The 245,226-nt window shown below is 40.2% G+C and overlaps 3 protein-coding genes and 1 long non-coding RNA gene across 4 annotated transcripts; 2 read left to right on the forward strand and 2 right to left on the reverse strand.

Annotated features, from left to right (window-relative positions):
- The first annotated feature begins 54,933 nt into the window (after positions 1-54,933).
- ITGA4 (integrin subunit alpha 4) lies at positions 54,934-94,763 on the forward strand. Its single transcript, XM_075093645.1, has 28 exons — positions 54,934-55,411; positions 55,517-55,638; positions 61,886-61,992; positions 62,089-62,218; positions 63,549-63,616; positions 64,285-64,414; positions 69,472-69,557; positions 71,128-71,187; positions 71,280-71,417; positions 72,424-72,535; positions 75,517-75,611; positions 75,964-76,054; positions 77,427-77,472; positions 77,842-77,996; positions 79,945-80,099; positions 83,275-83,424; positions 84,722-84,798; positions 87,551-87,701; positions 88,438-88,536; positions 88,968-89,047; positions 89,402-89,488; positions 90,056-90,146; positions 90,859-90,966; positions 91,238-91,357; positions 92,747-92,866; positions 93,349-93,447; positions 93,662-93,781; positions 94,639-94,763. The coding sequence occupies exons 1-28, from the start codon at positions 55,227-55,229 to the stop codon at positions 94,729-94,731; spliced, it is 3,075 nt and encodes a 1,024-aa protein (XP_074949746.1). The 5' UTR covers positions 54,934-55,226; the 3' UTR covers positions 94,732-94,763.
- Positions 94,764-98,251: 3,488 nt separating this feature from the next.
- On the reverse strand, positions 98,252-157,151 carry CERKL (CERK like autophagy regulator). Its single transcript, XM_075093646.1, has 13 exons — positions 156,807-157,151; positions 131,633-131,875; positions 123,537-123,668; positions 117,370-117,433; positions 112,998-113,140; positions 106,836-106,910; positions 105,209-105,386; positions 104,860-104,928; positions 104,489-104,517; positions 104,306-104,414; positions 101,254-101,350; positions 99,851-100,026; positions 98,252-99,045 (listed from the first exon to the last, which is right to left on the reverse strand). Exons 1-13 carry the CDS (start codon positions 157,114-157,116, stop codon positions 98,964-98,966), a joined length of 1,707 nt encoding a protein of 568 aa, XP_074949747.1. The 5' UTR covers positions 157,117-157,151; the 3' UTR covers positions 98,252-98,963.
- Positions 157,152-165,969: 8,818 nt separating this feature from the next.
- Positions 165,970-170,046, reverse strand: NEUROD1 (neuronal differentiation 1). Its single transcript, XM_075093647.1, has 2 exons — positions 169,732-170,046; positions 165,970-168,575 (listed from the first exon to the last, which is right to left on the reverse strand). Exon 2 carries the CDS (start codon positions 168,560-168,562, stop codon positions 167,471-167,473), a length of 1,092 nt encoding a protein of 363 aa, XP_074949748.1. The 5' UTR covers positions 168,563-168,575; positions 169,732-170,046; the 3' UTR covers positions 165,970-167,470.
- A 32,916-nt stretch (positions 170,047-202,962) lies between these two features.
- LOC142057094 (uncharacterized) lies at positions 202,963-234,791 on the forward strand. Its single transcript, XR_012660536.1, has 3 exons — positions 202,963-203,042; positions 228,725-228,792; positions 229,125-234,791. It is a non-coding gene; the product is annotated as an uncharacterized LOC142057094 (long non-coding RNA).
- The last annotated feature ends 10,435 nt before the right edge of the window (positions 234,792-245,226 follow it).

Genomic DNA, 245,226 nt, shown 5'->3' on the forward strand with positions numbered 1-245,226 from the left:
CCAATGCCTGGTAGAGACCATGTCATGCACATTTTCCCACAGGATACTTCATGTTGAAATGACCACAGCATTTTATAACCAGAGGTTGCATTACTTATTTTGTCACCGTGTCTTCTGTTTAATCATCTGGTTCAGGGAGAAAAAAAGATCTGATAAAGCATCTCCTGGCTCCTTTAATTAGAGATTTGGGTTCAGTGATGAAAATACTGATCTAATTAGCTATGCATATTCTTTTGTAATTGGCCAGGACAAACTGGTCTTCAAGAATATTTTAGACTTTTTTTGCTGTGTCTTATTCTGTGGTATTTTTGTCAAGCTACAGACTCCGAAGAGAGTGTAAGAAATAGCACTTGACTTTTCTCTAAGAAGCAGAAGCTAGGTAAGTGTTCGTCTGTTGTTCAGCCTTCTCCTGTGAACTTCCCAACTTTCATTTCTGACCTTTCTTGCATTAAAGGAGGAATTTTCCTTTGTATTGCTAATAGTGAGCTGTCACACTTAGCCTGATGTATCACAGACACAGCTAATACCACAGGCTTGGGTTTCCCTTGTGTTTAGCCTAAATTGAAGCTTATATGAGAACACTTTGACTATAGCTTACCTAGAAATTAAGGTGATGCCTTTACACTAAGAGAAATGTTTTGAGAAAGCGACATATTGATTGCACAGTGGGAGACAGTAGGAATGCCATCCTTCTGTGGCAAAGATTCATAGCCAAAGGGTCTTCAAGACTGGCTGTCTTCGTTGTTTCCAGCAAGGAAATGCTGATCACAAGATAAAGTATTCAGAGGTAGGTTCATAGTCCAATGATAACTAGAATTTTTGTTATAAGAAAAATGCAGCCTTTCCTTTGGATCTGGCTCTCCGCCAAATTGCATTACTCCTTTGTCATAACCAGATTGGATTATTGCAGTGAGCCTATACATAGCAACATACCTAACTATTCATCTCAAAATTTCAGGCAGCAGAGCACAAAGTTGTCTGCCTAGCTGGCTTATTTTTGTAAGTGATATTTTACAACTACTCAGAAAAATGCATTAGTATCCATTTTATTTCTGGAAATAAAATAACTTATTAGTATAGATCACTAAGCACTGTAGAGCTTATGTCCTACTTCCAAGAAGTGAAATTAAGCTGGGTACTTGAATGGAGAGCCCCCAATTTATACATCTTCTAGAAAACCCTGAAAATTTGTAACTTGACTCAATTTTTAGGCAAATTGTAGCTGATTCCTTAATATACGTATTAGAAGGAAACTTTTCAAATTTGGTGCATAATGTAGAAAAGGGATCTGGAGTCTGCTTATATAATTCAGTGACAGAAAACTATTACATCAATCATAGAATCATAGAATCATAGAATTATTAAGGTTGGAAAAGAACTCTACGATCATCAAGTCCAACCATCAACCCAACACCACCATGTCTCCTAAACCATGTCCTGAAGTGCCACATCTCACGTTTTTTGAACACCTCCAGGGATGGTCACTCCACCACCTCTCTGGGCAGCCTGTGCCAATGCCTGATCACTCTTTCAGTAAAGACATTTTTCCTAACATCCAATCTAAACCTCCCCTGACACAACCTGAGGTCATTTCCTCTCGTTCTATCGCTAGTTACTTGGGAGAAGAGACCAACACCCACCTCACTACAACCTCCTTTCAGGTAGCTGTAGAAAGTGATAAGGCCTCCCCTCAGCCTCCTCTTCTCCAGGCTAAACAACCCCAGTCCCTCAACCTCTCCTCATAAAACCTGCTCTCCAGACCCCTCACCAGCTTTATTGCTCTTCTCTGGACACACTTCAGCAACTCGATGTTCAACTTGAAAAATTTGTGGAGGTGGAGCACAAAGCATCTTTATCTTTGCTGTTACCACCAGACAAAGGAAAAGTGTTTCCTTGAAACAATAAACAAAGGAGAATAAGGCTTCCATAGGAGCAATTCAGGTTTCCAATAGCAGAGAAAGATGTTTCCTCCATCGCTCACTATACGGAGGAATTTATGACACTTTCCATATTTCACCTTATTATCTATTTAGGTATAATATAAACACGCAAACTATTAAATCCATATGCAGTTAGGGACCTCTTGGGTCTTTCATATAAATCATCATGGGTCATGTTCTAAAAGCCCAGTTACCTTCAGCTTTAAGGAGAGTATTAGGCATTGAAAGTCAAGCAATTCATGATTCATGTGGTGCATTATGAAAACCAGTACCAACCAGTATGCCATTTCTAATCAAGTATCAAGACTCTACAGTTTCTGCTTTCCTTAGCTGGATTCTTCACACCACAACCAAAATGTGACCAGAAGCAACATAGAGAATTTTTAGGTTTATTCAGGCACGCCCCAGTTCATAGATTGACATGATGGACTGCATTCCAGTCTGTCATGTCCTGTGTGGCTGTTGTTCATGAACACGAGTCTGTACACTAAAACTCCTTATGAAATATTTATCCCCAGAAAGGTAATGCACATTATCAGTAACAACTTCTCTAAACAAAAATAAGTTAGTCATTTGCCATTTCCCCTCAAAGCACTAAGAATAAAGACAGCCAGAAAAAAAATATAACTGCCTGAATAAACTAGGTGAAAATGTTATGCCTTCTGAAAACTTTAAAAGGGCCAAACAACCAGCTGCAAAGTGGAAATTATAATTGGAAGCAGTGACACACTATACCCTACAGCATCATCAAGAATACTTTCATAATAGTGTCACCTGAATACAGCATAATTTCATATGGCAACAAAGTCCTTGTATCAGCCACTCCTGAAACACACTCAATTCAATAGTGTAAAATACACAGTCATATTTTTGCATTTATTTATAGGCTTTCTTTTTTATTCCAAAACAAAATTTCAACATAGCATACATAATTCTGTCTGGTTTTAGGGGGTTTTCATTAAGCTGTAAGTGAATTGCCCTTCTGGCTGAAAATCTGTTTTCTTTTGCATTCCTGTCTCTCCTATGTGCTACATTCCCTCTTAAATTCCACATGGATTCTATAGATTTTATTTAAGCAGGGCCAAGTTGCATGAGCAGATCTGCCCTAGAGAAGTTTGCCTCTTTTAGCATGCAACCCACCACTAATTCTCCTTTTTCATTTAGGTTCTCAATTTGGATGAATTCCAAATTACCGTTTATTCCAATAGAAATGCAACTAATTACACAAAGCATCTTAATAAAGAATGGAAACAAGATTAAAAGCCCTCCTCCTTCTGGTGTTTCGATGTGTGGAATTCATAAAATGCAGAAAGGTGCTTTAATTTCAGTTGTAGTTAGGCCTCTTAAACAATCTTTTATCTGGTGTTTTAGTACTAGCCAAACAGAATGGTATTCAAGTTGAAATATAGTCACCTTATATGCATTTCTTACACAGGGTTTGCCTTACTTACTGTGTTTTTCCATGTTTTGCAAAAAATAACAGGCAAGCCCTTCACATATGATGTGTTCAGAGCAGCTATTCTGCCCTCGATAATTCCCTGCCCTAAGAAAGATGTTTCTGTCTTCAAGAGCTTTGCACACTATGGAGAGATAGATAAACAAGTATGCAACTGGGAGAAAGAACAACAACAGATATTTTACAGGTCAGCTTGATTCACTGCAATCAAGACACAAATTTGTACAGCCTCCAAGAGCACTGTCAAGCTGGATAAGAGATTTCAAACAAGCTCTTAATGGTTACAGAGGTGTAATGGTGCTAAGCAGAAAGAATGAGCCTGGAAATGGTCAAATTAGACAATAATTATGAGAGATAGGGAAGAGTAGGGAAAGAGGTATATTTAAGGAAGATAAGTATTATGCGAGTGATGATAACAGCGCACTGATACCTCTAGAGATGTGAAGATGGTGAGTGAAGTCCCGGAAGGGAATAACACACTCTGCAAGTGGACAAGTCTGATGACAAGTTTTCAGACATGAAATTAACCAACAGAAAGAATGTATGTACTAGGAAGGCCAAAGAACAGATTTTTCCCATGTAACCACTTCCCACATGCAAGCCTATGTAATTACGGATCTGTGCTGGCAAGAACAGGTTGCTAGAGTACAAAGGAAGGGGCCATTTCCTTCTGTTACCTCTTCTGCCACAAAGAAGGTCCGGCAGGATCCATTTAAAACAGCCACTGTACAGCACAGCAGATCACTTATACAATGCTGAACAGTCAACACTCAATCCCTGCATGAGGAACTTCTCTTATACCCATGATGTGATCTGTTGAGGAAAATACAGTATTGGTGGTCAAGCAAACAGAGAAAAATCTAGTACAGAACTAAATGAGAGTGCTGGAATTCAACGGAAACTTGTGGGAATACTGGAGAATGTAAAAGCTGGAGAATAAACTGGAGTAAGGATGTACTTTAAACCAGGCAATACCTCATTCTGAACTTTCATATTTGTAAGAACATTCCATTGACTCAGAGGCCACTTGTGAACAGTGTTACAGAAATTTACTAGCACAGGAAAATTATCTGGCCACCCAGCAGGGCCACTGCCGCTGCTAGTCTTCCTCCTCCTGGATTCAGTGTCTGTATGTCCTCTCCCAAAAGCATGGCACACTGTTTGTTTCTTCCTTTGTCAGTTATTCAGCCTATGGTTATATGCAGCTTGGTCAAAAATAGCATCTCCTGGTGCTACAGCAATTTAACTTGTCGGAATGATTAAGAGGTCAAAAATGGGATGTTGCTAGGATTGCTTGCTTCATCCTGTGTTTAGTTTTCAAAGGGATCACCATGGGAAACTCATGACTATACAGAAGATATTTCCAGATCTCACTGATGGGGCTAGTGAGACTGAACAGGGCCCTATACATACATACCTATACACCAGTAAGATTCAGTATGTTCTCTGGCATACATCCACTTTATAGCAACAAGCATATGGAACATCTAAGAGCTCAGGAGAACATAAGAGAAAAACAAAGCCTTCCCAATTGTTTTAGTCAATATACTGCTTTTAAATCTTTGAAAGTTTCATTTACATTGCCAATGCATGGGGGAAGACAGTGCAAAATAGAATTCAATTATTCTAGGGGTATTTGTCCTTCGCTTTCAGCACAAATGAAAGGATAGTACAAACCAGTGAAAAGGGTCTCGTCATAGTAGGTAATAATTAGTTATGTATATCTTATCCTTTGCAAGCACCACTTCCTCAAATTTTGGGCACTGCCAGCTAGTAAACAGCAATTTACAAAACCAGTTCACAGCACTTCCTGGTAGTAAGCTCCTGACTGGTCTTTGCAGTGCTGTTAAAGATAGGACAATTAGGAAATCCCACGATCTAACAGCATAAAGGTCAATAGCTAGGAGTGAAACACAGCAGAAATATGCCAGAGGCTACAGCCAAATGGTCAGCTCATTACAGAGCCTCCACTGTAACCTTTTGGTTCCCTCTCCCAGCAGCTTACAAAAAGCATGGCCTTTGTTTCCATAACAGCTTCCTTGAAACCTCAGTGCCCCCACCTTCCCCCCTCAATCCTCCCCTGGCATTATTACAGTGGACAGGATATAGCTACTAACAATGTTACATAATTAACAAAAGTGGGGTAATTTTTGTTGTAGCATACACTCTGCCCATCTGTACTAACTTGTTATCTCAATATTCAGTGCTAACGCAGTTCTCAGTAGTCTCACTTTTGGGCAATAAGGAACCACCACAAATGCTCTGCACACCTACAGCAGAGTACTTATTTAAGAATACCAATGCTATATGCACCTGTATTTTTTGTAGTGTATAAAGTCTGTCTCCATAAAACTGTTTTGGTTTTTTTCGTAAGATCTAGGAAAATTGATTAACACTGCATCCCTCTGCTCCCCTTGGGCTGCTCTATATAACTTTATATATGTCAAAGATCTAGCCAAAATGTATAACTGAAACCTCCATCAGCCCAGTTCTGCAAACTCTTTCAAGTAAACTCTCAGCAAGAATCTGCAGAACTGAGCACCTCTGGAGCAGGGTGCATATCCAGGCCACCAGTCTCTTACTGCAGATTTTCATGTCAGTGGCTGTTAAAAAAGCTCTTGTTCTCTGTTCTTTGCAGGTTAACCAAGCTCTCAAGACACTGAGAACTAACAATAAAGTTTCACTAGAGACATGTAAGCTGGAAAAACTAAATGCTATTAAATAAGGGCAAAAGATTAAAATTGCTATTCTTGGATTTTGAGATATAACAGTTTATTTTAATTTCCGGATTATTTTCAATATTGTATCAATTGGCTACTCCTGTCACGCTTTCATCTGGAGAGACTTTAGGAAATAGAAATTGTCCCAAATGCTTCTGCACTTATCCAGTGTTTGAAACACATAAAAGAAAACTGAACAAGAGCTGACTAGTGCTAATACACTATTTTCCTACAGCAATTGCTGAGCTATTAATTATTTTACATTAATTAATGACTGTTTACAGGATCTAATTGCATGTTAGTTCCTTCTGTCTAAAAATTAATTTTAAGAAATATTTTCTCTATATAGGAAGAAGAATCATATTTATCAACAGTTACAGAAAACGGAAATACACATCCATTTTTACTCTGTTCTTGAGCAAATATCAAAACCTCACCATTTGATGCAATGCTGTAGTAGTATTTTAATGGTAAATCTGCATTTTACATTGAACTTGGAATAGTTTCTATTTCTTTTTCTAAGCACTCAAATTTTACATTGGTAAAACAAAAATTAAAGTGCCACATGTCAAGAATATCTCTCCTGTGTTTTAGTTATGTAGACGTAAACTGAGTTAACTGCACTAGCATGTTCCCCAGGGGTCTGTGCTGAGTCCAGTCCTGCTCAACATATTCATCAATGACCTGGATGATGGGATAGAGTGTAACTTCAGCAAGTTCACTGATGATGCCAAGCTGGGAGGAGTGGCTGATACACCAGAAGGCTGTGCTGCCATCCAGAGAGACCTGGATAGGCTGGAGAGCTGGGCTGAGGGGAACCTCATGAAATTCAACAAGAGCAAGTGCGAGGTCCTGCACCTGGGGAGGAACAACCCCAGGCACCAGTACAGGCTGAGGGCTAAACTACTGGAAAGCGGCTCTGTTGAGAAGGACCTGGGAGTGCTGGTGGACAACAAGCTGACCATGAGCCAGCACTGTGCCCTTGTGGCCAAGGAGGCCAAAGGTATCCTGGGGTGCATTAAAAGGAGTGTGGCCAGCAGGTCGAGAGAGGTTATCCTCCTCCTCTGCTCTGCCCTAGTGAGATCACATTTGGAGTGCTGTGTCCAGTTTTGGGCCCCCCAGTTTAAGAAGGACAGGGAACTGCTTGAGTAAGTCCAGGTGGAGAGCTACCAAGACGATCAGAGGACTGGAGCATCTGCCTTATGAGGAAAGGCTGAGAGACTTGGGTTTGTTCAGCCTGGAGAAGAGAAAATTGAGGGGGGATTTCATAAACACCTATAAATATCTAAAGGGTGGGTGTCAGGGTGATGGGACAGGACTCTTTTTGATGGTGCCCAATGACAGGCCAAGGGGCAATGGGCACAAGCTGGAACACAGGAAGTTCCAGATAAACATGAGAAAAAAACTTCTTTACTGGAGGGTGACAGAGCAGTGGCACAGGCTGCCCAGGGAGGTTGTGGAGTCTCCTTCCCTGGAGACATTCAAAACCCACCTTGATGCATTCCTGTGCCCCCTGCTCTAGGTGTCCCCACTTAAGTAGGGGGTTTGGAAAGGATGATGTCCAGAGGTCCCTTCCAACCCCTACCATTCTGTGACTCTGTGATTATGTGAACTACACAAGCTGACTTGATAAAAGCAACTAAGATAAAAAGAAGTATAAATATTTTGTGAGGATAATGTTTTATGGATTATCAATACAAGTAGGAGAGTATACTGGTAAGACTGAGTTTTCACTCAGTAGTCACTACCCAGTTAATGAGATTTCAAAAAAACAAAGGAAGATTCTTGGTTATTGTTTAATAATAGGAAGAGTATCTCAAATTTGCATAGTACATCAAAGGTTTTACAGCTGTGTTATGAATGAAGGCATCTGTGAATGTCTTAAACTGGCCAAAGACAGTTCACTTACACTGTGTTAATATAGCATTACCCTTATACTTGCTCTGCTTATTGCCAAAGTAATGAGTGGAAATCCCACCTGAAGATTTATCTCAAAACAGAGAGAAAACTGCACTAAATTCTGATTTGACAATCTAGTAAATGGCTTGATCAACCTGACAATTTTAAGATAAATACCAATTAATGCTGTCAGAAAAATTCCAAAAGCCACTGCCAGCCCTTTCCATACTGAATGAGGGAGATGGCACATCCCTGCCTGTGGACTGGTTGACTAAAAGTGTCCAAAGGCTGTGTTAAAGCTTTCAGGAAGCTGAGAAACCCACAAAGACCAAGAAGCTATCAGCCAGCGCGTGTAAACTGCCTGTGTAAAACAGCATGGATTAACTCCAGTGAGCTGCTAGTTCCTGGAAGTGGGATCACAAAGGAGAAGGTTATCAAAATCATTTAAAGTCTGTGAATGTAACTAGACTTCAGCTGAAGCAGTGGGACAGGCCTAGGGGAGACAGCATGTTTCTGTGTGCTTTGAGGGAAGATAAGAACACCAGCAGCATCCCAGATGTTTTTGGGACATCATTGCATGGCACAGCTCCCTGAGAAGGATGCTCAGAGGAGATATAAGTAGTGGACTTGGCAATTAAGGGTACAAATATTACAAAAAGAAGAGGAAAAGGCAGCAAGAAGTGATCATTTTATGATCTAACAACCATATTTCTAGTTGTTTCTGTTCACTCTGTCACCTGTGCACGCATAATGTTGAACAGCAGACATTTGGGTTGTTAAAATTTCTTCCTCTACTAACTTTGTACTAAGGGGTAACTCCTGTTCTTCACTTCCTCACACAAACAAAGAGCCAACATGCTTTCTCTTCCCATACCGATTGGGGATACCTTAAAGACTGGGATCATTGCTCAACCTGATGAACAGGCTGATGGAGGGAGCTGAGATGCAAGATCCGTCTGCTCATCTCCTCTGAAATAAAAATGTTAACGCAAGGTCCTTTGTAGATGCCAGACCTAATTTGCTTCTCCCTAGCCACTAGGCCTCTGGGTAAAAGAAAATGAAAAACAAACACAAAAGTTGCTGTTGATATCAACTAGTGAGCATCCAGCAGGAGCTGAGGATGAACGGCTGCAGCAGGCACCTTCTCCAGATGTTGCCTAGAAAAATTACTTTTGCACGCTTATCAAACAGCTGTGCTCAATGTTTTCCCAAACCCTTTGATACCACCACTTTATTCTGCCTCACTTTTCTCTTCACGTCCCCTTTCTCTTGTCTCCCCTCTCTGATCCCTTCATCTCCCAACAAAACCCTGTCTCTTTGAACTTCATAAAGGTACAAACTGAAGTGTTGTGGTATTAATGTGACATCTCAAAATGTCACTATTTTGTCTGCCTTATCCCCTCCTGCCCAAATCCTCTCTCTGCCTTGCCTGTTCAACCGTAAGTTCCCCAAGATGGGAAGTCCCTACATCCTGTTTGCCACAAAGTAGAGTCATTCTCAGCAGAAATCCCTTGGCGCCACCATAAATACCAATGTTAATAAAATCATTATCTTGGACTTCACTGAGTGTAAACGTGAATAAGAGCATAACACCAATCAACTCTTTTCATAAAAAATTTTCTCATACTCTCTCCTTTTTCCTCTCCTGCTCATTACTTAAAAATATTCTATGAAAAATAGCCAATCAAGTCATTTGTCCCCAAATAATAAAGAGTTTGGCGATTCATCTTTCTGCAGGACTTTCTTCCATCTTTTTCTATATATCTTAATCCTAAGTATTTGCCTGCCTTTAATACACGTACAACTTACTTTCTCAGATGGAAGGTGCTGTCACGTGAATTCCAAAGCACTTGGCTGAGTCCTGGAAAATTCACACAGAGCTATGATCCACAATACTTCCTCACCAGTGACAGACGGCAGAATAATAAATATAAGAGATGCCAGAGGAGAGTCACTGGCACTAGGAAAAGACTCAAGCTCTGTCTAAGGACTTCCAGCCTTCTGAGCTCGCAGGCAATGCACCTAAAAGGTGCCACTATGAATTCATCAGTCGCATCACTGATTCATTGCCTCACATCTCACATCAGAGGACCAAGACTCTGCCAGAGTGTTGCCAAGCAACCCTGTCTTGGGCTAAACACAAAAATAGATGCCACAAAGGCTTCATGATTGACTGAAGTCCCTTTTCTTCGCATTGGCAATCTTGCCTTTAGTAACCATGCAGGTCTCCATTGCCCCCAAAACTCTGCTGCTGCTAAGCTCTGAGTGTGATGTGTGGGAACAGATCGCTGCTGCAGTCAGCTGCAACTAACTGCTGCAGTGGTACAAACAAAAGGTCTTTACCTAGCCATTCTCCTTTAGCAAGAGAAGCATGTTTCTGATGCTGCGTATGACCAGCAAAAGATCACCACTAGACTTTTGGCGCACATGCTGCGTATAATAAGATTGTAATAAGATCCATCATCTAAGAGTCACGGACTCAATCTATGCCACACAGCAGCAATGCTAAATAGGTGTTTGCATTCATTTGTTTATTTCCAGCTGTCTTGATAAATACCAGTTCTTTTCCAATGCCAGTCCTTAGGCACCATTTTGAAAACACCATAAATGAAAATTAAAGTCTGTATTTTGGAAGACAGAGGTTAATAAAAGAATCAGCTTTTATATCCTTATTTATTACTTAGTGCTTAGATAATTTGATTTATTTTAGTGATACTGCTCTTGGTAGTACTTTGTTTTTTAATGTTACTGACTGGTTGTCCATTTTAAACCAAAGTATTCACAAGAGTATTTTGTTTAAAAATGCACAAAGGTATCTTATTAAATAATGTCACAAACATGAAGTTCATTATTATGCAAATGCCATCCTCAGAACAGATTTGTTAATTGCAACTCATTTGCATAATTAATGAACTCTCAAATGAATAATGCCTTTGCAGATTTGTGCAGCATTGTTTTAAAATAAATTATAAAATACATGTCAAATGAAGAGTGCTTCTTAGATTCCCATAGCATTGGTTGAAAATTAATTACCAAACGCTTGTCAAATTAAAATGAGTTTATAGTTTTTACAATGTTATTTTAAAATCAATCACAAAATAAAATGTCACCATACTAAAGTAAATAACTTGTTCTTTTTTTCAAGAAAGAAATGCAGAAAAATATGTTTAAATTTCAGTTACATTGTTTGTTATACTGACTCTGAGTTTTAGTCGTTTTGTCATAGCATTATGGTTTAACAAACTTGGTAGCTGTTTGTACGTTAATGTTTTAGTAAATTGAGAATAATTTAATTATATTGTGTTGGATCTCTAATAGTACTAATGCTTAATGATAGTGCATGCAAAAATGTTGTGTGGTCAAGGTCACGATATATTAGTAACAAAAAAGCCTGGACTTCCCATGACTAGATTTGTGCTTGCTTTTATGAAGGGTTATGTGTCTTTAAAACTCATTGGGTTTCTGGATTTTTTTTTTTTTGAATGGTGCCTTGAACCAGGATTCTTCCTTCTTGTTATATAACTTATGCTTCAATTTTTTTCATATATTAAAGCAACCTGAAAGTTCAGGAAAGCCAAAATTTTCATGCATTCATAACCATGCAGCCTAAACGAAGTCAGATCAGTCTCAGGAATTCAGCACTACAGCTTGATATCCCTTAGCTGCCTTATATTTAAAACCCAGGTTATGGTCGATCTTCTACTCTGAGACACAAAACCTTAGGCAGATTCTCTGCTTTCTGTAAATAAGTGTTTACTGGCTGTACAGGAAGAAAACCCCTCTACGTCCTGAGTACTTGAGCATCTCTGTAAATGATGGAGGATTCAAACATCCTGTTAGATGCAGCAAAAAAGACTATGGAGGTACTTTACCAATTCTTTGAAGATTAGCCCTGCTAGGTAGAGAGCTTCCAACCATTTCACAACCCTCTGAATTATGTTAAGGTTCATTCCAAACAATTAATAAGGTCAATAGCCTTTTTTTAAGCATCCTGGAGGAAGAACAGTTCTTTTGTTCATATTTACATTGCCCATAGCTCTTAAGAACCATCCTATCCTGTAGAAACTATCGTATTTATGTTTTTACTCAGTCCAAGCAGTGTCTTGGCAATGCCTACATGTATGTATGTCTGTGTGTGTCTGTGGGTGTGTGTGCAAAGAAGCATCATTTGAACTCAAGACAAGAAATTAAGTATTAAGGGCATTTTCATATATAACAAAAAGAGAAAAAAAAATAAAAAAAGAGATTCCAGCTGCTGGAATTTACTCTGGGATACTTAAGGTTGTTGATGACTGTGGAGCAGTGAGAGAAAACATAAACATGTAAAATAGATTGACCCGTTTCAAAGACTTCTTCAAACTAGCAGCCCCAAGGACTGTATCCCTGGGATATAGTAATAGGCTAATAGAGACCAGGTATGTGATGTGATCAGAGAGAATAATCTTTTCTGCCCTTTTAATGCAGCAGCTTTGAGATTCACGCTTCTAAGAAGCAAAGGGATTACCAATAAAATAGGACAAGCCGCCTCTTCAGTTATGTTGGTATAAACTTGAGGCAATGAGATTTGTTTTCATATTCTGTAAACAGACTAAAAGCATACAAAGTAAACAAGAGATTGTAATGAATTATATGAAATGAAGGAACATCTTGTCAGAGACATTTTTTAAATACTGTAAGATGCAATGAAGGACATGTGATAACCAAGTGGTACAGTAATACCCATACACATTTTGTCACGCAGATGACAGGATTTCATTCTGTGCCTTCACATGACTGTGGATGCCACAGCAGTACTGTTACTAAGGGAGAATGATCTGTAAAACACAACAAAGCTAGTGTTGCTGCAGAACATGCTTCTCTGACCATTTAGCATGGTGGGGTGTGGCTTCTGGCCATGACTAATCAATGGAATTTAGTGGGGACAGTGATTAGAGGTGACACACTGAAACTCTTTGGTGATATGGATTACATTCAAGAAATTACGAAGTCCTTGAATTTGGGTGTTGTTAAATCGATTGCAGGTGTGAGAGCTTCTAATGGAGAAGGCTATAACCACTGTCATCTTAAAGTTTAGTTCACTTGTTTACTATGGGGCTAACTAGTTATGTATGAGTCATCCACCACCATGTTGCCCTGGAGATTTAAAATGTTTAATGTGTTGTTGCTGTATTGTGTCACTGAGCTTACTGATGTACAGGTAGTTAGTTACAACTTTGCACAGAAAGAGTCCATGTAGAGAACACTGGTGAGATTAAATTCCTACTGTTTGCCCTTCAGACTAGTCCCAGCACCTTAACCCCAGGAGGAAATATTTCCTCTGATGATACGAAACCTCTTTGATTACTGTGGAAGACTGGTCTGCATTAAGCACTCTGGAAAGAGCCATTAGTTTCAGAAATTTCGCTGGATTAAGCAAGGAAATGTTTCCCCTTCACAGTGTCATGGATATTAGTGACCCAGGATTACTTTTTATTAGAAGATGAGTTTACATTCTGCATTCCTTTTTTATAAAATCTTTGCTTAGACAAAAGAAAGAAGTAATTCAACTTAATTTTACAACAGTGTCTTCTTTCTTCCTCCTTGCATCTGTGAAAAAGCTATAGAATTTCTGGAGAACAGGCCATAAAGTTTCTAGACATCGAGAAGGATATATTCTGTAAATGCTTCAAATGGTTGAGAAAAAACATGTTAGGCTAAGGTATGCTGGTGCAGGTCAAATTGTATTACTACTAATGCTACTAATGCTTACTGCTGACAATGCTTACTGCTAACAATGCTATGTTGAAATCCCACAGCATCCTCCTGGAGATGCTGGTGGCTTATGGCTTGGACAAGTGCACTCTGCGCTGGGTTAAAAACTGGCTGGACGGCCGAGTCCAGAGAGTGGTGGTGAATGGAGTCAAATCCAGTTGGCGGCCGATCACGAGTGGTGTTCCCCAGGGCTCAGTGTTGGGGCCGGTCCTGTTCAGAATCTTCACTGATGATCTGGATGAGGGGATCGAGTGCACCCTCAGTAAGTTTGCAGATGACACCAAGCTGGGTGGAAGTGTTGATCTGGTGGAGGGCAGGAAGGCCCTACAGAGGGATCTGGACAGGCTGGGTCGCTGGGCTGGGGCCAACGGTATGAGATTCAACAAGGCCAAGTGCCAGGTCCTGCACTTGGGTCACAACAACCCCATGCAACAGGCTAGGGGATGAGTGGCTGGAAAGCTGCCTGGAGGAAAAGGACCTGGGGGTGTTGGTTGACAGCCGCCTGAACATGAGCCAGCAGTGTGCCCAGGTGGCCAAGAAGGCCAACAGCATCCTGGCTTGTATCAGGAATAGCGTGGCCAGCAGGAGCAGGGATGTGATCGTGCCCCTGTACTCGGCACTGGTGAGGCCACACCTTGAGTACTGTGTGCAGTTTTGGGCCCCTCCCTACAAGAAGGACATCGAGGTGCTGGAGCGTGTCCAGAGAAGGGCAACGAAGCTGGTGAAGGGTCTAGAGAACAAGTCTTATGAGGAGCGGCTGAGGGAGCTGGGTTTGTTTAGTCTGGAGAGGAGGAGGCTGAGGGGAGACCTTATTGCTCTCTACAACTACCTGAAAGGAGGTTGTAGCGAGGCGGGGGTTGGTCTCTTCTCCCTAGTAACAAGTGATAGGATAAGAGGAAATGGCCTCAAGCTGAGCCGGGTAAGTTTAGGTTGGATATTAGGAAAAACTTCTTCACCGAAAGGGTTGTCAGGCATTGGGACAGGCTGCCCAGGGAGATGGTTGAGTCTCCATCCCTGGAGGTTTTTAAAAGAAGGGTAGACATGGTGCTTGAGGATATGGTTTAGTGGTGGACTTGGCAGTGATAGGTTAGCGGTTGGACTCAATGATCTTAAGGGTCTTTTCCAACCTTAATAATTCTATGATTCTATGATATGCTATCCAGATCATAGGCGATGCCCTATGTGGATTGAAATCTAACTTTCATAAGAAAACCACCTCTTTGGCAAAAATACTATATATTCCAACAGAAATGAAAAGTAATAGAGATATGATATGTGTTATATTTGTATACATACATGTGATATACATATATAGTGATTAATCACAAAGCAGTTTGCAAAAATAATGAAGCACTTTAATCTTAAGTTTTATTTGGAGCAACTAGCGAATAACATTGTTAAGGATCTTGCCCAGAATATTACAAATGTTTAAATAAGAACAGAATCAAGGTCTTAGTCTGAATTGTGTGCTTTGTTGTGATTCTACATCTTAACTACACTGAGAAGAATCCTAACATTAAAGTTTCTTCTCCGTTGTAATTTTCTAAGTTCACAATTTTTTCTATGTGCATTATTATTAAAAGTAGACATTTTTTACTAACAGTTATGTTGCTGACTTTTCTGTTAGTGCAACAATTTACATTAATTTATACGAACTTTTAAAATACACAATTATAGTTGAAAGAGAGTTTTGGCTGTTAATCATTCTGACGTTAGCTTCAATGCAATCAGTGGAATTGTACTGATCTGTTAAGAATGAGATCTAGCCCTGCTGTACTGGTGTTTTACAAAGGCTGCTATTACTCTCTCTTATCCTCTTCTGTAATGAATGCCAGTCTTGCATTATTAAAAGCTTCTCCTCATCCAATAAAATTCAAGGAGAATACCACTGATAAATCGATGATTTATTTTCTCTGAAATCTGTAGGGGTGAAGGACCAGATTGACTGCCATTCAGCAGGCTGGAGAGCAAGTCCAGCTGACAGACCGTGCCAGCGGTGTGTCCTGACAGCAAACACAGTCCACAGCACCCCATCCAACCCACCCAGCCTGGTGGGATTTTTTTGGAATGGTTATTGAAAATCACAGCGAGATATGCAAAAGATTTAATTCTAAAAACTTATTCTTTTAACTTGCTTAGGAAAAGAAATGCAGGGAGATATGCTGGAAAGGAAACTCCTTTGTTTTTAAAAATAAACAAAAAAATACTCAACCCTCTTGTTAATAATAACCAAGGTACAGATTTCTCTATGAATTATACTCAAAGTGGAAGAGGATTTTTTAAATCCTACAAAAACTGCAGTGAACTAGTTATATAAGACAGTCGGATGCTCTAGAAAATAAAAAAAATCACTGAATGAATTAAACTCTAATAGACCTGCCTTTAGAAAGTCACACATCCAATGTCAACTATAGAAGGATTACAGAGGACTTATTCTGTAGTAATCTGCAATTTATAATCACTTAGTTTCTTTTGGATTAGATCCAGTCCATTTCATTAACCTGTAGTAAGGTTTTTTCTTTCTTGCATTTTAATCCACTCTAGCCTGATTTACAAAGATTAACTTCAGATTGAAGTTCTTGAGAGCTACATCCCTAAATCAGAATATTTGACTTGGAAATACATACATCAGAAAATATATCTCAAATAATGGCCCCTTTCATTTTTACTAATTAAAAATATGTCCATCTGAAAATTATTGATCAGCAACTTTGTAGGGACACCGACCTTCTTAGACATTCCAAAACCTTCTGTTGAACCAAAAACAAACACCAAATTTAAATATGCCTTTAGTGACCTTGAAGATAAAAAATTATTCATTCTGATCTAATGAAATAACTAAGAATTAAGAAAGCTATATAAGAAATAGATGAGAGTTAGAATGAGAGATGAAAAGCAAGCAAGACAGCACCTGTTTAGTAATCAAACCCGAAAGAGACCTTAGCTTGATTTGCTTACCATTCATAAGTTTGAGGAAAAGTACAAAACTGTGTAGTAAGACAATCTAATTCTGTTTTCAGTTATCATGGTGTAAATTCAGTCAAACATTACTGAACTGCAGTAGACTGAAGCTGAGTACTTGAGAGTACCTGATCTCATCTATTTAAAATATTAAAATATACCTGAAAAGAGCAGACAGATAACTGGATTTTGAAAAAGTAAAAAGAATTCTGATACTTATTATGGTTGTATATAATTATTCCTACAGATGATGACTATGAATCAATCAATAGAACAGTTCCAGATGTTATCATACATCTTAATTTGTGAAATAAGAAAATCAAAAGGTTAGGATGCTGCTGTGTTAAGACACTGTGCATTCATTATAACTGGGCTGTATACAATGTAACCTTGATATTTCAGCTTTTCTATTTGGTTTTTAATGACGGATACTTCCTTCCAAAGTATTTCCATTTCACAGTAGTGTTTGGATTTCTAAGTATTTTAATACAAAACAATAAAGAAAACATAAGCCTTTAAGCCTTCTCCACATATGATTGACATTTTTTTAATCCAACCTGCATTTTTATTCTGAAAGTCCTGTACTAGAATATAAATAGATTACCAGTGTGCTCAATGTATTTTGTTAACTGAGATCATTAGAGTTACAAAAATCTAAACTCATGAACTGTCATTTAGGGTTCAGCAGGTATTTTTTTCTGAATCGTTTGTATCTTTGCCTAGAATGATGTGAAATACAGCAGGATCACATTACAGAGCAAGGATGTGAGTTTAAAATCACATACATAACAAATAAGAAAAGGAGTTTAAGCAGAAAAAGCCCTTGATATTTTTCATTTTAGACTTGTTTTTGGCTATAGCCCTGTCTGCCTCCAGAAGGGATGATGTGGCCTCTGCGTGGCCACAGCAACATTATGATCCACCCTCCAACACTGGGGGTTGCTGTGGGTAGCCCTCGCTCGGTTGTTGCTCTCAAAGTCTGTCACGTCCAGCCATCATTCTCTTGCTTCAGAGGCAGGTGTCAATAAAATTGCTGAGTCCTAGGAATACTATAGAGAATGGGCTGACCTATGTATTCACTGGGGATTTGTGGGTGCCCATCAGTGAGCTCTTAACAGTCAAGGTTCCCTTCCCATCTTCTCTCTGAATCAGACAAGAAAATAGCTTGAAACACAGTGGTCCTTTTTCTGTCCTCTCTGCTCCAGGGGTTCATCTTATTTTTCCTCCATCACATGCTGTAAATCCTTTGACTCTTTAGTGAATTTAGTAGACATACTGCCTATGGTTATCCTGGGGTGGGGGTTTCCATTCCTATGGGGAGTTCCCCGTCATGCACTGTCACACAGCCTCCCAGCAAGTATTTGCTGAATCCAGCCATGGCATCAACACCATTAGGATTGTAGGGGTCACATTCTGACTGCGTTAGCAGTATGATCAGCAACAGCTTGATGCAAGGTGCACAGGGATGTGCATTAGCTTACAGTTAATACTGTAAGATTGAAAAAGATAAGGCTGATGTTGTTGACCAAACAAACTATGAGTTTAACATGTAACTGTTCTTGAATTGTACAGGGTTTGTATCTATGAGGCTTTCGTAGGAGTCTGCAACAGCCCAAAAGCCTCTGTGTGAAAGAGGTTCAAATTAATGCTAATGTATGGTCTGTCATGTGCAGCCCATGGCATTAAAATTAATTTTAAGCAAATAATGTTACATTTAAAGATACTTCTTCAATTAAATATTAAGTCTTTTTTTTTCAAAATATTACAATTATGGCATACTTTTTTCTTCTTTATATGAGGAGGTATTACAGCAAACAACTGAAGTATATAAATATGAATCTGTCATTACACATGGAACTTTCTTTCACTCATGATTTTTCCAGAAAATCAGCTTTCTACCCAAATTCTATACTACTAGTAAAGAGGGCTTTATTAAACCTGGGATAGATTGTATTTTTCATTTGGGGTTAAAAGGTATGAACTAAAAATACTGATTTTTTCAAGCAAGAATCACAATAAAATATTCAGAAATGCCTCAAAGCCCAATTGTGTTCAATTTGTACTTTTTATGTTAATTATCCAAATAATTAGCTTCCAATTTTCTTCTACAAGATGGAAGTCAAATAAAAATCTCTCAAAACAAGGGCTCAATATTTTATAATCTAGAAGAACATCAAATGCTTCACTGTATTTTTTCTAAAATAGTACTATCAAAGTTGGTATATTTTTGCACATTTTGACTTTGAAAAATTCCTGTTCAAGTTAATTTACTTACAAAAGAAAAAACTTGTCTGAGAAAAGTCCTGACCCACCTGAAGTCCTGTGAGCTCTGGCATCACATGTTACTTTGGTAAATGTATTAACCAGTACTGTAGTGTAGGTCGAGTTGACTGGGGGCTGGGGTTGTTTTGGGTTGGGTTTTTTTTGAGTTTCTGGAATCAAATCCTGTAAATTACCAGGGTATCTTTAAAAACACTTTTTCCATAGCAAAAATTTTTCAGTATTGGAATTTCCTTAGCTTCAGGGTAAGCTTTCTTGCTAATGTAAGAAAGAAAACAACCTGGAGAGCCAGGATTCCTGATATATTAGATTCCCAAACTCATCAGGAATATGACAGGTCTTTCTTGCTTAAGAGAAGATAGAGATTTCAACATGAGCCCCTACACTCTAGATGAACATATTGGCCACTTGGCTATTTGGATAGTTCTCACGTCGTTTAATTTTTAAAATTTGAAAGCTCAAGGTTGTGGGTTGTTTTCTTTTTCCCAAATGTAGAATGAAGGCCAAATGCTTGAAATCATTTGCAAAACAGAATTCTTGTTTTATAGCCAATCTCACAGCTGACTTCACTGGAGCTATTTACGTGAATAAGGGAAGCAGATTTTGACCACAGTGGCTGTGTCTAGACTAGTAGCTTTAAGAGTGCCAGGGAAGTGCTTCCAGGCACTGGAATTTGATTGTCTACACTGTTAACTCGTTAAAAGAATCCCTGGCATGCTCCTGACTTTTCCCAGCTAAAGCAGCTCCAAACAATTCACAAGGACCTTTCCCTATAGGTAGCATGAACACAAACACACTTTGGACAGTGAGAGAGTTTCATAGCATGGATGTGGGCCAGTCTGCACCATATGCCAGAGAACAGTCACAAATAAATTTAATTTACCAGCATAGAAATAATCAGTGTGGATCAAAAAAGAACATCAGAATCTTGACTTTCTCTTCATGGAAGGGAAGAAAGACAGGAAGGGGAAAGGGGGAAAACAACGATTATCTAATTTTAACAACCAGATTTTTTAAATTGAATATCCCCTTCTGTCATCTTTTCAATGCTAGGAAAACCTGATGTTCCTTCTGACCTTGTCCATACTGGTTTATTCTTATGTCACTTCTCCGTTTTCCTACTTTGTAGTAACATATCAATAAATTGACAAACAAAAAATGCATGGGTTTAACTTATTAGTAAATTTCACAACAAAAAGTGTAGCTACATTAATTTTGAGCAGGCCTTTGTCCAACCCAAACATTCTACTGAAGTTTCTGTGCCGAAGGGAAAAAAAGGGGCTGTTCAAATCCTTCCCCTCCGAATAACCTATGGCCAAAAGAAAAGATGCTTTTGAATAACAGGGATCAGCTCAGTTGGGGAACTAAAAGCCAAATTGTATTTGTGTCTTTGCAGAGATACACAAGGGCAGAAGGGCACCTTCAGGCATTCAGTCTCTGCACAGGGTCAAGCACAATGGCAGGGATTGTACTCGTGGAATGACAGGACTCCGCAGGGGTAAAGCCCCTAGAAATTATGTGTGAGAAGGGGTATGCCCTCTTACCCGCTTTACTGCACCATGGATATGGCTGGAATTGGGAAGCAGAGTTTTCTGGTTGCTAAGTACTTGTTTGCCTGTATTAATTATGTTCATCTTTAGGACTCCTAGGACTGAATTGACTGAGGCACTGTGGAAAGAGTGAAGTCTCCACTGCCACTGCTGTGGTTCAGGTTCTTTTCAAGGACCCTTCTGGAAGAGGCAGTGCATGCTATGCTGTTAGAACAGAAGCAGGAAGGTCTGCTAAACTCAGTTTGAAGTGGTTCACAGAATCAAGATCAAGAATCTGTTTTCCTTTTATCTGTCTTCTAAGTAGAATGAAGCAACACCCCAAGTAAATGCCTATTGCTAGTTTCCCATCTATGCACTGCAATCCATCCCACAGAACTGATTTCTGCCACAGTTTGGAGGTGAAAAACAGTAGACTGGTTAATATCTTTCTTTTTTGAGACTATAGTACAGCCTAAGTATAAAGGCTGTCTTAAATAAAGAAAGGTCACATGAATTAGTTGATTTGAGGATTCCTCTAGCTTTTCAGAGAGAATTTATTTCAAACCATGTATATTAATAAAGCAAAGCCCATGGCGTTTCCAAGCATGCTTGGTGACATGTGCAGAACTGCCAAATGGTCCATTATTTCTAAAAATTATGTGTCCCAAGGCAGTAGCAAACTTGTTTTCCAGACTGCAGGCATCGGTTTATGTGCTACATTTAGCATGCTCCCTTTTCTTGTGTTTTCCAAGATAAGTTTGGTTTTAAAAATCCTATTCTTTGAATAACACTTCTTTATTTCAGAATACAACCTAAAATGCTTGCTTATTTTGTGTTGTCCACTAAGCATTAGCACTGTTCAAGATGGAGAATGAAAGAAGCAAAGTATGAAAATGACAGATCTGGAATGTAATGGTTATGTTATTGCAGCACATAAGGTCTATATAGGAGTCAGAAATAAGATATTGCTGCACTTTTATATGCCCCATGTATTTTATCATGTTAATTATCTGTTTATTAATGCTGGTGAGAGCAATTATTTTCTTTAGGGGTATAGTATTCTGTATAAATCATGATGTCTGAGGATTGTTAGAGGTTTGGTTTTGGCATCTTCTGGATTATTTCATACTGTAGTGACAATAAGAAATTCAGAGACAATATTTCAGACCATCTACTTATAGGAAAACAGAATTTGTTGGCATAAGAAAAAGCTTTAAAGAAGAACATAAGGAAGAACTATAGTATTTAATTCAGTCAAAGCTTCTAGTAATGGTATCCTGCTAAAGGTAAAAATATAGTTTACCAGTGACAAATGTTTATTAGGATTTTGGATTGTATACAAAACCAAGGCACAGTAACGCAACAGGGCAAATTCACTCTTCTTTACAGATCAAGGGACTACTTGTGAGCATGTCAGTCATGTGTAGGTACTAATTAAGCAACTAAAATATACGCATTTTCAATTTTAACAGGCCTGCATTTTAGTGCAGCAGACGTCTACCTGGTCAACCCCTTTATAAAGCATTTTCCCCAGACTTAGTGACACTGAGAATTTTGGATTCATGAGGAATCATGGAACAGATCTCAGCTGTCCCCTCAGCATGTAAAAGAGAATTCAGGGGAAGGGTGATTTTGGAGACAAGAGAAAATTCATCAAATAGCTGCATTGTTCTCAGCACAGTGTGATCCTTTCAGCTTTTAAATAGGTGAGTGTACACTCTGCTAGAGCACTGCCTGGAGTAGCAGAGATACCCCTGGTTTGATATCCAACTTCAGGGAAGTCCCTCTATCCATTTCTCAGCCTTTCTCATGTTCTGTCACGTGCATGAACACACAGACATAGTCTCTGCCTCAGTTTCTCCACTTTAGAGACAGAGATAATGCTAATGACCTCTGTAAAGTTCTTTGAAAACTGCTGATGAGAAAGAGTATGTGTAAGTAAAGCACTACTCATGTACAACTGATGCTCCTTTTCCCTTTCTGGAGATTAGAGTGCCTTAGAAAATAAAGAAAAATAAAACTTATATATTCATAAAAAATCAGTCTGTAGTAGAAGAATGAATGCTTGGAGTTGATCAGTTCTGCCCTCACCAGCAGAGCTGATAATAATCAGTCACTTATGTGCTATTTCACAGCTGATACCTCCTCCAAAAAAAAAAAATTAATTGCAAAAGTTTCACAGATGTCTGCAGCAGTTGACCAGAGCTCTTGGGTTATTGCTTGTCAGACTATTAATGGGTTTGGCTAACCATGACAGTCATTACTTTCCCCCTCCTGTGAGCTACTTTCTGTGTAATTTATGCATAGGTTTTGCCAAGATTTGACAACTTTCAGGATATTAACATAAAATTAGACTGCAGAGCTGAACAATGGGTGGCATTAAAATTAGCAGCAGTGGAAACCAATCAAAGAGAATTGGTTTCTCTCCTGCTTTGCTTTTAAGTTAATATTTTTTATTTATTTTATCTTGTTTCATTATAATTCTAGAAGGAAGGGTGAAAGAATAAATGCTAAAAACAGTTTTGTTTTCCTGGGTGGCTTAAGAACTATCAGAATGGTGGAGAAATTTCAATTAGACAAAATGCCTGACAGCATCTTAAACAAGAACTATCCTGAAATCAACCACAGAGGAAGAAAAGTTAGAAGCGTTTTTTTGAAAGTGGGACTTTGAACAGAGGAGAGTCTGCTCCACACAGATTGTTTAGTGAATGCCATTACAGAATGCGATGTGTGTGTTAATAAGTAAGGACATCTGGTAACCAGCTTTTTTCTGATTCATTAACTGACTCTGCTTCTGTGGCCACAGGGCTTGATAGGGAAGGCTGCAAGACTTTTGCTCCCAGAAAATGGGACTTTGATGTATGCTTCATTTCTTTGACCCAACCATATCCTTTAGATTTCCTCTTATGCTTCCATTATAAATATTTAAATTTGAAATCTTATTGGAAACACTTAAAAGCTTAGAAGAATATATCCACCTATTTAACTGTACAAAGCAAGAAGTCATATTTAAGATTCCTTCATTGATCCTCTACAATAATTCAACCCATCAGCACACGTCGGTAAGCAACATTCTCTATTTGTTAGCATTTACCATGGCTACGTTTAAATATTAAGTTATTCTACTGTTTCTCAATGTTTACACTCTTTCAAATATGATTCATGACAATGGATGGAATATTTCTGAAAAAGGACTTTGAACTGATTCCTTTTTTGGAAAACTGCAATTTGTGCCAAACTAGTAGGATTTTTTTTTTAAACCCTCCATGAAATTAATGAGCTTGGACAGAGAAAGTAAAAGCATCACACTGCTCATATCAAGTGCTGTTTTTCTTCATATAATACAAGTGAAACAGCTCCAAATGCTCTAGAGAGAATGATTGAGCAAAAGAAATCCAACTTGATAGTACATGTAGAGGGATGAAATGGACAATGAAGTTTCCATATGTTGTTTTTACGCAGTAATTAGAAACTGTCACACACCGTTTCATTTTTTAGTTTCCTTGGGCTTATTTGCATGTATGAGGCTTTCCTTAGAGCAGAACTGCAAGCATTAAAGTGGCACCCAGTTGAAATCCGAGGCAGTGACACGTGGGCTTCTTCCACCCCACGGACAAGAAGCCAGCGGCAGGTACTGTGACGGTCCAGAGCACAGCTCAGCAGCAGCCAGCTGCAGCCTTGCTTACCTCTCTGCCTCAGCTGAACTTTCCTTTCCAGGTTGAAGCAGCAGCCATTCCCATGGTGTGAGTCTGTACATTCTTGGGTATGCAGACCAGCTTTTGTTTCCAACAGATACAAGGAATTTAACATATTAACCTGCATGAACGTTCAATGGGAGTTTGGCTCCTCATTCCCTTAGATTCCTTTGAAAATCCTTGCACAGTTTCCCAGGGGCAAGACAGGCAAATAGTGCTCTGGTTCTTACTTTTCCTCATGGATGCAGAAGATTGCCCGCATGATTTTGACAAATTTTTCCAGCTCTTTAGTAGTGGCTCCTTTCTACATCCTGATAAAGAGCTGGTTCACTTAAAACATCCGAGTCTGGCCTTCAGAATTGCACGAGAGCAGAATGATGAATAAAACTACTTGGCTTTTATCTTCATTATCCTGATGGTAATGATGATACTGACCTTTTTTTTTCTAAAATAAGGGATATATGTGTGTGTGTGTGTGTGTGTGTGTGAGTATGTATGTATGTATGTATGTGTATATATATACATGCACACTTTTAATGTCAGCTAAGAAACTAAGTCAGTGTGTGTGTTGTGTAAGCGGGTTGATGTTTTCTGTCTCTGAACTATTTACCAAGCCTTTGTAAAATACCAGAATGCTGCATGCATATCTCTCTTGTCCGTGCAAGATAGATTAGCTCTCTGGATTGCTGCTAAATCCCAACTCTTAAATCGCCTATAGTCTCAACAAGCAGGCTTCTGAAAAACATCAAAGGACATTGGTTACATTTACAGTTACATCTGAGTGGCAGAATTCAAAGATCTAACATTAAACTACTGGTTTTTAAACACTGCACCAGATCCTTGATGTTACTGATCCTCTTTTGTTCATTCCTGACTAAGGCAAAATTGGGTTTGTTTAAAAAAGGGCTGAATAAACTTTTACTGTAATCAGTAATTTTTTGTACTGTAATAACACTGAAACACTCCCCTCTGCCAGCTACTGTGCAACTTCCCAGAGATCCTTATCTTTGCACTCAATCCAGAGATGGCTCTGACATAAACCTAATCCATCCATGCAAATGAACCTTTGAGGAGAATAGGTCATGCTTACTCATAATCACTTAAAACAACATAACATAGATCTTTGCTTTTATGTATATTTTACTGAATAATTTTAGTTGTTATTTATACTATATTCAAACTACAACTGGAACTTTTTTCTAAGCATGGAGGCAAATCCTCAGGAAGCTATGAAAATAAGCTGTTCATTTGTACCAGAAAAAAAAAAAAAGGATGTTATAGTTTACAGAAACTTTCAAAGGCAGTTACAGTATCTTGCTTTATTTTTACAATCAGAAAATGAAGAAATAAAAATGCTCATATGGAAAATGATGTAAAGCTAGCTTGAGAGGTAGCGGAGTTATTGGTCAACACAGTGGAAGGCATGTCATTGGTTATAGCACAGCTGCTGGAGGTGACTGTGTTGGTATCTGTAGCATGTTGATGTGTGAAGTGCAAAAATGAATCTTATTCCTCAGGAGAGTCCTGCATATGTCAAGTATATTGTCTCATTAAGCCAATCCATTTATCAACCCACTGAATGCCAATTAAATTGCACAGGATGGTGCAGGTATATGGTGGGCTGATGGTGCCAAACTTTATTACAGCTGAGCTTTTCTGGCTCAGTACATTCTTGTATAGCAAAATGGCAGACATATCAAAGCCAAATTAAATGTTCTTGAAATAATGCCTTTAAAGAGGAAGAAATGCCACAGGCTGGCACAAAAGAGTATGAAATGTAATGTCACTTCTTAGTGTACTTTTAGTTCCAATGAAGATGTCACGGCTCAGATCCAGCCAGTGCCAAATGTCTTCACAGCATGCAAATTAGATCAGTGTAATTTCATCAGGATGATGATCAGACTCTGTTGTAGTTATATGGCTGCATACACAGCTTCTGCTGACTGCTGCAGTCAGACTGGCACAGCTGAGCTAATGCTGCCATCCTCAGAAAGAGACAGAAGTTGATTTTATAGCATTCTCCTGATGCCAGAGTCCAAAGAATATTCCTAGATCCTGGGAATACGTTGAATTAGTATTTACTCTGAAGTATCGACTCAAAGAACTCCCCATTTTATCTCCAGCAACAGTCCCCTTTTTATCTCCAACAACAGTAACATGAATATCTTTATTCAATATATTCTTGTTATATGCTATCAGATGATCAGATTTTGACTGAAGGTTTTTCAACTGTTAAAATATAAGCAACAATAACCTAGCCAAGAAATCCATTCTGCCCCTCTGCTCCAAGACACTGGCTGGTACCAGACAGCAGGAAAGACCTACTGCCTTAGCTACTTCAGTCTAAAGGCTATCATATGAACACAAACTTACCCTCTTTGGCAGTATTCATTAAGGGTTCTGACAGATGCACTCCGCTGGATTTAGTATCAGTCACTTAAACATTATTACTACGGCTGTCCACCTCACCCCTTTGCTGGAGGTTACAGCCTGTATAGCAGGGCTGGGAGAAGTGAACATTTCCCAGCTCCTTCAGTTCACTATTCACAATTCACCATATTAGCTTGACTTTCTACTGCTTAACTCAGCGTATCTGATATGCTGAATCTCAAGACATCAAACCCTAGCCTAGAATGGTTGGTGCACGAGCATGCATCTTGTTCAGCTGATGTGGTGTGGGGCTAGTCACCCCCAGAGCCAGGGAAGGACAGACAGGTGGGAAAAGCAGCCTGCCTGCTGCCTTTTTGTAAGCCAGGTCTCCAGGCATGCAAAATAGGTCTGACTCCCCTCAGAAATATCATTGCTCTACAGCAAGATTAAATCTACTAAGTGAATAATTTCCTGGTAAATGCTTTCAGAAGCAGAAACGTGATATTTGGTGCTAGATAACAGTACCAGGGCCAAGGCATACCTTACGTGTATTGAAGATTTGTTTTTGCTTTAGCATTTTGCATGGAGCATTTTATATGTTAAATTGTTAGATCTGGTGATTTTTTCTCCCTATAGCATTTAGTAAAGAGCAATTACTTACACATATAACAGCTAAAATCCCCAAACACCATGGCACACAGCCATTTGAGGCAAGTTGCCAAGTCTGTAGCTTCAATTAACCTTCATATATCCCCCCAAACTTGGAACACTATCAGAAGGCTATTATGTTCAAGCCTTATTCATGTGGTGAGCACTTAGACACTGAAGTTGAAATCAATAGCACTGGTGGATACATGATTGCTCACGTATTCAGGTTTGCACAAGCAGACTCAAATTTGTGGCAATCTCATCCAGACTGAAGTAGGGAGACGCAGAAACTTGCAGACACACAGCCATTTCAGGATTTTGTCACAGAGATCAGGCCTGTTGTCCCTTATATAGCATCTGTCTGTCACTAACCTATTTGGGCTCAGATAGTAGCTACTGGAGGTGGACTGGAGTTAAAGATACGGAGCAAAGCAAGATTTGAACATCCCTTTAAGCCTGTGAAGTAGCCACTACTTCCAGTAATAGCTGTTCATCAAAGGTACCGTGCAAATGGGTTGCTCTCTCTGGAGAGTGAAACAGAGACTCTATGCATCCCAGATGTTCCTAAGCAGTTCACTTACCCTCCCCAGTGTGCATTTAATTCTCAAGATGGATGGAGATGAAGCAGAAATGGGAAATTAAATAAAAAGTCATTTTTGGCTATAAAATTAAAATCTTACTTATGCTCACACAGAAAACGTAAAGCTTCAATAAAAGCAGATAAACACAGTTTTTATGGGGGGGCAGACAAAGGGCTAGATGCCCATCTGGTATAAACTGGCATAGCTTCACACTGAAGTTGATTAAGTATAGTGTATTTTGTACCAGCTGAAGATCTGGCTTACAGTTACTGCGCAGGATCGTTGTTGTGTGGGTGAAATCCTGCCTAGGACAGAACACGGCATCCAGTGATGGATACCTCCAGTGCAAAGCTTACAGGAACCTCGTAAGATTTGGTCTGAAAACTTACACAATTTTTAAACTTCATAAGTGCCACGACAAATTAGCAGAATTTGAGAAAAAAGTACTACTACAAAGAGCCTGAAAACCTGGAAAAAAGGAGCTTCTATCAATAGAAGAAAAGGAAATCATAATTGATAGATGTATACAATTTTTTACTTAGTGAGAAATATTTACTCTGTGGCAGTTTTACTCAAACATTTCACATTCGCCATCTACAGGATCTGCAGTCCAAAGCAAATTAGATCTTCCAGCTACGACAAGCAGCAATTCACCCGGCTTTTCTGTTTGTACACCTACCCCAATGAGGGGGTAGCACCCTGGGCCATTCCCGGGGCATGCCAGGACCCAGATGCCAATCTTGGGAAGGCTGTAGCAGCAACATCTGGCTGTGCGGTGAGGTCTAAAGGCAGTTGTGCTAACAAATCTGGAACAGCCTCTGGGTCTGGGCTCACTCGTGCTCTCCTAGGATGCATTTTCCTTCTGCTCACCTTGGTTTTATCAAACGTGTGGGGTTTTCATTTATTACTCACCAGAGTAATACGGAAAGGCTCTACATCTGATCAGCAAGGATGTTTCCTATACAGTACCTTTTATTCTCCCACAAATCCTTGCCTCAACAACTGCAACCAATACAAGTTCATGCCGCTTGATTTTTGCCTCCTTTGTTTTATCATGAAACTCTTTGTAAGATATAATTGCTGACTGGAAACTTATGACATGAATTTGTCATCTGATTTTTAAACAAAAAAATGTATTTTTAAAAATCAGTTTGCTGAAGCTGAAAAATATTAGGAATACTAGTGTCTTTTGATTACACTTACATTTTTGTACATGTTAGAGGTAGAATTAAGCAAGACTGACTTATTTTGCTCTAGAATTTGCTCAGATTGCTTCTGGTAATACAAAAAAAAAATCCCCACACAAATTAAAAGGGGGGGCATGAAGCTATGAAAGTCGCTACCACATTTAAGAAGTAAACCCTTTCATACTACTCTTATGTCTTTAAGCCTTTGCTGTGCATTGTATACGCAACGCAAAACTTATGAGAAGATAGATCCTTATTAATACTGAATTAAAAAGTTACGGACTTTTGAATTCATGGTAAACATTGTTCCTGTAATTGCTTGAAATGTACAAATATGACCTCCTGAAAAACTGTTCAAACACCATGAATTCTGTTGCACCGACACTTGCATGCTTCCAAAAACTGAGAGTTTTCTTTGTGTCCTTTATTTTAAAACAAAAAATAAATGAACATGGCAGAATATTTTAAGATAATAACAATTTGGCTTAAATGGATCACGGCTTATGAACTCACTAGGTAAGCTATATAGCATCTTGCAAATAGGACACTAGCCTTTGGCCCTGAGCTAGCAAGAAACATGTCATCACACATCTAACATTCACTAACATTTAATAAATGAATGTTTATGGTATGCAATTTTTTCCATGAGCAGAGTACAGACAGAAATACTATGGGATGTCGTGTGCTAGTTGTAATGTTCTGTGCACTGCTAAAGGTGTTCAAAAAATTTTAATACAAGCTGAAATTTGTTTTTATAATTCTCTACATAGCAAATAAAGACATATACAGTAGAAAAATAATGCTCCAAGCATTCCAGGTGTCTAATGGCAAAAATTTATTTTTTCCTCCAGCTTTGTGGGGATGAAATAACTATGACACTTACAATTTTGTGGAACTAAGGAGAATCTTATTCTTCAGGGATTAAAAAAAAATGTTCAAGGAAGGATAAATTCAGAAAACATAATCCAAGGAAATAAAAAAGGACATGCGGATTAATACAGAGAAAAATTAATTGGAGCATTAAATGTTAAGGAAAGCATGAAATGGATAAAAAAGAGAGATCTCTAACTTATGGTGTTGCTTAGGGATTTATGTGAGGCTCTGCTTAACTACAGGTCAATTCCTGGGTTTAGTCTCAGTTTCACCTGAGTTTAGAGTTAATCTTATGGTACATTTAAGAACCCATAATAGGGTTACAGGACATGTAAAGTGTCAGGGAGCTTGCTGAAACAGTACATTTAAAGGAGCACGGAGCTGGGAATAGAGATGGTGTGGTGATAGCCATTGCTATATACACTACAGCTTTTGGAGTTTATTTGAAATGGTCTTGTGGAGTTGACCATTTCAAGCTCACTTACACAGATTTGCGTTTGAGATCATTAATATCATAAGTGGGGTTATCACTATAACTCAGGAAAGAGTGCAAAAGAGTGGCTGATAGTGTGTAAGCTATATTTACACACACAAATTGGGGTCTTGTGAAGGTACTTACTAATAACCCAGTTAATACAGACCCCCAGCTATTGTTCTCTTGCATCACAAGGAGGCATGTAGCCTGCTATTCACAATCTCTTAGTACATCATATACCAAACTTTCCTGCTTTTTGCATGCATCTGTGGGTGGGTAGACAGCTGAGAGAAGCCATTCCTTCTAAATTAATTCAAAATGACTGAAGTTAACTTCATAGGGAAATGAACTGTGGAAAAGAATTTTGGCACCCAAAAAATGGTAAAATATGTCTGACAGATTTTTCTTTAATGTCCAAGCACAGCTGAACTATAATCGGGTGCACGATTAGCTATGATTAAGAGGTGATGTCATTATTCTTTTAGCATATAGGAAGAAACCACATTTGCTCAATGCAAAGGAATTCATAACTGACTGACTGTTAGAGCCTTGCCTGTCCTCTGCTGCACAAAAATCATTGGAATAACTCCAAAAGAGAAAGAATAATGATCAACGCTTTACCCTGAAGGAGATTTCACACCATTTTCCCTTGGTGAGGGAAAGCTTACCCTCATCATGTAACTTGCTTCTCTTCCAGGAAAAACAATGAAAGCTGTTAGTCTAATGTCCCTTCTGTGACATACTGAGGAAGCAGGGCACTGTCCCCAGAGGGCATGGGCGGCCAGCCCTAGGGAGGCAAGAAGAAGAGGCAGCCGCATGCCCTTCTGGATCAGCTAAGAGTGGTTACATCTGCCTCTTGTCCACAGTAGCATCATCTAGGGAGTAACAGACAAGAGCTTTATGAAATAAAATCACCTCACTCCTTGTTCTCTTTATTGCTGAACTCCAATATCGCTTTTCTTAAATAATATTCTCCAGTGACAGGAATTTGTCAAATCACTTTGCAGAGAGGTGCCTGGATGGTGGCTTTGCCACAAGCCCTGACAAAGCAAGTAGTAATGTTTTCTTTATAGCAAACCAAGGATAAAGTACATTTACATTCTCTGGTCCATAGCTTCTCTTCTCCTTCTTCAGAGATTATATACCTAGCCCAGCTTGCACCTGGTGAGTGGCGAGGGTAGGTAGGAAGTCCAGGATCACCCTTAGATGCCAGTCTCATTGTCAAGAGATCAGTGCCTCTGAACTTCATCATAGGACACAGAACAAAGTCCTACTTCAAGTTTCAGTATGTCTGGATTGTTTAATTTCACCTTAGGAAAAGCAAGTGATAATAATAATTGTCTATTTTTCTTATAATTTTTCTGCTCTTCTCACTCCTCTTCTACTACTACTCGAAACAGCAGAATGCAGCCCAGCTTTTTTTAAATTAAAAGAGTTTCAGCAGACCACGAGACTACTGAAGACATGAACAAATCTTGTCCAACTTTGCAAGCATGGATCCAACATTTCTGGCTTAGGCACACCTCAGATTTACATGGCTGGAGCTAGGAGTGCACCATTTGGCCCTCTGATGTGACTGCTCAGGGGGTCACCTGACAGCACAGTCCAGGCAACTTTGGAGACACTTTCACAGAATCTTTGTTCTTTCCAGGCCACGCGTTTTCCTGAAAGTTACAGGGGTGTCAGGTTTTGTGATTTCTGTTCTTCTAACAAATAAAATAGTTAAGTTTCTCCTAAAACAGCATGCTATAGCATTTGCAGTAGAACTTTTTTTTTAATTAATGCACACTATAAATTAACATAGTCCATTGACTGACATGCACCTTTTGGTAACAATCCCTTATTTACAGTGCTGCATCTGCTAACAAGAGTGGCCTCATTGATGCATCTGGCCCTTTATTATTGTTTTGTTACATGAGTTCTATTCAAACTGCAAATTACTATGAAATATTACATCATGTTCATCTTTTCTAAATTAACATCCTTCAGTATGCCTCTTTGGTTAATGCAAGGAAGGCACGGATTACAGTCTTTCCCATTGGATATAACAAGGGAAATACTCTGTTATAGAATACCAGTCTGGAATGTATTTGGCAGATTTATGGTGATGACTTTGGAAAATGCTAGTTTAGTAAAGTCATTTCCAGCATTCTTTTCAATTCAAGTAACTTGGCTGTTCTTGGGAATTTCCTCTTGTTAGTACCAATCTTGACTAGATGAACTACAGGGAACTTGGAGCAAATACTTGGATGTGCAAAAATGAGCTTTTACAAAGGCTGTATAAAACAAGCCATTGTCACTTCATGATTGTGAGTAACAGCATCCGATTTGATATTTATTAAATAAGCTAGATCCAGGGGAACCTTACATAAAACATCCATGCAGATGGATAAGAGCTGTAGGATGACTATGCTCAGTCATGACTCTGAGGCTGATTTACACAGGCTCTGTCCATGCCACAATTTATTCTAACCTGATGGCCCAGAAGATCGGTACTGAGACAGCAATAACATGGCTATCATTGCTAAATGACTTTTTGCCTTGGGCATGCCAGCCTGGGTGGTTGAGGAAACTTGAAGAGAAATGCTGACTTCTTCACTTTCCAGTTTCTTGGGCCCAGGTTGAGAAGGGAAACAGAGTAGGAATAACAAAAATAGTGTATCAGACAGTGATCCTCTTAAGCAGAAGCAGCCATTTAAGCCCACCCTGGGGATGCCTGTAGAACCAAAAGAAGCTGAATGTGCTGGAATACTTAAGAAGAGGATTCAAGTTTATCTTTAAAATGTATGATTGATACCTGAAATTGTTGTTGAATCATGCAAACCAACAATATTCCATGGCTCTAACACTGCTGGAAACTAAACCTTGACCTTGTTTGGAATTATTTAAATTAACCCAAGTTGTTTCTTTAAATACATATAAATCATTTATAGAAACATGACTGTCATATTAGGTTACTCTAAGGTTTGAGGACAATACGCAGATGCTCACCACTGTAGTTCTGTCTGGGGTTAACAGGAGTCTGCATGGTTAAATATCACTCATTGCTTTGATAGCATATAATGCCCCTAATTCTTCACACACAGATCAGATGTTCGTAGTGGAAAACATCTGTTTCTGCTCATATGTTATAGAAAAAACCCCAAAGATTAAAAATTGGTAGCATAGTTGCAAAATCCTGGCTCAGAACTTAAGGAATCATAATGTTAGGAGTCCCTTCTTTCCTGAGTTACCTGGACTTTATATTATTTAATATTTTAATACTGATCTATTGCTTAATTCTCTTTTTAAATTAAGCAGCAACAGATATTCTTGCTAATACTGAATAAATATATTTTGTAGTTGAATTGTTTGAAACTTTGAACAGGAAAATAAGACATTTGAATGTCAATTCAGTCCAGTTCAGGAGTATCAGCTTATTTCAGTCTGTCATGGGGCATTAAGGGAGCAGCAGCAGCAGGAATAGAACCACATCACTCAGTGGCACATAATCTCTGATTTGTCCACTAATCAGAATGGGTAGAGCAGGTAGATGGTCATTTCTATTGTAAGATTTCTGTTCCATGACACATACACACTTTGTGCAGAGACACAACAGCCAAGGCCTTGCCCCATGACTCAAGGCAGCATGATGCTTGCTCCAACACACAACACATACAAGTCCACCCAGACTTCCACGCATAATACTCCCACCTCTGGCTCAGCCTTCTGCATGGGGTTAGATGTCTGCAGAGGTGTGCCCCTGGTGAACTATTTTTCCGTGATTTATTGATCTCTAAGTTGTATGGTCAGGAAAAGCCACCAATGACCTTATTAAACTATTTGACCTCCTGGAATAGTCATTAAAGGGGACAGGTGGGAATCCATGGAGCAAGGGCCTAAGGGCGAGGTGACCCCGTCGAGTGGGCCTTTGACTGTCTCAGCAGGCCACTCAGCTCTGCAGGCCTCCAGCCCACCCACTTAGAAAGGCAGCAACTCTGCAGTGACCAAAGTCCCCAGGACACAGGGGGATGAGCCTCCCTCAAGGCCGAGGTCCCTGTCTTTGAGGCAGCCCTGGCTCTGCAGTGGCTCCCTGGGTGACAAGGCAAGGATTCACAAGTCCAAGGAATCGCATCTTTCTTTTTTATTTCACCAGTGAAACTAATCATGAACACTAAAAGTTTCACCCCATTTGACTGAACTAAAACTGCATTTCCCAGCAGAAAATGATTTTGATCAAAAATTTCTGGCCAGATACAGTAACTTCTCCTTATGACTGAGACAGTTTTTCTTTCTAGCTTTTCCATGTGACTTCTGAATTCCTTTTTTTATTAAGTTCTCCCTTATGTCACACTAAAATTGGTCTCACAACAGCGGCAGTTTCATGTTACTTTTTTTCCACATGTGTGTCATGGATACCGATTTACTAAATTAAGGTTTTTCAGCAGTAGCGTAGTCTCTTTTGAATGCAGTGGGAAAACTCCAGGGTCTAGGCTCCACCATTTATCTAAATTGTTTAAACAATTTAAAATCACATTCTTGCATAATATATGTTCTATTTATCACAAATCGTGGTAATCTAATTTAATACAGTAGCTATCCAGTTTGTATATTTTTATAAATATTTAACAAAGTAACTTTACAAAAATGTTCATGCTGTTTGCTTTCATTAATGTTTCATTGTTACAAAACTGTTAATAAACCAATTGTTATAGCAAGCGAGAAATTAAACATTTTACTAGAGAACTACATAACTAAAACATTTTTCTGAGACTAAGCCAAGTATTACCTCCTAGATAACAATTTATTTGCAGATTAAACACCTTCCTGTGTATCCTTCATTCTTTTTCCACCTAATGCTACTGTATTGTACTTTTGGGAAGAAAAAATTGCTACAGATAACTGAGGAAATACTCCATCAGCCTCAACATTTTCTGTCCTTTTTTTCTGTATCTTATTCTTATTCAGCACTAGAGTCATATTTTCAGCAGATGTCATCCAGACATTTTTCATGAAGGGTAGAAGGTTATCATGTAGATAACCCCAACTAGATGTAATAATGCACATAACTCAAATTATTGCTTATATAACGTCTTGTCTTCAGGGAGGAAATGGACCAGTGTAGGCAACTGGGAACGTCTCTTGGATAAATAAGCTGCATTCTTTTATTCTAGTTCAAAAACAAATCGGCTTGCATAGTTTTAGATTTATTCCATATGTTCACACAAGCTGATATCTCCAAACATTTTAGGGGGCTGCTGATACAGAAGCCTTTACCTCAGACCACTTCCACCTAGTTCCATTTCTAACTCAGGCAGACGTGACATGCCCAGAGCTTTGGGTTAGAAAATTGTTCCTGTTTTTTCAGACTAAGTAACTTCATCTTAATTTCTGTTGGTAGCAACCATAAGCGTATCTAACAACAGCTACGACACATCCTCTGAACACATCAGAAAAAATATACCAGAGATGGTGAACTTCTTCCTCTACCCTGTTCTCCTACCCATTTTTTATTGTGCCCCTCAGAAATCAGCCCACTTTACCCGTTATGTACAATAGTTTCTTTGTTCTTCATTGACTTCATATATAACTTCAGTTTATAAGCACTTTCTCCACTCAGTACTATCTAAAGGATTTTAAGCCTTCTTTTCCCCGTAGCCAGCAGGAAATAAATTTGGTATTGATTAAGAAATATTCTCAGTATTTTTATGTTCTTATCCAAGACCAGTAAATAGAGTATTGGTTACATTTTCTTTACTTTCCCTGTGATAAGAGAATAATCCTTCAGATATGCTTGGTAAAACTTTCAAAAATCAAATATTGCGAGCTATAAGAAAGTTTTGCTAGCAAGTACATTACACTAGAGATGTAGAAAAGAGATATTAAATTAACAAGATTTTCAAAAGCACTCAAGGGATATTAGGCTGTATCTCTAAAAGCTCACAGGAGCTAAAGGTGTGGTCAAAAACAAGTTGGAAAAATGTCACTTTAAATATTTAACTAGAAAGTAATTGTTCTTATGAGTTGGAATATAACACAGCAGAACTTTTCCAGTCATAGGAAATAAATATTAGTAATAAACTATAAGTGTTTTCTGAAATGCCCTAACCCTTTCCAAAAGCTTTCCTTTGCTGTCAGGATGCAACCATGCATGTAAATTGAGTCCCTTGCAAAGCTCCTTCCCGTTTGGGCTTTGTTTACATCAAGCTTCCAGTTACCAGAATCTCTACAGAAAAGTCTTGTGCAAAGCACTGCTGTTGGACTGTGAAAGAGAGCTCTGCAACTGCATTAAACTGAAACTGAAAACAAATATAAGAGGAAACAACTACAGAGGAAAGAAGTATCTCTTGAATTTATCTACTTACATGAACTACATTTTATAATGAAAATATTCTTGTGATTTTAACAAAAGAAGTCAACTAAAATAAGATATGCAACTAGATTGTATACATATTTCAGCTCCTACGCTCATCTGAGTTTACGTTTCTGAGAGTATCAAAATAAAACTAAAATCTAGTGAAACTGTTTATTCTATAACAAACCAACCAGATTTATTGTTTCATATAACGAAAGTCTCTCAGTTACATCCAGGCTCCTTCAGAAAATGTTATCCAAATCCCAAGGTGTATAGGAATGAAAATGCTAGCAATCTCAGTCCTCCAAATCTCCCAGGCCTTGTGGAATAGTGGAATGGCACCTTTTCCCTGCATCTTTTCAAGAAGTACTCAGCTATGCACACTATAGGGCAGCACAGTTTAGATTCTCTCAGGGCAGCGTTTCATGCTGCCTGAAGCCTGTGGCTTGAAGCCACTGGCCTTTGTATTAACTTGAAGAGTCATACCTAACGCTTGTCTTAATTTTTCTCATTTTCCATCTCACTACACATGCCCTGCATAAGAATTCTATACATAGTGGTTACTAACCCAATGGGGGTAGCCCTGTAGTGGTTACTATACTCGGAGTTTCTAGTTCCCACAGCTGTAGTCCAGAGTCCTGCTGGAGCCCTGGGAATCCCAGACAACAGCCATACTCCTCTATTCCTGCTGGTGAAAACTTCAGGACAGAAGGTATGGAAAACCTAGACAAATGTTAGCTTTAAGATTCTCTCTTCAACAAAATAATATCCCAGAACATGGTTTTACCAATGAATGGCTGAAGCCTTTTCAGTGCCTATTTATTTCTTCTTTCCAGCACCTAATTATTTCTTCTTTTCAGCAGTCACCTTGAGGATGGGATTTAACTCTGGATCTGCTTCATGGATCTGAAAGGGTTACATATAATTTGTGCTTGGAGTTCCTTATGTAGGACATTTTATTTATTTTAGTTACTGTAAGCAGTCTGTTTCATCGGGCATTTTGTTCCTGCTGTCTCTGACTTTCATCTATTCAGGCAAAACATTCACTTCAGTCAATGATACTTTTGTGGAAGAACTAAAAGTAAGAGCCCAACATGTGGCTTGATGAAGTTAGACTTCCTTCCAGTATGTTACAATGGTGTATCTATACTGCAGAAGTAAAAGAAACACAGTTTTCTTTCTTCCTGATATGAAGAAAATAGAAACAATTTTGTAAGTTCCTTAACAAGAAATAATGCACACCAAATCCTAGTACTAGTTTAAGGGAATATGTCATTTACATCTTTTATATGGAGGGTTGATTTGATATTCAAAATCTTTCCAACATGATTTAAGTTAAAACTATTCTGACACAAAGATTTCAATATATTTCTTTAAGCATTCTCAAACATTTCTTCTTTGGTAAATAAAAGATTCAGTGCCTACATGCTGTGGGCATTTCCTCTGATTTTTCAGAGTAATTTCCAATGCTACACAATTATTATATTTGTATGGGATAGCAATTATAGCATAAGAGATTACTGAAATATAACTATTTTTAGACTTCAGGGAGTTGTACATTGTTCCTGACTGCATCTGTTAAGATCCTGTAAAAACTGAGCCAGATGCTGCGTGGTATGCAAACACTCTGAGTTGCAGAGATCATATGTGCAAAGACTACAAATATACTCTTTAAAAAGTAACTGTGATTATGATCAACATGACAGGCAGCTAAGATTGAATTCTGTCCATTTAAATTGCATAATCCACACAGGTTTATGGGAAAACTTCAGCTGTCACTTAAACTGGCCCTACGTGTGGCAAAATTGCTTTTAAATATTTAATGTCAGCAACCAGTGCAGAACAGGGGCAGTGGAGGGGAAAATATTTTAGAAAGATAAAAATATGTACCTTCTGCTCAAGGAGTGATTGGAAATAATTCACCATACCAGATTCTCAGCTAGTGTAAATCAGTCTAACTCCACGGAAGTCTCATCCCCCACCATCCCTTAGGCATATACTATTTAGCTTTGAGACATGGAATAAGTTTGCAGTCTGCCTAACAAACTGTGTTGCTGCATCTTTTTAATATATGATCTGCATGATTAACTACGGTGTGTTTCTCAACAAGTCCCAGCTCATTATAAGCACTGCTGGCTGTCACAGCCTAAGGTGGCAAACAGTTACTCCTACACACATATCTCTTGAAGTCAGACCCTGTGCTCAACTGATTAGATCCAGAGCTGCAGTTTTGAACCAAATACTGGAACTATGCACGACACTTCCTTTGTGCTTATGAATCTGTCTTCCAGATATCACCCCAGACTTAAACAGGCCTTTCCCCACTCATAAATAGCACAGTGCTTACTGCATTCTCTCTTTTCAGTGACTATAGCTCTTGTTGAAATACACAGTTTGCCATGTTGTAATATTAAAAGATGCACAGGCACCAGCTTAAACCCTTTAAAAGAATAGTGTTTTCACTTTCATGGGGCGGGGTGAGTATATACAACTGTACCTACAGGTACATATGCACAGCTGTAGTCTGCATTCCAGAGGGCAGACTTTGGCCTGTTCAGGGCACTGGTTGAGAGAGTCCCTTGGGAGGAAATCCTGAAGGGCAAAGGGGTCCAGGAAGGCTGGGCACTCTTCAAGAAGGAAGTCTTAAAGGCGCAGGAGCAGGCTGTCCCCAAGTGCCACAAGACGAACCAGCGGGGAAGACAACCGGCCTGGCTGAACAGGGAGCTTTTGCTGGGACTCAGGAAAAAAAGAAGAGTTTACCACTTTTGGAAGAAGGGGCAGGCAACTCAAGAAGAGTACAGAGATCTCATTAGGTCACACAGAGAAAATTAAAAAGGTAAAAGCCCAGCTAGAACTCAACCTGGCCACTGTTGTAAGGGTTAACAAAAAATGTTTTTACAAATGCATTAACAACAAAAAGAGAGCCAAGGAGAATCTCCATCCTTCATTGGATGGGGGGGAAGATGACGGCATTGCCACCAAGGATGAAGAAAAGGCTGAGGTACTTAATGCCTTCTTTGCCTAAGTCTTTAACTGTCAGACTGGTTATCTCCAGGGTATTCATCCCTCTGAGCTGGAAGGTAGGGATGGGGAGCAGAATAAACCCCCATAATCCAGGAGGAAGCAGTTTACGACCTGCTGCTCCACCTGGACACTCACAAGTCTATAGGGCCGCATGGGATCCACCCAAGAGTACTGAGGGAGCTGGTGAAGGAGCTCAACCAGCCACTCTCCATATTTATCAGCAGCCCTGGTTATCAGGGAACGTCCCAGATGGCTGGAGCCTTGCCGATGTGACACCCAGCTACAAGAAGGGTACAAGGAGGATCTGGGGAACCACAGGCCTGTCAGCCTGACCTTGGCACCAGGAAAGATTATGGAGTGATACATCTTGAGTGAGCTCACCAGGCATGTGCAGGACAACCAGGGCATTAGACCCAGCCAGCATGGCTTCATGAAACACAGGTCCTACCTGACTAACCTCATCTCCTTCTATGACAGGGTGACCCGCCTAGTGGATGAGGGAAAGGCTGTGGATGTTGTCTACCTGGACTTTAGTAAAGCCTTTGACACTGTCTCCCACAGCATCTTCCTAGAGAAGCTGGTGACTCATGGCTTAGACAGGTGTACTCTTCACTGGGTTAAAAACTGACTGGACAGCTGAGCCCAGAGAGTTATGAACGGAGCCAAATCCAGTTGGTGGCCGGTCACAAGCGGGGTTTCCCAGGGGTCAGTGTTGGGGCCAGTCTTGTTTAATATCTTTATCAATGATCTGGATGAGGGGATAGAATGCACCCTCAGTAAGTTTGCAGATGACACCAAGCTGGGTGGAAGCGTCGATCTGGTGGAGGGCAAGAAGGCCCTATAGAGGGACCTGGACAGGCTGGGTCGCTGGGCTGGGGCCAACGGTATGAGATTCAACAAGGCCAAGTGCCAGGTCCTGCACTTGGGTCACAACAACCCCATGCAACAGGCTTGGGGATGAGTGGCTGGAAGCTGCCTGGAGGAAAAGGACCTGGGGGTGTTGGTTGACAGCTGCCTGAACATGAGCCAGCAGTGTGCCCAGGTGGCCAAGAAGGCCAAAAGCACCCTGGCTTGTATCAGGAATAGTGTGGCCAGCAGGAGCAGGGATGTGATCGTGCCCCTGTACTCGGCACTGGTGAGGCCACACCTTTAAGATTGTGCTCAGTTTTGAGCCCCTCACTACAAGAAGGACATTGAGGTGCTGGAGCATGTCCAGAGAAGGGCAACAAAGCTGGTGAAGGGTCTGGAGAACAAGTCTTATGAGGAGCAGCTGAAGGAACTGAGGTTGTTTAGTCTGGAGAAGAGGAGGCTGAGGGGAGACCTTATTGCTCTCTACAACTACCTGAAAGGAGGTTGTAGCGAGGCGGGGGTTGGTCTCTTCTCCCTAGTAACAAGCGATAGGATGAGAGGTAATGGCCTCAAGCTGTGTCAGGGGAGGTTTAGATTGGATATTAGGAAAAATGTCTTTACTGAAAGAGTGGTCAGGCATTGGCATAGGCTACCCAGAGAGGTGGTGGAGTCACCATCCCAGGATGTGTTCAAAAAACATGTAGACGTGGCACTTCAGGACATGGTTTAGGAGACATGGTGGTGTTGGGTTGACAGCTGGACATGATGATCTTGGAGGTCTTTTCCAACCTTAATGATCCTATGATTCTATGATCTATATTACATCCTACTTCTATCTTCCTGTACTTAAAGACTCATTACAGTAACAGACCCCAAACAATGTTTATAAGTGAAATGTTTTTTTTCCAGATGCCATTTTTTTTGTTCTGAAATATTAATGCCAATACTTCTTTTTGCTTTACCTTTTGTACAAGAGAATATGAAAATGAAAGAAAAGCAACATCCCTTGTGAATAATTACCTATTGCTTATATTCTAATATGCATAAGCAATGATTAATAGAAAAATATTAAAAGTTCATTTCAGAAAGGAGTTCCTAGAAGATAAACCAATAAAACAAGTTAAAGGAACACTAACATTAGCACTGAGGTTTCCATCAGCCAACTTGTTTTTTTAAACACAGAGACATTTGAAAAGCTGTAATTCTTTTCCCTTGTGGAAAGCAGCCCTCTAGTACCATTAACTTTTGGGATTGTTCTGTTCTTCTCTATTCATCTACCGTAAGGCTGAAGTCTAAAACCCATTGCAGTCTCCTAATGATTTCAGAAGCACTGGATTGCCCTTTCTGTGGAACAGTCTCATGGAAATGTCTTTAAAAATATTTAACATTTTATGGGTATATCAAACCGAGTGACCATGAACTGAACACTGGACCCAAGTATCTTTTTTGGAGCAGAGTTGTACTACTAGACTGACACGTGTGGCTTCCTTAATTTCAAGACACTATCCCCCCTGAAAATACATAAAAATAGAGCTATATGATTTCACCATTGCCATAAACTGCATCTAATGATGTTTTCAAGATCTAAACCATGAAACATGAACAAGCAGCCAACACAATGTGAATATCCAAAAAGCTTCTGAAAAAGGGGATTACACAAGTCTAAGTTCTGGACTTTTAATTTCAAAAAAGGAGATAGAAGTTGAAAACTAGAAGTAAATAAAAGACTGGATCTAGAGAAGAAGAAAGATGGAAAAGCAATGCAGATTTCTCCACACATGAGCCGGTTGTGTTCAGAAGACTATAACTGCATTCATGCAGAGATATACCAGACTCATAAGCTTTCCAATATATAAAAATCTGGTTGATTGTCAGGTTTTCTTATGTAAGCCTCATTTACCGTTCCAGATAAGCTATAACTTTGAAAATGACTAAGTGGCAAAATGGTTAAAATGTTCTGGAATGGATAAGATTACCACAAGAAAATTCACCCTTTAACTTCTTTCTTTAAATAGATGACTGCCTTTTTAACTCTATATTTTCATGCATTTTATATTTGTAAAAAGACCTTTACTCTTGCCTTTGAAAGTTTTGCTGTCAACACATGAATCACTGGGAAACAAGGGGGGATGTTTAGTGACTTGTTCCTCATAGTAATTGTTATGCATTTATAGAAGAAGCAAAGTTTGTTCCGAAAGACATGTACAATATTACGCTTCATTCTACTTAACAAGAAGAAAACATGTAACTTCTTTTTACAGAACAGAAAGTTGATGATGCTGATACGATATAATAAAGACATTATAGCATTAATTTCAAAATAGAAAGATCTTGGGAAAACTCATTTAAATAGATAATCTATGTTTCATATATTGTGCCAAGTATTTATGTTATCATATTTTAAGTAAATATGCCAGAATTTTATGAGGGTTTTAATTAGAAGAACAATTTTCTTTAGCCAGAATACCTAAAAAGAAAAAATCACACTGCAAAGCACGTTAATCTGATTCTATCTAATGATTATGCTTCAGTCTTCACACAGTCCCAGACAAATACACCGATGGGCAAAATGGTGGCCTAGTTGAAAACAATGGGAAAACTCCGTTAGCTATTAAAAGTGCTAGAATTTCAAACTGAGTCTAACCGTAAATAATAACTTGTATTATATAAGGCAAATCTCTGTTTTATTAAGTGAACTGCCAAAGAGCTTTTATGGCTACTGAGGGTTACAGAGACATGGCTTGTGGCTGAAAATGTTCAGCATTTGTTAGCTTGAGATCTGAATTTGTTTTTCTGAGAAACATATAATTCTGTCATAGCTACATGAAATACATATTCAACATCTTATTTTTACCCATCTGTGATGACACTTAAATTCAGTTTTACTTTTCTCTGAACTGCCTTCTGTGATCTCGGTAAGCAGAAAAAAAAAATTAGAGAAGCAACACTAATTTCTCAAAACAGATATTATGGTTTATTATCCCACAAGCATGTCTATGATGCAAACATTTATGGTCAGTTTGTGTACACGAAATAATCTTGACTGTGAGAATAAAGAGAAAATTGTGGTTCAGATATGTCACAAAAGAGAATATGGCTCTGCTATTTTTATTCTCTTCTTACGTGGTAGGTTAATACCCATATCACTTTTCATATAAAATTTTAAGTACTACCACATATGGCTTATGATGATGTTTAAATATAGGTGTGGGGTTTTTATTAGTACATCTTTACACTTGCTCTAAAATTATGCCAGACCATAAACAGATAACTGTACTCTGCCTAAAATAAGAAAATCCTTTGTTCTTAAAATTATGATGCATTTTCATATCTCTCATCATTAAGTAATAAATACTGTGTTGTAGATTCTTCACTCACCTTATCTAAAACTGATACAAATTCACACATTTAGGGTAAGATTCTCAGCCTTTTTTGAACACTTCAACCCTCTGTAAAGCCCAGGGAGGATTCTCATGGAGAAGACATGGTAGGGAAGGGTTATCAGAGGTGAGATCACAATATATAATTGTATAATACTGAGCTTGTAATAGCTGTTAACCCCAGGGAGATATCTGTGTAAGTGAGAGTTGGATCCTTTGTTTATATATCACATGAAAAGTTCCACATCACTTTAAAGTCTGGAAAAACAAAATAAAATGTGATTTCTTACCATTTAGTTATGAAGAACTAGCTTGACTCTTCTGCAGGTGTTAGACCTTGATTAAGCCTCCTTTCATCATGACTCTCATGGTAAGCTGCACCAAAAAAATAATTAAAAAAAAAGCCAAATCAAGTTTTAGGGAAGAAAGAGAGTTAAATAGAGAACATTTACATGATATTATGTAAATCCATTCACTTATACCTTGAATATTTCCCTGAATATTGGTTATACCTCAGATTTTACAGCCCTAGTCCCTTTACACTGAAAGCAGTATAGTGGAATTGGAAAAGGTCTGGAACTTTGTGGTGGGTTGACCCTGTCAGGCTGCCAGACACCCACACAGCTGCTCTCTCACTCCCCCTCCTCAAATGGGACAAGGCAAGAAAGTACAATGAAAAAGCTTGTGGGTCAAGATAAAGACAGGGAGAACACTTAGAAGTCACTGTCGTCAGAAAAAGAATTGACTTGGAGAAAAATAATTTAATGACAGTTAAAATAGATTTGGAGAGAGTGAAACAAAGACAGATTAAAACACCACCTTCCCACAACCACAGCTTTTTTTCCTGGCTTAGCTTCACTCCTTAGTTCCCAGGTCGTCTACATCTCCCACCCACGCCCAGGACGTGCAAGGGGGGTGGGCAACACTGGGTTACTGTGAGTACAAAACAGCCCCTCTGCCTTTCCTTCCTTCTCACATTTTTCCCCAGCTCCAGTGTAGGTCCTCTCCAGGGCCACAGTTCCTGTCAGGGGAATTAGCTCCAGCATCAGCTCTGCATGGGCCACATTTCCTGTCAGGAAAAATCTGCTCCACTGTGGGCTCTCCAGGGCCACAATTTCTGTCAGAAGAACCTGCTCCACTGTGGGCTCTCCAAGGCCATAGTTCCCATCAGGATAATCAGCTCTAGTGTGGGGTCTCTACAAGCCACTATTCCTGTCAGGAGAACAAGCTCCAGTATGGGTGCAGTTCCTGTAAGGAGAACATACTCCAGCATGGGATCTTCATGGACCACAGTTCCTCTCAGAAAAAATCTGCTACAGCATGGGCTCTCCAGGGCCAGAATTCCTGTCAGGAGAACCAGCTCCAGCATGGGCTGTCCAGGGCCACAGTTCCTGTTAGGAAAATATACTACAGTGCGTGCTCTCCATGGGCTGCACCTTTTGTCAGGAGAACCAGCTCCAGCATCAGCTCTCCATGGGCCACAGCTCCTGTCAGGAAAACATGCCCCAGCGTGGGCTCTCCACAGTCTGTAGTTCCTTCAGGACAGATCCACTGACTCCAGGGTGGGGTCTTCCATGAGCTGCAGTCTGTCATGGTGTTTTCCTCTCCACTGACTTCAGGACAGTCTCTGCAACACCTCCTGGGGCACCTCCTCCCCCTCTTCCTTCCCTCACCCTGGAGTTTGCAGGGCTGTTTCTCACTCTTTTCCCCCTCACTCCCCACGGCCTGTGCAGCATTTTGCCTTTTGTTAGATGTTTTCAGAGGCACCACCAGCTTCAGCTTCACTGGTTGGCCCAGCTTGCAGGGAGTCTGTTCAGGAGCTGGCTGGAACCAGCTGGAACCAGCATGGGGCAGCCCTGGCCACTTCCCACAGAGGCCACCCTCCAGCCGCCCTGCTGCCAGCACCTTGCCATGGACACCGAAAGCGACCTTTCAGCAAGCACTCATTAAAGGCATAACAGCTTCCATGCAGTGAGTTAAGGAATTAGGCCAAGCCTTTTCATCCTGGGGGAAGCAGAGTGTGGGGACCACGTGCAGTCCCTGGTTACCCCTTGAGTCTTCTGGTACCAAGAGCTCAGGGAGAAAAAATGCAGCTAGGGGAACCAGCCTCAAAACAAACATTAGGAGCTCATTCTTCATGCATAATCAGGAAAACCCTAAGTGGAAAGCTGTTTTGGGTACTGAGATCAGGAAAGCATCTGCGGGGGACTATCATATCAGTTTTTCCTGTCCTTGTCGTGGTCGGCCCCAGCAGCCCCTGCAGACAGGAGCACTGGCTTGGGCAGCCCCTTGGTCTGACCCAGAACAACCATTCTTAAGCATTTAAATAACTAGCAGATTTCACCATCTATTAAATATAACAATGCTCCCCAGTGTACCAAAAGCCAGTGAAGCTAGAATTCTCCTAGAATTTGCACAAGTCAGCTCACCTTTCAATCATTCATGAACTCAGCTGGTTTCCTATATTTAATAGAAGGCGGGAAAACAATAGAAATCAGTCATCTAGTTTCCACGCATGCAAAGCTGATTTGAAAGAAGTAGCTAACACATTTTATTGTAACTCTCTAGAACATAAAACATTTCTGCAGGATTTTTTAGAAATTAAAAAGAAATACCTTTCAGTTCATAAATTACACAATATTCTCAGTATTTCCTGTGAAATTCTCTGAACTATAGAAATTCAGTCAATGAGTCTCTAATCAGGATATTCATGTATGAGCTGAACTTTAAGTTCACTAAAATTCAGGGCTGTGCTACAGCTGAACACATGCTTGTATGGTCTTCCAGGACATGGGTGATTTTCTGAGTCATCTGTGTTATCAGAGTTATTAAATAATCACTTTCACTGTTCATTCTACTGCTATATAAACATCTATGCATTTGGCATAAAATAACTGATACATGTGTCTTTACGGTTCTCTCCCTCAAAGAAAAAGATTATCATGCTTAGTTGGAGGCAAACCACAACTATGCGGAAGACAGACATATGGCCTTTCCTTGACTTTTGGAAGTACTCTCTCATTAAAAGGAAAAAACATGGCAGATCTTACTCCTTCCTTAGGAAATCATTGGTGCCTTGCAATTATATTATTGTTTTTGTAAGAAGACTCTTTTGCCAAAGCTTTTAATTGTTAAAGCATCTTGCTTATTGTGTTGCTGTAACACACAATTTTTTGGGGAGTGATACATTTTAACAACAAAGAGCTGAGTATCAATGTTCTTTGATAACAGGAGGAACAATGCAGTCAGGGTATTCTGTTCTCAGTGCAGGCTATACTGGGGGGCACCTGCTCAGGTACAATAAACACTCGCTGGAAAGGGAGAATAACATTTTTCAGACCTGGTCCCTATGTATATAGGGTATGTAAATTTTTAGAACGAGTTAATGAAAGAATGTAAGAGTATTCTCTGAATGCTCCAGGTCCATTTTGCCACAGAAGACATGCCTATGGCAATATGACATTAAAATATTGTGCTGGTTTTGGCTGAGAAGGGGTTAATTCTCCTCACTGTGGGGGTCGGCTACCTTTCCAGCTTCCCGCGCTCTGCCGCGTGGCGGGGGGGGGCTGGGAGGGGCAGGGCCATGGTGGGGGCGGCTGACCCCGACTGGCCAATGGCAGGTTCATTCCATACCATGTGACACCATGACCAGTATATTGGGGGGGGGCAGTGGCAGCGCGGAGGCGGCGCGGCGCCGGGCGGTTCGTTTCGGCGGTTCGTTCCCCCTCTCCCCTCGCTTCCCCCCTCCCCCAGGGCTTTGCGCCTCTCGTCGTTCTCTTTTACATTGCATTTCTGTTGTTGTTTCTTTTAATTTTCATTATTAAACTGTTCTTATCCCAACCCACGAGCGTTACCCTTCTGATTCTCTCTCCCATCTACCGGTGGGGGAGTGAGCGAGCGACTGTGTGGGGCTGAGCTGCCACTAAACCACGACAAATATGTATGTACATAGCTCATACATGTATTTTGGGTGTTGAGTCTGTAGAGTTTGCAAGTGCACAAAAGGCTACATAGATTTCATATACATTCAGCTATGATTACAACAATTCAGAAAGAAATTGAGAATTAGGACATGTCAAAATCAAAGACTAAAAAAGAAAATAGTAAAGCTACTACATGTACTACTCTAAAACAGAGCCAAGACAACTCGGAGGAACTTTCCTAAGTAGGACAGCAGCTGGTTGTTTCATTTCCTTACAGGTTTTATAGCAACAACTTGTAACTAATTGTTTATGGTGACTAGTATGTAGACCACTATACAGAAAAAAAGCCCAGGTAAATAGATACAGCCTACTTCAGCAAAAACCAGGAATGGGGACAACTAAGTTTATCTGTAAGTGGGTGAACTCTTAATAGCATATTCTCAATATAAATTGTTTCCTGCCTCCTCTCAATATTCCTACATTTTTCTTGAATATGAGGCTCTAACTTCAGAAAAACCTCTCTTGCAGACTAAATGACAATGATACTCAGATTGATCTTGTTCCTACAAGGCTACAAAAGTTCTTTATGTTTAAAATGTGAGGATCTAAACTCTTATTGGACCTGATTACTACAAAATCATAGATACACAGCTAGCAAATAACTACTTATGAGGTAATGCCAGTACCAAGGACATTTTAAGTCAACATTTTAACAACTAGAACTCTGATAGCTTGCCACAAAGTTGGTTTTTTTTCCCTAATTTTTAAAGAGGTTAATAAATCCGTGAAGACACATTATGAGGAATGGATGGTGTTTGTAATCATGGTAAGAGCATTCATGGAAGGAGTGCTAGAACAATATTAATATACATACACAACATACATAACTATCTAGAACAATACCTTTTTTTCATCTCTGAAAAATTCCAGAAGTCTCATATTACATATGGCTATACAAAATCACTGAATTTTCACTGCCTTCTACCGTAATTCCTTCTTATCACAATTTTGTCCTGGATTTAGCTGTGGCTTGTCTTAGGCTTTTCTCTGCAACTGTGTTGACATCTCAGGGCTGGATCCTGGTTAGAGATGCCTGCTTCCAGCTTCACATAGATTCCGAGTTTGTAAAGTAACCATGTTTGTGCATATCTAGGATTCCATGCTAGCATCAAAGAAATGACCAATGGATGAGAAATATTTCTACTATACTCTCTCAGGAAGTAGAATCAGGCATAATGATTACCATGCTTCATAAAGGTGGCCTGGAGTCCACATTCAGAAGCATGATCTCATTGTGATGTTGTCTGATGAAGCACAATATCACATCCTGGAAAATATAAGTTATGGTATCCTGAAGACAGATTGAAATTGGACTGGCATTTCCTCCAGATGTTCCCTTTCAACAGTTCTCTTCCAACAACTCTTCTGGTTTGGTTGGTGGTTTTTCTCCAAGAAATAAGGGGGTCTTATGAGTTTGTTTCCTATCTGAAACATAGCTGCTATCACTGCTGAAAGAACATGCTCTGCACACAACCAAATCCTTCATCATTTGGGGGTCCTTTTCATAGTGCTCACTTCTTCTGTGGAGCCAAAGGCTTTCAGCCTCCGCATCATTTGACCCACAGATTCTAAACTATTAATTGTCCAGCTTTCACCAATCATTTACCATGCCTATTTTTGTTATAAATTATTTTTTAAAAATAAAGAAGAAGAGAGAGAGAGAGAGAGCAAAGAACACCCCCACTCCTCTCAAGATACTCAGTCATTCAAGTATCATTGAATGGACACCTTTGGAAAATAACAACTCTTCAGGAAGCCCTGTGCAACCCAGCAGTCTCATTGTATTGACATATGCACGTACTCAAAGGCTGATGGATTTTGAGTACAAGCAATTTTGGTCTAGTGATGATAAGCGCTGTATAAATTCATACCTGAGTACAGAACTGATGCTTCTCATCAGCAAAAACAACATCTGCTTCAGTCTACTTTGGTTAAATAACTAAAGCTTGTGCTTGTAGCTTGTACTCTGGTTTATCTTGCCTAGCAGAAGCATCAGACAATGTTTAACTTGAATTTGCTTTGCAGCAAATTTAGGTCAAGTTCTTATGGATTTGTTCCATTCCCATTGCACCCAATCTCTTCAGCAGACATGTTGAACCTATGGAAGAATAAAAATATGAAAAAAATAGAAACTGGCAACATCAAGAGATGGTCAGGAATTTTTCTGTAAAGAGATTAATATGTTGAAATGGAAATTAGTTGCAGGAAAGGGTAAATTTAAAGAAATTACTCATTTTGAAAAAAAAGACAATTAAATAATATGTTGACATTCTCTGAACATATCTAAAATACTACAGCTGTGCTGATTGGGACTTTTGCAGTGCAAGACACAGAGATGGCACATGAAAACACTCTTTGTCTGAATTTGAGATGGGAAAGTTTCAAAAGCTCAGCAGTTCCTTTGGGATGGGAAAAGAGGTTACCGCCCAGCTCCACTCAAAACTAATTATTTATGGTTGGATCTGATCTTGCAACTCAAAAATCTTAGACAATATTCTAAGGAAGAAAAAGGGTATGCAATGCATTTATCACACATACGCATATAATGATGAATTTCCAGTCTTACCTACCTATAAATCAGAACACAGTCATTAGTTAAGCTGTTGTTAACTATAATGATCTATTGTTTGCTTCTCATAGTCAGGATGCCATCGCCATTGTCTGTATGACACCATTATAAGCTTAAATACTGGAACTTAAATATTGGAGCTTAAATATTCAGGAACGCAATTGTTCAAGGGAAGAAAACACTTCTTTAGTGTTTCCTAAAAAGACATCACATTAGCGTGAAGATGTTATTTGCTGATTAAATGAAAAGCTTCTTAATCTTTAACTGATTCTAAATGAAATTCAGATCTCTAAAGGGAACATAAGCAAAATGATAAAAATTAAGACCCTTGCTAATATTAGCTGCTTTTTGGTGCCTCAGACATCTGTGCTTAATTAAGTGGACAATATATCCTCTTCATGCAAGCTCACATATATCTTATAGCAGAGGGAAGATGAAGTTTCTTGAAGAGAATCTTAGGGATAAGTGTAACAGTATATTTGCCTTCTATAATTTCTCAGATGACAGCATATGAATAATAGACTTTTTGTCCCACTGCCGTTGTTGGCGAGGGGGGTGGGAAGCTCACAGAAAACCAAGGCATAGTTCTGGCCTGACCAAAACCCTAGATTTTCCATGTTTCAGTGAGTTACAAAGGTTTAGAAAATTTCAATTTGAAATACCAATATTTAAGTACTTAGATAATTTCAGGATGAAACTTTCAACTCTTTCGACTTAGGAACAGGAAATCAATGGCTGATTGTTTTTATTTCTAATTGAGAGTAGATTTGGAGACGCTCTTCCATAAGCAGCAGTAGGCTTACACGACACAAAGGAGAACAAGGACAGACACAGCTGGAAGCAGGCATATGCATGAGGATTTTTAGGAATGTGTGCTTTCCCTTGTATTTGCAACACAGTGAAAGCACACATGTGATCAGTTACCCAAGGTCAGCCCATACACAGGACTTAGTTTAATACAAATGTCTTCCAAGTTAGGGAACCAAGAAGGGAATAGTACAGGGTATGCATTCAGAATTAGTATGTTCTTCCTACAGTGATTTTCTTTCCTCTCTTCTCACCAGCAGTGGGAGGTATTACAGGTAAGCAATGTTGACAGAGTGATAAATGACCCAAACCATTGCTTTTCCCGGACTGAACAGCTATGGGAAAGGCAACGTTTGGTTGGGTTTTTTTTCCAGCAACTTCCTTTCATATGCAACATGCAGAATCACTTTCCTTCCAAATGAAAAAAATAACACAGAAAAATCTCAGCAGTAGTCATTACCTCATAATTACATTTGAAATTTTAAATCTTGAAGGACCATATATGATCCTATGTAGAACTGTATGGTCACCTTCTTCACCTGATGTTGTATGTTGACATTTATGGCACCAGTAAGTCAGCTTTACTCTAATGTAGCTCTTCTTAAGCTGGAGCCCTCAGGACGTAGGCAGAAGAGTATTTGGACCAAGATCCCTGAACTCCAGCAGATCAATGCTGGGGAAATGGATTTCTGCTTCCCTTTTGAGGCAGATGAGTAGACTTTAACTCTGCAGACTCTTGCCACTTCTACAAAGTTCAGGCTATTGCCTGAGAAAGCTCCTAAAGCTGCAGCACTGGTTTAAACCACCCTACTAAAACAATCAATACAACTGGTCAGTCCCACAACATATGCACTGCAAATCTGATCTAGATTTGGGGGTTTTGCCAGGTTATTTTTAACCCAAATTACTTCTCTGATGTGGTTCACTGCTCAGACACAGAACAGTATCAGTGTGACAGAGGCAGTATGATTCAAGAATCAGCAGCAAGAGATGAGGACAGTCAAATGAAGTGCACGCATCTGCTATAAAAAATGCTTGCCAAACTGTGGACTAATATACTTTCTTACTTAACAAATTATCCCAATAGCTTCTCTGAGATTGCCTTAGATGGTGAACCAATGTCAAGCAGAAGAGGAAGTCACTGTGACATTTTGCTTCTAGTGCTACTAACTCCCAGAGGACTAGGGGAGATGTGCTGCCCAGATTGCGTAATGGCAAGATGTTTTGGGAAGAATTTCTTTTTATTATTTCAGGATAACTTTTTATTATTTTAGGATAACTTTTTATACCTAAATATTTACTTTCTTTGTAAATACAGGTACTTGGCTTCCAGCATTAATTCCACCTTTTCTGCAAGTTCTCCTAATCCCTGATTAGACTCAAGCTCTCTCCCTCCTTTGTCAAGTTCTCTCTCTACACCGTTTTGCCAGTTTTGCATTGATTTTACTCTCTGTCTTGTCCTGCACCTGACTGGTACTAAAAACCTCAAATAATTCTCAAAAATATGGGTTTCTCACATCCCAGTAGATTTATGTTCTGATGATTTCATTGATGTCTGGTGGATCATGATGACATCTACTCTAGCACAGTCTAGGAGACAACAGACATGTTTCTTCCTGACAGGTGAGGTACAATATAGTTCTCATCTGCATCACATGAGCAGCTGTTTATGTGCCAGTAGATTAATCCCACAGCTTTACCACCTACCATTTGCTGTCAGCTAGGATCCCTGCCACTGGCTCAATGCCCTCTTTAGCAGTCTAGGGGCCACTAGGCGGGAGGTTCTCCAAAGTCCCTGTAACTTTCAGCAGTGTCTCTCTTTCCCTACACTCCCCCAGCATTACTGGTCTCCAGAGACTGCAATTTGCCTCTGAGTAGCATTAAGCAGCCTGCACACATTTACCCCTCACCTATAGGACACTCATTGATAAGCCACACCACTGAGTGTGAGGAACAAGTCACCTAATCAAGGGTTAGGGTGGGGTTTTTTCAAATTAATAGAAATGCATCTGCAAAATGACTGTTCAGACACAGTCACATGGTTCCTGCATCAGTATTTGCAGACAGACCTAAGATTGGTCTTGAGAGGGAGCAGGAAGAACAGAGATGTTTAGGATGTAAACTTACAAGGGAAAAGGAGTCTGGGAGACCGTTCCCTTCTCAGTCATTCAAGAGATAGAGCTTTGCATCCATTTTTGTGAATAAGAAATGAACCCAGGAATTGTAATGATCTCTTGGGAAAAAGCCTGAAAGTTCCCCAAACTGACTAAGTAGCCAGGGTGGTGGTGAAACACTATTATGTTTTCATTCATATTCATATCGTAAATATATTATTTCCCACCAACTAAACCACAATTTAGCATTTCAGTTTTGAATCATGCTTGTTTTGCTGCTTTCAGAATGATGGTGAAACTTCTTGACTGGTCGCAATGCAGATTCACAGCTGCTGTTGATTGTTGTAACTCCTTTGAAGTCGGTAGTTGGAAGAAAGATGAAGAGCAGCTGAGGAGCTGTTTCACTCCTTTACACAAAACAGTCACTGCTCAACATCAGTGTGACCCAGGGAAGCCCTTTGATAGTTCTAGAGTTGAGGACTTAAAAAAGGATACACTACCGACTGACAAACTGTCAGATCTTGCAACGTGCTGATCTCATTCCAGGAGCGACACATCTGCATGCGCTTAGGATGACAAGAAGTTTCACTCCTGTGTTGCCTCAGTGTCCCACTCTGGTAGTTGCTCAGCATTTTGCAGAAGTGTTAAACTTTCCACATTTCCACCAACTGAATGGAAATAAAAGGGGGTTTTATTCCAAGAAGCTTAAAACACCATGTTCTGAATTTCCATTAAGGGATGGTACTCTACCATCTCATAGTTATTTCTAATGTGTATAATAGTTGATAGTTGAAATGATACTGGATTTGTCTTCCAGATGCAATAAGTAATCTTTGCAACTAAACTTTTCATTCTGAAGAAGTGCTCATGTTCTTGTTCCTCTGGCTCAAAATGCTGTTATACATAGGTCATCCCTACACGTGTATTACTACAGCACTACAGCAGCAGGGAAGCCCTGGTGTTCAGGTGGGTTCAGGGCTGTCCTCTGCTGCTAGGCCGCCGGTTTCAGGACTGAAATGCCCCGCCACCAGGAGGGGGTGGCGGGGAAGATAGCCCCCCCAGCACAACGCTGGCGTGGCAAGCCTTACAGCACAGTAAGCTTGGCTGGAGCTGCCGGGCTGGTGCTCCGGGGAGACGGGAAACTGAACCGAGCCCAAGCGCCTCCAGGCGGGAAAGTCGGCGGGAAGTTTTAGGAAAAGCCTGCCGGCTCTCCTTTCCCCCGCGGCCGCCAAAACGCTCGCCACCTCCCCGCGGCCGCCCGCCGGCCCGGCGCACCGGCAGCTCTCCCGCGCCACCCTCCGGACAGGTGCGCTGGGGCTGAGCTGAGGTGAGCTGAGGGGTCCGGCCGACCCCCTCACTGTCCCGCCGGGGGCGGGGGTCGGGGCGGCCGCGTCCCACGGGGCCGTGCCCTGCCCGAGGACAGGGGGTCCTGGGGGCCGCGCCCTCTTGCTGCCCGCGGGCCGTGCCCCCTCCCGCAGTACTCTCGTGGGCGCGGACGGGGCGGGGAGAAACCCGACCCCCGCCGCCGCGGAAGGGTGGGGGGCTGCCGCTGCGCGGGAGGAGGCGGCGCGGCCGAGCGACTCCCCCATCCGGAGGGGACACCCCTACCCCGGGCCGCGGGAAGGTGGCCCGGCCCGGCCCGGCTCGGCTCGGCCCGGCCCGCCGGCAAGCAGGGGCGGCGCGGGGCGCGGGCTGCGGCCGTCCCGGGGCAGGGCGGGGGCGCGGCGCTGCCCGCCCGCCGAGCCGGGGAGCGGAGCCAGGCGGGAAGCTGGCGCCCGCCTGCCTCCGGCCGACCGGAGCCATGCGGAGCGGCGGGAGGGCGAGTGGGACCGTGGGCTGGGCTGCCCCGCTGCTCCTGCTGTGGCAGTGCCTGCCGACGGCGCGGCCCTACAACCTGGACACCCGGCACCCGCTGCTCTTCCGGGGGGGCAACGGGACCCTCTTCGGGTACTCTGTTCTCCTGCACAGCCACGGCGAGGAGAGATGGTGAGACCCCGGCCGGGCTGCCCCCGCGGGGGCCCGTTCCTCCCGTCGCGCCTTCTCGCGGCTCCGCCGGCCGCGGCCCCTCACGCTGCCCTCTCTGTCCCGCAGGCTGGTGGCGGGCGCCCCCCGGGCCAACTGGCCGGCCAACATCTCGGTGGCCAACCCGGGGGCCATTTTCCGGTGCCGGATCGGGAGGAACCCCCGCGGGCGGTGCGAGCAACTCCAGCTGGGTGAGTCGGGGGCGGCGGGGGGCGGTAGAGGTGGGCCCGCCGGCGGCGGGGCCGGGTGGAGGCGGCAGGGGTGGCCCCGCCGGCGGCAGGACGGGACGGTCCGTGCCCGCCCGCCTGCCCTGCGCGCACCGCGGCTCCTCTGGCTTCTCCTTCAGGCCACGCGCTGCGGGCGGTTTCTCCTGAGTCCTTTCTAGATTAAACTGGCGTTTGCCTCTCGCTAAAGAGCGAGGTCGACGCTGCTGCCGAAAAACAGCAACGCTGGCACCTTTTTGGTTTTTTTATGTAGACAGAAGAAAACGCACCAAAACTTGATTTAGAGAAGTCGCGTGTGGCAGCTCCCATTTCAGAGTCTTCATTCACACCTTTCAGCACCCAGTTCAAAAGCCGTGTGAGCGTTTTGGTCTGTCTCTCGGGTTCTCAGCAGAAAACTAGTTCAGCTTTCAGAGCAGGGGACAAATGGAATTCGCTCAGAGATGGGGGGGTGGAAGTATGTGCCTAAATCATCTTTTTCTTCTGTAAAGCCTTCCCTTTGTAGAAGGCACCTGAGAGTGACTCTGAACCGCAACTGTCTTGCAGATGGGTTCTCCCTGCTTGCAGATCTGTTGGCAAATTGAGTTTCAGGGGAACAAAGCTATTTTTGACTGAATCAGTTTTTCTGGCTCCAGCATTTAGCCTAACTCCCCTCTCCCTTGCCAGTCCCTGTGTTTGGGAGATGTAACTGGATGCACTTATCCAACTTCCAAGAGTTTGATACTTGTTAAAAAGGAGAACACATCAGAATGGGTTACTGCAAATATGCATGTTTTTGCATGCTTTGGGCTCAGTTCTTGTCCCTTTACATACAGTGCTGTTCATTCTGTCCCTATGAAATCTTTTTGATCTTTCTATCCTCCTGTGACCAAGACCATCCGAGCCGTTAAAACTAGGAATTTGCCACCCAGTAAGGAACGGTGAGAAGCGCGGGAAACTATTTTCAAAATAGTTGAAACCGATGAAGGCGCACCATGAACTGACGGGCTTTCAGGGCAGAACGCAGCATTCTGTCACAAAAATGTTGTTATTTCTTTACACATCTATGCGTAACACTTAGAACTGACAGGTTTTATCCATTTTTTCCTACAAATAGAAATAAGAGTTATTTTTTGTAACTAAGCTACAAACCCTTAAGGTAATTCAGTGGTACTTTGCTTGTAGCCACATAAGGAAAAGAAAAGCAGTTGCTCGTCAAAGGAACTGCAGTTAAACTTATTTTAGCCCAAGTAGGTTTTGTTTGTTTGTTTGTTTTGGTGTTGTTTTTTTTTTTTGCAGGGGGTGGGGTGGGTGGGGTAATTTCATTCCAATCTTAGATCTATTGAAAATTATGTATAACAGAGTGCTTTTTTTTCTCCAACTGCTTGTTTGTAAGAGGAGGCTTGCAAAAGTCAAAGTCAGCTAAAGTGGTGAAATAGCATATGCTAAGAGGCAATAAACCCCTGCTCCTGGGTTGGAGGTAAAAATAGTCCTTCACTGTGTGGGGGAAGGAAAGGAGGGGACTGGTAGAAAGTTTCAGGTTCTTTGAAAACTACATATATCTGTGGTACTTCTCAACTTTCTCATTTAGGCAGTGGAGAAATAAAAGGTCTAATGAAGTAACTTGATGGGCTTTTCCTCAGTAGCTTAGGGGATTCTAAACAAAATGATGCAACAGGTGACAACAGGCGATAGAAGTGGGTTTTTCCAAATGTTGGGCCTCTCTAGTAAATAGATGTGAATTAGAGACATAAATATGCTAAAACACTCTGTTGCTATTTTTCACTAAAGTAGCCGTGAAACTGGCATAACTAATTCATGAAGGATTCATGCACAATTAGGAAGCCTCTGATCACACAAAACTGCTGTTGTATTTTTTTTGTCACACGTTCCTATCTGCTTCCTCAGTAGAGAAAGAATTGCTGGGAATAGTCCTGGATGAGCTATTTCCAGAGACTTTTAATGTTGTTCAAGGTGTTGCAGGGGCCTGGGCTTGTTTAAGAGTCAAGAGGAGCCATGAGATACACTAGCAAATCTTTGTCTCCCAGCTCCTCACTAGCACTTTTAAATGTCTCTCTGATGGCTGAATAGATGTGTAGTGTTTAAAGAGTTTTTCTTCTAGTTCTAGTACTTCTGTCAATGGTGTCAAGTATTATAGACTGCTGATTTATTTGTATTTGGAGTATTTTTAAATTATATGTTAGATGCAGAGGTTTGTGATCAAGCTCAAGGAACAAATACAAAATACGATGCTTCAGGTTTATTATTTGGAGCACTAAGTGTCCGTCTTCTCTACCAGTCTTCTAGTCTTTTGAATTTCAAGACCTTCCCACATCAGTTTGGGGTAGTTATAGATTATTGCAGAGGGACTTGCACAAATTTCACTAGATGCTTTACATTTTGGACTTGCAGAACATTACCGAAATTCTTCAACAAAATAGCTCTCAGATTTGAAACAGAGTGATTCATTGGCTAAAAATACAGGAAACAATTTATAAAATTTGCTATCCATTTGGGGGGAAAAAAAGTTTTAACTACGAATATACACAGCAAATTCAGTGCATTTAACATAAGGCCAGAAACCTCTGCCCGCAGTTTCAGCCTTCCACACTTCCATTAAGTCCCTGCTACAATTAACCTATGAACAAATTGCCCTCTAGCTTCCCCCAGCTGAACCGTTACAATGGAAAAGTGAACAGTTAATGGTTTTCTCCAAAAGGCTGACCTGTGTTCAACTTCGATTTCAATATGTTTTGTCTTTGGTAGTTTGGCTTTTTGGTCTCACTTGCATTGCTCATACCCTGCCAGTGATCTCCTTTGAAATAGCCATACTGTTCCAAGGAAGACAGGACCTTCTGCACCTAGGTCTGTTACAGATCTATGGAAACAGCTGGCACTTAACTAGAATGTTTTGGGTAGAAGTCGTTTGAGGGACGTAAGAGGGATAAGACCTATCAAATCTGTGAAAGAGAAAAGATTGCCCTGGATCAATGAAAAAAAAAGAGTCTGATGAGACCCTGACATCTAGGAGCAGGATATCAGAAGGCTTGTTGTCTTTGCAGTAGAATTCATAGTTTTAATCAGTTAGCAATAGGACCAGAGGAGTTCTGGGAAGATAAAAAGCATCATGGGAGGCTGCTGGGCATGGAAAACACTGGAGCAAGTTATATAAAACTGGTTTCTCAGATGACATTGCAAACATCTGTATTAGAGTCCTTGAGGCCAAAGCTAGAAGTGGCTGTATAAGTTGTGACCTTATTTATATGCAATTGTGCTCTTTCTGTGGATGCATGCAGTGGGCATTATAGCAGAAGTGTATCTTCCAGCTGTGTAATGTACACAGGCTGGGTAATTACTTATCTCTCAGTGACTTCATGACAGCGCGTGCTCCTTTTCCCTGAGGCAACCAAGCTGCCATGTCCTCTTGAGCTTATGCAGTGCTGTTCTGTTGTTTGTGCAGAATACAGCATTTTCTCTTCTCATTCAATAAAGCTTTTATAATGTCATACCCTGAACCGGGGCTCATCATGGTATGTCATCACTGGGATGTCAATCTCGCGCTTCTCTCGCCCACAAAGACCTGTCGTTTCCAAGGTGGTTTGATACTTGCCAGTCAGAGAAAGGGAAGAGACACAGGCAGCAGGTCAGCAGAGGGCCAAAGTGAACCTGAATCAAGAATGTATGCTGGAGCCAAGGAAAAGGGGAGTACAATCCAACAAGCATGAAGGAATGGTGGTGCTTGTTATGGACCTCCAAAATAGGCACAGGAATGAAGCCCTGAGATGAGCAAAACTGCCTCTTATCTCTCATGTCATCATTAGCTGGTCTTGTTTGACTGACTGATAGAAAGTCTAAGAAAGCCTCTTGAGATCTAAATTTATGACACTGGTCTTCTCCACTTCTTCCATTTCCTGCAAATCCACATACACTATAAAGCAAGTCCCAGGTAAGCCATTGTCATAAGAGGAAGGAAAGCATTTCTAGAAGGGAGTTACTGGAAGTGCCTTTTCTGATTTAAAGGAGGATTAATTCCTACATGTGGAGTGTAATGGAATTTTTTCTGAGGAGATTTCAATCAGCTTAATGTGCTCTATAATTCATGCAAACCCTGGAAATGTCTCCCTCAAGAAGTGAGGAGTTCTATGTGACGTAAGTCTAAGATTAAATTCTGAAACTAAATTCCAGGCTTGTGTCTGAAAATGATATATATTCAGTATGTGGAAGTTCATGTCACTGACATTAGCCAAGTAGGAGAATTCAGAAGTTTATTGCTTAGACCTCAGTAACTGACAGCCTGCAGAAAAATCAGCTTCTTTTTAGTACATTTTTAAAGGCGTTTTACTTTGTGCTTGTCATGGAGTAAAAGCCCAGATGTTGTTAATTACCACTCCTCAGATGATCCACAGGAACTTTTAAATTACAGTAACATAAAATCTCTTGGCCCAAAGACAATTGAATGTGATGTTATTGTGGGTGCTAAGGTCAGTTCCTGTTTACTTGGATTTTGCACACTATTTCCTTGATGTCTTAGGGAAAGGCACATGAGGGAGGAAGTGGTAAAGAAGAGATGAAACAGTGTCGGATGCGTCTTGACCCTGTGAAGGGTGTTGTTTTTGGAAGAAGGTAGTGTCTGTTGCGATGCACAGGGTGCATCATCCTCTGCAGTATGGTGAGGGGTTCTTGACTGTGCTACTCTGATCTTTCTATCGGAGCAGAGAGAAAGCGTGATGTTTGGAAAAAGTGGAAAGGTAGTCTGGAAGTAGAAGAAATCAAGGCTCCAACAGTTTCTTCAAACAAATGTCAGTTGCTAGGCCTGTCAAAACAGTAGGCAACAAGCTCTGAAATAAGGATGGTGGTTGGGTTTTATTCCTACAAATGCTTCTCCTGACGTTTTCTTACCATGTGATAAAGAATTATCTTGATTCCATTGATCTGGTATTTTCTCTCAAAAAGTCTATGTAAAATAATTTAAGTCAGTGCTGGTTGTGAGGATGTATGTAGCAAAGCACACGGTCATTCATCTTTCTCCTGGCTACTAAATAGACAAGGCATATCCCTTTATTCTGTTTCCATACTTAATCAACAGTGTGCAGCTGTATGTCCTGTCAAAGGAATTCGGCAAGTCCACTAAATTAGGAATGTATTTATTTAAACTCTCGAATGCATTAGACAGTAATAAATTTCAGTTGTGATGCAAGTGCAGTTTTGGGAGGGGTGATCTATGCGTTTCACTCTCAGACCATGTCCCTGTCAGCACTGGTACTCTGTGATCTGTATTGGCGCCCTCTTCTGGGTTACTAAACCCCTTAAAGCTCAAAAGTTTAGGGTTCACCAGTAACTGCATTGAATCTGGGAAAGTCTTAAAAATTATGCAAAAGAGCTTGTTCAAATGACATGGTGTGTTTCCTTACTTTATAAGAAGTTTTTTCACAAACTGTGTCATGCCAATGCATAGAAAATACTGGTTCAATAATTTGATTAATGCTTATTCATACAAACATCTTGCAAATTAAAAGCTTGCTTTATATAAATTAGAATACGTAGTTTCTCCTTACCGTGGGTACCACTACTGCTTTCTAGAAGGAAGCAAATATTTGCTAACTTGGGAATACTGTAGCCTTTTTGGGGAGCTAGAAATTTCACTATGTTCTCTAAGGTTTTAAAAATTAACGCTCCTTAAGAATAAAATCAAAGACCTGCTGCTAAATAATTGCAACAGTGCAAGGAGTACACAGGAAATGCGTACATAATGATCTGACATCCCCTAGAGATTGCAGTTATATGCCCTTTATTTGATAGCCGTGTGCAGTAGAGATCATTTTAAGGTCTCCTACCAATAGATCTGTAGTTGGAGAGATGCTCGCTTTAGGCTAGAGTTTTGGTAGCACTGCTTCTGTTCCTTACGAACATTTAGGCTGAGGAACACTTGCAAAGCCTGCCCTTCATCAAATTGAGTATAATGTCACTTTCTATCTTAATTTCAATAATGGTAGAGAAGCCAATCCTCAATCCCAGCTGAGCTTGTTCAGAGCCAGTACGGTCCCTTTGGCACTGTGCAGTCGTACCTTTGTTCAAGAAGAAAGTGAAAAGTCTATGTGGCCTGTGTAAGAGACAGGCATCAGGTCCACCAAACCTGAGTTACTGCAGTCTCCCTGTAGGGTTCTTGGGTGCTCCTGTTACCCACCACGTGGCCCTTCAGCTTGTCCCCCTGTTCAGAGCATTGGTCTTTGTGTCCTAGGCAACCCTCGTGGAGAGCGTTGTGGGAAGACTTGTTTGGAAGAGCGTGATAATCAGTGGCTGGGTGTCAGCTTATCGAGGCAGCCAAAAGAAAATGGATCTATCGTTGTATGTATTAACTGCTGGAGCTGCATGTCTGTTTGTCAGACTGCCTTCACCTTTCTTATGCTTCTGTCAAACGTCATGTTTGTTTTTTATCTGTAGGCTTGTGGACATAGATGGAAAAATATCTTTTACATGAAAAGTGAACACAAACTCCCATACGGCATTTGTTTTGCCGTCTCTTCTGATTTTCGAACTGAACTGAGCAGAAGAATATGCCCATGCTATTTAGGTAAGTGGAATGTTTCGGACCTTTGTAGGGAAGGGTAAGATACATAACTGCATGGTGCAGAGTTTCTGAAGCCCCTGTGTTGCTCTGGGCAGGCTTTCTGCAGCCAAAGGCTTGAAGATTGAGCGCTGGTGATATAAGCCCAACTTACGATGCAAATTTATTAGCAAGATGTCTATCACTTCAAAGAAAAGCTGCTTTCAATGGGCAAAATATTAGTTTAAATAGGGCATCAGAATACTTGCTGCTGGACTGGATCACTAAAGGACGTGTGCTTTTCAAAAATAGGTCAGCAGAGGACGTGATTCCTTCCTTTACTCTGTCATTTGCTTGCTCTGCTCAGGAGAGTGCCTCACAGCAGAGCAGCAGTAATACCTGCAAGTGATTGTTGCCATCTGCTCCTTAGCCTTTGATACAAAGCTGTTGTGGTTCCTCAACACCGTGCATCCCTGTTCCTTATTTGCCTCCTGCCAAGGCCGCTGCTGTGGTGCAAGGCCTTCAGTGGTCCTTCCTTAGAGGACTGCAGGAGCAGAATAAGAGTCAAGACCTGAAGCTATCAAACAAGTCCATCCCTGCCTTCCCTTTCATACCTCCCTCCCATCCAGGAGAACAATTTTGTGACCCTGCCCCTTGCCAATGCAAGAAAGAGCTGACAATCTGGCCTTTCCATGCAGACCAATAGAGTAACACCGTCAAATGTCCTGCTGGTGGCTTCAGAGACTGTTACAAGCATTGGTGAAATCATGCTTTTATCTTCTGTGACTTTTTAAGTGAACAAATCTATGGATGAGATGAAGGGAACCTTCATGGGAGGCAATTAGCAAAGAAAGCAGGAAAACATAGCTGGGAGAGTTGGATGTAAAGACAACTGCTAAGGATGATAGATACCGATATGTCTAAGCCATAATGCAAGCTCTTCAGAGCACTAGTGGAGCATCAGGGCAACTCCTATCAAGATATGTAAGCCTGTTCATCAGATTATGCCTGAATTATACAGAGTGGAAGAAAAGAGTTAGGTTTATCTAGCTGTGCTGCTCAAACTATTTGTGCTATTTCATTCATCGAACCATTTAAAAATAAAAGTATAGCCTTTAAAGTCAAAAGATTTCAAAGGAGGCTGAGATCAAGTGATACGTAGTGCATTGAGTTTGTTACAATACTATACTGAAGCTAAAGGCTATACAGTGGAAAACAGTGTTTTTAGTTTTATTGCAGAACTGAAACCTGACATTGTTTTGTGTTTTAACTTGGCACAACTTCTGTTGAAGACCTGGTAACAAACTCTGAAACTACATGCTTCTCATCCTTTTTACTATTTCTTGCCCATTCCCAGATCATGTGCGAAAGTTTGGAGAAGACCATGGGTCATGCCAGGCTGGAATATCTAGTTTTTACATTGAGGTTTGTATTAAAGATGTTAAACTTCTCTATATATATGTATATACTTACATATATGTATACATACATAAAAGTGTGTATGTAAATGCAAACATTAACACTGTGGGGTTTTTGTGGGATGGAAAAATCAGGCTTCTCCCATTTCTTTTTAGCTGAATCTTGATAAGACTTGCATGATAATTCCTAACTAATACTTTTACTTTTTATTCCCTGGAATACTTTTACATCTTACTAAGTCCAAAATTACTTTTCATATGGAAAAAGAGCATGAAAATAAGAGAGTATGAAGGTTTATTATTCTCTTTAAAGTAATGTGAATGATGTAATATTAATAATACTTACCTTCTTGCTTTATGGAGTAATATTCTGTATTATTCAATCCCATTTCACTTGAAAATTATAATTTCTAAAAGAGAGTAATAAATAGGATATTCTCTTCTCAAAAGAGTTTTTTAAGTTGTTCACAGCTCAAAGTTTTTAATAACCGTATTTTTAGAAAGTCTGAAAAATGTTGTCTCTGATCTAGTGGTAATCACCCAGTACTGAGCCAGACGCATCTCCAGTAGCATTTCACTGAGTTCACAGGAGATCTAAAGAAAAGCATTTGACTTGTTTTGCTTATTTTCATGAATATTTAAATATGAATAACATGGCTTTTTTTTTTCTTTTAGGACTTGATTATAATGGGAGCCCCTGGATCATTTTATTGGACTGGTTCTGTTTTTGTATACAATACAACTGCAAATAGAATCTATGCTTATACAGATTCAAATAATCAAGTGAAATTTGGCAGTTATCTAGGTACTTAAAATATTTAATAATTTACAAAAATATAAGTCAAAGAAGTAGCTAAATAGCTGATCTTGAAGTGAGTGCACAATGTTTATCAGTGCTTTCTTTATTAATCCCAGAAGTGATGGTTCTAAAGATGTGTTCTGATTTTGGTAAATATTATTTAATTATAAGGCTTCCTCTCTCTCTGTTTTTCATGGAAACTTCTCAAACATTGGATTTCTGTTTTTATCACCTCTCCACTGAGTTGCTATCCCTTCTTGATTTAGAAGGTAGAGATATGCTTCTGGGTGGTAATAGTTTGCACTTTACTCTTACGTCTCTTTGGCAGCATTTAGACTTATGCTATGATCTTAAGAGACAGGCTGGTCTTCAATTGTGGTTGGTTGGTTTGTTTGGGTTTTGGTTTCGTTGTTGTTTGTTTTTCATTTTTCTTTTATTTTAATTCCAGCCATATCTTAGTCTGGATATATAGGAAGGCAAACCTTATCTACAAAAGCCTGCAAAGAAAGTCATGAAGCTCCTACTTATGTACCTATATCCAAGTAATTAGCTGGATGTAATGCTAGAATTTGTAGGGGTTTATGCCAGAACCATCAGCAGCTTCAGTTTTCTCACTACACACTAAGAAAAGCTTATGTATCCTTCCTGAACTCCTCAGCAAGAATATTTTTGACTGTGATCGTTGGTTTTTTGCATTTTCCTGTCATAGAATTATAGAATGTCCTGAGTTGGAAGGGACCCACAAGGATCATCAAGTTCAACTCCTGTCCCTGCACAGGACAACCCCAAAATTCACACCATGTGTCTGAGGATGTTGTCCAAGTGCCTCTTGAATATCGTCAGGCTTGGTGCCGTGACTGCCTCCCTGGGGAGCCTGTTCCAGTGCTCCACCTCCCTCTGGACGAAGTACCTTTTTGTAATATCCAACCTAAACCTCCCCTGGCACATCTTCCTGCCATTCTCTCGGGTCCTGTCCTTGGTCCCCAGAGAGAAGAGATCAGCGCCTGCCCCTCTTCCTCCCCTTATGAGGAAGCTGCAGACCACGATGAGGTCTCCCCTCAGTTTCCTCTTCTCCAGGCTGAACAAACCAAGTGACTTCAGGTGCTCCTCATACAGTTTCTTCTCTAAACCTTTCACCAACTTCGTGGCCCTTCTCTGGACACTCCCTAGTACCTTTATATCCTTAATGTGACAATCACTTCCCTTGACCAGCTGCAGTGCAGTGCTTGATGCGCCCCAGGACATGGTTGGCTCTCTTGGCTGCCAGGGCGCACTGTTGGCTCGTGTTCAACTTGCTGTTGACCAGAACCCCCAGGTCCCTCTCTGCAGGGCTGCTCTTCAGCCTCTCATTCCCCAGTCTGTATGTACAGCCAGGGTTGCTGTGCCCCAGGTGCAAATTCTGGCCCTTGCCCTTGTTGAACTTCCTACGGTTGGCAATTGCCCAGCTCTCTAGTTTGACTACATCTCTCTGCAGGGCCCCTCTGCCCTCAAGAGTGCCAACAGCTCCTCCCAATTTTGTGTCATCAGCAAACTTAATTAGTATTCCTTCCAGTCCTGCACCCAAGTCATTTATGAAGAGATTAAAGACTACTGGCCCTAAGATGGATCCCTGTGGAACCCCACTAGTGACTGGCCACCCGCCTGATGTGACCCCATTTAATATAACCCTTTGAGCCTGACCCGTCAGCCAGTTGCTCACCCATTGCATTATGTGTTTATCCTCCTGTATGCTGGACTTTCTGTCCAGGAGGAAAAACATCAACTGGCTTCCCTTGGTTGACTAGGTGGGCAACCTTGTCAATAGAAGGAAATTAAGTATGTTAAGCAGGACTTTCCCCTTGTGAACCAATGCTGGCTGGAACCAATGATTGCGTTGTCTTTCAGGTGTTTTTCAGTAACTCCCAGAATAATCTTCTCCATAATTTTGCCAGGCATAGAAGTGAGACTGACTATTTATAGATCCGGTGCATGTGGGTAAACATTTCCTGTTTCTGATTTCACTCTTCTGGCAATAGGAAGCAGGCATACATTATGAAATAACTGTTATGAAGTACAAAGAGGCTAACACTTCAGAATTCAGTACTGAGCCTTGTAAAGGCTGCAGCTGGGCTCTGCAGGAAAGTAAAGCAAAAAGGTGCTGGGTGGTAAAAGGCGATCAGATACCCAGAGCACTATGGTTAACTAATAACATTTCTAACCTTTCATAGGACAAATGAAAAACTTGAGAGAATGCTTGCTCCGGCTTTCCAGTAACAATCAGCAGAAAAAATACTGCAACTTTCTGGGGAAGAAAGCTCATTCCAGATTTCTTTTCCACAGAATCATAGAATCGTTGAGGTTGGAAAAGACCCTTAAGATCATTGAGTCCAACCACTAACCTATCACTGCCGAGTCCACCACTAAACCATATCCTCAAGCACCACGTCTACCCTTCTTTTAAATACCTCCAGGGATGGAGACTCAACCACCTCCCTGGGCAGCCTGTTCCAATGTTTGACAACCCTTTCAGTTCTTTTTTCATTTTTCATTTTTCATTTCAGTTTTTCCTAATATCCAACCTAAACTTCCCCTGGCACAGCTTGAGGTGATTTCCTCTTGTCCTATCGCTTGTTACTAGGGAGAAGAGTAGAAGAGTGAGAATTTTTGTAATGAATGAGTCAAGTCATTGATAGCCAAAAGCCAGATACAGGCAAATGGGTAAAAGCTTGCATAAGGATTGTGCTGGGGAGGGTGCAGGGAAAGCCTTCCTGCATGTGTATGGTCTCTCCTAGTTCCCTTGGCCATCTAGCACCTGATATCAGCCGGCGTTTTCTTCACAGACACTTTTCCAGTGACCTGGTGCAACTGTTACAGCCAGCACGCTGGCTTGGCAGAGCCATGTGTCCTCTAAACTTGCCCTTTCTACAGGGAAGTGAAGAAAGGGACCATTGTCTCACCTGTGTGTCTCTACAGTAGCAGCTGTGATAAACCTTAAATTTTACATTGTTCCATGCTACTTAAATCTGCACTTCATTCCCTCATAGTAATACATAGTGTGGTTGAAAGAATGTAAACATACCTTCCTTCCCCTCCCTCAGCTTCTGTTCTGTCCCATCTTTTGCATTGTTTAAGGCCAAAATCTATTTAGGGTTAATTCTGTTACTGAAGTTGGTAATTTTGTTTTGTTTGGGTTTTTTTTGGTAGGTTTTTTATTTGTTTGTTTGTTTTTTATTTTGTTTTGAAGGCTGAGTTCACCTCTCCCTTAAATAATGAACAACAATATCCTTTACCAAGTGGTAGAAGTATACTGTGACCAGAGTGTAATTCAAGCACGTGACTAGACATAGTTACACTGTCCTCCTTCTGGCAGGGACTGAGAAGTTGGGTGCTTTATTTACATTTTTCATTAAACTGTCAAAGAGTAATAATTAACTGATTAGAGTTTGTGTGAAGAGTGTGCAAAAGTATCGTAACATTTTCCGTAAGTTGGAAGAAACAAAGCTGTTTAAGGACCACACAATTAAAAGAAAGGAGGAAGTTAGAAGGAGAAGCTGGTAATACGTAATGCTTGGTAGTATTTCCTTGACTACCTCAGAGTATCTTGGAGATCAATAACTGACTTCTTTAAAAGGAATTAGAGTCAGTCTTTCAAATCAGCAGGGCCTGATGAAACAGTAACTGTAAGCACTTAAACTGCCTTAAAGAAATTGCAAAGTAATAGATAGTTTCTTTTAGGAATCTGAGAACTGCAAATGACATTTCAGAAAACTGAAAAACTGTTGTAATGGTAAAGAGAATTCTGGGGTTGGAAACAAAATTTAATTTTACTGTGTCTTTAAATTTAAAGACCGAAGTATGTGATTTCCCATCCCCACTCCCACCCCTGCCCAGCCAAACATTTTAATACCACAGTAAAAATGAGGACATTCTGATTACTATACTTTCTTTTATTGTGTTTGGCTTTATGGCTTTTTGTTGGGTTAAAAAAAATTCATTAGAATTACCAATGTTTATACTTCAGCAAAACAAAAATAATGAGAAAATAAAGGTCAGGGGAGGTAAAATAAAGTTTATCTACTTAAGCGTAATAGTCTGTTGAATAACTAAAAACTAGGTGTTGACCTTTAAATGATAAATTGCCTTGTGCACCTATTTTAGCTTGAAATATGAAAAGCAAAAGCTGGCTCAATAGAACTTGAATTCTAGACAGTTGTCTTCACAGGTGAAAGATTTAAGGCTCATTCTCATCTGATCCAAGATGATTTTCCCTGTATGCTGTGAAAATCAACAGTCATTCAGTAAATGCAAGAATAGCAGAATATGTTAACTGTCTTCCCTGTTTCAATTTAGCCATAATGTATTTTGGAAAGAGTAAGGATGACCTGTACAGCTACAGTTAAGGTGTTAGCCTTCAGATTGCAATTCTGAGACTGGACGCCTGGACCAAAATGTGGTCGTGTTTCTTAAGAGCTGTGTCCGCGTACAGAAATACTCTGTTACATACATTCATTTCAAAAGCTGATGCAATGTTTTCTTATTACATAATCAAGCTTTTGCTCCAATTTGTTCCTGACATTTTCGAATGTGTATATCCACAATGCTCTAGGTGTGTGTATGTATACGGGCACACGCATATAAGTGCACTACATTTCATTTTTCTGCAGTCCAGTTACAACAATAGTCAAAGACTAGCAATTGAATCCAGTGTTTCCATGTTGCGCTGTATGGACGTTTGATAGGTTTTATTTGTATTACAATATGGATGCACTGAACAATTGTAGAATATGCAATAACAGAAGGTGTTTGCAATTTACTTTATTGGCTTTTAAATTATGGCAGATAATTGAGATCCTGGGAAGGAATTAGTGTCTGTGACACTTGTTTCTGCTTGCTGGAACCTACTGTTTGCATTGACCTTTTGCTTATATTTCAAAAATTTTCTGTTTTCATTGCTAACTTGCATGAGGTCTGAATGTCAGACTCACAAGAATTTGTGGTGATGACAGCTTTTTTACATCATGCTCCCTTTTTTTTTTTCTTTATATAGCACTTCCAGTATTGAATAGTGCATTTCTAATTTACAGGATACTCTGTTGGAGCTGGACATTTTCTGACATCAGCCAGTACAGAAGTAATCGGAGGGGCTCCCCAACAGGAACAGACTGGTAAAGTAAGAGATTGTCTATACTATTGGTTTGAAGAATATACTCCCACATACCCACCCATGATTTTACAATTTAGATTAACATATTAAAGACAAGTATCAGATATATATGATTTCTCATGGGGAGAAAAGTCAAAGAAGGGATGAGGGAAAATAGTCTAGATAACATCACTGTGACCTAGGGTGTTAAAGAAAGGTACAGGTAAGAATAGCTGTGCCTTGTAATATTGTTTGTTGCTTTGCTGATTCTCTAGCACATGCTGTAGAGAAAGCACAGGAACGTTGTTGTGGTTTAGCCCCAGTCGCTTTGAGGTGCACCTGTTCCAGCATGGCCTTCTCCATGGGACACAATGCCTTCAGAGACATACCTGCTCCAGCGTGGCCTTACCCATAGCCACAGTCCCTTCAGAAGTGAACCTGCTCCAACATGGCCTTGCCCATGGCTGCAGTCCCTCCAGGGGCATACCTGCTCTGTCAAGGCCTTATCCATAGCCACACACTTTGAGGTGCTCCATCATGAACGCATGCACAGCCACTGATGCTTCAAGGTGTACCTGCTGCAGCACAGGTTTATCTACAGCCACAGACACTTTGTGGTGTACCTTCTCAAGGCTGTCCAGTACAGCAGCACAGAAGCAACGGCGATGCCCTGGCCATCTGCCAGCCCAGGCACATGGCCGTTGCTGTTATGAAAATGTTCCCAGGCACAGCAGAGTAAGGTGATAAGTAGTACGGCAGTACAGCAAAAAACAAAAGCAAAAAGCAGCCACTAAAAAGCACTAGACTTTAACATACAGTAAGGCAAGCGGAGAATCCTGCCGATTAATAGCTAAACAGCAATAACAGCTGTAAATTCAGTCTAGCACATTCCAATCAAATTTGTCGTTATCTCAAGCCTGTTGAGCTCCATGTCGGGTGCCAAAAAGGACTGTCATGATTTAGCCCCAGTCAGCAACCAAGCACCACGCAGCCGCTCGCTCACTCCCCCCACTCCAGTGGGGTGGGGGAGAGAATAAGAAGGGCCAAAGTAAGAAAACTCATGGGCTGAGATAAGAACAGTTTAATAATTAAAATAAAACAGCAATATTATTATTAATAATATAATAAAAAGGAAAATAATGAGAGAGACAGGCGAAACCTTGGGAGGGGGGAAAAAAATGAACAAGTGATGCAACTGCTCACCACGTGCTGACCGACGATGCCGGTCCCTGAGCCATGATCGCTGCCTCCCCCGGCCAGCTCCCCCCCAGTTAATATACTGGGCATGACGTCATATGGTATGGAATATCCTTTGGGTCAGTTTGGATCAGCTGTCTTGGCTGTGTCCCCTCCCCTCCCGTCTTCTTGTGCACCTGGCAGAGCATGAGAGGCTGGAAAAGTCCTTGACTAGTGTAAGCACTGCTCAGCAACAACTAAAACATCAGGGTGTTATCAACATAGTTTGTGTACTAAATCTAAAGCACAGCACTGTACCAGCTACAGTGAAGAAAATTAACTCTATCCCAGCTAAAACCATGACAAAAGTGTTTCAGATTACTGTTTGCTGAACTCCACTTATATTTTCTTTTTGTTTTAGGCATACATTTTTAGCATTGAGAAGCAACTAAATATTCTATTTGAACTAAGGGGTAAAAAGGTAAGTCTTTCATACTACTTTTCTGCACTTTAGAACTTCTAGGATGTCTTGGTCAAAATCCAAAAATAATGTGATTTCTTGTTTGCGCACAGCTTGGTTCTTACTTTGGAGCTGCAGTTTGTGCTGTGGACCTGAATTCAGATGGCCTCTCGGACTTGCTAGTTGGTGCTCCAATGCAAAGTACCATCAGAGAAGAAGGAAGAGTTTATGTCTATATCAATTCAGGTTCTGTAAGTATTTTCTCTTAAAAACACATGGTAACACAGTCATTCTAGTATAGCAAGCTATGGAGTAGAGAATTCCTCTCTGTTTTCATACAGTATTTCAGGATATAGGAAAAACAACTCTAGAACGGCGATGACAATCCCAGCAGGACTGTGTAGCAGACCTGCAAGGCTAGCTGTATAAACTGTAACGCATTGTTACTTACGCTAGTGTTAGAACTGAGGACAGACTGTTTTTGTTTCATAGTAACTTCAGGTGGTGACAGCCTGCCACTACAACCTCTTTGCAAGCTCTCCTCCTTTACCGTGCTTACCACTGAACAGGCATGTGACAGCATCTTACTTTTAGCACTTCAGAAACAAGGAGTGAAAAATCTGCATGCAGGTAGTGGTACCAGTCAGGAAAGAGACTAGTAGTCCTCAGTTTGGCAAATAAAGTAACTGGACAGATGATGCATTAGAATTATCTTCCTTTCACTCTTTTTAAGGATCAGAAGTGATAGTCACTATTTTTTGTGTGTGTTTTGAATTTGTCTGGCTTTGTAAATTTTATCTGTGTATCTTATTTCCCTTCCTTCCTCTTCACACTGATAGATATTTATTCTCTTATGCGTGCAATTAGCATTTTCTTAACATGTTTTCCTCACAGAGAACTAAGTCACTCCAGGATAGCTACAAGTAACTAAGGAACACGCAATAGCTTTGAAGCAGCTACTGCTTCAACTGCAGTTTTTGCAGAGCAGTAAGCCCCTGTATTCTGTTATAAACTTGCTGCTGTTTACAGGTGTTTGCTATGGGAACACACTGCTGTTCTCTTTCTTAAACAACTTCCTTATTCTTTATTGTTCTTATACTAAATACTGTTAAATATCTTTGATAATGCTCGCTTCTGCACCAAGGAATTCAGTAGGATTATATATTGGCATCCAAGGCAGTTTAAACATTTTAAGTAATATTCCAGGTCACCGGGAAGATGCTTTGTTGATGTGCCATTGACTCTGTTTTCCTTCAGGAAGCAAAGATGGTAGAACTGAACATAGAGCTCAGTGGGAGTGACTCATATGCTGCCAGGTTTGGAGAGTCCATAGCCAACCTAGGAGACATTGATGATGATGGTTTTGAAGGTAAGTATATAAAAACAAAACAAAACAAAACACCCCAAAAAAACCAAAACCTTGTTTCATTCTCTCTGAGCAGTGCACTCTCACAATAAACAGGAGCATCACGGAAGTCTGAGAAGACTTTCAGTTGGTGACTTGACCTTTCTTTTCTAGGCCACTGATTTGAAATGTAGCTGTTTCACAGTCATTGATGTGTAATACCAAGAGAATAGGTTCTGCCATTTTCATAAAGAGCATGAGCATAAGTTGATAACATAGTCTGTAACTTTGGGTGCTGGACCTCAAGTGGAATCCCTAATCCTGTTTTAGACATCTGAGACAATGGTTGGGGAACAATTTGGCAATTTTGTAACATCATAAATAACATTTTGTAACATCGTAAATAAAAATTACACATTGATTCAAGATCTGCCTCTGTGTCAGCAGTAGGAAGTACTAGACACGTGGGGATGTTGAAAACAACCTGCACTTAAGCCCTCAGATGCCTCATGAATTGCCTAGCGTGGGCTCCCAGTGGGGCTATGACATAGCCCTGGGACACAGGGAAGGACTTTGATATTCCATGGCCATGCCCCCATAGTGAATTAAAAATGTTAATGGGGCTCTGAGGGAGCTTTTTCTTCCTGTTGTATATACAAGAGGATGTATTTCAGGCACATAAAGTGAAATGCCTAAACAGAAACTGAGAATATCCTCCCTTCCCCACTGCCCAGGCAGAAAGACCTTCTCTAAATATGATGAGGTATGGGCTCAAATTTCCCTTTATATTGTTCAGGTGGAACCTGCTCAGAGGGGAGAGAGATTCAGTCTCCAGACTTGTGCCTAACTTCTGTAATAAGCATAAAAGTAATAGACATTGAAAAGGGAATGCAATGTGAAAGTTATAGATAAAAGGTATTTTAGTTAAAGAAAATGGATGAAAGGATGTAAGATGTGTTAAAACATCTAGAATGACTCTCATGACCTTCTATTTCCCTTCTGCTTCCACTCAGGCTGCCTGAAATGTATTTGCTACAGAAAGCGCCCTGGTCTACTGCTCTCAGCTTCTTTCCTTCCAAAACTGTTCACTAGTTGTTTAGGTAGCCTGCAAAAACACAGCCGACTGGGAGGCCTCCAGCTAGACTGAAGACAAGCAGAGGGGACCTGGCCCAGTGGCTTCATTCGATGAATGAAGTTTCATCACAGTTTCAAACAAATGGGAATGGCCAGTATTCCTGTCTGAAAAACTGGCATGCGCCCCCTCCAGCAGAAGGTTAGGCATAATAGGCTGTGTAGGGACAGGATAAAAATACGGCAGGTGTTTTCTACTATTCAAAAATTCCTAATCAGTTTCAGATTTTCCATCATCAAAAATTGGACTGTATGCAGGGAGCTAATATCCTTTGTGCAAAAACTGTCAGCTTTTTCTGGGCTGTATCTTTCTGAAGGAAGCCCGCTTCTTTCTTCACGCTTCTGAATTACCCTTTTTGTTTGTAGTTACCATCCAGGGTTCTCCTTTCACTCTTCCTTTTGTCTTGTGTTCTTGGTTCTGTTCTGTAACCTGCAAAGCTTGGAACAATTATTCTCCTCTTAAAGGAGTATTTTTTTCCCCCTCCTTTAGTACCTGTTCCATTTCTCCTGTTTTGCATTACCTTCACAATTTTATACATAAGTTTCAGGTTTTGCCCCAAAGCATTTGCAAACTGCAAAGGAAAATGTAGGGCTGAGGAACAGAGAAGTAAAATCAAAATAATAGCAGCATAGCAAAGTAGATGTATGACATGGAATATAATGTAAAACGGGCATCCTAAAACTGCAGGGGGAAGCAGAGCAAACAAATGGATTAGCTTTTGAAGAGAGCAAAAACATTGAAACACAAAAGTGAAGGCAATATTGAGAGTGGCAGTAGGAAAAGAAATTTTGTAAGAAAAACAGCTGGAAGCAAAATATAAAGAGAAATTGGGTGTTAGAAACCATTTGTCTGTAGTTAGTAATAAAAGGCACAGCAGAGCCAACTTCTTCAATGATCTAAACCATCAGTATCAGCGCTGTGAAGACAATGGCATGCATGTTGGTGTAGAATCTGACCTCCGCAAGAAACATATGTGTAGTTTTAATTAGCACAACTTGGCTGTCCTATTTTCGTCTCACCAGTAGAGAGACACGATGTATTTTGTGTGTTTTAGTCACCAAAGTATGGATTCAATCAATATGGATTCAGTTAGAGAATTGTTCAGTAAAATCAAATCGTCAGAGCTTTGCTTTTCTTGTGAGTTTGGTTTGGTGCAGCATACAGTATTTTCAATTTGTAGATAGTTCAGTTTAGCTTATTTATGAATGAAAGTTCACAATTATTATTTAGTGAATTTCAAGATGGTGTAATTCATCTCCCCCTCCCTGCCTCCGTTTTTTGGTTAATAAGCTCTGGCTATTTGAGCCATGGGGCTTTTTGGTAAGGGCTGTTGAGAGTTGGTGGGTGTGTACGTTGGTTGGTTCATGTGTCAGCACACCCCTCTGGCATTAAACCATCTAGACGTAAAACATATCCCTTCGTACAAACCAGCTACCTTTATTTCCTTGTTAGATGCCCGTTCAAGCCTGTTATCAGCTGTTAAGGACATTTCACAGAAAAATAAATGGTTCATTTTGGGCAGCATACTAAGCGCGTTTCTTGTGTTTCAGTGATTTAATCCATGTGGGAATAGAAAAGTGCAGAAAAATCATCATAATCCCATGAATACAAGGCTGCTTTTTTTTTTTTTAATAGACTTTGTCTTGAACAAAATGGCTCTATTTGGCCCAGAACCATAGTACTTAAGGCAAAGTCAAATTACTGAGCTGGTCTGTATTGTTTCTGTTTGCTATATATCTATCTTCAACACTTCTTTTGAATTCAGTCACATAAATTTGGTCTGGCATTGCATGCATCATGATTTGGATTTCTTCAAGTCTTCCTTGTTCATGTTTCCTAGTCAACTGAATATTGGTTAATGTTTTTTCCACAGATGTAGCAATTGGGGCTCCACAAGAAGATAACCTAAAAGGGGTTATTTATATATACAATGGCAGGGAAGATGGAATAACACCATCATTTTCACAGGTATGCTTTTTCAATGAAAAATAATCAATTCAGAAATTAACCTTGTCTAAATTTGAGAGGGTTTTCCCTTCATTTAATACTTGAACTTCAGGCATTTTTTAGACTCTATGATTTCCAGTCATAATGTAAACTGTATATGAAAAAGAAATTGTTTTGGAGGCCTCAGACAGGATTTATGGGATATAACATTTTCAGTCATTGAGGAATATTACTTTCAGAGGTATACTTTCACAGGTAAGCAGGTAACTGCCTTCAGCAGCAGGATGATTTTGCTAATATTTTTAATCAGATATTGTAACTCAAAGATTAGCTTTCCAAGAATAATTTTCTCCTCTGTTTTTTTCCTCCTCAGAGAATACAAGGACATCAAATCACTAATTCTTTAAGCATGTTTGGACAATCCATAGCAAGTGGCATCGATGCAGATAATAATGGTTATCAAGGTGAATTAAACCATTTTGTTTATTTTTAATTTTTAAGAGTAGAGATTCATAGGGAAACACTTTATCATGCTACTTGTTACTTTTAATGGAAGCAAAATCTGTTACTAAGGCAATATGTCACATCCTGTATTTTGGGAAGCAAAAAAAAAAAGAGGTAAAGCTGAGGCTAAGCAGTCAGTTTTCACGGTCATCTAACTATTATTTAAGGGCTGAGGATGACGTAATAAGAAGATCATAGTGCACAAGAGGAAGAAAACCATAATTTTTATTTTTACGGCAGCCATCTCATCTGCTTATGTCACAGTGAGCTAGTTTGGGCACTGGAAGAATGTTTGTTGTCCAGACTAGTGTGCTAACCTAAAAATCTTACTACTCTTCACGTAGTCTGGATTTTGCCAGGAGTCACGGAGCTCCATGACTCTGTCTGTGTGAACAATATGCTAACCCGAGTCAGGGCTTACAGCACTGGATTAAGACTGTTGCGGAGTTCTTGTGGGTGTGACACAGAAGCGCCAATTCGGTGTAAAACAGCGTAGCTGGTTCCAAGTCTATACTCATTGTTTTATATGTGTTGTCAAAATATTTTTATATTATTCAGATAAGTGTTATATCAGGTCAGGGGTTGCCTGTCCTGCCCTTGTGAGTGTAAAATCATAAAGTTATAATGAACTGCATGTTTTATGCTCTGGCTACGTCAACAGAAAAGTTATCTAGGTTAATTTGTAATGCCGGGCAGCGAGGTAGTGTACAAGAAGTCTACGTTCAGGTCACCTGTTGTTTGCTGATTTGGGATTCACGTCCTCTGACCCCCCATATCATTTAGACTCGTCTGACGCTTCACTTTTGCTGCCTCATTTGAGAGGTGTATAGATATTGTGTATATTTCTTTCCGTATTGCATGAATAGTCTTTCAGTTAGTTTGGAACAAATTAAATAATTTTTTTCTATGTATCTCTATGCATAATTTCATACATGTAATATAGTTATATATAACTGAGTTGTTTATGTACGTTGTGTGTGTGTAGCAGTATTGAATATTTGGATTAAAAAGAAGGAGTAACTCCTATTTAGCTGAATTGTCCTTCAGTATCAGCCACTTAAACGTGGAACAGAAATCAAATCACCACACTACCAATATCTGCAAGTCCAGCAAATTAGCACGCAGCGTTAATGGACAGCGGACAAGTCTTTGAGGAATCATCTTCTAGGCAGGGAATAACACCTTTGAATATGAGCATGTGCCTTGTAATAAATAAAGGGCAAATGGTGTTTTAATGCTGATCAGAGGTAAATGCGCTATAAAATGCTTGTACCTGAGAAGTAATTCCTGTTGACAAATTAGGCTTATTGATCTTTTTTTTTTTTTGTACAGATGTAGCTGTTGGTGCATTTCTCTCCAATTCTGCTGTGGTGCTGAGGTGAGATTGCTACATTTCAGTGCTTTTAAAGACCATAAAATTTAACTGTATTTTTAAATGCAATTTAAGAAAACTCAGTAGTATGTTTTAACCTCGTGATATTCTTCTTGCTGTCTGGAACTTCAGTCATTGGGCTCTAGAATGCTCTCCAACTGAAACATCTAAGTAAACACCTTGAAGAAAAAGAAGATTTTGTTCTGAAACTTCTTGAGGCAACAAATAATGTACATACAACTATTTGGATTCTAAAAATGCAGATAGCTCAAAAAATTATAATTATGCAATATAAAAATAGAATATCAGAGATTGTTAGATTCTGCAAGCTATATCTGAAGTGTTTTGCAAACAGTAACTCTTTTCTATTCTTAGAACAAAACCAGTGATAATTGTTGAAGCTTCTTTAAAACATCCTAATTCAATAAATCGAACTAATTTAAACTGCATGGAAAATGAGCAGCCTGCTGTCTGTATGGATTTGAAGATATGCTTTACCTATACAGGACGAGAGGTGCCTGGTTATACTGGTAAGCTACTCAGCAAAAACTCCAGTGTATGTGTTCTTTTTAAATGCACCTATTTACAGAATAATGTTGTTCGTATTTAGTGGACGATTACTTTGAGTTCACTATAAAATGAAAAATTAAAAACACGGATACCTTTTTTAGCTCATAATTACCCAATAACATCGAGCCGTTACACTTTCATTCAATTTAGAGTAACAGCACATCCCTACTAGGACTACCAGAGTTACATGGCCTAGAAGAGACAGTGATGTTAAAAAGGTGAGATATTGTGGAGATGAAGGTAGAGCTCCAAGTTGTCTATTGCATCAACGACATTGTCTAAAGTTTTGATGGCAACTGGTTTAGACAAACAAATTTAGCTAGCTAGCTGGGTTGTGACACTAAAGACTTCAGCTGGGGCTGCGCACAACCATTTAGTAATATTTTCACATGGGTTTTGCAGTGGTACTAAAAGAGTACCATCGTAGACAGGCTAATTCCGGTACCTGAATTAACTTACCTACCAGTGGTGTGATTAGATTCGCACTCATACTTCTGAACTACATCGTAATGATGCCATTTCAAATGGTCCCTTTCGTAGCGTCATAATAACTAGATCCGTCATTTAGATAGGTTTTTGAATGAGATAGTATGTTGTTAGCGTTCACAAAGAAATAGCATTCACTTATTCTGTGAACACTTTCTTTTACATAGCTGCCCAGGGACCGTATTCTGTTTTGCACGGGGCCCAACAGGGGAGGGCCTGTCAAGTTTGTCTGAACTTCCCACATGCAAATGTCTGGGCTGTTGCTTTGCAATTAGGTAGGGAATTAATGGTGGGTGAATATCTTCTCTTAATGTAGAATCAAATAGATTATTCAGCCTGATATTCAGATGTCCTCCAAAAGCAGTCCTCCCAGACATGGACCAGACCATATGGGACTGCTGGAGGATGCAGTCTTCCACTTAGCAATAAGGAAAAGACATTCCCTTCATAAAGCAGCTCGAGCACCTGATCGAACCATTATGGAACATTATGTGAAAGAGAGGGAGTCCCATAAAAATTACTGAAAAATATATCTTGTATTATATTTGATAGAATGCATATTTTGCTTTTGGCAAAAACCTGTAGTGCTTGAAGCAATATCTGTTGGAGGGAATATTCATGGTGAACTTACTTAAAATAATTTACTGGATAAATTTGACTGTATTGCCTGTGTGCTTTTAACCGACCTGCCACATGCTATTTGTAAACTGCAAACAGCCCTGGAAATACATGGTATATAAAATAAAATTGCTTAAATCATCTGTATGAGAATATACAATATCCTGTAGGAACTCATTACAGAGAACATAGCCAAGGATGAACAGTAAAGCTTCAAGTTCAGATCTCTCAAAATTCATATTTGTTGTGAAAGATGAGCAGTCAGACTGGATTACCGTTGCTGGATTTGGGCATAAGACTTTTTGACTTAAATTGAAAAGACTAGAGGAAATTCTAGATATCCTAACTCAAATTTTGGCAGAGATTAAGAAGTAATAATCAGTAATGCTCTGAAACTTATTTGCAATTTGTTATCATAGCAATTCACGCTAAATTAAATAGAAAAAAATGTGAAGTTAAACAATATTTGTCGGTGTCTGTTGGCTTATCTGTTTGTTGGAAATTAATGTCAGCCCTGTAAGTAACTGAAGCAGGTTTTCTTTAAATAGATTCGGATAAAAAACTATAATTTGGCAAAACTATCCCTGATGTGAAAGCATGTATCGGGGATCAGTCATGATGCAATCAACTTTCAGAGGACTAGAAGCTTTAGTTAGGTATGGATTTATGTCAGTGAATTTTTAAGCGGAGCCTTTCAGAATGGATATTATGAAACATACTGAAGGCAGTGAGGCAGAAGATGTAATTTCTATCATAAATGCATGAAAATTACAACACAAACTTTTTATAACTCTTATTTTGCAGTACTGCTGTATAATCTGAGTGTTGACACGAACAGAAAAGTGGACACACAAGCAAGATTTTATTTTTCCTCCAATGGAACATCTGATACAATCTCAGGAAATGTAAAGATTTACAGCAAGAATATGGCCTGCAAAGATCATCCAGCATTTATGAAGGTAATGTAATTTTCAATATGTATTGCCCTGTAAATCCTTTGTTCTCCTTTGAAAAGAACACCTGCTGCTAAAGAACCTATTTTGTTTACAATTGCGTCACACCATTTTGGAAGTATTTGTGTTTGTAACTTCCACAGTTAATGTATTTTAATTCTGGTGCTTCTCAGATTTCTGTGGGGAAGTCAGTGGGTCTTCCATCTCGTATGTCAGTGAGAACTGATATTTTTTTCACCCTTTTTTATGAATGACAGATCATAGACTGAGGCCGGTTTGAAGTAACAAAGAAGACAGGGTATAACATACATTTTCTGCTGAACATTTCTGATGGAACTTTCCTATGTACTCCTTAATGCAAAATCTTCAGACTTGTAAATACACAGAGAAAATTTTTATTCTATTTTGTCATTTCTAACTATTTCAAAGAACACTTGTATGGTCTTGTTCCCCTTTTTAATGTGAGTAGATGAGGTAGTACCACCCAATAAGAAAAGAACCCATTCCTGATCCATTGAAAGTGAAATGAAGATGATGGCTAGAAGAGGGTCTGTAGTTTGAGGTTTATAGTGTGGTCTCTTCCATGAATTTGTTGCAAGGAGCCAAAGGCTAGCAGGGCATGAAGAAGAACAGTTGCTTGGAATTGTTTGACTTTTCCCTGCAAGGGATGCAGCACTCACCAAGGGAATTACTTGGAGAATCAAGAGGTGGAAACGGGGTAGGAAAAGGACTTACAGCAGTTTCACGGATTAATCTAGAGCTGAACAATATGAAGAACATGCACTGTGCTGATGAAATGATCTCTCTCTAGTCTGCTCACAAAACTGAAGGCTGCACAGATACGTTTTTCTCCTGGACATATCAACCTGAATCCTGGACCAGATTAGTAGTGAATGTGGTTACAGTTCTCTGTCTGTGAAGATGTAGAGACAACTTTGTTGTAGAATGAATCTGCTGGTACAAGTGCTTCAGAGGAGAAGCTGCAGAGGTAGAAGTGCTGCCAGGGCAACTGGGCGTTCAGCATGAGGCTGCTGGAGGCCTGCAAGGTGTCAGCTAGTGAGGGAGGCCTGTACCAACACCAGCAATAGAGATGGTACCAGGCAGGAGGAAGTTGTCTGTTGGATCCTCCAGAAGTGGAGTTTGATCCAACGGCAAACATCCTTGGAAATGGAGGGTGGTACTGACTCGGAGATAAGTTAGGAAGAATCTAGTCAGTAAGATCCTAACTACAATAGCAGTCTCAAAGTCACTGTTGCCCTGGAGGAAATGAACTGTTGTATTCATGCTTGATGTATCCCTCTGAAGGGTGAATGAGGGACCTGTCTTGAAAGTAAAAACTGCAGTCAGGACAAGGATATAATATTTTTAAGGCTATTCGCTGGACAAGAAAGAATAAAAGTGATTCAGTCTGTCAAACAACCGAGATGCTTGCCTATTCCAACAAAATTTTTTGAGAATAAATGGGAAGAACTTGAAGTCCTAAACCACAATCAAACGATAAAAACTAGGGGACACAGAGAAACCATGTTTTATTAAACTCAGAAAAAAACAGACTTATCTCCTGTAAGACCTCATCTAAGGGGAAAAAGAATTCTTTAAAGAAATACTAAGGACAGGGAATACTTAGATGTAAAGAGAAACAAGGGTAATAAAATAATGGACTAGTTTGCCTAGCCTTTTCTTTAAAATCCTTAGGGTATCAATTCTGTGACCTTTTGAAACAAACATCTATTAGGATGGCTGGTGCAGTTGAACCTGCACAGCGGCTGGGAAATAGACTTAATTTTCTACAGCTACAAAAAAACCTGCAGGGAAAAAGTCTTCCATGTATTTTTCTTCTTCCTTCCCTTTACTTATTTTATGTTTATGACACCATTAGAAGCCAATTCTTCACGATAAAGCTTCGGGGTAGAAAGGAAAGCTTATGTTATCTACTGGAAAATTGCCCAGATGCATCTCAACTGGTAGTTGCACCTAAGTGAATGTTACTTACAGGAGCAGTGGCAAATTGCCACTTACTTATAAGAGTTTTGTAAGCTAAGAGAGATTTGACTGACAGCCGACCTTGTACAGATTGCTGTACCAGCATCAGCAGGTATTTGTGTAGGAGGAAGGATATGATTTGGCTCATCACTTCCTATAGTCTATCATTAGTATTTTTTCCTCCATATAATTCAATTTTCTTTTTACTTCTTAATTAATAGCATTATAAGCGTCTCCTTCCACCCACTGAGGTTTCTGTACTTGTATGAAGCTCCTAAAGTTAAGTAAGTGTGAATGTCTGTCAAGTACAGTCCTTGCAAGAGACGATGTACGTTTTATGTATTTTGAGTAAAGACTAATTAATAGCTAATTAGTATAATGGCAGTAATATAAAGCAGATGCAGAGAAGACCTTGTGGAAAATTATTATGAATTAGATAATATGTGATTTGGCCAAAGCAGGCTTGCAGATAAGAATTAAAGTGGTGGCCATGTGGAGGGACAATCAGTGTCTGTCTATCTCCTACACTTAGGGAATAATTTAATCAGGTTTGCTATTGTTAGTACTCGGTGCTTCAAGCTGTTCAGTTTTCACAAGTAGGTAGTTTGGGCTCTGATCTGCAACATTCCTACACAGTCAAGGCTTCATGTACAAAATGGTCATTTACTGAGGAGTTGAATCTTTTCAATACAGAATAGGAAATAAAGAGGTAGAAAAACAAAATGCAGCCATGACCTGATTTAGTGCTACTGTGGGATTTGAAATCCTTTTGATTTCATACAGAAGTATCCATGGGTTTTGTCTGGCATTATCCCACTAGTTAACTTTGTCCATTTTAGCCAACTTTTGCCTGTTTTTCTGTTTGGGCAGTCCAGCATTTCATAGGTGTGTAAGGCGGTATTATTGACAGAAATGGGTCCACTATTCAATAAGGCTTCTTTTAACAAAAGAATCTTCCATTCTGAGATGCCTGATGCTGTCGTTGAATGTATAATGCTCTTCTGTGTTTCTGATTACCTCTTTCAGCAGCTAAGATGTCTGGAAAAGTATATGAGCCATATGGCACATGAAATTATTTTACATTTAAAAAATAAGTGTTCCTCTTTAAGTTAGTTCTAGGGAGCCATATAATCTTTAAAACATAAGCATACATGTCTTGTCTTATATGATTAACTCATTAGGTTTCCAATTTTCATAGAAAGATGTAAGGGATATCTTGACTCCTGTACATGTTGAAGCAAGTTATCGTCTGGGGCATCATATTCTACAGAAAAGAAATGCTCAAGAATTTTCACCACTTCAACCTGTTCTTCAACGGAGGAAAGAAAAAGATATTATAAAAAGCAAGGTTAGTGCATGAGTTCTCTTTTCTCAAATGCAGTAAATAGATATTCACATTTCAATCTTTAGTTAAAAAAAGCTTTTCATGTCCACAGCATGTGAAGGAATGCATTTTCCAGACCAGCACCTAGTGCCTTGTCCTTAATTAATAAACTAGCATGCTAAAAAATGCCTAATTTTTTGCTTAAAGGAAAAATCTTTGCAGAACTGGTACACAATTTGTATTATGATTAAAAAAAAAAGAGGTATATGCAGAGAACTTGCAAGAACATATAATGTTATATACCTGAGAACACTCAGGTATGCAATTCATTCTCTGAAACATTAATTCTTTTTCAGCTACACAGGATGAGTCACTTTCCAGTATAAAATTGTTCTTTAAAATTAATTCTGTGTTAAATACACAATGTCGCATTAGTATTAATCTTGAAGTGTTTCAATGATGTTACTGAAATGTTAGCTCTGTGAAGGTATTGCAGGTTTTCAAATACAAAGTCTGTGGGGGAAGAAAAGTGTATTCTGTATCCTTAAATGAGGATGAAATTAACTTTTTTCCCCAAAAAAACTTACTAAGAGTTAATAGACTTTGACTTAAGCACAAGTCAGGATGCTCTGAATTTTTAACTACCAAATGGTCATAAACATATTATGACTTTTCACAAACAGTAAGCTTCATGTAATTCAGATATAGTTGACTATCAGAACACTGAGATATATAAAATCTCCTTTTAAATGGCTTTTCCTTTTCATCTTAATTCAAAATTTTGTTCTGGAAACCACAGAGTTAGAGAGAAGGAGGGAGTTGCTGACTATAGTGACATAAATGTGCTCTATAGCCTAGCGATAACCAAGGCACGGACTCATGCAACTCATGGCGTCTCTAGTCTCATCAGACTTTACTAACAGTGTGATAAGTAAAGTTTGTGCAATGAAACTCCCTTGTAAAAGTTGATGTGCTATGTCATAGGAGAGACTGCAGAGACCTCGGTTCTGGATCCTGTAAAACACACTGTCCTTTTTACATACTACTTTTAAAAAATCAGCTGAACATACACCCACTGGTTTAGCTGTGAGAGACTGAGCCTGGAAAGCCTCTCTGTTGTTATTCTGGGTGCGCAGAATGTCTCTGGGAAATGGCAAATCAGAGCCTATTGAATTGTTTCTGGGCGAAAGAGCTATTAGCCAATTCCAGATAGCTGGTGACAAGGTGATAGGTTTCTTTCTTTGGAAATACTTTTACTTACTGTAAAATGCACACTACGCTAAAGTGGGCTTTTTCTTTTTTAATTATTTGTCTTTTATAGTTTGTTTTTGCAAGATTTTGCTCCCAAGAAAATTGTTCTGCTGACTTGAGAGTTTCTGGAAAAGTTGCTTTTCCAAAGTAAGTATAATATGGCTTTCTTTTTTTTTTTTTTTTTCTGAAAGAGGTTCAATAAGATTTTATCTAAATTATTCCTTAATCATTTGTACATGAAGATGATTAATTTGCAAAAGTAGATGATGGACTCCGTGAGAAAATATAAGTAAAACTGTGTTTAGCTGAAGAATATTTTCAAATCATAAATCTTCCAGAAAATGTAATAGAAATGTATATAATTGAAGAACTGTTCTTGTGTAATTAGAAGACTTTACAGTTTATAAAATATATCTTCTTCACAAAAAGGTATACTTGTATTCTACACTTCATATATAACTGGGCTAAGATACAGCGCACAATGCATACTCAATATGTAGACCTCATAACTACTGTTAAATTGACAAGCTATCAATTATTTCTGCTGCTTTTATGAAGATCCTGTACTTGCACTGTACAAAGATACTTCAGTTCTGTACTAACACATTGTTATATTTATTATTTCAATTGTGAAATAATTAAGTAGCTCTTTCTCCTCATTTACTTACAAATATTACGTCTTCAGCTTTATACTGCTGATTGAGACACCAGATGGTTGAGTATTTTCTGAGGTTTAGAATTCTTTTCCCTACATGAATTAGCTTGCATTTTCCAAAATTAATTTTGGTTTGTGATTTTTCATTTGCATTTTTTTGATATACCCTTTAGTATGTTTCAGTTTTTCCCATTCCTTCCAATTATGTATCATGGTTAAATCCTGTTACTATGCAAGATAATTAATGCACTTTCAAAATATTTAAATATTTTTAAATAATAGATGAAATATATATGAATATATATGAAATAAATATGTGAAATATTATTATTGTCTTGCGGAATCTGTATTACACCATGAATACTGTTTAGCCTCATCTTTGGAAAGGTTTAAGCCATGTGCCATCATTTCTATTCAGAATGGATTTTAAAGAGCATTAAAAGTTACAAAGATTTTAAGTTATATTTTATCATCACAACCTTTTCTTTATTGAATGTTATGCTTTAAAGCAAGAAATATGGGTTGTCAGTGTGCAAAAAGAGAAACTGTGCCTGTTGTGTGCTGTACCAGCTAGTTAGGTATTTTGTGTGTGACCTGGATTTTCTTGTGTAATTTATCACTTTTAACGTTGATTCTACTTCAATTGAGATACTAGGTTGAAAAATGATGACAATCACGTAATGCTGATTAATCACACCTGTGTGATCCTGAGCACAAGCTTTTTTATCTTCACAGACTTCAGAATAAGATTGGTATCTTTCTGCCTACTTTAATGCGTGGCCTGGACCACGAGTCTTAAGCCCTTGCATTTTCTTAGGCTTGAAGGCTATGTTATTTGAACAATCATAAACTTTTCAGAAAGAAAGACTGTGTAGCATTTCCATTCGTGACATTAGCAATGCAGTTTTGTGAGTACGTCAAAGCTCTAAGAAAGGAAAACAGATGACAACATACCTGCTTGGCATCAGGTACCAGTAGCAGATTTTCAGTAGAAATAAACAAGCTAAATATCTTGACAAAGTGTGACGTATCACCTTAAATTACATTGTGTCCCTAGAATCTTGATTAAAAACTAGTTAGCTGTGAAGCGTTAATTTATTTTGTCTACACAGAATGCATTCATTATCCTTGAACAGCAAAGGAAACGCTTTTAGTCTTAAAAGAATGAAATCAAATAGGGGTGTCAGTGTAACGCTTTCCTTACCAAGTTATGAGTCCTCATGTATACACTATCATGTTTTGTTTAAATTGCTTAGATTTTGGCCTGCTCTGTAAATTTCTAGTCCGCGTCGTGCATTTTGTAATGAAGAATGAAATATGATTACCAGGGAAAAGCTCTAGTTCAGCTTTGTTGTAGTCCCAGATGTGCACCTGGTGCTTTTGTGTACTTGTGTGTTAAGCTGGGAGGCATCTTTCTGACAGCATCGTGTTAATGAGCTTGGCTTTAATGCATATAAGAGGACTGAACGATAAGCATATAACTAGTGAAACAACTTCAAAATTTAACCTAAACTTAATCAAGCTACTGAAATGTTAACATTGTGTTTTTCTTTAATTCGCTTTTGTCTTGGAACCCATCTGCTTATGCAGTGCTTTTACCTTCTGTTGCTTTTCGAAGCGCCAGCTCCTTTCCCAAAGGTGTTCAGTGACTAATGCTTTGGTTTCAAGCCAGAATATCTGATAAATGTCTATTTCTAGGCAGCCTTTCTACAAGTCTTAATTAAACTTTAATGTCAAGCTGAAGTTTACTTTTAGCCCCCCACAGGGTGTCTGTACTTGTAACATGATTATAGAACATCACATAGATCATAAGATAGGCAGGTTCACTTGTGCCCTCTTTGTGCCCTCTAAGTTTCATGTTAACTCAGTCCTAAGTACAAAGTCCTGAGTACAAAGAGTGAATGTTGCAATAACGTCCGAATATACTGTAGCAGTAGCACGTTGCTATTCTCGTCTGTAAAGGAAAGGACATATCTTGTAAAAGCCAGAAGCACAACTTGTCTGATATTAATGTGAGAGCAAGAAAATTGCTAACCTCAGGCCTTAAAAAGTACACTACTGGAGCTGACCATCGTGTAACTGGTGTTGTACCTTCAGTTACAGGACTAAAACAACCTAACGATCTCCAGCTGAGCTTTGTCAGAACCAAATCAAATTAACTGAAAGACCAGTGGTGGCAAATTTTTGCATACAAGCTGTATGTAGAACTACTTTTCACTTACAGTATGATAATTATTTTTATAGGCCTCATGATAAGAAAACATATCTTGCTGTTGGAAGTATGAAGACTTTACTGTTGAACATTTCTCTGCTTAATGTTGGAGATGATGCATATGAAACTGTCCTCCACATTCAAATCCCTAAAGGTCTTTATTTCATCCGAATTTTAGAATTGGTAAGAACAAAAAAGTCTGTCAAACAGTAATCCTTTGATATTTTTCTTTTTCAGCCACACATTTCTCAAATTATGTTAACTGAGTTTCTTTAGATACCGAGAACCTACACCACCCCCCCCAAAAAAAGCTGACAAAACTCTAGTTTTTAAGTTCTCAGGCTTCTAGTTACTAAACCACGTGCAATTTAATCAATACAGGTGACTTAAATACTTTCAATAACAGGATGTGATGGTAACAACTAAAATAAAAAAAAAAAAAACCACATGTTTTCTACATGTATTTCAGGATGTTACTGCTACTTTTTGTCTGATGATCGTGTTTTCAGTGATCACGAAGTTCTCACTGAATCTGCTCTTTTTCACAGATACATAGTCTTAGGAAGAAGTCACAAATCTAATTGTTCTCTCCTTCTGCCTTTTTAAAGTAACTGCTCTCTATGTAAAATCCCCCTGCCAACTTTCAGAGGTTGGCTTTAAACCTGAGTGGGTCTGGGTCTGATGGATACGCCTTAGCTTGTCTATTAACAAACAGAAGTAACAGGATACAGTAATTAATATCAGGATACATTAAAGTGGTCATGAATAATATGAATGTTCTGTATATTTGCATCAGTGAAATAACAAACACCTAGTTCAGGGAAATATAAACCGCCCGATTTCAGCGGGTGCATGTAATTTGAAACGTCTGAAAAAAGGAGTTTTATTTTAATCATTACTAATTTGTCCTTTATTTTAGGAAGAAAAACAGATACATTGTGAAGTATTAGATAAAGAAATTCATGCAGTGAAACTCGAATGTAGCGTTGGTTATTTATATGTAGATCAAAAATCAAAGGTAAGCTACGTACAAAGTTCCTAGCTTTAAAAATACCCTAAATATGTTATGAGGATTTTCAGAGGAGGGGAAAAAACTTGTTTTTCAGAATCTTTCCTTCATTCCCAACTAATGCCTTTTATCACATTGGTATCTGAATCTCTGCTACTTTTCAAATCAGTTGCTTAAACACTACCTAGAATAATTCATTAAGGGACAACATTGTTTGTATTATGCATCAACTGATTGCGCTTGGCTTCCTAGACAAGTGAGCTGACTAAGGCTAAGAACAAAAGTGTTAGGTCAATAGAAAAGGGGTAGAAAACACAAAAAGCAAGTATTTTCTTAGTGCTGAATTTTTTAGAGCAGGTGAGTTTAAGAAAATATTTATATGTAAACTGTGTTAAGGCACACTATCATTTGATATAAACAAAATTTTATTTGTTCTACAGCTGGATTTTAGTTTCCTCTTGGATGCGAGCTCATTTACCAGAGCAGAAGATGACCTCAACATCATCGTTAATGCTACCTGGTAAAGTCTGATAAACATTGCTCAATGAAAAATATTACTAGCATTGGGAGACAAAATAGGGAACACTGGAAAGACCAAGCAAAGCACATTTGCAAGAAAGCACATCAGTTGCAAGTCTGTAGAGAAAAGGAAATTACAAAAACCCCAGATGATATATATTTAAATATAGTGAGGAAGTTTCTGCCTGTATAAAGTGTTCTTTTTTTTTTTTTTTACTGCCTGACTTGTTGTTAGCAAAAAAATATTTTTCTTTAAATAAGCCAAAAGGTCTATTTAATATTTGTTTATAGAAATAATGCATAGTATACAGTGATGCAGTGGATACTCACTTTTTCTCTCATTGTGTTTTTACAGTAAAAACGAAGATGGGAACATGTTGCAGGATAACACGCTAACTTTAGTTGTACCTCTAAAATATGAGATAGAGTTAAATGCTCATGGGTGAGTCGGCTATTGCTATACCTGCACATCCATAGAACTGTGGTCGTTACTCTTCTAAATTCCCAAAGCTTTTAAGCAGAAGCATGATGTAGCTGAAGAATCCTGGGAGTGAGATGGCATAGCTATCCTGGGGTCTGACCCATACACTTCTAAGGTTTTGTTTCTGCTACTGTGAGATAAGACCAATGATATCTATGCTACTTTAAATTTGTCTCTTAACAGACTAATATTTTTTTAAGAACTGGAATATTTTTTATAGAAAGGTACGTAATAAGAGCACAGTAGTCCTTGAATTGCTTGCTTAACATGGACCACATCCTGGGTTTGCCGTGGGGCATTCATGGAGCATAGTTCTGGGGGACCATTTATGATTTTTTCTGATTCATCTGCCTTTTTCAGAGGCAAGAGTACAAAGCTAGAGGACTTCTGCTCTGAGTTCCTAGATTTACTTAAACACAAACTTGGGTATTTTCTCAGAACCAGTCTTACTGGAGATAGCATGGAGCAGGAAGTTATGGTAATGATATACAGCAATTCTATTCATTAACAACTTCTAAACCATTGTAGATTTGTATCACCAGCTTCGTTTGTTTACGGAACAAATGAGAATGATTCACCAGTTACATGTATGAAGGAGAATATCAACTTCACTTTCCATGTAAGAGCTTTTCTTTGTAAACCCTATTATCCTTGTTTTGAAGGTTAGCGCTTTGGTTTGCAGTGTATCTAAGGACAGTCTGCACAGTCAATAAGGGAACTTTTTAAGAGTACAAGGGCACACTGAGCAACTTTTGTGCATTAGTGATGGGAAGTGGCAGTTCATCCCTCTTTTTTCGGCTTTTTTTGGCCTGGACAATCTTCCACTGAGTGGTCAGAGAAAAAATACTTTAGCTAAAGCAGGACTGAAAGTAGTAGAGCAGTTCTGACTTGCTGCTACTTCCACTAAGAAACACTTAGAAAGGAATTATCTTATGGTAAGCAAAAGGAACTAGGAGCTCCTTATAAGAGGATCTGTAGGTATCAGATTTGCCTCCAATGGATTAAAAGCAGGAGTTAGACATTAATCGCTCCTAGTTCCTGTCGCATATTCTCCCGGAAGGCAGTCTGTATGACCTCAGGGTAGTCATCGCAGATTAGCACTACTTACTTACACTGGGTTCAGAGAAGTGAAGGGTTCAGTAAGCCTACAGAATGAATGAAGGAAAATGTTACAACTCCTAGCAGAATCCACTTTCATGGGAGCATGAAAACGCAGGTGCTACCCCATTCTGTGAAGTTTTATGTATTTATACATTATGTATATATTTTTTTCTTACTTGAATAGCTACCATGAATTAAAGCTTTAAATGTATAACATTCTTCTCCACAAGGTTATCAGCGCAGGACCAAGCATGGCTCCAAATATAAACTTAGGGATAACGATACCTAATGCTTTTCCACCCAGTAACTTCAAATTATTCAACACATTGGACATCAAGGTAAGCACAAGTTACTTGATATAATGTTATTAGCTATATGAATCTATGAAGAAGAGAAGCAGAGCATAGCAGATCTAGGTCCTAGGCCATGTATTCAATTTGTTAGCTGTGGTGAACAAGCAGAGTGAACAAGATCTTCAGCCCCACGTGTTTTAAAATTCTGAAAGTAAAATTTGCATTCCTTTCGAGCTTCTTGCCATTCAGAAATCTGTATTTTAATTATTACCTGATGTTTAAATTCTAACAGTGATGATGTTATTTTTATTTCCAGACAACAGCCGGACAGTGCTTCTATGATAAATATCCCAGAAACTGTAGTGCAGTAGAAAAAAATGAAAACATATTAAAGGATGTTGTCACTTTCTTTTCAAAGCCTGCTAAGAGACAAATGGTAAGGTCTGTCTTTTGGCATCAGTGGGAAACAAATGACTGCATTTATGACCCTTAAGACAATGGTATATCTTATATAATGAGGTCACCAGAGCAGTTTTCCAAGGATTTGTGGGACCTGTGATAAGTTCAGTGTAGTCATAAGAGACTTTAGTGAAAGACATGAGAACTGAGATGAGGAAGTTGATTAATGACACGTCACTGGAGTCAGTGTGGATGACAGCCACCTACGAAGAACTGCTGAAGGGTTACGTAACTGAATGACTGGGCAAATAGAATGGCAGGTGAAATTCAGTAACAAATCGAAAATTATGCACGTGGGGAAAAGAGTCTCAATTTTAATTACATTCAGTATACAGATCAAATATTCATTGCCTTTTCCACATGAAAAAGTGCCATCAAATGTAACTAACAGGAGCCAGGTTATGTACTCATGGTGGAACTTCTTATTGAAGGGTGTTTAGAAAGCTAAAAATAAATTAATTCTAAGGGAGGAGACTATACAAGTTAATGGGACTGAAAGTCATTAAGAATTACAAAATATACAGAAATAATTTTTGGCTTGGGAAGATCTTACTAAAAGTATTTGGGAGGCTGGGAGAATATCGTACATGTCTGGCCTGTTCAAGCTCATCCCTCTGTACCTGCTTATGGACACTGCAGGAGATCAGCTACTTGACTATGCAGCCCAAACCAGAATTGCTATTCTAGTGTTACATGTTGGAGGGTTTGTTCTCACAGAAATCCGTGTCCTTGTGTTTGATAAAGTACAGTTTTGATTAAACTTTCATCATACAAGAAGGTGGACATTTTAAAATATGTTAATTTAGGACTTCAAATAAGCACGTTACAAGCAACATCAACCAATGATTGAGAGACAGCCTGCACTAGAATATCAAACCAGAACTTAGGCACTGCAGTCTTGGACAAAATATATAATCACGTACAGCCTTGCTTTTTTTGTCTTTCCCAAAACTGACTGAAATGGTGCCAGCTGTCAGCATACAAGTGTAAGGGTCGATCAATTATAATGTTTATACTGGGTATCATATAGTCATTGTCATTTATCATTCTTGATAAATGCTAATTTGAAATAACAGTGTGAAAAAAAACCATATAACCAAAATATGAGAATTGTTATTTTTCAGTCTAAAAAAATTTGAATTTTTAAGAAAAATCACCGGTTGTCTTCTATAACAATTAGGTTGGTCCCTTGTACTGTTCCTTTAGCACCTATGGATTGACAGTGATGGAAGACAACCTCGAGTTACACCCTGACTCTTCAAGAACAAGCAAGGATCTGTTTGTTTTACTCTGTTCCTGAGTGTCTTTAATACTAAGATGATAAAGTTGATATACTTAAGTTTTAATCTTTCCCTCCCTTCTACAGTACTGCATGAAAAATGACAGCCTTTGCTTACAAATACATTGCAAGCTTGGAAACATGGAAAGTGGAAAAGAAGCAACCGTTCAGTTGCAGCTGGAGGCTACTCCTTCACTTCTAGAAATGGTAACACATGAATTGTTCGTAGTGGAGGGGAATATGTCAAGGCACATGTGCAGTATTCTCTGCATATAAATATCTTTTTGCAAACAGTATGATTAAATCCAAATCTTTTAGGTGTTGCCTATTTTATGTTTTCAATGCTAAGTCGCAAGGTGATATATCAAAAATGAAAACCACTGAATTATCACTTTATTTGATAGTATGTATTGCTTTGGCTATTCTGGCTGGGTTCTGGAGGATTGGGATTTAATTTCAACTTAAAATTGTACTTTCCTAAGAAAAGCAGCATGGATGCCGGCTTAAGTAAAATCCAACTGGGCTTCGTTCCAGCTTCTGGTACTAATTTGTTTTGTGATCAGAAAAAGGCACCGTTGTGTGCCTGTGTGAGATTCTGTTTCTATGAGCAGCTGTGTTACCATTTTTGCTGGGTAGGAATTAATGTGTTGAAGGTATTTTTTAAAAACTAGGATTCTCTTTTTAATCAGGACGACGCATCAGCATTGAAGTTTGAAGTAAGAGCGATCGCCTCACCAGAAGAAAATGCAAAAGTTACTGAACTGCACAAGGACAAGCAAGTTGCATATGTAAGAATTCTCTTAACGAATTTGTGATAAACTCATTAAAGTACAAAAACCAACAGCAATTAAACCTGTGGAATTCTGCACGTTGCTATACACAGGCAATGAATACAGTGATAATTACTTAAGAATGTAATTAATTTTCCTAGTTTGTTTTGGTATCTTCTAGGACAAAAAAAAAAAAAAATCAGTTAGCACTAAACTTATTTCTGCTTTCCAGGTCTATCTGGAAGGAGTGCACCACCGAAAGCCAAAGCACCACGTTACTCTGCTCATTATTGGATTAGGCTTAATAGTTGGTGTTACCTTGCTTTTGCTTCTGTCATTTATACTATGGAAGGTAGGTTTTCAGTATTTCTCAGTTTTTCTCAAGTCAGGAATTCACACTGTTTGTGGATCTTTGGGTCTGTTAATGCAGGTTAAAGGCTAAATAATACTTTATTATGATCTGCCCTTTCTAAAGAAACATAATTCCTCCTGTAACTTGTGTTTTTTCAAAATACTACTCCATTTTCCTTCATTTTATCTTTTGCATATTCTAGATCTTCTGTTATTCAACACCACAACCCCCTTCCCATGTTTTTAAGGCATCTCATGTTTGCAAATTATTTATATAATTTAATGATATCAAATGGATGGATCATTTTTGGGGGATGGTGCTCTACATTTAATGTCACTTGACACATGATGACTAATAGTCTACAACATAGCATCATGCCAATCTAAAACGTTTAAGATTTTAAACTGCAACATAAATGCTAAAAAATCTTGTGCATAAGTAAAAGAAAACTATGAAGGAAGCAGCTTCTCTGATGAGCGATTAAGAGATGGTTAACTTTTTTACCTACCTGCAGACTTTCTCCATCCATTGCCTTTCCCAGGGAAGTGTGGAAATGAAACAAATTTAACAGGAAAGTTTTATTACCATATCACATTTTTTAAAAATACTGGATTCTGGAGTTTTGTAGTTCACAAGCCCACGTGCAGGGGAGTATTAGCCTCTCAAAAAGTAAAAGAAAAAGCAAACCCACTTTTTTGATCGATGAGTAACACTTGATTACTTGGTATGACAAAGCAGTGGCAAATACCATTGTTCATAAACGCCATATATATGCATTTTATTTTAGTTCATCTTTTATGGTTTAGTTTTGATAACTAAGATTTGCTGACACCAGATTCCAAAATTATGTATTTCAGATGGGCTTTTTCAAAAGGCAATACAAACCAGTCCCTCAAGACAAGAACAGAAGAGACAGCTGGAGTTTTAAAAGTGGGAACAAAGATGACTAAGACGGCAAATAAACATTTGGTTTTAAAATTAAGAGTTTAAGACTCAGGTTGATTCACAGTGACAAGACAATTGGTCTTGAGCACTTTCTCTTACCAAAAAAATAACTTTATTTCCTTGAACTGTATGGAGGACTACACATTCCAGTACTGTTGTTTTTGTAATATAAAAATGATAAAACAGGGGTTTTTTTGAAGTCTCACAAGAATATTTGAAATGCCACATATATGTATCTGGTTTCAAACAGACAGAAGAACACTAAAGGTAAAGAGAAGAAGAGTTACTTACCAGAAAGAATAATTTCTAGAAAGTAATAATGTTTGGCCAGTCCTGGAAAATAAGATCTCAAACATATTAGCATGAGTTATTCTATCCATTTTCAAGTGTCAGTAATCTTTTGATTAGACATTCAAGAAGAAATCCTCCCTCATCTTGATTTGGCAGTTTTACAAGGGTAAATTAGCTTAAACCAATAGAAGGACCATAAGTAGAGCACATGGATGTAGAAAACAGTGCTCAGAAGCTCTCTTGGGCTTCTGAAGGTAACCTTGTAAGCTTTGGCTTCACAGGCACAGCCACAACACTGCAGAGACTTAGACACTCAGGCAAGCCAGAACCAGGAAGGTCAAAGGTGGATTCAGAGCACGTGTCATGGTTTAGCCTCAGTCAGCAGCTGAGCACCACTCAGCCGCTCGCTCACTCCCCCTGCCCCAGTGGGGCAGGGGAGAGAATCAGAAAGGCCAAAGTCAGAAAACTCATGGGTTTAGATAAGAACAGTTTAATTAAAATCAAATGGTAATAATAATAATAATATAATGAAAAGGAAAATAATGAGAAATGAAACCCGGGGGGGGAAAAAATGAACAAGTGATGCAACTGCTCACCACGTGCCGACCGATGATGCCGGTCCCTGAGCCATGATCGCTGCCTCCCCCGGCCAGCTCCCCCCCAGTTAATATACTGGGCATGACGTCATATGGTATGGACTAGCCCTTTGGCCAGTTTAGGTCAGCTCTTGGCCATGGCCCCGACCCTCGTGGCTTCTTGAGCACCCGGCAGAGCATGAGAGGCTGGAAAAGTCCTTGACTAGTGTAAGCACTGCTCAGCAACAACTGAAACATCAGGGTGTTATCAACATAGTTCGCGTACTAAATCCAAAGCACAGCACTGTACCAGCTACAGTGAAGAAAATTAACTCTAGCCTGGCTAAAGCCATGACAGCAGGGAATGCCCTGGGGTAGGCTGGAAATGCAGCACAGAATCCTCTCTCAGCTGTAGAAAGAGTAATGTATCGGAGAGCCTAATTTGTAGCCATCTTCAACATGGTATTTGCAAACATGGCAGAATTAGTTGGTTCATCCTTTCCTCAGATATTGCTGTCATGATGTTTGGGGCTTCTCCAATGAACTATTTCAATGTGGGGGGGTTTAAAGCAAGTGTTTATTTGTATTTATTTGAAGATTTTTCTATAGTTCTTGGCATAGTAGTATTTAGTACTGGCACTCTTCCAGGACCTAGGGAAAAAAAATACTTCACATGTTGACAAGACAGAGAAACACATAACCAAAGGACTCCAAATGCCAACCTTACTGGGCCAAATTTTCATCTTTTGAAGTGCCTCCCTTTATCTGAAAGTACTTAGTCAGGAAGTCATTGGGAGAGTGAGCTTGGGTTCTTGTGAAGTTTTCAGATAAATACCATCCCAACGGGCATCCTCAGAAGCCACCCAGCAAATGACTGAATAGAAACATGGTTCAAGCCACTGCTCTGCTACTACAGGAAGTTTCTTCAGCTGGATAAGTTTGCACTGCCACCTAGCTTTGGTGAAACAGTACAGTTTGATGCCAAAGATGCAGATCACTGAAGTAAATTTTCTCTAAAATCTTGTGCAGCATAAGGACAGATGAATGTGTATATATTTTTTAAAGGAATCAAAATAAAATATGTGAGGAATGAAATATTTTCTTGCAAGTCTGTGAAAATATACACAAAATACTTATCTTCCAAATGGCTTCAGTGAATTTTTGCACTTTAACCAAAATATCTTTGAAGATAAATTAGTTTGATATTACAGCATATTGTGAAAGATATACCTCAAATACTGGAAGAAACATTAACATTCTTTTTAATACAAACAATGCAAAGAAGTGAAACTAAAGCATTTTATTTATCTTTGAAATAGTTCTACATGAGTCAGTACCTGTGATAGTGCTGCCTTGCACATTATATACTTCCTATTCAGATTTGTATTATTAACATGTAAATGTTGGCTGCCTGTTCTTAGGATACGAAGCAACATTCAATTACCTTTATAAACCAGGTTGACAAAAAATGAATGTACAATGTCCTGGTGGTGGCAAGGTTATCAAGTATCATGCAACTTTATTTTATTAAAAAGAACCCCAACACAGTAAGGACATGAATGCTGTACGTTCAATTGTTGATTTTCACTTACGTAACAAAAACAGTAGCTGCAATCTCCTTCTTAGACAACTTTAGGAAGTTTAGTTTGAGTTGTCTTAACACATTAAAAATATTTGATGTGATATAGTATCAATTACAGTAGTTCAATTGGAAACTACTTGCTGCCACTCAGACAATGGGTATCAACTGAAATGAGAGGTTCCAACTGCACACGAGGAAAAACATTGTCCTCGTGAGGCAGCCAGGCATCGCAACACGGGTGCAGGGCGGTTGTGTCACCTCCATCCTTGGAGGTTTCAAGGCCAGACAGGATGAAGCCCTGAGCAACCAGATCTGATCTCATAGCTGGGCGTGCTCTGAGCAGGAGGTTGGGCTAGAGCCCCGATGGGGCCCCATCCAGCCCAAAGAACGCTGTGACTCGGATCGTACTCTGCAGCAACTAACTCCAGTGCAAAGAGCAAAACTAGCTATAACACTCCTACCACAATTGCCTGCGAAGCAGGCATTTAATTGTCTATGAATTTGGCCTTTACTAATGACCAGATTTGCCCACAGAAACCGCATGAGATTTCCAACAAGTAACAGCTTGTTCTTAGGAGACAATCATCCGCAGTACTTCAGGTGCACTACTCCTTTGTCTTGTGCACTTATCACAGGTAAGAATTTTTCACAAGTAGTATTTAAAACCACATGAAATAGAGTAGCTATAGATCCCATGTAAAGGCATAGGGCCTTGATTTAACAACATCATAAATGACTGGATTTCCCATTATACTTGCCTGCTTACTGAAGAAAGAGCTTAGCCACAAGGGAATGCAGCTTTCATACCAGTGTTTGTCAGCTGCCTTCTGAACGACTCAAGACAAGTGAACAGGAAAACAGTCATTTTTCCCATGGTCCTGCAGACTGACGAACTTGCCGGTCTGCTACTTTTCATCATCTCAAAAGCTGGTTCCCAGAAAGAATATAGTCTTAATTTGCTGTTATCTCAAATAATTGTATTAAATATTTAGTAAATTACAAAAAAAATCCCAAACCCATCACTTATAAAAACAACGTTATTTGCTATAAGGAAGTTATAAAAAATTAAGTCAACTTCACGTTATTTATCATAACTTTATTCTCAGCAACAACAAAAACTATGCTGAATATCACTTCAGTTCTAGGATAAATAAAGTATTTTTAACTAAGTATTTTGTACGAAGAGTAGTCTTTAAAATACATTTCAACAAAGAAAAGCCATATAAGACATCAGCATATTCTTTTGTATTACAGTTTGACTAGAAACAATTTGAAAGAAAATACATTACGGCAACATTAAAAATGATACCCAGAAATGGAAGTACTTGATAAATAAATAAATAAATCTACATTTTGCCACTATTCTTCAGCATAAGGTGGTACCATACTACCACTCACCAGCTCTAGCTGAACTGAGTTACCTGACAACTCAGATAGCAGCAGCAGACTCAAAAGTATCTCATATTTATTACAAAAACTAGAATAATTTTGAAGAAAAAAATCATTTTCTTCTATTCTGATGGACACTTCTTGAACCCCAAATTTAGAAGTCACCAATATAATCAGTTTTCAATTTTTCTTGTTAAGACTAGCAGTTTCTTTACAGTAAAATACAACCGGTTAAAAACGTATACCTTGATAAAAACTTAAAACCAGAAATACTACAAACATCCCAGTTAAGCTTCTGCTCCAACAACTGAATTCTGAGAGTGAAAGACTGGGACCTTGGAAAGCTGTGCATAGAGGTGAGAAAAGGATTCTTTAATACAGAACTTGCCATGTGTCTCTTCTATATGCAACTGCACGTTGCTTGGGAACTCTCCAGGTCATCAGTGTTCACTCCATAGAGGTTAATAAGTTGAGGATGCACCCTGTGAAGTGAGGAAGTCAAATTTCATCAATTTCATTAACTTGTGCAATGAGGGTGCCCTTTTTGGAGGTTGGGGGCAGGGGGGGAGAACGAATACATATTAACTACTGTGCGGAATAAAATTGGGTGATTTACATTTTGACAATTCCTATAAGATCATCTTTAGAAGTATACATTAGATACCTTATAACATGATCTGCCATTTACTTTACATACCAGACTGTTACTCTGAGCGCTGTGCCTTCAACTACTCCTGCAGAAGAATGACCACTGCCCGTTTAATTTCACTGACGATCCTCCTATTTCCCTGTGTAGTCATAGTCTCTTTCCTTGGTCCTAGATATGGAGACTATTCTCAAGCAGTACTAAGTTTTCCACAGTTGAACAATTATGTGTTTTTATTAAGGTTACACACACTGCTTTCCAAGTAGGAATCCTAATCCCAAAAGGAGCTCCCTCCAGGAGTCACAGACCTTATATACTTCTGTTCTCCTCTAAGAAAGAAACAGAAGGGTAAAGTAACAGGCAGAAGGAAGAGAAGTGGAGCTGGAAGCTGATGAAGGACCAGAAAGGAAAGGCCAAGTGGGTCATAGCAAAGCTTTCCAAAGATGGGCACAAGGCAACGGGGCAGAGGCCCAAAAAATAGCAAAGGGGCCAGACTGTGCAATGCACAAAAGCACACAGAATTACTGTCCTTACAGTACTTGCTACACCCAGTTTTGGTGTCATCTGTATTACATACAATTAAGATGGCAGTACTAATCTGTTACAGGTATACAGTCCATAAACGTAGTACTTAGCCTTACCGAACATGAACTTCTGATGCTTCTTTCATTAAGTCTCCATCTATATTCCAAGGGTAATTTCTTTCTGCGGAAGCAGCATTCAAATATGTATTTTCTTTGGCATCAAGCCCACTTTTAAGCCTTGGTTGTACCTTTACTTCTTGAACTGTGTAGGTCTCAACAAAGGGAAAATTGAACTAAACCAAACAGAGATATATATTAAATGAAGATGAAAGATATAGGTGGTAGCTTAGCAACAAACTGGATTACTTGAAATTAAAAAGCTTGCTTTTTTTTTTTCTTAAGTAAATGGAAACACTTTAGCTTTGACCACATGAGGCATTATATATTCCAACTAGCATTTATAGATTATCATGCTATTTTTATCCTAAATAGTGCCTCAGAAAAAATGTTAGTGTTCCATTTGCATTCCCATATTGGACTTGCTCGGTTTACAGGTGAGGTGGTATTTTTTACATATGCCAAAATGGCACACGCTGTCACAATGTGAGAAAATCCAAGCAGATTTTTTCCTGTACTCTGTTCATCATTACCAGTAATCCTGTCCTAAACAAGGCTAGTTAAGAATTCCAGTAAATGGTCATCTTACGTTTAAAGGAAGGTCCACATCGCCTCGTCTAATTTCTAATTGCAAAGGCAGAGGGAAAAACAAAGCCTTCCTCCAAAAGCATAATTGGAAAGCATAAACCATTTCCTAAATGTAGCTGTTAGTGCTGTCACACGGAACTGTCACCCACTTCTCCCCCAGACTCTCTGACTGTTGAACAGTTACCTAACTCAAACCTAAACCTTCTTGTAAAAGTCATTTCACATAATCCTGAAACATTTGATTGAGTACCAGTACACTTAGGCTATGCATTGGGTATTTAGGACAGCAGTAAGGCCCCGTGTTTGGATGCTTCTTTTTGCTCTTCAAAGCAGAATAATGACCAAAATTTTGAAATACAGTTCTGTAAACCTTCAGACCTAGACGGAATGCATACCCACTAAAAACCAATGGTCGTATTCCACTGCTACCAGCATAGCATGCAGTGATCTGCTGAAATAATGGACTTCACTTATTTCTTACAAAGAGCCATGATGCCCCCCCATCTGCATTCTTGATCTCTGTACTACACAAAATTTAAACACAGTACACATTTCCTTTATTGTGGTTAAAGGGCTTTACACCCATAAAACTATGGTACAACACAAATACAATTTAAACCACAACAGATGGGCTGAAATAGGCTAATCGGTATTAGTCTAGTGATTTAAAAAAAAAAAAATCAGATAAAAAGGGGACTAATGTATTCTGACAGGAAGCTAAGTCTCCTTATGAGGATGCTAACATTAACTCTTACAGCATGTCTACCTTCACGATTAACTTCTTTTTATAATCACCAGAAAGAAATAAACAGTACCTGATTTTTTGCGCTGGCATATCTTTTCAAATGTTTTATAAACTCTGTTCGAGAAGTATTTTGTACAACAATAAGAGCCATGCTTCCATTATTCAACCTGAAAAGCAGACCAACTTAGTTCACAAAAGTAAATTCATTAATTTGGAAGTTTAATGGGTTCTTCAAAAGTCTAGATTTAGACAAACAAACAAAAAAAAAAAGCTAGGAAGAGTAGATTAATAGAATAGTCTCACTGCTTTTTTTGAATATTTTTGCCAAAAAAATACCCCCACACACACTCTATAGATCAATACAAACCAGGCAATTGAGGTTATTTATCATCTATATATTTATAACATACATTGTAATAATTAAACTGTATTCCCTTATCAATATCTAGAATTTATTGAACATAACACATATAATTTTTTAAATATGTATTTCTACTTAACAGATGATTTTTAAACATTGGGGCTCACACATCTATCTTTTCGCTTTTCTCTCCAGCAAAGCATAATGATTACCACAAATGTTGTGGGGCAGTGCTTTACCAAGAAACTATTCCCATGATGCATGAAAGCCCATCCCCATCTTGCAACCCAGTGCGGATGGGTTCCTTCACCTCCTCCATTAACACTCATGCTGCCCTAAGTTGAAGATCCTGATCTTCTACTATGCCACTATTCAAATTCTCTTAGCAATTCTCAGTACAGCTGTACTTACTTATTTCACAGACCACATAAAAGTTAAAAACTGAAGGGAATTTTGTACAAGGTAAAGCAGTCATATACTAGACGTTAATGAAGAAGGGACCCTACAGTGCAGCTACTCAATGGTCCTAGGTATCCAGTCACCATTTTAGCATCTTTGAGAATTTGGGTCAGACAATGAACTAGTATCAATTCACAGATTCCTTGATGCAACTGTACCCTGTCGCAGAAGCTAACAACCTGAATCTCAATGCAATCATGTGAGTGACCTTTAAGTTATAGAGACAAATCAATGTTCAACAGGAGTAGCTGATGAACATGACAATGACTGCTGAGATTGTATTGTATATATAGATGAAGAATTTCGTATCTTCTGAATATATATGCATACATATTTATTTATTTATTCCACATGTGTGCTTGGAAAATGTGTTAAGAATGTTTTAAAAAAATACTTCCAGCCTACCAACACAGATCTCTCCCCATTCATAGTTCTCTGGCCTCTGAATGACCGCATCAAGAATGTGCTCAGGCTACGATACACTACAGTCTAGGAAGATAATTTTTACATAACCATTAAACAAGTCATCTGGCATAGCATTACTTTGCTGATTTAGGAAACAGTGATGATGACATTGAAAAAGGTGCCTCCTTATCATATTTTACAGTTAAATATACCTTGACATGTTTCTGCCAATTTTGACAAGTATAACCAGAGTTACAGACAGCAGTCAAAGCTTTCATTCCACTTCAAATGTCTTCCTGTGGCAAAAACCTCTTGGGGAAAATAGGTCAGAGTGAAGAAACCTAGCTGAGTTTAGCTGACGCTTCCACAACGGTTCTTGAGTCTCTAACAATTAGTGCAACATTTATGTTTCCCATATTGAAAAGCCTCACAGTCAAGATGCTATTCGTTATGAGAAATGAAGCACCTGTCTGAAGACTACTATTCCTACCCTACTAGCTGACTGCACTCCTAAGATTATTTTTAAAAAGAAAGAGGAAATAAAAGGATGTACTTCTATGAAAGGATAGGGGGATCCACTGAGCAACTACACCATGGGAGAAACAGGGTCATTCAAACCTGCAATAATTGCATGGAGTTGTCATAGAAATTCCCTGTCACTAAGAAACAGGTGCCAGAACAGATGGAAAGAGAATGCAAAGCTAAAAAAGACTGGTTTCTTCAATTCTTGTCAGAATTTTTCTACTGACTGGTATATAACACACTAAGTGCTGAACAGAGTAATTTCCTAAGAGGGAACAACATCAGGACACCATCCTGAGGTATGTGAGGTTTAGCAGGACCCCTGCAGCAAAGAAAACTGCTCAATAACAGTTTAATCGAAAACATTTGTTTCTATGTTGTTTCCAAGAAGTCAAATTCTACTAGACCAGCCAGTAATTTTGAAGAAGAATACCTGATCAATTCTAAGGCACATCTATTTTCACATAACAATAACCAAATGAAACAAAACAGACTCATTCCATAAACTTCCCTGAGTGGTGTTTTGGGTTGTTTTTTTTTAATAGATACACACACACATAGAGATATTTGAGTATTTCAGTTTCCACGCTCTTTTTTGAGGGAGCGTGTTGTATTTCATGTACAACTACGAAGTTTGTACTTGCTATTCAGCTTAATCGTCAACTGGACACATCAAGTACAAATCTTTTGGCCTTTCCTTTCTGGTCCTTTGTCAGCTTCCAGGTACAATCAAGTGCAAATATTTATCACCTGATAGCCGTTCTGTGTGTTATCACCATAACGCATGCTTTCGACAATGAGCTAAAGGCGAAATGAGTCAATGTCAACAACCAGACTACATACTCATTTGTTTCCCAAAACCTTACATGTAGAAGCTGCATTTCCCAAGTTTTTTTTTCAAAAAATAATAATAAAAAAAAAAGACAGAAAAAAAAGACAAAACAAGTGTGAATTTCAGTTCTTCATAACAGGAGAAAGATTCATGCTTCATTTTTGCTGGCTGTAAAGCAGAAGATGAGCAGCACCTTTATATTTGAAAAAATAAAATAAAATCCAAGAATGAAGTTTCTACATATAGCCAAATCCTATGACAGATGACTGCTCCATGACTACTACTTAAGTCAGACTTGCCAACTAATTTAATCACAGCAATTATCCACTCATTATTCTAGTTAGACTGCTTGACCTTATTTGCCTGATCCAAAAACTGATTACAGTTCCTGGGATTATCGAGTCTGCTGCAGTCCATGCTCCCTCCCCCATTCCAGTGGGTCTAGACTACCTAAACACAGGCTCGTATTCTCGGAAAAGCCAAGGTCTTAAGGTAAGATGTCAGAATTTATAGACATGACTAATTCTCTAAACCCCTACTGACCTCGTATTAGGTGCCAAGCCTCTTGGTGCCATTGAACACAGACAAGGGATTGCCATAATGCTCACATTCAGGAAGTGACCCTGAATTTTGTGCCATTGATCCTTGCTACCTAAATAGAACAGAGTAATTCTATATTAACCAGCCGCAGTTTGCTTTTAAATAATCATAAAAGCAAAAACTCACCCTTCTTTTTAATTTTCTCTTTCTTCTTTCTAAAAGAGTGGAAACATGTAGGTAAATAATTTGAAGTCATTTTAGCACATACAAACAACATCCACTTTAGAAAAAAAGTAAAATCTCAGTGGAAGAAAGGATTAACAGAACGGAACCATCAGTAATACCGAGTGGAAGACTGCTTTGTAACAAATCCCCTATAGTCTATAGGGAACGCTTTACAAAGGGTACAAGCTTGCAATTGTGAAAATTAATCTTTTTTTTTTAAAGATTGTTTTACCTGATTAACAAATTTGAACAAAATTCAGAATTTCTACAGTTTTATTTTCAAAGACACATATTTTTGTAGCCTTGGAATTGTTTGACTCAGTTTTACTTACCTGTCATTCTCATGAGAGCCTTCCTGTGGAATTTGTAGAGGTAGAAATGACAATTCACATTCCTCTGGCCTACAAAAGTATTGATATTTACTATCATGTCAACCAATATTCTGACTGCTAGACAGACTTTTATCCAAGTTAAGGTGATTTTAAGGAGATGCTGAATATACAGAATTTATCTCCTCTTTGACGTGTAAGAGGGATATGCATGACATCCAAGTTAAATCTGTCTGCAGTTAAGAACTCAAGACAGTTAAACTACTGCTGTCTATACTTTTACCAAATTAATTATTGCATTTTCCTCAAGAAAATTAGAAATACTAGAAAAATATAGCAGCTCATGGCATACTTGAGATCTGCCAGTGTTTTGATAAAAGCAAAATCCTTTCGCTGACTGGAGGGCATCCAACGGTGTTTTTCTGCCAAAGCTAGAGTCCTTGCACCAAAACCAAACATAGCTGAGAACCCAAACCGCAAAAGCTTGCTTGGAGTACTGAAAGTACAGGCATCTACTGGTTGAATATGACCTAAAATTTCAAAGATAAAGATCAGAAATTACAAATAACATCTGTATTTCAAACAGAAAACAACTTACCATTTCTTTTGCACCTAGTTTAGCTGCGGGGAAAAACTCCAGGCTCTTCCCTCTTTAGGGAGTCAAGTGTTACTCACAGAAACCATAATCAATCTAGATTTAATTAAGACTATAAAAGTAATCATTTCACAGAACAATGTTCAGATGCTTCAAAATGTTAAAAAAGTTATGGTGAAAATTCAGCTACTTCATCGGGCTGCAAAGGGTCTGACTCAATTCTATTCAATTTTTCAACAATTAGTATAAAAGAAAATGTAGTATCACTTCACAGGTGTTTGCAACAATTTCACCAAATATGTGTAATGATGGAACATTGTACTGGAAGAGATATGGGAGCTCTGAAATACAGGTTTTAAATGTATTTATGTGTAACGTTATAGAATTTAGACATCTAATTCTGTTCAAGATAGGGTATATAATTTTTTTTCCTGTAATAGAACCTGGGTGGTTTCTGTTAGATTGAGTGTCTCTTATTAAAAAGGACAGTTTTAGATTTTGCCTGTAAAGGCTTGTGTATTACTATCTAAGAAATAGAGCAAAGGCTTTTTCACTCCTGACTGCAAGGTCTAGAAAATAGGTACTCAAGATGGATCCTCCACATTATTCTCTTTGATTATTTGAGGGGGGAAAGAAATGTATCCTAAAAAGCTTTGCTTTGAGAGGAATATTAACATTGCTCAGTGAAGTATTCACTATTTCCTAAGACCTGAAAATAAGGCTTGCACTAGGAACCCAGTTTTCCCTTTTAACATAATTACATTTTCACATTCGAAAACCTATTTAATGTGCAGACCAAATGGCAAGGGATACAGCTATTCCTACTAATAAAGCTTTTTTATGGAAACTGATAGTATTTAAAAGAAATGCACACAGATCTGAAAAGATGAATGGTACTTTCTCAGAACTATGACAATACTTTCCTGAAAAGTCCAATCCTAACCACTTTCTCAAGCAGGAAGTATTGTATATTTTCCTATTGTCCTCAGCAGGTACATTACATTAAAATAATCAAGCAATTATGCATCCAATCATGGCATATTAGCACACACAGAGTAACACTATTCACATAATCAAGTCTGGAAAAGGTTACTTTTCGCATTAAAAGAACATCAGTAATAGCGCATGAATGCCAAAATCAGATATTATTCCATGGCAGATTTTAGTTACCAGACGATGAGGTCCACAACTTTTGCTACTAAACTATATTCAGAGAATCATAACCTTTCTAGTACACTATAAATCAGGATAGAATCATTTGGGTTTAAGAGTCTTACAATGTAGTTTATAGTAATGGGATGCCTTTATTAAATCACTGGTTATGGCAAACGTCTAAATGTTCCTTCATTATTTAAAATCTGATAATGTATGTAAAAATATTTACCCATCACAATGTGCAATGTTGCGGTCACTGCATGCTTAATACCATAGAGAGTGTGGGCCAAAATATTAGTAGTACCTGTAAAAGTGAACACAAACTATCATAAAAATTAGAGAAAGGCAGAATAGAAAGAAAAAATACATATAACATTTTTTGAATAAGCAGAGGCATTTACTGCATTTTCAAAAAAAGAAAGCCTCCCCACAAATTACTTAGCCTTGGTAACAGCAGAAATGCCGAACAGTACAAATTACATCCGTTAAAACTTCCAGAGGTCTATAAAACCCTCTCTGCAAGTTCATACATAAGTTCCATTAAAACGAGGGAGGGGGAAGCTTTGCAAAGATTGCCCTTTTTTTTTTTAACTGTCTCCCTAAAAATCACTTCTTCTATACTTGCTGTACTGAGGAACTGTACTAGAAGGCAGATTCTCTAATAAGATATATTTGGGGAACATTTTCAAGTTGGAAAAATAATGTAATACCCAGCCAGTGTAAAACTGTATGTTTCCCAGACAAAATTCTACTAGATCTAGTCTAAGATAGCTGCTGGGCCTCTTGCAGGCTACATTTTAGATTCTTAGATGCAATAGCGAATAAAATTAATTACTGCACGTCAGCTTTACAAGAACACATTAATGACTGAAAAACAGAGAGAACGTAGAATTTGACATTTGTCTGACGAATTGTTGACTTGCATTCAGTGTGTTAAAACTGACGCATCTAACTTGTCTTTGTCATTGCCTGGACATTGGCAGACCAGTTGTACTACTAGTCACTGGATAGAAGAGATTATTTTGAAACAAGGGAATGAGTAGTAAAATCAGCTGGTAAACAGGAAAAAAAGGTCAAGAACTAGCAATGTGAGCATGGAGTTGGAAGAGAGAGTGGAAAATAGGTGTCAGTTTGTAAAGGAAAGAAGCACGGTTCTGGAGACCCATGTTTGGTGGCAACTGATATGTCAAGCCACCTTACCTGTGTAAGAAACATGGATATACGTGTAAATTTTGCCCTTCTGCTTTCATGCATAGGACATTGTGTATCTGCGTATCAGCTGACTTTTAAGCAGCAATTTATTTTACAACTCCAGAACAAGAAATGGTTGCATCTTTCCTAAATGGATACGGTTTTAATAGAATTTTAAGTTGATTTTTTTCCACTGATCACATCTCTGGCATTTCTCAGCCAAGCAGTAGGGCCATAGGATTCAGTTCTGCAAAAATAAAGAACCAGGGCCTGCCACCAAGCAGGTAGAATATTGAGCTTCTTCATGTCATTAAGGGATTAAGGGATGAATAATTCAATAACTGATTAATTAAAAGAACAAAAATATTACAAAAGAACGATTTTGAACCTAACATTCCATAAAGGAATGAGTTCAGTTAGATTTTCAAATCATTTTCTTGTTGCTTGAATTATTTAATATGTTACAGCAGCGACAGACAATTCTGGATGCTAAATTTGCATTTTGGCCAAGTATTATGGAAGCGTTTAAACTTGTCTTTCAAAACTGAGGGAGAGAAGAGAGGAAAGGGAAAGACTATCACTTTTCAAACAACAGGTGCTCGATATTTAAATAAGCACTTTAAAAGCATCACATACCAGACTGAAAAATTATGTTCATCCAAAACCTCTGCAACCTCTGATGTCACGTTAGTGATAGAAAAAAATTACTAGATTTGGAAAGACTGATGTTCATAGTTACAAATGTCTAAAGGCACCTTTTCATTCTTATTCAGGAGTACATGCTTCACTTTTTTCAATAATGTCTCTGAATTAAAATTTGTGAAATAATTGGGAATTGTATCTCAGTATCTCACAGAGTACCTATTATGACCTTAGAGCACCTTAGACACTGAAAGTAATTCAGAATACTCAGAAACTCATGGAAAGCCTTCATAATGTCAGAGAGAGGAGCTCTGAGTAAGGCTTTCAGGGTTCCTACCACGTGAAGGAAATAAGTGAGGTACTTCTATTAAGATAACAGATACAAAACATTCTTTTAAGTTTACCTCTCCAGTGGTACATCAATGGAAGAAATCAGGTTGTGTACAGTTTTATTCTCTAAATAATTAAAAAACCAGTAATTTCATTCACATATTTCTCAGATTTTTATAGGTGACTATACTATTCATTTTCTTCTCCTTTTCCTAAAAAACTGCAATGTTTAAATAAACCCAGCAAACTGGGTTTATGAAGTCCTTTGAAAGAAGAATAAACTGACAACTTCAAAAGCTAAATGCAAGTCTTTGCTTTTTCCTCCCAAAAGAAAGTCTCTCTAGACAGACTAACAGGAAGTCCAGTTTATTAAGAATATTAGAATTTTTATCATTTATATCCAATAACTCATATACAACAACTCAACTAAAAGTAATTTGAACTTCCCTTTCTGTACAGTACGTATAAAAAAGAAAAGGCAAAAATGTAGCTCTAGATAACATTTATTATGCAAAATACTGACTTTTTCAATTCAGTGAACATAAAATGCAGTTCTATAAGGAAAATTCAGGGACCAAAAAAAATTAGGTTTGACCTAAACAGCAATTCTTCACAGAATAATACAAGTATATGCCCAACATAATTTCATGTTTGAATGACTTACAAAATTTAACCTCCAGATTCAACTAATTCTGCTTAGCCAGTGATGCTACCTAAAGTAGTAGCTCAAAAATACCCAAATATTTCCTTCAATTACATTTTTTCAACTCTTATCAACTTTTATGGAAACCTGTCTCTCCAAAAAAAGCAAATCATACACACAAAGGGAGGAACATTACAAGTCATGCAAATTTTGTTTATTTCCTGTAAATTAACAGGGAGGTTGTTATTCTGAAAAAATATTTTTCTTTGTCCTTGAAATCAAACTAATAAAAGAGCACAATGTGGAATATACTTCTGAAGATCAGGCTTGGTATGTCTTAAAAGTGGGATTCCTCATCTAAATAAGAGTAATTTATCAATACAGAGGGCAGCAAGATAACAAATGACCACAGTTGAAGTCAATACCAATCTTCATACTGACTTTTAATGAGAGTGAAATCTCATTCTTACTAAACAGGATAGGCACAAGTAACTGCATCCTTCTCTTAAATCTGTGGAGTTCATTAACATTTGCAGAAGTAAACAAGGCAAACCCCTACCCTCTCATGACTCCTGGGAAAATAAAAGAAATTCTGGTTGTGTTCAAAAATATAAGTAATGCATCCACCCTTCCACAAGTTGAAGATCTAGAGTATGCACGTTTTTGCGGTAGCAAGTACCATCACCTTCTCTAAAAAACTCTTAATACATGCCTAACAGCACGTCTCGTGTGTGTCATTACTTAAGTCCTATACAAGCAGGATCACACACACACACACACACAAAAAGATTATAAACAGAACTGAAACAATGAAAGCTGTTATTAGAATATAAGCTTTGATGATATAAGTGGTGGTTCAATAATAGTGGGTTTAATGCCATTATTCATCTTCCCAAGTCATCTAAGCCTCCTTCTCCCCTAGGTAAGCTCAGAATATTATCTAACAATAACAAGATGGTTTCCCTGAACACTATTGTATTACTTTGAAGACTAATAACCTTCTTTGATGCTCATGTCTGGGCTTGCACCCCTCACAGATTACTAACAGTCTCAATTTTAGATCCCACTCCAACTACTGAATTTACTGTAAAAAGGATTCATCCATACAACTCCACCATCTCTGTCACCAATACTTTTAAACAAAACCAAAGATTTTATTTTTCAAAAAATATATGTTCAAAATATTAACCTTTTTTCCTGACATTACAAACAACTTCTACAACCTCCTTCCTATGAAACGTGCAAAACCCTCACAGTAAGGACAACGTATCTGCAGGTCATGTAAAGCATGACTGATGAAGGTACCAAACAGAAATTGTAGAGAAAAAAATTGTCCTTGGAAGTGCAAGCACTTCTGCAGTACAATTAACTTAATTAACCAGACAACATGAATATTCATAAGGCTGTTAATGTCTCCCCCATCCAAACAGATAAATGTGATGTAATGACTTCCTAGTCAAGCATAGCTAAAATTCTGATGAAAACTGCACCAACATTTTGGTTCTTTGCCTGAAATATCACAGAAATTAACAGTCCCTCAGTAATATTTCATTTTCTGAATTAATTGGAACTCATGAATTTATTTAAATGAACCATTTAGGACCAAAGGGTTCCCAGTCATCAGATATAGATTGTCTCTTGTTCTGTAACAACTGGATAGCTTTTTTTAATGTCCTTCCAGTTCCCCCTCCCCTTTCTCCCGTTCCCCCTCCGTACAGTTTCTTAGCAGTAGTTCCCATAGCAACAAACACTCCTGCTAATGGCCAGCAGTACAACTGCAGGCTTCCCCACATCTCATCCATTTCGTTTGGACCAGAATAAGGCAGCTCAGTAGAGTATTTTACTAAAACCACACTCCCCTGTGGACCTTTCTCTTCAGAGGGTAAACTGTTTCAAGAGGAGCTCCTTCCCAACCAGTTGGCTGAAACTTCAAAATGCTGTCTTAACTACTAATAATAGAGGCTAAACCCAGATTTTTAAGCCACTCAGATAACACTATCCCATAATACAGTTTTTATTTTTACACAGCTGAAGAATCCCAATAATTTGGTACAATGGATTGCGGGGCGGGGGGGGAGGGGATTAACTGACCATTGAGTTCCATTTTCTTCATGTACACAAGTGTCACACCTGTTTCCTAACTGACTACTTTTTGGAATATCAATAATATGGAAATAAAATACTCTATAGATGATTTTTAAGAACCTAGTAAGGAATTTCTCATGCTATCATTCTATAAATTGTTGTCAGCGTCTTTTAACAAAGGCTGTGGCATTCTGTGTAACAAGCCGTACAGCATACTTTTGAGTTTGCAAATCCTTTTTGATCATGATGTATTTGCCTTAAACTGAAGACAGTAAGCACTAACGATGAGGCACAGTGACCTACGCACACCCAAACAGCATGGAGTCAAGTGCTGGAGAGATTCAGTCTCAAGACCATCAAGCTATTCACAGGAACTGAAGTGGTAAGTGATGGTCCAACTGCTGTACTGAAATTAATTTCCTTCATGTCTTTGAGATTACGGTATCTTTTACCAATACATTTCCAAGGTTTACAAGGTGTAATCTTGTGTTTTTACAAGCAACTAGTCCCTGTCTTAATGCTGCTTTTAGAAGTGCGAAGGAGTTCAGAGCACTTAAAACCTGCTTGCTCAGTTTGGAAGCAACTTTCGCTTTTTTTGTAGAAAACTGAAAAGAACGATTTGCTGTTCACCTGGCTGCAGGAATTTTTTCCTTACTAGTTAAAAACCTCTCAGAAATTTCATCAAGTAGTCACATCAACATCCATACCAGAGGGTAGTGTCCATGCAAAAATACCCCATCTCTTTTAAAGAGAAGTGATTTATATACCAGTCCAGAATCAATCCTGCCTGTATAAATTCTAGCTAAGCCTCCCTGCCTGGCCCAAATTATACTCCAAGAAGGGCAAATGCAAAAACTGGGAGGGGAAGGGACATACCCACACCCCAAAACAGACAAAAACCCCACATTACAAGATGCATGTACAAGTTAATGGAGCAAGAGGATCTTTCAAGAGTGATGCATACATTTGCAGGTCTGTAAAAGTAAAGAAGAGGCAAAGCAGTTTTGTGTGCACAGTATTTTTTTTTTTAATATAAACCATAAAATGTATTCCTGGGACACCATTTAAAAATAGGCCCTAAGCAGGAATCCAGCTGAGAAGCCTGCCAAGAAAACTGGATAGAGATGCAAAACAGCATGGCTTATATTAAGGAAATTCTAGAAAACAAAGTTTTCATTTGGTGTCATTTCTGGCAGCAAATAAGGGCAACATTGATCTTTGCATGGATCAGCTGAAAATTATTTTAGTTTTCTTCTTCCTGAGCTTCTTCCTTTAGGCAAAGTGCTCATCTGTGCCACTACTATAAATTATGATAATGATTTAAAATCTAGTCATTTGTAATCAATCTAAATCACTAATTCGGGACATTTATTCAATAGCTCCCCTAAGTAACTGAAGCTTTAGCGCCAAGAACTGCCTTTAGTAGCCAAAACTGTAAAACATGCCAGAGGGACTTACAACACATGACTTACAATATGTAACAGTACCATTTAGTCTCACCTGCCGGTATTACTCCAAGAGGAACTGGTGCTCTGACAGGTGTTGGTATATAGTCTGTGTCTTTTCCAGCATCCATCTGGGCTTTAAGTAGTAGACCATGAGCAACCTCGCTGACAGATCCGTCTCCACCAACACAAACTACCCTATTACAAAACAAAAATGCTAAACAGTTCAAAATCAACTCTTCCATAGCTGAGCAAACAAGCGGAAGGCAGCTATCATGCACCGTCTACATAATGATATTTCAAATAGCTAAAAACCATTCTTTCTTTAAGAACAAGCTAGGGCTTCACTGTCAGATCAGCGAACGTTAACTAACAAGATACAAGCATCCTCATTTCTGCTTTCTTCTATCTGAGTAGAAGCAAATATATTTAATGACTTGCAAAGTATTTCTTGCATTATCACTCGCTATGCCCGTGAACCGATCAGATGGAAGAGTTAAGCACGTGCTCAAGTGCCTCAGTGGAAAAGTTCTTTAAATCTTTCAGTGCTGACCCACACAAGCATTACAATGCTTTTTAATTGCCCTTATAATAACAACTCACCAAATATTACAATAAAATTAAAAACAGCTAATTCCACACACTATGCAGGCATTTGAGGGATTTAGCAAGGTATAAAACCCCAGTGCCAGCAATCCTTTGCATGAAGGTACTTAATCACTGCTTCTGGAACACGTAATTAAACTCCCACCTGCTGTGCTATAGAAAGGAATGCATTTGTCTGTAAGAGCTCTGATACAGCAAATGTCTTTTTTTTTTTTTGGTTGGTTGGTTTTGTTTATTTAATAATTATTAAAGTGATTCACCAAATTAGTAATGTTTGAAAGTTAAATGTTTTTAAGGTAAACATATTTTCATGATAAAAATAGTAATACTACACCCAAGCATTTACAATATAAATGTCAGATTACTTTAGCAGGCACTTACTTAAAATATCTTTTTCTCATCTATCTACATGAATGCAGTTGTGAAACCATGTCCAATAATTCAATCAGATTAAATTGGTAAGCCCTTTATAACAAAATACTCATTATGTTAGTCAATGTTTAAATTAAATTATTTCAGCTCCTTTAACATTTTTCTTCCATTCCTATTATTACTTCCTAGCTACTTTTTAATTTCTAAATTTTTAGGAATGTTTACTCTATCCAGCTAAACACTGCCCATGTTTAAAAAAGAAAAAGGAAAAAAAAGTATATAGCAGAGGTTTGGATGACATTTTGTTCTTGCTTGCAGTCAGGAATCATCTCCTGTCTTTCGATTAATTTTTGGTTTAGATTGTTTTATTCCTAGGCTTAAAAGTTTCAGCCACAGCAGCAAAAACAGTTAATCTTTGTAGTCTGATAAACCGTACACCTGGAAAGACTTATGTGGATTGTCTTCTGGCTAGTAAAACTTTTGAAAACAGATACATTTTCTTCTGATTTTGGGGGTCTGTGTGTTTTGTTATTGGAAATAGATGACGAGTCCAAGGAATAACATAAAATGCTGCTAACTTTCATTTCTACTGCTTTAGCATTAATCATCAAGAATTGCCTTTTTGGCTGGAAACAGAGGTACCATCAGGGACCAGGAATTCCAAAGCTAATCAGAGAGAACCTGCTGTGCATAAGGAGTAGAAAGTCTTGAGCAAACAGATTTGACTAAGACCTTGAAGAAGGCTTCTTAGAGAAAGAAACATCTGTCTAACCATCAGTCTAACCATCAGACACAAGTTTGTTAATCAACTATTCACTGAAGTCTGACTAACTCAGGCTACTCTAACCAATATCCACACCAGCTTAGGCTCCTGATTAGGGAAGAAATACATGCATGTATATTGTGTGTTTCTGTCATTGTACAAACAAGAAAATCCAGCTGAGATGGCAGCATCACAAATGGACTCCCTGTATTTGTCACCAAGGCTTGGCCTCAAGGTGAGGAAAAAAAGCATGCTGCCAAGTTGAAGTACCTAAATTTGCAGTGTCAGTAAGAAAAGAAAAGCAAATAGCAAAAAAGGTGGAGTATATGAGATAGAAGACATATGCCTGTGATCTTGCAAAACAGAGTGAGAAGTACAGAAATCAGAGAAAAGAAAATACATATAGAAACAAATGTCTTTAACAAAGAATTAAAATATAGCAATATTGCTTACAGAAAGCATTGAGCTACAAACTTCCAATTTACTACTGCAAATCATAAGCTTCAATTTACCTCATAGGCTGTTCAACATGTAAGGAACCACAGCGCTCTCAGAGAGAAATTCAAGACCAGAAATTGTATGTTGCTATACTGCTTACCTACTGTAATTAATTAAAAAAACCTGTTGTGTCTTGCCCTTTCTACATTTTTACTTGAATTACTTTTCAGTCAGTCTGTAACAGGCAACACTTGAAAAGCATGACCTGAGTTAGAGCAGCAGACTAATGCATGCAGGCACAACCTTCAGTCCACACCTAACTCACCTCCAGTCACTTACAAGCTTGGCCAAGGGAGATCAGGTCTACACAAACTCTGCAATGCAAAAACAGCATAAAAACTACCTTACCTTTTACCACCACATACAGTGCATTCCACATCCAGAAGGAGGTACAAAAGTGCTATGCTGTTTTCTGAACAGGGAACTAAGTGACAGTACCCGACTTGAACAAAACTGGACAGGAAGCCAGGGCAAAACAGGAAAGAACTGAAGCCTGCCAAGTCACAAGCCATGCTGCTCAAGAGACAAGAAAAACTTCAAGACTCCATGGAAACAGTGAAAAGACATCACATCAGGTGGCTGCTAGAATTGCTAAAAGTGTAGTTTTTCATCAGTAGGACAATTTAATTGTTGTGTAGTTAATTTTCAATTCAAGCCAGACCCTTACATTTTCTGGTTTAATTCTCAATAAACCAAAATTGTCATCAAAATTCTATTTGGGGAAGACTGAGTTGGTTTTTGGGGGCCTATAAGATTTTTATATCTATGGCAAAAATTCTTAGGCTAGACAGCAACGGGGAAGTCACAAAGGACTTCGCAGGAACATAATCGAAAGTACACCATAAGCCTTTGAGCAATTTGAAAAAGAACATTCCAATTTCATATATTCTCTTTCTATTCTTAAGAGCAACTCTAAAGATTTTGGAGAAGAGATAAGTGATGTTTCGTAGCTTTCTTTTTCAAGATGTCAGACCTTTAGCGTAATATGAATTCTCACCTCAGCCTACTAGTGTCTGTAGAAAGCATCCCACATTAGCTACTTAATAGGATATTTTTCTTTATTGTGCTTTACTGAAGGAGTACATAGATGGAGGCCAAGCTATTTGAGCAGTTATAAAACTTGTTTTTCAAACACTTCAGGAATTTCAGTTTTGCTCATAACCTCTGATAATAAAAGCTACTTAATTTCCACATGAGAAAAAACCCCAACACTTAAACAGCTAACTTAGAAATTCTAGCGTCATATTGACTTAAAGTTTATTTTCTTCCAGCTTCTCCTCCTACTTCCCCTTAGTTTTAGCTATCAGAGAGAAGTCTTACAGAAGTACTGCAGTGACTCTACCCCAAGATCAAACAACTCAAATATGACAAAAAGTAGAAGGGGTTTGTGCAAGAAGACACTACCCAGGCTTTTTCTTCTGTCTTCAGATCTGCTTCCCAGGACAAAATGGTTCCCCAGCTAGCACCCCAAAAGGCATGTCTTAATTGGAAAGAAATTATCCTCAGAATCTGGAATACATACATACATTTTCAGATATATTTTCTTACCTAACTCTGTGAGCTTCTAGAACTAACAGAAATTGATTAGACTATAACACAGTATTTAAGCCTTCTTGTATGGCTCACTACATATTCCAATAAGAGTTGTAAGAATGCTGTAAGACTTCCACAGTATGCAAAACTATTCTTATATGTTACTGAATCTTATTATTGAATGATTAATGTAAAAATGCCATAGGTTTTAGAATTAATCCACATAGCAAGGTCTTTAAAAATGATTGAACAAGCATTTTCACTCTTGACTTCAAATTTGAATGATTTTTTTTTTAATGGAAAAAACATTCAAATTGCTTTTAGGTAAAATGTTCTCCTTAAGAGCTATTTGAATGGATAGAGTGAAACACAAGGCACTTGTGTCATTCTTGCAAATACAGAGACTGAAGCTTTCATTAAGCATATTTAAGAAAGCTTTATGTTTATTTAACATCATTTTTGAATCTAAAATACATACCCATTGTCAGTAAGCAATAAAAACCAAAGCGACTTAAGAGAACCAATTTCCTCAGGCTTAATATATATGTGAAACAGAGCAACTCGTCAAATACCTACTAGCATAGTTTTGGACGGAATACAAATAAAAACTGATGTGGTGAGGTTTACTAACATTCGTTGTCACTAACCAACTTACCCATCAAATGCCTGGAGTTCACATTCTTTAAGTACTGAGAGAGCATGTCCTTCATATTCAGTTACTGGGGAAAATAACATTTAATTATCAGAAGGTTAGATAATTTAAAAGGGTTTTTTTAATTTTTTGCCCTTCTAACATAAGGAACACACAGTAATTCAGTTCAGATTTTTTTTAAATCATTAAAAGCATTAAAGGTATGAGAAGGTATGTTTTACAGTTACACTGGCTAAAAGAAAAGACATTAAAACTCAGCTGCTATCAGACACGTGGCTATTTAATGCATTTAAATTCAGAGAATTAGAGAAGATGTTTGTTGCATCAAAAAGCAAGTTTTAGCACTGACACGGGCGGTAAACTTCAGGAAAATGTAAGCATATCCTCAGTTAAGACTGAATTATTTCAGTATCAATCAAATTTAATTGCCTTTGTGTTAGGATATGCAAATTGCTAAATCAAAAATATGAGGAGTTAAACACGGAAGTATGAAATCCAGCCAAATACCAGTGACAACAGAATATAACACACAGAGGAAGGTGGCACAAGTATACACCAGAGTTCATAGCCTCTGGAGGAAATGAATCTGTCACTCTACATTGACGTCTCTGTGTTTGCTGATACCCTATATGGTACTGTAAATGCCAGTGAAGACAGGATAAACTGGCATACTACAGATGGCACAAAGCATCATAACTACATTTAGCATTTTTTAGGCCAGCTTTGCCAGAAGAGACAGCCCAGCTGCAGCCACCCATCAAAGATTTTTGCTGACTGACATGACACTTGCAGATGGATTTTTTGTGTAAGAATGTGCATCATTATATGCAAAATTACATTAATCTTTCATGCTTGTCTGTCCCTGGTGGTAGCATAGTTCAAGGCTTTTCTCCAGTGTTTCTAAACACTGTTAAAATTATTAGTCTTGGTGTCTAAAACAATCATTCCGTATCTGTACCTGTTATATAAGTATTTCTACAGACTATTCAAATGCTACTTACAAGAACTGGAAACACTTCTGTCTCTCCCTATACATATATACACACACAAGAACATGCGTATGTATTGTGAGTGTATATGTAACTTTTTTTAAAAAATAAAAAGAACACAAAATCAAAATAGAAGTGATACATTTCTTACATTTCACACTAAACAATTGTATCTCAGCATACAACTTCAAAATCTCCCAACCAGTATTAGCTAAAGGTCTAGTGCTTGGTGGTTTGGAAATTCATGATTAAAAACTAGAGTAATTTTGATTGTATCAGAGAATTGCCATTTTGCTACAGAAATACCTATCGCTATAATAGCTTTCAGGAATTATTTACACAATTTACATTCATGCAGGACCTTTTCTGGAAGATCAAAGCACAATATTTAAGCTATCATACTCAGTTTTGCTTTTACTGATGGGAACTATCTTTTTATCATTATCTGTAGATCGTGAAAAGAGTGACCAGTAAAACTCTGCATCATGCAAAAATGCAGAAAGGTTCAAATATCTTACCATTGCTTAAGTGTGAAAGAAACTATTCCCATGAAAACATACACTTGGTTACCAGGTTACACGCCTGTTTAAATGAACATGATGACATTCAGAAAGTGATGAGTAGAGTCTAATCAAAATGGTACAGTAAATAAGATTTTTGTTGTAAAAGAAAACATGTTCAGTGGTTTCCTAATGTAATGTATGTGATGTAATGTTATGTTTACTATTATAACATTAATTCACTCAAAGAACAGGGACATGAAAATATGGAGGACTCATGTCTACAAAGAAATCAATAAAGGCAGTAAAAATGACTAGTGTTGGCCAGATTGGTGGGGACTTATTCTGGGGCTTAAGTTTGGAAATTATGTAGGAGGACTACTACAGGGCTTAATACTGGGGATAATTCCAAGAAATTTAAAATTTGATACGAGAATGACAGAGGTACACAGCATCTGTTCTGAAACATTGTGACAAAAAGGTAATGAAAAAAATTAAGTTTCCAGGAAAAACTTCATAAGAACATAAAGAAAATCCATCAAGTAAAAAAAATAAAATTGAAAAATGTCCAACACAGACATAAAACCACATGTCTAAGAAGTTTTCTGCAGGCTTGACAGCCTCCAGAGGGACACGTAAAAGTCATTCTGATAGCTGGAAAAAAGCTAGATGTTTGAATATTTGGTCTTGTTCCAATTCGGGGGGGGGAGGGGGACGACACACACACACACGACCAAAACCAAACATACAAAACCAAAAAAAAACCCACACAATAAATTTTGGTAAGAGGAAGAAAGAGCTTCTTTCACCATTTGAGAAGGATTCAGATTACATATTTGGCAATAATATTGTAACAAAAATATTTAAATCTTTTTTCAACCATTTCTAATGCATAATTGAAAACATTTTCCTTTTTCAAGGACATTTTGTTCCCAACTTGCAAATTCCAGTATGCATTAAGTTTCAAGTAATAGTATTCTGAAAGAAGGGCACTGGTAGCGAGCAGTCACAAATGTTCCAATACATTCTAACACCCTGTCTCACGTAGCCAACAAGAAACTAAGGGCTCAGCCTCTACATAGAGAAAAAGCAACATATGATTAGTTCAAGACTTCAAAATGTGGGACACTTCTATGTGACACGTATAAACACTGCCACTCCGGTCACAGACTTATGTCAATAGGATTAAAACTGTAATGATAGTAGCAGATTAACTGGTATTGACACTGGATGAAAAAAATATTAATGTTATTTACGGTATAGGAAGTTTAACCAATGTTATTTGTCCAATTCTCAATCACTCTCTTTTCCTTTGTGCTTCTGCCCTAAAAACGGGGGTGCAGGGAAGGCCGTTGGTTTTGCCTAAACATCCAGCTTGTAATTGTGCATAAACAGAAGCACAGAAGAGTCAAAACTAGGAAGAGAAGTGAGACAAACTAGGAGTATGTTGGGGTTACCTTTATTTTTCTTCAGCGTGTAAGATTTTGCAAGATACTAATATATGTCTAAAATACTAGCTCCAATTATCACTATTTGTCAGTACTTTTAGGTATCCCAAATGTGGAGCGAGCTTTTGTTGAACTGGATTTTCAGAAGAGTCACCATTCTTCTCCTAACTGCTGTATCCCAGCTGCAGCACTCAAGATTACCAAACTCTTAAAAGACTGTTAAAGACCAGTTTTTAAGTATTGCTTGGCCTTAGCTACAGTTAAAGTACTGTTTCAGTTTAAATTTGCTAATTTCCACTTTCTATTGCACTGAGCACTTCAGAGATTTGTTTATTCCATCAAACAAAAATAATGCCCAAACAACAACACACAACCCAGTCTTTATGTCTTTTGATTAATTTCCCTAAAATTAATACATCTGTAGTGTGCAAAGTAATTTGGCAAGAAAAAGAGAAAACCCTACCAAATTTAATCGGAGAAAGTAAATGCTGTTTCAGAACTCACTTATTTACACACATGCCTTTTGATTGCTGTATATCTATAAGTAGGAGAGAATACCTCCACTCCAAACTTCTAAAAAAAAAGTTTATTCCAACAGCAGTTACAATGCAGAATAAGATCTGACAAGCTTGATCATGTAGGAAGCACCAGCCAGCTACCAAAATACAAGACTGGCTGAAGAGAGCTCTGTCTTTCAGCACTCCACTGTCAAAGTTTGTTGGGTTTGGGTGGTTTGGGTTTTTTTTTTTTTTAGAAGCTGCAAGTCTTGTATTGTGTATGTGCTGGAAGTCACTTCAGAGGTTCAAATTTGCTTTAAGATTTTTGTGTACAATGAATTTTAAGCTTTCAATATGTGTATGTGAAAAGACTAAAAGTAAACTATCTCCAGTGTAAAAATTGTACAAAAGACTTCAACCTTCACTGCCTAATACAGCTTTGTACACCACTGCGTATATAAATATATACGTTTCAAAAAAGCAGTAACAGCAAGATGCACAGTCCAACTTCACAAAATAAAAAATAATTATGGGAGGAAAAAATGTTCCATTTACTTGAAATGAGGCACTTAATTTTATTAGAAGATGGTACCAGGAGACAGGACTTTCACTCAGCACCCACCCACCTCGCCCCTTTTTTTTATTTTTTTTTTTTTTTAAAAAAAGCATAATTCTTAATTATTTCATTCTCTACTAGCATTTAAAACTGTAATGTAGTTTTCTCATTTTGCCTGTAGGAGGAGTGTTAGGCAGCTAATAAGCACAATAGTATTTGGACATTGCCAAAATAACCTTATTTAAATGTTTAATGTTTTATCCTTAATCTGGCTAAAACCAGAAGTTTCTTTTCAAATTTTAAAAGAAAAATAACTAAAAAATAAACTTTAAATTGTTTTTATTCAGTTAGGAAAAATGTTTTTAAAACCACTACAAATTGTATCCATAGCTTATATTAAATTCTATTATTAATCAAAAAAACTGCTGGTACAGATTTGGCTTATCAGTTCAGCTTTAGGATTCCAGGTGGCATTACATAGCTAAAAATGTAATCTTATACAGGTTAATGATGTTGCTGCCTTTAAGAGATTTTAACCTACAAAGTTATGTTCACAGTAAAGATAAAAGAAACACTCACCAGTAGTAAGAAATAATTTTTTAAAATGTAATTTTCTTTATATAGTTGCTTAAAGTATAGTAATAACTAATTTAACAGTATGACATAGTCAGTCACCTCTAACTACAGTTTGCATGACAAAAAAAATTTTTTTAAACAGTTGTGACCAAACAAAACTAAGTTCAATTTCTAAGAAGACAGCATTATTATTAGCCTGTTTACAATATCATCTATGCCTTGCAGGTGAAAAATATGTCTGTGAGAATCAAAACTTACATAAAGCTGTTGGCATTCCCTTGTCAGTTAAGGGAAGTTAAGAAATTATCACTACAGAATTCTAACACAGACTGAATCTTTTTCACACTTACTGTCATTCATCTTTAGCCTTCAATTGATTTTACTTTAAATTGTGGGCTAAGTAATTTAAAAATACATAGATACAGGTAATAAAATTAGCAAGATAAATCTCATATACATACACTTATTGCATTAGTACATCCTCAAGCCTAAATCAGACTTGCTCAGAATGATTTTGGCCTGCAATCTGAACTAGTCATGATTTCACAAGAAGTTTAAGGGACAATTGTAGGATGAGCCCTCTGTCTTATAATTTGTTTAAGCTAGAACTGAGTATTTTGCAAACCAATTACAACAGACATAGGAAAAAGACCTTTTGGTGTTAAAGTGTCCTGCGCCAGAGTTTACACTTCACATGGATATGAAACGCATAATCAAAAGCTAGCAGTTTATTAAAGGGAATTGTAATACTATGGATAAAAAAAATATTTGGAATGGGAAATACTAATATAATTTCTCTGTAAACTTGGGTGGTTTTGGGGACCAAATATGATGCAGCATAAGTTTCGGTCTCTTCACAGAAGGGAGCAGAAGTAATAATGAGATCATTAATATTTTACTGCTTTAAGAAAAATCACTGCTTCCCTGTTCAATTTCTTATTAAAAAAATCAATGAAATGAAACAGCCGAAGTGCAAATTCAGGACGTAAAGCAGAACTCCATCAGAAATTTGGGCCTTAAATCCAAACCTGCTATTGGGAACCTACTGTTGAGCAGAAGGCAGCATCACGACAATGTTGAAGTTGTACCTTTGCATTCTCCAAACACCATGTGACTTGTGAGAACTGCCCTTATAATCACAGAACTTAATCACTTAGGCTTCCAGGTCATCCCTGAAACTGAGTCAGAATCCAGAAATAATGTGTCCTTCAGATAAGCCCCTCTTATGGTGCCAGGCCAATAGATGTTCTCAGAAGAGAAGCAATATTTAAGGACATGTGTTTGTCAGAATGCAGAAATAACTCTTAGCAAACACATACAAGCCAGTCAGACATTTAATGCTTGTTTCTTTTTATAGAATACTTGCTTTAAAAAATACAAAGAAATATATTACTAGTATTGATAGCTATAGGAGAATATTCAATGAATAACAGAATTACTAAAACATTTTTGATGAAATAAAAATATATTGCATTGTATTAACTACAGTTCCAAATGCACTACTTGCAGGGAAAGCCAATAAGGATTAGCAGTAAATTCAAATTGTCTTGCATGCTTAGTACTAGTTTCACAAAGGATTAAACTATGCTTTTGAAGGAACTTACCTGTGACATCAGTTTTGATGTCAGCAAGCTTAAAAAGAGGTGCAACTTGTTCATAATAAACATGAGTGGCTTCTCTTTTGTGGCTGCTTGGATTCACAAACACTTTTAAGGATTTTGGTCTATTTTGAAAGCCTAAAAAGAAGACACAGAACTTTTACAATTACACACAGGCCAGCTATTTTTACAGCTTCACTGATTTTTTAACGTTAGAACCATTACAGTACTTTAACAGGACAAGTAAACTACAGTCTAAAAAATGTCTCAATCTCTTCTTGGATGTGCACTATTTATCTTAAATTTACAGTACTGATTACTTTTTAGTGTACAGCTAATAAACAGTAGAAATTAATCACACACTAACAAAAACATTGTAGGAACCAGAAAAAAAAAGTGTATGTCAGAAGCTAGTTAAACCCTGATACAGGAGCAGGGTAAATGTGAAGTTATAAGATTGGGCAACAGAAACACCCAAACATCAAAACATATCTTTTGGGGAATTTAATATGAAACACTCCCAGCAGGCATATGACAATAACACCCAACAAAACTGATACTACAATCCAATACTTCTGTTTTCTGAGACTGCAGAGCAAACAGTGCAAAGGAAATTCCCTCATCTTGAAAGAAGTCAGATGAAATACAAAGAAATAGAAAACTTGGTAATATCATTCAGAAATCTGAGAATCTTTTTTTTTTTTTTAAAAAAAGGTCACATTTAGTTCTTTGAAGTGACAAACTTTGAGCAAACAACACAGAGAAATACTGCTATGCAAACAGTACTCTGTCTTGCACATTCATCCCATAAAGTAATTTTATTACTTGGAATATGGTATTTTGTTGAGTAGTAAATAATTCCTACCAAAACAATAACGTTACTTTTCAAGTTCTCTTTTCAAGAATTCCTACAATTGCCATGATTCAGTGAGGCTGGTTTTCTACAAAAAGCAAATGGTGGCATATGATACCGCTATTTCTTTGGTAGCTATTTAAAATACATGATTTGAACAATTTTGTATTCGATTAATTAATTTATAAATTCTAAATTTTCTTTTAGTATCAGGTTAGACTACCACTTTCTTAGCCAAATGAAAGCTAGAATATCTGGCAAGTATACTGCTTTCAGCATTCAAGAACAAAATTAGTAGTAGGCCACAACTCCAAAAGGAGCCGAGTGAAATCATGTTTTCCTGCCCCATGTAGACTATTACTTCAATTTTTCAGCCACATGCACCTTCAGAGTCTCAGCTGGGTCTTCCTGAAGCTGCTCCCCACTTACTCTACCTCAGCAATTGAACAGGAACAATTCCTCAGAGAAATTATAGCTAAATACTATTTCAGCATCAAAGGGGAAAGTATTCCTTAAGATCAAAACATTACAATTATAAAAGTCCCATAGATTATTTTTTCACTTATTTAAACACATCAAAGAACCTGGAAATGAAAACCAGCACTTTATCCAGTTTGTGTTAGCAAATCTTAGAAGATTTCTTAAAGAATACTGAAGGAAATAGCTGGATTGGTTTGATGCTATAACCTGAAAGCATACATAAAAAACAAGATTTCTAATTATACTTATGGCAAAATGTTACACACAGCACCATGTCATTGCACAGCAAATTAATCCTGATGAATCCTTAATGCCTGGTGAATCCTGAATGCCTTCTGTAATAAGCCTTAGTACCTATATTAAAAAGTATCTCCTTTAAAAAGGAGGTAAAAAGGAAAGAGGGAACTTGGTGAGGAGAACAGATGTGCTGGAGGGCAGGGCTGCCATTCACAAGGACCTTGATTAGCTACAAGAAGTGTTTGACAAAAGCCTCAAGACAAACACAAAGCCCAGCACCTGGCCCAGCAAAACCCTAACGGTGCAGGCTGGGGACTGACCAACTATGCAGCACCTCTTGAGAGAGCATCTGAAGTTCCTGATGGACAAGGAGTTGAACATGAGTAAACAGTGTGCCATCGATGCCACAATGATGCCAACTGCTTACTGGGTTGCGTTAACAAGAAGACAACCAGTAGTTAAAAAGATGCGATTACGCCCTTGTATTCAAAGTCTTTCGAGACTGAATCTCAAAAACTTCATCCATATTTAGGCCCCCCCCAGCACAAGACAAATCAAGTAGTGTGAGTCCAAGAGAACAGAGAAGGGGAGACATGGTGCTTGAGGATATGGTTTAGCGGTGGACTTGTCAGTGATAGGTTAGCAGTTGGACTCAATGATCTTAAGGGTCTTTTCCAACCTTAACGATTCTATGATTCTATGACTTCAGCAAGGGGGCTGGAACAAGCCACATACAAGAGGCAGAGGTAGCAGGCTTTGTATAGCCTTGAGAACAGACTATCTATCTACTGTGGGACTAACAAAGACTACCAAGACAGACTTCTTGCAGGTGCAAGGACAAAAAGGCAATGGACACAAGTTGCAGCAGGATACATTCCAATATGGAATAAAGAAATAAGGAAATAAGGAAAACACTCTTCACAATGAGGGCAGTTAAGCTATTGCTCAGAGAGGCTGCGGAATGTCCATCTTTAGAGATTTTCAGAACTTCTCTGGGCATGGTTCTTAGCAACCTAATCTTGTTCAGAAGTTCACCAGCTCTGAGCAGGAGGCCGGAATAGATAACCTCCAGAGGTCCATTCCGACCTAAATTATTCCTGATTCTCTGGAAACAGAAACAAGCACTGCAGGTATGTACTGGTAATTTCTAATCACAGGAATTATGATTCCTTATTTGTATAAGGAAGTCTACCTAGAACACAAGTTCCTAAAGACTATTAAAACATACAAATCAACATCATAAAGACGTTATAATAATCATTATTCAAAACACTTACTGGAAATCTGCTAGGGTATTATTGCAGTCTTCTAGAAGTCAAAAATATTAAGACCCCCCCAAAAAAAATTTCTGTGATTTGATTTTTTTCCTAAAGTACCAGCCAAAATTAAATTGAAAACTATAAGGACTCCCGATTTAATAGAGATTTAGCCACACTTATTAATGTGCATTCATGTTTCTTATCTTCTCTACAGGAACTCCTACCTGTGATCATGTGGCCCTAAATGCTCAACCCCCACCAATAACCAGAGCCAGAAAACTGTAAAAACTGACTACAGTCTCTCATTTGCAAGTAAAGTGTATCTTTAAACATAATATATATACACACGCACTTATAATGCACAAAGCGGAGGGAAAAAGGAGGAGAGTGCAGAGTCTGCAGAAGTAGAAAATGGTGAAGAAGTGTCATAAATTCTGTTACCCAGACAGTGTGAGTTAAAATTAATTTTCTTTTACTGTTAAACCACTATTAGGAGAAAGCTGAAGGAAAAAAGCAAACATCAATATCCCACTTAAATTTTTACACATGAAACTGAAAAACAGTTAAGTCCTAGGTGGCAATATAAAGTTTTAAAAGAAAACATCAATAGGCAAAGGGAATACAGACTTTTCAATTGGTGTGGAAAAAAATTCTTATATTTTTAAGGAAACTTAATTGAAATCACATTTCCTTATTTTTAAAAAAATAATTCATTAAATTATTCTCAAACAGGAATTGTATTTATTATTATATATTAGGCTATCATTGAAAAGTAGAATAGAGTTAATACATAAAACCTAGTAAGATTTTCAAGAACCAAATGAATTCACTGGATACAAGTGTTACAATACTCCCTTTATGACTATTTGAATATCAATTTACTTCTGTAGAAAGGTAAACTATCTTATTTATAGAAATAGATATCACAAACAGGCATTTGAGCGGAGTTACAGTATACTACTGATGTGGTTTTGTTTGCACCAAATGATTGTCAACTGACATGAATGGATGATCATGACAAAAATTATTATTAATCATTCCCAGTGTGCACTGGACATGTTATAACACACCAAACAACTGAGTTTAATGAAAGAATATCCAATAACGGTCAAAAATTACACTTTCACACAATTATATAGTGAAACTTCTTTAAAAGTGTTTTTAAATAATAATAATATTTTAATTTTCTTTAACAGCAGCTATATAAATGAATCAATCTCATTTAGTACAGTCTGCAACTGATTTCAGTCTGTCAGCCTTTTGGTGTTCTCCTAACTGGTCTGTCATTGTTTTCTGTGGCTGCTCCATTTGAAACGAACCAGCAGCCTAAAGCAGGAAGGCCAACTGTTCCTCTAGTACTAACAAATGTGCTAATATGCACTAGTTTAAACTTGATCTATCAAGTGAATCAGTGAACCATGAAGGGTGGTGGGTCAATCAGGGTGTTCTGAAAACAAAGGCTCATAGGGCAGCAGAGACGCTACGCTCAGACATACATCTGTGCTGCTTTCAGTCCTTAGCTTTATGAAAATGGGTTTATGTTACAAAAGTTAAGAGCCTGGAATCATGTCATTATTGCATACATTTATAACTACTTTATAAAACAGTAAGGATATTATACATGAGGAAAATAATAATATGAGACAGATTTGTTAATGTAACTATGGAGACACCACTGTTAATATTAACTAACCAAAGTTAATGTTTAACATTAATGGTTTAATTAAAACTTCATGCATGAAGTTTCAGACATTCATATAAAATCCCAGTGAGAGACATACTACAGAATAGTAGATAAAAGTAAAATGCACTTCACACATTTTTTGCTACTTTATAATTCATTCTTAACCATATTTACTGTCTTCTGTTAGTTTACAGAAAACTTTTTTCAAATCAACTGTTACTAAAAATAAGTCTTATTTTGCTAAAAAAATTCAAATAAATGGATAAGCATTGATAATTATGTATTTTCCCTCATTTCTGGGGCTGTCTTAACCATCTAAGTAACACTTAGCGTTTGCATGCACAGAGGATCTTTAAAATTAAACAGTGAATTCCACTGACACAGTATGTCCACTGTGTCAGTGCCTGTAAGTCCAGTACAAAAAGATGCGATGTATAAATGGAAATCACTGAGAGTCAGGTGTACAACAGGTCTGACGTGAGATCAACAGCATACTAGAATCAGTCTAAGCTGCCATGTGGGGTTTTCCAGGAGCCAGTCCAGAACAAGGCTCCATAAGTGCATGCCTTAAGGTGGCAGTGGTTATTTTACAACAAATATGTGAAATACAGAAGCTCAGTTTTCCTGAACACAGTATCATTGAGCAAGCTCTTCATATATAGCTGGCATGCATCTGAACAGCAGCAACGTTATGCAGAAAATCAACAGTATGCAGAAAATAAGAGCTTACTTAAAAGAGGGAAGATGCGTTTTGTTACCCTGTCACACACGCACAAAAAGCCATAATAGCAGCCACTGCAACTAAATTCTGAAGAACTGTATTATATCTGTGTGCTCACTTATAAGGTGACGGGCTTCATAAAAAACTATAGCCTAATTAGACTTAAACTGAAGCACTCTGAACACAAATTCAAAGCAACAAAGGATACTCACTATGAAGAAGGTAAGAATGAACAGGAAAAATCATGCAAGAAACATTCATGTCAGACACAAAATGCACAGTAAAACGGAAACTATGTACATGGTATTTCAGGGAAAAAAAAAAAAAAAAAAGAGAGGAAATCTTCACTGGAACAAATTTCCAGATAAACCTCTAGCTTGTATCTTCACTGATAAACTTGCTATTTTTGTTCCTTAATTAACTATATGCATAAAAATCTAAAAACCTGTCAAAGAGCAATGTAAACAAATAGAAGTCTCATTTATTCTCAAAGGAGACACAGCTTTAGTAATATTTAGCCATTCTGACAAATGAAAGCACATGTTTACTGACAGCCATAACCAAACATACATACACTCTACTTTGGTAAATCACCTGCTTTTAATTTGCTCCAGCCTAGAAGCAATAAAAAACCTTCAAGTAAATAATGCAGCAGATAATAAAAACTTACTTTGTGATCAGATAGATCAGAAAAAAAGACATGTACACTTACATTTTGACTATTTTAGAGGGATGAAATTTTAACTTTATTCTGGAGTTTATAAGGAAACCAAAATGGAACCAATTTGAGTTCATTAACAAAGATGTCACCAGCACCATTATGAAAACAAGCTGTGGCAAAAACTATGACAATTCATCACTGTTTCAAGCAGCAATATAACAATGTGCCTTTGAAATTTCAGTTACTGAGGAATCAACAGAACTTATCTGCATTTTATACTTTCAGTCCAGACCTGAATCCCACCCCACTGGGAACTTACCAATGTTTGGTACACTTTAAATCAGAAGACTTTTCTTCTGAATTATACTGTTACTATACCATCACTGTTTCAATCACTGATAATGTGTCTCCGATACACTGAATGCAGAAATGCTGCTGCATTTTTTGCTGATTTTCTGGAGAGAAAGGCAGTTTGAATACCTACTCAGACTTCAAAATGTAACAGTGTGAAAAGTATTTTTATTGTAATTACAGAACTTAAAACAATATACACATTAGTAAAATATACTTTGGGGGTTGTGTTTGGTTATTTTTTTCCCCCCTGAGTCCTGATTATTCCTGAAATAGAAGGAAAGGAGAAAAAATGTGCTGATTAGAGATCAAGAAAAATCTGTACAGGGTTTGAGCTTCTGGAGAAAGACTGAAGCTGAAGAAAGAACTAAAAACAGCAACATAGCACAGAATGCTTTTTTCAGGTTCAGGTGGCTTCCAATTACAAAGCTATAAAACAGAGACTGCACCTCGAAGTCAAGGCAACCTGAGCAAGAGCTACTGCAGCTTTTTTTCTGTGAACATATGGTATCACTGCTCCTGATAGATGGAGGGTAATCTGGGAACAAAACAGACATTTGCTCCTTATGCAAATGTCCTTGCCTTTATGGGTAGCTGGAGATCTGCAAGAATCTTGGCACTCCTGCAGATTTAGATATTTCGTGATAAAGTCTTTCAAAAAGGGGCAAGGGAAGGCACTTTTTAATACACATGTTTATTTGGAAAATCCAAAGCATATTGTAAGTAAACAATGTAAGAATGCATTGTTAATAACTCATGTTATTTTACTTTCTCTAATACCTGCCTTTGACAAAGTCACTTTACTAGAAGTGCACTGTAAATCACTTTTGCAAGTGTTGTTACAAATGCTACAGATGTGTTAGATCCGCATCCTGTAATCTGGCTCAGTGTTAGCCATTCAGCTGGAGTTTTAATAGTCTATTACAAGATGGATTGATTTTCTCCTGTAAAAAACTCATTTTCTGTTGTCTGTAAACAGACACACTTTGGAGCTAAATCAGAGAGTTTGGTTTGTGTGGGTTTTTTGTTGCTTTGCTTTTTTAAATCAGAAGTGTGCTATATTCTGTGTCTTTCCAGGGTTGATGGTATTAAACTACAGTGAAAGGCTTTGGTTTGTTGGGGGTTTTTCCCCCTACGTGGTGAATATTTTTTCTTAAATTTGATACAGCTTCCATGAAAAAAATGCAACTATCATGGGTTAAACAAAGCATCCTGAAACTGGCATTAGCCCAGGTAAACACAGAAAGATATTTTTAAAATAAAGAACTGCCTCTCATCGGTAGCTAGTGTCAATACATTTTTGCATCAAATTATATAGAGTCCTATAGAACCTTAAGAGCACTTTGACCTGTGAATTTATGAAGAAGAGGAAAGCCTCTCCCATTAGCCTCTTAAAGAATCTGTGAGTCTTGAGTGAGAGATCCTGAACAGTCACTGGGAAGTCCCTCAAGAGTTCCCAGGATTGCCAAAACTGCAGTACCATCAGATGTGCTGCAATTCCAAGTGAAAACATCAACAATATACTTTATTTCTTAAAGAAACAGATTTCCCAGAAGACCCTTCAGTCAGAATACAGTAAGCTATTTATTTTCAGTAGCTTCCAAAACACTTCCAAAATGTAGCGTTAACTTGTTTAATTTTACAGCTGCATTAGTCAATTATTGTCACTTCCCCAAATTTTACACTTCATCATGTAAAACTTCAGTAGTAAACAAAATTTTCCAGCAATAACATCCATATCCTTATGTCTTAATTTCCACAGGCAAAATATTTCTCTAAGTTTCACTCAACCTTACATATTGCCGAAGGAAACAATTCTGAAATAATAATGACATCAACACCAATTAAGTGCTTACCATTCAAAATTTCCTTCAGATGTCTAAACCATGAGTGGCAATGATCTTCACTTAAGTTATTTAAATGGATAGCACAGTCTGTTAGTTTATTTTCTTCTTTATTCAAGCATTTAAAAATTGTGATACCTAGCAAAGTACCACCTTTTTTCTGTCCTACAAAACGACGACGTTTCAGTTTTACTGAAAAGACATCTTTCATTTCAATGATCTCCTCTTGAGCCTGTAAAACCATCTGGGAATCACCTGGGGGGAGTTGGGGAGGCGGTGGGGATGGGGGGAGAAAAGAAAAAAGAGAGAAGTGTTATCAACATGATTAGGAGTAATATCTAAAAAAAAAGTATCGTTATGGCTTCATCTCTAGCTTCACTTGTTGCATCTGCTCATGCCTATATTGAAACTTACTGCATGTCATTTGCCTCAGTCACTGGTCTTATATTTTACCAACTCTCTCTTATTTAGGTTACGTATCCAGCTATACAAATAGCACGATTTCAAAGAGGCAATTTAATCCCTGTTCTGATATTCAAAAACCAAATAAAATTGCAGGCTCCAAGAACAGTAAAGCATCTGTGTGTCTGTGTGTGTCTGTGTGTGTCTGTGTGTGTCTGTGTGTGTCTGTGTGTGTCTGTGTGTGTCTGTGTGTGTCTGTGTGTGTCTGTGTGTGTCTGTGTGTGTCTGTGTGTGTCTGTGTGTGTCTGTGTGTGTCTGTGTGTGTGCGCATGCATTCCAAAACCACATTCTTCATTGTATGCTCCTAAATCCTAGCTCTCGGAGATCAGAAAGTGTGCTCTGACCCTAGCTGACTATGTGCCACATTTATTTTTCCATTTCATAGAGCTGCTGCCTTTTCGGTTTAGACTAGCAACGCATCAGAACATAGTTAGGTGAAAATAGAACAATAAACCAAAAGCATGCCACTGCTCTTATCTTTACTTTTCACGTTACAAATCTACTTAAAAGACAAGTAAAAGAAAAACAGTTTCCAAAGTTCTTGTGACAGTCCAAGACCCTCACCCCACGGGAGATTTCTGCTCGGCTTGAACACTAAGTGAAGGTTTTGTTATCTCAAGACTGTTACACTCCTAGACCCTGTGGATGCAGACACTTATCACTTCAGTGACACTACTTCCAAACACCTTTTGGAAATCTATCAACTGAACCACTGTGGTACAGGCTTCTCTTTTTCCTGCTCTCTTGAGCTGTAAAACACCCGATTCCTCAAAAACAAAGTCAAATACACAGACTGAAGGAAAACCATCACTATCCTGTAGATGTCAGATACTCTGGACATGACAAGAAAACTTTCCCTGCTTGCTTTGTAGTTACGGCGGATCAGATACACGACACCAATAAAGGTCCCTTTGCAGGCCAAGGCAAGAAAAGCTATAAACCAGAAACCTTTTTCAAATCTAGCAACAGCTCAGTCAAGTGATTTCTCAATAGCAAAAGCCATTTCAGATTCTGTTCGATGAATATTTGCTGCATGCTGTACTGAAGTGCCAGGGAGAACCTGCAAAAGTCTATTTTAGCTATCTTCCTGGAGAAGATGGACAGCTCTGCAGGCGTGAGACAGCAAAATCAAATATCACCTAATTCATTACACCACATGAAGCTGAGGGCTTCAGAAAGTCATACTTTTTCTGAGCAGGAAAAAGAAACCCGCAGCAATTATTGTAACAGTTGACAATGGCATTTCTCAACATAATTTCATGAATCAGACTAGGCAGTGATCAACTTTCTATCCAGAAATCCTGGGAGGACTGCACCTCAGCAATGCTAACACAGCTAAAGCTCAGGTCAGTATTACCTCTCCCAACAAATCTCAACCAACCCATTTTGGTATTCTTCCTATTCCGTACCAAATAACCTACTGCAGAGATAGAAGCATGACCTTATTGTGTTTCCCACACATTTTCCCAACTTGTTACATTTTACCATCTTAATTTCTCCATATGTCACTACTAAGGTGTAAAATTGGACTAAAACCATTCCATATTTAGCTGGAATACTGTGACAAGTAAATGTGTGCGCTGAGATAGCACATAGGAAATTGTCTATAGGGCAGATTTTCAGACATAACACAGCAAATAAGCAGAAGGCAACTCACTAAACAATATAAAACAACACAAAGCTTAAAGTACTATAATGACTGCTATAAAAGTATTTTCTATAAGATAATGTTGAATGAAACCGGGGGGCTAAGGTGAAAAAAGCCTTGTATGATTCCATTTAAACTATGATTTTGCATAGACTCAAAGGGTGAGTGCACATTGTACAAGCAACCTTAATACTAACATTACCAAATCAGAGATCTTGATTTTTTTCAAACGTATTGCTCTTCTAAAACATTTGGGGGAAATAGTCTTTGTAGGCCTTAAACGAAACGCTTGTGTTATCTTGAATCACCGACCTAGAAGTACATAGTTTATTACCTTTATTTAAGACTTGCTTCAATTTTAGAAAGAGCATTTTCAAGGGGGTCTGCTTATCTTTTTCCAGAAAGTCTTGCTGTCAGACATACAGAACACTGAGAATTCCAGCACGCAAACTCAACATTTATAGGAAAACTGGTACACATAAAGACACGTGAAATATAACACATTCTGCAGCAACCACCAATAAATCACAAATAAATCACAAACATTAGCATATTTGTCCTGCACAAATCAAGTAAAATGAAGACCTGTTAAATACTTTTTATTCCCCCACTAGCTTTCATAGAATGACATTTAGTCATAAGCCAGGTAAGGCTTGTCTTGTCTTTTCTTTTCATGCTACTATTTCAGCCAGATTTTTATTTGCTTTTACATCTTCGTCTTACTCTGCATTTGTCAAATTCTTGTGTTGCTCAGATGCACATCAAAAGTTTTGAGAACTAAAATAATACATTCTTACTAGGCCACACTACACTTTCAAAAATAGCACTTGACGCTAGTCATTCTACTGGAATACATTTTCAGATACAGCCTGGAGAACCATATAAACTGTAGGAGTACTGAATCATACAAAAATCATCATCCTCAAGTTTTAAATTGTAGAGGAAATACTGGACTAGCCAGTAGGATTAGGACAGCCACTTTTTACTAAAGTTGAACACAAATCTGCATAAAAGTCCCTAGGCATGTTCTATAATTTTTCACCTATTTTTACTGAAAATAAGAACATCGCAAATGCAGTAAAATTTTATAGAACAATTCAGATACAGAAAATTTAAGTCACGAGCTACATTTATAAAATATTTCTAGTATGTGATAACAACCAAGTTACTTTAAAAATAAAGTATATATTGGATTAGACAGTTTTTTAAACTTCAAAAAACCTACTGGTTCGTTAGTATCACATTGGTTATTGCTAGCTGTTTCAGGACATTAACTGTCCTCTCACATTACTTAGAAAGATATTGGGTACCATCTGTTCTTGCAAGAGATTTAAGTATACATCTATTAGATATCATGCTATTTATTTAATTCAGTACCCACTTCCCATTGTTGTATCTTCTGAAAAAAAGTCAATTTAATTACTAGGAATAAAGATAATCTCTTCTACTAGGCTGCCCTGTCATCATGAGAGCAGAGAGGGAACCTGTATAAAGTAGGTTACAGGCATTAGGAAGAGTAAAACTAACAGCACTTAACATTTAACAAAGATCTAACAAAAAGAGAATATATGGCACTTTAAAAAAATTACTATAAGCCAAGGGCTTGTCTAAATCAATCTCAGCACATCTGTCTGATGTAGAGCGTAAACAGGATTAGAGTTGGATTTATCTGCTTGACGCTAATTGTACTCACAGTTTCTGCACATGTCCACTTTTTTTTTTTTTCCAAATACAGCATTAAAAAAAACCCTGCCTGGATATATGAATTTCTAGGAAGTTTTATGTCCGTCCCTATTTATCCTCTCATTGATTTCAAGCAATGAGACTATCCTACTTTTTTTCTATTTATGGTAGTCTAATCACTTATTTTATAGAAAATTATGCCTAAATACACCACACTGAGCTAAATCAAAGGGTGAGGGACTAATTCACTCAAATACAGTTTAATTGTAAATAGCAAAACAAATTTTAATTAGTTAAAGAGTGTTAAACTAGGCTTTAAACAAATAGATTATCTCATGTTTACAGCAAAATTGATGAAAGCACATACAAAGAAAAAAGCCTTACTACTGAAAAATGGAACAGTTTGTAAAGAGAAGCGTGTTACTAAAATATAAACACCGACACTCCAACAACAAAACATTTATTGGACTGTTTTCCTATAATAGAGGCCCAACGTCTAGAAGTGGTATTTGAGGACTTAATTTGTAAAACAAATTTCTGGAGTACATGGGAAACGGCAGAAAATATACATGAAATGTGGCTGTATAATTGAACTATGAGAATTGGACATGAAGGAAAATGTGCTATTCTCCCTTGGTCATAAATTCTTCCTGTGACCTTTGGCAAGACACCGAGTCCCACTTAACTACATTTGATAGAGAAATCTGTTACATGTTTTAGGCTCTCTGTCCCATTACGCTCTCAAAGTTTACTTCATAAATAGTTGATCGCTGTAGCTGAGTGCAGTATAACATAATAGAAATAAAAATCATCAAGACTATACCAAAGAAAATACAGTGATCAACAACAGTTATTATAGAACTGATTACAGGTCATCTTACACTGCATGAACACTATTTTCAAAATAACCATTCAGGATATACAGTAAAATATAACTGTATTACTATAAAACAAACAAAAATAATAAAAATTTGAATTTGTTTTGGCAATATGTCTACAAATTTAGGCTTAGGAATATTTACAATTAATGTGATAATGTCTAATACATATAAAACAGCAACTATTAACTCATTAACTATTAAGCCCATTTTTCCCTTACTGTAGTCTGCAAAGCACAAGTAGAACGCAACTGATTCACAAAACCCCTACAGAGTTTTCAGCTACAACTTTGATTAAGGAGGACTGGCAATGAGAAATATAAAGGAGCAATTATGATAATTCTCACCAGAAGAGCTGAGAATCACTGTTTAGCTCATCACACTAACATTGATTTAAAGACACAGAACAGAAAAGTTATTTTCATAACACCTCAATTTTCTAGGTTTTTTTTTTATTTCAAAAAGCCAGGTCATGCAACACCTTTGGCAAAATTTGATGCTATGTCTCTTACTCTCTTCTGCAAGCAGAGAAAGAAAAATTGCACTTTCTGCTTGCCAAGAGTATCAAACTAAGCTGAGGAAAAGAAGGTACAGAAGGTACCCTGGTTGGGTAGGGGCTGGTTTTTCTTTGATTACCTTTACACTACTCTAGTCCTTTTAAATAGTGTTGTAAGAGAAGCATAATATAACCAAGGCACTAGTCTAGCAACATGCTTCTCAGACTGTGTGTAATGACCTTGTCAGGAACAGCAAGGAGTTCAGGAAATACTACAAAGTAGTGAAGAGACACATCTCAGTTCCTCCAGAACTGGAGAGTAAAAGCAGGGTATAACTACTAACGTCATCTTTTAATGGCAGCTATTCACTTGCAGGAACAGCTGTAATCCTTCAGGGCAGAAAACAGAGCTTTAAAACATCTGACAGGAATACAACCAATTTTCATTCTCCTTCTCTAGAGAATCTGAGGATGCAGTGATGTATTTTGCCAAGCCAATGCAATACTTTGCCACTAATCCCTCTTCCAATGCAGGCACCTACCCTCACTCACTTGCCACGAGTGTGTAGCCCTGCCCTTTTCCTTACGTCTGGCATGTGGCAAAACCAAGCTGAGCCAACTTAAGTCCCTAAAATAACATAGATTGTCCACTTTTTTTTTTTGCTCTTCCAACAAGTTGTTTAATCAATTCAACACAAGTCCTACAAAAACAGAGATGCTTCAAAGTGATATGAAAATACACAGCAGGGAAGTAGGAAGGACTGGGACTGTCTCCTTTTATCAGCAGGAAGTCAACTTGGTTTGAGACAATCTGCTGTGCATTTTCACTTCCAATTCCAATCTCCCCAAAGATGACACATAGATCAGCGAGAGTCAGCAAAAACTGGGAAAGATGCTCAATGGTTTCCCCTAATTTTTTAAAGCTCTATTTATATCTTATCAATTTAAAAAAAAAAATTAAGTCTCAGAATAAAACTCCACTTTATAAACCTGTAATGGCACATTAAGCTAGTTTCGCTGGATAGGCAGTTACACACTATTTTAATACAGCAGTAAAAGGCATTATTCACTATTCTGGCTTGGAGAATTCATCTTATCTTAAACTACTATGACAGATAGCTATCTCGAAAAATAAGATTATTATGAAGAATAATTGATATACTAACAAAATAATATTCTTGAACAAATCTGTACTTCAGGCTTTAATTTTTCAACTCAATCCCATCCAAAACAAAAAGAAAACCCAACCAACCAAACAAAACCCCAACAAAAAACTCCCACCAAACGCAAAAGAAAACCTCAGTAATTTTCCATTGCAAATCCCAGATCATGGAATAAAGGCTTATATTAGATAATGAAAATTACATTATTTTATTTCTCTGTTTAACATTTCTTACAAATAATAAATTTTTAAAAAGACAAAATGTGATAAATACAACAACATAAAACTGTCTTTAACAGTATTGTGCAAGTTTCAATATATTCTACATAAAGTGCAAAGTTTTTTCGTTCTTTGCTCAGGGTGTTCTTGACAATTTTACCATATTCATAGCATGGGTAAACACATCTAAAACCGCAACCTCCAACCTTTCATCTTCCTCTCGTTTCTCTCTCCATGTTTCAAACTGCTCTTTCCCCCAAGACCAGCTGATTCCAATCCCTGTTCTCCACCATATCTTTTAAAAACTAATCCTCATTCTTCTGAACATCCTTATCAAACCAATAGGACTATTGCAGATACTTGACCCTGTGCCCACAATCATATCATCACAGCAACTGCAGGAAGTGCAGCTTCAGGGGGATATTTGGCACACTGGAAGTCCTCAGTCAGACCATACTCAATGACTTAAGATTTGGTTCTTTCACTACACCTGTAAAAGATAGCAATACGCAAATTTCTGACAACAACCACACACTGCAAAATTTCCTAGCTCTGGCTGAACCAAAATGAAAGATGATGCTGGCAACTGACAGAGCAAAAATGGGAACAGTTCAGTTAATCCCATACCATAAGGGCAGAGTTTAGTACAGTTCAGAGGTCATCTTTGCTGGAGCTGACTCCCCCCCCGAAGAGAAGCCAGATCTGGGAACTCCCCCTCTGAGTGCAACCAGATCTCAGGAGTGACACTTGCATCCAGCATTCTGGGTCTCCATGATGCCCAGAAGGCCATGGACAAGGCCCTTCTTGGCTCATTAGACATCTATCCATCAAGCTTTCATTAGTGTCTTGTTCCTTCTCTGTTTTAGAGCAGTGAAGTACCTTGCTTATTAATTTAGAGCAGTTAGTACCTTGCTAACAGAAGAACTTTGTCAGAAAAACATACCAAAAGTGTGATTAAAGCTTAGCACGAGGCCTAACACTGTTCCAGAAGAGGTGCTTCACCTTAAGGAAGAGTTTTCCCTTCATTCTCCAACAAAGAATTTGAGGGAGACGATGAAATGAAAAATAATGCTCCTAATAAGGTCTTCTGAGAATAACGCTGTACAGAACAACAATGCTAGATGAAAGGAAGCAAGGCAGACAGAGAGCAATTCTGAACCTGAAGCATTTGAAAGGATGCATGCAGCAAAAACTTTGCTTTTTAATAGTTACATTTTCTCATTAACACCACATCAAGAAAGAGGTCACTGAAAATAAATTTACTATAGAAAGCTCAACATCTTACGTTAAGATTATGGCCTACATACTGCCTAATTTCATAATATGATTGGAAAAGTAGCAGCAAACCTTTTATTAAACGCTTGAAACTTTGGGGCTTTTCACGTAATAAGCGAAAGTAGTTACGTAACAAACATAAGAGTAACAACAGGGTAACAAACATTAATGATTTCCATCATTTTGTAAAACCTCTGCAATCGCAAGCATCAGATTAAATGGCCAGCCTTACACAGACCAACAATACAACCATTGTATAATGGAATTCATTTAAAGAGAGAGGTTTCTGAAATAAAACAGAAGACTAGGATCTAATGGCTTACATCATTTAATACAATGGGCTAGCAGAGCTGAAAGATACTAAAGAATCCCCAAAGAGGAAACATGAGCTTAATTTTACATTCCTTCAAAAAAAATCTCACATATACACACTGTTTTGTACCTACTAATCTATGTCATAACCATGGCAATTGCTTCTGTCATTTCAGAAAATAAGGGGAAGTGGGGAATCAAAATAGCCTCTTATGGCCACTTGACATCACTGAGATTGATTAACAAGTTAATAATTAGCTCTACTTGGACTCTTACTGGCACAAGATTTACTTCAGCCTCAAATACAGATTTACAAACCATCCATACTGCTAAATATCAATGTCCCACTTTCAGGGAACTCGGCATGCCTCAAATATCTGAATTTTGGTCTTTTCTGGAAAAGATTTTCAAGCACACAATTTCTTCAGAAAAAAGAACAGACACATCCCATTCTAAACGCAGGACAATTTCCTTCCATAAGCTATTGGTAATTCATGTATATTAGCATTTCATGCTTTTAGGTATTGAAGCATAGCTATCAGCTGTTAGGTAAGCTCATCCAAGAACTTCTTATTGATCAACAGCTCTATGTTTGGCTTTATCCTCATTGATCTTTGGTCTCTTTTTTTAGGAGCTTTCTTCATTAACTCAGCCATCCTTTGTACCATTCTATCTGCAACTTCTACACTAGCCCAAGGGTAAGAGATGGCAACAGCACCACCAGAGTCCTCTGACAAGCATAAAACCCTTCCCTCACCCCAATGCTCTTCAGCTCAGTTGCCATGCAGGAATAGGAAGAATGTAAGCTACACCACTTTGCCTGCAGGGATGAATGAATCCTATTTTGTTCATGTACACCACACTTGTAACAGACTTAAAAGCAACAAAACAACCCCACAGAATTTTGTTAAATGATCTTTATAACATACATGGGTTTTTTCCCCTTCCTCTTAGGGGGAACTGTTTGTATTTCCCTAACTTTGTAAAACATTTTGGCATATTAAAAATATACTTACTGCTACATATGTAAAATAGCAAAATGACTTTGAGCACAATGCAAAATTTAAGGCGTACTTAGTCAATTTTATACAAATTAGCCCTTGATATAAAGGGAAAGCTTACAAAATGCAGTATTGCAGAAGCTTTCTGGCATTACAATTATTGTTATTATATGGAATTGAATACATTTGCAGTGATGCATAATCCTACAACTAAGGAAATTACATTCTCAGACTTTCATAAATTTTAAAATTTTGTTTGTAGCTTAACACTGTGACAAAGCTCTCACAAAAGATTTGATACCAATATGATGTGACACAACTGAACCAAACCTTAATTTCACTCACAGTAAGAAATCACAGGATTAAGTAACACTGTGCAGTCTTTTAGAAAAGTTTATTGCTTCCAGATGGATGCAAGTTTCCTTTCAGCACTGATTGTATCTTCTGTACACAGGGTGCCAATGTTACTATAAATATAGACAAAAGCAGTTATAAAGATAAATTATTAAAATATTGACATCAACAGGCTCATACAGTACTGCCTCTCTCCAGAAAGTAAGGACGTCATTAGTGATGCGTGTCTCACAAATGTTCGATATAAAAACAGGTACACTTTTTTTAGAAATTACAGCCTGTACATGAACAAGCACAAATTTACAAGGTATCCATAAAATGACTTCTAATTCAAACTGCGTGCTCTTTGCCCCATGTTGTGTAGTGCCATGTGTTTCACTGCATGGTGCATACTACCAGGATGTCCACCTGTGCCCATGTATCTGCACAGCAAGCTAAGTATACGCTTACTTCATTTAGCAGCAGAACTGTTGAATACACACTGCAATATGCTTATGTTGAAATAAAACTAAAATTGTAAATAATGCCTTTAAGCTAATTGAAATTTCAAACCATGTACGTAATACACCGATAAAGTGTATCAACAGCTCTACAAAATGTTTTCCAGAAGAAAAATTATTCTGGGGAATATCTGATTAGACTGTGAGAAACATATATAATGTTATTTTGGAAATCAAAATACACTCAAAAAATATCAGGTAAAGCCAATATTTTGAGTTCTTTAAATATTTTATGTTCTTATATAGTTCAGGAATTATAAGAATAAATGGTAATGAATCGATTAAAACACATTATTTGAAATTTTCATGAGATTCTCAAACACCAAAAGATCTCCATGTTGGTTTTGATTTGTGTAATAACCAGTGCATAAAGTAGAATAAGTTAATGCATTTTAAAGAACATGCAGAATCCGTAAAATACTTTGTGAATAAAATTTTAGCATTAAGTACCATTTAATTCAAAATTAGTGATCAGCATAGAAATAACTTTCACTTCTTCAAACTACATTAGTACACTAAGTCACAAACAGAAACCTACTTATTTTCTGACAGGCATATCAGCTGCTTCAAAACAGAGCCACTAGTCAAAAACCCACCAACAAAAAACCCACCCCAAAATTTTCCATGATGTATGGAAAATATATTGGTGTCTTGCATGCACCAATAGCCTCAAACAAGTAGTCTCCTATCTATTTTAAGCTAATTCCTTGACATCTCCCATCTACAGTTCTTAAGTCCAGTATGGTAACTGTAGCTACATACCACATTTACGTATCTATTCCTAATTGCAGTCTATTCCTAATCCAAGTGCTAAGTACTAAAATAAAACAGAATGACTACTGATCAACATATGAAAAAAACCTCAATTTCAGATGAGTTTTTGCTGTTGGAGAATCACAAAGATATGATTCAAACCTCTCATAATACATATTTTTTACTCCCCCCCAAAACTTTAAAATGCTAGCATTACACCAAATGGACACCTATGTACAGGGATCACCACTAAGAGGTTCAAGTAAATATCTTACTTGCACATCCTAAGAATTACTCACAGCATGTGCGTTATTGTTACTAGTCCATCTAAATTTTCGCCATCACAGTATTAAACTTACTTTGCTCATTTAAAGATAAATTGAACAAATCTGAGTTTCTACACATATCCAGCCACACATTACAAAGCAGAATAATCTCTGATTTAGCTTTAAAGTGAACCAGCACAAGAATATTATCATCACCTGTGTTCAAGAATTAATTACTTATAGGTACCTTGGCACACATATTTAAGCTGCTGACATAATGACGACCCTCAGTGTAAAACATCCATTCATCTACCCTGTGAACATCAGAAATCATCTGAAACAGATTTATGGAAAGATAGCGGCTAAGCATATTGAAGCTGCACTTTTTACTAATTGTGAGATTGATGAAACTAATTACTCTTCTGGAATGCTTTGTAATGGTTTCAGACTCATTCTATAGAAGTTTAGCTACTGTATTTGGAATTTAACTTCCCTTCTCCACAATAACAATATAAAAATCCAAGACTACAGTAATAAGCATATGTATAAGCAACATTTTCAAGGCACTTCTGGTTAAGAGATATAGGTTTCCTATACAGTTTGTTACTGTATTGTAATTCCTATACAGTCTGCTACTGTGTTGTCATTCTTAACATTTAATAAAATTAACCTTTTGATATTTTGTCATACAAAGCACACATATTCTTTAAACTATGTCAATCCACCAATAAAAATAAGTACCTTGCAAATGGAAGGCTAGGCAAACCGAAGTTCAAATTCTACCAAGAAATCTTGCTTAGTAGTGCAAATACAGACTGGGTTACAGACTAGTGATGTGTCTGCTTTTACATAAAATATAATTTAAATATAATTTAACCAGTTTCTGGTACATAAGACCAGCAATACCAGGCTAGAGCAGAAGTCCATCTGTCCCAGTATCTTATGTCAAACCATAGCCATAAGCAGATGCTAAGAGAACAGACGGAATTAAGTAAGTATTTATTCTCTTTTCCACTAATACTTTTCCACTCCCCACCTGTTTTCATGTGGGACACCCTGAACTGACTGCAGTTTTACACATTTAACAGCCCTTAAATGAGACCTTCCATCTCCAGCTGAATCCACAAATTTTTTTAGAATTAACAATATCCTTTGGTAGTAAGTTTTGCAGTTCTCTTACTTGCTGCATGATTATTCCTCTTGTTTTGAGCCTGGTTCTTCTTAGCCTTATCAGATGCACTATATTTCTTACATTGGAAGAATTAAAGCCATTGCCATCTACTCTCTCGAGGCCTCATCTCAACTGCCTCCATTTCAGACCAAAAAGTGCTGGCCTAGTCTGTAACTCTCATCCAGGAGCCATTCCTTACCTTTAATCATTGTCACCCCCTGAACATTCTCCAGTCCCACATCATCTTTGCTGAGAACACCAGAACTGCACACACTATTGAAGATGTGGTTAAATAACCGTTGGTTTATAGAGCATACAAACATCTGTTTTAGTCTCTATTTATGTCCTAATGATCCTTAACATAATAATCCTAACAACTGTTTAAGTGACAGATGACATTTTCCACACAATAAAACCTATGATCATATACATTGGGAATGGTCTAGTTACAGCTTCTGATCTCAATCCCAAGCTGAATGGCATTAAAATAAGAGATCAATAAGATCAATACATTACACTATGCTTAATTATATCAACTCTTGGACTCATTGTCCCATTGCCTAGTTAAAATTGGTAAAATAATCATGTCTCTGAAACTGTGCTCTAGGATGTAACTAACAATCCCTAAACACTTTTCCACTCCTATTTTAACAGTCCCCAAACATACAAATTCAGCATTTCTGCTTTTCTGTGTTTATCCCACTCCATTTTTTCTCTTCCATACTCCTTCCAGACCACATTGTTAATACATCAAAGGCATTATGAACTTTTTAGGCAGCCTTCACTCCATGAATTAGACAAAGAAAACAAACATTATAAACATAAACCAAAAAGAAACGTATGTAAAACCAGCTTTCTTTTTACTGTCAGTTCACTTTATTAGTCTGCTCCTGCATACAACTAATATTGCTAACCTGTTAAACTTGCAAGTGTAAAAAGCAGTAGCTGCTTTAAGCAAGATAAACAAGCATATATGTATGAATTACATTCTAAGTTCAGTGCAGAATTTCTGTGTGTACGTTCCACAAATGGTTTCCATAAAACAAGTGAGACCTAGGGACAAAATTTGAAAAACACCACCTGCTTGTTTCCATCATATTTTAAGTAATTAACTCCTCAACAAATGTAAGTGCAAAAAAAAAAAAAAAAGGCATTTTTATTTCATTTTTTTGTAGTACATTAAAAAAAAAAAAAGAAAATTACAAACATTTGTCAGGTATTCTTTTCTTCTGCTAAGCATTCTCTTCTAAACCAACCATAGTTATTACTACTCCTCCAACACAAAACAAACAGAAAAGGACCCGGAGGATATTCTTAGTTTAATCACAGCCTTGTTTAATGAGTGTCTTGCAGTCAAGTGACCAAGAAATATTACATTTCACATGAAATTTTCATAATCATTCTTTTTCCTTTAATAAAAATAATACCAAGGGTTTTTTTTTTTAAATCTATATACCACCTTCTCCCAATTATTGTAACATATGAATATAATTAAGTTTACCCTGGAATGTGACAACTGCAGAATTCACTAAATAAAGCCAAAAATCTGCTCAAAGTTTGACGTCAATGTAAGTTACCACCATCTATGGCCATTTAACTGTTAGTGGATTATTCACTGGTGCTATGATAGTTTTGATCCCCAATTACCTCACACCCAGTTACACTACATAGATGTGACAGAGAAGGCCTTTAGGAAGTCCAAAACCACTCAAGTAGGAAATCTTTCAGTACCTTTCTTGACAGAGCTGTTTGATGAGTCTCCAAAAAGCTCTGTGACAGTGTACAGGGGAGAGGACTTGGTTCAAAATAGGATTGCTCCTGTCCATCTTCAGAGCAGTCAACAGATCAGCCAGGCAAATATGTGTGGTTTTCACACAGAAAACCAGCAAGTTATCTTGAAATCTTTCTTATTTACTTCTAGTAATTTATTTGCAAGAATTTTCATTTAAGTTAGAGTAAGTTAGAATTAATTTATTAATAATAATTAAGTTAGAATAACATAGGCTTTTTTCAAAAGCCGTTTTCCTACGTTATTTTTAAGTGAGAATACTCATCCTGTTTCTACTATATTGTACTAAAATGATACAGCAAAATATAAATACAAAGATTATTTTGAAACATCTGTTTAACGGGGGGGTTAATAGAACAATGAGCATTTAATTACCCAAACTCACAACAGTATCTGCAAAACAGCATTATATTTAGTCATCAGTATTTATTGCTGTTACCCTTAACTTGATCATTTGTATGTCAAATTTTGTTTTTCCTAGACTGTCTGCACGGTGTAAAGATCTGTTTCCAGGATACGTATAATTGTGCAGTACATAACATCTGTTGCTTTGCATTTTCTGAGTTTCACAAAGCATACTTTCCTATATTCACTTGACTGTATGGACTGACAGAAGAGATATATTGTCACAGTTCAAATAAAACAACAACTACGGCAACTACTCCATACTGAAAGGCATCTAAGTAACTACCACCTTACACAGCCCAAATAGACAAAAGCCAGGAAATCCAGAGTTCAGCATTGAACTGACCATTTGTTTTAAAATTGCAACACACAGGCAAGAAACAACCACATGCTAGATTAGAGAACTGCGAGGCAAATCAAGTTACTTTACATTTATAATCAAAGATTTAATATAACCCTACACGTACAACTAAACAGGAAGCCAGTGGAGGGAGGAAGTTGCACCAGATCTTCAACATAAGAAGCAGAGTTTTCTTTCATTAAATCCCTTACAGGAATGCTGTTGTACATCAAGGCCCGCATGAAAAACTAATAAAAATTGTAGGTCTGAATTTAAAACACCTCTTATCATCTTTTTTTTTTATTAAATTAACATATTTATCTGTGTCTGTTACCACTGACAGACCATAAAACAGCAGCTTCTTTACTACTAGTAAGGAGAACTAATCATTCCTTGTAACAGAAATCCAACGGTGGCCCTGGAAAATAATTTTGAATTCTCATACAAGTTATCTTCGGATCATTTGAATAATTTGTGATCCACTCTGGTTTCTGAGCTCCAATTTTACAAAAAATCAATTGTTGTGGCTTACAATCATTCTACATGCTCTGGCTTACAATCCTATTACAAAACCTCCAAATTAAGTGTGGCTTGAAGTATTTTCTTGATTTTGCAACTTAAGGACTTACACATTTATTGCATCAATCTCAAAGTTGCTCAGAGCTATGTTGTCATTGATAGATAGGCATAAAGAGCTCAACATGAGTTCTATGCTTTGGGGTTTTCTTCTTTAATCTTTAACATCCATAAAACAACATTCAGTATTTGGCATTTACAATAGGCACTATGCTGAAATATTTTACAATATTCAGCTAGGATGACAAACGTAAACCACACACACACAAATTCTTTTAATCAAACACCCACCCATCAAAGAATAAACTGAGGATATTCGGTCTTAAAAAGAAATAAACTAGGAAAGTTTGGGGAAGGAATAAAATCAGAAGCACCCTCTCAATCTCTCCATAAGCATTTTTAAACAGTCCCATTTATTAGCTTGATAAAGATACAAACACAGCTGAAGGCTTCAAACAAATGCACTCATCTCTGAACACCAAACTCCTTCCCAAAAGATAAACTCAGCTAATACTATTCTACACCATGAATAAGCCACTCCTGATAACCATACCTAAATAATGGGGACTGTGTTGTGTGAAACACAGCTTATTGATTCTTCTCCAAAGAAGAGCTGGCAATATTGGTAATTCTAGTATCATAAAACTTCCATGGTTGTGGGACATTTCTTGTTGCTCTGCTGAACTTAAGTTGGGGGGAGGGGCAGGTGATGACTCCATGAGGAAGCACAATAGGAAAACAGTTTGTTTGACACCTTAAAGGAAGCAAAAATGTTCTTATTCAACAGTGCATCTTTAATCTGCATGCTTTGATAATAACAAAATACATGTTCATAAAGAAATTCAGGTTCAACCAAGAAAGCCACAAATGCTTTTTAAATTATTTAACTATATTTTTCCTTTAGCAGCATTGTGATGGAAAAATATGAAAGTCAATTACTTTTAACTTTAAAATCACCCTTGTAATTAATACAGTTTGGAGTAAAAAGGTGGAAGTAGATGACAACGTATGTCAATAAATGAAGTTGAAGAAATACCGGAGGCTCAATTATTTTTCAAAATATTAAGTCTTGTGCATGCTTATATACACATTTAACTTTTAAAGCCACAAAGAGTATTACATGAAAGTAACCACTATCTCTATGCAAGCATACATCATATGTTGGAAACAAAACAATTAGTGGCTCCTCTAAATTACCAAAAGTCAACACGCCATTTTTTTCTGCAAAGCACCACAGCAAAATAGTTTGATAGTAAAACCTGACATCCTCCAGAAAGGATTTCTATGCTCAGACAGAGCAGAGAAATAGGAAATACCAATGACTTCAACTCTTCATCATAACTACATAAAATCCAGTTACCCAGATAACTTCTACATGTGAAACAGAGATCATAATACGCCTTTGCTATTCTTCCAAGAGAAGGAGTTTCCAACATGCTAAGAACCCACGTTTGGTTGTATTTACAGAGTATTGACTTCCCTGCCAGTTGCAGTGCCACATGCTCAACTGAATTTCAGCTGTGCTTGCATTTTCACTTGTTCAGCTACACTTGAAAATGTGGTCCTAAACCGGTACCACTGTCCAAAGGATATTATCTGCACTTCAACTAAAAGGGGAAGCATTACTAAACTGCAAGAAAGGAGTTCCAAAACTTCTTCCCTAGTGAAATAGTTTGAGAATTACCATCCTTACACTTAGTTTTCAGATGCAAGTAAGTTTGAGACCACCTAAACAGTTGGAAGGAGGAAGATCTAGTCACTTATTTCATGTTAGCAGTTTAAAAAAAATATCATTAAATGGTATTTTAAAAGGTTAATTTATTAACTTTACAGTTGCACTCAACACTGTAGTATGTCAGAGAATGGTGAAACACAAATAACTCAAAAATTTGACAGTTAATGTTTATGGGACAGAAATCAATTTAGAAAAGCATCTTAGTATAATGCAATTCTATAGCAGTCCCAGCAGTAAATGACAGAAAGGTCAAATTTTGAAAGGAAACAGCAGATACCACCACAAAACTAGCAGATGTTCCTAAGGGATCATCTGCACAAAAACATAAGCATATGTGAGAGAAATCCAACACTATCACGAAATCAGTTGGTGTCTAACATAATAGCAGTTCCTTACGGCAATATGGTAATACATGTATCAGATACTCAACACATTATGTTTTTTTGTCTGCACATACTGTTACAACATAAGTCGTAAGAACCAGGACCACTGATTTTCTTGAAAGGAAAACATTAGTTCCACGACCCACTAATGTTAAGGTACACAAAGACTAGTCAGTTCTTCAGGTTTATCTTCTCAGATTATCAGCCATTTAGGCTTTTTTATACATTGTCTAAGAAGGATAAACATATTTTTAGGGTGCTACATGTATTTAAGTAAAACCTTCCTTCCGAAGGCAGTGTATAATACAGTTGGATATACCTAAATGAAACAGCAACCAAAAAGGGATTCCTTCTACCCAATACCTACTTGTTTGGTTTTTGCACAATTGCAACATCATCTATTATTTACCTGGTGTTCTTGTGATATACATAGTTAAGAAATAAGATATCTACAATGAAAGGAAAATTGTTTATCTAAGTTATGTTTATTTTGACTCCAACAAGAGCAGATGACAGACTTTCCTGCTTTATTTTGTAAATGTAAAATAAATAGAAATGTCTTAATCTCCACATGCCTTTTGTCAAGTTACAAAATAAGAAAATGCAAAAGACATATTCTGAATTCTAGCCCATTTCTTACCATGAACAGTTACAACTATGGAGGCAAGCTTATATGGATTTACCATAGCAGAAGACCCCATTAGGCACCATGATCCCCACAACCATCCCACACAAGGTGCTACAGAACCACATCCTACACACAGTCCAAGGAGAGGAACAGCAGCAGACAAATAATAAAGTGGGCAGCAGCCTCAGCTCTGAGTGGCCAACCCATTAACCAGATTTTGTGTTTGTTTCCTGCAGACATTGCTAAATTATGAATTATGGAGCTCCTTGGACATTTCCAGAACACTACTTCTAAATGTGAGGGACTGCCTAAAAGAAACCACACATTTTCCAATAAACTGTGCTCAAAAGTCAAAATAAGTTGGCAACATTTGATGCAACAGAAAAGACATAAAGCTGCATACTAGAGGAATACAAGGAAAGATTACAAGAGCACCTAGAATATAAAAGAGGTATTAAAAAAATGTTTCTTAAAGGCTGAAGAACAGCAGAATTCAGAAACTGAGATACAAGATAAATATTTAGATAAAGGATTTGACTGCATACTGGTTTTAATGATTTTAAAAGAACATTAACTTAGACTGAGAAAGGGACACCTAGTCCTATAGCACTATTACAGACATGAAACTAGCACTAGCATGGACATCAAAGATTGGTTATTATATCAACTTTTTTTAAATATACGCTTTTGGATTCTTTCCATAATGATATATAAGCAAGACCATTAATTTACTCTTGCACACCTCTGCACAGAAAGCATAGTCAAGAGAGTTGTAAATTATTCTAGGAACAGGAAAGTTATGGAAGTTTGATAGGGTTTTTTTTATTATCAACTTGCATCCTACCTCTCTTTACCTCACCACCTTACTACATCACTTCTGACTTACCAGTGATTTCCCTACCCTGTATCATGCATACCTCACGTGCTATAGCACCACCCTGCATGTCTTTCTATCTGCCCAGCAACAGCTTCAGTTTCCCCTCCATTCACTAATATCCCGCTCTATGGTACCCACAAATCCCTCCCACACCCATATGGCACTTCACCAAAACCCTTACAGTCCCTTAATATATCAGCTCACCCCACCACAGTATTCTCAATTGCTCCTTGATTCCAAACCATCTTTCTTCAATTGGCCTGCTCAGCAGCCAAAAACCAGCACCAGCTACGTCTGGCTTGTTACTGGTGTGCCAACTGCCTGATGATGCATAATACGCCAAGCACCCAGCCAGCCACTGTCTCTCGCTTGCCAGGCAGGCAGGGGAGATGAATAAAGCAGAGTATCGCCTTATCGATATTTGTATATGGCAAGGCATACCTATTACATAGTGCAACAGGAGAAAGGAAGAAAAACAAACAAAAAAACAACCACAAAACCAAACCCCATCACTTTTAGGCATTTTATAGCCTATAAGAGTTTTAAGATAACACAAACCACATTATCACCAATAGAAATAGTTTTGCATTGAAAAGAAAAGGCCATGAAGAGGAGTTATTACTTTGTGTGAAAGCTAAATAAATCCTGTTATTTCAGACTCAGGTAGCATCAGAATCCAACTCACTAACACATGTGCAGCTTAAGACGCATGTGAACCCAAACATGCACAAATACAATTTGCAAGATGTAGCATTGAAAGCTGTTTTCTGGAACAGAAATTTAAATATCTGATCTTCTCTCTGGAGGTAGAGAATTGAAGTACATACAAAAGCCACTCTTCAATGCCACGGTATATTAATCCCTTTCAACACAAGCAGAGAGGTACATAAACATGTGACATAGAAGAAAAACACCAGAAAGCATAAAACAATGTAAATTGTTTCACAAACACACAGCCGTGAAGTGATCTGAGGAAAAAAGACACACAGAGTATCAAGGTAATATGCCAAGAAGTCGCCTGCAATAAAGAACAAATTTTAAGAGACCTTTAATTAGTATACCCCATTTCCTTACTTATTTTTAATTCTTCAAAAAAGTTATAAACTAATAAATTCTTTTGCAGTTTCATGTAGGATTTATCTAAAAGACATTAATTTTATGGACTTCCTTGAAAAAGATCTAAAAGTGTCTTACAAGGTCAGACACCATGGGATTGTTTAAAACTGCATGCTTTCTTCCCCCAGTTTACATCTTAAAGCCATATATTAATGTGATGCATGTACATCTCACTCTCAGCTACATTCTGTATTATTTATTTTTATGTCTCTTCCTTAAAAATAGTTTTCCTATCTGAACAACAGATAAGCCACTTAGAGAAATTATGCTTTCTACATGTCAGAAGTAGAATCAAAAGCTTTGAATTTCACCAACGTGGAACTTCAGTAATTCACGTTTTGTAACAGCCAGTTCCCATTTCCATTATTCCTGACTGACCGATAGACTGACAGATGTCTTACTTTAGAGATCCCGAACAGACTATTGGTATCTATTTCAGCCACATCTGTTCCTAAATAGCCTTGGCAGCAGGCCACTATGCACTCGGAATTAATTTTCAGTCCTTTATTGCTAACTCTTTCACTGTTGCAATACATCAGTGATTTTTTTCCTTATTGCTGCACTTATATAGAATATTTATAAATCTACATTTTAGAAGAATATCAACAAGACTATAGCATGCTATATATAAGAATAGTATACTTAAACAACATATTTATCTTTTTTACTTCATTATGAAAATATATACTCAATAACACATTAGCCTCTGGATTGCTCCAGAGATCTTACCTTCTTATTGGTCAATTAACTTAGAATATTATGTTCAATTACTTATATTTAAAAGTCCAGTTTTATCTAAATTATCATTATTATCCAAATACTCAGTCCAGCCTACATGCTGTCAGTCTGAGAGAACAACTTCATATACCCTTCAGTCAAGTACACTACACACACAAGAAACTACACTCAAAGTCTTTCACAATGATCAAGAGCTTCTTTTCAGTGGTGCCCAATGACAGGACAAGGGACAGTGGGCACAAGTTGGAACACAGGAAATTCCACCTCAGTATGAGGAAAAACTTCTTTACTGTGAGGGTGACAGAGCAGTGGCACAGGCTGCCCAGGGAGGTTGTGGAGTCTCCTTCCCTGAAGACATTAAAAACCCGCCTGGATGCGTTCCTGTGCCCCTGCTCCGGGTATCCCTGCTTAAGCAGGGGGGTTGGAGAGGATGATCTCGAGAGGTCCCTTCCAACCCCTACTATTCTGTGATTCTGTGACTTCTCATACCAGTAAAATGCTGAGTGAGCCAGTCTTGTTCCATTTCCTATCTGACAGAAATCTGTCGAAGAACTCAAATTATTGTAAATCAGGAAATTCTGTGACAATTTTTAAAAGATGCTGAAAGCTTTAAAGAAATATCAGGATTGAAATTCTCATTCAACAGCAAAAAGCAAGCCATATTGGAAGAACAGCATAAAATAAACTGAATTTACACTATTTGTACTGAAACTGTTCTAAAATACAAATGATTCCCACATCCATTGCTGGAAATCCCATACATTTCATTAGTTTTTAAACTTCAGCCACACACACACACAAAAAAAATTCCACCGTGAGCATTTTTTCTTAAATGTAAATAATTTTTTTTCCATCATCCAGTCATTCTTTTATCTTCTGGGAAATTCTAAAAATCACAATATTCAAATCTCTACTTAAGATAGCTTTTTCTGGTATAGTTTTGAAGCGGCATCCAACGTAAGAAGCTCTATAGTTTGGGGCTGGATTATTAATACAGAGAGAGAAATCTTGTTTTTTCTTAATTTCAGTGACTATATTTATAGCACAGGAAAGCCACATAGAAAGAGCTAGAGGAAAAACTAGTAACTGCTGACGGTGAGCTCTGCTTCTCATTGCAATACCCACTGCACTGTTAAAAGCAAGCAACCAGTTATGGATCAGAGGGTATCTGGCTCCAGTGAGAAGAAACGACTCAGCTGAGCTGCACACCAAGGCTGCAATTTTAGCATTTCAGAGGGGACAGCCGAGCCCTGCCTCACACTGCTCATGTTCCCACTTGACACATTTGCTCCCTCAGGCTCCACATGCAGTTGCCTGCTCAGGCCTTACTTCTACGCAAAGCTTTGTTATAACAAAGAACGCACAAAATTCATAATCAGTCATGCTTATTTGAGAGGGGAGAAGAGGCTGTCTAGGAGCTTACTGTGAGGTCTGGAGAGTGAACGACAATGGAGGCCATCAAAAATCCTCAGCGAGCACTGGTAGCCAAAAACCTCTAGGAGACAGAAACTGCAGAAATCAAAGGGAGAGTAAAGAACGAAGTCTCCCTGATAATCACGTTGCCAAAACTCCACAGAAGCAGTGCAACAAGGCAGAACTACACATATGTGAGTGTGAAATGATCAAGCCTAGGCACAGCAGGTGTCACCTCCCTGGGAACTTCAAGCTGGAGCTTTGAGTTCTGTTTAGGAGAAGCTGAAGGAGCCAAGGCTGCATGAGCTACCACATGCAAGAACATATGATGGGAACCACAGAACTGTGGACAACAAACAACTTCAGGAAGGAAGGAATACTTCTGAAGAACTTTTGGGTGGGTGGGGTGCAGGATAGGGAAAAGGGGAGAAAGTGACTACCTGGCAGTTCTCTGACTTGACAGACTAGAGTGACTGCTATAGAAGAAAGGTCTTTTCTGAAAATAGCAAGAATTAATACATACAGGTCCAAGCAAGAGACATTTCAGTTAGCATCACTGGCAAAGTGCAAAGACTTGACCTGACCTTTTAGAGCCTGAAGTAAACTATGTTATGAAGCTTTTGGTTTGGAGAAAGTATGCTTAAGCCAAATCCCAGTGGAACAGATCTAGCCAGTCTCCAGTACCTACTGACAGCCCAGCCCAAGCACTGCACTGCTGTATGTCTGTTACAATGAATGACAGAGTTAAGACAGGTGGCTCCTCCCAGCACCAGTATAGGTCCCCAGGGGAACTGCTACTAGGATGCAAGATAACACGAGAGAAAGAGAAAAAAAAAAAAAACTTTCAGGCTCCAAAACCCATATTTCACCTCTGTGACTGCATCAGCAGGAATGGTGCCAGATGACATAGTGGTGGCACTCATACCAATTGAGGAACTGAAAATGCTTTGACATTTAAGAATTTGGAAATCCTGTGGTAAAACCTCACAGCCTACCACAGTCTTCAGAAAAATACCATTTGGAAGACACCACTGCCTTTTGCACTGAAGCTAGTAAAAAGGTAGGGCATTAAGAACTTCTCAGAAACAAAAATATTCATCAGCTCAATAAAACATAGTACAAAACTGAATTGTCAGAGACAATGAAGTATTGGCATATGCTTAATACATGTGCAGTAAAAGCCCAAATCCTGATATAATTGACACCAACTTGTCGGCCCTGCTTTCTACAAGATCCCTGAAGTTTTGCCATCTGCAATATGCCTGACTTTAAGCACTGCTTACTTTACTACCTCTCAGGGACTAAGACAGAAAAGCTCGCAAAGTCTGGGTAAGTAAGCTCAGGATAGAAAGATCTTACATAAAGCAGCAATTTAGATTTGGTGGATTTTACCTAGAAAAACAACAAAAAAACCCAGAATATATTTCCATCCCTGGAAGCATGAAGCAATACATATCAAAATTCATTCTTCCTGTCTGCACCTTAAAATCTTTCACTGGTGACAATTAAAAGACAACCATGGACTCTACTTCCTGATATATGACAATTCAAGCTTCATTAAAGTAGCCAGAATATAAAGTGGCAATCAACTTAGGGCACTGCACACAGAACTAAATAATTAATAAATCTCACTTCAGATCACATACACAGAGACCTGTAGTTAATCCCAAAAGGGAAGGAAGAGAGGCCACAGTGTTACATAACAGCATTACTGAGGCACCCAGGCTGGCTGCAAAAGAGGATGGACCATGCGCGCACTAGTGCAGCAGTCATCAGAACTCAGAGGTCCTGCTGAAAAGCAGGTAACTAAGTCCGAGCGCAACACTGCGTTAACATGGTTACCCTATTCGGGGGATAAGGGTCAACAGCTGTGCATGGCACCATATTAGTTTGATTTCAGCAGCTTTGGTATCCCAACATCATTACATGAAATGAAGCATAACAACTTCAGCTGGAGTATTTCTCTCCAGCAGCAGCACCACTGGAATCGCAGGCTTCCACACCACTCTCGAGCCTCTGCAGCATACAGACCACCGTGAAGAGGAATACATGATAACATACTAAAACTAGTATGTGGAAGAAAGTTTGTTTCTCTGTATGCTGAGTTCACAGCTGTTGGATCTTACCCATACGAAGTTTTAAGTTCTGTCCAAAATAATACTAAAATAAACCCTGGTATTTTAGGCCCAGACAAGCTAGCTGTGCCATACCAGAAGGAAACTGTGCTTTGATGTCTGGAAACTCTGCATTCCTGTACACAACTTTTGATTTCTCCTTCACGTAAGCACTGGGAGGTCACTGCAGTAAGAAGGCATTTTGAAGAGTTTATATGTAGTTTTGAAAGAAAGTTTATGTTTTCACAGTTTCTAGGAGAACAGACTATCTGGATGAGTTTAAGGAGCATTCCTTTTCTTCTAAAACTTTTGTGTATAATTTGTTTCAGTTGATCAAATCCCTTCTAACAGCACTTTCTCACAGTGTGATGCTTTATTGGAAAAGCACGGAGCAGGGACAACCTGCCACAGAAGCCTCATCACAGAACTCAGGCATGTCTCACGAAACCATAGCCACCTATATGCACCCTAGTTGATGTACCTATCAAAGAGAGTAAGCTGAGAAAAGCTGATGCGGCAGAAACAACACCAAATCCTCGCACTGTTCTGCCTGGGGCTAAAAAGCCACAAAAGCACCATCTCTTACGTTTTGTCCTTTTCGTATCACCTACCGAGAAGTAAAGGTTCTTGCCAGAAAGAACCTGTTCAGATACAAGACGCTCATTGCGTTATTAACTTCTTTTTTTTTAACCCCCAGCATAACCTTGCAGGGAGGAGACGCGCCTGTCACCGCCGACTTTAGTTCACTGTAATCCCGTGTAAAGGCGACCCTCCCCCGCCCTGCCCGGGGAGGCCCCGGCCGCAGCTCGCCCCGGGGGGCCGCCGCCCGCCCCCGGAGGCGGCCTGTGCCCAGGCCCGGCCCCCGCGGACACCCCGCCCCGGCCCGTCCCACCTGCGGGGCTCTCGGGCAGGATGGGGCTCCAGCGGAGCCGCCGGGGGCTCAGCACCACGTCGCAGCTCCTCTTGCTGATCTCGAAGATGCCCCTGAGGAGCGGCTCCTCTCCCGCCCCGGCCGGCGGGGCCGCCGCCAGCGGGGCCACCCGCCGCCGCCGCAGCCGCTCTTCGGGCGCCGCTGCTGAGGAGCGAGCGGCGCCAACGGCCGCCGGTGCGCGCGGCTCCCGCGGCGGGGGACGGCCGCCGGCCGGGCGCTCGGGCCAGGCCCGTCTCTGCGGGCGGAGGAGGGGAGCCGCGGCGCCCAGCATGGCGGCGGCACCGCCGCCCCGCGCCACCGGCCGCTCCTGGCGTCCCGACCGCTGCCAAGGCAGCGCCCGCCCCGCCCCGCGGGCGGAGCCGCGGCCGCCCGGGGGCCGGCGGGAGGCCACCCGTCCCGTCCCGTCCCGGTAGCCGCGGCCCGCCCGTCCCCTCACAGGCAGCGCGCCGGACCCCTCCTGCGGGAAGCGTCGGTCACCTCCGCCGCTGCGGGGGAGCCCCTCGTTGCCGCCACCCGGAACGGGGCCGAGCGCAGGCCGGCACCGCGGCCGCCCGGCCGGCGCCGGGTGGCGGAACAAACCCGGCGCCCTGCGTGAGGCACGGTGCTCTAGAAGGTACCCGGAGCGCGGTGACAGCCGTCAAAAAGCTGGCCGGCTCCTTACGGCCGTGCTCTCCTGAGTTCCCCTTACTTCCCCAGGGAGCGCGGTGAAGGAATTCTCCAGCCACAGAAGTTCATTTTCTCTGCCAGAGACCAATACGTCTTCTGCTTGCCTGTTGTCGCTAAACTATTACGTTTATCTACTGTTGGAAAACTATGCCATGAAGTCATAATAGCCCTTTCATACCAAAAATTTCAAGTCTTTCACAGGTTGTGTCTATGGCTTAGCCTTAAGACAAATACCACGTTGACATTCATGCTGCAAAACACAGCATTGTCACAAGCCTAGGTGGAGGTATCACAGTTATGCACACCCTTCGCAACAGCTGAGGGACACAGTGACTCAGAATCTGATACAAACTTGTACAACGTTAGATTCTGTATCAAGTGGGCCAGCGCAGAAGGTGTACCCGGGAGGCTGCATAGTCATCCATCACCCTCAAAGCTTAAATGCAGAGAAGGGAGACTGCTTCTTCACTTCCACTCTGAAGACTATAGATTTTATTGTTTGGAGGTATGACGGCTTCACTCACAGGTCCTGTGAAGTTCACTGATGGCAATCACATTAGAGCTCCAGCATCAACTCCAGTTTGTAAGGTGATCCTGAGCCTGTAAGGGCTTAACTTGGAAAACAGCATGGGTTTTTTTTAGTTCTGAGTTGTATAATGTCATGGTGTCTTATAAGTGCATGAAAAGGATATTTTTAAATGAGCAGTTTCATTATTTTATCTTTAGCATTTGTAATAAGACAAACACACAATGTCCCTGAGAAATAAAGCAATAAATTAAAAATATTGCCTTTTACAGATTCATACAAATTGCAGTTTGAACTACATGTCAAGATGTCCAAGGGTCTTCTGATGTTTGTCTCTCTAGAAGAAAAATGCTGTTAGAGGTCTGATTGTCTGGAATCAAACCAGCCAAGAGTCCATGAGGTGATTTCACGATTATTAAGCTGCCTTCCTTACTAGTTCCATAAAATCTTGTACCAAGCTGCTAATTACTGAGAAGACAGTTTTAAGACACTTTTAAAAAGTCACCATGGGACAGCTTTTTGAAACTTATTTCCACCTACTAGTTTGCCACATTTAAAGTATGCTCTGAATATTAGTTAAGTATGCAACCTGTAAGTGCTTTTCAGTTTGCATCAAGCCATTGATACAGCTTTCACTGAAATGTAGCCCCTGCCAGTTTGCCCTTGTGAATCATAACATGACCACTAAAGTTTCTGCTTGTTTAAAGCTGTTAGTGCAAATAGTCTTATTCTGGCTTTAATTGTGTCAATATTTTTTGTCCCTTAGATCTTCTTTGTTGGGACGTAAATATCTTGACAGCAGAGTAATCAGATAAAATAAAGTGTAAATAATTGAAATTATTTGTAAACTGTGGAAGTTTTGCGCAAATTCCTTTTTTTTTTTTTTTTTTGCCTAAAGATAACTGAGTGTCAAGGCAGGAAAAACAGCAAGCCAAACAAACAAGCTTGTCTTACCAATTTATCATTCAGGTACAACAGTAAATGAACCAATTAACTTGTGTCTGTTATTAAGCACTGGTGATCTTTAATGTGTCTGCATTGATGTCATTCAAAAGGAGAGCTAAATCATTAACTAGAAGATAAAGCACAACATGAAACTGGATATAGCTGAATCAATTTTGAGGCTGTATGCCCTTTATAATCCTCTGCAGTCATTTGTATTTTTTTCTGGAACCATTTATTAGCCTATCCCATCCATGTATATTATATAGTCACCAGATAATTTCTCATAAGGTGCAGTAAAGGATAAGCTGATAACTGTCTTAGAACCATAAACTAATACTATTTTCAGTACATCAGCTGAAGACTATTACAGTTCCTAACAGACTTGTAATACCCTTCAACTGATGTCATTAAAACTTCTAACACCCTTCTATTGACGTTACTTTAAAGCTGTATTAAATCAGTAACCGTTAAGACACTAAAATGTAGTAGATAAAAACAGAAAATAGTAAAAGAACTGTATATAGTAACAAAAACCACAGGATGAACATACAAGGCTGTTCACTCTTGGTTTGCTACTGCTCACAATCCTAGAAGACTGAGGCACACATTTTTCCTGGAGGGGGGGAATATTCTAAGCAAGCCTAATGTAACAGAATGTTTTTATAAATATCACAGCTTTCAGATTTGCACATTGAATTTGGAAAAACATAAAGTAGTCCAGCAATATAATTATCCATTTTCCAGAATGCGTCTGGAACTCTCACACGTAGAACTTCCTTGCCTTTTCTTGTAAGGAGGGTTGTGCATACTGATAATCCCATGTAGTACCCTGTGTGAAGTTCCCATATTGGGAATTGTATAGTAGGCAGCCAAACAGCATAGAGCACTGACCCTTCATGTTATGGCCTTGATTTCTTCTACATCTTTGATCATGGCCAGAACTTGGAAGTGGAGCATATGGGCACTTGTGATGGCAGAATGATCAAGGGACATCTGGAAATACAGTATTCTGCACAAGGAATAGGGATGATGTAGAAGGCATTGCAAGTCACCCAAAGCAGCTAATATGTCTTTTATTTTCCTGTTGTCTCATATGCATTTTGACTCAATGATGATACATGAACATAAAGAAGCTCTATTCACCTCTTAATAAGAGGTAAGTTGAAGGACATTTTTAATAAAAATCCTTAAAATTAAATTTTGCAGGTCTTTAGATAGACTCCCAAAGTATTATTTGAATATTTATAAATGTTTTATGGCCTCCATGCATGAAGTAACTCATTGTCTTTGAATTTAATGTACTTCTTTCAGTTTAAGAGTGACTAAATATGCAGTGCGTGAAGACATCTAGTTCATCAGCAGTTCTCTACAAGACATAGTTATTCTCTTTTTCTAGTGATAAGTATGGAAAGTATGCATTCTTAGAGCATACCAGGAACAAAAAAAAATTCCTAGAACTGAGTCCAAAGAACAGTTTTGTGCTGTGTTTTATAGTCTGAATCACAGGTTACTCTGTTACTCCATTTTACTTACTTAGAGAGCCAGTGGAGCTGCCTTAGAAATTGTCTTAACATTTTTGTTTGATTATTTTTAAACAAATAACTCAAGTAAATTAGAAGGGGCAAAAAAGGAGAAGGGGGACACACCAGGAAGGGAAGCAAAGCCGTTGTCATGGAACAGCAAGGGCCAGCTGCTCCCTAAGGGCCAGGGCGCCAAGAAGGGGACCCCAGGGCTAACAAGAGAGGGGGCCTTTCTGGCTAGAACCTACCTGGTGGTACCTGAGCAAGGAAGCCCAAGAAAGGGTGCCAGGATCCCCCAAGAATCCAAGGCAAGTTCACAGTAAGGAGGCAGGGCTGAGACCAGGACAGGACATTAGTTTGCAGATCTGGATCAGCAGGGCTCATAGATCAGAGCTGTGACTGAACTGGAAACCAGCATCCCACAGCACCTCTAAAGGGAAAACCGATAGTCCCAGGCTGACCTTAAATAGAACTCCAGACCCTTGGGGGGGAAGGTTGGGGCCCAGGGGGTGGGGTTGGGGAGCAGAGGGTTGCAGGTGGGGCTGGTCAGGGTTTTTAAGGCTCAGTAGTGCCCTCAGGGCCCTAGCAGCCACAAGAACAAGAGGAGCGTTAAGGAGCAGTGGTGATACGATGTTTTATAAGGGGAGTGGAGCTGAGAGTGACCACAGGTTAGGTAGGGCCTTGCATGTCTGGCCAAGGTAAGCAGTGACATGTGTAGCTAAGTTCAGCCAAGAGTCCAGGCAGACAGTGACAGTAACCAGTGTCAGTGCTAGCCCAGCAGCCACCAGGGAAGTCTATACTGTCAAGGCACATCCAAGGTCAGTCAAGGATGTTAAGCCTGTGGGTCAGGGTCTGGATTTGGCCAGACACAGGCATGGCTGCAATGTCATGAAGGCAGACACTAGGGGTGAGAGCCTCTTAAACACAGCTCTTGAGTGAGAGGGGAGGCATCCCCCTTGTGGTTTCTTAGAGCTTGTTCTCAGGAGTCTGGACCTGGGAGAGATGTCATACCATGCCACGGTGCTGGCCTTGAGCACAGGCAGCTGAATTAGGAGAGGGAAACATCCTCTGGGCCTAGACAAGAGGTAGTAGAAAATGAGGAGATCAACTAACCTCTCCTTAACTAACAGTGTTTCTTTCTGGATGAAAGAAATCACCTCTTGCTGTCTAGATGCTAAGAAGTAGTGGGAGTCTCAGAAGTCTTTTCCAGAAGAACCGTGTGCAGTAAAGAAAGAGAAGAAGCATGACAACCTCAGGCAGAAGTAGCAAGTGAGGGAAGTACAGTTAATGTTTACTGAAGGAAAGCAAGCAGGTAAGGCACACTACTGGAAAATAAACCCTCTCCCCTCAAGAAAAATGGGTATAAAAATACAATGGGGTGAATGGGCAAGAAACGGGAGGGACAGGTTTTGATTCATGGATAACGTGATGCTGAAGTTAAGGAACAGGAGTTAAGACAAGAAGAGATGAAGGGATGCTGTGGGGAAAATACCTTATGTCCAGTCTGGAGGATTCAGCTGGACACTTCTGGTAGCTGACTTGTTTTAGTGGCTAATAGAGATTTTCTTCTGGAGAAAACTGAATTTTGAAATTGGCAACATACCCTTGGCTTGTCTATTTTTCTGGCTACAACATCTGTTTATACAATGAAGGTTTAGAGTGTAGTCAGTTATTCTTCAGCTGTTCATTCCCAAATATTAGCTCTCCTAAGAATGTTCCCTTCTTTCATTGCTACTCTAGAAAAGCATCTTTATAGCTCTCAATATTAATTCAGCTCTGTTGTGTTGTTTTTCCTTGAATTAGAAGAAGAGATGTTAAGCAGAACACCAAACTTTTTACACAATAAGTCAAGTCATAAATTAGTCTGAAGAAAAATGGCACCAATAGTCGATAGAAGTGATCATTATTTCTTTCCATATGTGCGAAGAGAATGAAAACATTAAAAAAAAAAAATAAGGAGGGAGAAAGAAGAGCGGTTAAGGAAAAGAAAGTCTGAAGTAGTGGAGATGGACAAATCTCTGCAAAGAGGAGAACAATGAGTGAAATGACTATGCAGGAATAACAAGCAGCAAGAATGGAGTCTGAAGTTTAAGCCATTCCTATGAGCACCAGGAGCTGAAACTGTTCTTATTCAATATAGAGGAAAATATGATAATGGGAAGGAATATAAAATGAGATGCGTTGACCAGAAGATATTTTTTTTTCTTTACATTAAGGTTGATATGCTATCTTTATTACCTTAAAAAGTTTTACTCTGAATCTTGTTTTCTATTGTTGTTTCACCGAAATGTTGGCAAATAGTGTAAATCTTAGTTGCTTCTCTTTTATTTCATACAAAATGTGGTTAACTCTATGCTGTAAAATACTGCAAGCTAGGAAACTGAAAGCCAGGGCTGATATTCTATGTTTTACATACCCTGTAGGCAACCAAAGCTTTGAAAGCACTGTCAGTTCTAATTTTGTATTGCATAGCTTCTGACAGTTTGTTAAATACATGTATGAATTATTTAAAAAAAAACACTTATGTACATATTTAAAGAACAGTCTATTTGTAGATCTTCAGCTTACTGTTTCAACACTTATTCATGTACTAGGTTTTTTCAAGGCTTTTTGTAATATGGGATTTTCAGCTAAGGAAAGAGTGCAGACCACTTATAATTTCTGAAATAATTACCATACAACCCATCTTGGTCATTAAAAACAAAGACCAATTTCTGCATATTTTCCCTGATACAGCACCAGGCAGAACTCTAAGTTTTCATTTCGGTGAGTTCTTCAACAGGGATGAGTGAGAACTGAGTGGGTTTTCTCTGTTTTTTTATCTTTGGATACTGTACATAAAAACAACAGAATTAAACGGTAATTTCTAAAAGTATTTAACAAAATGCTTCTTTGTACAGAGGTACTGCATTGTTTAAAAAAAAGGGGGCGGACACTTCTTTTTAATATGTCAAAAGCAATTGTTAACATCATGGTGCATCCAGTTTTGATCAGTTACAATACTGAAATAATTGCAAGAATTTTTACCATTACAGATGGAAGAAAAGGCTTGTTTTACTTGCACTCAAGACTTAGTCTAGAATGATTGCTGTCAGCTCTGGAACTGTAAGTTGCTTTTAATATGAGTTTAGTAAAGTTCTGGAACAGTATCTTCTCTAGAAAAGTGATGCTCTGTTGTCTTCTGTTGAATCTGGGAATCTTGGTTCTCCTTGAATCTAATTCCCTTCACTTGGGGAGTCCTCCTGAAGGCAGTGGGCCAAAGTCTGATGATGTTCAGGCTTTTTTTTTTTTTTTTTTTTCAGGCTAGGCAAAACCTGAGTTTTCAGCCTCTCTTGTGGCTGTGACCTGGAATTCCACCATTTCAGACCCCTCTGTCATAGCTGGAGCCTCAGCTGTATCACAAGAAATGATGAGTCCATGGTCTCTGGACCTTCTTTGGTTGCTTCAGAAAACAAGAAGGGAAAAGCTGCAAGTCATGACTGTTACTCATGCACTGTTCCTGAACAGGTTTCATCTGGGTCTCTGCCAGCATGCACTGGTGGCAGGACAATTTCTGCTGTCAGAAGTATGGCGTAAAGAAGAAGGGAAAGGCTGCTGGTCCCAACAAGCCATCAAAAGAGTCCTAGGCCTCTGCTGGATGACCCAGGATGTGCGTGGGTGTGACTCAATCCCGGAGTTTCCTCCACGTGTGGAAGTTAGATAATCCCACTATAGCCTTAGTTAATTAGTGATATGGTCATAGGAGAGGAACAGTGTGAGTAATTCTTTCCTTTGAAAGAGACCTTGATAGACCTTCCTGTGAGAGTCATCAGCAGAGATTTCAAGTTTTGGCTTGATATTAACAGTAAGAAAAAAAGAAAAAGTCATGGAGGCATCAGAAGCAGCAGCAAAGGGGTGGGGAACGATGTCCTATACTTTGTAAAGGGGGGGATGGGACCTTAAACTCACCAGTGATTTTTAAAATGGAGCCTCTAGTTACCAAATGCCTAATTAATTTTCCTGATTAGATTGCTCATAACGTTAAAATATTATTTTTCTCTGAAGTATTGCAGTAGCAAACATTCAGATAGCCTAGGTAGATCTTTTAAGTAAATTGCATTGGCTAGAGGAGTTGAATTTTGTTATTAACCATGGAAAAGAAAAGGTAATTGAAAAGGTTTCTTGTGGTTTGGAAATGCCTTCCAAATATTCATTAAACATTTAAGCGACTAAATTTGCAGAATATGTTCCTGACATTGGCACTGGTTCTGTGGTATTTCTCTCATCAGATGGAAGTACTGTGTGTTATGCAGAGTGCATTCATGCATAAACAATATAATTTTCATAAATTAAAACCTCCCCTGCAGAAGGAACATCTGTGCCTGCCTTTGAATAAAAGATGGTGGCATGCGAGTTGCCCCTTGACTGACTAGAAGAATCCTTACGTTTAAGAAGAAGGTGCGCAACCAAAAGGCCAGCAAGCTGCGTCAGCTTTTTAAATTTTATCTGAAAAATTGTCGTTCATTTCCCCCACCCCCTGGGTTACCTGGAGTGTGTTTAGCTGTGTTGCCACGGACTGGGAAAGGTTAATCGGGTGCTTGAGAAGTTGCCTTTTGCTTTATTCCTTTCCAGATTCAGCAACATTTTTGGAGCGCCGAGCTGTGGGCTCGGGCAAAACGCAGGGAGATGCTCCGAAATGCATCAGACGCGTCGCTATTAATTTTCAGCGTGTTTTTAGCACGAAAGACTGGCCGTAAGGGTGCTGCAGTACCGGTACAGGCTTGCAACCCTTACGCGCTGGGTTTCGGTAGCAAGAAACGCCTTTTAAAACAGACGTCTGTAGCTTGATTTCTCGTGAAAAAAATGCCCTCATCCAGAGGAGAGCCTGTTCGCTTTCTGCTGGACTTCAGCGAAATACTCAGGAAATACCTGTGCCTTGCGGCAGGCGCCAAGGAAGGTATTTCAGGGAACGTCTTAAATCTGTTTGAGAGGGTCGGAGGCAAGGACCTGTTGATAATTGTTCCTGGTCATTAGGGGAATCGCTCTCCCGCAGGTTGCGGCTCCGGGTTTCTTAAGCCCCAGAATAATCAGTGAAGATTAGAGGAACACGTTTCGCGTCTGGGACGAGGGGGAGCCGGGGCAGCGGCAAGGCTGCCGTGCGGGGGGACGGCGCAGCGTTTCCCCGGGGTACCGGAGCCCAGCCGGTACCGCCGGCGGGCGGGGGAATGCCCCCGGCGCTCCTTCCGTGGCCTGAGCAGGGTGACCCGCGGGTGGGCGGCAGCCGCCGGGCCGGGCCGGGCCGAGCCTCCCACGCGTGGGCCGCCGGGGCGGGGGGTGGCGGGCGCAGGTCCCCGGCGGAGCGCGGTTGTGCTCCCCCCTCCCTTCCCGAATTCAACAAATCCGCGTTGCAAAGGGCCGGTTTCGCTGTAAATAAACGAACAAAATCCCCGGAACCCCTCGAGGTAAGCAAAGAATCTGTGTCCTTTTCTTAGTCCAATTTTATTCTACAAATAATAAGTGTCGCACCTGTCATGAGCTATCCGAATAAACCAATAATCCCATAGGAATTACTTACACTAAGAAAAAGAAAAATAATAATCACATTTAAGGAGAAATGCAACATTCGACCAAATGTTCAAGACTATGTCGTTGCCAAAGGATGGATGTTTTTCTAAAATCCCAGTGTGCATTACACCATAATATACAGGATTACAAACAAAATTACAGTACAGATTGATTCCAGTTGAACCAGCGTTACATTTCAAACAGCACTTATTCTGGACTGCATTGTACATGCAATAGCTATTGTTCTAATTACGGATTAAATGGTTTGAATTTGTTTCAAGCTACCGTACTAATCGACTACAATAGGTATATAGCCCGACTTTAACAACCTGATTAGTTTTAGGTTCCGATTTATAAGACGAGCGTATGACAACCACGGATTAGTGTGAACATGTATAAAATCATGCATTTATATCGCCTGGAAACATTAACATCTTTAAGTTCTCTTCGAAAAAAAAGAAAAAAAAACAAAAAAAAAAAACCCAAAAAACCAAACCCAAAACCACGGAATGCCAAGGGGTTCAAAGACTAAAAAGAAACAGTGCAAATTGTATGTGATAGTCAAGCAGCTTTCGATTTAAAAAGGGTGTTGGCATTTGCTTATAATCTTTATATACAAGTTTGTGCAAGTAATGTGTTGAATTGATATGTTTTAATAGAAAATAAGTCTCTCGTTCTTATATCTTCTCAAGACCTAGGGGATCTGGTTCTTTTTGTAGGGGGGGAAAGGAAAAAGAAAAAACAAAAGGGGGGGGGAAGAAAAAAAAAAAGAAAAAAAAAGAAGAGACTTTCATGGGAAAGAAATTGCCCGGATTGAGCATTTTTTTTTTCTTCAACTATTTGAAAGGAAAGAAGTGCTAAGGCAACATAACTTCTCTAAGCACTTTTCTGCTGGTTTAAATTAGTTAAATTATTTTGTATAAATTAGATATAATTCTACCTTTCCAATATGTATAAAAATTGATGAAGCTGCATGGTTTAAAATAGGAAATTCACGTTATAAAAAGTCATTAAAAATTCTGTACAAAATCACAACAAAATAATTCAGCATGGGAAAGGTAACAAGTAGTAAAACGTTGGTTGAAAAATAGAGATTTCATATATATTTTGTAATTGGCCCATTGCTAGTTTAAAAATTGCATAGATCCTAATTATTGCTTGTGATTTTGTTATCCCGATCAGGTAAATTGACGCGATCCCAGAGCCCCTACCCCAAATTTTACAGCGTCGCTCCGAGGAGCGGAAGCAAGACGGCGGGTGAGCGGGGGGCCGGCGGCGGGGCGGCCCCGGGGCGGCGGCGGCGGCACCCTCCGGGCTGCCCCCTGTAAACAAGGCGGTGGCCGCCGGCGGGCGGCTGGGCTCGGCTCGGCTGGGCTCGGCTCGGCTCTCCCCCGGGCCGGGGCGGGGCGGGGCGGGGCGGAGGCTCAGTCGTGGAAGATGGCGTTGAGCTGGGCGCTGAGCACCCGCTCATGGTGGGGGTGGCCCTCGTAGGGCGCCAGGCCGTCGACCGGGATGTCGCAGCGGGAGGCGGCGGCCGGGAAGATGGCGGCGTGGGCGGGCGCGGCGGCCAGCGCGGCGGCGGCGGCGGCGGCGGCCGGGTAGTGCATGGTGAAGGCGTAGCTCTTGTCGAAGTCGGCGGCCGGCTCGTGCTTGAAGGAGAAGTTGCCGTTGACGCTGAGGGGCGGGCTGAGCGGGCCGTCGAAGGCGGGGCTGGCGCCCTCCGCCAGGCCGCTGTCGAAGAAGGGCTCCAGCGCGGCGCCGTACGCGTGCGGCGGCTTGAGGTGGAAGAGGTGGGAGCTGTCCATGGTGCCGTAGGGCGGGCTGGGGAGGCCGGGCGACTGGTAGGGGTACGGGTGGGGCGGGAACGCGGCGCCCGCCGCCGCCGCCACGTGGGGCGGCACCTCCTGGCTCTGCTCCGGGAGGAAAGTCCGCGGGTTGAGCTGCAGGCAGCCGGCCACCAGGTTGGTGGTGGGCTGCGACAGGCCCTTGCAGAGGGTCTGCACGAAGGAGACCAGGTCGGGGCTCTTGCCCGAGCGCAGGATCTCGGAGAGCGCCCAGATGTAGTTCTTGGCCAGGCGCAGGGTCTCGATCTTGGAGAGCTTCTGCGTCTTGGAGTAGCAGGGCACCACCTTCCGCAGGTTGTCCAGGGCCGCGTTCAGGCCGTGCATGCGGTTGCGCTCCCGGGCGTTGGCCTTCATGCGCCGCAGCTTGAACCGCTCCATGCGCGCCTTGGTCATCTTCTTCTTCTTGGGGCCCCGCCTCTTGGGCTTCTGGTCGTCGTCCTCCTCCTCCTCCTCTTCTTCCTCCTCCTCGTCCAAGTCGTCCTCCTCGTCCTCCTCCTCGCCGTTCCGCAGCGACTCCTCCTCGGCCTCGGCGTGCAGACCCTCCAGGTCCTCCTCCTTCTTGTCCACCTCGTGTTCCTCGTCCTGGGAGCTGAGGCACTCGTCCGTCCAGCTGGGGGGGCCCTGGGGCTGGGGCTCGCCCATCAGCCCGCTCTCGCTGTACGACTTGGTCATGATGAGCCTCTGCCTGGCGGAGGAGACGGAAGAGAGCCCCGTCAGCACCCGCACCGGCCCCGCGCGGAGAAGCCGCCCGCAACCCGTCCCCCCGGTGCCCCCGTCCCCTCCCCCGGGAAGCTCCGGCTTCCCCACGGCGCCAGCGCAAACTTTTAACGGTCTCCGCGGTCCTGCCTTATAATTAAGTTGACATATGTTCAAATGCCATTATGCAACTCGCTGATATTAGCGGGGAATATAAGCAGATTATGTGTGCGGGAGGCGGCCGGGGCGGCACGACGCGGGCAGACCAAGCGGTTTTAAGAAAAAAAAATAAAAAAAAAAACAAACCGCAAAAAAAAGCCCCAAACCCACCACATTTGCCGAATCGGGGAGGGGGAAAGGCGGGACACACGCACAGAGGACACCCACAGGGGCGGTTGGCCGCCCATGACGCCTGTCCCCGCCGCTCTCCGCGGCTCCCCCTCGCCGACGCCTTGCGCGGGGCTCCCGCACCGTCCCGACGGGCGCCGGGCACCTGCTCCCCCGGGCCGGCGCCGCTCAGCCTCTCCCGGAGAGGATCCCCCGGTCCCGCCTCCGCCCCCCGGCATGGCCGCTGGGTGCCCGCGGCGGGGAGGCGAGCGGTGGGGCTGCGCGGCCCCGGTCCGCGGTAACAGGTGCGGGACCGGCCCCAGCTTTCCGTCTGCTTCATCCCCTCCGGCGCAGACGGGCATCGTCTCCCCGCTCCCCGCGGGGGCTACGACCGTCCGCCGGTCGCACCGGGCACACCGGGGAGGAACAAAGCCGCCCCCCCCGCAGGAGCGCAGCGGGCAGCCTGCGGTGCAGCCGCGGAGCCGGTTGTTCGGAGGTGCGTGGGTGGAAGCACATATGGATATGTAATATGTGTGCGTGTATAGGTGGACGCACATACACATTTACACATATATATGTGCTCACATGGATGCGCGTGTGTGTATGGATGGATACAGGTGGGCGCGCGCACACAGCTGCCTGCACGCACCAGCAGGAGCGACCGCCGGTTCCCGCGACGGCAACCGACAGCACGAACCGAAGCTGCTCCGGCGGAGGCAGGTCCCTCCCACCCGACCCCGCAGGCTCCTCTCCCACGCCGGTACCCGCCGCCAGCAGCCCCCTTCCCGCGGGGTTGGGGGGCCCGGGGTTCCCGTTACCTCTGTTGCTCAGCCTCTCCTGCGCGGTGACGGTCTCATAACCCCGCCGCAGCTCTCCGCGCGAGGGCACCGCGTGGGGTGGGTTGGGCGGGTTTTTTGGCTTTTTTTTTTTTTTTTTTTCTTCCCGAGGTTGCGCAGCGCCGGACTCCCCCGTTATATAGCGGGACCGAGGATGCGCGGCGGGGGGCCGGCACCGGGACCTGGGTACCGCGACGATCGCCACCGCCCCAACGCGCCTGCGCCCCGCCCCGCGCCCCGCCCCCGACCGGCGGCACGCGCCATATGGCCGCCCACGTTCTGCGCGGCGGCGGCGGTGCCGCCTCCTTCCCCCCACCCCCACTTACCCTCACACGTCACGCGCCTTATTTGTATGCGGCCGCGCGCCCGCCCGTTGAGCCGCCACGCCCTTTGGTGGCGCCGCCATCTGTCACCGCGCGGCTCCCCCCCCCCCGGCGGCGGCGGGGCGGGCGCGGTGCGGAGCGGAGCGGCACCGCTCTGCACCGCGCCCGCCCCGCCGCCGCCGGGGAGGGGGGGGGGCCGCCTGCCCCGACCCGCATTGTTCCCATTGTTCCGGTGCGCCGCCTCCGCCGGTCCTAACGGGCGCTGAGCGGCGGCTTTAAAGTCTTTACACGCCTCGGCGGAGTTTGCAAACACCGCCGAATTTTAGCGGTGCGCTTTAACGAGTGAGCTGCCCCCCCTCGCGCCGTTGCACGGGGGGCTTTGCTACCGGCAGGTGCTGTCCGGAGATTTAATCAATAAAAAAGGGGGAAAAATAATTTATTTTCGCCTCACGCGGCTTTAAACGCGAAATGCGGATTCGAAAGATATTTTTCCAGGTCGGGTTATTTTAAAAACGTGTTTCTCTCCCATTCGTGACCTACATAGCCCCGGGGGCGGCGGGAGGAGAAGCCGTGGGGAGGCCCGTTCGCCTTCTCGGTAATCAAATACGAAGGACAACCGGCTGCGTTTTGTTATTTCCAAGCTGGCCGGTTCCGCGCGTGAAGCGAGGGGCTGCTGCGCGGCCCTTGTCCCCGGCGCCCCGGGCGCCGGTGCCTGCCCCTGCCTGCGGGTGGCCAGCCCCTCTCCGCCCGCAGGGGTGCCCCGAAGCGGGGGCCGGGGGGATGCCCGTGCCCCGGGGGACAGGGCCTCGCGGCCTCCCGCCGGGCCGGCCGCCCCCTCGGGAGGGGGACGCCGCTAACCCCGGGGCGTTTGGGAAGCGGCGGGGTTTGAGCAGGTTGTGAGGGCGCGGGAGAGGGCAGGTGCCGGACCGGCTCCGTCTGGGCTGCTGGAAAGTGTCATCCGCCCTTGGATGGGGCTGACTGGGAACAGAACCGGCGGGGGAGGCGGGGGGCACCAGGCAAAACCACCGGGAGGAGGGCACCGGCAGGATCCCGGGGAGCCGTGACAGCTTTGGGATGCTCGGGTGCCCGAGTGGGTCCGTACGGTCAGCTTCCCCGGGAACAAAACAAAGTCAACACACTGTCGACAGAGGGTCAGGTAGACAAATAGAGAGGCAGGCGGCCGGACAGAGGGGCTTAAGTCCCGCCGAGCAGGGCGTGGGGGGCTGGTTCCGCCCGGCGGCGCTGGGCGAGGGGACACGCGTGGCCGTGGAGGAAGCGTGCCGGCAGGTAGGAGGCACCTCTTGGCTCGGCCCGTCGGGGCGGAGGACGGGCGCGGCGCTCCGGGAGCAGCGAGGCTCTGCCGCGCCGGCTTCATCCTTCCCGCTCCGCTCGCTGCTCCGGCACCCCTTCTCCTCCCGGAGCGCCCCGGCAGCCGGCCCTGCCTCCCCGCTTGGGCCGGGCCGGGCCGGGCCGTCCCCTCCTTCCACGGCTCCGGTTTCCCACCTTCCCTGCTCTCCTCTTCCCCCAGCCCCGCGATTTGATCGCTCCAAGCGACTCTTTTTTTTTTCTCCCTGACCTACAGACTCCTCCTTCTCCATCTGGCTTCTAATTCGGCTTCTGCTTATTTTTCCTCCCGAATCCTTTTTTTTTTTAAATTTTCTTTTCTTTTTTATTGTCTTTTTAATTTTTATTTTCTTTTTTCTTTTTCTTTTCTTTTTTCTTTTTTCTCTTTCTATTCCTTTCTCTTTTTATTTTCCTTTTGCTTTTTCGTTTTCTTTTCATTTTCCTTTCTCTTCTCCTTTCTCTTTCTCTCTCTTTTTTCTTTCTCTTTCTCTTTTTTCTTTCTCTTTCTCTTTTTTCTTTCTCTTTCTCTTTTTTCTTTCTCTTTTCTCTTTTTCGCCTCTCCCGCCCTGCCTCGCTCCCGTCTCCTCCCCTCCCCCCCCACCCGCGGCGCGGCACGCGAACCGCACGCGTCCCAACAAAGCTCCGGCCGGGCCCGGCCGCCCCCCGCCCCGCCGGTTCCCGCCTCATCTGCTGCCTCCCGGCCCTGGCGGGGGGGGGGCCGCGATGGGGCCGGATGGGACCCGGTGCGGCGGGCGGGCGGCGGCGAGGAGCGCATCCCCTCCGCGGGTCGCCGTTGGGGCTGAGCCCTGGCCGGCTGGGCGGCGCGGGGGGGAGCAGCGCTGTGGAAACACCTTACAGTTGTCCGAAGCGCGAAATCCGCTCCGGAGGAAATCTCTTGGGTTTGCGGCATTATCTTAATTAAGATAATTGATTCATATTGCACCTGCGAGAGTGCGGGAGAAGGATGCTTCCCCAAATAGCTTAAAGCTATTGGAGAGAGGCAGCCGCGCTCATAATTTAGCGAGTGATTTACTGCCTGGGCACCCGGGCTGCTCGGGCTCTCGCCCCTCGCTGCCGCGTTTCCCGCTCCTTCCCTCTCCAGCGAGGCACCCGCACAAAGCCCGAGGGTTAGTCGAAATTAAAAAAAAAAGAGAAAAAAAAGTGTCCCTACCCGCTCCCCCTGTCCCCCCGGCCCCGCTCAGCACGGCCCCTCCGTCCCACCGCACCGCACCACAGCGCGGGGCCGGGGCCGGACCCACCGGGGTTCGCCCCCCCGGCCCCATCGCGGGGCTCCCCCGGCGCCCCGGGGGCAGAGGGCAGCCGCACCGCACACCGCTCGGCGCACGGCGGGCAGCGATCAGCCGCTCCGGCTGCCTTGGCTCGGAGATCGCCGCGGGAGAGCAACGCTTTGAAACACCGCTCCGGTTCCCGTTTGGTGCTGGGGTGCGCCTGTGCCGCGCAGGCTACTCCCTAGGATACATGTACAGCTGCGCTCGAAATTAGTACGAATGATTAAGGTGCCTTTTCTGCTCTTTTTTCCCTTAAGACCCAGTGTATTAATTTTATTGAGCCTCTCCCCGTTAGATAAATGCTGTTGTTGTTTTAATTCTATAAATGTAAACTTCTATTTAGTTAATGGAAAATACATCACCACCAAGGTTTAATTATCAGCCTTTTTAAATGACTCTTTTAGTCAAGTGCACGTAATTATGAAATCACAATAGATTTAAAATATAATTCAAGTGGATTAAAAAAACCCAAAACAAATCAGAGAAGTACGTACCGTTAAAGCAAATGTCTAAATTGTATTGGTGGGCCAGTTACCGCCGGAGCTGGAGTTTAAATAACATCAGCGGTCTTTGCTATCGGTGTCAAACAACCTCTGTTATTAGGAAAAAGGATTCTTATCAGACAGGATTTAGATGCTGTTATAACTGCAAAATCTAATTATTTTTGATCCAGGCATCTACCCCCAGAGTCCCACCTTGTTTAAATAAAGTGTTTTCTTTCCTCTTGAACAAATGCATTTCCATTTGAATTAAATATTGATAATTTGACCTTTCAGTTCCTTTAACTAACCAAAAGGAAAAAAAAAATCCAAATGTAGATCCTAGTGCCTTGCCCTAGTGGGTCTTTCCGCTTGAATAGACACCGAGATTAAATGAGTCAAACTTCCTCTTTCATTGCACTCTCTTTGCACTAATTGCTTATGCAAAAATGCAGATTTGTATTAATTAGTAACTCCACTGATTAGTTCGGTGGTATTTTCACGTAATAAATCATGCTGCAGACACGATTTTTGGCACGTCCCCAGTAGTGGCTCAGGATGCAATAAGTTTTCCATATTAAATAAAATCTTAGCCTAAATCTACCTTTTCGTTGCAGGTACACTGTGTACCACCTGCTGTACACACCTGCTACGGGAAATTACCTTCTGTCCCTGGCAAGCCTCTTTCCTTTCCTTGATAATGTGCTCCTCTTCACAGTGTGTAGACTGTAAAATGGGAAGCATGAATCACAGAATCAAAGGAGGAGAGAAATCTGATATTATTTTTAACCCCTTCAAATGAATAATGCTCATTTTTAAGGGGATGAAACCTATGTAAGATACATCAGATGTAGATTTTTTTTTCCTTTTCTTTCCTATGCCCAGCCAGGTGATCCCCTTTTACAGAACCATTCACTGCATGCCCAAATTATCATGCATCAAACCATCTTTTTTTTTTTAATGTTTCTTTCTCCTTCTTTGAGCTGCAGAGACTGAACACTTAAAAGCATGACACTTGTTAACTGGAGTTCCTGTCTGTGCTGGTTTTGGCTGGGATAGAGTTAACTTCATGCTAAAACAGTGCTGATAACACAGGGATGTTTTAGTCACTGCTGAGCAGGGCTTACATAGAGGCAAGGCCTTTTCTGCTTCTCACCCCACCCCACCAGTGAGTGGCTGGGGGTGCACAAGGAGTTGGGAGGGGGCACAACTGGGACAGCTGACCCCAAATGACCCAAGGGATATTCCACACCATATGATGTAATGCTCAGCAATAAAAAGCTGGGGCAACAAGAAGGAAGGAGGGGATGTTGGGAGTGATGTAATTTGTCTTCCCAAGTAACCGTTACATGTGATGGAGCCCTGCTTTCCTGGAGACAGCTGATCACCTGCCTGCTGATGGGAAGGAGTGAATGAATTCCTGGTTTAGGTTTACTTGTGGGTGCAGCTTTTGCTTTACCTATTAAACTGCCTTTTTCTCAATGCACAAGCTTTCTTACTTTTACCCTTCTGATTCTCTCCTCCATCCCACTGTGAGGGAGTGAGCGAGTGGCTGTGTGGTGCTTAGTTGCCGGCTGGGGTTAAGCCATAACAATATCTTAGTCAGACACAGAGGCCTTAGCAGCAACAAGACTCCATGGTATCCATAATGGTATCTATATAGTGCTGAAAACATCCCTGCTTCCTTGTACCGTGAAACCACTATAAAAATCTCTCCAGACCACACACAGGCTGATGTGTCCAGTAGCTTAGATCTACACCTGAAAATCCTTTCCCAATTCTTTCAAAATCATCCCAGATAATACCTACCTTTCTGTTTCCCTCAAACAGTGTTTCTATACTTCACACCTTTTCTTCAACAAGTCAGCATACTATATTGTTACAATATCTACCATAACAAATACTGTCGACTAGTGCAGTACTTGGAAAAAAGAATGAGAGGCTCCAAAGGAGTATAAAAGACGATGGCACTGGTGTGAGTTCCTCATAGGTGACACTTTCAGGGACAGATCCTGAAAAACATTTGTCTCACTTCTGCCAAGACTCTCACTCACGTCAGCAGGACAACTACGGCAAACAAACTCGCAGGATCTGGCCTTTGGCCCTCAGTCTAAGCAGTGCAATGGGGTGGAAGAGCAGCAAATACAGGTGCCAGCAGATTATCCAAAGCTTTGCTGAGATTAAAATCTTGTCTCAATATGAGTTATTGCATATTCTCTAAATAGAAATCTCCTTAGTGGTGGCTTTAAAAGGTCTGCTTTTGTTTTCCTCTGAGAGAAAGTAGTGGTTGAATCCCAGGCTACGCACATAATAGCTTACACATTCTGTCCCTGTGGCCATCTGAGCTGAACATTTTGGAAACATTTTGCAGTTCTTAGCAAAGATATTGGTTCTGTTAGTGTTCCTTTCTTGAAGAGAGAAAACAAAAGTCAAAAGACTTTTACAGGCTTATACAAAAACCGATCCTGATTAATTTCAGAATATGGTTACTTGTTTTAGCAATATCCCAAGAACAAAACAAGGAAGGTTAAATCAATGATCCACAGGGATGGAAACAGAGATTCAAATAATCATTAAATCTTATTACATAATGGAGCTTTATTTTTGCCTCTCAGAGTGAGTTCACACCTGGGTCTGTGCTTTAAGTGCTCCACAGTGAGCTGAGCATGATGGAGAATCGTTTTCCCAGCACAGTACAGCGTAACCTCTACAGCTGTAGAACAAAACTAGTCAACTGAAACTCTTGCTAAGCATTTTAAGTGTATATGGAGACATTCTTCATTTTATACAGCACCACATTTCAAGTAGTTGCCTTCCCCTGCCATTCCTGTCATCATTCTCAGTTTACCCCCATGTTTGCCACTGGTATTTCACAACAGGGTAGGAAATGTCCAAGAGCGCGTGTCATCACATGTGACTGCTTTTCAGAGATGCTCCTGGGATGTTAACCATCCCAGCTGTGAGTGTGCTTTCCCAAACACTCCACTGACACATGATGTGCTCTTTCTCTGAGTCTCAAGGTGGTGTCTCAACCTATTATTCACAAAGGACAGGAAAAGCATCAGATAACGCATTTTGTTTGCCTTCTTTTACTCCAGAGATGCACTGAAGAGGTGCCATCTTACTATCCAAGAAGCATTTTTGCTCCACTCTGAGTTGCTGCAGGGAGCATGGTTCAGTTGCCCTCCATTCGCTGGGGGCAATCTTAACATTCACTTAAATGAGTTATGGACATATTAGGACTGAGACCAAGCACAACATAGAAATAAATAGCCTGTAATGACATTCCAAGGACTCTCAAAGGCAAGTATTCATTAGGATAAAAATGATGACCGAAATACAAAATATTTCATTGTAAGTTCTTGTGCAAAATTAACTTTCTGTAATCTTTCAGTAGGGAAGATGCAAGGGTCCAAGCACCTGAGGCTTGCAAGCCCTGTTCAGGTGCTCAGTGTAGAAGAGCTGACAGCCACTGATTTTAAGTAACTGTGGGAGGAGGGTGGACAAGTGGAAAAAAAAAACAGTAGGGGAGGGATGATCTACATGCTGTACCCTGTCAGGTACCCTCTGGAGGAAGGCTGGCCTTAGTGGAGTTATGGCACAAGCAGTGACACAATAGCTAAGGATGTTCTAAGTGGAGTCATCTTGCAGGGAGAGGTCCTGAACACAGACCTGTAGCCCAAGGCTCTAGAAGAGATAATTTCTGAGGTGCTGGGGCTGAAGCATATGTTCCATGATGCACATATACTTCTCTCATGTGCCCAGGTAGACCTTTCCTATTCATCTGTGGTGACTCTTCCCCAGGAAAGCATTGCTCTTTGCTAGTCATCTTCTGAGCCCAGAGGAAAGCACATCCTGAAAATCTGTAGATCTCTTATCTGGCTTAGTCCTTCTGTTAGATTTTTTCCTCACTGCTGAACCTTTGCTTGGTTTATGTGGATTCCCAAGAGAGGGGGAACATGCTGGTAAATCGCTATTTCCTCCACAACTGAGCTCCAGTTACATGCCACTAGGATAATATAAATATTTACTAATTTTGTCCCTCTTCACCCTTGTAAGAGGATAAAAGCACCTGGCCCTTTGTTAGTTTTCTATTGTCAGTTTGCTAGAGCATCCACTTGTTTATGTTCACTTGTACAAGAACACATAAATAACCCTCTTTTCCACTGTTTTGCAGAGCACAGACGCTGTTGAAAGTAGGCATTAAACCTACCGTCCTGACAGGAGTGGAGAATCTGATCACTCTTCAGGTGGCTTGTGGAGCTGTGTTTGACAAGATGAAGTATAAAGCAGTGGAGAACCAATCTATGATTTTTGCATTTCTGTACATTTATTCTGGTGCTTCATGCCGTTGTATTCGGCAGAATATTTTTGGCAATACAGAAAACCTCAAAACCAACAGCAGGGCAATAGGGAATGTGACCCAGCATCTTTAAGTTTGACTGGAAATGCTGGTGGAAGCAGAAATATAAACATAATACTAAGATGTACTTTTTAATTATCTATTTCAAACTATCATCTCTAGTTCTCCTGTATCCATGTCATCTCTAGATAGACTGGTGTTCTGCAAAGCTATGAGTAAAAAGGAGGACTACATAGTCCTTCCAAAGTGAATTTAAAGCTTGAAGTTGTCCACATTGATTTTGATTTAGAGGGAGAAATCTCATTAACAACAACAAAAAAAATCCCTCCAGAATTCAAAAGCAACTGTCAGTTCTTTTTTTTTTTCAACTATAGGTTCAAGGTTCACAATAGCAAGAATCTCTACCTCTGAGAAATCTGTATTTCTGTACTAAATTATGCTTGAAAAGGATAAAATATAATAAGAGACCCTTGGCAGTTTCAGTTGGTGTCAGGCATATAATGAAGTTCATAGGTAATTTATAGTCCATTTCTTCTACTATATATCTACAAGTAGTTGTAAGTTTCTTGGATTGCCTTGATTTCAAATTATCTGTTGACATTTTGGGGCAGTTCATTCAATAGCTGATGTCAGCAAGTGCATGTCAGAGCTGTGGACTGGAAGAAGCTGCAGCTGCTGTCCGTCGGCAGCACTGTTGTATTCCCACCCTTTGATTAAAAGTGTTGTTCTGAGAAAATGAGCCCGAATGTGAAAATGTAGGTGCATACTTAACATTGAGCACACGAGGGATCTCAGTAGAACTAGTGATTACTTACACATCTTCTAGCTTACAAGTCTGCAGAGCTAGAAGCAGTACATTATCTCACGAAGCTTTTGAAAAAGATAAACACTTCATTTTTGCTGCGTTTTCATGTGCAGTCAGATAAATGTGACAGCTTGCTGCTGCTCGAGGCAGGAGGGCTCATTCCCTCTGCCTCCTTTTCTGTTTCTCTCTTCCCTTTGCTCTTGTTGGTGTAATCTGCTCCATCTCCTGAACCAGATCTGGTGCCTGTGAGACTCAGTTTAAAAAATTCCTCATCACTGAACAGGTTACATTGGCTCACGGAAGATCTGACAAACTCCTTCATAAGTGCATGGTAAGGGGCAGGAATGCACAGCCAGGAGCAGAATAAAGACAGGGGAAGGGGGGAAAAGGGAGTGGGAAGAGACCCTCCCTCTTTCTGCTGCAATGAGGTACTGCACTGAGCCATCATGTCTGGTGAAACTGCACCATTTTCTCCTCCTTGCTAAAGCATCCAGGATGGACCTGCTTAAAACATGATCAGTAGGCTAGACGAACCTTTGACCTGGTCCAGTATGGGAGCACTGTGTTGCTATGTTTACTTTATTCTATCCTTCTTGTTAGCGGCAGAAGGGAATTCCTGCCTATACTAATTTGGATCTCTGAACAACTGATCTCTGAGATGTCTTCAGCCAGGCTGAAGTCTCCCTGCATGGCTTAAGCCCATGTCATCCTACACACTGCGCTGTCCATCTGCAGTGTGTTTCCTTCTTACTCCAAGTTCACCTTTATGTGTTACTTGTGCTAGTTCAGTCTGAAGAACAGACAGCACAAGACTGCTTAGACCTACATTTTTAGTTTGAAGAGATGGTAGCTTTCATTCACCTGGGCAGCAGCATTGTTTTAGTCAGAAACCAAACTAGCAAGTTCCGTGGTGAAGCAAATATCCAGCCAGATACTGATGGCTTTTCACACCAAGTTGGAGCAGGTTCTGTAAAAGGACTGACTAAGAGATATTTGGGGAGAAACATGCAAGAGTCAGTATCCGACACAGAGAAGGTGGCATTCAGGATCCACACATACTTCTTGCATCTCTGCAGCTAACTCTCTCTTCCAAGGTGCAGTCAACAGGATCAATATACAATCACTTTCCACCATCAGAGGCTTGTTTCTGACAACCTTAATACTAAAATTTATTTGATTACAAAATTCAGTATTTTCTGTGAATCCTTTCTATAAACAGAAGAAGCCCTTCTTTCTTTACATGCCTGGAATTGTTTAGTATACCTTTTGTAAAACACAGTGAACTTAAGCAAGGCTTCTTTTGTTGTTTTGTTTCTTGATAACTGCAAGAGAACACATCTTCATTTCTTTGCATTAAAATGCAAATTGGAGATAATATTCTTGACCATGATGGGACTAAAAAGAATCCTTCAATGAAATATAGGTATTAGAAGATGAAATGGAGTAAAAAAATAGATTTGATCAAATATTTTGCTTCATACAGGCAATAGAAAAGAAATGAAGCACCTGTACAGGAGTTAATTTAGGCACATTACTGCCGCGGTGGAGAGATGAATGGCCATGAGGGCAGTGCTGCGCAGATGAGTGGGAGGAGTGCGGAAGGCAATGAAACAAGGTAACTTAAAGCCATTTCTGGGCTCATTTACCTACTGCATTCCCAATCGACTTCCCAAATAAATTAGAGAAGGTGAAGAATGTCCCCAGTTTACATCAGCTGCCAGTTGCCTTGCACAGTTAAAATGTGCAGGGAGGTACCACTGTGCTCTACAGTCTGCAGGGGCCATTGAAGCTCACAGCAGTAGTGTCGGCGTCTCCTGAACGGTCTCCTGTGTTTGTGATCCAGGACTGTGCTAGCCATACACAGGAGCAGGATTCTGTCTATGGATGCTCAGTTCTGCCCTGGAATTGAAGTAATATCTGAGCACAAGTTTCTCTTTCACTTCGCCTCTGCCCTCAGTTCATCTCAGAACATATATCCTTGAAGATGGCACAGAGAGGTTGCTGCAAAGTCAGCAAATAAAGCTGTGATAAAGGCCCTCTTCTTTGCAAAAACTGCCTGTTTTCTCTGGCAGAGAAGATGGGATGTCCTTTTATTGTGTACTATGTAGAGCAAATATTTACTAGATGGTGAAAATAAGCAAGCTAACTCCCCTTAAAAATTTATTTTCACATTTACATTTGTTTGAATGAAAATCTTTCTCACGTATTCCAGATGTGAAATAGCAAATGTGCTCCATTTATTTGTTTATAAGTAAATTTGTATATGTGTATGTACTGAAGGATAAAAACATGTGGTACAAATCATACAAATCATACGCAGAAAAAAAAATCTGCAAGTACCTTGTGTCATTCTGTTTTATAATTTGCCAGATATAAATTTCTATGTTGACATTTCATCTTCTTATCCCTACATCAGCTTCAGTGCTAGTCTTCCTGATGATCATGCCTACCAGAAGATGGCACTGAAACAACCTGTCCAATAGACAGGCCCTAGAAAGAGGAAAACTCAGTTTCACAAACAGGCTTGTTGTGAATATAAAAGAACTCAAAAGGTGCCTCGCTGGGATAACACTTGCTTTTAGGAAAGACTTTTGTTGTTTTTTTTTTTCATTTTATTCTCAAGCCTGATGATGAAGAGGCTAAAAGTCAACCAACCATTGTACCTAGTAAATGCCGTTTTAGTTTGCCTATTACCTACAAGTACATTGCCATTTTCTCAAGTAAGTCCTCTTATCAAGCTACAACACTGGTGAGCTTTCAAATACAAGAACTTATGAGCAAAAAGGGTTTTGCTGGGAATTATTATTTATAAGTGCTGTTTTCTGACTGGACAATCAAGTTGCTTTGAATAAAGCTGTACTTCTGACAAAAAAAGGCAATTCTGCAACTCCACATGGAAACACATTCTTAAAATTTTAGTAGAAAACACAAAGGTTTTTCTGGTGACATGAACATTTTAACCCGTTAAAGTAATATCTGGTAAATAGTAAAGATTTCTTTGGCTTCATGCTGAATTTCAGTAAAAACAGATTCCTGTCTTTAAATGCAAAGCAGTGATTTCAGATAGGTTCCTACTGTTGAATGACAGCTGAAGGGGTTTAAATCCTTCAGAGTCTGTAGCAGTTAGAGACAAGAAGAAATTAACCATATATAATATTTTGGTGGAAAAGGGTAATTATTACAACAAATGTAGAGATTACAAGCTGGAAACTTGTTCATATGTCTTTCTCTCCAATAGCTGTAGCTTCTCATGAAGACTGATGAAAATGTCTTCAACATGATCCAAATGGCACTTAAGCCTCAGGGTTCACTTCCTGTCTTTTGATGCATCTCTGATCAGGCTTTGTTTTGGGATCTGTGATGGTACAGGACCATTAGCCGTTACCAGTAAGCACCAACGTTAATTACATTAAGCACAATTCTCCAGTTGGTCCATCTGTTATTCATTTCTTACACGTTACCTATTATTGTTTGGGGTTTTCTCTCTGCACCAGCGCTCTTCTAGTTTTCTTCTGGCTTATTTAAATGATGTTAGTTCGTGTACGTCTTAGTGAAATACTTTTACACTTTTTTAAATTTAGCTTTCATTTTCAAGTGATTTTTTTTAAAGATTATTTTTGCATGTGATCTGAATGTTTAGTTATAGTGCTGCACCTGAATGTTTGTCTTAGTAAATGATTTCAACATCTTGTATTTCATATAGTGTGCCTCTTGAAAAATCAGTCTCGATATATTTTTTTATTAATTTGGGCTGTTTTCCTCACATTTGAATATCACATTTAGTTTCTTTGTCATAATCACATGAGAAGTGTATGGGTTTCTGTTTCCCTTGCTAAATTTCCCTTTCCTTTTCAGATCATTATCAACTGAAAATGTTTTTTTCAGTATTATTCGTCCGCTGCTTTACTTCTGGTCGAAGCTCAGCTCTGCTCCTGGCTGAAAGGGTAGTGGCACGGACAGGTTGTAGATCTATAGCTATCAGCCCATAGCACTTCGTGCACCGCAACTAATTACTCTATAGTAATAAGCCGACATAAAGCGGTCAGATTAGGATTTAGCTAATTGCAGTATGTTTTAGTTCGGGCCCCTGGCTGTCGGTTACGGCGGCCTGGGGTGCGGGGCGCTGCGCCCATAGCCGGGCGCGCAGCTCCATCTCCCGGGCAGCGCGGAAACCCGCCCGGCAGCCGGGCTGCGCCCCCAAGCCCCCGGCCCCCGGCAGAGACCCCGGGAGAGCCCCGGGGAGAGCCCTCCGTTTAGAAATGCCGCCTGGGCACTTCAAAGACTGTTCCACCCTGCTTGAGGAGTGTCTCAGCCTTTCCCTGCCAGTGCAGCACACCGTGTCGTGGCTGAAGAATGATACAGAAAATTCGAATATCCGGGTTTGGGATGGTTTTAAACCTGGAAAGCCGAGTGCAAAGTAAGTTTGGAAAGCAAGGTTTGAGGGCAGGGGTATATTTTCCTCCTGTGTTTAACAACTTTTTCAGAGATAAGCAGTGAACTGGCCCTGAGAACCACGTTGATTGTAAGAGTTGAGGTTTCATAAATCTAAAGGAGGGGTTGAGATGTTATGGTTTAACCCCAGCCGACAACTAAGCACCACACGGCCGCTCACTCACTCCCTCACAGTGGGATGGAGGAGAGAATTGGAAGGGTAAAAGTAAGAAAGCTTGTGCATTGAGAAAAAGGCAGTTTAATAGGTAAAGCAAAAGCTGCACCCACAAGTAAACCTAAACCAGGAATTCATTCACTCCTTCCCATCAGCAGGCAGGTGTTCAGCTGTCTCCAGGAAAGCAGGGCTCCATCAGGCATAACACTGACTTGGGAAGACAAATACCATCACTCTGTACGTCCTCAACTTCTTCCTCCAGCTTTTTATTGCTGAGCATGATGTCATATGGTCTATATCCCTTATATGGAGTATCCCTTTGGTCAGTTGGGGTCACCTGTCCCGGTTGTGCCCCCTCCCAGCTCCTTGTGCACCCCCAGCCACTCGCTGGTGGGGTGGCGTGAGAAGTAGAAAAGGCCTTGACTCTGTGTAAGCCCTGCTCAGCAGTGACTAAAACATCCCTGTGTTATCAGCACTGTTTCCAGCACAAATCCAAAACACAGCCCCACACTAGCTACTCTGAAGAGAATTAACTCTGTCCCAGCCAAAACTTAAGGTTAAGTTTAGGATCTGGGAAGGTAAGTGTTGCAGAAGCAGGTTTTCTGCAGGATTTTGCAAAGCCATGACATTCATCTATGAATGCCTGGTTGTTAAACTTGGAGGAGCCATAGGTGTTTAAGCTTTTGTAGGCTGACAGTTACAACTCAGTTTAGGGTTTGGAGGCATCTTTCCAGTTATATGTGGTAAGTCTCCCTGGGAAGGTAGGTCTGAAGACATTTAATGGTCTTTTATTCAAACTACCTGGGCAACAGGGCAGTTCAGGTCAAGTTCATGAAAATCAGATCCCAGCAGCAGTTTCCTGTGGTGACTTCAGAGACCCTCCAAGGCAATCACATAGGAAGGGATTTGAATGCCTTAATTCTTAATTTCCAGGCAAGTCTTGTGTTCCCTCTTATGGGATTACAGTTACAGGTAGGATTAGGGGGGCACGAAATACCGACAAGCACATTTCCCTCTCTGGGCTGTAGAATACTCTGGCGCAAGTTCAAGGCTGAATTTGAATGTCTTGTTCTTACTTTGCAGGAATTGTAGGTGGTCTTGAGCTTTCTTGAAGACTAAGTATAACGCAAAGAGTTAAGAAAGCAAGGTTTACAGGGCTATCTTTCCTGCTGTGTTTGGCAAAGTCCTGTGAGATCATTTGAGGACTGGTCTTCTGAATCTGAATTTTGGGGTACAAGTATTGCTGCTGTGCTTTTGTGAAGTCTATAGGAGAGTATGAGAGAAAAAGGACTGAAGGACCAGGTTTACATTGTGTTCTTGCAAGGTCGCCTCAGGTTATTTCAGACTTTCAGCAGGTTATTTGATGAAGCCTGATGCAGTTACCTTGGGGTTGGTAGTTATGGATTTAAAGAGCTTATTTTTTTTTTGGGCAGCAGGTGGTGCTTGGTCTACATGATCATTTTTGTAGCTGTTTGTTAGTCATTAAATGGCTTGCTATGACATAGCATTCGGTAGTGGGTGCTACATGCTGCCCATTTTTCACTGAGGGCTTTCAGCAGGATGAGCGATGTGATTATAGGTGTTTGCCATGGGACTGTTTGTGCAAATCACCAGGAGAACCAGGATTAATCAGAGGAGGGAGCATGTATGTGATTGCATTTTAAGCAAATTGTGATCAAGATGATTATGATCAGAAATATGAGAGAAAGAGCTCTTCCCCCTGCTTCATGCAGTCATGAAGCCAGCTGACACATCCATGCCTGAACCTGCTCTGAAAAACAGGAAGGGGAATCCACATCCAGAAAACACACACACAGGTCAGCAGGTGCTGGTGATTTCCAGGCTCGCGTGGACATCCATCGGTTGGAGGCCCCAAGGAAACTGCCAAGTAGAGTGGTCTCCAGCTCATCTCCCCTGGCCACAGCACTCTGAGATGGGGCTTTGTCCTCAGCACTCTCCTTGCCACAGCTGTGAGCTCTGCTTTCATACATGAGCTAATGGTAATGTTTTGAGACTTGCACAAGTGACTTGGGAGCCTACATCCCATTTCCAAACATGATATAATTAATTAGGTCAAGGATGTGCTCCTGTAGCAGCCTGCTGCAGGGGTGAGGCAGCTGGAGTAGCCCCAAGCTGAGTACAGGCCGGGAAGCCATGGTAGCACGATGCTCCCCTTCTCCCAGCCCCACCAGAGAATTGATGCTCAGCAGGGGCATGAACAGCTACTGGCACTAGCATGAACAACAGAGTGCAGCTGCAGCCAGACAAGGCAAATTAGGATGTGAAATCACAAAAAAATAGCTAGCACTTTACTGTCAAAGTATACCACAGAAATACACAGGTTATGGGGGTTTCATTGTTTTACTTGGAAGTGCCATGTTTCTCCATTCCTGCTGAAGATTTTGATCTCAGATCAACCAGCACAGCCAGTTCTGAGGAGCAGAAAGACACTTCTTTGGCTTGTCTTGTGTAGCATGTAAAGACATCTCTAGATAAATGCTAGGAGTAAGGGACAGAGAATCTCACATTGCTTGGAAATCAAAAAAGCCATCAATCATTGTTTTTGCTTACTATTCCGTGAAAAAAAAATGGTGGTGGTGTCATAGATATGTAGTCCCTGACAGTTGTGGACAAGGCAAAAACATGTACCTTGCTCTGCTGGAGCTGCTGGCAATGCCCCATCTCCTCTGATCCAGAGCCCTGAGGAGATGTCCAGACAAGTCAGCATGTGGCTAGAGGATGTGACTCTTGAGACCCAGGTGCAGTGGAGTCCTCCAATATAAGAAGGGAGTTATGTCTACAAGGCTCTGACACACCTACAATAATATAACACACAAAAGAGAAAGATTTTCTCTGAAATAACATCCCTCAGTGGCTGCTGTGTGCTGTGCTGATCCCTGTTAGGTGAAGCAAATCCCCACCCGTGCTGAAAGCTGTGACTCTTGCAAATATCACAGCATATGACAGCTGCTGAGTAGTTGTATGTGTGCTTGTGCATATGTAATTAACAAATACAAACCCATTCAAAATGTTGAGAAGTTTTAAATCTAAATTCTTACTTAAAGTGTTCCCTCATTAATTGGAAGTATATTTTTTTTCTGAAAGTCTTAATATTACCTTGACACAACATAATGTATCTTGACGCTTGGAACAAAGCTTACAGGTTCCAGGCATTGACACAGCTTTAAAAAAACTTTTCAAATCAAACTGTTTCCATTTATATGCCAACAAGGTGGTTTGGTTTTCTTTTTTTTTAATGTCTCTCAGTTCCTGTAGAAATTTGGCATTTTTCCAATATGTGGTATTGCCAGTGCTGACACTTGGTGGTGCTGCAGTTAACAGGTTCATATTTTTCTGTAGCCGTTTCTATGCTGTGGCTGATTAATTCCTCTCCTTCACTTGCAGATGCTGCTTGGGCCATCGAAGTCCCTGAGGAAAACATTATTCACATTCCTGAGGAACCATGATCCATCTTTCAGCAGGTCTCAAGTTAATAATAATAACTGGGATGGTAATAATGATAACTGGGATAATAACACCACCACCACCACCACAACGGCCTTTATGGTGTACATTTCCTTACAAGATGTATAAGCACCATTCCAGTGAAACAGTGCAAATACAGGCATGGTCCAGTAATTATAAGCGTCAACACAGCGGGGGAGCTCTGAAAGGGCTATTGAGATGTCATGGAGTCCATTCTCTTCATGCAGGAGCAAGGATAGCTGGAGGGCTGCCCAGCCTCTTCTTGAATACCAGTGTAGGCTTTATGGGAATACCTGAAATGCTTTTATGTGTTTTTTCATACACATCTCCCACATGGGATCTTTGCCTATGTAAAGTCTCACAGGCAAGGAATGGTCATATCTGCCAGCGGGTAGTGGAACAGAGATCCTTGCTTGCCCCAGCATTTCTGTGGGGCTCATCTTTAAGCTCACAGGTGCCGGAGGAACCACAGGAGACAAGGGGAGCTGCGCCAATGTCCTGCTCTGCTGCTTTGCTCTAAGAGTCTCCAGGTTTTCTTCCTGACACCCCAGAAACTTGGCACACCCACTGGCTTTCCCTGACAAGAGCCCTTACAGATATTAAAGCAGGCATTGCAGGTGATCAGCAACAAGGTTTTGCTGTTTTGAAGGAGGTGCATTCCTGTGTGGGAGGTGGGCAATGCTGTGATGAGAAGCTGTCTCTCTGTTCCCACTCTCACTGGCTCAGCCCTCCACCTTCACACAGCAACAGCCTCTGTTTCAGGCAGCAAATAACCTGTAGGGACAAATGATTTTAATTATTAGGACAAAGATTACTTGTTTAAGTGCAGATTCTTAGTGTTAATACAAAAAATAATCAAGTTATGTCATTGTAATTAAATTGAATCTGCTCTTTCCTCACCAGAGATTTCCCTTTAAATCTAATTTATTAGTTGGTTGGTTGATTAGTATTGAAGACCCAAAGATGTCGGGGTTCACACATGATAAGCACAAGCTAAAGCATGACTGCTATTACAGGCTTCCTGGGAAGTGGTCAGGTCACAGGCTCCAAAAAACAATGCTCTAGCTGACAAAATGCAGCGAACACACTCACATTGAAGAAATAAGGTGAAGAAGCACAATGAATGTGCCACTGCCAAAACAACAGAGGCACTAAGCTGATGTGGAAAAGCTGCCTTCCTCGGCAGGAAAATATGTTCTTACTTGGTGGTACTGAGTAGTGAAAGCCTCAAGACATATGGTAGGATCAGTTTTGGGTTTGGACACATGTTTTAATGCTTTTTAGCATGCAAGCTTCATATTTCATTGGTCTTGGTAGATGAAAGTGAGCTGCTTGTCACATCCTGTGGCTTTGCAGAGGCTGATTTCATATGTGTGGACTTTGGAGTTGGGACAGATGGAGGGAATTATGTGCCGGCAGGGAAAAAAAGGATGCCCATCATCAGACTGTGAATGGGAGAAATTAGAACATATACCACTTAAACTCTTTAAAACATTAAAAAAAAAAAAAAAAGGCTGGAAGCTCCCTTCATTATTTGAACAGAATATTGCTTTTTTTCCAGAAGAAAAACATGTTTGTTTGTTTCTTTTTTCTTGGTTTATTTTTATTGTGCTGTAATTCCCTCTTTCTGTTAATATTTGAAGACTGGATATGTTTTCTAATAGAAGAATTTCTGTTTAACCTTTGCCTGTGGAATAAAGTTTGTTTTCCTTTGCACCCTGTGGTCTGTCCTTTTTACCAAAGGATTATATTACATGTGATTTTCCCCTGGAAATTAGAGAGCAACCATGCCTCCTCTGGGAAATGAGAGAGTAAAACCTCATCTGTCTGACATATTGAAAAGGTTTTGCTGAACTCTTCTTCAGAATTGAGCTCCGGTTTATTTAAAATCAGCTTTAAAGTCTATGTCAGACATTGCTTGAACTCTCCTATTTCAGTCTACATTATACCTAGGAACCTGTAAGTCATTAATTTACAGATGCATATATACAGATGCACTTGCATGTCCTGTTGCTCCTGCTGAAACTCCCTTACCATGGAATAGGAAAACTCCAGGAGGATTTTGCCACTGTCGTCTAAGAACCTGCTTCCAGAACTAATTCCAGTCCTGTTGTCAGGAAGAGGTGTTTTTTTAAAATATAGTTTCTACATTTATTCATAGAGAGATATATACCTGTTAAGTACAGGTGCATAAGCATTTATTTCTTCTTTTCATGAGTGTCCCATTTTGTCTTGCCAGAAGATTTGGTTATGACACTCCCTGTTTTTGGGGTGGTTTTCTTCTCCCAGGGTTGAATGCAAGCTGGGCCTTGCAAAGGGAGATGAAGCCACAAAATGTGAAGAAAAATGAGCAATAGTTCCTTGTACACCACGTATCCCATGTATACCCATCTTATCGCAAAACAAGCAACTCAGCAGACAATAAAAGCGGATGTTGCCAGGATCTTGCTAAGCCAGAGCCCTGAGACGGCCACAGTGCTTCTGTATCTTCCTGGTGCTGGTACTGCCTGGCAGGGCCTATGTCTTGGTCGGGGAATGCTCTGGAGAGAGCTTGCAGGTCTGCCTGGGTTTGGGTGCAGGCAGATTGTGTGTTTGTCTTGTTTTGTATACATTACTTTCATATCACTGAATTCTTAATTAAAAATGTTTGGGAAAAAGTAAAACCTGCATGGTTTTAGATTTGAGAAGGTGAAAACCATATTAAAAATAGAATTTTATTAGAAAAAAGTATTTTAGATAGAAAAAGCAAAGTAATTCATTCCCTTTTGAATGAGACCTTCATGACAAAAGGTATGTTTCATCATGAATGAAGAAAAACTTGCCTTAAGCTGCCACTTAGTAAGAGTATAAAACGCGCGCTCAGGTTTAAATAAAGATGAACAAGACAGAGTCTGAGATGGATTTTAAACCGAACCTCACTGTAAGATTATATACACAAACAACTTTTGTATTATTATGGTGCAAGTCTTTCTGCAGGATAACAACCAAACCGGTGTTAATACCCAGCTAATTCACAAAGCAGAAGTCGACAGTGAAGAACTAAAACTTCTTCCAGGACAGATGATCTAATTTATAGGCTATATATAGGAGACAGGGGGAAGTGGATAATCCCATTCAGAGCCAAAATGAACACTCCCTGAGGAAGCTTTGCTTGCTGGCAGACGATAGATACAGCAGCACGATCCTCTTGGGAAGAGTAGCTACATCAAAGCACTCCTTCCCAGACCTCCTGTGCAATGGGGCACTGTGGCCCAAACCCAGCACCTACGTCCCTCTAGTGTGTTCTTCCCCTGCCAGAGCACAACCTTAAGGATTCTGCTTCATTTGAAGCTTTTCATGAAAGATGTAAAAAAATGCCGTAGGAGACACTGTGTCTAGGTGGATATGTAAGAAGTACCTTGTCTTGCTGGAGCAGCTCTGGCAACTGCTGGCTGCAGTGGGAGCAGCTGCCAGGTGTTCCCACACCGACCCTAGTTGTGATAGCAGTTCTAGCCTCTTACTTCTGCAAAAAGAATAGCTATGAGGTGTAAGGTCTTTTTTTCCTTGCTCCCATTGCTGTTGGTTTTGGTTTTGGGTTGTTTTTTTTTTTAAGATGTAAGGTTTTTTTAATGTAATTTTTGGCCTAGCCCCATGATTCATACAAATGGTGCTCAACGACCTTGGTGCATACCAGTGGCAGAATTGGCTTTCATAAATTACTGCACATAAGTACATATATATGCCCTTTTAAAATGTCCTCGTCCTCAAGACTTCACTCTTATTGCTTCATACAGAATACAATGCTCCTAACGAGGGCTGGAAATAAAGTGACTGACTGTAGCATGCATGCATGCAGTTTACAATGTTTGCCTCCTCCAGACTGTGGCAAGGTACAGCCAAGGCAGATAGGTAAATCTCCACAGTGGCTCAGCCTTTTAACTGCAGCACCATTATTTTTCACACTTAAACTTTTCTTTAAGACCTTCTGCTGTTGCCTTGTCTGTGTACCTGTAACTTAAGATCTGACTTCCCAAGGCAAGCAATTTTAGTGCTTCAGGAACTGGCAGCCTATGAGACACAGTTTCCATCAAATAGTGGAAAAGCCTCAACCACAGGTAGATTTCTGGAGGGCACAGGACCTTTCCCCCATGACTTCAAATGCAAAAAGCCTATGTGATGATCTGCCAATAACATGACAGAGTGACCTGTTTGTATATCTCATTTTGTTTAACGTTCCCAGGACAAGCTTGGCTGCCATTACAGGCCATGTCTGGCCAGGCGCAGGCGGGTGCAAGGAGGTCTGGGTGCCTGCGGACAGGCAGGTACCCCTCGTGCTAAGAGCTCTCCAGCCTTTCAAAAAGGGTGATGATCATTAAAATAGTCTGGGTGCTGCTGATGAGCAGTCAGGAGGTTTCAACAGAAAATTTTCCTTCTGGAAGTTGTTTTGTTTGATTATTTTTGGTTTAGTTCTCATTTGCAGGCTGCTAAAATGCAGAGAGATTGTGTCCAGATGCTTTCTCTGTGCTTTGTGCTCTGGTTGAACCTTGTAAACAAGCTATAACCCTCGAAGTAAATTTTGGTTTCCTTATCCTGGGCCTCCTTTTTTTTTCTTTTTTTCCCTCCAGCTGCTCAGGACTCGAGGCTGTTGCTTGTTGAGACAAAAATTTATACTTTTCCCCTGTTCCCATATTTATTTCACTTTTTAGGAGAAAAAACATGCAACTACTTTCTAGTTTAAATTTTGTTTGTTTGTTTTTTAAACTGTAGATTGCAGAAACAATTCTGAAAATGCCCAAACCTTTTAGGGTGTGCATATTTTTCTACAGTAAAGCACCACGATGATGGGGCTGGTTCAGAGCCTGCTGCTCCAATGTAAGAGTAACAGATTCCTCATCTTGTACTGGCTGCCCGCTGCTCACTGCGGTGTCTTTGTGCAAATTCACACTCCAGGGAGATGAGAGTCTGGGAACAGCTTCCTGACCTGCAGGAGATGTATGCTTCCTCTGTTTTAAAACCATACACAGTGAGAATAGATGCTACCTTGATGTTTCTTCTCTTCTAAAAATTTATTTTATTATAGCTTAGGTTCAGCCTTGTAACTGTCCTGTGCTTGAAATATATATAGTATTTCTCCCAGGTGAAGGGAAACAGCAGTAAGCCATGGCTGAGGGAGCATCATGTGAGAAGAAAATACATTTCGGTCAAAACATCCTTACATACTTTTGGCAGTGAATGACAACTGCCAGTGGGACATGGTCAGCAACAGCTGAGGCTGTGTTATGTCCTGTGAATGGCCACATGGTGTAGGGGCACCCAGGCTGTTTTGTGTAGGTGATAAGTTCTGTCTCCAGTTGTGCACCTGCCAGGTGACCTGTTCACCAGGCCAACGTCTGGGCCACTGTGGGGGGTCCACTGCGGGTGCTGGCCCATGCAACTCTCCTCACCGCAGCTCCCCCATTCACCTCCCGGGGAGCATGGCTGGGAGGCGGTTTAGCTTTTTCCTCCAAAAGAAGACTGTGACTGTGCTCGTTGCCCAGGAGCTGGCCTGGTGAAGCTGCCAGATCCCTTGCGACAGCGGCATGCTGCCAGGCACCAGTGCATGGCAATACCTTCCCTGTGCTGAATGGGAGGAAGAGGAGGCGTGCAGGGAACACCCTGTGTTGCCGGCACGGAGGGGCCAAGGCAGTGTACCACCCACAGTGCCTTTGCACGCCCTGTTTCACACAGCTCAGTGATCGGGAGGCTGCTCTCAGAAATGCTCACCCAAGTGAATCAGCAGCCCTTGCTTTTGCTGCTCCCCCTTGCGTGGCAAAATCTGTAGCGGTGGGTGTTGGATGAATCACAGGTCCGGGACTGCTTTGCGGCATATATGCTACATGTCTGCTCTCAGCTCCTCCGGCTATTAACCTGTGATCTTACAGCCTGCCCTTTCCACTGCCTCATGCAGCTGTGGAAAACAGAAGCCTTTCCTCTTGAGGACTGTGGTTTTCTGTCATCCAAAAAGAAAAATACACATCTCATCACACGTCACTTGTGCCACTATTGCTGCTGCCCATCGAGGCCCTTCTAGAGACGCTCCGCTTGCCTGGTCCCTGCTTGATATTCTTAGCTGGAGAGACTTGCTGGAAACAGGCAGTCCCGTGAGCAGTTTCCTATGAACTTGCTTGGATGCATTTGTGCCTGCTGAGCTGCAAGTTCCATTTAAAGCAAATTTCCATGAACAGGGCATTCAGAGCACCACTCCTCAGAGTGGCCTCCCCAGTGTTGATGCACTCTGGTGCATCTTTCATTGGGAGCATTAATAGGCCTCTCCCCTTTCCCAGCTGTGTTCATGTGAAATGTGTGTGAAACTGATTTTTCTGCCCCCTCTTCTGCAAGGGCAGAAATTGGCCAGTGGCTTAACAGGAGGGAAGGAGGGAAACAAGGTGATGGGGAGCACAGACCCTGGTTTCCTTAGGAAGCCAGTCCAAAAACAGGATAAATATATATTTAGAGTGAGGCTTACAGTTTTATCTCCTTTATGATAAAGCAGTGCCATGGAAAGTAGCTGGGTACAAGGAAAGAGGCTTTTCAGGACATTAAGTTTCCTGCAGTGCTCAAGCAGGGACAATGCATTTCTTAGCTGGGTAAAAGGGCTATTTCAAAAGGCCTTTCCTCCCCCCGCAAAGCCTCACAGCCCCTCCTATGTTTCTGAGATTGCATCTGGAAGAAAACAAAAGATGCAAACACCAGACCCAGTGTGTTAACTGAAAAAGATATTTTTTCAGTCAAGCAGATGGCGAATAGAAACCTACCATAGAAACCAGCTTACGCAACTCTTTTCACAACCCGTGTGCCTGGTAAATACAAACTGCCAGATAGAACAGCAAGATAGAACTAGGCAAATCAGCTTGTGCTATTAAAACAGTGAAGTAAGGAGCATACAGCAATTTATAATGAACTTGTGAAGGATATGTAAAAATAAAAAGGCAGTGATGTAATCCAAGTGTTGCTTCAAAACCCTACAGTTAGGGTTTCTGTTCATTTGTATGGCCCACCAAACGCTACAAATCAACAACAGCGATATGAACCCTCAGTGGAAGCACGAGTCAGCCTTGTGCTGGGGCTGCTGGAAGCTGTGCAGGCTGCGGCTCAGCTGGAGGCACAGGAGGTCAGAGCAAGCCAGCCCCAGCCTGGCTCTGCTCTGCTCCTGGGTGGAGGGAAAAAGCTGTAGGAGAGAAGAAGAGGAGGCAAAGCTGTAAGGGAAGAAAAAGAAATAGATGCTGCAGAGAGCACTAGGCAAATTCTCGCTGTGCAGGCGTGGCTGCTCTTAGCTGGGTGCTGCAGCGCAGTGAGGGGATCAATCCACAGAGGGGATTCTGGAGCACAGTGTGACACAGTGTCCCAGGTGGACATTGAATGGCACCAAAACCCAGAGCCACGGCACAGCCACGGTGGCTTGTCCTGACTCCGTCTTGTGGAATGGTCAGGAGATAAGTGAGGATGAGGGTAGCTGAATGAGAAGAGGCAGCTGAGAGATTGTCCATATTGTATGTTATAACACCTTAGAAGTTAATTATGTGGATTAAATATTTACCATGAAGACCTGAGTTGTAAGACAGGATTTAATGTTTGATGGCCGACAAGTTCAGCCATGATATTCGATGCAGCATATTATCTACCTTCTGTCTATTCAGACTTCACCTAAAGATTGTGGGTATTTCAGAGGATAAATGCTGTTCAGAACAGCCCATTTTAGCTCATCTGGATCAGCATTCTCAGTTATCACGGGTAGGAAAATATATACAAAGTTTGAATTTTCCTTAAGTGTTTAGAGGGTGTTTTCTATTGCTACAACAACAGGATCCAGTCTGGCCAAGACTGGCGTCTGAGCTTTACATACTGTGAACAAACATGCTGATTTTACTGCTGGTTTCCTAACTCTCACTTTTTATCCCTAGATTTAAAAATTTTTATTTAAAACAGTCACTTGAGTCTGTCATATGGGTTGCATATACTGACAGCAGCTCTCCTGTGTCCACATCTTTCCTTATAGAATCAAATTTTTGATTGACTTTCATACAGAAGAAGCTCCCAGAGGAACTCGTTGAGCCATATGGGTCCTATCTTTTGACATAACAATTATTGCCTGATAATAACACAATAGCAATAGCAGCATGTTTGGGAATCAACAGTGAAATACTAATGAATGTTAATGCATTGTTTTAATTTACTACATTTGTTTTGTTGATGTACTTATTAACCTTCTGGTCTGTGGTTAATAAGGCATTCTATTTTTAAGGTATTATTATCTGGGGGAAGAAGAGAAAAACAACACTGATGAAGTTATACAATTTGATCTTCATTTCATTCACAATTTGCTTGGTAATTGACAGCAGATTTTAACCACTAACCCATAGACTGGAGGGACACTGATGTTATTTTAATAACTCAGTGACAGAGGGAACCTTTTAAAAAGAGAATGCACAGCTTATTTTAGCTGTACAAAAGGACATTATGGCCAGGAAATGCCATGCATTGCACAAGGCAGCCTGGACAGCTATACTGGTCACACAAGCTCCACGCTGTGCTGAGCATGCACCCAACAAAGCCAGTGGGTATGATGGCCCGATTGCAGGACGAAAGCCAATGACTGGTGGAGCACAAGGCTGTTTTGTAGTGCACAATCACTGCCCATGGGGGAAGGTTTCTTCCCCCCTGCTTTAAGTTACTACCTCCCTATTCTTCAGCCCTTTCATTGTCATGCTTTCTGGCTCCTACAGCCATACCGACTTGTGGCCCACTGATGTCCACTTGGCTTCGTTCAAGCCATTGAACTGTGGCTTGCCATGGGATTTGGGGGTGCTGGGGAGAGGGCAGAGGCATTTCATTTGCAATAGAAATATCCTTAAGTGTCCCTCTTCTCATCTTCCTTTCTAGAAATCTTTTCCACTCTGGATGAGATTTATGGATGTATCTAAGGTATATATAAAAGAGTACAACTTTCACAGACAAATAGTGAGATTCATGTTTCTAAAACCTTCTGGTCTATTTGAAAGTTTCCCGCTTAGTGATTTTTATTGCCATTGTACAGAAAGCAGCATCCCTCATCTACATTGGCATTGAAAATACCCCCTAAAACTGGAAAGATGGATCTTGCAAGTGTAAGTTTGCAAGCTCAGACAGCATGTATCTGCTAGAGCCCCTACTCCACCTTAACAAACTTGATCAGCCCCACCTGTGACCCCATACACCCCTGCCTGGGCCCCTATTTAAGTGCAGCCAGGGGCTGTTACTTTCTTTGCTAGTGATGCTGTGGGGTGCTACTCTCCAGCTGTGATGGTTTTCTGCTTTTGCAGTGGTTAGACTTTCTCTAGGAGAAAAGTTGTATCTCTCCAGTGCTTTGGAAATAAAATGTAAGGTAGAGAACAGTTTCACAATTTGGTTTCCTAAATTAATCCACTTTCTTTATGGATATGGATCTTGCACTTTAAGCCTTGAATAGCATACTTTTGCTGGGGTTTTTTGGAAGAGCTAAAACATGCTTGAATTGTATTATAATTTGGGTGTCTAAACCCCTTGAATTAATTTGAAGACCTCTTTCTAAACCTTCAGTGTAATTCCATCAACAAGATGCTTAATAATAGCTTTTGGTGGTTGGCTCTCAGATGCAAGTAGTCTTTGTTCCTCCCAGAAGAATATTGTTTTTACTTCCCATTAAGATTTCTTTTAAAAGTTTTCATCTTAAAGAAAGGAAAAATTCCTTGCATGTAGTGTGAGGGGCCTGGATTTTATATCACTGTTTATAAAAGCGTGTATGTATACAAAGCAGAACCTGCCATTTCCAGCAACTTCCTCGTGTACTAGAACAGCTGAAGGAAGGGGAAGAAAATAAACACAGGTAGGAGGGCATTTCAGTTAACTTCATCTCTAGGCAGTTTTAGCCATATTTTCAGGTGCAAGGTATTTACTTGTCTGAATTGGAAAAAATATATTCCTGCTAAATCAGGTCACTCAGAAAGGGGGTGTTTCCCTTTTCCTGGGTTCTGCAGTTGGCTGCTTCTCCATAGTGACCATAACTGCACACCCCTATTCAAGAAGCTTTCTGGACAGGATCTCTGTCTCTACCTTAGGCTTGGGAACTCCCCCAAAGAGTCTGTGTTTGAGTAATAGCCCCAGGTTTTACATTAGGACTGCCAAGTCTGGGGACAAGAACTTGCATTCAATATTCATACATGGGCTAAATGTGTGCCTTGGAAATACTAGAGCTCACCAGTCTTTTAGTGACTGGATGCATACTAAGGCTGTTATTTCTGTTACTTCCTTCTGTTCACAAATGCCAGCAAGAGAATGAACAGGCTAAAACAGAACCACTTTATTCATTACACTGGACTCATGTTATCCCTTCTCACTCCTCTTGCCTCTGAGGCAGCTGTTTATTATATACCCTGCTGGTGCAATTAATGAGAAAAACAAGGTCTGCTTGTGCTGACTAATGCAGAAACCCTACAACTTTCCAACAGCCACAGCTGGAAGGAAATATATCTGTGTTCTTTGTCTCTTGGAACAGTGATAGCTGCAGCCTGAAAGTGTTGGCATTTAGTCTGTGCTCAGGAAGTCCATCTAATCTACATAGGTTGTCTACAAAAAGCAGTTGTACTGTCAAGTTACCAACCTTGTTACAAATGCAACCATGCTCCAAAAATCTTCAGACCTAGCATGTCATAGAATGGAACTATAAAATATTTAAGAACCTATTTTGCCCTACAAAGTAATTCTAAAAGGAAACATAAAAATATTTGTTTTGAAGTTTTTCCTTTAAGCCTTTTAGGTATGTATATTATACAACTACCACCTGACTTTTTTTCAGAGGTATGCACACAGTATGTTGCTTTTTCTTCAAGGCCTTTGATTTCTTGGAAGCTGTATTGATCTGGGGTAGAAAAACATGTACGATTCACTATGGTTTTCTTGTAATTCCTTATTCAGTTCTATCCAGATTCCAGTGCCTGTCTCCTACAAAGCAAGCTTGGCGCAGCATGTCAAGGACAGGCTGATACAGCATTCTTTTATCACTGTTCAAAGTATCATCCAGGTTTTTGAAGATCTGACCTGAATCAAACAATTGCAGTGTGTTGGTATTATTGATTTGCTCTATGATATGCCGGGTTGAGTAGGGAAACATTTTAAGGATCACTTCAAAGAAACCAAAATGGAATCTTTGGAAATTATACTCCATAGGAAGGATGCTGAAGACATGGCAATTCTGGCTACTGTGAGCCCGAAATTAAAAAGAAATCTAATAGGTCATGGAGTTTGTGAACAAGAACCAAAAGGAGTTTGTGCAAATGCCTGTGAATTGAAAGGCTGAAGCTAACATGTTAGAAACATGACAAATGAGTGGATAGTGGTCTGTTCCTTCCTTCCTTCCTGAAGTAGGAAGGAAGGAAAGAACTTACTTTGTCCTTAGTCCTTTGTCTTTCAGATAAGACTAGATTATATATTTCACATCAAATTATTTCTCTTAACAGTGCTCAGAAAGCAGACAACTGTATCAGCAGACTTTAGATAACACTAGAAAGGTAGCCTCATGTCTATTTTTTGAGCTCTCAATTTTTCTTGTCATCAGAACTGAAATGCACAGGTTCCTTAACTGTGCTCTTTTGTGCACAGTCTGATTTGTTTTCTGTTTAAATGTTTGATAAAGATATGTTAGTCCAAATTCATCTTGGATAACTTTGAATACAATGAGGTTGATGTGTGGACTTCAGGTTCATCCCACTGCAAGGGAAGCCTTTCCCTTTGATCTTTACTAAGATCAAAGCTTAATCTTTTTTTTACATTGTCTTTGAAGTCTGGAAGAAAGTGAGTGGTCCTGGAGATCAAGACAGAGGTCTGCTCTCTAGCAGCTCCTCTGCATGTTCGTGTTGCTCGGTAGTCTGACTCCCCATGCTCTTTCTCCCTGTGAGAAAGTGCTGTAGAAAAGGACTGATAACTTGCTTGGTCCTGCTGTGTAATAGTGCATAAGCCACTCGACTTCTTAATTTTCTCACTTGGAGGAAAAAAGTTTCCCTGATCCGAGTGTAGGTCTAAGAACAAGGCAACTGATGTTTGTGAAATATCACAAAAGGGTTTATAGCTCCACTAACTGAAATGGAATTGTGCAGATTTAAACTTCAAATAATATTGGTCTTGTGATCTTGGGAGGTAACAAAGTGTTATAAAATTCAAACCAGTATAACCAGCATGATGTATTGTAGGCTGGAGTCATTAGAAGGAAAAAAGTCTAGTCAAAACAACTTCAGGAGTATTATTACCAAACAGACTGATAAGGCTCTCTTTCATCAGAAAGGAATGTGACAGCATACAGAAGTATTGTGTCATTCACATCTAGAAAAAGAAAAATGTTTCAGTCTTGTGACAACTATTCTTCATGGCTATATATTAATAACAAATGTCACCCTTTTCACAGCTCTCTCTGGAGCAGCCAAATAAACGGAGTGTATTTATAGTCTCTTGAAGAATACAGGCACTGGTATTTAAAGTGCAGTTGGTGATTCATGGAAAACTGATAAACATTAATTTCAAAAACAATGGTACTGATCACTTGCATTGTGTTCCCTATAGCTGCCATTTCTTGTATCTTACCACTTAGTCATACATCCTGAAACACCCAGAAATCTTCCCTGTGGTACGGATCTATTTGTGTCATGAATATCACTAGTCTTTTTAGATAACTTGTTTTCTTAACGTTGTACTTAATAGGCCTGTGGAACAATACTTCTGTCTCTAAAAGATGAGTTAGTGATTGTCTCAGATGCTAGTAGACCAGCACCATCATAAAATTTGCTACTATCATAAGTGACAGCCACTTTGGCAGTTTTAGAGCTGTAGGAATTCTTTAGACATGAGAATAATTTTTAACCATAAGCTGGTCCTTCAGTATCACAGCTCAATATTTTTGCTTTTTACTGCCTGTGCCATGTCTGTCCTGAGTAAACACAAGATGCCAGAACAGGAAAACCAGAATCTTCTCCTAGGCATTTAGTGCTGTGAAAAATAGTGGTTATTTTCACTTTAACTCATTTCCTGAAACATTATATAACTTTCTTTGTTGAGCAAAGATAAGAGGCTAAACAGTGTTGGTACTAATCTCTCCTCTAAATTAAAACAATGAGGAGTTAGGCTCTGCTGTAGAAAAGGGGCAAGTTAGAAACTGTAATTCTTCAATCATAATTTAATCCTCTGAGTTTCCAAAGAGTCGTCACTAGTGTACCCCTCTGAATAAGTGATTGTAGGTGGGGAAACAGGGATTTAGAAAAGGGTCTGGGGGGATTTTGTTGCTGTTTCAAAAAAAATGAAAAGAATTGACAAGGCTTTGATCTGATTCATGTGGGACTAGAACCCACCTTTGTGCGCACCCTGCCCAGGAACCTGGGACCCCGGCCAATGGATGAAAGTGTCCACATGCAGACTGAGGGAACGGTCTTTTGGGTTCCCTTTTGTAGAGTATTCTCCTCATGGTACAAGGTCTTATTTCTGAATCTGGAAGAAGAGGTTTTGGACTCTGGATTTCCCCATCTGGTGAGGGTTCTCACTGCTGAATGAGGAGATGCAATGGTCCTTCCCTGTCCTTTCTTCTGTGGTTAATGTATGAAGTCTGTTTTGTGCCTAACCCACTGGTTCCCTGTGCTCTTGGCCTCCAGACAAAATCCCTGTAAACAAAAGGTATACTATGGCCTAGGATGATTTTTTTTACTGAACATTGTTAATGTTTTTCTTGGGTCAGGCCCAATAAATTATTTTCCCAGAAAAATTTTAACCTCTTTCCTGTTCAAAATAGATTATATGTAGCTAGTATAATCATATCTAGACTAGATACACTGATACGTCATTGATCATGGAATATGGTTGTACCAACTAAGGATGTGGTTTCTCCCCACCAGATATACCAAACCAGAGTAGCTTTCATTAGCTAGGGATGGTTCCCTGAGAACCACACTCAGAGAACATGCTGGTGAAATTGTTAATAGGAAAGCATAGCAGTATTTATTAGCCTTGGAACTGAATTGGCCTCCACAATGCCAGTTGTTGGAGATAGTTGTGCATAAATCCTATGTTGTGCTGTGTTTGCGTGAGAGGAGACTGGATGGTGGCTCTTTCTACAGTGCAAAGTTGGAGTGGGGAAGGAGCTTCTTTATTGCTATAAAACTGGTAGCTTGCTTTCAGCGTGGTGTTATGATCCCTGTAAACAGGAGGTGATGGATCATCTGTCTGCTGAGGCATGAGATGTTCACACCACTGGACTCAGTCAGGATTTAATGAGTAACTTTGCAAATATTAAAGAATGTAGAAATGTAGTCTTCCTCTGGGTACTGCTGTGGTCTGCATTTGACTGCTTGCTGTATCCAAAACCATACCTATAGAGGGTTAATGCAGTTCTAGCAGTGAGCTGTGCCTGTTAATTGCAACCCTTTGCCCTCCTGAGTCTGTGCTGCTTCCTGAACTTGGATCGGAAATGACAAGGAGGTAATTGTTTAAGTGAAAGCTAATTACATCATTATTATATGTTCATTGGTCAATAATAGGTACTTGTCATAAATAGTGCTGGAAAGGAATGCCTGGATCAATTCAATTCACCCTCAACATCTAAAAACCTACTTTCCGTTTTTGCTGTGTGTGCATACAAAGCAGTAAGCTTATTCCTTCAGCTCCATCATCTCCCTGTATCAGTGATTAGAGGGAGAAAAACATAGAGAGGCAGCAAGACCTGCTCAAATATATGCAAGCTGGTTTGGAAGGAGGAGCAAGAATCTTGCTGCACTTCAATGTGAATTGTGAGTTATTTTTATCACAAAGGGCTTGCATAAAAATATATTTGTAAACATCTCTATTGTTTGTGAACAATAGAATGCAGCAAATAATGGAGGGGAAAATTATGAACGAATGGGTGTAGGTCTTATTTCTGCTCAAATTTTGTTTTCGCTTAACATTTGAAACTTGCATATCACAGCAGATTATTTTCTTTTTGTTAGGACTTACCTTCCCACAGCAACTTAAGAATGTGTCAGATCCTTTTGCTGATAATTACTGTAGCTTTAATGACACCCATAGTTATGGGCTTTGGCCACAAAAGAGGATTTCTTATGTCTTGGTACAAAAGACACGAGAACTTTAAAGGTACCAGTTACACATCCGTAGTATGCAATGATTAAGTGCTGCTTATTGGCACTGGCAAAGCGTCCTGACACAGATGCTTTGGATCCTAGTTAGCATAGCAATCCTGTGAAATTTCTGAAGCATATGAGGTAAACATCATCTTCAGACAATGATAGCCACAGTCTGAAAAATCACTTTGGGTATGTGAAAGTATAAACTAAGGTATGTTCTATACCACTTGTATATTTTCCTGTTGGGAAAAATATGTATCTGACTCTTCTAATGTATCTCCTTTACCTGTCTACGGATTGCCTTCCCCCTGTGCTGAAGGGATTCCAGGGGCCAGGCTGAGAGGGCATAGATGTTCTGGGATAAGGTAACCTCCTTCTCCTACAACAGCAAGTTGGTTCTCTGCCTGTGGTGTAGGGAACTCTCCTCATCTTTTCCAAGTGCTATTTAAGCACTTCACAGCAGATATAAGCTGGGTAAAATGTACAGTACTCTGAGGGGTAGGTGTGAGGTAGGTTTCCCAAGGGGTAACTCTGAAAAACTTTCAGTTTTGGGGTATGCTCAATAGTTGAGTGCAAGTACTCAGTAAAAGGTTTGGTCTCAAAAGCCTACAGCCACTGAGGTGGCCCTGGAACTCTGAGGACCAAAATCTTTTCTTAGGCAGAAGTGTAAGGACCTCAAATCCACACGAAGAGTCACCTTGATTTTTGTTGGTGGTGTTACTAGCTCATCCTTACATTCATTGTCATTATGGAAATTCACTTTTGGGACAGCCCCCAGTTTTGGCATTTTTCCCTTCCAATGTAAATTTTTCTTCTCTATTTCTGGTTCTTTTCCCTATTCTTGAATAACCTTTCATTTTTTCCCCGTCATCTTCCCCACTCCCTGCATCAAAAACTAACATTAGAATCATCATTGTTAGGCTTTAACAGCCCAATTAGATTAACAGCATGTCATTGTTTTCAGATTAAATCTTGATTTACATGATGATAATGTGTTGGACCATATACTAGTTCCTGGTGGGTTGTTTTCATAAATAGAAAAGCTAGTATCCTGTTGCATTTCTGTTTTTATCCTGTTTGTATAATGAAAGTTTAGGTTCCAAATAAGCCTTTGGAATTAGGTGAAAATACTGAAGTAGGACAGATACCTGATATCACTGCCCTACATTTACAGGTGCCTGTGTGAAATCAGATATGCTGTGTCTCAAGCAGACTTTTGCAACTTGCATAGAGCATTAGGAAAGCAGGATGTAGCAGGCCAAACTGGAAAGAGCTTGTTAGTTGTAGGAAGTAATGTTATTTCTTCTGGTCACTCTTTTGCTTTTTCACATCCTATTTCAGCCTATGAATAGCCTCCAAATGAATCTGAAAGTTGTTTGTACACAGAGCCCACACAGTTCCCATACTCTGTCTTCCTCAAACTGTAAAGGTCATACCTCCTGCTGGTGGTCATTGCTGGTTCCAGCAAAGGTAGGCTATTGCTTTCCTTCACTCATGCCCTTGAATCCCTTCTGTTTCCAGTGGGAGTATTTCCCAGAAACATATAAAGTAGAGAAATTATTACTAGGAAGTGGCAGAATTGTGGTATTATTTGCCTGAAAAAAAAGCCCTAGTTGATGGCGCTGTAGTAGGAAAACCCCTTTTGATTTTTGTCTTCAGATATGTTGTACTGAAAACATTAATCAAGTCACATGCATAAATTTCAGCGAATTCACTGTAGTGAGTCTAATATACGCCTCCTGGCAAGGTGTTTAACACTTAAGTATTCCTTTAAATTCCAATTCACTGTAAGCTGGTGAAAGAAAATAATATTTTCACTGGAACCTGGCTATGGGCTTAGATTTGGAAATGTCCATTTCCAAATTGATGCCCTAACCAAGTGGCTATGAGGACCTCAAGGGATTGTCTTATGTGCAGTTTGCTGCCCTGCAGCAGTTTCCTATGGGGAATTACTTGAAGTATTTTAGGCAAATAAATTGGAAAGGGACTGCAGAAGAACAGGATTTCTTCTTGCAATCATTTTTGGGAGTGATTGCAGCCCCAGACCTGTAATGGCAGATCCTGCTCTGTTTGTTTATCCTTGAGGAGTTCAGCTAGACCAGCCTGAGATACCTGCTAAAGTTATGAGATTATACAAAGGTGGTGCAATGTTAATATTTCTCTCTCAGTACTGGCAGAAAGGAAAGCAGGTGCATTTTGAATGCACGTGGGAGAGGTTCAGGCTAGGAAAATTGTCCTCCTGGGTAAGAAACGACTTAGCAAGCTAAAAGCTTGTCTGCCTGGGAAAAACAGTTGTACAGTGCATGTGTTTTAATGTTGCTTAAATAATTCCCATCAGAAGTTAATTTTAATTAATCCAAATATAAGTGGCCTGTCTTTGGTTTGGAAGTGAATTCACGTAAAAAAGCAACCTACATCCTAAGAGAATTTGTCTGCAAAGGCAGCAAAGTGGTTTAGTGGAGCCATTTCTAATGACCTAATGGTGTGAACTGCAGTTGCTTTTACCCTCCATGAGAAGAATGTTGCATATAGGCTTTCTCTATTAAATCCAAAGAGAAGTAAAAGCATTGGAAGCTTTTAGTGTGCCATTAGTAGGTCTTGCCCTTATCCCTCCTATAGCCTTGATCTCACCTGATGTGAAAACCAGGGACTTTGTCTCCACTCTTTTGTAGAAGAGCTAGAGGTTTAAGACCCACTTTTTCTCCCCATGGTGAAACACGTCCTATTGTCAATTGAAAATAAAGACTAAAAGTATTTCAAATGTACTTTTTGTCTGATGTCCTCACATACACTTTGCCTGGAATAAGGAATGAGTGCTACCTTATTGAAAGACTATGCTAAGGACTCTTGTGACTTTTTTAATGGGATCAACATTAGTGCTAGTGGTTTTATTTTCTAAAGTACAGTTTAGTAATGGTGCCACGTATGTAGTGATATAAGGAAGGGATCAGACAAATAAATCACTTGATAATGACCCATGTAGCTGATTAGATGCATATTCTTACCACATCAGTCACAAATCAGTGAGCTCTAAACATGAATAAAACAAGGAAGCTACATTTTTCTTGCTTTGTGATTCAAGTGGACTAAAATGTGTACCTGAATTTTTAGCATCTGATGCGTGGCAAATGGTTGGATTTGTTTGTGCAGAGCTTGAGCAAATGTTTTGTGTCTTGGTTTGGTTGGCCAGGCTTGGGAGAGGGGAGAGGACATCTCTGGTTAGCTGAAGTATTTCACTCTGTTTTTTGAAGGGCGTAACAATTTCTTTTAAAATTTGTCTACTTTTAAAAAAACTTTTAGAATTGAAAAAGTGCTCTGTAGTGCTATGTTCTTTGGTAATTTATTTTCAAAGAAACTATTTGAAAGATATGTAGGGAGAGAAGTACTGAAGCTATTTTCCACTCAGTCAAGTAAAAAAATTATTGTTACTCTTCGCTAAGTCTCGATAGATCAGTTTTTCCCCTTCTCAACACTCATTCAAACTTAAAAATAATACTGTTACAACTGATATTTTAATTGCTCATGTGCTTTGGCATGTTTCAAGTTTCTGTGCTTTATCATACAAAATCCCTGTTAAAGAATATTAAAACCAATTTCCTTGAAATAATTTCTTTAACAATAGTTACACTCTGAAAGGAAGTGTAGCAACTAATTGTACTTTTTGCAGATAACTTTTTCTGTTTTCTTTATGCTGTCATACATATGCTTTAAGATGTTTTAGTGAATGCAGGGCTTAATCTAGAAATGGCCTAGTTTGCCATACTGCAGGAGGAAGAGATAGCAGAGAAGTCCTGGAGTGAGAAAATAATTAAAATGCTAATGAATCTGGACCAAGCAAAGGTGTTTACCAAACAGACATGAAGGGAAGGAGTGTAGTTTGGAATTGCAATAGGAGATCAAAAGATGTCTGAAATATGATTGCAAAAGGAAATTAAAAAATATATATCAAAGCATAATTGATTTAATTAAAGCTTTTGTAAAACAGAAGTAGGCACAGAAGTGGATGATGCAGATGAATGTTTGAGATGAGCAGCTGATGTAATGTTCAAATATGTTAAAAATACAGGGGCTTTTCTTTGCCAAGAATGAGGGGATTTTTTTCTATATAAATACCAAGTGCTGATCTGTGGATACAGAGAAAGACTAGGCAAAGACACACGTGGATTCTTGAGAGGTGGATTTGCCAGAGTTTCCCTCATTACTGGCATGTCTCAACTGAGACAGGACAAACTCCTGTTTACCGAAAGACACCTCTGTCTGGATGTCCTGGTGCGAAGCTCCTTAATATCTGAGCACCTAACGAAAGTGGTCTGGCTTTGTTAGAAAGGGTACCGGGGTAAACAGAGGAGGGGGAGGGTGGCTTGCTGATGTCAGGACTGGAGTTGGTACTGTTTAATTTCAGTTGTCACCTGGCTATGGGAAGCAGACTGTGACCCAACAAATAACACCTTTCTTGGTCATCACTGAAACGGTGACAAATTGCTCTAGAGGTGGTTGTATCCAAAGTCATAAATAGTGGTACCTTCTGTGCATAAAATAGGGGCTGTGAATACATCTTGCTTGAATGCTCAGTGCTTAAGCAGGTATCATGTGTGGCTCGTTCACTTCAGTGCAACTGTGCCCCAGCATGGGGAGGTTCTGCTTCTGCTGTGCAGAGTCCAGTACAAGAAAATCTTTGGTCATTCTCTCACTGTTTTTGTCTTGGTGGCTATTTTCAGACCAAAAATTGTGTGTGTAAATTGTTTTACCCTCAAAGTAAGAAGAGGTGGTTCTGCCAAAATCAACAGTGGGTTTCAAGGCCTTCCAGGTTCTCTAGAACACAAAGGCTGACTCGGAGCTGTGACTCACCATCAGGAAGCAGCAAGCCAGGGACTTCCTTATCTGCTTTCATATCTGGGGTGTGGGAACCAAACGGCAGGGTGGGGCAGGGTGCATGTCGGTGGAAGAGTAGAGGAAAGGTTAAATATTATGGCAGCTTCCACTTTGGAAAAGGATTGGAAAACAGTCATCCTTTCTTATGTCCTTCCTTACTGGCAACTAAAATTGTTTTAATAGGGGAAGCATGTGAGCAATGTAGACCCATTGACAGTTGTACAGTAAATCAGTCCCTGTGTGAATTATTATTTATGTGCAAAGCAGTAGCTTAATTTTTAAAGTTTTACAGGTGACGAGAGTAACTCTAGGCATGCAGTCATTGCTAACTTTGCAATGACTCTGGACTCTGTCAGTCTGCTGTGCCTGGTTCCACTTGCTGTCACTGCATCTTCCTCCCCACAGGCAGCCCTGCCAGCACAGGAGGTGACTTATGGGTGAGATTGTACAGGGCTTTTGAACCTGACTTCCAAAAGGCAACTCTTGTGCCTGGATAGCAAAATGAGAACTTTCACTAGGTCTTTTCAAAAGCAAAAGGTGCTCCAGGGCCTGGGATATTACCAGTGAATAATGAGGCACAACATCTCTCTTAGCAAAAGATGCTGAAGGACGCAGAGAACTTCCTGCTTTTAGGCCTATCAGCACTGTGTGCTCCCTTCAGTCCTTCCTTGCTTTGGGAGTAAATAGTTACTTTAAGCTTCAGAAGATGCTTAATGGTCTTTCCTTTCACATCTAATGCTAGGCAATATTACCCAATTGCATCATTGCTATCATTGTTATTGGCTTCCTGAGAAACTGTCTGGTGACTGGTCAGACCTCTGCCCAGCAGCAGATGTTCTTGCATTGCTCTTTAGTGGGCTGTACGTCTCCTCCCTCTTATATCTACAAATGAAGAGTTTTCCTGACCTTATTGCTTATGGCCCAGGATGAATGACCCTAACTCTCTCAGCGTGCCCTGGATTAGCTATGAGGACTCAAAGATTTCTTTTCAGCCTGGGTTGTGTTTTGCTTACTGGGAGCTTCCCATGCACCTGCCTCTTCTCAGATCCTTTTGCTAATTGGGTCATGCCTCAGACCTGTTGCTACTCCCTGCACAGGCTGGGCTTTCCCTTTCTTACTTTCTCTGTCTCATGTAGAAGCATGTGTATGGGGTGAGGGTGGTAATTTAAAAACAAACAAAAAAAAACAAACAAAAAAAAACCCAAAGCAACCTTTCTTCCTTTGGCTGGGACCCAAGGAGACAGATGTTCCCGAGAAATGGTTGCTGTAAGGCAATCCAAAGGAGTAACTGCCACTTGTGCAGACACACCCAAACTGGCTCAAAATGAATTTGCCTGAGTAGCAACTGAGCCCTGGCCCTGTATATTTGGCTCAGTCTGCCATGCCTACTCTGCTGGGGTTGGGGTTAGCTCTCCTGAAATGGTCCCTGGTGTCCTGCCTGGCCAGGCTGTGATGGAGATGGGCCCTTGGGCACCCTTTGGGGCAGCTGCTCCCTTGGCTCCCCCTGCCAAGAGGGCTGGCTGATCCTGCCTGTGAATGTGGAAAGGAAAAATAGGAGAGGAAATACTGGCATTTTATCCAGGGCTCAGATCAGCACCGTGGTGCTTCGCGCAGTTATATACACTGGGAGAAGCAGCAAAGGACATGCTGCTGTTGTGTTAGTAGGGCTTGGTCATATTTGGGAGTGGTGCAAATGGCTTCATGTGCGAAAGGGAATGGTGACTTGGCTTACAGCAAAGTAGACTTTAAAAGGTATCATCTGTGCTTTCCCTCAAAGATCAGGCTTGGTTTGACAACATGAAAATTTCTTTCTAATCTCCATTTAGTGCACATAACTATGTGAGAATCTTAAATTTAGTTGTATATGCATGCCTGAAATCCCACCTCTATAGCAACCCTTGTAGAATATAAGTACATGTTCTAGTGTAAACTTAATTTGGTGAACTGTAAAGCACTGCAGGCAAGGTACCCTGTCATGCCCTGTCCCAAGTGTCAGTGATCCCAACTATATTTGACTACATTATGCTTGGAGCAAAATAATGTACCAGTCCTCTGTCTTTTTACCTCTTTGGGATCAAAGTTCTACCAAGAAGATATAGTGGTCATAGCCCTGTTAGGAGCAGGAAATATGCATTTTAAGAAAACTAGTAACCTTCTACATTTTTTCACAGCTCTTCCAAGCATTTGTCTCCAAGTCCTATTTCTTCCTTTTCTTGATCCTCTGTTGAAGGCTTTAATCCTGTGTTTATATCTCTGTCTGTTGCCATAGAAATAACTGATGTTGCTAACTAAGCTTGAAACTTCCTTGAGGGATAAAGGAAAGGGCTATTACTTGTAATTGTTTCTTGTGTGTGAAAATAACAAGTCTCCAGACAGATTTCTCTTCAAAGGTCATGAATTTTAACTTCTCTATCATAATATGAAAGAATTGATGTCCTTTCAGCGGCATTACTCTTGGCTTTCTCCACACAGCAGGTCTACCAGTATGCTTCTGCATCCTGACTTCCCAACCTGCTTCAGCTCTGCCTCAAAGGGACAAAAGGATGGGTCAAGCTTTCCACTCATTAAAGCTTTGCTTTTGCTACTGATACTGCAAGCATTTGTCTGTTAGCAATCTGCCTAAAAATGTCAATATTCCCTTCAGGAGGAGCTATATTGTCAGTATAATGTCAATAACTCATTGCTGATCCAGGATTTGAATAAGGGGTCTGCCAGTGAACATGAAGGTGTGGCAGTCCTGTCTCTGGGGCCTTTGTGCCTGTTTGCTTTCGAGTCCTTGCTTCTGTATTCTGCTATGCCACTGTCTTGTCCATACCTTTTAAAGTCAAAATCTAAAGCTAATGGTATTAGCTTGCCTTTACGCTCTGAGATGTTACTGCAGACTACCTCATAATTTAGATAAAAAACAACTATAGGAGGGAAACGATAGTGGCACCTTCTATTTAAAGCCTCATAATGTCACACCTTGTTTGCCTTTTTGTCTGGATGAAGTAGTGAAATGGTATCATTTTTTTGCATGTAGTTTATTGAAAATGTTAGCTTTATTTAGGAGGGGGTGGTTAACTCTCTTCCATTGTAGGGAGAAATAAAGCAATGTATCATACCAACCAATGCAAATTTAAAAGGAAGTTTTAGGCCCTTGGGAAGTCTGCTTTACATCCAGTCAGTGTGTGCAGTGTGGAAACCATGGTCACCTTTGGGTAGAACAATCTCTAGATCAGCAGCTACTTCTTAATGAAACAGGGCAGTTGTAGCTGAGTTTGCAGTCTCTGCTCTACTAATTTTGGATAACCCCTGTCACTGGAAAATAAACCAAGCCCCATCCTGGTGAGCATGTGCAGCTGTGAGTAACCCTTTATCTCGCTGGTCTTTGAAGCACCATTTCATAAATCTTTTGTCTTCCCTCCTCCTCCCTGTTCTTTCCCGAGTTCTGCTTTGTATCCTCTCCTTCATCTGTTAAATGAAGCCCTACCAATATTTTTTACCATCTCCCTGTTCCCCCTTTATGCTATGTTACCTCAATTCTTTACCTTTTATTTCTTAAAACACAGCAGGATCAATTGTGTAGGTCAAAAATGTCGACAGTTCAACTGCACAGCTCAAGATTTATTACAAAAAACATACTTGGAGATAAACTTCATAAGCTGTTTGAGGGGGTAAGTAAATATCCTCCATGTGGGTAGATTAGGGCATGGAAATTTTTTCAAGTTCATAAGTAATTCAAAGAAAAAACAAGCAATAAGAAAGATCCCACAGTAAGCTGAACTTCTCCCTATACTAGCCACAGGTTTAACTTTCATTTTCAAATTGTCTGCATTGTAGCAATGTGGTGTTCATGTTGTGGAAGGAATGAGGGAAACAAACAATGTGATCCTTTGAAAATTGTTAAATAAAAAAGCAGTGTTGCACTCCGGATGGCCATGATAATCTGTTTAGATGTTCCACTTTTGTTTCTACCTTTATTGCATTGTGTAATTTCATCAGTCTTTAAAACCAGGTAGTGAATATATTTGAGTTAATGTGCCCACAGCCCTTTGTCCACGCTCATATGATGGGTGCTACTTTTGGGTCTGGGATGGAAAAACACCTGGAGGTACAGCAAGCCCACGGTTAGGGTGTTGCCCCAAATTTGCAACTATGCTCTTTTTTTTTTTTAAAGTCCTGGAATTCTTATTTGTGAAAACACTTGCCTCTGCTAGTGGCATCAAATATTCGGCTATTGGCAACCTTGACAGTAGTTGAACAGTTTTAAAATTTTCACCACAGCAGAAAAGCCTGTTTTCCTCTTAGTCTTTGCCTTGCGTTTGTGTCAGGGTTAGGAAGAAGGACAGAAATGTCAGGAAAGGAGGGACAGGAGGAAGGCCGAAGTGACAGCAGTGGTGAGAGATGTGTGGTGCTTCTGGTCCAGTTGTTTTGGGTTGTGCCCAGAGGCGTCTGTCCTTCTACAGAGCTGGACACTGTTTTGCTGTAGCATTTGTATCCACAACCATACTGACCTTGAAACGTCCAGATGTCTCCATATTTCATGTTGATCTCTCAAAAACAAATTGATGGTCTTGGAAAACACTTGTTTTAGCACATACAAGGGAGTAACAGTTGCTTGCCGTAACTTTAATTGCAGAGAAGTTTGCAGTGTGCATTTGTTTGGGGTGTTCTTAATTTTTACAGTACTGACCTCTTCAGAAGTAGCAGGATGTTGGGATCCGCACTGATTCCCAATTTGACTACCAGCCACAAATTTTTGGGGGGGAGTTTTTGTGAACTGTCAGAGAAATCGGCTTTGACTTGATAAAAAAATTAGCCTGAACAGCAGTGAGTGCAAATGATGAGAAGCAGAGCCAGCTTGTCTGCAACTCTCCTTCCTGTTTTCCTCATTAATACTGATTTTTTTGGTAATGTCTGACTCCAAAGCAACTTGAAAACATCACAGTAGTGAACAAGTCCAGCAAGGCCAGGTTTGAACCTAGTCCTGTGTCTAGGGAGGGACAGATTTGTCCTTTCAAAACCTGAGGTAAGTGCAGAATGAGGCTATGACTCGGCTCAACTGTTCCTCATGATCTTGTGTAAAGAAAACAGATGTTGAATACAGATTTTCTTGGAAGCATAGTATAGCAGTAATTTAACAGGCTGGAATTTGGTTATAGCATGCTGACCTTTAGCAGTCCTCTCATAATTTCTTGTAACTTTCTGGTTAAAAACTTGCTTGGAAAAAAAAAATCAAACTCTCTCACCTCTTTGAACTGAATGCCTGTAAATGAATGCAAAAATAAGGTTTTCTGGCTATTTTCATTTTTAGGTTCACTTTTCTAAGTAGCTACAGGAAAATCAGAAGCAAATATTCACTGGGATAATTAAAGCCAGTATTTAAACAGGTACGGGTATGCCGTTTGAAGCTATAGAGACAGGAGTTCACTTTCTGTGAGCAGTGGAGGGTGGCTTCTTCCTGTGACCCTGGATGTTACCAAGGTGCTGCTAGAACTCAATCTGTTACACTTGGAGCAGGGATTGAATCATGGGCCACAATGTGTTGCCCCACAGACATGTTACTGGCCCAAAATAGGATTTATTTTCTTCCAGAATTTGCTAGTAAACATTTTAACTATTTTTCATTTCCAGTATGGTTAAATATTTAATATAGGGTAAATATTTTAAAATGCCTTTCATGTGTATCACAATTACTGTGGAACACTTAAATCATCTAGGTTTTCACACTGAATCAATGCAGGACAAAATTGTGACCTGGCTGCCCAGATTTCAATTTTAAATTCTACTGGGAGCTTTAATTAATGTTCTTCTAAGTAGGAAGGTGAGCACTGAAAATGTATTTTTTTTAATCCTTCTTCCTTTAAAGTCAATGGAAACCCTTTGTTTAGTTTCAGTGGGTAAGATACACCATGCTGTTTTTTAAAATGCATGCTTTCAGTAGGCACCAGAGGAGCACTTGGCCCCTGTGACAGCTGGGCTCTCTTATTACCAGGGGCACAATTTGTGATCCTGTGAATGGGTGCAGGTAGTTACAGACTCAGCAGTGCCAGCTGAGGACATGGTAAGGGCTGTAATTCATTATTTCGTAAATTGATTTGTGATGGGGCTATAAAAGGTACTCCATTTTTCAAGCCTGGGTCAGTTTATCACAGAAGTACCCTGAGGTGACAGGAGGCTGAAAAAGGTGATTTTTAACTTCCTGTGCTTTCAGCAATGACTTCCAACACCAACTTACAAAGCACAGAAGAAAAGAATCTGAGGAATGTACTCAATGGCTATTGAGCAAAACCCAACTACTTTCAATTGAAAGTAACCAAGTAACACTGAAACCCTCAGCTTTACTCTTCCCTGCCAGTACAGGCAGATGGAGATGGGCTGTCAGAATAGGTGCTCTCCCCTCCTGGAGAGCTTCCCTTATCAGCATAAGTCTTAAGCAGTACTGTAAGAACATGGGTATCCATTCCACTTAAAAGGGGAAGTAATTTTCTTCCTTAAGTTTGAAATGTGTTCAAGCACTAACTACTGTTTTGCATTCATTTTGTGTTGCTGCTGAAATTTTCGGGCATATAAGTGTAATTACTAATGGAGTTGTACAGAAATGCTAAGTTAGAAGCTGTGAAAACTGTTGCAAGAGGAGCATTGCATGTGTTGTTTCTGGGAGAGGAGCCTGAAAGAGCAGGGCTACTGTTGTGCTGGCACAACTAGCTCACACTGTGATGTGACCTTGAGATACCTTCTGAGAGCGTAGCTAGCTCCTTAAGGCCAGCCTATCAGGCATCTGGTCATGCTAAAGGGCAGCACCAAAACATTTACTCTTGTTTGGGAAAATAAGCAGAAAGCCCTGCACTCTGCAGTGTTTCATCTTTGCCATGATTTCAGCTGTGAAAATCTTCAGGGTGTGAGGGTTGGTAGCATATGAACACAAGAACTGCTGTTCTGAATGACAGCAAAGCTCCAGGGTCCTGACTATACCAGTACCAAAGGCTAGAGGAAAAGTGTGCACAGTGTCCACCTCTTCTTGCTCCGTCCCAGCATCTCTCAGGATCAAAGAGACTTCCCAGGCACCAGCCTGCCTCCTTGTGCCCTCCTTTGCTTCTGCTTGATGTGGTGTTTGCTCTGAGGGTCAGTCTGCCCATTTGTGGTTTAAAAAAACCAATTGAACAAAACCCCCAAATCCCTAACAACTTAGAGGAAGATATGATAAAATCCTCTCCCTTTGAGACCCCCTACTGGGTACAGTGGTGTCTCTTCTGCCTCTCCGCACTCAGCAGGTCAAGGGGTGTGATTATTCCACTCTGCTTGGCACTTTTGTCCAGTTATTGTCCCCTAGACACTGCAAAGTTGGAGGTGGTCCAGTGCAGGGCTACCGAGGTCAGAAGTTGAAAGACTTGACATATGAAGAAAGGTCAAAGGAACTTGGTTTGCTCTGTCTGGGGAAGTGAAGACTCAGTAGGATCTAACCACAGTCTCCACACACTTCAAAGTTAGTCATAGAGAAGATAGGGAGTCATAGAGAAGATAGGGGACATCCTTTTCATGGATGTCATGTGCGTTCAGGTGCACAGTGACAGGACAAGAGGCAGTGGGCACAAGTTGCTTCACAGGAAAGTGGACACCAGAAAAATATTATTTACCATGAGAACAGCTAGATTTTGGGACAGGTTTCCCAGAGAAGTGGTGGACTCTCTCACAGGAAGTATTCAAGCCTTGGCTTCACAGGGTCCCGGATAACCTAACTGAAGGCCTTGTTTCCCTAGGCATTTATATGATCTGTGGTACTACTGAAATAAATTTAAAACTTACTTTTTTCAGATGGAAATAATTTTCAGTCTGACTTTTAGACAGACTTTTCTCCCAGCCCATAAACTGGAAAAAAACCCCCAAAACCCCAAACCAAAACACACACAAAAAAACCCAAACCTTTTTCAATTCAAAACAAATGGTTTCAGTCATTATTTCTCAGCTCATGCAACACAGAAGATGAAGTTTGTAGTGATTTGCCACAGGAGATAAGCAGCATCTCTTCTCCAACACCAGTTTACTTTGTGGTGTGTACATCCCTCCTTGCTTTTATTTCTAATTTGGTTTTGGGGGTTATTCCTTAACTTCATGGTTTTGAAACAGAAGCCAAAGGTACCAAAACTTACCCCAGTCTTAGGCATACAGTGTGAGAAGAACAAATTACTACTCTCTTGGGAATGCTGGGGGTTGCCTGCAGTGAAGAATGGCCTATAATAACATGGGAATTTATATTTATTTAAGAACTTTTAAGCACTTTATTTCTATATCTTAAGTTGTAGAAAAAAAAGAAGAACATATGAAAAGCAAACACTCCAGTAGCTCAAGTCAGATTGGCATGCTGCTGGAATACTTAGCAGAGAAGGGAATGCTGCACAGTGTGGGGAATGAATTAGCATTGGCAACATGGGCAACCTTGTATGGACTTTGCCATGTGCAAGTGTGGTGAGCTAGAAAATGAGGGAAAATTCATCCAGTGTAAATAGGTGGGATCTCTGGTAGCATAAACTGGAGCTGAATGTGGTTCATTGAAAATATTTGTTCTAGTGGAACTGGGAACTTGTTAGGCTGATGTGAGAAGTTTTAACTGAGGTGTAGAATAACGGCATGCAAGATATACTAAATAAATTTGCTTAAATGGAGAACTTGTTAAAAAGCCATACATACTATACAGCTATCCTCTTACAGAGCTACTGCTTCTTTGGTTGCAGTCTGAGCTTAGCAAGACTTTCACTGCTCAGAGAGGAAATCTGGTTTCATATAGAAATTAGCCTGAGTTAAAAAGTTTACATTGTAATCAGCTCTTGGACTGAGTTGTTCCTATTAGACTAACTGTGAAACTGCTCTCTCTCAGCTGTAACATTAGGCAGAAGAATCTAAAGAAACATGGGGTAAATTTGTTTAGTTATCTTGGTGTGTTCCCTCTTTCATGTAGTGATCCAAGTCCCTCTGAATTATTTGCGTAGCATGCTTGTTGGTTTACAGCCAAGACCTGCTCTGGAGTAAACTAACCAGACCTCTGTGTGGGTAAAAAGCAGGTTTTTCTGCTCTGCTTCCAAGTGTGGACGGTAGGATAATGTGCATCAGAAACCAGGACCCACATAAAATGCAGCTGTGAGCCAGCCTGCACCAGCTCTTTCATGGATCATGGGGGCTTTCCAGCACAAACAGCAAAGCCAGTGTAAAATCACTCCCCTCTCTGGGGATGTCCATTTGTGAAAGCATCAGATGGCACACAGTGGTTGTACCAGAAATTCAAATTATGTTTTCTAACACAGTGACTGCAAGTGTTAGCTTTTCACTGCATCTGTAGCACTGACATGGCAGTGACTGGGAAGTTGTCTTCATAACTGGCTACATTGTTACCTTAAATAAACTTAACTGGAAGTCCCACTGTCACAAAACCGATGTGAAACTCTTCACCTGGATGTCTCCCACTAATGTCCTTTGCAGCTGTGTTTAAACTGTAATCACAAAGGAGGAAAACTACAGAGGTAAGCAGAAAGACCTCTCTTCCAAACAGCTGCCTGTCAGCAGCACGGTACCAGATCCTGCGCGCTGCCGCGCTGCCGCACTGTGCTGGCCGCTGTGCTGTGGCCCATCTGCTGCAGCTGGTCCTCAGTCGCTGCGAGTGAGCAGAGCTTTGCGACTTTTCGAGTGAAGCAAAGGTCTGAAGATACCATTGAGTATGGGGTATCGATTTCAAAGGTGGCAGCGTTTTCTGGTGAGAGCCAAGAATCATGCCAGAGCCATGGACAGAGCCTAGACTGCATTTGTTCTTACTTCTCTCTAAAGTTGAGGAAATACCAGAGTAATATTACAGATTTTTTTGTTTGTACAAATTGGGAATGGTATAAAGGGTTGAGAAGATGAGTAACTGGTTTTCACAGAAATATTTGAGAAGGAAGTAAAAATATTTTTACTGGAAGGCCTGAGAGGTCCCTACTTGAAAAGCTCTCGCTACCCTTTGCCATGAACCTAGAATAAGAGTACCATATCAAAGGGATTGTGAGGAAGCAAAGTAATACTGATCAGAATGACTGTCAGCAGTCTCGTTATGCCAGTGGCCTGTCTTCAAATTTCTGTGTCCTTCAAGATAAAGGCTGTCATCACCTCCATTTTATTTACAGTGGCATGTCTTCACCTTGAAAAATCCCATCATGATCCACTACAGCCATGTAGAAGATTTGTAGATGCTTGTAGATACCTCCTCCCAAGCTCAGGGACAGCACAGGAAAAGCAATTTTGAGCAGTTGTGAGATGAGGGAAGGGTGGAGCTGACAGTAAAAGAGAATGAGGAAAAGGTAGGTAAGTTGATGAATCTAGAAAGTAAACTGAAGCTGTGATAAGAGACATCCTGGAGAAGTATGGGTAGTGGATAGATTGGTCAGTACACTATAGGAAAAGAATCTTCTACATGGCTGTAGCGCTGAAAGGCTAGAGATGGCTAAACCTACAATATAGTTCATAAGTAGGTCAATAAGATGTAGCTCAGATGTAAAGTTTGGAAGGTCATTCAAAAGAGATTAGTGTTGCATACCCAGTAGAGTCACAGCTTCTGCAATTTGTTCCTATAAAGGAGGGGATAGTATCAAACCTTTCCTAGTGAGGATTTGCCAGACTCAATTTGAACTGATATGGACTTCTATGGGATATCAAAGCAAGTGAGAGACTCTACTTTGGACAGAAGGAGGAATGTCTGAATAAAGTAACTGAAAGACCAGCACATAATTACCTGTGGATTGGATGAAAAGATGGGAATGAGGAAACAGGTCTTTAGAGGAAAGAATGTAGGCATAATGACCATCCTTAGCATGTGAAAGTAAAGGATGTTTTAGTGAGAGTAAATGCAGGAGAGAGACAGAGGCAAGGGAAAAGTTTTCTGCTACATATCAGAGCTGGCAGAGGTAATGGCTGATGGTGAAGAAGGATAAGGGTGGAATCTGAATTTCATTATTTCATGCTTTCACTAAGACAAATAAAAGCTTTGTTTAAAGAAATTGCAGGGGATGAAAGATGAAAGGTGGATTGGGAAAAGGTTCAGAGTGTAAATGGACAAAGAAACTCCTTTCAGGAGTAGGTAGCTGTTGGAGCTCATCTATTTAATGAGTTTAAAGGTAAAAGAAGGTGATAGTATGGAGACCAAAAGAGATCTATGAGAACATCTGCAAAAAATGGCATCACAGGAGAGCAGGATATGGATATGGATGAAGGATTTGTGCTGGTGAGAGGCTGGAGAGAGGGAAAAGACCATATAGCTGGAACCTTCAAGAAGCAGAGGGAGAAAAACCTGCATGAGAATGACAGCAGTAGTACAGGAGGCAGCAAGGCACTAAAGCAAGTGCTGGGAGATGACTGACTTGCCTAGCGTCTGTTTAAACTCTACAGATTTACCTTTGAAACCTATCCCACCCTGCTAAAGCTTCAGTGCTCCATTCTCCTCTGGACAGTGAAGATTTGCAAGAAGAGTGAGCCAGCTTTAACCCAGCTATCCTTTCAGGTAGGCCAGGTTAGATGTAAGTGCGGTTGCACAGAGGAGGGAAAGTTCTTTTAACTAATGAAAGTTAGTGGATGGGATTCTGTCAAGGTAATAATCAGAAGATTTCTAAATTGTGTCCAACAAATAGATACAATGTGAAAAGACACTTGGCTTCCCACAATTTGTGGACACTCCCTAGGTGGTTGCATGAAGTGAGGTCCTGTACTGCAGGGCTTCTGGATAGACAGAGATCCCTCCAGGTTGACCCTACTGGCACTATGCGAAGAACAACCTTTGAAAGGGGAACATGGCAGAATCTTAAAGGTGGTGCAGCACAGTTAATCAAGCATTGGCTGGGCAAATTCCATTACTGAGACAATAACGGAAGTGAACGTTAAAAATATCTAATCTGACAGAGGAAGAGAATGCATTAATAAAACCACCTTTATTAACAGATTTTAAAAAGGGAGGAATGTTTTTGGTTAGTCCTTTTGCCTGTCTTTCCTTAGTGTCTGCTCATGTTTCTTCTTGCTGCTTTGGTGTTTTAAGCATCAGAATTGCCATATCCTTGAAGCTTGAAAGCAAATGTGAAATCAGCAGTGCCAGCCCTAACCTTATTTCCTGTGGTATAATGCAGAGACAACCCAAGGGACCTCTAAGGTCAGTAAGAAAGACATTCCCTACCCTTCTATTTAGAGTTTTTTGACTTCCATTACTTGCTTAGCCTCAATGTTGGCAGCTAGTACTGTATGTATTTTATGATCTTTATCTCTGGCCTCACCCTCTGTGAATGGTCAGCTCCATATCTCCTGTCCTCACCCTGTGCACTGAGGTCTGTAGTTAAAGGCACCTTAGCTGCTGTTAAGTAAAAAAAATAAAGAAAGAAAATCTTGCTTAGGGTAAAGCATTGGTGTTTCTGCAGGAATGCTCAGACATAACAGCAGGAGAAACCGCTGAATGGCCTCCTTTCTCCTTCCCTATCCCACCTCTCTCTCCTGAGCTGAATGAATTCCTCCATTGCCTCCACTTGTGCTGGTGATCCAATGCCAGCAAAGCCTGGCTCAGGATGTTGTGTTTCTCTGGCCCCGTGTCCGGCTACGCAGCATGTATCAGTGACTGCCCGCAGAAGGTGCGACACAGTTGCTATAGCCCCTGTCATGCTGGAAGATACCCACTGGGAAGGGCACAAAGGGGAGAAGTTGTCTTTTCTGCTATGGCCAAAAAGTTTCAAGGAGCCATAGTGAGATGAATGCTGACAGTCATGGAGTTTTTAAATAAACAGGTCTCCTTAGCCATGTTTCTGCTCAAAAGAAAAATGTGACAGGAAGAGGTTTTGAATCTGTACAATAGCCACACTCGAACAGGGTACAAATGATGTGTTTAATCCTAGTATCAATCAATCAATTGATAGATGAGGTAGGAAGATGTTATTACTCTATGCTTTTGTACTTGACTTAAGATTTAGGCCAGACTCCTCCAAAGCTGATGGAAAAGTGACTCTTGGTTTAATTGAATAAGCTCTTTGTTTTCCTCACTGGTACTATTTTCTGCTCTGTTTAAGCAGAAGAGATCTTCAGCATGTATCATCTTCATGGATCCCACGTTTATGATAGTCTCTTGAATTCAAACTCTTCAGTTAGTTGTAGCTGTAAAAATCTCTAAACCTGGATGAGAGTGCCACTCCTAACTTTTCTATAGGAACTTTTAACAGTTGCAGATGCACATTATACTCTTTCATTCAGAAAACTATACTTTTACCAAGCATACTGCTACCTAATTGATCTCCTACAAGACATTCTCTGCAAGTCATCTGAAGCAACTTGTGCAGAACTTAATAACCAGTTTTTAAACGTTGCACTGACTTCGTTGAATTATTATTTGTAGTTTGGATAATTATCTGAAATGTCACCTATCTGGAATGAATAAATAGCATTAGAAACTTGATAAAGTTTGTATGGCCTCTTTTGAAATGGTAATTCTTTACTGTTACTTTAAATATATCTCTGGCAACCATCAAATATACAATTTACGAGGCCACTTCTTAAAGCTATGTTGATCTACTGGCTAGCTTCAGATTTTCATTAAAAATGTCTGATAACGCTAGAAAAACATACCGATCTGGCAAACTGTCAGCTTTTCTTTTGGGTTAATGCTCATAATATTTTTTTATTTATAAAGATTGGACAGTAACAGTTTGTTTCCCATCTAGTATCATAAAACAATCATGACATGAAATCTGGTACATTCTGCTAAGAAATATAGGCCAAATTAGTTCATCTTTTTGTCAACTCTTTGTCCAGGTCTGTATTTACTGCCTTTGGTTTCAGATTTATTTTTATGAATTCAGTTTTAACTCTGAATGCTGGAACAATGCTAGTGTACATCTATCATTCCAGTAATATTTTTTCAAAGATGAAGTATGACAAAGTCATCTGTTGTATTAGATATTTGTTTCTTTTTCAAGAAATGGCAATAATATATTTGCCTGAATTTGACTTATTGAACATTTATAGGTTATGTTTCTGGACTGAACAAATAGTTCTGCACTGTGGATCCTCAGCTGAATGTTGTTTTCTTATAACAACTGATGTTTTAAGCAAGTACAGCCTCAATGTGATGATAACCAGAATAATATCTGTTTGGGTTACAGGATTTTCTTACATAATACTCTTTGCTGTTACTTCCAGAGTTCGGCAGCTGTTAAACAAATATTGTCCCAGAGTGTCTGCAGATTTCAGTGTTTAATTTCCCCTGTGCTATTTTTTGTCATTCAACAAAATATAAGCATATAAGGCTGATCAATGGGAAAAGAAAGAAGCCTCATGAAATGGTGTCCTGGAAAAAGCTATGCATTTCTAATTGATGTTTTCTCTAGCTCTTCCTCCAGAAGAGGTAATGTAGGAAGTAACAGTTATTTTTAAGGTACAAATTACTTTTTTACTTGATGGCATACTAAAAATATCAGGAGGTTCATGGATAGGCCAGCTTGGTAATAGTGCATGTGCTGCTCTGTGAGGAGCCCAGAATAGACTCTTGGTGATGGTTTTTTTCCTAGTGGAAATTTGGAGTTCCTGTGCCCAAGGTATGGTTTTTATTTCTTAATACTATTTACTTAATATTGTTTCCTAGTTAAGTAATGACCTTTGTGTGAATCATATCTACTTTGTCTCAGACTAATAGTGACTTTGAGCAGCAAGAGTTTAAGAAATGGAATTAGCGTATGACAATTGTATCAGGCAAAAAAGCTACAGAGTACAGACTAGCCATTAGGTAAACTTTTTGATGCGGGTGGTGGAGGAGCCAATGAGGCGAGATGTGCTGCTCGACCTCACCCTAACAAACAAGGAAGAGCTGGTTGAGGATGTGAGAGTTGGGGGTAGCCTTGGCTGCAGTGACCATGAGATGGTCGAGTTTAGGATACTGCGAGGCAGAGGCAGGGCAATGAGTCAGGTTACAACCTTGGACTTCAAGAGGGCCAACTTTGGCCTCTTCGAAGACCTGCTAGGAGGAATCCCATGGGCTAAGGCTCTGGAAGGCAGGGGGGGTCCAAGAGAGCTGGACAGTATTCAAGGACCACTTCCCCCAAGCTCAAGATTGGTGCATCCCCAGGAGACAGAAGTCAAGCAGAGGAGCCAGGAGACCTGCAGGGATGAGCAAAGAGCTTCTAGAGAAACTCAAATGGAAGAGGGAGGTTCACAGTACGCGGAAAAAGGGACTGGCCACTTGGGAGGAACATAGGAATGTTGTCAGGGTGTGCAGAGGTGTGACGAGGAAGGCCAAGGCCCACTTGGAATTAAATCTGGCAATGCATGTCAAAGATAACAAGAAAGGCTTCTTTAAATACTTCAGCAGTAAAAGGAAGACTGGGGATACAGTGGGCCCACTCCTGAGCAAGGAAGGAGCCCTGGTAATGCAGGATGCAGAGAAGGTAAGTTACTGAATGCCTTCTTTGCCTCAGTTGTTACTGCTAAGGCTGGCCCTCAGGCATCCCAGCCCCCTGAGGAGAGAGAGAAAAAATCTGGAGAAAGGAAGACTTACCATCGGTTGAGAAGGATTGGGTCAGAGATCACCTAGGCAAACTGGATCCTTGCAAATCCATGGGCCCCGATGGGATGCACCTGCGAGTGCTGAGGGAGCTGGCGGATGTTCTGGCTGAGCCACTCTCCATCATCTTTGAAAGGTCATGGAGGACAGGAGAGGTGCCTGAGGACTGGAAGAAAGCAAATGTCACTCTAGTCTTCAAATAGGGCATGAAGGAGGAACTGGGAAAACTATAGGCCAGTCAGCCTCACCTCCATCCCTGGAGCGGTGATGGAGCAGTTCATCCTGGAGTTCATCTCCAGGCATGTAGAGGACAAGAAGGTTATCAGGAGTAATCAACATGGATTCACCAAGGGAAGATCATGCTTGACCAACCTGATAGCCTTCTGTGATGGTATAACTGGCTGGGTCGACGAAGGGAGAGCAGTGGATGTTGTTTATCTTGACTTCAGTAAAGCATTTGACACTGTCTCCCATAGAATCCTCATAGGCAAGCTAAGGAAATGTTGGCTGGATGAGTGGACAGGGAGGTGGACAGAGAACTGGCTCAACAACAGAACTCAGAGGGTCGTGATCAACAGAGCAGAGTCTGGATGGAGGCCTGTCACTAGTGGTGTTCCCCAGGGGTCTGTGCTGAGTCCCGTCCTGTTCAACATATTCATCAATGACCTGGATGATGGGATAGAGTGTGACCTCTGCAAGTTCACTGATGATACCAAGCTGGGAGGGGTGGCTGATACACCAGAAGGCTGTGCTGCCATCCAGAGAGACCTGGATAGGCTGGAGAGCTGGGCTGAGGGGAACTTCATGAAACTCAACAAGAGCAAGTGTGAGGTCCTGCACCTGGGGAGGAACAACCCCAGGCACCAGTACAGGCTGGGGGCTGAACTACTGAAAAGCAGCTCTGTTGGGAAGGACCTGGGAGTGATGGTGGACAGCAAGCTGACCCTGAGCCAGCACTGTGCCCTTGTGGCCAAGAAGGCCAAAGGTATCCTGGGGTGCATTGAAAGAAGTGTGGCCAGCAGGTCGAGAGAGGTTATCCTCCCCCTCTACTCTGCCCTGGTGAGACCACATCTGGAGTACTGTGTCCAGTTTTGTGCACCCCAGTTTAAGAAGGACAGAGAACTGCTCAAACAAGTCCTGTGGAGAACTATGAAGACGATCAGGGGACTGGAGCATCTCCCTTATGAGGAAAGGCTGAGAGACTTGGGTTTATTTAGCCTGGAGAAGAGAAGACTGAGGGAGGGGATTTCATAAACACCTATAAATATCTAAAGGGTGGGTGTCAGGACAATAGGCCTAGGCTCTTTTCAATAGTGCCCAGTGACAGGACAAGGGGCAATGGGCACAAGTTGGAACACAGGAAGTTCCACCTAAACATGAGAAAAAACTTCTTTCCTGTGAGGGTGACAGAGCAGTGGCACAGGCTGCCCAGGGAGGTTGTGGAGTCTCCTTCCCTGGAGACATTCAAAACCCACCGTGATGCATTCCTGTGCCCCCTGCTCCGGGTATCCCTGCTTAAGCAGGGGAGTTGGACAAGATGATCTTGAGAGGTCCCTTCTAACTCCTAATATTCTGTGATTCTGTGAAACTGAGGAAAGTGAATCCCTCTCCTTGCTAGAAATCTCTGACAATTCCTTTTAGTTGGAGAAATGTGTTTACAAGCTCATTAGGGACACTTGCCGATGTTTGAACTTTGCTTAAAAGGCAAAACTGCCGCTGCCTTTGGGATTTAAACCTTAAACATGCAAATGGAGAGAGCTGCCTGTGAACTGTAAGGCAGGTGTTTGACAGTGTTAGCCTCTTTCACAAGTGTGAGGCAAAAAAAAGCACAGGGAACATAAATGTAGAGTAATACTCCCTATCTGAAAGAAAAAAAAAAGCCACTGAAGATAACACACAATGTTCTGGCCAAAATGAGCTTTAAACACAAGATTGTCAAGTGGTGTTCCTAACCCTACTGCTGCACATGACTTACTGAACACATAAGCAAATAGATATATTTTAATAGAAATTCTAACATGAGCTCTGCCTTGAATTAATTGGAAAAATTTGCAAAGTATTTTTTCTTTCTTTTTCATAACTCCACAGCGAGCGATGCTATAGAAGGGAGAGGAAATGAAACTACTGAATCAATGATTTTAGAAAGGGTATAAACAAAATGTGCAGGGTGTTAATTAAACTGGTTTCCAAATCAACAATCTAATCTTTTGTCTGTATAATTTCATTATCGGCAATTTGAAAAGGCTCAAATATTTTTCCTCTAGTGTCTTAACAGCAGATGTGGACTAGGCTGTGTTAATTGAGAGAGATTTTTTTCAGTTGCCAAGAAACAAATACTTTTCTTAGAGAATGCAGTGTTGTGCTTACAGCTTTAGTGTCCCCCTGTTCTCCTGCAGGGTTTAGGAAGTAGATGTTCTGGTAACTAAGTTACCCCCGACAGCAGTGGCATGAGCTCAGCTCCACTAATGGATGGAGAGTATCAGTAGGCAGTAGCTGGTGTTCAAACATGTTGAACATTAAGAAAGAAGCTTTTTTGTTCTGCCAATGACTTTACACCTTCAGGAAAGGGAATTAGATTTTCATTGTGAAAAGAAGATATATTTAACTGAAGATTGCTGTTAAAAAAGAAGAGCTTAATAGGCTAATAATAAACCCATTCCAAGCTGGCTGCCAGCTACTGTGAACAATTATTTGCTCATGTTGTGTGAGTGCTGTGGTTGCGCTTTGTAAGTTTGCTCCCTGATGCCAGTGATCCTGCTGTATTGTTCCTGTCCTATTATTGACATCAGAAAGTGGGCCAGGAAATCCTGAATCTTTAACTCATAAGACTAATGAGCCAAGAATTATGATTAGCTTTGAGTTAAGAATGTTTAATGGAATGGGTGATGGATGTTTGATAACCTTTTCTGATGTGGTGTGCTTTTTAAGGTATTTACTTCTCTCCAGTTATAATTATTCCACCTTTTAACTAAGGTTTTTGCATTTATTAAATTGCAGCTTCATTTTTGTCAATTGTTCATGCCTCCTTGTATTCCCAGATGCTTGTTTCCACCCCACCTTCCTATTTCCAGTGTGTCAGCTTGCTGCTTATGGTACTTTTCCCTCTGTAAGTCTATTCCATGTTCTCCCTACCATGGACCTGAGGGGCAAATGGGGGAAAATATCTTCCTGAGGTGCCTATTTTTCAGCTTAATGTGTACCCTCTACTTGTCCAACAGTCTTGATGTCAGCTGGTATCAAGGGATGAGACACCTGCTTGCGTGTGCTGAGCAAGCAACCTATTCCTCTCTCCTTTTCTGCAACACAGACCTGCCTCATCCCTGTGGAGGTGTCTGATGTCCTGCGTTTGGGGGCTGCCTTGCTCTCGCATTCAGGTACAGCTGTGTTATTGCTCTGGGAGTGCAGCTGACCCCCGTGGCAGCTGCTGCTGGTGCCCACTGGACTGCATGCCTGGAGAACAGGAGAGGCTTGCCTTGCCTGCTGGCTTGTGGCACATCTCCAGGCTCCGTTCCTACCTGGATTTCAGCATCAATGGCAAGAGAAGTTTCCACTGGAAGTGTTCAGTTTGAAAAGGTTTACAATCTGCTTTAGCAATCTGTTCTTGTTGGCCTAGTGGAAAATGTGCCAACCTCCACCTCTCCGTGTCCCTTCATGCCTTTCAGAGAGGCTAGGCTTCCTGACTGAATGGTATTTTTGTTTCTTTGATGTGTGCAGAGTCATCGGTAGCAATTACCTTTAGAACAAGATGATTTCACTTTCAGCAAAATTTATCCTGAATAATCTGGAGAATCAGTACAACAGAATTTGCTTCAGAACCTCAGGCCAGATTCACAAAAGGATCAAGAGGGCTAACGTGAAAATTCAGGGAGAATGTAACCGTGTACATCTGAGAGCAGTCTCCAAGAGCTCTGCCTGACCACTTATGTATCCAGACATCCACGGGTATACATGTTTTTGCTTGACAAGCTGTATAGGCTCAGCCTGGTCAGAGCCACTGCCATTGTGGGTTGGCATCTCTGCACCTTGTCCCCTCATAAAGCCACCTGGGATTCCTTCTGCAGAACCTGCCTGTGGGGCTGATTTGTAAAGTGTGATGTGCACATGCGTAAGATGTGGTGATTAAAAGGTCAGCAGAAAGCACAGAACTTGCAGCCCCACTGTCATTGAAAATTATGGTGGGTTGCAGGAGGGAGCATTGTTATAGAATAACCTGGAGGCCCTTGCTGAGAGACAAGCTTAGCACCATTTGCAGCTGAAAGGGAACTGGAGGTGACATCAGGAAAGCTTAAACTCTGTAGCTCTTCAGCTGAGGGGGTCCCTTCACCCTTCTGTGTGAAAATCAGCCATGGTGTACCAACAAGATATGGATGGGGCCAGCAGAGCCTGGCACTGTGGTCTCACCGTAAGAGACATTTCCTCCAGGGGGCACATGAAGATCTTGTTTCTGGCTGCTTAGGCAGAAGCTGCTTGTACATTTTGCATCAATGCTGGGAAAACAGAGGTCCATCCCTGTGTTTGTACAAAGTAGACCCAGAGTCCATCTCTTGTGCCCTGTGTTGCTGTTGTATCAGGTGTAAGTTTGTTCTTTCCTGAGGAATCGTGTAGGCATTTCACTCCAAAGCAGATTTGGACTGAAGATTTGGACCCTAACTTGGTCTTTGGATGATGCTAAAATCTGGAGAAGCTTTTCAGGCGTTCTTCCATATGGATGTTGTGAACAGTAACCACAGGCATTAAAGCCTTTCTCTGCACAGAGAATGTGCTTGCAAATTCCATTCCTGTAGCTGAGCATCACCTGTACCATCAAATGGAGCAGCCATCCTACAAGCCTTAGGACAGTCTAACTGAGGCTGTCATCATAATGCTCAAACTGTTAGATGAGTTAGGGCTGTAATACAGTAGGCCCTGGAGATGTGATTTGCAAGAGATGATGTAGTTACTTGCTATACAACAAAAGAACATTCTTGGCATATTGTAGAGATAAATATTGCAACTTGGCATTTTTCTGTGAACAGTGAATTTGTGCCTGCAAGTGTCATTATACCTCTTTTTAATCAATACTTCATTGCCATTTGGAGCTGTCTATAGGCTGTATCTTTTTCAGTTAGAAGCTACCGGACAACTCAGCTGAAATTCCCTTCCCTTCTCTGCATCATGAGACCACAAATTCAGCCTTCAAAAAGCAAATATTTTTCATATTCTGGGTAAACTACTGGGTTAAATTATCATGTTTTCTGTCCCTCAGATAATCTGACAGAACAGGTGAAGAGAGAAATATGCCCTTTGTATTCGTAGTAGTGCTTGCTAGGTTTCCATCTAACTGAAGTAATTTTTAAGCAGCCTGTTGTGTGTCTGGCTTCAAAGTATCCATTCTTGAGAATCAGAAATATTTGACTTGAATCTACAGTAGCTAAATATAAAAAGTGTAATATTCTCTGCTCCTTCACAATGCTGGGAAGAACTCCAAAGACTTGGGTTGAAGAAGAGAGATGTAATGTCCATACATGGGGGTAAAAATAGCATGAGACACTGATTGGAAAGAATACATTCAGCCTACAGCCATTAAAGGGAAACAGTAAGTTGAAGTGAATGCCTTTTGATGCTTTGCTTACGAGACTTAGAAGTGCTTGTTTTTACTCTGTCACTCACTATTTTGAATCTGAGGTTATTCTCCCAGGCAAGGGAGCAGTACTTAATGCGACCCTGTCCATCTTTCTCTCAGCATCTGCTCACACTTGCTGTGAGTACCCAAAAATGTAGCTTGCTTAGCAAAGAACTGTTTATCAGATCAAAGCATCTGAAGACCTATCTTGTTTCTCGCAGCTGCATAATATAAAGTTGCACTTTGTTACAAGAAAAAACTTGTATCAGTCTTACCATTCCTGCATGTGTCCCTTCTGTCCCTGTCACTTTCTCTCTCTGGCTGGTGCTTGGTTCTAACAATTTGTTTCTGGCTCCCATGCATCCTGGATACTGTATACAGTTTTCTCATTCTGCAGCTAGAGCAAAGCCTTTCAGGGGATGAGCTTTTGCATTTTGATCTTTTGAGAAAACACTTTTATTGCTGTCATCTCCCTGGCATTTCCCCCTTTACTGTGCTTAAGATAAGTAAAATTGCATTTTCTTCAAGTTTTAACACATCCATGAGCTGTGAGAGTACCAGGCTACAAAACTTTGAAAGATATCCTGCTGTTCACTTGTTTGGTGGCATATTTTTTGTTTGGGTTTTTTTTTAAGGCTATCATGTTTCAGTTACCACTTTTTCATGTAGTCGCCCCTCCTCCAAGGTGTGTAACATGCAGCTGTAATACGTTTGTGGCAAGTTTTCTCTGCAATCAGCACACACAGCAAGCTGATTTTGGTGGTGGTTCCGCAGTGGGATACAGCTGCAGAGCACACCCGGCAAGGTAATATGAAGGAAACTTTTGACCCATTTCATAACAATGCCTGGAATTACAGGATCCTGATCCTTTTCAAAGTTTAAACAAATGACCATGAGCTTCTTAAGAAGGAATTTTTGGGTTTTGTTATTTTTAGTTAGTTATGTCTGAAAAGGAACAGCATGCTGTAATCTCGAGTCTAAATTAACAAGCTGTAAAAAAAGTTGCACAACTGTGTGCAAACAGACAGCTGTTAAAGCCACCCAGCCAACAGAGAGCCAAATATGACAGCAATAAAATAGCAGCAACTATGTTCATACTTAACCAAACTTCAAATGACAAGGGATTTTTTCCCCCTCCTTCTCCCATCCTAGGTTGAACTGATTCAGATGCTTTCTTGGAGGGGGTGGAGAGGCCTGAGAACAGCCTGTTTTTTGAAGAGGTAAGAACTCTCTGGAAAAAAAAAAAGCCAGGCTAGTGCTATTCTGTTCAAGATTTGCTTGCAATTGTGTCTTTGCGTGCATGTGTGTGTGAACCTTTGAGGACTGTTGCTGTTTTGCATCTTAGCTTTTCCTCAGATGGTGATTATTCAGAAACAAGTGTGGGACACTGAGCCTGTCAATGAATCTACTGTATTCCACCATTCTAAAGCTAACACTGGCCTCACACAAGATGTGCTTGCTGTACAACATGCATTTCTTAAGTCATTGGATGAATATTCTGTGATATCAATTTTAGCTGCCCTTTTCTGAAATGCCCGTAATTGCTTTGCAGAGAAAAAATGAAGAATATTGTCCTTTCGTGAAGAAAAAAGAGGTTGAAGAAACAATAATCTCTTGCATTTGTTAGCACTATAATCAACTGAAAGGCGCAGAATCACACTGTTCCCTATGGCTCTTTGCACATTCACTAGCTCAGAACGCAGTAGCTGGAGTTTGGATCTGCTGGCATCCACCGTGTACTTCTATTAACCAAAACTGCACATGTGACTATATATCTGCACTTTCTGGGCCTGTGATACCTCCTGGCTTGTTTTACTGAAGTAATATGGAAGAAGAATTGAAACTAGGTTATCTGAAGCCAGACTGCAGCCTGAAGAATCATTTCACTTGTGCTCTTCCTACTTTTCTCGTGTAACTTACTTCTCCCTCAAAATCAGAGGACACTGATCTTCCAGCTTTCATAAGCATTTCTGGAAACCCTGCCTTTGCCCATGCACACTGCTTTTTGCAGAAACGGGAAATCAGTTTCTAGTATTTTAATCCTGGTGCTCTCATATAAATATATGCTGTTATTTATAGCATCTCTGGGGAAGGAAAAGTGTCTGTAACCATTAAAAATTGTGTCTCCACAACAAAATATTGATCTGAAAAATAGTGATGGAAAATTAACACTTGCTCATAGAGGCTGTAAAGTTGCGCCACTGGTGTTCGTGTGGCTTCCATTGGTGCTGATTTTTATTTCTTTCATGAGTGTAAAATATAAAGAAGATATCTGTGCTATCTTTCAATGGCTATTACTACAGTCATCTTTTTAGGGATAGCTGAGTTGGATAATTAGAGGGCTGAATAGCACAGTTCTTCATGCCTTGCATCCTTCACACACTGGTCTAAAGCACAGCCACAATCACAGCAGGACTTTGTTGAGAAGAAATTAAAGTAGGAGGGTAACATAGCTGGAATTTCTCTTTCAAGTCTCCCACTAGTTTAAATCTTATTCCATCCAAATACTTTCTTCAAGTAACCACAGTATGTTTCACCCAAATTTTACTTGACACATTCACTGTACATTAATGGCTCTTGCAGAGCTGATATATTTGTAGCTTTAGGGGAAGGGAAAGGGAGGCCACTTTGATACCAGTTTATGTAACAAAAATTTGTTTCTTGGAAGGCTCGAGGCCATTAAGAGTAAAAATTATACTGGAATATATTCCATATGGCAGTTTCTCAGGTACTGTGATAACTAACCCAAGTTAATAATTAAAATCCATTTCTATGACTCTTTCCTTCTGGATGCAAAAAAGGGTTGGAGCTTTCCTTTTACTACCATGCCATCTTTTTTCGAGTATATGATACTGTTGTCATTACCAGAGCATACTTAACTTTTTATTGTGTAATATTTCATCTGGGTAAACAATCAAAGGAAGGAGGGTTGTTTTGTTCTTTAAGATATTTTTGTATAAGATGAGCCCATGGTGATATTAGTGATTTATGGAGCACAAATAGCCCTGGCAGCTTTAAGACTCCTTTTCCAGTGTAATACTGGAAAGTGTCTTCTGTTCCCTTCCTCCTAGCTGCATGTTTTGATGTGCTATGATCTTGGTTTGGGCAGCCACAGAGCATGCTGTCCTTGTGCTCAGTAGCATCTCAGCAGCTGCTGCACTCAGCGGGAGCTATTTTGGGATCTGTCCATGTCGGAGAGACCTTCAGAGGTCAAAGGTATGAGAGTAGCACAATAGAAGGATTAAGCTCAAAACTCTAGTTTGATGCTTTTAAGGTCTTGGGGACATTTTACCACTTCTTCAGTTATAAAACATGAGGTTTTTATCTGCCTGCCTGGCAGGATGCTGTGATCTCATGATCACTGGGTGGTGCATCCTCTATATTAAGAAAACCATAAAGGAACCATCACCATTGCAAATACAGGAATGAGGTGTAAATACTCAGAAATCTGAACTTTAAAAATTTATATACTTCAGGTTTGCTGTTTGGGGTTTCCCCCACCCACCCCCCAAAAAAAAAAACCCAAAACCAACAAACCCCAACCTGTTCTGCTGGGAAATGAAGTCCATGCATAAAATAGAGAATATTCCAGTGTCCTTCCTCAGTATAGGCGGATAGGAGTTCAGTGTCCTATCACCAAACCAAAGGAAAAGGTTTGGGCTAAGTTACATAAAATATGAAAGAAAATGAATGCAACTCACTTGGCAGGGGGCAGCTCTTCAGCCTTTCCTCATATGGTCAGATACAGCTGTGGAGGTCTGCTCAAGACAGAGCTGCAATTTAGTGACTCCTGAACCTGTGCTCCTGTGACCACTAGCTGATGTTCACTGAGACCCTGCCATCTCAACTGTTTGCCTTTGGCCTCCAAACGCCAAACTAAAATTTTTTTTTTTTACTAATTTTTAAAGAGCTGCTGCAGGAGCAGTTGGAGATTCAGGAACATCTCTGCAGATGCTTTCACACACTATTGGAGTGGTGTCCAACCTGCCTTCTGGCTTGTGAGCTGATTGACTTGTACTGTGCCAAAGATTTTTGTTCTGCATTTTTTCTACTGCATGACTGTCAGATAGCTTTAGGGTTCATGGTGAGAGCATTCAGACCTAATGCAGCTGCGCCTGCTGCTCCAACAGCTACTTCATACCCAGGCAGGTCACAGCACAGGACAAAAAGCAGCTGCCAGTCTGTGAGTCAGAAAGCATCTTTGGCCTGGGAAGAAAACCGTTGTGCCAATAGATTATGTACCTTAGTTCTCCAAAGTTACTGAGAAGATGCTGATCAGTTCATTTCTACTGAGTATTGTAAAACTCTGTGACAGGAACTACCTCATAATACCTTAAAACGGGCAACACTTTTGAATTAGTAACTTCTATGTATTTTCACTTTTTGACTAACATGAGAATAAGGAGCTAAGCAAAACATCTTTGCGTATGAGTGTGCATCTGACTTCACAGCTTCTGCTTCTGTTACTGAAGCTTTACCAGTGACACAATCATGAAAACAGCTAATTAGGGAAAACTAAAAGGTAACATTTTTCTCAAACAGTATTCTTTGATGACAGTATTTTGGCTTGTGATAAAAAGAGACAAATTGTTGAATTATGAACATCCTCCTCCTCTTCTTCTGGCACAATTTTTCAGGTATTAAAATACAATTGCTTTCTCCCTTCAAAGTCTTGAGTATTTCTGGTCAGAAACCTAGGTTTGCTGATGCCTGGGACCAGTGCTACTGTTTGGTGATGATGGGGGGGATGGCCGGTGCCAGCATCCCTGTCCCAGCCACAGTTCCATGGGTACAAATCAAGATGGGGGGCACCGGTTTATGAGATTTATGTAGAGCCTGGGAGATTTGCTAGATTACCCATATCTAGTGTCTCTTTGAGGGGATGAATGCTGCACCATTCTTAAAGGGACTGAGGTTGCTGAATTTGCTCCTTCTTCTTGGATAAATGATGTACTCGAAACTACACTTTGAATCTGTACAACTGATATATTGGGCAGTCCTCATCAAATAGCTTAAAATTCAGCAGAAGCAAGCATGCATGCAGTTCCCTGGGGAACAAATGTATCTGCAGGAGTTTGGCCAACTGCATTTATTTAGCAGATCTGGAAGAAAGGAATTACATTTTATTTTTAATTGCCTTAAGTCTCATATTTCTTAGAGCAAAGCAGTGGCAGAAATCAAGTCACCAGGTACATTTTACATCTGCTACAACCACACATAATGAAGCTTACTCAGGTATGGCAACTTGCCACTTCTAGTCAGTAACAGCACTGCTGCTCCCGTAGCAGTTCACCATTTTCATCATGTTTGGGCTTCTAATAAAGTTTTGTTATCTGTGTCAGGAGACAGTAAAAGTATATCCATACATTAAAGATACCACACCTTCACCAGGGTTCCTATGTTGTGGTGGTTTTGTTTGTTTGTTGTTTTGTTTGTTCTTGTTTGTTCTTGTTTTGTTTTGTTTTTGTAAACTCCAGGTCACGGGCTAATCTGAATTACTTCAGTGGTCTTCCTCTGAAGCTGCCTTACCTTTCATGCTGTGAGGAGTGAGCCCAGAGCTCTCAGGTGTCTTTTTGCCCCTGCTTGTTGTAAGAGCAAAGCTCACCTGTGCCCAAGGACAAGCACTCCTTGCCAAAATCCTTTGGGAGCACCAACAAGCGTAATGTCCCTTGGAAACAGCCCCCCGGAGCACTGCAGAATGCTCTGTCCAGAGCTAACTGTTTGGAAGTGCTGAAATACTTAAAATCCCATACATATAGCAAACTCATGAAGTCAAGGAAGAGTAGGCGAGTCAAGAATCTAGCTGTGTTTAATATATTCTTGCAAAAATTATTTTATAGTATCTTATTTTTGTGATGTTTATCAGAAGGGCATCCTCTCATTCGCCTCCCTTCTCTAACCCATTTCCTACGTGTTAGCAAAGGGTGAAAAATACTTGGGTACTGCACTACAGCCATGGGGCCTTTATATGAAGACAAATTCCTGAGGCTGGGATATTGTGACTGGTCTGAAAAAACATTGTGCATTCTTCTTTCTTCATCTAAAGAGAAGCAGCATGGAAAGCTTGTAAAGAATGGGGGTGGAAGAAATGTTTGCTGTTTTTCAAAAGTGGGTGAGAGGTTGGGTTACCATTGAAAATAGATTGTTCAGATGGTCCTTAATGGTACAGATGAAGCACGTCTGTATGAGTTTTTAACTACTCCATTTCAGTTGTATCAATCATAGTTTTTGAAACCTCATACAATCTACTTAAGGGTGAATAGAAGCTCAGCTGGAAGCCCACACTGTCAAAAGCTCAGTATTTAATTTTCCAGCAAGCAGTAAGCTCCGTAGACGGATGCATTCACAGAGTAGCTGCTAGCAAAGCATTGGTTTTCAAGAGCCAATATATTAGGGTACACATTAATGCACAAAAGACTTGTAAGTGGCTGCAGTTTGGACACTGAGAAAAACATCTGTGTTTAGAGCAATTTATTTCCTTTTCTAATTGACTTCTGAAGTAGAGAATGCTTTATCAGCAATTTGTTACTGAAAGCACTAGGACCTTTTGTGAAGCAAATCAGCTCTCACCTGGCAGGAGAGGATGAGGAGGGTTGGTTTGGGCTCTGGCCCTGCGGCTGTGACTGGCACAGATCCTCTGTGCTAGACTGACTTTGCTGCCTTTGAAGTCAGACAGAAAACAGGAGGTGATCCAAAGTGATATTTTGGAAGCACTCCCCTTTATCAGAGCGCACGGATTCCTTAAACACCGTCAGCATGTTGGAAATAAACGTGAACTCCTCCACTCTGCTTTTATTAATTACTAATGTGCTTTTTGAAAACCAGCAAAAGGGTGTTACCAGCTTATGGTTTTGCCAAGGCAGTAAGGTGGAGTTGCATGTGGGAATGAAGCCTTGTTTAATCAGGTTGTATAATTACTATGATACAATTTTAGCTGAAGCATGTTGGGTCAAGCAGTTCCTGTTTAATATACTTACTGTTTAGTTTTAAGTTACAGATTTAAGAATTTACCGAATACCTAATCAACAACCACTTTTTACTATTGTGCATTGTTCATCTATAAATATGCATATAGTAACTGTATGTTGTATTTTTATTTGTTTTTACTTAACCAGTTTTAGATGTCAAATCTCCCCTGGAGTCTACCGAGTTTTTGTATAGGTTTTAAAGATGAGAGGAAATCAGTCCTCAGCCTGAACTCATAATAAAGGCATGTGAGCACAGCAGTAGCAGATCTTTTTCTTCTCTTGTATCATGGGTGTGGTTTAGTTTTACAGTGTTTTCTTGACTGGCCCATTAGATCTAGAAGACAGGAATATCCTCCATGGTGAGGTGTAGCTTAGGAGATAGGGTTGTTTTGATGCAGAAGCACCTAAGGAATATTTGTGGGTGAGCCCTCTGGGGTAGGGAGGACTGGGTGGCAGCCTGGGAACTTCACAGCAGTGATATCCTGCTATTGGGACGCACCACACCTACCTGGGAATTCATACAGAAACCATAGAGAGTTTGTAGCAATGAAATGTTGCTATTTATAGGCAATGGGAATGTCTGTTTTGTGTTTGCAACTGCAGGTATGCAAATAAACTGCAAAACTCTATATTCCTTTATCCTCTTCATTCAGTTCTTAAACTACCAGGTTTCTTCTCCCAAAGCATACCTGTTTCTTTTAATTTATTGATTTAACATCTCTAACCAAGACATCTGCCACTTACTCTAAAAGAGTTTGGAGAGTTGCTTTTTAGTTTTGTTATACTTTTTATAACTTTTTAAACAACTCCAAAGTCTTTCTGGGGGGGAATCCAATTTTTTTCTTCCAAGAAAGGAACAGCTTATAATTTGGAATAACAAGAAATTCATGTTTGTAACAAATGAATTATAGCCTACAAACTGCCTTGAACTTTTTTAGCTGAAAGCTGCTTTGGAAGCTTAATATGGGATTAATATCTGAAGTATGTCTGAACTATCAAGAAGTTAATCGATGGAGTGTGAGCTATATACCCACTTAAAAGGCACAGACATGGAAATCAGTGCATTCTCCACTACAGGTTCTTAATGATTTCCTTTCAGAGGCTGTGCACACTATCTTAATTATACAGGAGCCTACGTAAAGGTAACATTGGATTGGATCCAATGAAAGTAAAAGCAAACAATATGACAACGAAAAGGGCACTTGCGTCACTTCACTTTAGCGTTTATAATACAAACAATAACTGGCAAATAAGCTTCTAGCCTATGGTGTGCTCAGTACTGCCAGCATAATTATTCCTCCACATGTAATCATTAAAACAAAGAATGCCATAACTGAAAATACTGGAATGGTCTTTCTTCCCTCATGATTTGTCTGCACAAAAGCAAGGCCACCTTTCAGCAAGGAGGCATATTTCCTGTGGTGCTCTGCTGGCTTCATTGGGGTTAACCACCGCTACGTTTCACAGATAAGACTTTCTGTGTGATCTTCTCCTGTGTGCATGAGTGCATACATCCATGCACAGTAAGCCTGGCATTCTGATCAAATCCACCCTGTGAAACTAAAGCTTCTGTATCCAAGAAATCCTAATCTATTGTTCTGGAGAACTCAATTTTAACATGTGATGTTGGCTGTTAACATACTCTCTAATGACTGAAGGGAAAAACGTCCAGATCTTTATATACTATTCTCTAAAAGGATACTGATGTGGCTTCAAATGTCAGGCCACTCTAACATTTTTCTGCATCTTTGATTGTGTTAGATATATTTCAGAGACAGGCAACACTGTTTGAATGTTTCTCAATATTGCTGCCAAAAAAAGTTATCACAATGTTACTTAGTACTATGTTAGAATCAGACCATCTGGATGGTGTCAGGGGGCTTCAGAGGATGGTAGGTAGAAGAAGCGGGTTCTCCTTCACCCCGTGTCAGCTTTTCTTACCTTTTTCTGACCACTTTGGGGACAGTTCCTATCCCTTGGAAACTTCAGCCCTTCATGGAAGCTGCAGTGCAGGGTGCAGGCTCTAGAGCCTCCTCCTTCCACTTCTAGGGAAGAAGACCTTGCCTCAACCCCCAGCACAGCCTCTCGCACTCCCTTCAGGGGACACACAAACCTATACTTGTTGCATGTGTGGCACTTTGCTGTTTTGAGGAGTGAAGAGTATTTATCAACAACCTGGATGTAGGAGTTGAATGCACCATTAACAAGTTTGCTGCTAATACCAGACTGGGAGTTGCTGTTGAATCTCTTGGGGAATGTCAGGCCTTGCAGAGGGATCTAGACTGGAGTATTGGGCAATGATTCATGGGATGAAATTTAACAAGTTGAAATGCTGGATTCTGCACCTAGGATGGAGTAAGGCCAGGCACAAGTATAAACTGGGAGAGGAGTGGCTGGAGAGCAGCTCTGAGCAAGGGATCTGGGGGTGCTGGTTGACAGCAGGCTCAATATGATTCAGCAGTGTGCCCTGGTAGCCAAGAGGGCAAACCCCATCCTGGGGTGCATCCAACACAGCGTAACCAGCTGCTCAGAAGAGGTGATTATCCAGCTGTGTTCAGCATTGGTGCAGCCTCACCTTGAATATTGTGTGCAGTTCTGGGCCCACAATTTAAGAAGGATGTGAAGATCCTTAAATGCACCCAGAGGAGGGCAACAAAGCTGGTAAAAGGGCTGGAAGGTATGTCCTGTGAGGAGTGGCTGAGGACTTTGGGCTCATCTAGTTTGGAGAAAAGGAGGTTGAGGGGCAGTGTCATTGCTCTCTACAGGTTCCTGAAGAAGGGAAGTGGAGGGGGAGGTGCTAAGATCTTTCCCTGGTGTCCAATGATAGGATACATGGGAATCGTTCAAAGCTGCATCAGGGGACGTTTATACTGGACACTAGGAAGTATTTCATTACCAAGAGGGTGGTCAAACACTAAACAGGCTTCCTAGAGAGGTGTTTGATGCACCAAGTCTGTTAGTGTTTAAGAGGCATTTGCATAATGCCCTTAATCTGCTTTAGCTTCGGGTTAGCCCTGAAGTGGTCAGGCAGTTGGACTAGATGATCATTATACGTCCCTTCAACTGAAACAGTCTATTCTATGGAAGGGTAGAAACATATTTAAGCATTAATAATACCTTTTTAAACATAATTCAGGTTTTCTAATCCTAGTAAAGCCTAACTGATATATAAGAAGTGTTTGAAAGCTGAATCCTTACTGTTGTCAGGAAGCAATGATTCAAGACACACTGACCCATCTGTTCCCGTGGTGGGGCTAGAAGCCTCTTGAAAAGAGGGATGTGCACAAATACACCGTCACAGTCCAATGCATCCTGCTCTAACAGCAACAATAGGAGCCTTGGTAAAAGTATGTCACATTCTTATCCTTTAGGTGTTGTGTTCTGTAGTATCTCCCCTAATCAAATTAATTCCTAACTTATTTACACAAAAGGCAGAGTCCTTATCTTTAGCAGGGCAGCTTTTTCTCACCCTTCCATATCTACTGCCCTCAATTTTCTACCTGTGATAATCAAACCGTTCCCATACTAAGTGCTTGGGTACTTGGAGAGAGGCACAGGCACTAGGGTAGGTATAAGAGTTCTGGCTAACTGCTGGGAAGTGGAAATAGGAACTGCAGAAAGAGTGAACTCAGGGTTTAACCAGCCTCATAGGGAAGATGCAGACATTGACTCTTCCTGGTGTACAGCAAAGGAGGAAAGTTTTCCTCTGCTGACAGCTAAAGAGATGAGTCTCTTTTTTTGGATACTGCACTTGGACCTCCTCTTAATATTTTAATCTATTAAATGGCTGGCAAAAAATGGCTGGCAGAGTTCAGGGCTTGGAACCACGTGCGTTTGTATTAATTAATGTTCCCAAAAGTAGTATCTTTAGCATCTAAAAGGGGCTGAGCAGATAAAGCCCTCTCATAATTTAGCACCAGAAGTCTTGAACTTCCATGTAATGGAATAATTTCTCTGGGCAGCTCAGGTTCTGTTCCCATTTACTTTTGGCATCACATTTACCACTACCAGTCATTGCTATGCTCTTTAAGGAGCTAGGTTTAAAGTTAATGAGACTTCTGTGCACAAAGGGTTTGCCAGCCTGGACCATAGACAGCAGTGAGGTACCTGATTAGTACAAAATGTGACACTTTTGTGACTTGGCCTTCTGCCCGGTGGGAGCCACTTCTGTTGACCACATCAAATGAATTCACATAAGTCACCGAAGAATTGCAGGCCAGGAATGGCTGTTTGTTGCTACTGAATCAGACCAGCTTCTGACCAGTCAGCTAGAGAAATATCCTGTAGTCCAAATACTGGAGTATCCATTTATAAACAGTTAAAAGTATATATGACAAGATGGAGTTGTTAGACTGGAAAATCATCTTTAGCATGATACCATCTGACCGTTAAATGTCTACAGGAAAGGGTTGAAATAGCATAGTGACTCATCAAGGAGTTACTAAACAGTGTAAATAAATCTTTCTTTAGGCTTTATTGATCAGTGTGGAAAAGCTTCTGAAGTAAAATATGCCTTTTTGTCTTTAAGCAGTTTAATGCAGGAAGTCTGGCCTTTACGAAATGCTTTGACTACCTCTAAGTTCAGAAGTAGTTACTTTGTGTATAGTGGAAGAAAACCCCATGATTTTCTTCCTTATATTCCAGCTTTATTTTAATGGGATTATAAACTGACTTTTTAAGCATAGATGAAATTTTCTTCTGTTTCCTGCTGCAATATTCTTTAATTGACAGCCTGTTGTTGGCCAAGCGTTAGCTCAAAAGACTTGTAACACCTGGATCCCCTCCCTCCATGCAGGACTTCCCTCCCTCCCTATCACCCACCTCCTGTGCTCCCACTGCCAAGGATGGGGTTGATACAGATGCCATTCTGAGCTGCAATTTTTGAACTGATGTCTCAGCACTGAATGAATGAGATTTATAGCAAATAATGTGAATACATCAAGACTGTCTAGCCCATCTTATCTGTGGTTTCACTTGGAAACTCTTATTGTTTTCCATTTAGAATTTTCTCCTGATGTTTTTTGTCCTACCACTGGTCACAGCTATAGGATAACTTGGTCAACACCTCAAAGTCAATAGCATTGTCACTCTGGAATTTTTTGTACTTCCAAGGAAAGGAAATGCGTTAATTTTAGAGCTGAGTCAAGCCCACAAATGAATCGGCACATTGGGTAAACATCTGACAGCACATTTTTGTAACTAGCCGGTCACTCTCACTGAACTGGAAGGGACATGTCCTCTGGGCTTGCTCATACACAGCCTTTGTGTGGACTTTGTGATGAGGAATGATCCTCAAGCTCATATTTTGTGTTGTTTTTTTAAAAAATCTCAATTTTCTAAGAAAACAGATTATATAGATTATTTTCCTCTCTTCCTCTTGTCATAATTTCTGAACACACTGGCCAATTTCAACCCAACTCTAGAGAGGGAAGAAGACTCAATGATGTTAAGTTTTCAGTATGTTTAATGAAACAGATAGTTGGACAGCTGGGTGGCAAAGGCTGCGCCATGAAATTGCTCATTGTCAGACAATAGGCAACATACAGAAGAGAGACACAATGCTCCAATGATGGAAGACTTAGTGGAAGTAAAAATATCCAGCCATAAAACCTGAATCCATAGGAAACTTGACTGCCTTTATCCTTAAGCTGATAAAACTTTATTTCTCTGATTCGTTGCAAAAAATCCATCCAGTGAGTTTTCTAAATGGATTTGGAAGGAAATGTGTAGTATGTTGGTCAGACCTGGATGTGCTGGGTTTTCTTGTTCTGTCTTTCTGCAGATCGCTGTTTGACAGTGAACAGTGTAACAGCTACTCCATACCTCAATGTATGTTAAAAAGCTTAATTATTCTAAATATGCACAGTTTTATCAGCAACCCCAGTGAGAGCAGAAACAGGACTCAAAATATTAGCAGAGTGCTTTTGAATGTGAAGAATAAGATAAAGAAAGATCTAAGTGCAGGTAAATCTCTGTTTTTCATCGGTAGTTCCTTTATCAGCCATTTGGAATGCACAACATTTAAAACTATGAGAAGGAACAGTATTTTATAACAGAAATTACTGTCTTAAAGATCTTCAACTATAAAAGTAGAGCACAGGCTACTGTACTATAGGATACAGGTGCATAAATGGACACAGTCCCAGCACCACAGTCTTGTAAAAGTGTTCAGAACAGGAATGAACACAGCTGCTAAAATTAAAGAAAGACAGCATTGAATGAGAAAATTCACACAATCAGCTTTAAAATTAAAATGACCCACAATCTTAATTTCCGGCACCTGTGGATTTATTTCCTTAGCCTGCTCTCTTGGCAAAGATATTAATGTCTTCAAAAATTACAACTACCCACTGACATAATTCACTGATACGAAGTGCATTTACATCTTGGAAGATTTAAAGCCACTTTTACTCTCTCCTCTTCTCCATGGTGTTTGTTTCCATACATTTATGTATACTTGGCCTCAGTTCCCTCTATATGATTTGGTGGTGCAGCTGTAATCCACTTCAGTACAGATATCTGGCTCTTCCTTTAGAAATTTCCCCTTGCTATGCTATAGCTCTTGTAAATGCCCTGACAGAAGTGAGTTTTTCCCTTCTTCCTCCTGCTGCAAGAGATCCCAGAAATACGTCACTTTATAAAACAGGCAACATTTGGTTTGAAAAGAGCCTAAAGACATGTAGTTTTGCATTAACTTTAATGTATTTATTTTTCCCCTTATAGAAATGTCATGCATACCACTCATGTATAAACAAAATGACTGGCAAAGCCATAAAGGCTGTCCTAATATTTTAATTTATTAGAGTAAAACTGCCGGGTTATTTTCCATCCTTTCTACTCCATATATTTGAGAGATAACATCTGTCTGGTAACAGAGATGGTTCCAATTCAAATATATTATTTACTTCTTTACGGAGAAGGACACTTGAATGGCACTCCAGATTTGATTACCTTTGACTTGCAACATTTCAGTTCAAATATGTAATTTAAAAAATGAAAATTTAGAAAAACCATGAAATGCATAATATTATTGTTTCAAGGCATCATTTTTATTATTTATTATCCTATTGCATATGTATTTCATAGGCTACAAGGAGACACTCTGTTCTGCCTTAGCAATATAGTATTCCAGTTACTCAGTTTGGTTCCTGCAAGCCATGATGATGTGAAACAAGTGAGGTTTCCTTTAAGTATGTTAAGAAAATCTTCAGAGGTCTAAAATGGCAGATATTCTTGGTATGGTCAGTGTCAACATTGAGAGAGACAAGGCTCTCAAATGGCCTAAAATATATATAGATAATCACAGAACCACAGAATGATAGGGGTTGGAATGGCCTATAAGACATGCCCCCCCCAACAGGAAAAAAAAGAAAAAAGAGGCTTTTCCACTGACAGAGAGAAGCAGCCTACAGATGCTCTGTGGGAGAAAGAGGTGCTGGTCGGTCTCCTGCTATCACCAGAACAGAAGGACCAGAGAGGTGACGTACACCTGGAGAAGCTGGGAACTTGCCAATGCAACCTGAAGAAGAACCAGCAGCACCTTCCCAACCACCGTCACCTTGAAGTAGCTCTGCAAAGACTGAACTCCAGCCTTTTGCTTTCATTTGCAGATGCAGGATGTGTTACGGAGAAGTCAGGAAACCAAACTGCCCATCCCTGCAGTGGGCAATCCGAACTAAAATATCTCAAAAGACAGTGGCAGGCCCCTTCCTTTCAACATGGGATAGATACTACCCATGTCTGGCCAAGTTGCCTTTTTCATTTATAGTGCAACAGAGGCCTCAGTAAACTTTTATTTTTTTAATAATCTTGGCTCAGAAAGAAATTGCTTAATTTAACAAAGTGCGTTTACTAAAATGAAGCTGTGGAAACTTTAAAGAAGTACATGACACTGGGTTGTGTGTTTCCTCACGCATTCTCCTGCTCTTAAACACAGACCCTGCCAAAGCAAATAACTGCACGGTATTTATCATAGCTTTGTTACTATGTAGGACTATTTTTTGTTAAATGTTTGCTAAGGTGACCTATTTGTTAGCTCCTCCTCTATTCTGTCTGGAAAAAGCCAACAACATGGAAATCCAATTGTGGTCATGAAATGTCGACGACTTGGAGCTGCCTGTCCCAGGATCAGACTTATGTTAGGGCAGAAGCATACAGCTTCTCCCTGTGCCAAGAACCAGTTCTGACTGCCATGTGAAAGTCCAACAGAAGGCTTTTGTCTTATTGCACCACTTCTCTAAATGCTACAGGCTTTAAAAGGACTCCCATTTCTTCTGTCAAAAGAAGGCACTAGACACATAGAGGGTTTTGCTTGGATTTTTAAAATTATTATTTTGTTTTGGGGTGTAAACCTATTCCTAATTACCCTGTCTAGAAGCTTCTGTCTGTGGTATGCACTCACGTGGCCAACAGTGTCCTCTCTGTGGCAAGATCTGTGCAATGGAGCTTTGGGGACCTGTTGATAGCATGTTGTCCTGCTGCAGACGGTTGTCCTGTCAGGATGGGCTTTGCTGGAACACAGAGGAAACAGCTTCCAAATCTGGCCAGCCCAGACTTCACCAGCACCTCTTGATCCCATTTGCTCCCATCCTGCTCTGGCGCTGTATGTCTGTAGTTCTGGGGAGGCAGCAGAGGAATAAGCGCAGGCTCTGATGATGCTACCAAGGGCCTGGCTACGTAGCCTGTAAATATTTCTTTGTTTTCCAGAGGCTTATCCCTGTTCCTCCACACTATATGGAGGAATATAGATAAATTGTGAAATCCTTCCTGAAGAGTGAAGGATCTCTTGACACACAGATCTAGCATGGAAACAATCTGCTCAAAAGCCTGGGAAAACCTAGCCCTAGTATAGCAGGAAAATGCTACTCATGATGCACTCAGACATGGGAACGAGTCCCCAAGGGAATTGGTGAAAACACCTCATTTATGTATTTTTGAATTATGTAAGAACGTATTTTTTAGACAATCCTGTATCTGAAAGAATCTTCTGCAGGCAAAAATTGAATTAAGTTCTCTTCAAAGGTTTTTGCTCTTTTAGGAACAAAAGACAGTGACTTAGTGGTGTTCCTTGGGCTAAATTGTATCTCTGTGTGTGTATTTATACGCACATTTACATATTCAAGGCCAACACCCAGATGACTAATGTGAGAGTTCTTTTATTATTATTCTTAAAATGCGTGTGTGCTTTTTACTGTGATGCCTGGTAGTACTGTTAATGGTGCTGTGGTTATAAATCTTCCTTTAGGAATCTATAATGTAGCGTAAATCACAATCTCTCCATTATCTAATTACTGCCTATGCATTTTTTATTTGAATAGTTTCAAAAATAATTTGGGAAAAGAGAATTTGGTCTGATTTAAGTAACAAGATGGCTTGACAGGACTAATTTTTTTGAAGTATGACTAACAAATTGTATTCTGAAAAAAGAGAAGCTTTTACTACAGAAGAACCCCACTTTTTGGTTACGAGTATTAAAAGAAATAACAAGCCAGATATTTTCCTTAGAAAAAAGTTCTACTTAATATAGGATCTGAGTGTGCAATCTGTATTCATATGGAGTCAAAGGGAACTTTGCTGGGATGGTACAAAGGTGCAGCTGAGAGTCCAGTGCTGCGCGTGGCAGGATTTCATTGCAAAAAGCTACTGGCTGCTGTTTACATTTCAAACATTCTCTGAATAAGTGTTGTCACAACAGACAAGCAATTATAGACAATAATGTCAGTAATTTGTGGATTATGAACTCCTTAAGGATGTATTGGCACGGCAGACAGTAGCTGCTTTTAGCTTGCAACTGTTCACCACTAGCTGTGCCAGCGAAACTGTTACTTCCCAGAGCTATTGTGCTCCCTCCAAGGCAGCAAAACAATAGCAGGGGCTAAACTTCTCCCGGTCCTCCCTCCTGCCCCAAGGCCTCTCCAACAGCTCTCACCCAGACAGCTTAACCTCGAAGCGTCCTTTTTAATAGATACATTATTTATGCATACACACAAAACAGAAATATTGGCCATTTAAGATTCTAGTACTGTAAATACACCCACGAGGAACTTCAGCCCAAGGCCCCAGCATGCTGTGGCAGGGGGTGTGGGACACATGCTGACCCTCTGACTCACTCCTCGGGACACCCATGGCTCAGGACACGTTCCGTATTAGGTTATGTAAAAACATGTGGCATGTGAAACATGCCATGCTGAGAAAACATTGAACATTTTGATGATCAACACAAAAGATTCAAGTGAAGTTTTGCTGTTGTTTTCAAAAACGCCAACATTTAAAAAGACAATCCTGAAACACTTTTGTTCGTATAGCAACGAACAGTTTTGGGGACAAACTAGGTACAAATACACTTTCTTTGTGCTACTGTTCTCCTGTTTTAATCTCAATACAACACGTTCAGAAAATTAGAGTGTATTTAGGAAAATGGCTCCTGTGATGAGGAGAAATTAATCTTAGCAAGGCTCTGTATATGAAAAGTAGCAGATGGGTTGGAGGGGTTAGGAAAAGGAAAAAAAGTGTTGCTTCATTAAGTCAAATTTTTTCTGTAGGGGAAAAATGTCACAGAAAGTCCTTGATAGGTTTGGACTATAAAGCTGGAAAATGAAAGGATATTTACTGAGCACCATTGACCTGGTACTTCCATAGGCAGAGTTGCCTTTAAGCAAAAGGTATCTCAGGTACCTGCCTGTCAAT

The sequence above is a fragment of the Phalacrocorax aristotelis genome, chromosome 5 (assembly GCF_949628215.1).
Source record: "Phalacrocorax aristotelis chromosome 5, bGulAri2.1, whole genome shotgun sequence".
Taxonomy (NCBI): Eukaryota; Metazoa; Chordata; class Aves; order Suliformes; family Phalacrocoracidae; genus Phalacrocorax; species Phalacrocorax aristotelis.

Coding starts and splice junctions, on each gene's coding strand:
- ITGA4 (XM_075093645.1), top strand. CDS start 55,227: ATGCGGAGCGGCGGGAGGGCGAGTGGGACCGTGGGCTGGGCTGCCCCG. Junction 71,418..72,423: donor TCTATATCAATTCAGGTTCT/GTAAGTATTTTC, acceptor GTTTTCCTTCAG/GAAGCAAAGATGGTAGAACT. Junction 93,448..93,661: donor AGGACAAGCAAGTTGCATAT/GTAAGAATTCTC, acceptor TCTGCTTTCCAG/GTCTATCTGGAAGGAGTGCA.
- CERKL (XM_075093646.1), bottom strand. CDS start 157,116: ATGCTGGGCGCCGCGGCTCCCCTCCTCCGCCCGCAGAGACGGGCCTGG. Junction 104,929..105,208: donor AAAACACTGGCAGATCTCAA/GTATGCCATGAG, acceptor ATACTTTTGTAG/GCCAGAGGAATGTGAATTGT. Junction 104,415..104,488: donor AGAGAAAATTAAAAAGAAGG/GTGAGTTTTTGC, acceptor TGTTCTATTTAG/GTAGCAAGGATCAATGGCAC.
- NEUROD1 (XM_075093647.1), bottom strand. CDS start 168,562: ATGACCAAGTCGTACAGCGAGAGCGGGCTGATGGGCGAGCCCCAGCCC.